Genomic DNA, 288,358 nt, shown 5'->3' on the forward strand with positions numbered 1-288,358 from the left:
AATTTGATGCAAAATGTCATCAAGAGGGACAAAGTTAAGTAAATTGTGGCACAGTCATATAACCTATAAAATCATGTTTTAGAAAAAACAGATGACACTGGGAAGTTGTCATTATTTATGGCTAAATGAAAAAAATGCAAGTTGTAAGAGATGTGTAATGTGATTATGTTTTTATTAAAACAAATCTAAAAACTTTCTTACTGTATGCTTTCTATCTCTCTAAATATTTCAGTAGTAAGACAAGGGATGTGTTCATAAAATAATCCAAAGGATAGAGCCCTTTCAAAATAAGACCAGAAAGTTGCTTTTCCAAAAAAAAATTTGTTCCATCTGATAAATACTCTCAGGAAATAGTTTTTCTATTATTCTGGCTATTTGTTTTCTACTTCTAATCTTTTCATCTCTGTGGCTCCCAGATGCTTCTGCATGACTATCTGGCCAAATTAGGAAGAGGGCTGCAAACTCTCTGACATAAGTTACTGAAGCACTCATCTCTGGCATGAACTTAGGAAACTAAAAAAAAAAACACCCTGAGGTCAGGAGACATACAAAATGAAGGAAGTGAGCAAGTTGCAAACATCTTTGGGAACAGCATTTAGGGGAAAGACATTGTTTTTTATTACTAAGATGTTAGCTGCTGCAAGCATTTTGGCAATGCTCTTTGAGAGGTTGAGGAGGTTTTACTCCTAGTTTGCTTAGAGTTTTTAAACAGGAGTTGATGTTATATTTTGTCAAATCATATTTCTGCATCTGTTGAGACAACTATATTTTAGAAAAAATCTATGAATATTGTAAAGTACGTTGATTTATTTTCAAATTATAAAGCAGCTCTGCATCCTTAGAACAAATCCCATTTGGTTATGCTATATCAACCTTTTCATTTTATTGTTGGTGTGATTTGCTAATATTTTGCCAAGAATTTTTACATCAGTGTGAAATCATGCAACTCAGATGGGACTCAAACCCAGAACTCAAACCCACGAGTTGAGTTTGGACTTGAACCCAACCTAAACCCAGACTGGGACTTGAACCCATGTCTTTGAATGTCTTTTATCTGAGCTCACACACCTGGTCTCAGGACTTAATGAAGCTCAGGCTCGTGATGTCTTGTGGCAAAAAGAATTTAACGAGAGACTAAGTGATAGGTAAGAAGTGGATTTATTTAGAGATACACATTCCATAGACAGAATGCAGCTGGTCTCAAAAGACAAGAATGGCCTTGGGAGAACCATACTCCATAGACAGTGTGTGGGCCATCTCAGAAGGCAAGAGGCCTTGAAACATGATGTGGTTAGATTTTATGGGCTGGGCAATTTCATAGGCTAATAAGTGGGAGGATTATTCTAACTATTTTGGGAAAGGAGTGGGGATTTCCAGGAATTGAGCCATCACCCAAATTGGGCCATCACCCAAATGGATTTCCAGGAATTGGGCCATCACCTACCTGGTAGGTGTGTCATTTAGAATACTATAGCATTACAGTGAGCACATAATGAGGCTCAAGGTCTACTGGAAGTTGAATCTTCCCCCATCGGGACCTAGTTGGTTCTAACCAGTTTTTGTCATGTCCTATGACTATGTCATTCTTTTAAAGATTGTGCCCTGCCCCCTTCCCTTCTGTTTAAAATGCTCATGTGGGTTATTGATGTTTTCTCGTAATATTTGCCTGGTTTTGGTATCAGAATCTTTTGAAATGGCTTGGGAAATACACCTTCCTCTTTAATTTTCTGGAAGAGATTGGGCAAAAATGGTACTATTTCCTTTTTGAACATTTGGTTGACTTTAGTAGAAAAGCCATTTAGAGAACCTTGACTACTAGGCTCAAGGGCTTGGCCTTTACTCTGAAACCTTCAGTGGTTCCCATGGTAAAAAGGATGATGTCTGAAAAGTGTGTTTTGGGAAGATGAATCTGGCAGCTGTGGGCAGGAGATATGTTGGCAGTGAAAGCCTAGAGAAAAGCAGCAGGAAAAACATTTTAATTTCCAAAATTCCTGCAGATAAAGCTTCGCTCAATTTTTCACAGGCTTGAGGGAATTCTTCACATAAAAATGAAAGTGACTCCATTTGATGAAAACTGCACATAGACTGGAAGGTGCCTTTCCTTACAGAGAGGCTCTGTGCCTGGATGCTCATTTGAATCCATGGACTATAGCCTGTCAGGCTCCTCTCTCCATGGGATTTCCCAGGCAAGAATCTTGGAGTGGGTTGCCATTTCCTTCTCCAGGGGATCTTCCTGACCCAGGGATCGAACCCACATCTCCTGCATTGCAGGTAGATTCTTTACCACTGAGCCACCTGGAAAGCCTGGAGAGGCTCTGAGGGTGGTGCAAATACTATCACTGAAAAATTACTCTTGGTGTCCAAGGTTTCTCATTCAACTAAATAGGTCCAGTCTGGCTTTACAAAATCCCCAAACCAGAGTTATATTGCAACATTTTTAAATGACTAGAGTGTTTTTTTTTTTTTAAAGTACAGTGATTATTTCAGATTTTATTTATGGTTTAAGGACTCATAAAAGAAATACACATCTTAAGGACTTGTTCATAACACAACTCTATAAATTTGCTGTAAATCTGTTGTCATTGTGAACAAGCACATTCTTCTGGGCATGCTGTTCTATGTATTTCCTTCTACACTGTTAACTAATTTTTTTAAGAACAGTATTGCAACTTGATCATTGATTGCAGCAGCCACTCTCAATGAGTTTCACTTTATTGCATCAGCTCTTGGAATAGGACAGGCCAGTGCCAACCAAGGAGCTTAGTAACTCAACCTGCAAAAATAACAAGAGGAATTTGTTTTAAGATTGAAACTATCATATGTTATAAGCTATTTTCAACTCGTGAGTGAAAAATGCTTCCTAAAATGTAAGTTTATAAGAAAATCATTCAGTATTTTCTTTTACATGGCAATTCAAACAATGCCTACGTATTAGTAAAGCAAGTACACCTTTCTGATGTAATACAATGCTTTTGGGAGGGAGACACAACTGACATCAATGGAAGATTCAGCGAATTAGGGAATGCCTTTCATTTGTCGTCATGTGAATGACTTAGCATTGTCAATATGGGTGGTGGTATTTTAAACACTGAACATCATGTATAGTGATTTTCATTGTAAACTAAAAGTCTGTGATGTCAAGCATCAATAAAATTTCCTCCTGGCAAGTGAACCTATGAAATGTACATAAGGCGATTTTTTTTTTTTTTCCTAAACAGCCCTGAAAAAAAAAAACCCTCACATTGAGATAGTACCCATTTGTTATCTCTTCTGGTCCTTAAGACAATTATGTGAAGTGACTTAGTCAAATTTTATAATTGACTCATTTAACAGGTAAAAAAAAATTGGAGGCTTGGAGATGAATGGGAATTTACTAGGATTACAAAGCAAGTGAGTGGCAAAACTAAGATCGGAACTGAAATCTCTTAACTCTGGCTCCCCACTTTTACTATTAATGGCACACTCCCTCTCTTGAGTGAAACACAGATATGGTGACAAAGCGATTCCTTGTTTGCAGAACTCAAAATACACACACCTGATACGTAACACAGGGCAAGCTAACATTATATTTCAGGTGATGAGTATTTTGTGAATCAACTCCCTAATGTTATAGCTCTGCAGATAAAAATATCTGTTAGGTTTTGTTATGAAATAAGGTATTAATTAATTACTTCTATCCATTAATACACTATTTCTTAAAAATTTATTTTTAATTGAAGGATACTTGCTTTACAATATTGTGTTGGTTTCTGCCATACATTCACATGAATCGGCCATAGGTATGCATATGCCCCTCCCTCTTGAACCTCCCTTCCACCTCCCACCTCATCCCACCCCCAGAAGACTTAATAGACATTTCACCAAAGAAGACATGCAGATGGTTAATAAACACACAAAAAGATGCTCAATGTCGCTCATTATTAGATAAATGCAAAGCAAAACTACAATGAGGTATCACCTCACACTACTGGGCATATACCCTGAGAAAGTCATAATTGGTGATATCTCAGAGTACATACAGAGAAGGCAATGGCACCCCACTCCAGTACTCTTGCCTGGAAAATCCCATGGACGGAGGAGCCTGGTAGGCTGTAGTCCATGGGGTCGCTAAGAGTCGGACACGACTAAGCAACTTCACTTTCACTTTTCCCTTTCATGCACTGGAGAAGGAAATGGCAACCCACTCCAGTATTCTTGCCTGGAGAATCCTAGGGACGGCAGAGCCTGGTGAGCTGCCGTCCATGGGGTCGCACAGAGTCGGACACGACTGAAGCGATTTAGCAGCAGCAGCAGAGTACATATGCATAGAATCTTAGGGAAAAGGAGACAATAATAGAAAATGTGCGTTTATTTAAATGTATAAACCAGAGAATCCTGCCCTGGGGTAGGGACAATTTTAGAATCCATAGATAGGCACAAGGAGATACAAGGATCCCTGAAATGAGAAGTTTTGCTTTTTTTTTTTTTCCTGGGAAGATCCTTTGGTTTTATCAGACTTAACAAGGGGTGTGATTCTTAAAAAAAAATCATACCCTAATGCAGCGGTCCCCTACCATTTTGGCACCAGGGACCAGTTTTGTGGAAGACAATGTTTTCAAGGACTGGGGGTGGGGGTGGGGGGTCCAGGATGATTCAAGCACATTACATTTATTGTGCACTTTATTTCTAAACTAATGCTGCCACTGATCTGACAGGAGGTACAGGTCTGTGTTCCAGAGATTGGAGAGGTTGGCCCTGCTCTAATGGACACAAAAACAATTCCTCCTTTTTCACACCAAGGCAGCCCCCAAAATTTCTCCATCTCCTAGCAATCAGAGAGCTTATTGTTTGTTTGCCACATTTATTTAGTACCCATTGAGCACAGTTTTGCCTTGTTACTTAGCTATAAATGAGAGGCTTCATTTCAATCATCTGTGTTTCAGAGTATCCAGATTCCTCTGTGTGTGTAGTAGTGCTTAATAAGTCACAGGGTTTGTGAGTGTTGACTTTCAACTCTCTGATAACTAAGTCAGATTTTATCATTGACTCACTTTACAGATGAAGAAATGGAGTCTTAGAGCTAGAAGAGAAGTTACCAGGATTGTGATGCAAGTAAGTGGCAAAACTAAGATTGGAACTCCAATCTCGTAACACTTTTCCAAGAATACATGAAGGCTTGTGGGACTGAGCTTTTTGTAGCCATGCTATGTAAGTTGTGTGTTGGCAAATTAATTCTAAATGCTAAAATGAAGTAACAGTTGTGATTGTCAAGTTACAGAACAACTTTTTAAATAGTCTCAGCAGTATATGGTAACCTAGATGTAATTCCCTGGGCTGGTTATGTGTTTATTTCAAAGATGGTGCTGTTGGCTTGAAGTATGTTCTGTATGAGTTTCTGGCTAGGATGGCCAGGGAGGGTCTCAAAATGTTTTTAACCCACATGACAAATTACTATGGTCCCTAGCAGAACACTCAATGATTTTGTTTATTTACTTGGCTGCGCTGGGTCTTAGTTGTGGCATGCAGAATCTAAAGTTGCAGCATGTGAACTTTTAGTCATAGCATATGGGATCTAATTCCCTGACCAGGGATCAAACCCAGGCCCCCTGCATTGAGAGTGAGGAGTCTTAGCCACTGGACCTGCAGGAAAGTCCCCACTCAATGATTTTTGCTGTTTCAAAATATTCAGTCTACCCTCAAAGATGTAAGATTTGTTATGTGAGCACAGCCTTGTGCTCCCTGAACTTAAGTTCATAAAAGGACCTCCAATTTATGTGTGGTGTAGGATATGTTGGCAAAGGTAAATGACCTCTAAAGGGTATTTCTTTGAGATTATATCTACCTGAAGGCTGGTATGCTAGTTTACAAAAACTTGCCTGCATTTGTGGGATTAAGTTTAATGAATGGTATTTGTGTTCAAAAGTGCCCCACTTCATGCTATACACCCTGGTGGGGATGAGGGTAGGGAGACAAAGATTACCAAGACTAAATTCTTACATTAGAGAAGCTTTTATTTCATTCAATCAGGAAGTTATACACATAAAAGTAGATAATCTCTACATAAGAATTGTACATGCTCTTGTGGAATTATATGTGTGTCGATAAGAGACACATGAGCCAAATTGGGGCAGCAGAGAAGGTTTCCTGGAGAAGGTGACATGTGAACTAAGTCTTAGAAGAAGAATAAGAACCAAGTGAGGAGAGGTGAAAACAGCGCGTGAAGCAGAGGGAAGAGCTTGAGCGAAGACGCAGCTTTGCATGGGAAACAGCAATTTGCGGAGCAGGGCAGGGGTCACAAACAGTTGAATGTTACTGGAGCATGAAGTTTAGCCTGGGGAATCACAGGATAGGGGAGAACTGAGTAGCAGAGGTCAGGTCATGGTGGTCTCGAGCCTGAGCTGAAGGACTCCAGCTTTCCTTCTGTTGACAGCAAGTAGTCATTTAAGATAGGGAGTGCCACAGTCATATTGGCAATTTGAAAAAGTGACTCCATGATTTAAAATGCTCCAAGCCCCTTACAGGTTGTTGCTATGATAAGTTCTATACACGGACTAGCAAATGCTCAGCTCACATCATCTAAAAGCCACCAGACCCCACCTTTTACATGGTATCATTTGTAGCATCACTTGGAGTGACTCTGCCCCTTAAGCTCCAGATAATATGGGCTTGAACTTCCATCCCACATTGTGTAGGAAGTCCATGGTTCCCGCTAAAGAGTTCTAAGGTTCCCAGGGGGCTTCTCCTCTCTAAATTCTGGCAGCTATTGAGTTCAGTTCAGTTACTGGATTGTTCTGTAGGTCCCTGTTCTGCTGTCAAGTCAACATGCATCTGAGACTGACTTTCCAAGACTTTCATCAAAAGCCACTCACACGAGGTGTGAAGCATGTGCCACACACTTTCCTGAAGGGCTGGAGAGGTTGAAGGGTTCACAGGACAGAAACTGTCAGCTGTCTCCAGTTGCCTGCTAGGTGTTCCTGGTGTCCGGCAGTGGAGGCAGTGGGGCCCCATAGGTCCGTGCACGCACCACATAGCTCTGCCTTCTTCTCCGCCTTCCTGATTCCCAGCACTTCCCCACCCGCTCCTGAGGCCTCTATTTCTAGAAGGCAGAGCAATTCATCAATCTATCACTCACTCCCCAAACCCAGCCCAGGACCTCCTTCGGCCTCTCCAAAGATGTCCCTTCTCTCGCAGCAGTATAGAAATTTCATTTCCCAAGACATTTCCAGCCCTCCTGCCAAGGCAAAGGAAACAACAGTTACTTTGGGTTTTAACTTGTCTTTTTTTTTTGCACCTTCATGTCACTGGATTTCTGAGAGAACTAGAGAGTCTATGCCAACCAGTGTGCCACTTTTGGCGAGTTGGCACGATTCCTTAGGCCCATGGAAATCTTGTCTGCCTCCTAATGGAGACAGTGCGCAGACAGCTGGGAACACAGTGCCCGCTGCAGGGGAGGGAGAATGGCATGTAGCCTCTAGCCCAGCCTCGTCCTGTCCTGAGGTGACTGGATCCTCAGATAGGAAAGGTTGGTTCTCTTTTCTGAATGAAAACAGGTACTGGTGCTGACGTCAGCCAAGAGGTTGTTTTCTGTTTCTAAGCTGCTTGTTAATATTTGGCTTCTATTCTGTGACATGCATGGGTGCCCTTCAGAGACTCACCTTACTTTAAAAACAAAAAAAAAAGTTTTCCTCTGAAAGAGGAAAGATCTTACACTATTAAAAAGTATATATATATACTTTTTCTCAGATTTGGGGGTCTTAGGGGGCTCTTGTCTTCCAAAACAGAATGTCCTTCTTCCTCTTTTTTTTAATATTAAGACTCAAACTCTTGTTGAATTTCTAGGCTTATTAGATGAGTAACTGTGACTCTGTGGGTGACTTACGTAGGACATTGTCTGAAGAATGGGTCCTCCTTGCTGGGTAAATATAGGCAGACATTTGAGACACGGGTTCAATCCCAGGGTGGGGAAGATGCCCTGGAGAAGGAAATGGCAACCCACTCCATTATTTTTGCCTGGAGAATCCCAGTCAGAAAGAAGCCTGGAGGGCTGCAGTCTGTGGGGTCGCAAAGAGTCTGATGTGACTGAGACACACACACACTTTTCCCCTATGGAGACTTGTTACCAATTGTATCAGGCAAGTATCCAACTCAATGACACTGGGATCCCTCTCAACTGACAAATATCAGGATCCTGAAATTTCTTGGGGGAAGTAGTTTTGATAATCCAATGCCTTTAGGGACCAGATGGGTAACAGGAAACATACATGGTGCTTGGATAGATGGAAAATGCTGGATCCTGTCTAAACCTATTACATTGAAAAACTGTGTGACTATAGAAAACATATCTGTACAGGAAGTTGCTCAAGAGCCAGCACAGAATTCTGTACAGAAAAGGACCCTAGCAGATAGGAGGACTCCCTTTGAATGGGTGAATCACGTGTATTTGTGCAGACTGGAATTTATGCTCCAGGCTCTTCTGTTCTTCTCGCTTGTCAGGGTGGAGAAGCACAGCATTCCCCTTAGCTTCCATGCAGCCTTGTTGAGTGTTTCCACTGATGCTGTGGTCATGCCTGTCATCCCTGCCCGCTCAGGGTGCAGCCAAGCTGATTGAGAGAGCAACCAGCGAGATTTTCCTGAATGTGGGGACCAAATATTATAACACATTCTCCCCTCCAGGGAGGCGGCTTGTGCACATACTCTGTGCCCCCACCCTGCCTTGACAGGCTGCATGTGGACTAGAGCTTTCTTCCATCCCCACCAGACTTGCCCAAGCCATGGCCATCTACCTGTCTACTGCCGTAGTCTCCTAACTTACCTCCCTGCTTCCACCCCTGCCTCCCTGCAGCCTATTCTCAACAAAGCAGCCAGCATGATCCCTTTAAAATGGGACATACCTCCACTGCCCCCAAACCCTCTCAAGTTGCCCCATCACTTGAAATCCCAAATCTCCACCACAGCCTTTGAAGTCTATATCGCTTGGTTTTTGCTGCTCCCTTCTCCCCTCCCTTTCTGTCTCGGTCACCTCTACCTACATGGCCATCTTGCTTTTTCATAGATGAAACAAGAAGGCTCCTGCCTCAGGACTTCTGCAGTGTCCTCAGTGGACTACTCCCTTGCTTCCACCAGGTTCTCTGTCTGAGTCACCTCCTTGGAGGGCTTCCTTGACTGCTGTCTCTAAAATAGCTTTTTCTTTCTTTCTCTAATCCCCTGCTCTGTTTTGTTTTTCCCTGGAGTTCTTACCACTACCTGACTTATTAATGTCTGTCCTATTCCTGGCTTCTAATTAGAATGAGCACCATGAATGATGGGGCTTTTGCTTGTTTTGTTCCCCACTGGTTCCCCAGAATCCAGAACAAAGCTTGGCACATAGGTGGCATTGAACAAATAAATGAAGTAAGGACAAATGAACTCTGTGTGTGTGTGTGTGTGTGTGTGTGTGTAGTATGTGTGTGTAGAGGTAGCTTTTGAAAAGTTTGGTTCACATACACCCTTCCTCATTTTCATTAAAAGTTCAAGAACTTGTTGTATTTCCCCAAAACTGATGATCAATTTGTTGTTGTTCAGTCACTCAGTCATGTCCAACTCTTTGCGACCCCATGAACTGCAGCATGCCAGGCTTCCCTATCCTTCAGTATCTCCTGGAGTTTGCTCAAATTCATGTCCAGTGAGTCAATGATGGTATCTAAACATCTCATCCTCTGATGCCCCCTTCTCCTTTTGCCTTCAGTCTTTCCGAGCATTAGGGTATTTTCTAGTGAGTTGGATGTTCACATTAGATGCCAAAGTATGGAAGCTTCAGCATCAGTCCTTCTAATGAAAACTCAGGGTTGATTTTCTTTAAGAATGACTGGTTTGATCTTGATGTCCAAGGAACTCTCAAGAGTCTTCTCTAGCACCACAGTTCGAAAGTATTGGTTCTTTGGTGCTCGGCCTTCTCTCTGGTCCAGCTCTCATATCCGTACATGACCACTGGAAAAATCACAGCTTTGACTAAATAGACCTTTGCTGGCCCAGTGATGGCTCTCCTTTTTAATACGCTGTCTAGCAAGTGTCTTTTAATTTTGTGGCTGCAATCTCTGATGATCAATTTAGGATATGCCAATTATAAAGTTCTAGAACCTTTCAGAAACTGTCACTGTAGGTCCCCTGAAGCCAGTGAAGGGATGTCTGTTCATATCTAATTATCTAAAATCATCTCCAGCATTTATAAGCCCTTTTTGGGAAAATCACAGGACTCGTTTGGGGTCAGGTAAAAAGACAAATTTGCTTTTGGTTTTAAAGAATTAATCTCAGCCTCACTTTCACTTGTAAATGGGTGAATTTAGGAAAACATAAATGACAATGGGTTTAAACCATAATCTGCCCTCAATCAACCAGTAGGCAAGAAATACCTCTAAATAAGAGCCTAGAGCATTAATTAAATATTCAAACCTGCAATTTAGTGTTCTTCCACATTTCTCAGATTACCGGCCCATCGCATTAATTTAGCATGATAAATCCAAAGATCAAGCTAATCTCACCTTCTGGAGTGGCACAAAGTTTAATATCTTCTTCCCCTGCTGGTTAAACAGACTTCTGTGTATAACCAGTGAACTTGAATTAGTCACTTTGGCTTTTTAATCAGCAGAAGGTCACACATATGAGGGTTTCTGCAGAGCTCATAGGTACAGCACCATTAATCTTGACTTCTTGGAATGAAAAAGATCTCCAAAGGCTAGAATTTCAAGGGGAGACCTCAGAGGGAACACTTGCATATGGGATTAGTATGAGTGCGGACCAAAATCAGATCTCCAAACAGACACAAGTGAAGAATTTTAATTTTACCTTTTAAAAAAATGAATTATGATTTTTGGGGGGAAATAAATTACAATTTTTTGGCACTGGAAAGGAAATAGCAGCTGTTATGAGTACAGCATTTTATAAACGTTGCCTCTCTGCCTTAGGAAGACTCTGTGCAAGTAGGGGTTAGGATTTTAAGAGAAGGACAAAAGTTTGAGTGGTAAGCAGCTTACCCATGACCGCAGCTAGTCTAGGGGAGTAAGAAACACCCAAATTTACATTTCTCTCACTGCAAAGCTTGTATTCACGCAACACTTCATTCATTAAGTGAATCTTAAGTTCATTAAGGACTCTCTGTTGAGCTTCTAAAGATTTTTTTTTTTGGCTGTAACTGCACAGCATACGGGGCTTCCCTGGTGGCTCAGATGGTAAAGCGTCCGCCTGCAATGCAGAAGACCTGTGTTCAATCCATGGGTCGGGAAGATACCCTGGAGAAGGAAATGGCAACCCGCTCTAGTACTCTTGCCTGGAAAATTCCATGGACAGAGAAGCATGGTAGTCTACAGTCCATGGGATCACAAACAGTCGGACACGACTGCGCAACTTCACTTCACTTATAGCATGTGGGATCTTAGTTCCCTAACCAGAGATCACCCCCCTGCATTGGAATCACAGAGTCTTAACCACTGAACCACCAGGGAAGTCCCTTAGAGACTTTTTTTTTTTTTTTAGTTTCTCTTTCCCTCAATTTCCTTATTTTTTCCTCACTACTCCCTGTGCCAGTTCCAAGGTTTAGCACCCAATATCAGTCAAACATTTAGGAGCCATTGCTTGGGAAGTTTCAGATGGATTCAGATCTCTAATGCTCACGAAAAATTTAGCCTTATCATAAATGAGTTTCAACACAGACCACTTAAGAGCTGATGAGCAGAAAGTATCAAAATGATTTTTCTTGCTTGTCAAGGCCTGTCTTGTCCTGTCACCCTGGGGCTTCCTCCCTTCAGGGCCTGTTCTCTGTCATCCAGAGGGATGAAGCTCTGGCCCAACATTTCTTGGTAATAGTGGCTTTGATTTTCATTTCTCTCATAAGAGGTGGAGAGGCGGGGTTTGAGAGGGTGAAATATTGGCTGCCTGTGGTGAGATACTAAATTGACCTCTAAGTATGGCAGAAATGGGGTGTCTCTTATTCTTTCAACTTGATGTATCCAGATCTGGTTCCCAGAAAGGGGTGACTGAGCCAGCTTCAGTTGAGGAAAGGAGAAAGATTTGGGTAAAAACTTTTGGAAAAGTTCCTAAAGAACTTCTTTTCCTAAAGAAAAGGAAAGGCTCATAACAATTTGGGCTTCCCTGGTAGCTCAGTGGGAAAGATTCCACCTGCCAATGCAGGAGACGTGGGCTCCATCCCTGATCCAGGAAGATCCCTTGGAGAAGGAAATAGCAACCCACTCCAGTATTCTTGCCTGGGAAATCCCATGGATAGAGGAGACTGGTGGGCTACAGTCCAGGGGTTCACAAAGACTTGGATATGACTTAGTGACTAAAAAACAATGACACAACAATTCTCTCAAAAATAAACTTTATTTAAGTTACATGTACAGTTTATTAATAAAAGAAATATTTATCTACAGGTCAGCAGGATGTGATGTGTTCCAACATGTGCCTCTAGAATTCTGAAGATCCTGAGCATGATAACTGGTTGTACACTCTGGACCCCTGAGGCCTTACATACTCTTAAGTCATATTTTGGTATCAAGTGACATTTTTAAAAAACAAGAGAGTTTTGTCAAAGCCAGTCATTTCATTCAAAGAGTTCTTTCCCCCTCTGTGCATGTGTGAAATGTGAGCAATGCCTAGGTCTCATGGGTAGATTCCAGAATACCTAAGACCCAGGGTTAGGTATTACATCATCAATCCATGGACTCAAGTCTCAGTTCTTTCTGTTTTCTTGGGCAGGTATCTCCTTAATGAGAACCTTAATATTTAAGATATGTTGTGTTACAGTTTGTTTTCCCAATGTCTTCATACACAGGAATGATGTTGCATGTTTATAAATTCCTTTGGGGACTCTTTTATCTTTCACCTTGTAATCCAGCAATCTACTCTACTTCCCATGGCCAAGGAAAATAATTCTGGAACTTTTAGCATCTTGTAGGCCTGGCATTGAACAAACATTTATTCTGTGCCAATCTGACATGGAGGCGCTAGCGTTATACCCTCCTCGCGCTGCCATATTGGAAGCCAGTCACTATGGGTGTCTGAGAAACTGCGGAAGCATCCAAGGACATTAGTAAAGGAAACTCAGCAAACACACAAGGTGACATTCAACTTAACCTTCACACAGCACTGCCTCCTTGTCTGAGAGAAGTGCCAGCAAGCACACAGGGTTTGGAATCACCCATTCTTTGCTGCCTCAGTTTTCATATCTACAAAATGGAGATAACCTATTCAGGTTGTTGTGAAGATCAACTTTTATGTTTTCCTGAACCTCCACAATTTAGGTCCATTGAAGCTGAGGGCCCCAAATGAGTGGTAAAGACTAACAGGTTGTATTCCTTATTCTTGGATGTAAGTTGTTATAGCAAAAGTGTAGATGTGTTTTAAGAGCTTCCCCACCATTAAAAGCAAGAATTCCAACTTCTATTGGGTTCAAAATAATAAACTGCTTCCCAAGGTAAGAATTCTAGGAAATTACTCCAGTTAGACTGCATGACACAGGCGCCTACCCACCTCAGAATCTTCTGCTTGGGCATGAGGATAGTTAAAAGGTAGCCTTCAATTTGGGTCTTCCGTTTCTGAGTGTTAACTGACGAGTCAGTTCTTCCAATGTCCTATATCTTTGCTATTTAAAGCCTGTCTTCTCATTTTTTGAGAAGGGTTATCAGATTTCCAAAGATATAAGAAACAGAAGCAAGTGTCAAAGTTGAAGTCTCCAGTTTTTTGCCTTGTGTTCATCAAGAATAGAACACCAGAGGCTTGGAAATGATACCAAGGCTTTAAAATAGCTATAAGAATGTTTTAAGAGCTGATTGAACAACTGGCACTATTTCTTGCCAAAGGCCATTTAAAAATTTGGACTCAAAACCTTGACTGAATTTCTTTACCAGAGGCCACAGATCTGTTTATCATCAGTCTCTGTAGCGGTTGGTAAAGTCTCTAGAGGGCTTCCTTTCTGTGACTTGTATGACAGGCTCATTTAACTTCAAACATCCTTCTTTAGTGTCTGCTAAGCTTCATACTTTACCTCTTAATTAATTCTCCTTTCCCACATTAAACTCTAGAGACATAGCAAACTTATGCCAATAGATTTCACATTGGAGTCTTAAAGTTCCTGTGTGGCTCCCGATGCACAAGGCTCTAGTCTCCCATGAACTATTACTTCATGCTGAATTGATTAGCCATGTAACTGTTCTAATTTCCCTAGAAATATCTAGTTACCACATTTCTTCAAGTGAGTTTGTACCTCTTAAGGTAGAGTTTCTGTCGTTGGCTACTTCTATAGAGGGCAAGGTGAAAGAATGAGATGCTATAGACTCTTTGGAGGTTGGAAATTGGGACCTAAAACCTGGAAGTCCTACCAGGTACTGGAATCCAGGAGATGATGGAGGATCTGCTTGGGTTTATTCTTAAAATCTATGGCTTTGGGCTTTATAGTGGACTAATACTGTATAATCCTTGTAATGGGGGGAAACACTGGTGTCTTTAAGCTTCCAAGGAAGGGATTCTGTTTTGCTCTAAATGAATAAACCCATCAGTGGGTTTTGTTCAAGAACAAGGTCAAAGCCCCAGTCAACCAAATGGTCTTTAGAATTTACATAGGATGAATGCTCACCTACTTATAGTACAGACTCTCCAGACACCTCATAGGAGCAGGCCACATCCTGTTTAGTGTAATGACTATTTGCAGATGAAGCAACAGGTGGCAGGCAGAGACTCCTACCTTTATAACTTTATCCTTTTCCTCTGTATGCTTGACCTCCACACCCCCCACAAAAAAGGTCCACACCAGAATTCACTCTCATCCATTTGATTGGAATCACAAGAGGGTATCTATTAAACAAGATGATAGGAGCACCTTCTTCACCTAGGATTACTGATTTCTTTGCCTAAGCCACAAGCCAAATGACAACTGTCTTATTTACATTTCATATGCAAGTGGACTGACTCATCCACTGATCCATTTAGCTATTCAAAAATATCTTCTCTCCAGCCTTTGGCTACTGCATTGATCAATCTGCAAAGATTGCTGCTCCTTCTGCAGTGGATTGTTACCTTGCTTTGGACTTGGAGCATCTTCCCAGGGTTAAAGCTTTGTTTCTTCCCTTGCTTGTTGGCTTCCTGAGGTTTAAGAGAAAGAAATGGCCCATCTGATGGAAATCTTACACAAGTTGTCTGCTACTTTTTCTTACCCAGTGTCCTTTTCTACTCTTCATATTAAACGTTTTGAAAATTGTCCATAGAAGGAATTCATTCTATGCCAGCAAGCCTGACAGATTAGATCACCTTATAGATTCTCCATGAAGTCACTTTAAAATAGTGGTTTTCAAGTATTAGTTTACATCAGAATCACCTGAAGGGCTTCTGAAAACACATATTCCTGGACCTTGCTCTCAGAGCTTCTGATTGAGCAGGTCCAGAGTAGGGTCTAAGAATGTGCGTGTTTAACAAGTCCCCAGATGATGCAGATGCTAACCTTAACCCCACTGAGAACCACTGCTTTAGACTGTTCAAGAATGGCACTACCTGTTACCTCCCTAGCTGTCTTCGGGGCCGATGGTCTAGATGTGTAAAAGAAGAAAGTCCTTACCCATGCATTGGAAGGCACTTTCCCTTGTGTGATACATAATTTTAGGACATGGAAATCTGAAACAAGTATAGAAAGGAGAATTAATAGAAATCTTTAGCATATGTTACTGGATCAGGAAACTAATTGGAGTAGGAAATTTCTTCAAAGGGTTCTAGGTACCAGCTAAACTAGCTTCTTTTACCAAACAAGAAATATCTGGGGAGACAAGTATTAAATGGTACCTCATTTTTTTAGTACTTAATTGTAAGAGAAACAAGCCATATTATAGGCTTCATTATACAACATCAAGATCTAGAGCTCATATATTTAATTAGAACACCTGATACTACTCAGGCTGTTTATAGAAGTTCATCCTAGAGGAATAGGCACAAACCATGGTTAAGCTGCTTGGTTTAATTTTTTTTTAGCACTTGGAAAAAAAAATGTACAGTAGTTTGAACACTTAGTCTTTGCAAACCTCCATTGAGGTCAAAGATTTCATTCATACATACAAAATTAGTTTACAAATTTTTTTTTTGGCAATTTCATCTTAGTAACCCGTTTTATCCTATTGCCATTGTCCCAACCATTGAAAAAGTTTACAATAATTTACATAGAAATATTTTCAAAGTGCTTAAGAATAGTGATTGTTCTCTGGGATATTTACAGATGGCCTATACAACGTATGTACAGGTGGTATACACTATAGAACAAGTTTCGTTGCTGGAATATGGCTTTCGAGGGAAAGTGCATATTTGGCCAGAGGTGGCAATACTGTCTAGAAATTCAAGGGTTACAGATACTTTTGGTAACCACATCCAAAACTGAAGGAGAATGTGGATGGGAATATTTACAAAAGTAATATAAAAATGATTAAGTATACAAGCTTGATCCACGCAAAGATATCTCGATGTTCTTCCAGATGGGAGGAAGAAACAGGCTTCAGCTGTTGGCTTGGTTACCATTCCAAAGTGAGGGGTTTCACTGGTTCAGACCTCAAAGGTCGTGACTTGTCTCAGAAGTCAGGCTAGATCATCGTCTGTGCTTACAACTGATATCTGTGGAAGAGAAAAAGCATGGAGTGAGTTTGGTGATTCCTTTGCTGGTAGCAACTTCATTTTCTAAAGCAAACCTTGTTTTTGAGTTGTTCATTCAGAGACCAAAGGTGCCCAGAAGGGAAGCCAGACCCCAAACTGTACTTAGTTGCATCACTAATGCATTTTAACTTGAATTCAACTATATTTACTGGGTAAACAGAGAAAATAGTGTGACTGATTCTGCCTATTCTCCTGAATGACCTTAGATTGTGGATAAAAATGTGAAAAGACACACATGTGGCATGAACTGACCACCACTCTTGCTTCACCAGAGCTCTGCACTTGTTTTGTTCAGACTGTTCCAAAAGTGAAGGATAAACACTCCAGGTTGGTTTCAATTGAAGATCAAGCCACTGACTCCAGTGTTGAAAGGAAAGATAGCTCTGTGAAGTGGGATAGGTGATTTTCAAGCATCTGGTCATTTTGGCTAAATGAACGTTGCTCAATACACTGACTTTAAGTCAACCACCCTATAGGCACCTGCTTTAAGTCCAAAAAGGAGATCTTTGGTTCATGCTAATATTTACATGTAGTTTCCATAACCCAAAATATCTTAACTTGTACAATGATGTTCTTAAGTTGACTTGTCATTCTGTTCAGGGCAAACAGTTGTCAAATGACTTAAATTCTAACAGGCTAGACTGTCTAATCTTCAGGGAGTAGATGAAGTACTGAGTTGACCAAAACGTTTGTTTGGGTTTTTCGATAATAGCTTATGAAAAACCCAAACAAACTTTTTGACCAACCCAATATTTGGTGACTCTATGGTTCTAATGGCTCTTTCCAGCCCAGGCAATCATAGCTTGTGTTGTGGTCTCCTTTCTAAAATGTCTGACTGCAAGTCATGTACATAAAGAAACAGAGCTGACTTACTGCTGGGTACGTGTGTCCAACAGAAGCACTGTGTCTACCAATGTCTATTGATAGGTCCTCTTCAGTGGTCTTCAAGTACACAGGATTGTCAAAGTTCATGCTTTTCATGTTCTTATGTTGCCAATTCCGCCACATCAAGTAGCCACCGACTGCTGCCATTGCTAAGAGCACTGAAAAAAAGTTAGAAGGTGCCTAAGCAAGGTCTAGTCTCAAAACATACAAAAAAGGAGGATGCTAAAGAATCCGTGATTGTTAACATTAATAAAATCTTCATGTTTTAGGAAGCTGGGATGACTAAAAGTTAGAATATAAATGGGGTGGGAGCTTAAAACAAGTTCAGACCAGAGGTTGTGTTGTTCTATAGACTCTGATGCATAGCTAGACACCTCCGTCTGGCCAGGTGTGGAGTCCTTGGCTCCTCTCCAGGCTGAGTTCAAATTTCAGAAGCTTCTGGAGAGGTCTTCAGATGGAGCTCCTGGTGAGTTCGCTAAGCTTGGAATCCCATAATTTAGGATAAAGAGACCACTGTAGCATAGTGCCTTACATTTCACATGCCCTAGAATAGTGTTAGAGGTTCTTCTCTCTGGGCTTGAAAAGGCTTAACTATTTTTAATGTACCTTCTATAACTCCTCAAGAAATCGTTTAAGAATTCATGTATCTCCTCTGTATGAAGCATTATACATATTTCAAAGGGGAACAGAAAAGTGCTCTTCACTGGAAGGGACTTATTATGAAAGGGGATAAAGCCAGACAAACAACTCTGAAGTAGAAAGCAGTGAGCACCTTGAACATAACAATTGAACATTCATGCCTGCCAGTTGCTGTGCTAAGGACACCACCGTAGAGAAGGTTATGGACTCTTAAATGAGCATGCCAGCTTGGGGAGGGAGCAAAGGTGATTCAGTGTCCGCAGTGCAGTGACAGTACAAGGAACTATGGGAAGGGCATCTCTAGATGAACTAGAAACAGCCATCCAGTACCTATGAAGTTCCTTGGATCCAGATTTGTGGGGAATGTACTTACAGAGGGGAAGGATGGCCCAGGCAGCAGAAGTCCCTTTAGGGGGAACAGTGACCTCCGATACTGCTGTGGTCACATTGATCCCTACAGAGGAATAAAGGAAATCAGTTTAGAAGGATCTGAATTCAGACTTAGAAATTCACCCACCTGGTAGAGAGCCTCATGCCCTCTTGCATCCACCATTGCTGTTCAGTATCTACTCCAACTGTATACCAAGAACAACTGGTCTAGAAGTATTTGTGAGTCTATGTTATAATAGCCATTTTACCAACAGCTCTCTCACAGATGCCTTACTAAGTCAGGTCAGGCTAAGAGCTGCAGGTTCTAAGACTTTGGAGTTTAAATACAGGTTACCAGTTAGGGGCAGAACGAGGAGTTAAAGGCTGCATTAATGATGTAAGGGACAGGTACAAAGAGTGTGGCTGTTAGTTGAGATTAACCGTTTGCGGTACTGAACCCAATACCTCCAGGAACTAGTCCACTAGTTGGAGAAATTTCTGCTGTGTTGGTATCTTTTGTCTCATTGTAATTCACAGTAGTTGCAGTACCTGAATTATAAAATCAAGAACCTGGTTAATGCCAAGGTTCCAGAGTGGCTAGCTCTTTAGTCCAGACAAGCCATGTGGTGGCTTATTTTAACACTGGGAAATTGACAAACCACTGGTGAACCGAGTTGCATGGTAGATGTGTTAAAACTAAGGGAAACCTCAGCAAAACCACAGATATACAAGTCTTTGGGCAGAACTGTAAGCACTGGGAATTTGACAGTTTGAAAAGATATACAGCCACACTTACTGACCTCTCTAAGCAAAGTCCCAGGCTCCTGGAAGTTGCAAGAAATGCTCTCAAAACCATATTACCAGGCATACTAGTCTCACTGTCAAATTGTTTTGTAATTGCTTTCTCAGTAAACTGAGCTTGTCCCTGCAGGGACGCAGTATCATGCTAATAAAAACCTCACATTATGAGATCCTTATTCACAATATGTAAGTTTTAACTTGCCACTTAGTCAAAAGCTAAGAACAGGACACCAAGATGCAAGTTTCATTCAAGTATGAGTTTAAGATAATGTCACCCACTGGGGCCAGAAGTTTTCCTGGAACCCTGGCATTCTTTAAGCCTCATTTCAGACCTCTCTCTCTGGAGAACAATGTTAAGACTTTAAGAATCTGCAAGTTGGCTGGGTCAGTGCTGTTATGGGACTAGTTGGTACAAATCGGTATAGTCACCTATAAACTCATCTTATGTGAGTTAGAAGTCAGTCCTCAAGGAGTGACATGAACTGTTGGTGTGTAATGGTAGCAGATATGTTCTCTAATTTATTCCAAGAGTGAGTTAAAACAGAATTCTTAAAATCCAGGCTAGTTTTTATAGCTAGTGTTTTATCCTGTTGCCTGTTGTAGGTCCTGCTTATGGTTGAAAAGGAAAAAGCCTTACTTTGGCACTCTCGGCCATTGTCCTCTAGATTGTATCCATTGGGACAGGAACAGGTGTATTTTGGAGAGTGGTCATTAATCTGTGGGGCTGGCAGGCAGAGGTATTCACATCCTCCATTCTCCATATCTTCTTCACACCAGTTTTTACCTATTCAGAAAGAAAAGTCTTTTCAAAATGGGTCTTCCAGTGCTTGCTATACATAAAGCTTGGTTCTAGATGCTGAAGACATGAGTCCTTGTCTCTAAGGATTGCTCTGTCATCCCCTAAAGTTAAGCCAATACTCATGAAGGATAAATAGTAGGAGTACAGGCAGCATGCTCAAAGGACACACAGAGCCAGAGAAACTTCTTGCAAGTAGGAAAAGAGTTATGCTGTACACAGATGTATGGAGGGAGGAGGTGGGGAAAGGAGGTGAGTGAGCAGACCTGGCTTCACTATCGGTCCAAAGCTTACAGCAAAGGCTCAGAGGAAGGAGAGAAGCATGCTCTTCTGGCTTTGTCTCACTCCCATGGAATGGGAGGAACCCAGCTATGCGGAGGCTTAGAGGTTTCATTTAGGCAGAACCAGTCACATATTCTGAGCAGGAGACCACATGACCAGATGTGTTTGAGCATCTATACAGTTCCATACAAGAGGTGTCATGGTGGAGAGAGAGGGAAAGGTGATGGCATAAAAGCTACTCTGGAGGCTTAGTGCAATAGTTGTAGCAAGAAGGAATGAATGCCAAGGGGGATGGAAGGGATTGATATAAAAGTCAGGAGGCTGACAGTTGGGAGGGAAGCTAAGAGCTGAAGTTCTGAAGCTCTTGGACCTGTAAGTCAGACTATACTGAGCACCAGGTCTGAAGGGTTAGAGGGAGGATCCAGTAGGGGGAAATTTCCATCGTGGGGTAAGTTGAGTTGCTAGGGAGCTGCTGATACCCAGAGGGCACTGTGTCAGGCTGCTGCCCTGAAAGTAGCCAGAGGGGCTCTGCTTCCCCACGATACCTGATGGTTGTACAAGTTCGTGATAGACAATGATGTCCTGGGCATCATTAAGGTTGTTAACTAGAGTGGCCAGCTCCGAGCCAGTGAATTTATTGGCACCATAGACTGCTTCATTTTCCCCATCTATCCAGTAGACACGATCCTAAAACAGAACCCCCAAATTAGTATGTACATGTAGGATCAACATGAGTCAGTCTCTAAGGTCATTATTATTTACTGCCAATTTAACGGATTAAATGTATTTAAGGCTAGGTTGGGACGTCAGATGTAAAACTCTAAGAGAAGCAAGTTCAGGTTCTTAAAATGCTATGAGGAATCAGCATGTCAATTGGCCCAGGTTTCAGGTGATGGCCCAGGTTTAGGTTTCTCAAGTCATGCCCCTCCATCCTTCCCTCCTTCCCCTATTCTTTCTCTCCAAGCTGCTACAGTAACTCAGAGGTATATGCTTAAATGTGAGACACACATCTTACCTCAAATATTGTGAGTGCCAGGGGATGAGCTAGGAATTCCAGAGACTTCAGGACTATCCTGCGATCTTGGCCGTTCAAATCCACGCTGGATAACATGTGTAATTTGGAATCCAGCCAATAGAGGCGGCCCTTTATAAGGTCTGGTAGGAAAAGAATGGTCAGAAGTCAGAACTGGTCTGCTTCCATTTAAAATATCTAAGGAATCCAGGACTCTGCTTTCACTGTTGCTCCTCTAACAGGGGTTCTTTACAGGGTCCCCCAAATCTTGTGAAGCAGCATGCAGAATCTGTACCCATATTCATCTGGGGGGACTCAAGGGGTACCTGAGATTGTCAAAGTAACTGACTCAAAGTGTTAGTGATATCATAGAAGTATTAAAAGAGGCCAGCATTTTGTTGTTCTCCCCTTAGGAGCCAGAAGTACCCTGAAATTCAGGAAATGTAAGGCACCAAGTCAGGAGTGTTTATGATGAGAGTTCCCCTAATACATGTCACAGATTAGCCCCAGATGGATAGAAAAGCTAGTAATTATGGAGCAAGTGATTTGTTAAGTCCACCATTCCACTTGTACTGTTTGGTTCTTCTCATCACAAATCCCCCGCTTAAGAAACAACCTTAGAGTTGTTTGCTGTAGTCCAGCATTTGCTACAGAGATTAGTAAAACTCTGCAGACAGTCGAATTGTGGTTGAGGAAGGAAGAACACACATACCCAGTGTAATTCCATTGGGCCATTGGATGTCCGCTGTCACCAGTGCCCGTCTGTCAAACCCATTCATCCCTGCTTTTTCAATTTTAGCTGGTTCACCCCAGTCTGACCAGTAAACAAAGCTGGGAAGAATTAAATTAGAAATCAGTTTCAGTGGTTTAGAAGGAATAAGGTTGTAGCTTGAGACATAAACGTTCAAAGAGTAAATGGAAAACTCTAACCACTTAAGGGTCAAAGTTATGTTCTGGGTAAACAAAAGTTAGCACTGGATCGACGAGCTCATTATTAACTATATTAAACTATGTAAGTCTGACATTAAACTTCAGCCCAAAGTCACAGGTTATATATTTCCTTTATGAAAGGCCAATGCTTTTAAGAGAGTAAAAGACAAGTATCTGGTAAGTTTTACAGACACCCAGGGCTGGGCTGTGTTCTAGTGAGGCTTCATGGGAGCCAATTGTGATTACTACAGCCTTGGTCAAATTGCTGATAGTTGCTTTCCTATATTATTTAGGGGCAATTTGGAGGAAGTCCTCAGTGAAATGTTTCTAGAGAGGTTTATTTATTTTCACTGGACTTTCAGACAACTTGCACACTTAGATGAAAGCCTAGAGATAACGTGGTTACCAAAATCCTCACAACTCATGTGACTACTTAGGTTGGATCATTCAGAGCTAACCTGATAAAAGTGTTCAGACAAAAATTAAATCACTTGCATTTAGAAATGAACCTATCTATGAAGCAGAAACAGACTCACAGACACAGAGACAGACTTATGGTTGCCAAGAGGGACGTGGGGGAGAGGAGTGGGATGGATTGGGAGTTTGGGATTAGCAGATACAAACTATTATATATAGAACGGATAAACAACAAGGTCCCACTGTATAGCACAGGGAACTATATTTAATATCTTGTGATAAACCATAAAGGAAAAGAATATGAAAAAGAATGTGTGTATATATATATGTGTGTGTGTGTGTGTGTGTATATATATTTATATATCTCCAGATATATATATATATATATTTCCAGGCAAGAATACTGGAGTGGGTTGCCATTGCTTTCTTTAGGAGATCTTCTCAACCCAGGGATTGAACCCAGGTCTCCTGCATTGCAGGTAGATTCTTTACCATCTGAGCCATGAGGGAAGCCCTACACACACACACACACAGCTGCATCACTTTGCTAAACAGCAGAAATTAACACATCGTAAATCAACTATACTTCAGTGTAAAAAATCACTTGCACAGAAGCTAGGTGCGCATAAGGGTTTAGATACAGCTTCGATGTATCTCAAATCAGAATTGTTGTTTCATTCATGTGAACCAGCAGTCATCTGCACAGGGACGGCCTGTAATATAGATGAGTCCATTTCCAGCTTGCTCAACTATGGCACCACTGACATCTTGTACTAGATAATTCTTTGTTGTGGGGAGCTGTTAAATCTTGGGATTTCAGTACTATTTTAGGCACAAGGAAAGCTCCTGACCTACACAGATAGCATCTGAAAGTCTATGTGATGAAAAACACAGAATACAAACCCAGACAACGGGTCCACAGCTATGGAGGCAGGCTCTCGCAAGTCAGAGTTAAACAGGAACTTCCTCTTGGCTCCGTCTAGGGTAGCTACTGAAATAGTCTTAGAAGCCGCATCAGTCCAGTAGATGGTCTTGTACACCCAATCAACAGCAATGGCTGCAGGATTATAGACATTGTCGATCATTTTAACATGTCTACCAACTTTGTCATCAATTGAGGCACTGAAACAGAATAGGTCACAAGAAATTTAAGAGTTTGACACCATCGGAGCCTGGAGAATGGACTTGCTGCTCACAAAATGGTCAACTACTTTGTTCAAAATGAACTCTAATAACCCCATAGTTCAACACTCAAATTATGTAACCATGCTGCTTACCAATTCCAAATTACTAACACTGTAGGTGATCTTGTTGTTGGTCTGCATTCTACTTGCAAGAACACCATACTCTTAAGTGAAGCTATTTGCTTCAGTAACCATCATCTGAGTTTCTACAGTTCCCATTAAGAAAAAGCTACCACTACCATTCTAGTTGTAGCAACTATGAACTAACTCAACTAACTGGAAAAAAAAGGGAGACCATCAGAGAAATTAAGACGTTACCTGTTATAATCTTATAATTGTAGCCATCGTTTATTTTACAGGTGATTGTTAGTTTCAAATGAGGAACAGATAGTAATTTAATAATTAAAGAATCAGTGTTTAGATTTAATGTGTATGTGTGCTAAGTTGCTCCAGTTGTGTCTGACTCTTTGTGACCCTATGGACTGTAGCCTGCCAGGTTCCTCTGTCCATGGGATTATCCAGGCAAGAATACTGGAATGGGTTGCCATGCCCTCCTCCAGGGGATCTTCCCAACTTAGGAACTGAACCCGCATCTCAAGTTTCCCGCATTGGCAGGTGGGTTCTTTACCACTAGCGCCACCTGGGAAGACCCTTAGATTTAACATTCCTGACATTCAATGCTAGACTGGAACTAGAGACGAGGGAAATTCCTCCAAACCTTCAAAAGGCCAGTGACAATGACTTAGACCAAGACTCCAAGAATGGAACTGTAAGTTACCTGAAGATGGCCTTTTGGCTTAGATCAGCCCAGAATAGTTTCTGAGCAGCAATGTCAGCATCGAGAGCCACAGTGTTTCTCAGCTGTTCAACTAGTTGGATATATTCTTTCCTCTCCAAGCCAATCTTCCTGATGTCTCGTCTATTGGTGAAGATCAGACTTGGCTCTTTGCCTGCAAGACAGGAGTCAGATTAATTTAGTTTTGCTGAAAGAAGACAAGGTCCTTCCAAGTTACTTCCTCCCAATAGAGGAGCACTTAAAAAGTGAGGGCACTGATGAACACTTCAGGAGTACTCTTCCTGAAGTCCATGCCCCTGGGCCTGCAAGCGCTTCCTACCGTTTAAGAAGGCAGTCCTTGGGTCACAGCATTCAACAAAACAGGGCAGCTGATGAATAAGTTACTTATTTGAATTGCACTCAAATTTTGAAAGCAGAGAATAAGCAGGTATTCATGATACACATGTAAAAGGAATTGACCAAGGCAGGCATCTGGGGTAATGATTTGCTATCTACCATATGCAATTGCACTGTGAATTTACTAGCATTGCTCTCAAGTACTATTTTATTTTCATATTTCATCTGGCTGTTGTAGTCACCAGCTGCACTTTTCATGAGCACTTGCTCATAAAGGTACTAGAGCAACACCAATCCAAGTCCATTTACCTACTGCCTTGCACACGCCCGTGGCAAGATCCATTTGATAACCACGACTACATTCACACTTGTAACCGCCTTTTAAGTTGATACAAATTTGACTGCAGATTCCCGGATTTTGGCATTCATCAATATCTAGGAGGGAAATTAGAATTAGTCTCGCTATTCCTAGATGACCTACAGAGATCTTCTGACCTTTCCCATCACCCCTGGGCTCAGGCTCTGTTCTTCAACTCACCTCCACAGGTTTTCCTATCTATGAGTTCAAACCCAGCTGCACAGTCACATTCATAGCCTATAACTAGGTCTTTGCAGATATGGGAGCATCCACCATTATTAACCAAGCATTCATTTACATCTGAAATAAAAAGGTAGTAGAGTTACTCAATACTCAAATTGATATTTGATCTATTAACATTTAAAATTCAGGCTATTTGTGATAACTTGTCTAGATAGTCTAGTCAAACCCATGATTTTTCAAGATCTAATAATGTGCCTTACAGATATACATCTCAGCCTGTATTGGGGGAATAGTAAACCCAATCTCTTGGCAAGTTAACAGTTGGTTAAGCAGTATTTAGTCAAGGTTCTCTATTGCTGACTGGTTATCGTTAAGGGGGTGAAACTATGAACTACTTTGTCAGCACTTTTAAGTCATAACATTTCACTTTTAAGCCCAGCAACTGAACCTAATTTATTAAAGTAGTTTACCCAGGCATTCAGTTCAGTTCAGTTGCTCAGCCGTGTCCGACTCTTTGCGACCCCATGAATTGCAGCATGCCAGGCCTCTCTGTCCATCACCAACTCCTGGAGTCTACCCAAACCCATGTTCATCGAGTCGGTGATACCCAGGCATTAGGCAGCTCCAAACTGCATTAGCTCTGTTGGGTCTACTTAACCTGCCCAACTCTGTCCTCACGCAATCCCTTCACTTACGGCATTCTTTCAAGGGCTCGTCACTCCAGTCCCTGCAGTCTTGCTCCTGGTTGCACACTTTACTGATATCAATGCATTCCCCACTTCTGCACTTGAATTTCCCGGGACCCAAGCACTGATTGACTACAAACCGAGACATGGAAGAGAGATTCCATCAGTGGGTGTGATCAGGGCAATCGCTGGACTAACAACCCACAGCCAGGGGACCCCTACCGTTCTTGCAGTTGACTTCATCAGAACCGTCCACACAATCTCGGATGCCGTTACACTGCCTGCTGCCATGGATGCAGCTGCCGTCCTCACACTCAAACTGGTCGGGCCGGCAGGTTCGGGAAGCTACAGGGGGAGAGAATGGCACAGGGTGAAGTCAGCCGAAATGTCCCTGGTGGATACCTGGGTGAGAAGTGAGCATGCCACACTGACAGGAAAGCGACTTACGACAGTTGACCTCATCGCTGCCGTCCTTGCAGTCGGGATCCCCATCGCATCGCCACTTCTTGTGGATGCACTCGCCAGAGCCGCACTGGATCTCGCTGGCTGGGCACCTGGTGTGGATCACTGGCTGGCGGCCACACTGCTCCAGAGACTCATCCGACTGGTCCGAACAGTCTGCGTCGTCATCGCACACCCAGCTGATGGGGATGCAGGAGGAGGTGCTGCATTGGAACTCGTGGGGACCGCAGGTCGGTGGGGCACAGTCCAGCTCATCGCTGCCATCACTGCAGTCATCCTGGCCATTGCACATGAAATTCCTGGAGATGCAGCGGCCACTGGAGCAGGTGAACTCATCAGAGCTACACGTTATGTTGCCTATTGAGAGAGAAGATGTCCCATTGAAAACTCATCAGGACTTGTCCTTTCAAGCCTCTTGTCCCCAAATCTAACATGCAGGTCATGGATCATGAACCCCAGCTTTCTGGGGTTTCTGCTGGGGTTTCTAACTTAAAAGCGAAAGTTGGATTATATCAATATTGCCCAGAACACCAGGAAACAGCTTTAACGTGTAAAACAGGCAAGGACATTTGAAGAGGAACAGAAATGAAGGAATGAGAAAATAGATGAAGACTATAAATTCATTTGGGATGAGAAGCATCTTAAAGGGACAGCAATTAATAACTTAAACTGTCACAAGATACCTCTTTGGGAAAGGTGGACATGAGTTCTCTTTAAATGGTTACACTGCTCATCAGGCCAGGCCACATTCTGAGCTAAGATGATCAGGCATCAGGTACACGAGCAAACATTCACTCCTAATAAGCATTTTGACACCATCACCAAAAAGAAGCCTCCATGTATTATACCACCATACACGGTTCCTTCTCTTTTGGTCTTTCCAATCAGAATCAGGAGTAACTTGTCTTAAATATTTTCAAGTTTTAGAAAGTCACTTCTGGGGCTAGAACTGCAATCTAGCAGCCAGGTGTGCTAATAATGATAAGCTAGTCAGTTCATACTTTGACTCAGATTCCTGCCAAATTAATAGAGGTCAAAATTTGGTGGTAATTGGGGTGGAGACCACGACTCTCTTGGGAAGCAAAGTCTAGATTGAAGAAGGAAACATTTGGCAGCTCCATGGCTTACCAGTACATAAAGCTCAGTTCTAGGATTCAATGCCAAAACTCATTGGACTAGGTGCAATGGTAATGACCTTGGGTTGTGACTTCTACATGCAAGACTGGTGTTTCAACCACAAGTGCCCTCAACTCATTGTACACTTACTGCATCAGGAGGCTTATGCCTGTCAAGCTCGGCAGCTGTGGTTTTAAAGGCCCTATAAAAAGGTGGATGCTTGAAAGAACATTCAACACAATGTCTGTTCAACCTAAAGATTTTCCCAGGGCCTCACCTTTAACATGGAGCATTTCATTACACGTTTTCCAAGAGCAGAAACATGAAAGGCTAGGAAACAGAGTTAGTTTTTACAGGTAGAAGCTGTGATAGGAGACAAAGGTACCACTGGTTGGCTAGTTTTCTTTGGGTATCGCCAGCAAGACATTAATTTGTCCTTCTGTGCCAGTTTAGCTTTTGGAAAGGTTAAAAGAGAATCTAGCTTGGGGGCTGAGGAATGCTTGTGTGAGACTCAAGTAATTTATGCCACTAGGCAGATCCAGTTTCGACCTGGGGATGTGTTTGCTGGCTTTAGTCTCCTCGTTTGACGGAGCCCAAGTGAGGAAGGCCCACGAGCTGCTGTCCTAACCGAGACAAGAGTTCACACAATTGCTGCTTCACTGAGCCACCTCTACATGGAAGTGCCTTGGAGGACTTACCTTCTTATTTCTATTTGCCTAGAACAACCAGCCAAGCAAGCAATGGTCAGTTACCATGCACACTTCTCTGAGTTTGAGGGCAGGTAGGAAAGACAAGGAGTCGAGCAGGTAGTGAAGTCACTAGAAAGCAAGTCAAGTCAACTGCACCTTCACGCCCACCCTTCTTGGAGCAAGAGGGTCTTTGGGTTAAGCCACTCAACACTGATCTTCTTACCACAGTTTTCTTCATCTTCTCCACTGTCACAATCATTTTCACCATCACACCGCCAGGACACTGGGATACATTGAGTGGAGCGGGCGCCACAGCTGATTTCATTTATGCGGCATGTTCTCATATCTGTTGATGACATACAGTCTCAAAAGAGCCTCCGAACTCATCAGCACAAAGCTGCTGCTCCTGTGCTGCCTGGGAGTGGTGAGATCTGTAACTCAGTGGCCGGGCACACAGCTGAAATTCGACTGACTAGCTGGAGCCTGGGCCGATCTTCCGTCGGCTCCATGGCCGGGGAGCCAGGCCAGCCTAGACTACCTGGCAGTCCCCCCGAGAGCCTTGACCGTGCTACTCCATCAAGGTTCTGTGGCGTGTGCACTCCTGGCTTTTGTTTTGTTTGGCATGGTTGGGTTCCTTGGCTGGCCTGCTCCTTGACCATTATGTATTTGCTGGGTATCAGGTGACACACCCAGATATTGGCAACTAATGCCAACTTCATTAAAAGCCAGATGGTCTAATACCTATGAAGTCTTCTTTTGCCTGAATTTCTTCACAGGCCTCCTTCAGATTGACATCTTGCGAAGTAGGGGCACCCTCTAATTCTTGACTTTACAGGGTCATCCCCCACTAAAACTTGGAGCTGGATCTTTATGGAACCCATCTTCACCTATGCTAACTCACCTCCTTTGGCCAGTGCTCTTATTGCTCACCTTACTTCTTGCCTGGAAAACTACAGTTAACACACGTCTCTTCCTTTTTGCTTAATTTTCCTTTGTAATCTTATATTCCAGACATAACCTTTGTTCATATTAGACTTCCACTTTTAGTGCTTTAACAGGCCTCTACTGCCTTAGAAGGAACATGAAAACTTTCTTCACCAGGATATGCAAATGATTCTAATTTATCTATTCCACATCATCTTCCTCTATGATCTCATAGACTTTCTCCTGAATGTCAAGCCTAAGGACACATGTGTATTTGCATACCTATGAAGTTTCTCTCATATAAGAACAAGCTGTAAGCTCCCTACTTAAATAACTTGAGGTTACATGTTTCTTAAAACCACTCATATCATCCTGTTTCTAGTCACCTTACCCCTTCAGCAGTAGATTTTTTTCTCATAACATGAGAAACTCTGCATCTAAAAGCTTATACTTGGCACACAGGGGACCCTCACATCTTGACTTAGCTTCCAGGACCAGAGTACCATCTGCTCAGAGTCATTATCATCGAACATTTGAAATCTATGCACCTAGTCAAGGAGTTCTTAAATCTTCTGGCTTCAGTCTTAAATGTTCAATAGTGAAGCTACCCAAGAGAATGTCAGTCTTGTTAAGATTAGGGAAAACATTCTTTAATGTTATTCGAGATTGACTGATAATGATCTGACTGACCTTGGAGTCAACTGGCCTAACTTTAAAGAAGGGCAAGGAAAACTAAGCAAGTTTTAGAGTATACAATACTTAGAGCTATGAGACATGAAACAGCTTGGGAAAGTTCAAGTCCAAAGCGAGTCACACTCACGGCACTGTTCTGGGCTTTCATCAGAACCATCTTCACAGTCGGGATCCCCGTCACACTGCCATCGATTAGGAACACACTGGCCATTGTTGCATACAAAGTCAGACTCGGCGCATGTCTTCTTCACTACAGAAGTGGATTTGCAGGGTTAAAGTTGAAGTCACTCACCCAAGAGCCCTACATTCCCATTAGGGGCACAACTGCATTTGAGATGCTTTACTCTAAAAATAAAGCTAAGCCAATTAGCAGTCAACTGCCAATATCCAGCAGGACCTTAGAAAAATCTTTTTTTCCCTCCTTTTCCCCTAGAGTAGGAAGGTGATCATTTGAGAGACTTGGAGGACATTGAGGTCAAGGGATCCGTTCCAATGAACTTCTTGCCCATTTTATAACGTTGAGATTGTGTAATAAGTTCATTCTTTTCATGCATTTCTTCCAAGTCATTTAAGTGCTTCATAAGTTTAACAGTCGAACATTTCATCTTACGACTGGCTCAGAGTATAACTGTTTTAGGGGCACCTTGTAACAACACATGGGTTTAGCACAGAGACAGAAGGCCAAGCTCCTGTACCGAATACTGTCAACCCTACAGGTCTATTGGGGCAGAGGAACCCAGTAGATAAGAAATAGAGGAAGCTCAGATCTGAGTGTAAGAGAAGTTGTATTTAGCAACCGAAGGGTGGGCTCACATCAACCAGCTAAAAGTCACTGAACTTAATATGGAAGCTGCCAGTCCTCATAACTGACTACCAGAGTTAAACAGCCTGAAACAAGGCATCAGTTCTGCTACTAATTCTTACTAGGGCACACTTTTCTCCTTAATTAGGGTGACTATGTAATTTGTCCAAATTGACACAGTCTTAGTAGAAAGAGGGTACTCTTATTTTTACCAGGAAGACAAGCATCATTCCAGGACTGTGCTAAGCAAAGCAGGCAGCTTGGTCATCCTACCCATGAGGAACTCCCTACCCAGGGAGTAAGAAGAGTCTTGACAAGGACCCACACAGGGCATTCCAAGAGTATCCTTCTTAGGTTATATTCTTCTTTGCCCCTGTGCCTATATGTTCTACTTGAATTTCCAGCTTAAGTCATTCTTTAACAAACATTCTGAATGGAAAATCAGCTAAAAGTCAACAATTTATTGAAAATATGAAAGAGGCCACTTCAAGTCAGGGGTTTAAGCCAGGTACAACTCTCAATTCAGAGTTCACTAAACCAGAGGGCTGCTCTGGGTTAGCCTCAGATATTGTTAATGGGGTGACTTCCTAGGTGGTACAGTGGTAAAGAATCCACCTGCCAATGCAGGAGACATAGGAAATGCAGGTTTAATCTCTGGGTCAGGAAGATCCCCCGGAGAAGCCAATGGCAACCCACTTTCTTGCCTGGAAAATCCCACAGACAGAGGAGCTTGGCAGGCTATAGTCCACAGGGTCGCAAAGAGCTGGACACAATTGAGCAATGAGCATTGTTAATGGAGAGACAGGATTATAGTCAACTTCTAGAACTCAAGATGGGATGATCAATTATGATGATCTGAAAAGGATTATTTATATCCTAAAATTGTGTAGCCAGGGAACAAGAAAGGCCATGTTACTTTTCAGATTCACACCTGCTTCTAAAATCACTGAAATGCTCAAACCCCAGTGTTCATGGTTTAAGTGATATCCAAGGCCCATCTTCTGAGCCTGTAGGAAGATGCCAGAGGGTCTCGGTTATTGTAATTCACCCTGTGATACTCTTCAGAAGTTGCAAAAGAGAGGGTAGGAAATGGTTATAAAGAGACCTCATGAATTTACAAAGTATAAGATGTTACAGGGATAGAAAAGATTGGTTGTATTACAAAGTGAACAAGAGACACACAGGGTCAGTAGATTGCTAGGGTTTCTCTCTCTCCATTCTGAACACAGACTGGGAGGGTAAAGATGGGCTATTTGAACTGGGCCTTGAGAGATGGATAGAAATTTAGATGTGTCACGGGGAAAGACAACTACTAGTTCCATCCTGAGAGTATCCGAGTTACTGATTTATCAGTTCAGCCTAACACCTGTAGAAGAATGAGTTACTGGGACTCATAGAACATGGCTTGTAGAATTCAAGTTGAAGTTGACTAAATATGCTAGTTGACATGCTTGAAAGAAAAATCCCTGCTAAAGTTGTAACCAAGTTCAACATCAAGAGGTTGGACAGGAAAAATAGGAAGTGGCTTTAGAAGTGTTAAGTAATTGTGTAGTCTTTCATGGCAGAACATCTCCAAATAAGCATTCACAGCTTCCCAAGCAAAGCTCCCACTTTCCTTCTCTACTCTCATACTTGGAAGGCAGAGACAAATTATGGCCAAGAATATATTTCCTTTCTCCCATTTTGAGTGATCTAGATTGTATGTATATCTACCTCCTTACCTCTTCCAAATCTTCCTGTGATGTAGCTAGAACTGATTGATGTGGAGACTATTTTAGGAAAAGCCAGTGATGACCCCTACAATGACTCAGGTTAGTTTCTACTGAGGTAGTCAGATGGTAAAGTAAGACTTCAAAACCTCCAAACATGGAGATAATAATTACTCTCTAAGAACAAAAAAGGGTTTTGCCAAATACATGGTTTAGAATAGAAGAATTGCTACTTACAGCAAGAGCACAATTGACAAGAGTGAGGTCCTTTAGTGAGAAAACTAGTGAAAGAATTATATTATCCAGGTAACACAGAAAGAGCATGGAGCTCAATATCTTATAGAGTAGATTAAGATCTTAGTGTTGGAATGCAAAGATGTAAACATGTCACATAGAACTATTCTTGGTCCTGAGACTGGAGATAAGCTTCTTTCCTGAGAGTGCAGAATGGACTTACTCTGCTTCCAAATGAGCTACTAATTTACATATTGGCAGGCAGGCATCCATGATACTGCTCTGAGAGCTCAAGCACAGGACAGCCTGCCAAGATGTTTATACTACAGAATTTCAGTAATGATGCATGAAGAAGTAGGCAAGGGCCTAACAAGATAGCAGTTGATGAAAACTACACTTAGCTTCTATTTTTCTTCCGTATTTTTAATTTGTATAGCAGATATCTTTACGTAATGTCTTTTAAAAGGTAAAAGACAACACTATCACCGACATTCACGAACAACCTTGTTTCAGCAGTTTAATGACATGGAACAAAGGGATCATAAAGCAAACTTAAGCTTGTATTCAAGGTCCCTAAATGCCATCATGACATGTAGTTTGCAGGTGTCCTGGCTTAACGAGAGTTCACACCAATTGCAAAAGCAGTCATTTCTCACAATAATCTTTTAATGGATGCTGATCAATGGGTATAATGACATATCCCTGTTTTCTTGGGGAAGAGAATGTCTTCCATCCTGTCTAGTGGTTTAAAATTAGCATCTCTGGAGAAAAGGAATTGTAAAAGAATCCTTATCTGATCTTTGATCTGGGCTGGCTTATGAGTTACTGGGACTCATAGAACATGGCTTGTAGAATCCAAATTGAAGTTGACTAATAGGTTAGTTGACTTACACTTAGCAACTAAATATGCTAGTTGAAGTTGACTAAATATGACAGGAATTAATTAATCTCTGAAACTGCAAGGGATTTCTTACTGTCCATGGCTTGCTTGTTGGGGGTCAAAACCATTTGAGAATTAAAAAACAGTCGTTTCTAAGCAATCTTCTGTCTCTATTCCTGGTCCTCCCCTCCCTTTCCCTAGCGTCCTACACCAAAAGTTTGCCTGATCTAAGATCAACCAGGTCCTTTCATTTGAAAGGAACTCCACTTTGTGTTCACGATTTCATACTCAGGTCAATAATCTCACACACTCAGTTGTACTCCTCCTAGACCAGAAAGTATAGAATCTTTGGACTCTGTTTCAAAGCAATTCTTAAGAGTGGATTCAGAATCTTGACACATGTGTAGAAGCGAAGATAACATTGTCCTCTTTCAGTAAAATGCACGAGTCCTAGTGAGGAGACAGGTGAGACCGTCCAGCTCTTTACTCACCGCAGTTCGTCTCGTCACTGCCGTCAGTGCAGTCCTCATCCCCATCACATTTCCACAGCAGTGTGATGCAGCGGCCGTTTGTGCACTGGAACTGGGAGGCTTCACATTTGGCTTTTCTTCCTAAAAGCAGGAGGGAACACTTAGCTAAGCCGGGACACCCAGATGGTAAGTCAGAGATGCTAGTTACCTGAAACCCATGGATAGGTGTCCTCTCAGAGGGACAGGCGCAGCCTCAGAGGCTGTGACACTGTAGGGGGTGGAGCTGCATGGGCTTTGGGGCAGTGGCTGACAGTAATGAGTTCTTAGCTGAGCACACACTATCTACATAAAGCTAGATCTCCTAGTCTCTCTTGCAGGAGGCATAGCCATGGGATGTTCTGGCTGATGGATGTAAGCAGAAATGTCATATACAATTTCTGGGAAATATCCTCAAAGGAACAGGGGATCCAGTTTCCTCAATTTTGTTCCTTTCTGGTTCCTGAAAACTAGGCATGGAGGCTGGAATAGTGATCTTGGGTCAATGAAGCCAGACCAAGATATAAGGAACGTAGACTGCCTACAAACTGCAGGTGGTGGGGCAGGGGTTCACTTGTGGACTCATTTCTCTCATTTGTTTAAGTAATTTTTTGTCACTATAATCATGCAGCCAAATCCTAATCCTTTAATGCCATTTCTTGCCCACATTCTATATTGTTACTCATCAATGATGTTTCTATTATGAGCAAAGTAAAGGAGATTTAGAAGAGGTGGCAAGGATAGAGGTGAGGTTAATACAAGGGTCCTTGTCTTAGAATTTGAGTCTAATTGGAAAAAGATGTGTTTACAAAATGACTCCAAGACAAGATAAAAAGCATGAAGAAGATATAATTAAGAGGTGAAAGGAGATTACTTTTTTAAATCTAATTTTTATATTAGAGTTGATTTACACTGTGTTTCAGGTGTACAGCAAAGTGATTCAGTTATACATATATCCATTCTTGTTCAGATTCTTTTCCCACATAAGTTATTACAGAATATTGAGTAGCGTTCCCTATGCTATACATTAGGTCTATGTTGATTATCTACTTTATAGAGAGTAGTATATACATATTAATCCCATATTCCTAATTTATCCCTCCGCCATTTCCCCTGTGGTAACCATAAGTTTGTTTTTAAAGTCTGTGAGTCAATTCTGTAAACAAGTCCATTTGTATCAGTTTTTTAGATTCCATATATAAGTGATATCATATGATATTTGTTTTGTCTGACTTACTTCACTTAGTATGATAATCTTAAGTTCTATTGGTGTTGCTGCAAATGGCATGACTTCATTTCTTTTTAATAGCTGAGTAATATTCCATTATATTGGGTTGGCCAAAAAGTTCATTTTGGTTTTTAAAATGAACTTTTTGGCCAACCCAATATACACATATCACATCTTCTTTATCCATTCCTCTGTCCATGGACATTTAGATTGCTTCCATGTCTTGGCTATTGTAAACAGCACTGCAATGAACATAGGGGTGGATGCAGTTTTTTGAATTATGATTTTCTGCATATATATGCCCAAGAGTGGGATTGCAGGATCATATGGTAGTTCTATTTTTAGTTTTTTAAGGTACCTCCATACTGTTTTCCATAGTGGCTGTACCAACTTACATTCCCACCAACAGTGTAGGAGGGTTCCCTTTTCTGCACACCTAAATAAAGGGAAGTCATTTTTATCTTAGTGATGTGAGAACAGCAAAACAGGGTGAAGCCACACACCTGGATTCTATTTCTCTGAGCCTCAGCTTTCCTGTGCTCAATGGACGAATATAAGTCACATAATGGCAAGAATGAACACTTGGAAGCAGGGCACTTAGTTCTTTGCCGGGCATGGGGCAGCTAACACTCAGGTGTTTCCTATCATTAGCAGGTGTGTCCTCCTGGAGGATGTAATTTCTTTGAGATAAAAGGCAAAGATCTGGTTGCTAAATGCTGATATACTGCAACTATTCGAGAAAACCAGTGGAGGCATACAGTTCATGTAGAATCCTTAGGGAGGCCTTCCAAGCAGAAAGCCTTGAGCCTTCCTGCACCTTTCAGCATCTGCAGCTGTGGCATGCAGGAATGAAAACGGATGCTATAGTGACAAGCACAGACTGGGACTCTTATATTATGTACACAATGCTCTAGTTGGCCTCCCTACTATCAGCTACTCCCTACTGTCTGGGAACATTCTAGGCTTTGTGGCCAGTTCCCAGGAAGATTAAAAAGTTGGTCCTAGTTTACCGTATAGGTGTGTGATTACTTAGGTACTAAATGTGCTCGTTTCAAAACTATATGTATCATTCTGCCCTCAAGAGTCTAGTTAAGCTAGGACCCAGATGCAAAGGGGTGTGACTCAGTGGCACTTCCTACCTATATTTCATTTTTCACTTTTTAAAACATTTTAATATTTTGGCCCCACCACATGGCTTGCAGGATCTTAATTTCCTGACCAAGGACTGAATCCAGACCCCAACAGTAAAAGCACTAAGTCCTAACCATTGCACCACTAGGGAATTCTGTCCAGCCCCAGTTTTTTGGGTTTTTTAAAATTTACAATCTTAACCATTTTTTATTATTTATTCCTTTGGATGTTCCCCGACCAGGAACTGAAGCCAAATGCTGAGGGGTACCTGAACCAGGGCCCACTGCCTACAGTGCTTTATTTGTACTACCTCTGAAAGTTGTGGGAGTGGTAAGAATCTACTTTGAGTACTTTATTTGAAAAGTTAAAAAAAAAAAGAAGAACAATTTATAGTCAGAGAACAGAAATATACACATATGACAGAAAAGTCAGGTTGCACTTAGAATACCTTTTCAAAAGGTTTCGTTACCAAAAGCTGTTTGGTCAAAATGAGAGGCAAAAAACATGGAAAAGATAACCATATAATCTGACTTGGACAGGACTTTAAAGTAGGCATGAGATGATGGTTGGTTTTCAACTTTGGCATTAGGTACCTGGGAGGTCTCTTTAAAAATGAGTCTTGAAGCTACAGATTTTATAGACACTCAAGCTCTGAGATTAAAGATGGGCACACAATAGTCTAAGGCTGGTGTTTAGTCCACTGTCACCTTAAGGAAGCTCTCTGAATGTAACTGTAACATACAAGTAATCAACAGTAACAAATCCTGGTCTAAAACCCCAGCAATGCTGCCTCAACAGTGGCTGTTGAGTGGATTCAGGACGGACACAGGCATTTTCTTAGTGTTTATTCCAGTATCTTTAGACAAAAAAGGAGTTTAATTTCTACCTTTTCTTATCTCAGATGTTCCCACTTCACCCAACCTTCTGCCCAATGGTCATAAAGCTATGTTTTACCATCGCACACATGGCTCTCCATCAAGAACGGTAAATAATGGGGTTGGAGTGGAGTATGCTACTAACCAGCCATCCCTGCTTGTTTAAAAGAGGAGCAGGGTTGGGGTGGGGCTGGGTAAAGCTAGCTGACTTTATAAAGGGTCCTTTCTTTAAAGAGAGGAGAAGAAAGCTGCTAAGCTCCATGGCCATGCCTCAGTTTCTTGTTTCCTAAGCACTTTGTTTTGGAAGATTGCTCCTGGGCAGACAGGGTTCCCCGTGTTAGTGTTAGTCGCTCAGTGTCTAACACTTCGTGACCCCATGGACTGTAGCCCACCAGGCGCCTCCGTCCATGGGATTTTCCAGGCAAGAATCCTGGAGTGGGTTGCCATTTCCTTCTCCAGGAGATCTTCCCAATCCAGAGATCGAACCCAGGTATCCTGCATTGCAGGCAGATTCTTTACTGTTTGAGCCACAGAGCTCCCTAGTTCTGTTTAATTCCCTGGGTTGTGCAGGGTGGGGGCAGTGTAGGGGGACAGCTCAGCCACCTGGTTGCAGCACAGTGGGTTTTCTGTCCAGGTTTCAAGAAGATTCTCCTTTTACACCTGTGGTGCCTACCTGGGAATGCTGCCGTGCAGAGCTCCAGGAGAACTGGAAGCACCAAATGAGTTAAGAAGCTTTTGGTTTGCAAAGCTTTGGGGGATTACAGGATTGTGGCCTTGTAGTCTATTTCCAGCCATGACAGTTAAGTCTCCAGTTCAGTATTATACTTTCATAAAGGGAACAGGGTGAGCTCAAAATCGTCGACACCCAAGGTCCTTTTAATGCTTAGGCTAAGCTAAAGCCAATGATGCCTCAAAAAAATAAGTTATAAGTAGAAGCGCTAGGCCTTCTTTTTTTCAGGGTCTATTTGCTCAGAAAGGTGAAAAGTCAGAGTAAATGGGATTTTTAGTGGGTTCCTCAAAGTCATGGGGTTCACAAGAATGCTTTTGCAGCACTGAGGTGGTTGAAGTCAGGGGAAAGGCTATGACAGCAGGGAACCTGGGTGTTCTGTCTCTGTTTGCAACCAGTATTTCTTTTCAACATTGAAATTTTGTGTAAGAATTTGGAAAGGGTCCTACAGCTTTAACAAATCAAACAGTCAGACTAGATCTGGGTTTCCTTTCAGCTCTAATACTTAGGATGAATACCCCTGCCTCTTTGGGCTAGGGGGTTGGAAGTCACTTGGACCTAGTCATCTACATGGCTGTTTACATTTGTAATGACTAAATGCCCAGAAACGCTGAAGATTCCCTTGCTTATTGTCACACGGTTGATACCAGACTTGACAAACGGGATCCTTGCTTATTACCTAAATAGGAAACATTGTTACCCAGATATGCTGGCATTTAACTGGCTCCAAGAAACTGAGGGGTTTTCATGCATTTAACAGGCAGCCTGCTGTTGTTGTCTAATTGTCCCTGCAAGGGTTAATATGGAAGAATAGTATGTAAGCTTTGGGAAAAAAACTGTATAGGTCTTACAGTAAATGCCAAGCCTTCCAAATGGGCCAGAGTTCTCTGTAGGGCTCTGAGTGGCACCTTTGCAGGAACAGTCCAAAAGAAATGCCCACAATAAAGAGATGTTTCTGTGTCAGGCTCAGACATGAACTTCACTCTGTAGAGAGGGGCTGTGGCTGCCGCACTGCTGGAACTAGCAAGGCCACATGTTCCCATCTCTCACAGGCCTCCCATTGCTGAGCACATGGGTGTTATCATCTCCTGGGATTTCTTCAGTCCATTTGTTTTGGCACTTCTGGGGCCACCAAGGGCATTTATTTTTAGTTGAGCTCACTTCTACCACTTGCCACTTGAACGCCAATCTTTCTATTCTTAGGCTAAAACTCGTTTTAGGACAAGTAGCTTTCCAAGTCAGCAAAGAAGTTTTCCTCCAAGGGAAGAGAGTTAATAAGAGGAACTGAGGAAGAGAGTCTGAGCTGTGTTCTGGCCTTTAAGTCAGTCTCTGAGAATCAGGAGGGGTCAACTAAAAACTGTGAAGTAATTAGGTTAATCCTTCTGATTCACTCAGTCCTACAGTTCAATTGTCAGTTCCCCTATTTACAGTGGATTGAGATGATCTTGAGAATCATGGATAAATAACTTAATTTTTTTTTTTCTTACTGTTAGCCAAACACTACTCTAAGACCTCACTCTTTTAGTTGATTTAGCTCTCCAATACTACACTGTCAAAACTACCATTCCCCTTTTACACATCAGGGAAGCTGTTTGGAAAAGGGAAGGACAGTACTTGCCAAGATCACCTTGGGCAGAACTAGAATTTGAACCTGGGTAGTCTGGCTCCAGACACCATGTGACTGAGCATGCATACCAATGAGCGCACCTGACTCGGGACCACTTCCTTCCAGAATATTCTGCTGACTTGTGATCTGGGTAGTAGCGTCAGTTTAAATTAATCCAGAATGAAGTAGTATCACTTGTCAGGCTGACCCTATCCTAACACAGCCTTATAGTCAAGACAGAGCCCTTGCTTCCTTCCCCATTTTGATTTAAAAAAGAAAAAATGCTGCCTCAGTATCTCCTGCAGATTCTTCCCTAGAAGGACCACAGTGCTTGGATTTCTGGTCTAGAATGAGCAAAGGCCCTCCTGATACATTTGGGAAGTTATTCATTTTGTGGGTGGGAAAAGTCAGTGTTTCTCAAGGTCAAGTTGGTATCAGAAGCCCGCAAAGGACTTGTTAAAACACCATGTGCCCCCACACCAGGGATTCTGGTTTAGGAGGTCTAGTGTGGGGCCTGAGTTTGCATTTCTGTTGAGTTCCCAGAGGATGTTGACTCTGCTGGTTCCTGACCACACTTTGAAACCACTGCAGGAAGCTAAGATTCTACCCACGAGCCAGTGACTGCTCATGAGCCCTTATAAACATCACTAGGTGGACATAGGTGACAACAGTCAATCTAGCAACAGACATTATGATGACATCCCTGACATAAAGCCTTTATGCTATTAGGTAAAATCTACCTAGATACCATGAAGGCACGCACAGTGAAGAGGTTCTTCTAAAAATCCGTCTTCCTTTCCCCCTGTTCCCCATCTTTGATTGACCCACTGCTTACTCTAAATCAGTAGTTCAATAAGGAGCCCAGATTCTTCTCCCCTGGCGTTTTGCCATCAAGCCCTGGGTGTGTCCAAGCTCTCACCTAATCTAAATTGGTCTCCTGTTCCTCTGCCTCCAGGCTGCCATGTTCTCTCTTCACATCAAAATGGTGAATCAGGCAGCTGAGGAAGGCCCGGAATGCCAGGGATGGGATCACTGGCAGGCTTCTCACTGGCTCTAGGATTGAGTCTGGTTCCCTACACATTTTCCCCAGCTTTTCCATCTTGCTTACCACCCCACTCAAATGTCATCCTTGAACGATATCTTCAAGACCTTTCTTGACCAACTTGGGGGTGGTTTGGCTGTTTTCTCATCATCTCCTGTGCCTGTCACATAGCTCTCTCATACTGGGATGTACTCACCTACCTGTTTCCATCTCTACAGGTGGAGATCCCTCAAGGCAGGGCCTGCAAGATGTCTTTGTATCTTGGGACCTGGTGCCTGACATCGAAAGATTCTTTAGGCACTAGTCAGTATTCCCTGATGCATCTGCTGATTTATTAGTTCACTAATGAAACTGGTCTGAACTAGTTGAGATGATCTTGAGAATCATGGATAAATAACTTAATTTTTTTAATAACTTCCATATTAACCCTAAAACTCATCAGACTTTTCCCCCCACAGCATTCTTTCCAGGTTTTCTGAGCTTGAAACCAAGTGTGAGCAGTTGTTTTACTAGCTAGAATACTCTGAAAGACTCTTAGGTTTCAAAGGCCACAGTTCCCTATGCCTACAAGAATACTTCCACCTCATCTTCACGATACTTTATCATGCAGTGTCAGCAGAATGAATGTGTCAGTGTAGGTACACCAGCCTCATTTCCACGTGAGCAGAGAAGTTCCAACACGGCATGCAGGGAAAGTTAGCAGCGGTGCACTGTTAGAAATTTCAGGGATTTTTATCTCTGACAGATTTTAGCATTCTTTGGTAATGCTGGCAGGCCTACATTGTTGTTGGGAGTCCTGTCACCTTTGCAGGATCATCTGTAGAGATGGAATGAGAGTCTAAGTTTTTGGTAGTTTCTGAGAAACTTCATAAGCTGTGACCCACGTGACGTGTGGGACCTCCAGCAGTTCTCAGCCGTTACCTGCCTCTTTTACGATTAAGTCTTAACCACTGGGTCTGCTTGTTCCCATCCAGAGCTTCTATCCAGGCTGTCTTTGGATCACAGATTTCGTGGTCTGACTTCCCCACTAGACTAACAAAAGAGGAGCCCAACTCCCTGGTCATTGTGTCCCCTATGTCTGGTGCTATATAGCATATGGTGGGCATTCAGTAAATGGAGGTCACGTGGTTTTGAGCAGATGGACAAAGAAGGCTGGCATCAATCTACCCCCTACTTAGTGAATCTACAGATCAGTTAATAACTCAGACCTTGGGAAGGTGTCCTAAGAAAACTTAAGATGAGAGGCGGTCTATAAAACAGAAACCTTATTTACTCATGGTATCTGGGGGAAGAATTATAACATGAAATATTTAATTTCCAAATGTCTATCACCAAGGTTTTTATCATCTCCCTTGCTTGGCAAATTGCAGGCCCCACCGGATGGATACCCTACCCTACTCCCTACCACAGTCACCACATCGAAATATATAAAGGCGACCAGGCAGTAACGCCAACTCAGATGACCCAAGTGGGTGGCAAAGTCAACCACTCTAGCCAGTGGTCCTGTCTTACAGTTCTGCCCCCAAAGTTATCTCTTTAAATACAGGGCCATGAATACCCTTTGCCTGCTCCACCCACCCATGTAGCATTTTTAAAGTACAAAGTGGGCAAACGCTCTCTAAGCAAAGCGTAAGCCTTTTCTAGCCACATCTTTGTATTTACTCTCACAGCATCCAGCAGGCAGTCTCTTATTAATTTAGAGTCCACAAATAGCTAACAGGCCCAAACTTTTTCAGGAAACTTCACATGAAGAGGAAAGTGTGCTAACTTTATGGTATCACCTGCTATCTCATTTAGTCCCTGCAGTGCATCTAGTCTATCTAAGCATCATGAGGTATCTAACGGTATCTAATACCATCACTGAAAGTGAAAGTGAAGTCGCTTATTCGTGTCTGACTCTTTGCGACCCCATGTCCATGGGATTCTCCAGGCAAGAATACTGGAGTGGGTTGCCATTTCCTTCTCCAGAGGATCTTCCTGACACAGGGATCGAACCCAGGTCTCTCGCACTGTAGGCAGACTCTTTACTGTCTGAGCCACCAGGGGCTCAATACCATCCTTAAGTGGTATTAATGATGTTTAGAATTTCTCCTGCAAACCAATAGAAGAACTTAGCAAAGAGATACCAATTTAGACTGAAATAATGCACAGAGTGAAACTGAGATAATTTTCAGTTACAAACCCAGATTTTCCCAGAACTAAGGCATTCTCTGCCTTTTGTTGTTTGTTTGGTGACTAAGTCATGTCTGACTCTTTGCAACCCCATAGACTGTCGCCTGCCAGGCTCCTCTGTCCATGGGATTTCCCAGACAAGAATACTGGAGTGGGTTGCTGTTTCCTTCTCCAGGGGTTCTCTGCCTTTAAGTCCCATGAAAAGCTATCAATTTTCAGATTTCCTAGCCAGACAACTCTTTAGATGGGCCACACAACTGCCCTGGACCACTTACTTCTGCTTACTTCCATCACCTCTGCCCAACATATTCTTGGACTCTTTGTCATGAAAGCAGTCTCTGTGCTGTGACATAAGCACAGACAGGAACAAACTAAGCAATTCAGAGTCTAACCACCTGGACAGCAGCTGTATTAGCCCATGCTGAGAAATGCTTCTAAGGCAGGAAGTTTGATCATAAGCTTATGGTCCTTATCATAGTCCTTTAAGGGATTTAATTTTGCACAGACTAGTATGTGAAGGTGGTTTTCCAAAGAAAGGTCAGTATCAAAATTAAATTTAATTATGACTTGAAATTGTACAGGTGACTGCCTAAATTTGATCATTATTCCCTCTACTGAGAGGGATGACTTTATTCACATTCTGTAAGCACTAGAAAATGGTCTAAATAGTTAATCTCCATTATTTCTAGGTTGTGCTCCACATCTTCTGGTGTCTAGATCAAAACCTGAAGCCATACTGCCGGAGGGCTATGTGTTCCCTTCATCTTATGGCCGTGTTCTGCTCTAAGAGTTCTTGCTCTTGATCAGTTTGACACTCCTCCTGGAACAGAAGGGGCTTGTGACTATTTTTCACCTATTCTAGAATTGTGACAAAATTACTCAAGTGAAATGGAGTTTATGGTTATCCGAATTTTAAAAAGGCAGAAGCACTTCTTTTGAGCATGTAGGTGGCTATAATTAAAATATGCAGTATGGTTATACTGATGTCCTGATATTTGGCAGCTCTACTGAACTTGGCCTTTTATATAACATGCTTTAGGAACCTAGGGACTCAAACAGTTTGAGCAGAGAATCAAAATGACTCAGGGCAGGTAGGCAGGTACATAGCTAAATGTCACATTCAGTGGGCAGTGGGGCGATCTGGGGGACAGTGCTGCTCCAGACCGCCGGTGGCTGTCACTGCCAAGGAAAGCTTGACCGGTGACACTCCTTGAAAGAGTCCCTGCTCACGTGCTTACTCCGATCTAGATGAGGACTGTGGTCATTGTCACATCTTCTCTTGGTGCTATCTGGGTAAGTCAGATTTATTTTTCCCCAGCCCTCTGTTCTCCTATCCCTTCAGGTACTGCCAATTTCACCAACCCACTCCCCACAACAGAAGTTCTGTCTACTCTTTTGTTGGTAGCTAGCCATATCTGAATAGCTCACAAAACCTTGGTTCTCCTAGGCTCTGGCCTTAATGAATATATGGTACTCCAGACCCTAATCTTGATTATCTAAGCTGGAGGAAAATGTCCTACAGCTCCCAGGGTTGGTTGGTTGGTTGGTTTTTTTCCCATATCAGGTATACTCCATTATTTAGCCTAACTTAAATTTTTTTGCCAAGGTCTTTGAGCACACCTGCCCTGTCCTAGAGTATTTTAGACCAGCATCATGAGTATGTTTGGGGCAGATTGTAGAAGACCAGGGTCAAAAAGTCAGCCCACACGCCTTGGGGCTTTGAACTTCAGACAGGAGCCAGTCTGGGTTAGTTCAGGTCAATATCTACCTCAGCCAACCCCAAATTTCCTCCAGTTCAGAAAAGATGTGTCTCCTTTCCTTTGAAGAATTTAAGTTTCGCATGGGCTTCTATTCTCCACTGTTCATGGCTTGTCACGTATTTCATATGTGACCTAGGGGAGCAAAAGGGATGCTCACCTACCTGATACAGGGTGAATATATGGCTTCAACTAACTTACTTTGACAATTTAGGTGAATTCCTAGCATTCTTTAGGATAAAGTTAAACTCCAATGATAAGTTATTATATCTTAAAAGAATATGAACAGAACACACAGCAAAAATGAATTATCTCTCCCACTTTCCTGGAGCACCATCAGTAGATTCTGGTGTATCTTAATCTTTTGGAATGATATGAAAGGTGTAATGCAAGTCATGGCACTACTCTGAGAAATCGTTTAGTAAGTTAGTATTGCTCATCCATTAATGATTAATGTTAGAGTCTGAAAACTTTCATAAGCAGAGCTTTTCCAAGCTCTGTCTGGTTACACATCAGAGGTCATCTTCACTACACATACGCCTTTTTCAAGGAGTCCAGGCAAGGGAAAGAGTTTGAGAAGGCAGTCCATTGGAGCCTGTCCACTTTTCACGTTCCCTTAAAGATAACATTTCTCAAGCTGCTAAATTACCAGTCCGTGGAGTCACGTGACCAACCTAAACGTGATCGGGCTGCCAGCCAATCGCAGAGTGCAGAAAAGCCCGTCCCAGCTTCTCACGCTCGGGACAGTCAGAACCTAAGGGCAGGGGGGCATTTGGAGACTCAACCTCTCCCCCAGCCAACCCCCGCCCCAAGTACTGCTTGAGGGGGTGCTTGACCACACACTTTAAAGTTCGCTCGCACTTTAGGAGGCTCGTGACTGCAGGCTGGCAGGCCTCCCAAGCCACCGGGCGACAGGAGCTAGGGACTCTGGAGTGGATACTAAGGGCGCGGGCCGTTTTCCGTCCCAACTGCCCAGGGCTGGCGAGCCAGCCCCTTGGTGTCAGGTCGAGATAGTTTCGGGAGCCCGCCAGGATTTTCACGGAATCCTCTCAGAAGGGCTTCCTGTCGCCTGCCTGGGAAAGTCGCGCGGCCCCAAGTGGGAGCGTGGTTGAGGACAGGGCTCCAGGCCCAGTGCGGTAGACCCTGGGGACCCGACAGCAGTGCCCCCACCCCCTGCAAACCACAGTCGTAAACCAGCTCTCCCAGCTCCCGCTCTACTCCCTCTGATCTATTGTTTAGAATGAGGACTAATTACAGTCGCCAGATTAGGACTCGATTCCTCTCGAGGAACTCTCACCGGGAACGAGGCTCAGCAAACTAACCTGATTAAGTCTCCGTTCCACTCCCCTCCCCCGTTCAGCTCTCCTGGAGACCCGAGAGGTTGACGATCGCGGCCCGGAGTGGAAAGGGGAAGAGGGGAGAAACATCTAGAGGGGAGACCTATTTCAACCCCCACTCGTCGTCTAACGCTCACTCCAGAGGCGGCCCGGTGCCCAGGGAGTCGCAGTCCGGGTGCGCAAGCTGTGCACTTCTCGCCGCTCGCCGGAGACTCTTGGCAGCAGCCCACCGAACGTACAGCCCCCTCACCGGCCGCTGGGGACTCCCGCGCGGGTCGGCACACGGCGCCCCGCGTCCCCAGAGGCGTCCTCCCTTATCCTCCGCCCACTCCCAACCTCCCTGGAAGTCGGAGGAGCGTGCCCGGGGCTGCAGCACACGTCTCGGCCCTCCCGGCCCTCTGCCTCCTTCCTAACACTCCGCCTGGCAGAGGAGATACAACCATTGTTCAATGGCTTAGAAGCCCACATCACCCATCCCCGGCCCAGCGGAGTGAAAAACGAGACAGAGCAGAGGCTTGAGCAGAAGGAGCGGAAGGGAATGAAGACTAGTTCGGGAAAGGCGTTAAGACACCCCAAACCTCACTGTCCCCCACCCCCCCAGCCCGGCACCAAAGAGCCGCGGTGCTGACAGCTCAGAGGCGCCACCACGGTAGGGAGGGAGAGAAGGCGACGAGAGCAGAGAGGCGCCTCCTAGGAGAGGGGTGGGGGGAGGTGGGCAAAAAGAGCCCCGCGCCTCGGGGCCCCCTGGCGCCCCGGCTGGGTCCCGGCAGCCCGCTGAGGGGCGCGTCCTCACTCACCGGCTCCGGTGGCGCCGCTCTCCCGGGGCGCCCAGCACAGCGCGAGCAGCAGCCAGAGCGCCCAGCGCGCGGACGTGCCCATGGTGCCCGCCTGGATGGTGCCGCCGCCGCCGCCGCCGCTCGCTCCGCACAACAAGTTACCAGCCCTTCGGAAAGGAGGAAGGAGGTGGGGGCGGGGAGGGAGGAGGGGAAAGGGGAGGAGGGGAAGGAGTTCGAAAGGGGGGGAAAGGGAGCAGGGAAGAAGAGGGCACCCCCTCCCCTACAACTTGCACGATCTCCGCCCCCCCCTCACCAGCCAACCCACCCGCCTACCCACCTCCCCGGGCTGCAGCGGCAGTGCGAGCCGAGCCCGCGGGCAGAAAATAATGCAGGCGCTGCAGAGGAGCGGAGGGAAGAGGAGGGGAGAAAGGGAGAGGGGGTGGGGAGCCGAGAGCAGAGAAGACTGAAGAGAGCGGAGCCGGCCGCGGAGAACCCACACTGGCGGCGGCTGGAGCGCGGGGTGAGGAACGAGGAGGGGGCAGGAGGGGGAGTGGTCAGCGGGGGGGGGGGAGCGGGCGCGGCGGCTTCAGCCCTCCTCCCCCTCGACGCGCTCCTCTTATAACCTCCCGGCCCGCAGGTGCCTGCGCCGGGGGGGTGTGTGAGTTTGCGTGCGGGTGTGAGCGTAAGTGGCCGTGGCCGTGGCCGCCGCCGCTGCCAGCCGGACTGCTCCCGGGGCCCGGCTGCTCCGCGCGTCCGCCGGGAGCTCACGGGGGCCCGGGGCGGCCGCTGGTTGGCTCGCGCGCCGCCCTCGCCTCCAATCCCCTGTGCCTGCCCTAATTTCCTGATCCATGGAACCTGCCGCCGCAGCAGCTGTGCGCTCCCTACAGTCGTTACTGTACCTTCCCGGCAGCCGCCAACAGTAAATGCAGCAGCAGCAGTTAGCACTGATGCAACTACTGAGGCTGTTGCCACCACCTTCCCACTAACGGGGCTTACAGCCCAGGGAGGGGGACTTGCAGCTTCCAGGGGCAACAAGCATCTTTCTATACCACCCTCTCCTGCGCCCCAAAGAGAGGCTGGTACTAGGAGGCTGGTAGGTAGCTTCTTCCTTGGGTCTCCTCTCCATTTCAAAGTGATGAAGAGGAGTGGATCTAAACGTTTGGGGTACTCTGATGTGGGGTTGGGGCTGCCTGTCTCAGTTGAACGCTGAGATGCCATTTTTGCTTGAAAAAAAATTCAATGTGTCTTTAAGTGGGAGCGTGTGTGTAAGGAGAGTGCTTGTGGTTGTGGTTTGTCCTCTGTAATAGACTGGGACTAAAATAACCCAGCCTGGGATGAGGAGGAGAGCTGCAGGCTAGTGCAGCTCTCCATTCTCTCATCAACGATTATAGTTAATTGCTAATTGCACAAATGATAGTTGGAGGGCCTGTAATTAAAAGCTTAACCTTTTCTTGTTTGGGGGAGGGGAAATGCGTAGGTTTATTCTTCTTGATATAGTTTGCAACATTCAATTACAAGGCTTACCGAAAGAAAAAAGGAAGCAAAGGCAAGACTTCTGTAAAGGATTGAATCCTGTTTTGTGTCTGGCAATACTGAGCTTGTAATTTGCTTTTTGTGTACTTTGGTTTTCTTGCTCAATTTCCCTTGCTTGTCCCTATCTAACCAGACTGGGAGGACACACAGAGCTATTTCACCTTCTTAAATAAAGGGTATATATACGTATATATGTGTGTGTGTGTGTATGTGTGTGCATACATGCATACATATATATATTAAAATTTATTTTTGGCTGTGCTGGGTCTTCTTTGCTGCACAGTGGTGTTTTCTCTAGCTGTGGTTGTGGGCTTCTCATTGCGGTACCTTCTGTTGTGGAGCACGGCTCTAGGGCACACAGGTGTCAGTAGTTGTGGCACACTGGTTTAGTTGTGTCCCCCCGCCGTCCATGTGGAATCTTCCCAGACCAGGGATTCAACTGGTGTCTCCTGCATTGGCAGGCGGATTCTTTACCTCTGGACCACCAGGGAAGCCCTGAGTTTATATATATTTTCTAAAGTTTTGATCTCCAGTGACTCAAACTCTGCCCATTTCAATAGGACTAGCTCTGACAATTCTGCTGATGATATGAGAAGTAGAGGGGTCCTGCCTAGCTGCATTCCTCTTGTCTTGGTGCTCCAGGGCATTTGTCAAGGCTAACCATCTGATGGGATGTTTATTAGAAACTTACTGTATCCAGGGGATAGGGAGGAAAATTCCATGTCAGGGTACACTTTGCTGGGACCAGAGTATACCCAGACTGTGACTGGTCAACATGAAGGGGCTTAACTCTATGTATTGGGAGAGACTCTCACTACAGTCCATTTTGAACTCTATTTTGCTCACCCTTGGTTATACATTTGATACAAACTGCAGCAGCCACACTTGTGTTGCCTGTGAAATTGACCTGAACTCTGCTTTATGCCATTAGTAGTAAAGATGCCTGCAAGGCATTAAGGGATGATGGTAAAAGAGGTGTGTGGCAATTTCCATAATCTCAGTTCTGAAAGACCATGTGATAGTGAGCTATGTCACTGACAGGAGAGAAAAGGTGGTAGAGGGGATGCGTGGAAGAAATATGAAAAGGTACAACATAAATACAGTTAGGTGGCTTTTAATATTAATACTCAGAGCTAAATATATATACTATAAGATGAACACTGATATGGTATAATGCGATTTACCTTTGGCAAACACATTGTACTTTCTATATCTCCAAAGGATAGAAACAAACTGTTCATGAACTTAGCTGCGGCTCTACGTACAATCTTGCAGCTCTCTTGTTGAATCCAAAGGAAGCATAACTTTCACTGGCTGTGTCACTTGGGCAAATCTCAGTACCTCGCTGTGCCTGCCTTCTGACCTACAAACGGAAACCAAAACCAGCTCACATAAAGTCAGAGTGCTCTGTGGCCTCAAGGGCCAGCTCTCTGCAAAGTGCTGATTATTGGAAGGATAGGTTGTAAGGAAGAGTAATTTGATGAACATAGAAAGTAACCGAATAACCAGAGATGAATTTATAATGAGTGGAGACAGGTGTAGTTGAGTTAGATAGGCTCAGGGAGGTTGATGCTGCTGGATTCAGAACCTTCCGGTAAATGCACAGGCAACCCCATTCCCACAATCCACCACATTCATTCATTTGTTGAAGCAACAAATGTTGAAGCAACACACACTGAGCATCCCTGGGTAGCAGGTTGTGCTAGGCAGTGGGTATGCAGAGATGTTTCTTGGGTGAAGCTCAGGATCTGGTGGGGAGGCAAAGAAACTGCCATGATTGTAACACCCTATGCATAGCACATGCTTAGGCTTCAAGGTGTTGTAAGGTTAAAAGGAAAGAGTAGCTAATATGACTGGTGTAGAAGGGAATCAGAAAAGGCTTTCCAGAGCACTTGTCTGTGAGCTGAAATCATATGTTTACCAAACAATTCCAGTTCTCTTTACTGCTGGTCACATGATAGGATTGCACTTTCTGGCTCCCATCGAGTTAGGTAGGGCTGAAAGACCAATTTTGGCCAGTTATTTGTGAGAAGAAGTTCTAAGGTGCCACTTCTGGCCTGGAGCATTTAATGGGACTTGGATGAGACCTTCTCTTTTGATCTGCATGCTGACTAGACGTGCTCAAGAAGTGGCTGCCCCATGAGCTTGGTCTCTGAATAACTAGATTGAGTAATTCTCTGCTGTCTGCACGTCTCTGGCCATGGTCATATAGAGTAGAGGTCAGCAAATGGCCAGTGACCTGTTTTTGGATGGCCTTTGAATAAGAATGGTTTTTACATTTTAAAAAAGAGTTATACAAAAAAATACAGAAAAAGAAAATGCAACAGAGATTGTACGTTGCTCACAAAGTGTTAAATATTTACCATCTGAGTCTTTTGAGAAAAAACTGGCTACCTCCTGACAATGAGTGAGAAGTAAACCTTTGTTGTCTTTATTTAGTGAGCTTTTCTTACCTCAGCATGACCTTTTGTTAGCTTGAGTGATACTCTGGGTGAAGGAAGACCCTGGTGCATCGAGGGAACAAAGGCAAAGAGCATCAAGTGCTGAAGGAAATTCAGGGGCTTCTGAATAGTTCCATGTTGGGGTTCTAGTCGGCTAACAGCGGGAAGTAAGGCTAAGGAAGAAAGGCAGGGACTGGATTATGAAATGTGTATGTAATGCCAACACTTTTTTTTTGCATTAAAAATATCTTTTTATTTTTAAAAATGTATTTGTTTGGGCTGTACCGGGTCTTAGTTTCAGTGTGTGGAATCTTTAGTACGTGGCATGTAGGATCTAGTTCCCTGACCAAGGATTGAACCTGATCCCTACATTGGGAGCACAGAGTCTTAACCACTGGACCACCAGAGTAGTTCCCCCAGAATCTTTTTTTTTTTTCAATTAAAGTGTAGTTGATTTTGGAGAAGGAAATGGCAGCCCAATCCAGTATTCTTGCCTAGGAAATCCCATGGACAGAGGAGTGTGATGGGCTATAGTCCATGGGGTCACAAAGAGTTGGACACAACTTAGTGACTGAGCAGACACATGTAGTTGATTTACAGTGCTGTTTTAGTTTTAGGTGTACAGCAAAGTGATTCAGTTATACATATATGTGAGAATACATGTATATTCTTTTTCAGATTCTTTTCCATTATAAGTTGTTATAAGATATTAGTTACCCTATATGCGAGACAGAATAAGAGACACAGATGCATAGAACAGTCTTATGGACTCTGAGGGAGAAGGTGAGGGTGGGACGTTCTGAGAGAATAGCATTGAAACATGTATATTATCATATGTGAAACAGAACACCACTCCAGCTTCGATGCATGAGACAAATGCTCAGGGCTGGGGCAATGGGATGACCCAGAGGGATGGGATGGGGAGGGAGGTGGGAGGGGGGTTCAGGATGGGGAACACATGTAAACCCATGGCTGATTCATGTCAATGTATGGCAAAAACCACTACAATATTGTAAAGTAATTAGCCCCCAACTAAAATAAATAAATTTATTAAAAAAGATATTAGTTAAATATAGTTCTCTGTGCTATATTGTAGTCCTTGCACATCTATTTTTTTATATAGCAGTGCATATCTATTCATTTCACACTCCTGATTTATTTATGCCCCGCCCAACCCCTTTCATACCAACATTTTTGACTTGACCCTGTAGGCCATGGTGAGGACTTGCGACGGATTTTCTTTTTTCCCCATTTAAAAAAAAATTCTTTAAGTTATACAATTTACTGTGGAGCAGTTATAAAATACAGAGAAAAACTACTTTTAAAATATACTTTCAGTACCCAGAGATACTATTAACATGTCCATTTCTTTTCTTTTAAAAACATTTTTAGTTATATCATCAGGTCACAGGATTGTATTGACATTATTATAATTGGTTCAGTTATGCCTGTTTTTACTTGCCGATTTACTTTTGCAAAACCAAAGACCAGTATTCGTGAGCCCAGTACTGCCTCCAGGAAATAGAATATTGACAGTAACAGACATCTATCCAGGCATGTCCCCATCTCATAAGCCTTCTCCCTGGAGGGAAACCACTATCGTGATAGATTGTGATGAGATTCTGGACATTCAGTGTGTTTTAGAAAGTTCAGTCTGGTGTGAAGTGGTCTGTTGAGTGACTTCTTTGGGAAGCATGGTAAAATAAGACTAGAGGAAGAACAGTTAGAGGCCCTGGTAGTAAGGGAAGACACCGAGAAAAGACAAGAAGCAGCTATTACTTGCAGTCAGAAATACTTGCATAATTCTTTCATGCGATTTTTCTCCCCAGTTCTCTGGATGTAGCTTTTAGAACAGTATTTTCCAGCCATGGTCAATCCATAAGAATCCCTGGCTGCTGCTACTGCTAAGTCGCTTCAGTCGTGTCCGACTCTGTGCCACCCCATAGACGGCAGCCCACCAAGCTCCGCCATCCCTGGGATTCTCCAGGCAAGAATACTGGAGTGGGTTGCCATTTCCTTCTCCAGTGCATGAAAGGGAAAAGTGAAAGTGAAGTCGCTCAGTCGTGTCCGACTCTCAGCGACCCCATGGACTGTAGCCTACCAGGCTCCTCCGTCCATGGGATTTTCCAGGCAAGAGTACTGGAGTGGGGTGCCATTGCCTTCTCCGAAGAATCCCTGGCAATGTGTGTTAAATGTGTAGATTCTCAGGCCCTTCTCTCAGAGACCCCGACTCCATAGATCCAGTGTGGAGCCCAAGAAGCTGTATGTGTCACCTTGCTCCAGGCGACTCTTAGGCTCAGCAATGATTAAGAAACCTCCCTAGAGAGTGTCTTCTTCCATGCAAGTCTTAACTGCCAAGTAGTTGTACCTCTCTCACACCTGTATGTATAGATTTGTCCAATTTTCCCATGGAGAGTGGGTTAGGGCCCACAGGCAATGGGAAGGTCACTGTTGGGTTTTTCTTTTACTTCAAACCCTGGAAACTAATAAATACAGAGTCATCTTCAAGCCCTCTTGCTAGACTGAAGCCCTGATTACTGTGTTTTCTACCTCATAGCCTCACCATAGGAAGTAAGAAGTGAAATGAACTGTCCCTTCTGGAGCATTCGCCATCTAAAGTATTTTGATGGTAACTTTGCAGACCTCCACCTCACCATTTTCTAATTGTGTGGAGGCCAGTGAATTAAATGGGACTTATCCCTCTCTAGGCTTCCAGGTAGGATCTGCTGGTTTTAAACCAGTGGCTTATAAATTTTAGCTTTCGTGAGAGTCACCCAGAGGACTGGTTAAAATACGAATTGCTAGGCTCCATCCCAGAATTTGTGATTCAACCTGTCTGGGGTAGAGCCAGAGCATTAGCCTTTCTAACAAGTTCCCCAGTAATATGTCACTGGTCAGAACCACTACTCTGAATCCATCAGCGTAACTGCCTTCTTCAGCTACTGTTATCAATTCAAAGGCCCCAAGGAGTCAGCCTCTAGCCTTCTGGCCACTCTGATTGGATGCTTCAGCCCTAAGCACATTACTCCAGGCAATCCAGTTATAATGAAGCTCAGGATTCTTGCTCGATTAGAGAGGCACTCTTTTTTTTTTTTTCTTTTTACCAACTTATTTTCTTAAACTTTTTCCCAGCATTGTTATTTCTGTTATTTTTAACTTTTATTTTATATAGCAATATAGTTGATTAACAATGTTGTGTTAGTTTCAGGTATATAGCAAAGTGATTCAGTTATTCATGTACATGTTTCTATTCTTTTTCAAATTCTTTTCCCATTTAGGTTACTACAGAATATTAAGCAGAGTTCCCTGTGTTGTACAGTAGGTTCTTGTTGGTTATCTATTCTAAATATAGCAATGTGTACACGTCAATCCCAAACTCCCAATCTATCCATCCCCTCAGCCTTCCCTCTAGTAACCACAGGTTCATTCTCTAAGTCTGTGAGTCTGTTTCTGTCTTATAAATAAGTTCATTTGTATCATTTTTTAAAGGTTCTTTATGTAAGTGATATCATATGATATTTGTCTTTTTCTGTCTACTTACTTCACTTAGTACAATAATCTCTAGGTCTGTCCCTGTTGCTGCAAATGGAATTATTTCATTCTTTTTAATGGCTGGGTGATATTCCATTGGATATACATGTACTAGATTTTCTTCATCCATTTATTTGTTGATGCACATTGAAGTTGCTTCCATGTCTCAGCTATTGTAAATAGTGCTGTAATGAACACTAGGGTGCATGTAATCTTTTTCAGATATATGCCCAGGAAGTAGGATTGCTGGGTCATATGGTAGCTCTGCTGCTGCTGCTAAGTCGCTTCAGTCGTGTCCGACTCTGTGCGACCCCATAGACGGCAGCCCACCAGGCTCCTCTCTCCCTGGGATTCTCCAGGCAAGAATACTGGAGTGGGTTGCCGTTTCCTTCTCATGGTAGCTCTATTGTTAGTTTTTTAAGGATCCTCTATACTGCTCCATGTTGAGTGTACCAATTTACATTCCCACCAACAGTATAAGAGGGTTCCCTTTTCTCCACGCTCTCTCCAGCACTTATTGTTTGTAGAGTTTTTGATGATGGTCATTCTGACTGGTGTGCAGAGATATTTCATTGTAGTTTTGATTTGCACTCATCTCATAATTAGCGATATCGAGAATCTTTTCATGTGCCTCTTGGCCACCTGTATGTCTTCTTTGGAGAAATGTGTTTGTAGCCCTTCTGCCCATTTTTTGATTGGGTTATTTGTTTTTTTGACACAGCCACATGAACTGTTTGTAAATTTAGGATACTAATCCCTTGTTGATTGCATCTTTGCAAATATTTTCTCCCATTCTGTGGGTTGTCTTTTCATTTTGTTTATGGTTTCCTTTGCTGTACAAAAGCTTTTGTGTGTAATTAAGTCCCATTTGTTTATTTTTGTTTCTATTTCCATTACTCTAGAGATGGCTCAAAAAAAATATTGCTATGATTTATGTCAGGGTGTCCTGCCTATGTTTTCCTCTAAGAGTTTTTATAGTATTTGACCTAACATTAATGTCTTTAACCCATTTTGAGTTTATTTTTGTGTATGGTGATGAAGAATTTTTAATCTCATTTTTTACATGTAGCTCTCTAGTTTTTCCAGCACCATTTATTGAAGAGACTGTCTTTTCTCCATTGTATAGTTTTGCCTCATTGTTGTAGATAAATCGACCATAGGCACGTGGGTTTATTTCTGGGCCTTCTATCCTATTTCACTGATCTGTATTTCTGTTTTTGTGTCAGTACCTTACTGTTTTGATAACTGTAACTTTGTAGCATAGTCTGAAGTCAGCGAACCTGATTCCTCCACCTCCATTTTTCTTTCTTAAGACTCCTTTGGATATTTGGGCTATTTTGTGTTTTTCATACAAATTTTAAGATTTTTTTTTTTTTGTTCTGGATCTGCAAAATTGCCATTGGTAATTTGATAGGGGTTGCATTTAATTGTAGATTGCCTTGGGTAGTATAGTCATTTTGACAGTATTGATTCTTTCGGTCAAGAACATGGTATATCTTTCCATCTGTTTGTGTCATCTTTGATTTCTTTCATAACCATCTTATTGTTTTCAGAGTACTGATCTTTTACTTCCTTAGGTAGGTTTATTCCTAGATATTTTATTCTTTTTGATGCAATGGTAAATGGGGTTTTTCCTTAATTTCTCTTTCTGATACCTAATTTTTAGTGTATAGAAATGCGACAAATTTCTGTGTATTAATTTTGTATTCTGCAACTTTGCCAAACTCATTGATGAGCTTCAGTAGGTTTCTAGAAGCATCTTTAAGATTTTGATGTGAAAGTTGGACCATAAAGAAGGCTGAGTGCCAAAGAATTGATGCTTTAAAATTGTGATGCTGAAGAAGACATTTGAAAGTCTCTTGGACTTCAAGGAGATCAAACGAGTCAATCCTAAAGGAAATCAACCTTGAGTACTCTTTGGAAGGATTGATGCTAAAGCTGAAGCTCCAATACTTTGGCCATCTGATGCAAACAGCTGACTCATTGGAAGAGACCTTGATGCTGGGAAAGACTGAAGGCAAAAGGAGAAGGGGGCAGTAGAGGATGAGATAGTTAGATGGCATCACTGACTCAGTGGACATGAATTTGAGCTACTCTGGGAGATAGTGAAGGCCAGGGAAGCCTGGCATGCTCAGTCCATGGCATTGCCAAAAGTTAGTCATGACTTAGCAACTAAACAACAACAGCAGCAATATATAGTATCATGTCATCTGCAAACAGTGACAGTTTTACTTCTTCTTTTCCAATTTGGATACCTTTTATTTCTTTTTCTTCTCTGATTGCTGAGGCTAAGGCTTCCAAAACTATGTTGAATAAAAGTGGCAAGAGTGGGCATCCTTGTCTTGTTCCTGATCTTAGAGGAAATGCTTTCAACTTTTCACCATTGACTATGGTGTTAGCTGTAGGTTTGTCATGTATTGTCTTTGTTAAGGTATGGTAAGGTATATGTTAAGGTATGTTTCCTCTATAGAAAGGCACTCTTTTATAAGCAATGGACATTAAGCCAGAACTTCTGTAGTGACTTCACTTCACTTCATTTCACTTCTGTAGCCATTGTGCCACTGTGAAGAAGCCAATTTGAAGAACAACTGACTTATGGAGAAGAGGAAGCTGAGAGCATCAGGGGAACAGCACCCAAACTGGATCTGGAGCCCAGGTGTGATTCTCTTGAAAGCTTTCATTCTGCAGGACTTTCACTTACCTTAGCCCATAAATTCCCTTTGTTGCCTAAGCCAATTTGGATTGAGTTTTCTGTTGTTAACAAGTAAGTAGCTGATAGAGGTGCCCTCTTGAGGGAAGTAACATGCGTCTGGTGTACATACTGGGCAAAACTCTGCCTGTGGACATATTTCCAGCGGAAATAACATGTTCACCTCTCTTGATGGGGTTTTGGGAGAGGAATGCATGTATCAGTAAGGACTAATCTTAAACAACTGCTCTCTTGGACATCCTGACCAAGTCACCTCCCACCCCACCTCAGCCTGAAATAAAGCACTCGATGTCAGCTAATTACAAATGAATCTTTATTGAGGGTTACAATCTCATAAGAACAATTTTTTTTTTTTTTTTTACATTCCAAAGTCAAAGACTTTTGCAGATAGTTTTTGAAGAATTTTAGAAAGTAAAAATGTGGCCAAATGTGGTAAAAACAGTTATGGTTTGAGAGAAACTCCAAAAATGGGTTGAGTATAATGATAGACCAGTGCTTCTCACTTGGGAACAATTTTGCCCCCAGTGAACATTTTTAAGTTGTTCTGCCTCAAGGAGAGGTACTACTGTAGTGGTTTATGGGGCTGAGCCCAGGGCTGCTGCTCACTCTACAGTGCACAGGACAGCCCCCACAACGAAGAATTACCTGGTCCAAAGTGTCAGTGGTGCCACAGTTGAGACATCCTGGGCTAAACTTAGGTACAGTCGGATGATTCTGAAATGTATGAGATTTTTTTTTTTGCCTCAAACAGGGTAGGGGAACATTATTTAGAACTTGGATGACCCATTAAAAAGATGTTCTCTCTTTGAACAACAAAAACAAAACTGGGTTTTGTCCAGTGGATAACAACAGTGAATGCAGTATCAGAGGGCACTGTGTAGATTTACAGACCTAGGAAAAAACAAACAACAGTAGATTGCATTCAAACTGAGATAGATCAATTCAGGCCATCCACATTCTGGCTGCATTGTGAACTCACAGGTACCCTTTACTTTGCAAAGTTTTTATTTTGCTTGTTTTTTCATTTCATGAATGATATGCTTGACCATTTCTTCTGTGATAATTAATTCCTGTGATCTTGGTCCCAGATTTGATTGTTTTCATTTGTCATTAGTGCAATTTATAAGAGGTTTTAGAATGTATGGTTGTAGTTTAACACTCTTACAGTTAGAGTGTTTTGGAAAACAGGGGCTATATGGTCCCTACTGTGCTAGTTAAGTAGAAATGCTTATTAGAACATAAGAATTTTAACCTGGAAGTTACAACTAATCACTCAGTGAGTTGTAAAGTATGTACTGTTTCACCATGATTAATTCCATTTTCAAAGTTTTAGGGGTTTAGTTGAAGTGGATAGTTGATATATCTAATGGTTTTTACTTGGCTATGTGTGTAGTTTAAATTTGTATTATATTGCTGCTTGCATTTCTTGAAGGACTGAGTTTCTAAATGGGTATGCAACCTGGCTCTTTGAGAAGGTTTTGTCCTAGTGTCTCTAAATCATTTTAGAAAGATGTTTGTGAGGAGTTTGAATGCTGATGACTGTATCTGGAGTATGGAGGGAATCCTTTGTTTTCAAGCCCACTTTTAGGGTTCTTTGGTGGTTTGGAGGAGGTACAAGTAATTCTGAACTCTTGAAGGATGGGGTGGCTTAAGGTGGGAGTAGATACCAGAGGGGTGGCCAAGTACAATTGAGGAAGGTATTTGTGTATCATTTGAATTTGTATCCCATAAGCAGTTAGTAAACCATTCAGGGCTTTGGATTAAGAAGTGATGGGATCAGATATTTGTCTTCAGAAATATGATTATTTGAGAAGGTGACCATGTCTGTATAGTATCTAGGGATCACCCTATGTGGTCCCTGTAAGCCTTTGTGCATTGAATGGGTGCAGGGAGGCAGTGTAGGTTAACAGTCATGAGAGAAGATGTTGGAGCCAATCTTCCTGGGTTCAAATCCTGGCTCAGGCACTTACTAGCTGTGAAATTTTGGGTAAGTCATTTAACCTCTCTCTATGCCCCAGTTTTTTTCACCTGAAAAATGGGGATAACAAGTACACTCCTTATAAGAATTCAGTGCACTCATACAAGTAAAACAGTTAGACATGTGCCCGGCATATAATAAATGCTCAGGAATTATTAGCCACTATTGTTAATAGTAATAACATTTATTGCTGTGGTTGTCATCAGTAGCTCCTGTGTAAAAGAGGGGCAAAGGGATTATAGGTGCAGGCCCGGGATTGGGACAGTGGAAGGCAATGGTTCTGGACCCTGTCCGCACACTAAAAATCCCCTGGAGAACTTTTAAGAATATCAACCCTGGAGTCCTACTCGAGATCAATTCAACAACAGTGTCTGGAAACAGGGCCTGGGTGTGAGCATTTTTAAAGCTTCCCAAGTGATTTGCATTCTAATTATAACTCACTTGGTGTCCTGCCCATGGGAGACAAAGGGAAAGCTGGATGGAGAAATTTGAATGGAATGCACCCTGAGGGAGACAGGGATGTCCTGGTGGCTGCTGGAGAGGAAACACAAGCAAATACCCTGCCAGCATTCCAGAACAGCCTCCCTCTCCTCACTCTGTGTGTCCTGCCCCTGGCCTGGCCCCCCACGTTCAGCTAGATTTGTCAGCTGTAAGAGAGCCAAGGACCATGGGAGCTCAGAAGCACTGCACAGCCAGACTGCTAGGACCCCAGCTGGCATCTACCTATCAGTGATGGATTATGGATTATCTCCAGCCTCATGCCTTTACGCATCAGCCTCCCAACAAGGACTTGCCGAGCACCTTCTGGAGCGCGGTTGCATGCCAGGTGTCTGGAGGGCAGCAACCAGATAGCAGATGTGGCTGCCATTGGGGAGTGAGTTGCTATTGTGTTGTTTGCCTTTTCTACAGGAGCCAAAATTCAGACTTGTTAAGTGGTAATTGACAGTCCTTTCTTCTAAGGAAGTTTCTCTTGGGTTTGCTGCCAATAGGAAGTGTATTATTCCTCTGAGCACTACAGCATTCATTTATCGAGTGCCCACTCAATTATGAGGCACGACAGAGTTTGCCATCTAAGAGAGGAAAGACCACTTAATGATTCCTAGAGTCAGAAGTCTGGAATAAATGAATAGACAGATCAAAGAGTTAAGGGGAATCCATTGTAATTGGACAGGCACTTTAAGCACGAGTTGGGTCTTCCACTGAAATCTTAAAGAAGCCTTTGAATAAGTTGTGTAGCAGAGAAAGTATCTTTTTGAACATTACGCTACAGTAATTTCAACTGACCATCTCATAGGATAAAATGTGAGGGTTGTGGTTGTTTTGCTAAACCATGGTGGGAATACACACAAGCTCTGGAAGAAACTGGAATTCCATTTTGAGATCTTAAGCATTATTTCCCCCACCCCAAGAGAAATGGAATTCTCTCAGTATGTTTACCACAGTCATTTCTTGGGGGCTGATTGTTTTACTGGATGGACAGTTCCTACTTGTGAGGGAAACAGAAAAGCTTTACCCTTTGGGAGAGGTTTCCTTCTAGAGTTGAAGAAAAGTTCATGGTTATTGATCCAAACTGAAGGACGAGTGATGGTTAATGACCCAAATCAGACCTTGTTCCTGGGATCTGTTTTGGGAAGAAGAAAATGGAAGGCCGCTTGGAAGCACAGATCAGCGGTCTGATGGAGATGAAGTTGGGTAGGATACCAGGATTGGATGAGGGAGCTTGGGAAATGAGACCTGGCTGAGAACTCTGTTGAATCTAATACTTGCCTTTGACCTTTTTTTTTTTCCTCTCACTTTTTGGCTACACAGATGGCATGTGGGATCTTAGTTCCCTGACCAGGGGCCAAACCCATGCCCCCTGTAGAGGAAGCACTGAGTCTTAACTGCTGGACCTCCAGGGAAGTCCCTGCCTTTCACCTTCTTAACCGTAACACCCCAATGTCACCCATATCCTTCTTTGCAATCAAAACTTACTCCTTTCCTGATATAAATAGTAAACAAAAATTACGGTTTAAACTGTTGCCATGTTTGTGAAATGAAATTGAAATATAGGAATACAGGTGTTTTAATCAGGTTCTTTTGGTGAGGTCCAGAAAGGTATCTCTTCTGTGAATAAGTGACTGAAAGGTAGGTGAATCATTGTTGAGGTTTCTCTCTTGACTTTCCTTCCCTCCTCTCTTCTGTTTGTCAGAGATTCCCACAAAGAACAAAGAGATGAGGGGAGAAAGGGCAGGCTGACTGGGCATAAAGACTATGCAACCACTCCATAGAAAATCTCAAAAGGTCCTGAAAGATCTTCTCTTCCTTTTATAGTGATTCCGTAGCACTTGCCTGGCTAGTGGGACAGTTTTCTGAACATGAGACAATAACAAAAAATGATGGTTATGTCTTACATAGTGTGAGAAGAATATCTTGAAATTGAGCACTGCTTTTCTCCTAAGAAGGTTCAAAGTACTTGACCAATACAACATCATTACTCCCTGGGAGGAGACTGTGGACAGACTTTCAGGAGAAGAATCTCTCTTCATCAGTTTGGAAGGAGATCAAGCAGAGATCAGTGTCCTGACTCAGCTTAAGCAAGTGTCCCGGAATGGTTGAGTTCTAAATCTCACACAGAGAAAGACCGGTATTAATACTAAACACGGCCAGTTGAAGTCTACCTTGTGGTGCCTTGGTGAGCTCTGTGTCTCATGCTTTAAGAAGGCACACTGTAAGTTTTTCTCATTTCTTATGCTTTTTTTGCAAGTCAGTCAGTATAGTTGCGCAGTCGTGTCTGACTCCTTGTGACTCCATGGACTGCAGCACGCCAGGCCTCCCTGTCCATCACCAACTCCCGGAATTTACTCAAACTCATGTCTTTTGAGTCAGTGATGCCATCCAACCATCTCATCTTCTGCCATCCCCTTCTCCCCCCACCTTCAATCTTTCCCAGCATCAGGGTCTTTTCCAATGAGTTAGTTCTTCGCATCAGGTGGCCAGAGTATTGGAGTTTCAGCTTCAACATCAGTCCTTCTAATGAATATTCAGAGGACTGATTTCCTTTAGGATGGACTGGTTGGATTTCCTTGCTGTCCAAGGGACTCTCAAGAGTCTTCTCCAGCACCACAGTTCAAAAGCATCAATTCTTCAGTGCTCAGCTTTCTTTATAGTCCAACTCTCACATCCATACATGACTACTGGAAAAATCATAGCTTTGACTAGACAGGCCTTTGTTCGCAAAGTTATGTCTCTGCTTTTTAATATTCTATCTAGGTTGTTCATAACTTTTCTTCCAAGGAGCAAGCATCTTTTAATTTCATGGCTGCAATCAGCATCTGCAGTGATTTTGGAGCCCAAAAAATAAGGTCTGTCACCGTTTCCATTGTTCCCCCATCTACTTGCCATGAAGTGATGGGACCAGATGCCATGATCTTAGTTTTCTGAATGCTGAGTTTTAAGCCAACTTTTTCACTCTCCTCTTTCACTTTCATCAAGAGGCCCTTTAGTTTTTCTTCGCTTTTTGTGATAAGGGTGGTGTCATCTGCATATCTGAGGTTATTGATATTTCTCCTGGCAATCTTGATTCCAGCTTGTGCTTCTTCCAGCCCAGCGTTTCTCATGATGTACTCTGCATAGAAGTTAAATAAGCAGGGTGACAATATACAGCCTTGATGTACTCCTTTCCCAATTTGGAACCTGTCTGTTGTTCCGTGTCCAGTTCTAACTGTTGCTTCCTGACCTGCATACAGGTTTCTCAAGAGGCAGGTCAGGTGGTCTGGTATTCCCATCTCTTGAAGAATTTTCCACAGTTTGTTGTGATCCACATAAAGGCTTTGGCATAGTCAGTAAATCAGAAGTAGATATTTTTCTGGAACTCTTGCTTTTTTGATGATCCATCGGATGTTGGCAATTTGACCTATGGTTCCTCTGCTATTTCTAAAACCAGCTTGAACATCTGGAAGTTCACGGTTCATGTACTGTTGAAGCCTGGCTTAGAGAATTTTGAGCATTACTTTACTAGCATGTGAGATGAGTGCAATTGTGCAGTAGTTTGAGCATTCTTTGGCATTGTCTTTCTTTGGGATTGGAATGAAAACTGACCTTTTCCAGTCCTGTGGTCACTGCTGAGTTTTCCAAATTTGCTGACATGTTAAGTGCAGCACTTTCATAGCATCATCTTTTAGGATTTGAAATAGCTCAACTGGAATTCCATCACCTCCACTAGCTTTGTTCGTAGTGATGCTTCCTACGGCCCACTTGACTTCACATTCCAGGATGTCTGGCTCTAGGTGAGTGATCACAACATCATGATTATCTGGGTCATAAAGATCTTTTTTGTATAGTTCTTGTGTGTATTCTTGCCACCTGTTCTTAATATCTTCTTCTTCTGTTAGGTCCCTACCATTTCTGTCCTTTATTGAGCCCATCTTTGCATGAAATGTTCCCTTGGTATCTCTAATTTTCTTGAAGAGGTCTCTTGTCTTTCCCATTCTATTGTTTTCCTCTATTTCTTTGTGTTGATCACTGAGGAAGGCTTTCTTATCTCTCCTTGCTATTCTTTGGAACTCCGCATTCAAAATGGTAAAGCTTTTCTTTTCTCCTTTGTCTTTAGCTTCTCTTCTTTTCACAGCTATTTGTAAGTCTTAGACAACCATTTTGCCTTTTTGCATTTCTTTTTCTTGGGAATGGTCTTGATCTCTGCCTCCTGTACAATCTCATGAATCTACATTCATAGTTCTTCAGGCACTCTGTCCATGACATCTAATCCCTTGAATCTATTTGTCACTTTCACAGTATAATTTTAAGGGATTTGATTTAGGTCATACTTGAATGATCTAGTGGTGTTCCCTACTTTCTTCAATTTAAGTTTGAATTTGGCAATAAGAAGTTCATGATCTGAGCCACAGTCAGCTCCCAGTCTTGTTTTTGCTGACTGTATAGAGCTTCTCCATCTTTGGCTGCAAAGAATACAATCAATCTTATTTTGGACATCACCATCTGGTGATGTCCACGTGTAGAATCTTCTCTTGTGTTGTTGGAAGAGGGTGTTTGCTATGACCAGTGTGTTCTCTTGGCAAAACTCTATTAGCCTTTGCCCTGCTTCATTCTGTACTCCAAGGCCAGATTTGCCTGTTACTCCAGGTATTTCTTGACTTCCTACTTTTACATTCCAGTCCCCTATAATGAAAAGGCCATCTTTTTTGGGTGTTACTTCTAGAAGATCTTGTAGGTCTTCATAGAATCATTCAACTTCAGCTTCTTCAGCATTACTGGTCAGGGCATAGACTTGGATTACTATGATATTGAATGGTTTGCCTTGGAAATGAACAGAGATCATTCTGTCGTTTTGAGATTGCATCCAAGTACTGCATTTTGGACTCTTTTGTTGACTATGATGGCTATTCCATTTCTTCTAAAGGATTCTTGCCCACAGTAGTAGATATAATGGTCATCTGAGTTAAATTCACCCATTCCAGTCCATTTTAGTTCACTGATTCCTAAAATGTCAGTGTTTATTTACTCTTGCCGTCTCCTGTTTGACCATTTCCAATTTCCTTGATTCATGGACCTAACATTCCAGGTTCCTATGCAATATTGCTCTTTACAGCATTGGACTTTACTTCCATCACCAGTCACATCCACAACCAGGTGGTGTTTTTGCTTTGGCTGCATCTCTTCATTCTTTCTGGAGTTATTTCTCCGCTGATCTCCAGAAGCATATTGGGCACCTACTGACCTGGGGAGTTCATCTTTCAGTGTCCTATTTTTTACCCTTTTATACTGTTCATGGGGTTCTCATGGCAACAATACTGAAGTGCTTTGCCATTCCCTTCTCCAGTGGACCACGTTTGATCAGAACTCTCCACCATGACCCGTCCATCTTGGGTGGCCCTACACAGCATGGCTCATAGTTTCACTGAGTTAGACAAGGCTGTGGTCCATGTGATCAGATAGGTTAGTTTTCTGTGATTGTGGTTTTCAGTCTGTCTGCCCTCTGATGGAGAAGGATAAGAGGCTTATGGAAGCTTCCTGATGGGAGAGACTGACTGTGGGGGAAACTGGGTCTTGTTCTGATGGGCGAGGCCATGCTCAGTAAATCTTTAGTCCAATTTTCTGTTGAAGGGCGGGGCTGTGTTCCCTCCCTGTTATCTACCTGGGGCCAAACTATGGTGGAGGTGATTAAGATAATGGCAACCTCCTTCAAAAGGTCCCATGCATGCACTGCTACATTCAGTGCCCCCAACCCTGCAGCTGGCCACCGCCGACCCACACCTCCACTGGAGACTCCTGGACACTCACGGGCGAGTCTGGGTCATTCTCTTGTGGGGTCACTGCTCCTTTCTCCTGGGTCTAGTGCACACAAGTTTCTGTTTGTGCCCCCCCAAAGTCTGTTTCTCCAGTCCTGTGTAAGTTCTGGTGGCTCTATGATGGGGTTAATGGCGACCTCCTCCAAGAGGGCTTATGCCATACCCAGGTCTGCTGCACCCAGAGCCCCTGCCCCCACAGCAGTCCACTGCTGACCTGTACTTTCACAGGAGACACTCAAACACAGGTCTGTCTCAGTCTTTGTGGGATCCCTCTGAGTGTCTCTGGCGGGTATGGGGTTTGATTCTAAATGCGATTTCACCTCTCCTACCATCTTGCTGGGGCTTCTCTTTTGCCCTTGGATGCGGGGTATCGCCTCAAAGTCACTCTAGCACCACGCAGCCACCACTTCAGTGCTACCATCTTGCTGGGGCTTCTCTGCCCTTGGATGTGGGGTATCTCCTCACAGCTGCTCCAGCGCTGCGTAGCCACTGCTCCAGCGCCTACTGTCTTGCTGGGGCTTTTTCCAAGGGGCCATGCTTAAATCTGGCTTCCGTCCATTTTGTGGGAGCAAGGCAAAAATAAAATGATAGAACAAAGCAAGAGACACCAAAAAGAATTTGTATTTTCATGGCAACACCCAATTGTCTCACCTCAGCAAAACCTGGAGTCTTAGAGATTCCTTGAAGAGAGAAATGGAAACATACCTCCCTCTGTTGTTCTGATTAGGATCTATGGCAAAGGGTGGTCATTAGAAATTCCATTAACTTGAAGGAAAAAAACAAACACAGTTGTTATTATTTTTCTTTCTGTCTTTACAAGGGAAATTTAATCACATCCAATAAATTTACTTATTTTTGTTTTCTTCATTCCACTTCTCAATCCCCACCCTGCCTTCTGCCTGGCTGTCTTAGGAGACTTGGGAGGTCCTGCCTATGGCAGAAAATTCACAGGATTTGAAGAGGAACGGAAAGGTGGCTTGTAGATCTAATATCATTTCCTCAAATCAAGGTCCACTTCAGGGGAAGATTCACTGGAGGAATTACTAGAAATATTGCAGCAATGATTATTTAGAAACTGAAGGTGAAAACAGGAACTGTTTATCAGTAGGTCAAATTCTCTTCCCATTTCCTTTGACTCTGATATGAATTGGCTTCAGTTTGTCTTTTTCCACTGACAGGTGTGATACCTTGTCAGATAAAGTAGCTATTACATTAGAATCTTTATTTTCTTAATCACTGAAATATCTCTGGAAGGAAATGGTGCTGGCCATTTAAATCATTCTATAAATACTTGTCCTGTGTCTAGACCTGGCAGTGTACTTAGGTTTACAATCACAGCAGCAAACTCCGTGCCTTTTTGTGTGGTTACCAAGATTTTTGGTAGGCTGTGTTTCTCTTTCCAAATACCTCCTTGTTAATTAAAAAAAAAAAAAAGAAAACAACTTCCTGGGGGTATAGTGGAAGTGTTTGATTGATTGAATTGAACTGAATAAGAGACTCTGAATGTTTGTGGCATTTATTTATACAGTTGACCCTTGAACAACTCAGGGGTTCAGGGTGCCAATGCTCCAAACCTGTGCAGTCAAAAATCTGCATGTAACTTTTGATTCCTTGAAAACTTGGCTACTAATAGCCAGCCTACTGTTGACCAGAAGACTTACTGATAAATAGTCAAGTAATACATATTTTGCATGTTAAATGTACTGTATACTGTATTCACAAAATAAAATAAATCAGGAAAAAGAAAATGTTATGAAGAAAACTGTAAGGAAGAGAAAATACATTTACAGGACTGTACTGTTTTTATCCATACTATATATTTACATTGTCTGTTTAGAAGATGCTGCTAAGTTGCGTCAGTCGTGTCCAACTCTGTGTGACCCCATAGACGGCAGCCCACCAGGCTCTGCCGTCCCTGGGATTCTCCAGGCAAGAGTACTGGAGTGGGGTGCCATTTCCTTCTCCAGTGCATGAAAGTGAAAAGTGAAAGTGAAGTCGCTCAGTCGTTTCCGACTCTTCGCGACCCCATGGACTGCAGCCTACCAGGCTCCTCCGTCCATGGGATTCTCCAGGCAAGAGTACTGGGGTGCCATTGCCTTCTCCTTTATAAGATGAGTGGTCTGTTAATAACCTATGTCAATACTGTCTTATATGATAGAAAACTCTGTAGATGTTATACGTATTACTAACACTATCGTGACCCCATGGACTGTAGAGTCCATGGAATTCTCCAGGCCAGAATACTGAAATGGGTAACCTTTCCCTTCTCCAGGGCATCTTCCCAACCCAGGGATCAAACCCAAGTCTCCTGCATTGCAGGCGGATTCTTTACCACCTGAGCCACAAGGGAAGCCCAAGAATACTGAAGTGGGTAGCTTATCCCTTCTTCAGTGGATCTTCCCGACCCAGGAATCGAACTAGGGTCTCCTGCATTGCAGGTGGATTCTTTACCAACTGAGCTATCAGGGAAACCCCTTTCATATGATAGAAAACATTGTAGGTGTTATATGTATTACTAACACTAGCATCAAAAGTAAGAAGATAATGTACAAAGAAATATATATGTATTTATAAGTGTAACAATTCATGCATAGATAATGAAGAAATGGCAATATTATTGCTCTGTGGTAGCCTAGTGTAATCAATATAATTGCTTCACAGTAGCCCAGTGTATCGGAGAAGGCAATGGCACCCCACTCCAGTACTCTTGCCTGGAAAATCCCATGGACGGAGGAGCCTGGTAGGCTACAGTCCATGAGGTTGCTAAGAGTCAGACACAACTGAGCAGCTTCACTTTCACTTTTCACTTTCATGCACTGGAGAAGGAAATGGCAACCCACTCCATTGTTCTTGCCTGGAGAATCCCAGGGACAGCGGAGCCTGGTGGGCTGCCGTCTATGGGGTCGCACAGAGTTGGACACAACTGAAGCGACTTAGCAGCAGCAGCAGCAGCAGCAGCCCAGTGTATACACTAGTGAATGAGTCATTATAAAAATTTTATGGCATACAGTATTAGTCATATTCATATTGGATATTATATTGTATTGGAAACACTGTTACATTTAAAAACAACACTTACCTGTGATGATAGGCTGATATGCAGTTTCTCCAGTTACTAGAGAGGGGCATACTGTATGGTAATGTAATTCTTTGAAAACAAAGTTATAAAACAGTAAGGAAACTAATGCATGATTAATTTTATATTAAATATCACTCACTTTTATGCCAGTATAAGGATAGACTCATATCTGTATATGTTTCATGCATTTACAACATACATTTTTCTTAAATTTTTGTGTATCTAGGCTTTGCAGTTTGCTTGCATGTTTTTCAAATTGTCAAAAGTGTCCAAAAATTTTTCTAAAATATTTATTGAAAAAACCTGTATGTAAGTAGATTTGTGCATTTCATACCAATATGTTCAAGGCTCATGTATAGTTGGACTGCCAAATTCACCTTCTCAGCTTTCTCTGTTGTACACATTACTCTTGTCGAGAAATTTCTGGTATCGTTCCTTCCAAAGGCTAACCTCCTTAATATGCACACTTGGGCTTCTTCCCCTACCTGTCCCTGTGAGATCATCACCCCCTCTTCCCCAGAACCCCCTGCTATGGTCATGTGTTTTCTCATGGCTTATTTTTGTCTTTGGTTGCTAGTGTCATGTGAGACAGAGTCTATGAAATATTAGCCATTATATACATGTTGTCATATTCAATAAGGTTGAGGATCACAAAACATTATTCTTTATTTGCTGTATAATTTTTCCCTTCTGTAGTGATTTTGACCTTCTAAGGTTCTGTCCAATCTGTTCAACCGTGTTGACATTCCTGTAATGTTTGGGATCACAGCCATGGAGCCCACACTGGGAGGCTTCCGTGCATACACACGTGAGAATGATCTGTCCCCAGCCTGTACTGATTGTACCTTCTGTAACCTACTGAAATTCCTACTGGAATTAGAACTGAGACGCCAAACGCTTGAAGCTTTCATTAAGTTCTGTCCTTTGGAGCATGGACCTCTCATAGATGTGAAGCTTTGTACCAGAATCTTTGTATAACTTGGCAGTGTAAAATCTGGGACCAGACACAAACACTTATCTTGTGCTAAAGTTGCTTCGTGGAAAGAAGTTAATAGTGGGGTTCCACTGTGTGTAATTTAACCACCGAAAGTGATCTGTGGTACTTGTTCATTGATAGAGATTATGCAGAACAAGCGCCATTCTTAAGGGATGAACCCTGATGGGTGGGCACTAGGGGTCCACAGCCCTCCCATGCATGCAGCCTGGAGGTGCTCCTGTGCAGGTAGCAAACACTGGTTTCTGGGTCCCAGGAGCCCACAGCCTTCCTCACTCACAGAACTGCATGCTGCTCACAGGTCTCCGTTAGTTCTGAGAGGTGGGCGGGGCGGGGTGGGTGCGGCGCTGTTCCACCAGCATCTCGCATGCTCTCCTGGAGTTCAGGGGTGCCCAGCAACGAGAAATACTGAGGTGCCCACGTTCAGGAAGGGAATGAAGCATAGCCTGTGTCAAAGTGACGTGGAACTTCAGAGCAGAAAGAGACCTTCCTGTCCTGCTGTGACGAGGAACACACACACAAAAGCGGCATTCTCGAAAATTCTTGTTCTTTCCCAAGCTCTGCAGGACCTTTGAGGTCAGGAATGCTGGATGTTCGATAATTCCAGTATGCAGTCTGCAGCCCCTCCATAAAATTCTAAATTGCTTGGGTATGTTCCATTAATAAGTAGCTGAGTCAGTAACAGGTGAGAGTGTGTGCATTTGCGTGTGTGTGTGTGTGTGTGTGTGTGTGTGTGTGTGTGTGTGTGTGTGTGTGTGTGTGTGTTAGAAGGATTTCTGGCCACTATTGGTTATACTGTCTGAATTGCAAGTACTAACCTCTTTGCTTATGGGGAGGAGGGGAGTGACTCTGGTTACTTTATTTAAGAAAGAATGAATATATGTTACAACCTGTTGTAAAATATATTTTATTCGGCTTGGGGCTTGTTTGACTCAGGGAAGCTTTGTGGTTGTTTCCATTTTCATTGCTTTGATGTGACCTGACCTGTGCTGGTGTTTGGATTCAAAACCTGGAGTTGGATTCTAGGCTCTGCTGCTCACGAGCTCTGTGTCCTTGAATAAACTCCTTCTGGGCCTCACTTATTCAGCTGGGGGAAGGAGACAGTTCTTGCTCTCCCTATCTCTTAGAGCATTTCATCTGGCTCCAAGGACAGAAAGTGCTTATGAAGGAGGCGAAGGGGGAAGTACTAATAAATTTGCTTAAGGACTTTTGGGATTTTCCTGGTAAGGAAGGAACCAAAATCTCAACCCTTTCTTAGTCATGTCAGGCTATAGAAACCTTTAGGGTGGGCTGAGTGATCTATAGGAGTATAAAAAGTCCTCTGTAAAAGCACTCAGGGTAGAAAGAAGTGTTGGATGTGAGCCGAGGTGCTGGATGTTGCCTTGTTCCAAAAAGCAAAGGGTTTGGCCTGGAGAAAATGGCCCAACTGGGTGAATCTAGAAAGATGGCAGTTGCAAGCCCAAGTCACATTTGGCATGTGGCACCCTTAGCCAAGATAACTCTGAGTAAGGAACCCTCCTTCTTTTTATCTGAAGGTCCATATTGCTCTGTTTGGTGGAAAAGGAGTGTTCTATAAAACTGAGTGCTATCAGTTTTCCCCTCTAATAAGAAATATCTTAAAACATTCCTTCTCTACCTTGAAATGAAAGTCATAGATGATAGAACATACACACTTATAATCTGCAAAAAAGAATCATCATAATATCCTAAGTATAATATAAAGAAAAAATGGAAACCAATTTGTAATAAAGCAGTATGGCCCAACTATACCAGAAGACACAATACAAAGTCAGATATTATATGTGTAGGATCTCTGTGAGCTCAGTGGCCACATATACCAACCGGTACAGGTACAGTGGATTAAAGGCTGCCATATTACAAGTGGCATAGCTGTCAGTGATATGATTTTCTGAAATAGTGATCCACAACTGGTGATGTCCCAAACACACCCAATAATTTTCCGTTTACTGGACATGATAGCCACATTCCTGCAGATTTCAGTATAAGTTAAAACCTTACCAAGACCTTGTGTGCTTATATATAAAACAGAATCTAAGCTCAGATAATTATAAACAAGGGAGAAAACTTTTCTGCTTGGTGGAGTATTTTTGGGTGTTTGAGTTATGTAGGTCATAGTTCTTGATGAGTAAGAGGTATTACCTGCTTTGCAGGATGTCTAGAATCCCTGGCCCTGCCCACTAAAAGCTGGTAACATACCTTCAGTCATTGTGACAACCAAAATGTGCCCTTCTAATTTTAAGATACTCTCTGGAGGTCATGCCATTCTTAATGAGAAGTACTAGGGTAGAGGTCCAGAGAAGGCAATGGCACCCCACTCCAGTACTCTTGCCTGGAAAATCCCATGGATGGAGGAGCCTGGTAGGCTACAGTCCCTGGGGTCGCTAAGAGTCGGACACGACTGAGCGACTTCGCTTTCACTTTTCCCTTTCATGCACTGGAGAAGGAAATGGCAACCCACTCCAGTATTCTTGCCTGGAGAATCCTAGGGACGGCAGAGCCTGGTGGGCTGCCGTCTATGGGGTCGCACAGAGTCGGACACGACTGAAGCGACTTAGCAGCAGCAGCAGCAGCAGGGTAGAGGTCAAGCTTACCTCCACTGCTCTAGAGACAGTTGGAAGTGACCAGGCCTTCCAGTGAAGGCATTGATAGCCAATGGAAGACTTTACTGAACTTCATGGGACCCCATGTGTATTAGCTTGAACTGCTATAACGAAATACCCCAAATTGAGTGGCCTAAACACCAGGAATTTGTTTCTCAAAGTTCTAGAAGCTGGGAAGGCCAAGATCAAGGTGTCTGCTGATTTAGTGCCTCTCTTCCTGGCTTACCTTCTCTCTGTGTCCTCACATGGCAGAGGGAGAGTTCTGGCCTCTCTTCCTCTTCTTTTTTTAAATATTTATTTATTTGGCTATGTCAGTCTTAGTTGCAGCACATAGGCTCTCTAACCTGCACACAGGCTTAGTTGCTCCATGGCTTGTGAGATCTTAGCTCCTCTACAGGGATTGAACCCACATCCCTTGCAAGGTGGGTTCTTAACTACTGGACCACCAGGAAAGTCCTCTTCCTCTTCTTACAAGGACCCTAGTGCCATCTTGGAGGCTCCACCCTCATGACCTCATTTAAACTTGATTATCTCCCAAAGATCTTACCTCCTGGGCTTCAATGTATGAATTTTGGGGTGATGCAAACAATAAGTCCATAGCAACAGGTTTCCTGCCTTTGTTTTCTAAAACAACCATCTTCTGGGGTCAAAGGAGACATTGGAGTTTTGGTTCTAGGGGCTACCTAGGAGCAAGCAGGATGAACAGACCCCTTGTTTATGAGGAAATCCCTAGGGAGTTCTTAGATCCACTGGAGTAAGCAGGTACTGGAAAGGGAATGTAGACATTCTGCTCTTCTGGACAACTGGAGTCCCAGTCAACTCATGTTTAAGAGCCTGTACTCAGGAGTTAGATCTGGGTTTTAATCCTGTTTCAGTCATATGGTAACTGTGTAACCCTGGACAAAGTACTTAGCAGCCTGAGTCTCAGCATGAAAATGGGCATAGACCTGTCTTGAAGGTTGGTGGTAAAGAGTAATGAGATCTTCTAGTAAAAAGCTTTGCAGGATTTCAGGCACATAGTTAGCATCCATTAATCTGTATTGCTGCTTATGGTCATGCAGTCATCCTTTGAGGACTTATTTTTGTGGGGAAAAGCATTCATCACAGCTGAGATTGCATAGAACAACTCTGTGACAAGGTAGAGTTCCATTTCTACAGAAAAAGTGATGGGAATCTTTCTAGAAAGTAATTTAGGGGGTAAACAAGCCAACTCTGGTTCATATTGCATGGAATGTTTTAAATATGAAAGCAAGCATCTTCCCTCTTACCCTTAATACATAAGGAAATTTCTGCTTAATGCTTCATACTCAGTCCCAAGGGACTACCCAGAACATTATGATCATTTATACAATAATCTTTATACAGTTGGAGGTCTATGCAATGGCTGCCTTGGAATTACAGGTTTGCCATCTCATGTTGACTTGTCCCTAGCTAAACAGAGTTAGAACCAATTACTACTCTGTTTGGAAAAGGCCTAGAACAGAAATTCACGGGATTCTTCCTTATCTATACTATTTCCCTTCAAAGTGAATATTAATGTGTGCTTGTGTTGATGCGAAACAAACAACCAGGTCCTCTCATGCACATACATTTCCCTGGGACAAATCACTGAGAAAAACTGTTGGGATGTATTTAATGAAAACATTTTGCTAGCTCAGAAATTCTTAAAGAGATCCAGCTTTCTTATGGAAAACAGCCCAGGATTCTTAGAGAAAACATTGAAGGTTGGAGAAATGTTCTTTTCCTTTATCAGTGTTGTTTTGCCAAAGAAGATGCTGTGACTGTCTTCTTCACTGAAGAGTGAAAGGAAGTTTTCATCGTATGCTTCCATCAGTCCGCAGACACTTTTTCAAACTTGTTTTTCTTCATAACATTAAGTCAGATCCTTTTCTTATAACTCTCTTGTTTCATAAAGACTTTAAGACAATTAAAAAATAAGAATAGGATTTCCCTGGTGGTCCAGTGGTTGAGAATCCACCTGCCAGTGGTGGAGACATGGTTTTGATCCCTGGTCCGGGAAGGATCCCACATGCAGCGGAGCAGCTGAGCCCATACACGGCAACTACTAAGCCCGTGAGCTGCAACTACCGAAGCCCATGCGCCTAGAGCCTGTGCTCTGCAACAAGAGAAGCCACCACGATGAGAAGCCCATGCCCTGCAATGACTAACAGCCTCCAATTGCTGCAACTAGAGAAAGCCCACACACAGCAACAAAGACCCAGCACGGCCAAAAATAATCTAAAAAAGATAAGAATATAAAATATAATGAGGACTGAGGACAACAACGAGAAAGAAAGCAAAGTTGAGTGTAGAACATGTGTGCCTATGGGGTGAAAATTTGGCTCTGGGCATCTCAGCAACCAGGGCAAAGAGGAAAGTTTAATTTGGTTACATGCTTTTTAAAAAATGTTTCTTAGAAGCTCAGTTATCCCTGGCACTGAGAACAGAATTAAGTGTTCTCAGAGGTACAAATAAAGAGGATATTTTCAGCTCCGGTGATCAATTTCCTCAAATGCCCCCACAGTGACTGCCACTGAATTATATAGGACTGCTTTATAGAACATCCCTCATGGCTGGCATTTTGCCACAGTATGATTCTATAAAGGAAAAGAAAGAGTCTTCAGGCAATTCTCCATTTATACTATGTATTTTCAAATGAACCTTTGCAAAATATTGAGCAGCAAAGACTTGGAGGTCATCTTGGATGAGTAACTGAAAGTCAATTCTTTGCAGATAGGAAAGTGCAGAGACACAGACTTCAAAGAGATAAGCTGGGCCAGAGATGACATTCTTTTATAAATATAAAAAGGAAACCCAAAGGTATGGGAGCCAGAAGAGAAGGCTGTCTACCTCTGCATGTTGAAGGGCAACTACATCAGAGAAGATGTAGATAAATTGGGGGAAGGAAAAAAAAATGAGTGATAATTTTATTACCTTAAGATAACTGCTATTAAGCAGTTTTGCATGTCCCCCCTCCCCAGCCACCCCATCCACCATGGTCAATGTTAACAAAATCAGAATTTGCATATAATTTTATATCATTTTTTTCATTTAAGCAGCATTAAATAAGTGACTGTATTTTATATTACTGGAGCATGTTGGGGGCTCTGATATGATTTCTACCATGGTTCCAGGCCTTCCATGAAGTGTCGTATACTCACATGCTGTGAGAAAACAACACTTTGGGAAAATTGGGAAAAGAGGCTATTTAAATGGATTGGTGATCAGTAAAGAGATCAGAGTGATACTATTTGGCAGGTTTTTCCCTCTTTTAAAGTAGCTTTCCTGGGAGTCCCATTTCTCATGGTCAAGAATTTTCCTTTTTTTTTGAAGGGGAGGCAAAAATTCATTCCTGATTACAGAGTTAGACAGCGATGTTTACATTTAAACTAGTCCCCACATACAAACACTTCCCAGTAATATACTGCTCATTTTGTTCAATTTTGTGTTTCTCCGTCCCAGAAACAAACCATTTCTGATGCCTAAAAACAACCGCAAATGCACTGGACTCATGTCTTGAATGACCTCTAGGTTCAGATATTTCTTTGTTGACCTTGTATAGATTTCTTTATCCCTTTACTGTATGGCTTTGAAACGTATCACTTTTTTTTTCTCTGCAACTCTGAATTACCTTCTGTTCCAGGAAGGGGTACATAAATGCATTTTCTTACATTGGGGTAGTTTTCTGCTAGCCAGATGCTGTGGTTGGATTTTACCTTCTCCCCGAAGCAGAGTGTGACTGTCAAGTGAGGAGGCTAAGCTTTTTTCTTCCTATCAAATGTGGCTTATAGAAATCAGACCCAGTGTAGGTAGGGTGGTTGCTTTGTTCTCTGAGAACCTTAAAAAGTCAGGGCAGGAAATCTGTCAGCGGATTGTCTCAGACAATCCCTTTTATACTAAAAGATGATTTCTTTTGAGGAAACTTAACCAAATGTGACTTGAAACTTCTAAATTCTTCCTTTCCCAATAAATGAATTTAAGTATCTGAAAAGACATAATAAAATTAGAACCTTTCAATTGATATAATTAAGCAGCAGGAGTTAATAAGAGGATGTATTTGGCCAGCAATTAGTTATGAATTCTCTGCCATTAGCAGTATTCAGTTAGTGAGAGGAAACAATCAATACATGTTTGAAATTTTTTCTTCTCTCCAACACTGAAAATTTGATAAGCTGCTAGTTTTGGATATTTAAAGTCTCATGAAAGAAAAAACTCCAGTTTTCTTTCTTAACACAAGAGGGAATGGATTTTTGTGCTTCTAGCATAGGAGGCAGACAGTCCCCAGGTGGTACGTTTACTGCTTGTATTTCTGTTTCAGAAATGCAAATGTGGTCCAGGGACTCCATCATAGAAAAGGTCCACTTCCTGACAGATTGGTTCAGAATTTAACTGCAAAGTGAATTCTGTTTTCTCCTGAGCTGCTATTCTAAACCAGAGAAACACTGCCTGGCTAGACTTGACAAGTGAATTGAAAATGTTTGATGGGAGCTTCATATCGTTACCAGGTCCCTGAAATTCTGGGAACATCGAGGGAATTTACCTGTTGACCATAATTCTCTTCTTTCCTTTGGAGCCTCAGGTTACACTGTTCCTGAGAGGACTTCTCTGGGTTCTTTGGATTCTAAGAATGTCTGTATGTTTATGGCTTCTAAAACTTCTTCAGTCTTCCTTTTGTTTGGATATCTGTAAGGACCTCAGTGGAGCTTGGCTTCCATGCCAGCTGACCCTTGCGTTCACTCAGCTTCACAGAGCCTTTCCACAGGACTCTTCCTTCTTTCCCTCTCACTCCCATCCAGCTCCCCACCTTTCCTCTCATTTCCCCTCCAGTCCTCCCCTCCCCCATCTATCCCCCAATCCTCCCTTCCTCTCTCTTAATTTTTTGTCTCCTTTTACTTTGATTCATTAAAAATATTGAAAAGCACTGAGCATAATATAGCAATTTATTTCCAACATGTAAAATTTATAATTAACATTTCAAACTCCAAATTTATTTAATAAGATAAACATTATAGGTAAAATTAAAGTCCTTTTTGATGCCTTGGTGTCATATTCTTTCTTGCCCTTCCTAGGAATAACTTCTCAAGTATGTATCTCATGAGGCCACAGGCTCATCTGATGGCCCTTCTTTGTCTGCAAGGCCATGTCAACTGGAGCTTCACAGAAGGTTATCTTGTTGCTTTGTGAGTTATTACTTTAATATGTGTAGATGAGGGCAGTGGGTAGCCCAGAAGCAAATTTAAGAAACATCCATTCTCATCCAAAAAGTATGGGAAAGCAAGCAGATTGAGAGGCCCCTGGGGATACATTCATGAGGAAGAATCACCTGTAAGAGACTTGAACAGGTGTAGCAGGTCCTTTGAAGGCATAGGAGATGCTCTTGTTGGAGTTCTGTGTGTCTCTTCTCCCATCTGTACAAGCACCTAGATCCTTGGTGACTGTCCGCCTTTTGCCTTTTCTTCCTAGAAAGCCTGACTTTGGCCTTCATCATTCCTGATCTCATTCTTCATTACTCTCTTGGCTTTTTATGGATTCTGATGTCCATGTTTCTAACACTGACTTTGTGGGCTTTTCCTCATTCCATGGTTGTGTGATGGTTTGGCCTTGATATTCTTAAATCTGTCCCCAAGCTCTGCTTAATTTAGTTGAAGAAACTTAGCAATGGGCTCTGATACAGTTCCTCATCCTAGCCCACCAGAGCATGCTAGGAGATAGGTAGTTGCTGGTAATCCACCTAAGACTTGACTTTATCCTGAGATCTCCACACCTTTCTTCCATTACTGCCAACTTTCATGTCTTTAGGGAAAGTTGGGACCCAGCAAGCAAAATACCCAAACCCAGCAGTGTCAGGGAGCCTGGAGCCTAAGCTGTCTATGCTGCTGCTGCTGCTAATTCGCTTCAGTCGTGGCTGACTCTGTGCGACCCCATAGATGGAAGCCCACCAGGCTCCTCCGTCCCTGGGATTCTCCAGGCAAGAACACTGGAGTGGGTTGCTGTTTCCTTCTCCAATGCATGAAAGTGAAAAGTGAAAGTGAAGCCGCTCAGTCATGTCCAACTCTCAGCGACCCCATGGACTGCAGCCTACCAGGCTCCACTGTCCATGGGATTTTCCAGGCAAGAGTACTGGAGTGGGGTGCCATTGCCTTCTCCGAAGCTGTCTATAGTGACTTTAATAACAGCCTTCAGCCTACCGAGACAGATCTTGGATGTTGAAACTGACTATAGTTCCAAAGTTCCCTTCTGGGTCTCCTCTTTGTGGTGTGTCTGGGAGCTGAAGCTTCTGGGATTGTTACCAGTCACGTGGAGACAGACTGACAATGCTGGGCTGGTGGGGGGTGGATCAGTTCAGTCAGTTCAGTCACTCAATCATGTCCAATTTTTTGCAACCCCATGGACTGCAGCATGCCAGGCCTCCCTGTCCATCACCAACTCCCAGAGCCTGCTCAAACTCATGTCCAATTGAGTCGCTGATGCCATCCAACCATCTCATCCTCTGTTGTCCCCTTCTCCTCCTGCCTTCAATCTTTCCCAGCTTCAGAGTCTTTTCCAATGAGTCATTTCTTCACATCAGGTGGCCAGAATATTGGAGCTTCAGTTTCAGCATCAGTCCTTCCAATGAATATTCAGGACTGATTTCCTTTAAGGTGCTTTCTCACTCACTCTGCCACCTTCATTATATGTGTACCGGTCACTTCAAAAGCTATTTTATGAGCTTGTTGTTGTGTTTCTCTCACCCTCTCTTCTTCCTCCAGCTTCTTTCCGTTAATTTTTCCCTTCTCTTTTTGCCTTGACTTATGGGTCTGCTTGGCCCATTCTCTCCTGCTGTATCCGGTTAACTTGTCCTCTTGCCTGGTGAGTTGTAGGAGCACATAAATGGGGAAATGGAAAATATTGATCAGCCCAGTATAAAGCCTGCCAAAATGTTCATCATCCTGTCTCACTTTCATCAAATACCAGGGAAATAATATGGTGTGTAATAGACTCCAACAGGCATCTGAATTCAGGTCTCATGCTGTAGTTTGTATTTACCGTGAGGAAATTTTTTTTATGTAGAGTCTATGAAAAAGATAATGGTACTCAAGACCAACTCTCTTTAATTTACATGTTCTATTTCTAGTGGTCTTTGGTCTTACAACCCCCTCGTGATTAAACTTGTGGTCCATGAGGAAGAGTGATTGATCGACTTTTTCTCTGTGCTATTGTACCATCTCTATTTAAGGTGGAGTTACAATGTTGGAAGACCCCCATAACTGTCCCTTTTTCACGCTTTTTTAAAAAAGAAATCAAATGACAGAAAACCTCAAACAACACAAAATGAAACTTTCCTTATCCTTCAGAGATTAGAATATGCTCAAGATTCAAATTACCAGCCGGACCTCTCAGTGAGCTTTTCTTCCTGCTAGCTGCAAAAATATTGGGTCCAAAAACACTGGGGCATCTGGCTGTCTGGATTCTAATGCTGCTGCTGCTGCTGCTAAGTCGCTTCAGTCGTGTCCGACTCCGTGCGACCCCATAGACGGCAGCTCACCAGACTCTGCTGTCCCTGGGATTCTCCAGGCAAGAACACTGGAGTGGGTTGCCATTTCCTTCTCCAGTGCATGAAAGGGAAAAGTGAAAGTGAATTCGCTCAGTCGTGTCCGACTCTTAGTGACCCCATGGACTGTAGCCTACCAGGCTCCTCCGTCCATGGGATTTTCCAGGCAAGAGTACTGGAGTGGGGTGCCATTGCCTTCTCTTAGCTCCAGCATTTATTTCTCTGGGAGGACCAGAGAGAGATCATCTAACCCCTTTGAACTTCAGTGTTTTTGTGTGTAAGATAGGAGTTGATGAAACAAGCCTATCTTAAGATGTTGTAATAGCAGAAGTGGGTGAAAGGTGCTTAGCAAAGAGATTGGCATTACTGTCTGCTCTCAGGTGTGACTGACTCACCTCTGCTACCTGTTCTTTACCCACCCCCCACCTCCTACAGTGAGTGGTTCAAATCTTGTTTTATCATGGGTCTGCCTGGGATTAATCTTGGATCCCCATTCTTACTGTGTCACCTGGGATAAAACCTTCCACTTTCTAAGGTTATTTCTGTATCTGAGAATCATTGATGGTGGAGACAATGAGGATGACACACTCAAGTTCAAGTTTTAATACAGTACCTGGAGCATAGTAAATGTTCACTCATTGTGATAATAACATGGTTATGACTATTCTTTCAAGGATTGCAGTCTTAGATCCCTCTGAAGTTCTAGGGTTCTGGCAGAATTGAGATAGGGGTAAAGTATTTATGAAGGTTAAAAGAATCACCAGTGATTTTTCAGAGAAGACATGCTGTCTTGATTTGTTCATTGAAATTTAAGTGAGTCTCACGTGACCTCTAAATTCCCTTTAGTTCTATTACAGTTTCTGTCTTCATTACCCCCAATCCCTAGAAGATGACAGAGAAATGTAGCTGCCTTAAGTCCCTTCATAGAAGCTGCTGTTGGGGTCTTGGGAGTGAAGGATCTGCTTGTCCTGCCAGGCACAACCAGCATTTTTCCTGAATTTCCTCACATCCTCTCTTCTTTCCATCCAAAATGTAGACAGACCCAAGGAGGGTCACCACTTGCGATGTTGTCAGCCAGCCTTGCCTTTACTATTTTGGAACTACTAGGAATTAACTCACAATGTGTGTTAAAGCAAAGATAGGACCTGGGTGGGCTCTACAGAGCAGCTCAGCACGTAGTGTACAGCAAGTGGAAAGTATCCACATCCAACCACCTATTTTATTCTATTTTTTTTCCAACCACCTATTTTATAGGTTTTCCTGAGTTCATTTATATTCAATTCCTTTGCTGGGCCTGCCTATGTTGCAGTCTACAGCCCATTTTCTTGGCCCTTAACAAATGGAGACTCTAACCACACTGGCTTTTAGTTTGTCTCCTTTTGTGCACTATTGGCTGAACCTAATCCCAATAATATTCCTCTGTGTGTCTAGAGGTAACCATCCATGTGTTCCTTCCTCTAGCAAATTCAAGCCTCACGACCTGAACAGTAGTCACATTGGACTCTCCCAAACTACTGAGAAAGAGCCCTTTTCCTTACCTGTGCCTGCTAAACAAATAGCCAGTGATCCTCATCCCTGAGTGCTAACAGCATGGCTAGATCTCTTCCTCCCTCCCCAGCCAGTGTGGCAGCAGCCATCTTTCTCTGTAGCTTAGTGACTCAGACTGGACTCTTGTCCATACCCAGCAGAGCTTGTGCACATTTTCTGAAGGTTTAAATTAGGGGCTTATGCAAGTCATTACCCTAAGTCATCAAAACAGCAATTAACTCAATAACCATGACATTAAGCCAGCTGTTTTTTTCTGGGGAATGTGAAATTGGAAACCAATGCTGCAGTATGCTTGGCTCAGCCGTGAGTTTCCATGAAGCAAAACTAAATAAAGCAAGTATAAATATTGTAAATATTTGAGTTCAGAGGGGCAGGGAACTACCTTTCTTTGGGGAGGGAAAGGATCATGGGGACAAAATGAGAAGTACAGAATAAGGAGAGAAGAAGATGGAGAGTCCAGTACTGCAGGAACAAACACCTTTATAAATGAATATCCACAGCTTTCCTGTGTTGCTTAATCTATTATGGATTATCCTGTATATTTAACATATTCAAAACCATTTCTGGTTAAATTTCTCCTAGGGGAATAACATCTTTGGCAACAATGCTTTAGAAAATTTGGGCTAATTTCATTATACCTACTGACTGTATATAGTTATATTCCTTTAAAATTATATTTTTTTAAGATTAAATTATACTTTTCATGAAATAGAGCTAATTTTATAAAGAAGCTATGAAAGTCTTCTCTAAAACGTGTTTTGAATATTTTTCTACACCTTATTTGATCTGATCGTTTAGTGATGGAAACCTAAGTTTCCCTTCAAACTAAAAGCCCTGTTCAGTTCAGTTCTGTTCAGTCGCTCAGACGTGTCCGACTCTTTGCGACTCCATGAACCGCAGCACGCCAGGCCTCCCTGTCCATCACCAACACCCGGAGTCCACCCAAACCCATGTACATTGAGTCGATGATGCCATCCAGCCATCTCATCCTCTGTCGTCCCCTTCTCCTCCTGCCCTCAATCTTTCCCAGCATCAGGGTCTTTTCCAATGAGTCAGCTCTTTGCATCAGGTGGCCAAAGTATTGGAGTTTCAGCTTCAACATCAGTCCTTCCAATGAACATCCAGGACTGATCTCCTTTAGGATGGACTGGTTGGATCTCCTTGCAGTCCAAGGGACTCTCAAGAGTCTTCTCCAACACCACAGTTCAAAAGCATCAATTCTTCGGCACTCAGCTTTCTTTATAGTCCAACTCTCACATCCATACATGACCACTGGAAAAACCATAGCCTTGACTAGACAGACCTTTGTTGGCAAAGTGATGTCTCTGCTTTTTAATATGCTATCTAGGTTGGTCTTAACTTTCCTTCCAAGGAGTAACTGTCTTTTAATTTCATGGCTGCAATCACCATCTGCAGTGATTTTGCAGCCCAGAAAAATAAAGTCAGCCACTGTTTCCACTGTTTCCCCATCTATCTGCCATGAAGTGATGGGACCAGATGCCATGATCTTAGTTTTCTGAACGTTGAGCTTTAAGCCAACTTTTTCACTCTCCTCTTTCACTTTCATCAAGAGGCTCTTTAGTTCTTCTTCACTTTCTGCCATAAGGGTGGTGCCATCTGCATATGTGAGGTTATTGATATTTCTTGATTCCGGCAATCTTGATTCCAGCTTGTGCTTCCTCCAGCCCAGTGTTTCTCATGATGTTTTCTGCATGTAAGTTAAATAAGCAGGGTGACAATATACAGCCTTGACGTACTCCTTTTCCTATTTGGAACCAGTCTGTTGTTCCATGTCCAATTCTAACTGTTGCTTGCTGACCTGCATACAGATTTCTCAAGAGGCAGGTCAGGCGGTCTGGTATGCCCATCTCTTTCAGAATTTTCCACAGTTTGTTGTGATCCACACAATCAAAGGCTTTGGCATAGTCAATAAAGCAGAAATAGATGTTTTTCTGTACTCTCTTGCTTTTTTGATGATCCAGCGGATGTTGGCAATTTGATCTCTGGTACCTCTGCCTTTTCTAAAACCAGCTTGAACATCTGGAAGTTCATGGTTCACGTATTGCTGAAGCCTGGCTTGGAGAATTTTAAGCATTATTTTACTAGCATGTGAGATGAGTGCAGTTGTGCGGTAGTTTGAGCATTCTTCGGTATTGCCTTTCTTCGGGATTGGAATGAGAACCGAAAGCCCTGTACGCAGTGAATATGGCAGTAATCAGATTTTTCGAGCCAAATGAAGGTCCCACAAACACCAAAGACTTTGGGAAAAAATGTTCTTTGGTTTTTTCTTGATTTTAAAATTAGCATGTGTATATAGATTTGAGAAAATACACAAAACTATTAAGAAATGATTATTATTGATATAATCCCATTATGAGACCATTGTTAACACTTTGGAAGTTTTTCTTTGAAAACATTTTAACAAATAAGTCAGGTAATTCAGTTGTATTCATTATTGGATACAGTTGATAATAACTAACATTGCAGTGAACCTTTTAGTATATTAATATTTGATTCTTTGCCTGTTTCTTTAGGATATATTGTTAGAAAGGAAATCAATTTGCTTAGGCATCTGACTTATTGTTAAATTGCATGTCAGACAGATGATACTAATTTTCACTCATTAGTGTTTTTATGTGTTCTGACTGTACCCTCAATGCCATTGAGTATTATTTTTAATCCAATTTTTCTCAACTCGGGCTTTTACTTTGGAATCAATGCAAGAGTTTTAAATAAGAAACAAACACAAAACAGGTTGCACCTGAGCTCTACCCTAAGCCAATGAAATCAGAATTTCTGGGGAGTTGGAGGACCAACACGAATATAAGTTTAAAAGCTCCTCAGTGCATCTAGTTGATAGAAAGGGTTCAGAACCACTTTGGTAATTGAGTAAATGAAACATACTTCAAAGCCCTCTGCTATCACAGCACATTAGGATCCAAGTGGTATATGTCTGCCTCATTAGTTTGAAAAACATACTGTGAAATTAGAGTCTGGCCAAAACATTTTACCCCAAGTGGATCTGCACATACTTGGGGGAAAAAATGAGGTCATCTCTGCACCAAAATAGTTCCCCCTGTTCCTTACCATCTTACCAATTAGTTTTTAGGAAACTTTTTCAGGGCTTTTTCTACTTTTTCCTACTTCATCTCTAAACTTTCTGTCTCTGAGGCTGCTTCAGAAGTAGTACATGTTAATTGTTTTGCCTTTCTAATCACTATTCAGTTGTTTATCAAGTATTTCATTTATTTTGACATTTTTTGCACCAGGTCCTTATCTTAGGGTAACCATCATTTCCCCATCTTATTTGTGGTTTGGTAGATAAAGATACTCGGAGATGGCAATGGCACCCCACTCCAGTACTCTTGCCTGGAAAATCCCATGGACGGAGGAGCCTGGTAGGCTGCAGTCCATGGGGTCGCTAAGAGTCAGACACGAGTGATCGACTTCACTTTCACTTTTCCCTTTCATGCACTGGAGAAGGAAATGGCAACCCACTCCATATTCTTGCCTGGAGAATCCTAGGGATGGCGGAGCCTGGTGGGCTGCCGTCTATGACATCACACAGAGTCGGACACGACTCAAGCAACTTAGCAGCAGCAGTAGCAGATAAAGATACTAAAGAAGACTATACCTGATAGAAATACTACAGAAGGCCTGTACTAAAGAAGACTGTACATAACCTGATAGAATTACTATAGAAGGCCTGTACGTAGTTTGACCTGTCAGGTTTCATGATGCTCCAGGCATGTTCTGGGCCCTTTCAGTTGTTAGTCTAGGGAAACTATTGATGCTCATCCTGTTAGAGTAAGCTGGTGTGGGAGAGTCTGCTCTTTGGTGAAATGTTTTCCCATGTGTGAGAAGTACAGAAGGGAATATTTCCTCTGCACTTCTAATGATGTTACCTGAAAATCTGATGCCAGATGATTACATTATTTCCTTAAAGGCTTTTATTTCCTCATTTCTGCCTTGCCCCTGGCCCCACAACTCGCTCTTTCTCCGGAAGAGGGAGAAGTCCCTCCCCCACATCCCAATACTTACTTTTTCATACTCTTTCACGGCCAAGAGTGACCGTAGGACATAGTTTTGTCCGATTACACGTAAACAAGATTCTGCTGGCAGCTTTGCGGGAGCGTTGCATTTTCCAAATAAAAGTGTAGTGATCCTGAAACCCCTTTCCCTTACTTCCAGCCTTGAATTCAGATATGATGCCTAGATTTTGAAGGCCATTTTGCAACCATGAAGTAAGAGACCCGAGAGAAAAACTAAGAGAATAGCCAACATGGCTCTGCTATCTTTTAGCTGGTGGACCGACACTAACCATTGCCTGAGTCCAGACTTCTGCTGAGGGTTAAACATGCTCTTAGTTGAGTCGATGTTAGATGGATTTTCTGTTCCTCTCAGCTGAGAGCTTTCCTGATTCACCCAAATGATACTTTCCTAGTATCATGTTTAGCCATTGATCGTAGCTCGTTATTTCCTATTTTTTCTGTATAAGAGCTGAATTTTAAAGTCCAACACCATTCCTAAATGGGGCAAGGCCAACCTAGCTTGTTATCTTCCTTTTATTCTCTTCTTCCTTGGGCAGTGGTCAGGTTGGGGTCAGTTCTTGGGCCAAGAACTGGGGAAAGTCACTGCTTCTTATTATCTGTCTCTGATTGTGTTTCTGCCTGCACTGGTAGGTCAATGTACTTTAGTCTAAAGCTATTTAGGCTGAATTCAAATAGAAAAAAAATGGGAAGTTATTGTCTGTACCAACTTATCCATGCTTTCGCCTTTGATTCTGGGCCTACAGACATATATTATTAATAATAGTTATTTGCTTCCTTTTTGATTTTCTTTCTTGTGGATTTCTGGGGGATTTTTTGTTTTTGTTTTTTTGCTTTTTTTACAATTCTGGTAAAGTGGGGAGGCTGTTCTCTAAGCAGCCTATTGGTACCTCTTGGTCTAAATATCATCTGTAATATTCTAATTCGACACAATTTTTCTCATCCTTAACGATGGAAACAGTTTTGGTAATGAATGTAATTTGAGGTTACATCTATTTGTTCTCTGCTGCCAAATGTTATGCCAGTGCCTTAATTGGTTTTGTTAGAGTGAGCTTGAAGCCATGGGTATATAAAGCAATTTAAATGTTTTGGCATTTTTCATCAGTCACTGAAGCATCATAAATTTTTGATTGCCTGTGTGATGAACATATTTACCAAGCACAAGTAGCTATGATTTATGTGTGTTCAGCTAGAGGATGGCAAAGAAAATGCAAATATGTTTGAGGTTAAAGAGAAATGTATCAACTGTCCAGTCATTGTTACAATAGCTAAGTGTTGACTCAAGAGGGAAAATAAAGGTAAATTTTACCTTTTCCTCTATATAATCATCACTAACATTACCTATTCAAATTTTTAGCTAAGCGACTTTTAGAATGGTTTTGCATTGTTTTCTAGCATTCACTATTTGTTTCTGTTAAATATGTAGGAATTTATGGAACTGGTCAGTATTTTGCCACTACACTTGTCATCTTCAGTCTGTGGAAGTATCATGAAAAAACATGTATCTGCAATCCTGTGCTTGAACTAAAATGCTGAAACAGTGACCTGGTTTATTTGTAACCAAGAATCAAGTTCATCTTCTTTTTCAGATGTAACATATACCAGAGCATGAAAACAGCTGTGACAAAGAGCTCTCTTTGGAGCCTAAGTCATATCACTTGCTCACTGGAGCATCCTCTTTACATAGCCTGTCACTGTGATTCTAGCTCCATCTCATTGGAACAGAGTGGATCATGGGAAGAATCAAGCCTCTGTAGGATGTTACTTCCTAGCAGAGAGCCCAGGAAAAGGGTGCCAAGGAAAACCCGGGCAGGTCCTCTGTGGATGGACACGTGACATCATCTAGTGACCTTTCCCAGGGAAGACTCTGACCAATAAGAATCTTTACTTTTTACTCATTCACTTTCAGCTTCCTTTGTGGTGCAGGCTTCACCCTGACATCTTGATTTTAAGTATATAAAAGGAGTTTCTGTGATATACTCTGTAGGTCAGGCTCATTGGTACATTCTCTGCATGTTTCAGGTGAGAGCTAGGTCAGTTTGATGTGAGACCAGGATGTGTGTGGATGAGAATATGACCCTTTCTTGACTCTTCACATCCTTCTAGAAATGTGCTGAATCCTTCTTACCACTCCAACATGGAACCAGAGAAATCGGATTTTATTCTAGGAACCAGCTGCCAAACCTCAGGCTGGATGGCGATGAGGGTGACGTGCAAAGGGGCAGTGTTCTTTTCCTGACAATGCTGAAGTCGTTCCTGACTCTGCTCCATATTCTTAGGAAGTAGACAGACAAGTGCCAGTTACCTTCCTTCTTTTCAGACAGAGGAACTGGTAAGAGAATGAAACCCCTCAGCTTCTGGGGCTCTTCTTTAGACATCACCTTGTGTTCTCATTCAGGCTCCCGACCTTTGCTCCATTCTTGGCTCATCCCCAGGGCTACTGGCCAGACGCCATCACCTGGTTGGCCTGTGAGTTGTCCCCTCTGTTTCCTCCCTCTTTCCAAGTCTCTCCTTTTTAATTATCAGCACAGACAACCCCATGTAGTAAGACTCCATACAGTCCTCACAGGCCTCAAGCAATGAGGGTAAGAACTAAAAAAAAAATCTCTGCTGTGGAAGCTAATTGTGTATTTTTAATTAATTGCTCCAATTAGTCCCACTCTTTTCAGTTATGTTAATCTATAACAATGTCAGCTGGGATGCTTCTGGAAGTGGAAATTGCTGTAATGGTCAGGTACTCGTCAATTAAAACTCTTACTATGTGCAATTAGCTTCTCTCTGCGTTTTCATGGCAACCCCGGGGAGTATGAGAGGCAGCGTGGATGCAGCTTACCACATCTAGAGCGAACGGCATCAATACATTTCCATCCTATAATTTTGATAGCTTATATATTTTATTGTAGAGAAAAGTCAGTGATCAAAGATAGCATCATTAATGATGAAATAATTATAGAAGACCTAGTCTGGTCCCTTTGTTTATTAAATTCTGTAATGCAAAACTTGACAAATAATGAAAGCAGTGGATGGTGTATGGTTAAGGGTTTGGAGGCAAATGGCTTTCAAAGATTTCAACTAAGCACTTTGAAAGCATATTTAACATGTTATTGATATGACTATTTGTGATTAGCATATGTATTTGGTCTTCACAGTCAGGCTTATTCAGGATAACAAATAAGAAAGAAGAGGATAGACTGGTTTCAATTACACACCTTGGCTTCATAGAACTTTTTTATCTCAAATATTTGGGATTTTCCTTCTGTAGCCTAAAATTTTACTGTACAATAAAGTTTGCTTTCCAATAGAGCTAAGCACAGCCTGACAGTTATTACATGGTTATTTAATAATTAGAATTCTTTCTACCACAATCTCCTTTTTAAATATATTATGAACTATGATAAACATACAGAAAAGTACACAAAACATAAAAATATATAGTTCAGTGATTAATCATGGAGTAAATATCCATGTAAGCACATCAAGGTCAAGAAGTAAAATATCGACAGCAGCCCTTAGGTCCTCCTCTTGTCTCTTCCCAATCATTCCTTTTTCCTCTCAAAAGGCACCTATACTACGAGTGTGCTCAGTCATGTCCGACTCTTTGCAACCCCATGGACTGTGGCCCTCCAGGCTCCTCTGTCCATGGGATTTTCCAGACAAGAATACTGGAGTGGGTTGCCATTTCCTTTTCCAGGGGATCTTCCTAACCCAGGGATTGAACATGTCTTCTGCATGGTGGATTCTTTACCAACTGCATCACCTGGGAAGCACCAAAAGGCACCTATCTTGAAGAAATCTCATTTGGCATTCATTTTTGTGTTTTGAGAAGATGGTTGTTGGTCTCACTGCTTCTTTAAAAGCCGTTTTCTTTGTACACTGAAAGTGGAAGCGTTAGTTGCTCAGTCCTGTCCAACTCTTTGCAACCCCAAGCACTGTAGCTGACCAGGCTCCTTTGTCCATAGAATTCTCCAGGCAAGAATATTGGAGTGGGTTGTCATGCCCTTCTCCAGGGGATATTCCTGACCCAGAGATTGAACTGGGTCTCCTGTGTGAGCCACCTACACTAACTGCATTTAAAATATCTCTTTTGTTTTTGGTTTTCAGCAGTTTTACTGTGGTTTGGCTAGTAAAGGCCTATGTGAGGACTTCTATACCCTGTTTGGAATTTGTAGGACTTCTTGAATCCACAATTTATTGTTTTTCATCATTTGGGAAAATTCTTAGCCACTGTTTCTTAAAATGTTATTTTGGACTCATTTATTGCTTTCCTTTCTCTCTAGGATTCCAGAAATATGTTAGAGCTTCTCAATATTTTCCTACCCTCTTTGAAAAATATTTTCCAACTTTTTGCCTCTTTATGCTAAGTATTTTTCTTACGTCACTAGTTTTAGTTCATTAAGTCTGATTTCAGTTGTGTATAAATTGCTCTAAACTGAGCCATTGAGGTCTTCACTTTGGCTATTGTATTTTTCATTTCTAGAATTTCTACTTAGTTGTTCTTCAGTTCAAAATGTCCTTTAAAAGTAAATTCTATTCTGTGCTGAATTCACAATCTGGCCTTTTATTTCCTTGAAAGAGTAAGTATAGTTTTGTCTTTCTACTTTCAGTATTTCATTGCTGTTCATGACTTACCAAACTTTGATGAATGTCAGAAAGATGATGTGATGTTTCCCTTGACAATGGTGTTCAGTGTGTTCCTGATGTGGTGATGACAAAAGAGCCAACTAGAATTCTCTTTGGATTGATTCATAGACTTTTTTCTTTTCATCATGAAAAAAAAAATCACAACATATACTGTAAAGTGGAGGAAAATATATGAGAACCCACAAAAATCCATCACCCAATTTCAACAGTTATCACCACTTAGCAACTATAGTTATCTTAAAATTCATGCCTGATATGTCTAATATCTGGATCTACTGTGAGTCTCTTTCCATCATCTGTTGGCTCTGTGTTTCTTGTTCTTGTTTTCTTGCTGTTATTTTATTGGGTTTCAGAAGCTGTATTGAAAAATTATGTGCAGAAATAACTTGATGTGTAAGATAAGTTCTTTCTTTGGAGAAGATTTATGTTTTCTTCTACTGCATGCCTGGCAGCTCTTAAATTTGAAATCATCTTAATCCAATTTTGGGGATGAAGATGATTCAAAGCTCAGCTGAAATAGCTGTAAGAGCCAATCTTCTGGTTTACTCTGTTAGGGTGATTTAGACTCTCTTGGGCTTCCTTGGTGGCTCAGATGGTAAAGAATCCACCTGCAATGCAGGAGACCTGGGTTCGATCCCTGGGTCAGGAAGATCCCCTGGAATAGGGAATGGCTATCCATGTCAGTATTCTTGCCTGGAGAATTCCATAGACAGAGGAGCCTGGCATACAGTCCGTGAGGTCGAAGTGTTGGACATGACTGAGCAACTAACACTTCGTTTTAGACTCTCTTACCAAGCCCAAGACTACAACATTTGTGATTTTATCTCCATGAAGCTGCAGAACAGTACTGCATAGCCCTTTGGCTGCCTCTTCCTGAGTCAGTAAATTCTGTCAGAGGAAAAATCCAAGCATTGGATCCTTACTATCTTGCTCACTATCCAGTGGTTTCAAGCAGAATATGTATATGTATTGTATGTGTATACATTAGTTATCCTCAGAAAGAAGATTGGTCCAAATCTCCTGATCTCCCATTACTAAAAGCAAAAGACTACTCTATACACATCTTAACCTTTCATCCTGTACTCTTTTATACTAATCATTTTAAAAGGGAAACTCAAATTTTAATATATGATGGTTGCTTATGGATTAATTGATTTCTGTATCTGCCATAAGAATTTGTGAATTACTATTTCTTTAAGCTGTTTGTTTATTCTCTGATTCTTTTCTCATTCTGGTTTGTGTCACAGATACACACTCTCTTACTCTTTGGCCCCTAAGTAGGTGCACCCAAAGAAGGCACTGGCAGAAAATTGGGTGGTGAGAGTAGGACAGAGAAGTCAGAGTTTTCTTACCTCTCTTTTTGCTTCCTTCAGTGTCTCTGGCAATAACTGGGTCTCCTGCATGGTTCCAGCTCTTACTGAAAGGCTCTGGCTTCTGGGCTGTGGTTAACACCTCCTCCCATTGTTGACACCTCCCCCGCCTCCCCCCTTCCCCCAACCCCAACAGTAATGGGACTTCCTACTGTTGCTGACTTGCGGGCTGCCTTACAGTTTTTTGGCTTCTCAACCCTTCTACCACTGTGTCGTCAGTGATACTGCTAAATTTACCTCTAAATTCCCACCATATAGTAATACCTGCTACTTTTAAGACCTAGTGCTGTTCCTTTATCTGTCTATAGGGTTTTGTTACAGTGTGAAATATGTAATACACAGTCCTTATCCTCAGGGAAGGAACAAGAGACAGGGAACAAACTACGTCTGTATATGAAGAAATGACAGATGACCATGGATTAAGTGCCAACCTTGATGATTTACACAAGAAGGCCAAAGCAACTCAAGGAAGAGTGAGACCCCTAGAATCTTTCATGGAGGTAAATCAGATTGTGTGGTAGAATAGGACAGAAAAATTCTCCAGGTGGGGCTGAAATAAGAAATCTCTGGGAAACAAAATTCTTGTTCAAAATCTCCATGGAAAAGTAGCATTTAAAATTATTTCCCATTCAAACTAATGACATATATGAGTAGCTTTGTGATTCTTCTTTATGCTTTGAAGAATCGTTAAACTCTGAAAAACTGATGCGATGGTGTTTTCAATCTCACTTTACACATTTGGTGTTAACTTCAAGTTCATAAACTTGAGCATCACTGAAAATTACCCTGTCATTCACTGCAAACAAGCTCTGTCATTTCAGATGCTACCAACAGACAGCTGATTGAAAACTGAGGGATGAATGATAGTCAAAGAACTTTTGAGCAAATGCTACATAGTTTTCCAGTGAATAAGGGTTCATGATGGGTGCATGATGAAATGCTCTTTCTAAACCAGAATGTCATTGTAATTTTGGGTGGGTTGAGGCATTGGAAATAAGCTGGGAGCTAGAAGGTGTAGTGTGAAACCAATTATTTGTATATGGATTGTTACTCTGGAGCTAATTTTTACTGTGTTGCCAGGCTGTGGTCAAGCCCAGTGCTGGGGGATGCACATGCCTCTTGTTTGGTTTATATGGCTTCTGTGTAGTCAGTGAAAAGAGCTTTGAATTTGGAGTCAGGCCTAAGTTGGGGACCCGTCTTTGATCCTGCTTGACTATTTGATCTTGGGGAAAGCATTTAACTTCTTGAGTTCTGCCTTCCTTATCTACAAATTATCAAGAGTAATGAAATCTCACAGGAGACTGTTGTAATAATTTAGGTGACAGTGCATAGGGAACTTACAAAGGTAGCTGTTTCTTGCACAGACGTTTAAGCTGCTCCATTGTGTCTAAGCTCCTGTGCTTGGCCAGGTTAGAAAATTTGCTGGAGGAGAGATAGTAGGCACTTAATGACACTTCCACATAGGGCCCTGAGCTTATAACACAGGCAAGGGAAAATCACATAATTTTGTTCTTGCTTTTTCATTTTTAATTTTTTAATTGCCACTCCTAAAATCCTAGCACCTGGCTTAGAGAATATTTGCATTTATTGTGCATAGTACCCACTTGACACACTTGGCTCTGTATCCAAGGTGGAAGTTGAAATAAGTCAATGTTCTTCTTTATTTACTTTATAACTAAGCTCTATTTCCTTTCCTTGCTTATATTCAGGAGTCATCATAATATATACATGGCATAAAATGTACATAAAATAACAAGTCATTACTTGCAAAGTACATTTTTTTCTTCTGCAGGGCCTTATTAGCAACTGATAATCTTACAATCTTATCTCCTAAGCAGATTCCTCATCAAGTATTCCTTGACCCCATTCTGTTAAGCATCTTCACCACTCATTATTAAATTACCTGCTAAAAAGCAGAAAAAAACAACTCAAGGGAGTCCCAACTCCTATTGCAAACTAGTAGCTTCCCCTACCCAGAACAAATGCTAAAATTGGTCAGAAATCACATTATTTACTCTCAGAATAATAGTCTGTTGTAGTTTATGCTTAGCTTGTCACCCAACCTCAGTAATAATATATTTGACATGAACTGCATACTGATTACTTTTATTATTCCAGAAGTTTCATTAGCAATAGTCCTCCCTTGCCCTCAATTCTCCCAAACTCCCGAATGTCTAAAAATACCATCTTAACTATATCCCTAAAGACAATATAAATTCTACATACACAGTTTCTATTTGCTTCTCCATCTCACTCCCACCTTTGCCAAATCTTTCATCCATTCACACCAAAAATGCTAAAAGTCAGAAAGAATATCATCATGATTTCTCAAAGAGAACAGTTGTCTCTGAACTTAGAGGGGCTTTGAGAGTCTTCTCTTAACTCGGATTTGAGACAATTAAACATTTTCCCCCCTTCCTTAAAAAAATAATAAATTATTATCGGTACAGATTTTCAATTTTATTAACCAGTTTTCAACTATTAGTAGCCTAGAAAAGAAATGTAAACACTGAACTTCTGAATGACAAATTTTTTTTTTTAATAAATTTATTTATTTTAGTTGGAGGCTAATCACTTTACAACATTGTAGTGGTCCTTGCCACACATTGACATGAATCAGCCATGGGTCCACATGTGCTCCCCATCCTGAACCCCCCTCCCACCTCCCTCACCATCCCATCCCTCTGGGTCATCCCACTGCCCCAGCCCTGAGCATTTGTCTCATGCATCGAAACTGGAATGGTGTTCTGTTTCACATATGATAATATACATGTTTCAGTGCTATTCTCTCAGAACATCCCACCCTCACCTTCTCCCTCAGAGTCCATAAGACTGTTCTATGCATCTGTGTCTCTTATTCTGTGAGTGACAAAATTTAACTTGGAATTTGAGAGTAGTTAATGAAGACAGTTGAGCAGTCAAAACAAATGAAATAGCCTCTATGGATCACATTCAAACTTTCGCTTTAAGCAAACTTTGGTCAAGTGGTCCATAGTAGATCAGAAGTGTTGTTATTGTTTCGTTGCTTTGTCATGTCTGACTCTTTTGTGATCCTATGGACTGCAGACTGCCAGGCTCCTCTCTCCATGGGATTTCCCAAGCAAGAATACTGGAGTGGGTTGCCATTGCCTTCTCCAGGCGATCTTCTCTACCCAAAGATGGAACCTGCATCTCCTGCATTGGCAGGTGGGTTCTTTACCACTGCACCACCAAGGAAGTCCAGATTGAAGTAGTGACTCAGAAGTGGAAATGCGGTTGCATTGTGTTGTAGTCAGTTTGAGCTGCCATAACAAAATACAATAGATGGGGTGACCTAAGCAAGACATTTATGCCTCTCAATTCTGGAAGCTTGGAAGAACAAGATCAAGGTGCAGTCCAATTTGGTTCCTAGTCCTCTGATTGGCTTGCAGAGAGTCAGCTTTTCAGTGGCCTTTTCTCAGAGCATGCATGTGAGGAGAGAGAGAAAGTAAAGTCTCTGGTGCGTTTTCTTATGGGGCTTCCCTGGTGGCTCAGACAGTAAAGAATCCACCTGCAATGCGGGAGACCCAGGTTTGATCCCTGGGTTGGGAGGATCCCCTGGAGAAGGAAATAGCTACCCACTCTTGTATTCTTGCCTGGAGAATTCTTGCCTGGAGAATTCCCCAGGAGCCTGGCAGGTTATAGTCCATGGGGTTGCAGAGAGTCGGACATGACTGAGCAAAGTGTTTTCTTATAAGAACACTAATCCCATTATGAAGGGCCCATCCTTATGACCTCATCTAAACCTATTATCCCTCCAAAGGCCCCATGTTCAAATGCCATCACACTGGGTGTTAGGATTTCAGCGTAACAATTTTAGGAGGACAAAATTCAGTGCATAGCTGTCTGGAAAATCAGACATACCAGCAGTAGCCAAAAGAGAAAGCAATTCTTTGATAGAGAGGGACCAAAGAAAAGCTATTGTAATATTTCATTTTTCAGAGGGACCATTTAGTTCAGGAACATGTCACTCTGTGGAGGTCAGTGGTTCCTGAGGCCTTCATGATTACTCATGTTCATAGTAATGAATCTGATTCATTAAGAAAACGATGAAATATCTTCAATGTCCTCTATTTAAGAGGGCACTGAACAGAGTATAATCTATTTTAGAGTTATTTTTTGTCAACATACTTAAAATATTGGTGTGTCTGTGGGTTGCAATTAATCCTGTGAAATATCCATTTACATGGAATGGTAGGTTTTCCAAAACCTGATAAATCTCATGCAGCAATAAACAATAAGTATTTTTTAGGGTCAATCAGTAGGATACCATTTCCAAAGAGCAATTTTCTTTTAAACTGAATTATGCAAGAGCTAACAAAATTTAGTGTTGATATTTCAGCTGTTGAAAACAATCCATCAAGTTCTTCACTACTTAGCACCAAGGTTGAAAAACTTTATCATGGTGCTTTTTTATCCAAGCATGTCTACGCATGGCAAATATCACTGCCCTTTAATTTAAAGGTGGTAATAGAGATTGGGGGTTCTATAGAAGAGAGAACTTGATGTTTGACCACAATTCTTCACCTGGGCCAAGGAACAGTGATTTTCTGACTTGTCTACCTTTGTCTTAGAGCCTTCTATCCTGTTAATAGCCATTTTCTGGACTCAATTGTGATTGCAATAGCCAAATTTCCCTTTTTACTGCCTGCCGTACTTACCAAGCAATCAGCATCCGTCTCCGCACTGAGACTTATCTTGCCAAAAGTTGAGGATACTCGAAGTCAGTTGGCTGCAGTTCCCTATATCAATCCCTGCAATAGAGGTGGCCTTGCCAATGGGACCGTAATAAATGACATCACTTGGCAAGGCTCCCCATAGTCTGGATGGTGTTTGGAAAGGTACAGTCAGCTTTTGCCTCTATAATTCCATTTTTATGTATGTTTTCATATATAAAACCCCCATTTGGCTGATATATCCCTTCTTTAGCTATATTAAAACCTTTGAGGTCTGGTCTTATCTTGCTGGCAGTAGTTCTGGGCTGTCTTGTTAAGGTGACACTGAAGACCTTGGTTTTGAGCCATTATGTCCTGATTGTAGAGTTGATGCTTGGGTGTAGTCTTACTCTTCTAGATCTGTGTTCTTGGGGAGGATGCCTCCACTGTAGCCCCCCAGATCAAAAGGTTCTGAATAACACTATATACCGGGTGCTTTATCTGCTGTCCACATCTAATCTGGAGAAAGAAATAGCAACCCACTTCAGGTTTCTTGCCTGGAAAATCCCATGGACAGAGGAGCCTGGCAGGCTACAGTCCATGGGGTCACATAGAGCGCGACATGACTGAGCCAATAAACGACAACAACAACCAGCTGCTTTATCTGCTATCCACATCTAATCTATTAGCAAAGCCTAATAGGTCCACCTAAAAATGCACCCTGATATTACTTCTCTTACTTGCACTGCTGTCAGTCTAGCCCAAGCCTTGACTCTTATTCACCTAGACACTTCCATGGTCTCCTAACCAGTCTCCCTTCTTCCAGCCTTGTATATTGGGCTTTTGTAACACAGCAGCCACAGTGGTCCCAACACAGGTAGACTCATATCACTCTTCTCCTCAAATCATCCAGCTGCTTCCTATGACAGAATACAATCCAAATGCTGATTCACTGGATACAAGGCTTTACCAGGCAACCTTCGTGACCTCATCTTCTACCATCTTGCCCTTGCTCACCCGTTTCACCTACTCTGGCCTCCAGATGCTCCCTTCAACATGTCAAGCACAGTCCTGCCTCAGGCCTTCTGTTCTTGCTGTATCCTTGGGGAGAGGGGTGGGGAGAAGCCTGTTCTTTCCCTGAGTGTGTGCGTGCCTCTGTCCCTCACTTCATTCTGAGGGCTGTGCATATGTCCTCTTTCAAATGAGAGCCCTTTACTCTATACTGTATTACTCCATGTCTCTTCTTGCCCTACTCATTTATTTGCTCTTTGATTTTTTTTCCCAAATTTGCTGGCATATTGAGTGCAGCACTTCCACAGCATCATCTTTGAGGATTTGAAATAGCTCAACTGGAATGCCATCACCTCCACTAGCTTTGTTCATAGTGATGCTTTCTAAGGCCCACTTGACTTCACACTCCAGAATGTCTGGCTCTAGGTGAGTGATCACACCATCGTGATTATCTGGGTCATGAAGATCTTTTTTGTACAGTTCTTCTGTGTATTCTTGCCACCTCTTCTTAATATCTTCTGCTTCTGTTAGGTCCGTACCATTTCTGTCCTTTATCGAGCCTGTCTTTGCATGAAATGTTCCGTTGGTATCTCTAATTTTCTTGAAGAGATCTCTAGTCTTTCCCAACCTGTTGTTTTCCTCTATTTCTTTGCATTGATTGCTGAAGAAGGCTTTCTTATTTCTCCTTGCTATTCTTTGGAACTCTCCATTCAGATGGGAATATCTTTCCTTTTCTCCTTTGCTTTTCACTTCTCTTCTCTTCCCAGCTATCTGTAAGGCCTCCTCAGGCAGCCATTTTGCTTTTTTGCATTTCTTTTCCATGGGGATTGTCTTGACCCCTGTCTCCTGTACAATGTCACGAACCTCTGTCCATCTGTTCATCAGGCACTCTGTCTATCAGATCTAGTCCCTTAAATCTATTTGTCACTTCTACTGTATACTCATATGGGATTTGATCTAGGTCATACCTGAATGGTCTAGTGGTTTTCCCTACTTTCTTCAATTTAAGTCTGAATTTGGCAATAAGCAGTTCATGATCTGAGCCACAGTCTGCTCCTGGTCTTGTTTTTGCTGACTGTATAGAGCTTCTCCATCTTTGGCTGCAAAGAATATAATATATCTGATTTCGGTGTTGACCATCTGGTGATGTCCAAGTGTAGAGACAGGACTGGAAAAGGTCAGTTTTTGTTCCAATCCCAAAGAAAGGCAATGCCAAAGAATGCTCAAATTACCGCACAATTGCATTCATCTCACATGCTAGTAAAGTAATTCTCAAAATTCTCCAAGCCAGGCTTCAGCAATACGTGAACCATGAACTTCCAGATGTTCAAGCTGGTTTTAGAAAAGGCAGAGGTACCAGAGATCAAATTGCCAATATCTGCTGGATCATCGAAAAAGCAAGAGAGTTCCAGAAAAACATCTATTTCTGCTTTATTGACTTTGCCAAAGCCTTTGACTGTATGGATCACCACAAACTCTGGAAAATTCTGAAAGAGATAGGCATACCAGACCATCTGACCTGTCTCTTGAGAAACCTGTATGCAGGTCAGGAAGCAACAGTTAGAACTGGACATGGAACAACAGACTGGTTCCAAATAGGAAAAGGAGTACGTCAGGGCTGTATATTGTCACCCTGCTTATTTAACTTCTATGCAGAGTACATCATGAGAAACGCTGGGCTGGAGGAAGCACAAGCTGGAATGAAGATTGCCAGGAGAAATATCAATAACCTCAGATATGCAGATGACACCACCCTTATGGCAGAAAGTGAAGAAGAACCAAAGAGCCTCTTGATGAAAGTGAAAGAGGAGAGTGAAAAAGTTGGCTTAAAGTTCAATGTTCAGAAAACTAAGATCATGGCATCTGGTCCCATCACTTCATGGCAGATAGATGGGGAAACAGTGGAAACAGTGTCAGACTTTATTTTTTTGGGCTCCAAAATCACTGCTGATGGTGATTGCAGCCATGAAATTAAAAGACGCTTACTCCTTGGAAGGAAGGTTATGGCCAACCTAGATAGCATATTTAAAAGCAGAGACATTACTTTGCCAACAAAAGTCCGTCTAGTCAAGGCTATGGTTTTTCCAGTGGTCATGTATGGATGTGAGAGTTGGATGGTGAAGAAAGCTGAGCGCCACAGAATTGATGCTTTTGAACTGTGGTGTTGAAGAAGACTCTTGAGAGTCCCTTGGACTGCAAGGAGATCCAACCAGTCCATCCTAAAGGAGATCAATCCTGGGTGTTCATTGGAAGGACTGATGTTGAAGCTGAAACTCCAATACTTTGGCCACCTGATGCGAAGAGCTGACTCATTGGAAAAGACCCTAATGCTGGGAAGGATTGGGGGCCGGAGGAGAAGGGGACGACAGAGGATGAGATGGTTGGATAGCATCACTGACTCGATGGACATGGGTTTGGGTAAACTCTGGCAGTTGTTGATGGGCAGAGAGGCCTGGCATGCTGCAATTCATGGGGTCACAAAGAGTCGGACACGACTGAGACTGAACTGAACTGCACTGATTTTTTTTGTCCAGTTCTCTCCTCTAAAAGATAGGCCACACTAGGGCTGGTTCACAGCTATATCCCTAGTTCCTAGAGCAGTGTCTAGCCATTAGAGTGCCTTCAGTAAATATTTGTTGGCTAATTGACAGAATGGTTCCTTATCTGATTGAATCCTCACAGTACTTCTTTTAGGGATTAGGTGCCTGTATTCTGATTTTGCAAATAAACTGGAAAGGCAGGCTTAGTAACTTGCTTAGAGAATGTAGATACTACAGAGCTGAGTTCTTTCTTTCTTTTGAACTTTTTATATTGTATTGGTGTATAGTTGATTCATAATTAATTATTAATGATTAATTAATAATAGCTGACCTATTAGGTGAACTGCAAAGGGACTCAGCCATACTTGTACATGTATCAATCACAGAGCTGAGTTTTGAGTTTTCGTCCCCATGATGTGGCATTCAATGTCAAACCCCACCTAGTGATGTCCTGGAAGTTACAGGGCAATGTCAGTGAGTGCTGGAAGGTGGCCTTTCAGGACTTGCTACTGGTGTTCAGTGACAGGATAGAATCATTAGGATATAACTGATTTTACAACTGATGATGAAATTTCTCAAGAAGCTAAATTGTGGCCCATCCATATATCTATCAGTCAGGACTCCTCATCCTCAACATAGAGGATGTGGAATTTATTTTCTGTTTTCTTGATATTCTGTTTTGCATTGACAGGTCAGAAACTTGATGACTGGTCACTGTGTTGTAGTAGTTATGATTTATTTCCTCATCCTTACCCCAACAGATAATCTCATCCTTTTCCCAATAGATAACCATAACAGGAACTAGAGTATATATAGACTTGAAGCCAGAAGACAGGAAGTTAACCAGATCAGAATCATTTGTTCAAGGATCAGAGTCAAATAACCAGCTACAGGCCCAAGATACAGAAGGTTAGAAGTGATGTTCCCAAGATTTTCAGCAGTAAGATCTACTGATTGATAGATTTCTTCCTTGTCATATGAATGTCTAGACATTGATACGTGTTAGACAAGGAGGACTCTAGAAATAACCAAGTGCCCATGGTTGCCTGTTGATGCTGCCTTTTGAGCCAGGGCAAAGGCAAGGTCAAGAGCCAGACTGACCCTGACGGGTGTGTGCCTATTGACCAAATTGCCCCAGCAATGGGAAGTCAAGTGTGCTCCATGGCTGGTTGCCGGTCAGTGAATCAGTGGGGTTCATCTCTGAATGGGCCATACGGACTGTCTCATAAGTTGATGCCATTTGGCTTTTGTCTATATGTAAATAAACCCTAAAGTCTTCTAGCCCCTGTTTTACTTTCAGTTCAGTTCAGTTCAGTCGCTCAGTCGTGTCCAACTCATTGCGACCCCATGAACGGCAGCACACCAGGCCTCCCTGTCCATCACCAACTCCCAGAGTCCACCCAAACCCATGTCCATTGAGTCAGTTATGCCATCCAACCATCTCATCCTCTGTCGTCCCCTTCTCCTCCTGCCCCCAATCTTTCCCAGCATCAGGGTCTTTTCAAATGAGTCAGCTCTTCGCATGAGGTGGCCAAAGCATTGGAGTTTCAGCTTTAGCCTCAGTCCTTCCAATGAATATTCAGGACTGATTTCCTTTAGGATGGACTGGTTGGATCTCCTTGTTTTACTTTAAACAGCTGCAAGCACAGGTCTGCTAAAACTCCAGGAAATAAATGACTCTACATAAGTATGTTTTTAAAAAAGTAAAGTACAATTGGCTCAGCATGAGTCAGCATGTGGGAATACTGTGTAGGGGGCAAATGTGACTCTGGAACTTGAAAACAGGAACCTGGAAAGAAATATTTTTTCCTACATACATCATTTTAACCATATATTTTTAGAACACCTATTATTAGCCAAGTAATGTGTTATGTGCTGTGATACACAGACACAAGGCCAGTCCTCAGGAAGGATCTAGTGACTTCACTGTGGGTCACTTCGAGACTCGTATGAAGTTCCTATTTCTGTCAGATTTCAAGAATTATTAAAGGAGACATGAAAAATTGAGATAAATGAAAAAGACATTGATTAATCTGAAAGTGATTTAATGAGCAATTAGAGGAAAGATACAGAGAACATACCTTGCAGTTCATCTCCCTTCACACTTAATGAGGGCTTGATGTAGTGAGAGAGAAGATACTAAGGTAGAATGGATGGAAAGAGCCTCTCTTCCTGACCCTAAGGCAATGAAAATGTTTACATATACATATATATAATGTATATCTTGTGTGTTTGTGTACGTGTGTACACATATATACAGGCATATCTTGCTTTATTGCACTTTGTATGTATTTTTGCAAGTTGAAGATTTCACAGCAACCCTGTGATGATTAAGTTTGTCAGCAACAGTTTTTCAACATTTGTTCACTTCATGTCTCTGTGTCACATTTTGGTAATCCTTGAAATATTTCAAACTGTTTTATTATTGTTATATTTGTTATGATCTGTGATCAGTGATCTTTCATGTTACAACTGTAATTGTTTTTGGAGTGCCATGAACCATGTTCATACAAGACAGGGAATTAAATTGATAAATGTTGTGAGTGTTCTGACTATACCACTGACCAGTGTTCCTCCATCTCTCTTCCTCTCCTTGGACATCCCTAGTCCCCGAGACTCCACAGTATTGAAACTAGGTCAATTAATAACCCTACAATGGCCTATAACTGTTCAAATATAAGGAATAGCCTCATATCTCCCACTTTAAATCAAATGCTAGAGATAATTAAACTTAGTGAGAAAAGCATGTGGAAAGCTGAGACAGGTTAGAGGCCAGACCTCTTGTGCCAAGCAGTTAGCCAAGTTGTGAATGCAGAGGAAAAGTTCTTGGGAGAAATTGAAAATGCTATTCCAGCGAAGACATAAATGCTTAAAAAGGTGAAATGGCCTTATTGCTGAAGTGGATGTAATTTCAGTGATCTGGAGAGAAGATCAAACCAGCCGCAACATTCCCTTAAGCCAGACCCTAATTTGGAGCAAGGACCCAACTCTATTCTCTGAAAGCTGAGACAGGTGAGGAAGCTGTGGAAGAAAAGTTTGAAGCTGGCAGAAGTTGGTTCATAAAGTTTAAGGAAAGGAGTCATCTCCGTAACATTAAAGTGCCAGGCAAAGCAGCAAGTACTTATGTAGAAGCTGCAGGAAGTTATCGAGAAGATCTAGCTAAGATAATTCACAAAGGTAGCTACAATAAACAACAGATTTTCTAGATGAAACAGCCTTACATTGGGAGAAGATGCCACCTAGGACTTTCAAAGCTAGAGAGGAGAGTCAATTCCTGGCTTCAAAGTTTCGAGGACAGACTGACTCTCTTGTTAGGGGCTAATGCAGCTGGTGACTTGAAGTTGAAGCCGGTGCTCATTTATCATTCAAAAAATCCTATGACCCTTAAAAATTATGCTGAATCTGCTCTCCTTTACCCTGTAAATGGAACAAGAAAGCCTGGTAGATAGCACATCTGTTTACAACATGGTTTAAACCCACTTTTGAGACCTACTACTTAGAAAAAATTATTCCTTTCAAAATATTACTGCTCGTTGACAGTGCATCTGCTCACCCAAGAGACCCAGTAGAGATATACAACGAGGTTAGTGTTGTCTTCATGCTTGCTAAGACATTCCTTCTGCAGCCCAATAAACAAGGAGTCATTTAGATTTTCAAGTCTTCTTATTTAAGAAATACAATATTTCATAAGGCTATGACTGCCATAAATAGTGATCCCTTTGGTGGATCTGGGCAAAGTCAATTGAAAATGTTCTGGAAAAGATTCACCATTCTAGATGCCATTATGAACGTTTATGATTCACGGGAAGAAGTCAAAATATCAGCATTAACAGGAGTTTGAGAGTTCATTTGAACCTTCATGGATGACTTGGAGAAGTTCTAGACTTTAATGGAGGAAGTAGCTGCAGACAGTGTGGAAACAACAAGCGAACTCAAAGTGAAGCCTGAAGATGTGGCTGAATTGCTGCTATCTCAGTAAAACTCTGGGGCGTCCCAGGTGGCACTAGCAGTAAAGAACCTGTTTGCCAATGCAGGAGATGTAAGAGATGCAGGTTTGATCCCTGGGTCTGAAAGATCCAAGGAAAGAAACAGCATCCCACTCCAGTATTCTTGCCTGGGAAATCTCATGGACAAGGGGAGCCTGGGGGCTACAGTCCGTTGGGTTGCAAAAGAGTCGGACAGGACTGAAGCAGTGCACACAAGCATAGTAAAACTTTAATGGATGAAGAGCTGCTTCTTAAGGATGAAAAAAAAAGCAGTTTTTTGAAACAGAATCTACTCCTGGTGAAGATGCTGTGAAGATGTTGTAATGATAACAAAGGATTTTAGAATAGTACATAACCTTAGTTGATAAAGCAGTGGCAAGTTTTGAGAAGACTGTCTCCAATTTTGAAAGAAGTTCTACTGTGTGTAAAATGCTATCAGTCTTCCATGCCACAGAGAAACCATTCATAAAAAGACGAGTCAATCAATGAGGCAAACTTCATTCCTGTCCTACTTTGAGAAATTGGCACAATCACAGCAACTTTTTGCAACCACTACTCTTATCAGTGAGCAACCATCGGCATGGAGGCAAGACACCCCCGCCCCCCAGCAAAAAGATTAGGGCTCCCTGAAGGCTCATATGACGGTTAGCATTTTTTAGCAATAAAGTATTTTTAAATTAAGGTATGTACTTTACATTTTTAGACATAATGCTATCATTGCACCCTGAATAGACTATAGTATAGTATCAACATAACTTTTATATGCACTGGGAAACCAAAAAGTATCATGTGACTCACTTTGTTGGGATATTCGCTTTATAGCTGTGGTCTGGAACCAAACCCACAAGATCTCTGAGCTAAGCCTGTATTTGTGTGTCCCCTCACCACCCAAATTCATATGCTGAAACCCTAACCCCTAGTGCCTCAGAATGTGACTATATTTGGAGATAGGGCCTTTAAAGTAATTAAATTAAATTTGTTCATTGGGTTGGGCTCTAAATCAGGAAGACTGGTATTCTTTTTTTTTTTTTTTTGCTTTATGAATTTATTTTTGATTTTCAGTTTGCTTCATTCAGGTTCTAAATAAGATCCATACATTGCCATTAATTGATTCATTTTTTTTTCTTTTTTTTTATAAATTTATTTATTTTAGTTGGGGGCTAATTACTTTACAATATTGTAATAGTTTTTGCAATACATTGACATGAATCAGCCATGGGTTTACATGTGTTCCCCTTCCTGGACCCCCCACCCACCTCCCTCCCCATCCCATCCCTCTGGGTCATCCCATTGCCCCGGCCCTGAGCCCTTGTCTCATGCATCGAACATGGAATGGTGTTCTGTTTCACATACGATAATGTACATGTTTCAATGCTATTCTCCCAGAACGTCCCACCCTCACCTTCTCCCTCAGAGTCCATAAGACTGTTCTATGCATCTGTGTCTCTTATTCTGTCTCGCATATAGGGTTATCGTTACCATCTTTCAAATTCCATATATATGCATTAGTATACTGTATTGTTGTTTTTCTTTCTGGCTTACTTCACTCTGTATAATGGGCTCCAGTTTCATCCATCTCAGTAGAACCGACTCAAATGTATTTTTTTCAATGGCTGAGTAATATTCCATTGTGTTTATAAGAAGAGAAGATTAGGATGCAGACAGGCAGAGAAGAAAAATCACGTGAAGACAAAGGGAGAAGACAGCCACTTCTCTTGTAAGCCTAAAAGAGAGGCCTCAGAAGAAATCAGCCCTGTCAATACCTTGATATCAGACTTAGCCTCTAAGACTGTGAGCAAATACATTTCTGTTGGTGAAGTTATCTGGTCTGCGGTCCTTTTTTATGCCAGCCCCAGCAAAATAATACAATGCACCAATTAAAAGGACTCCAGCCCTAGAGATTGTAAGAACTCAAAAACTGCATATATGTACTAGGGCTAGCTTAGAAAGACATAGTATCAGGTGCAGGATCATGCTGGGCTTCTAAGAGCATTCATGGAATGAGAAATAATCCTGGCTGGATTCTCTAGCTCTGTGGATGTGAAGTGCTTTATGTCTGTACTGGCTCATTCACTCAGTGTGTCTTTTTTAAGTTCCTGCTATGTACCAGGCATTGAACTAGGTGCAGGAAATACAAGATGGATTGGCACAAGAATCTGTCCTCAAGGAGTAGTTACAGCCAGTGCTACAGTGTGGCAAGTCTTATGATGAATATTTGAACCTGGCACCTAACCTTGCAGGGTGGTTGTTCCAGCTGTGTGTCCCCACAGTCACAGGACTACACTTAGTCTTTTCCTTACTGATTCCTCCTATTTTAAAATCCTCTTTTTTAAAAAAATTGATCTCTGATTCTCTCCTTTCTTTTTCTAAATAGGTAAGTCTTAGATATCAGCTCAGGATTTGTAGTAGTTCAGTTAGGCTCCCAGGAAGTCATTCAGAGAACACGATGCAGTAAATCAGACTTGGTGTTAACTCTGACCTGGAGTGTTATCATCTGTCTGACTCAGTTCCAGAAGAGAGAACCACCTCCAGTGACCTCCTCCCCCGTATTTCAGGCCATAAATAGGTGCTGGGGCCCTGCCAAGTTGGGTCACTGTGGCTCATGAGGGACTGTCAGTTCCTCACAAACATTACACAGCAGTGTAATGACTATGCCACACAAGGTGACTCATAAAATCTGCCCCCCTTAAAAAGAGAATATTAGAAATGTCACCTCCTGGCTATCACTATAATGCAATTATGAGCTCCAGTTCTCAGCTGACTATCTAGAAGAGTCCTCACAGGAACCAAATGAGAAATCTGGGAAACCTAACACATTGATTTGCTCAAGGCAGGTACTAGGAAGCAGTCAGGGTAGAAGTTTTACAGGCTGACTTTAATCTAGGATTGTGATAAAATATAAATGATGTTTGATATCTGACTGTATTTAGTCTGAGTTCTCCAGAGAAACAGAAATACAGAGAAAGAGAAAGAGAAGAGAAGAGCAGATAGAAGAGAGAGAAAAGAGATTGATTGACTGATTCTAAGGAACTGGCTTATATGATTATGGGGCTCACAAATCCTTGAGGCAGACCAGCAGGCTATAAACTCAGGCAGTGTTTTTATGTTACAGTCTTGAAGTAGAATTTCTCTTTTACAGGAAGCTTCAGTCTTGGCTCTTAAGGCCCTCCACTGATTAAGTGGGACCCATCCACAGGATGGACAGTAATCTGCTTATTTAAATACTGCTTATTATAAATGTTAACCACATCTACAAAATATCTTCTCAGTAACACCTAGGCCAGTGTTTGATCAAGTTGACACATAAAAGTGACTATCTTACTACTTTTAACTGATAGAAGTAATCTGAATTTTTGAACGTGTTATTGAATTAGAACCTTAAGGTAACTAGTAATTACAAAAATTTACTGAACCTCATTTGTTTCTCTTTGAATGCTTTCAGTTTTGGAGTTTTGAGCCACTATTTCACAAGGCAGGAAAGTCCGTCTTTGGATCACTCTCACTGTTGACGAGCCCTTGCTTGAATTTATTTAGTCCACATCCTGCTCCATGTAGCTGTCATGCCTTAAGTGCAGTTCTACCCTCTGAAACGACACTGAAACAAGACAAAGACCAATTCATCTTATATCATATCTGAAGTGTGCTTTATGGGATATTCATTTTGTGTGATGCTCAGCATGGGGATGGGGGTGTAGGGTAAGGTCTGTGGTCAAGTAAGTTTGGGAAACATTGCTTAAAAGCTCTTCCTTTGGAAGATTTGTCATGACTCATTTGAAAGGCTTTGAAATTCTGCAGGAAGGAAACCAGCTAAATGTAACTTAGCATTTCTCAGAAACCTGACCTTGGAAAACCCCCTTGCTTCTTTTTATACCTGGAAAAGTCCTGCAAGATTCTCTGGCATCATCAGTGCCCAGCCTTTAGTTGAGATGCTCTGTCCCCCGATTGTTCTGCACCACCATTGTGTGTCAGGGATGGGTTGTGGAACACACCACTCCAGTCCTTAGTGGCTTAATGTAATAGCCATTTATTATTTCCCACATGTTTACAGCTCACTGGGTGATTTTGCTGACCTGGGCTGCTCATAATTGATCTTAGCTGGACGTACTTACACATCTGCGCTGATGAGTAGAGGATGATGGCTGGCCTGGCCTAGCCTATCCTTGGCTGGAATGACTCAGCTTTATTCCACAGGCCCCTCCTATCCTTCCAGCAGGCTAGCCTAGGATATTTTCATTGTGGTGACAGAGCTGAAGAGAAGAAACATGCAAGCATACAGTTATCCATGCATCAGGTTGCTAAAAACACTTGTTTGCATCAAGTTTGTGAAAATTCTGTTGGTCAAGTGATATAGGCAAGCTCAAAATGGCAGTGTGTTGCAGAGTTACAGGGCAAAGGACAAGGATATGTGTGGCCATTAACTGGGGCTATTGGTTATATTCATTAATGCAGCTCTCAGATGCGAATCTGAGGAATGGTACCAAGATAGCTGAAGCAGAATTGCCAGGGTGAGCATAGTGAAATTTCACGTCTTCGATCCCTGTTTCTCAGAGATGATCAGGATGGGGCTGTTGTTGTTCAGTCACTTAGGTGTGTCTGACTCTTTGTGACCCCATGGACTGCAACATGCTAGGCTTCCCTGTCCTTCACTATCTCCCAGAGTTTGTTCAAATTCATGTTCATTAAGTCGATGATGCCATCCAACCATCTCATTCTGTCACCACCTTCTCCTCCTACCCCCAATCTTTCCCAGCATCAGGGTCTTTTCCAGTGAGTCGGCTGTCCACGTCAGGTAGCTAAAGTATTGGAGCTTCAGCTTCAGCATTATTTCTTCCAGTGAATATTCAAGGTTGAATTCCTTTAGGATTGACTGGTTTGATCTCCTTGTTGTCCAAGAGACTCAAGAGTCCTCTCCAGCACCACAGTTTGAAAACATCAGTTCTTTAGCACTCACCCTTCTTTATGGTTCAACTCTCACATCCATACCTGACTATTGGAAAAACCATAGCTTTGACTAGATGGACCTTTTTGGGAAAAGTGATATCTCTGCTTTTTAATATGCTGTCTAGATTTGTCATAGCTTTTCTTCCAAGGAGCAAGTGTCTTTTAGTTTCATGGCTGCAGTCATGGTCTGCAGTGATTTTGGAGCCCAAGAAAATAAAGTCAGTCACTGTTTCAATTGTTCCTCCATCTATTTGGCATGAAGTGATGGGACCAGATGCCATGATCTTAGTTTTTTGAATCTTGAGTTTTAAGCCACTTTTTCACTCTCCTCTTTCACCTTCATCAAGAGCCTCTTTAGTTCCTCTTTGCTTTCTGCTATTAGGGTGCTGTCATCTGCATATCTGAGGTTATTGATATTTCCCTCAGCAATCTTGATTCCAGCTTGTGGTTCATCCAGCCAGGCATTTCACATGATGTGTTATGTGAAATAATAAATTATTATAAGTTAAATAAGCAGGGTGACAATATACAGCCTTGACGTACTTCCTTCCCAATTTTGAACCAGTCTGTTGTCATGTCCCCTTCTAACTGTTGCTTCTTGATATGCATATAGGTTTCTCAGGAGGCAGGTAAGGTGATCTGATAGTCCCATCGCTTTCAGAATTTTCCACACTTTGTTGTGATCCACACAATCAAAAGGTTTAGCGTAGTCAATGAAGTAGAAGTAGATGTTTTTTTGGAGTTTCCTTGCTTTTTCTATGATCCCGCAGATGTTGGCAATTTGATCTCTGGTTCCTCTGCCTTTTCTAAATCCAACTTGTACATCTGGCAGTTCTGGGTTCACATACTGTTGAAGCCTAGCTTTTAGAATTTTGAGCATTGCCTTGCTAACATGTGAGATGAGTGCAATTGTGCAGTAGTTTGAACATTCTTTAGCTCTGCTCTTCTTTGGGATTGGGATGAAAACTGACCTTTTGCAGTCCTGTGGCCACTGCTGAGTTTTCCAAATTTGCTGGCATATTGAATGCAGCACGTTCACAGCATCATCTTTTAGGATTTGAAATAGCTCAACTGGAATTCCATCACCTCCACTAGATTTGTTCAGAGTAATGCTTCCTGAGGCCCACTTGACTTCACACTCCAGAATATCTGGCTCTTGGTGAGTGACCACACCATCGCGGTTATCTGGGTCATTAAGATCATTTTTTGTATGGTTCTTCTGTGTATTCTTGCCACCTCTTCTTAATATCTTCTGCTTCTGTTAGGTCCTTACCGTTTCTGTTCTTTATTGTGCCCATCTTTGCCTGAAGTGTTCCCTTGGTATCTCCAATTTTCTTGAAGAGATGTCCAGTCTTTCCCATTCTATTCTTTTCCTCTATTTCTTTGCATTGTTGAGTTAAAAAGGTTTTCTTATCTCTCCTTGCTATTCTTTGGAACTCTGCATTCAAGTGGGTATATCTTTCCTTTTCTCTTCTTTGTAACATTGTACCAGAGGTGGTAACCAATACCATCCCCAAGAAAAAAAAAATGCAGCAAGGCAATATGGTTGTCTGAGGAGATCTTACAAATGACTGAGAAAAGAAGAGAACCAAAAGGCAAATGAGAAAAGGATGTGGTTGAGTACCCATAGTTTTAGAAGCTCCTTAGGTAATACTGATAATGAATCAGGTTTGGAAACCCTTGGTCTAGACCCTTCTGTTTAACAATATTGATTAAGGTGTTTTAAATATAAATGCCACAAGGGGTAGAGAAAGAGATGTAAGATGGAGATGTTGTTGCTTCTCATTGAATTTCCAATCTCAGGCAAATAACATTGATGGTTTAAGTTAAATAGCAACAGGTCAGCTTTCAATCCCATTGCTGTCATGGTTGTTCCTTGGCCTCAAATCTGACCTTCTCTTGGGATCCCTGCAATTAGGTCATTTTCTCAGACGGTAACTGACACATGTCATTCTGTGTGTGCCATGCCCTCTGTCAGGAGGCAGCTGACAGAGAGAGAATCGGAGCCAAGGGTAGTGCAAATTAAGCAAGACTTAAAGTTGTTTTTTGCTGGTTTCTTTGCTGCAGAATTTCAAGGCCTTTTGTATGAGTCATAATAAATTTTCCAAAGGAAGAGTTTGTAAGCAATGTTTCTCAAACTTAATTAAAAGGGTCTGGGAATAGATGATTTCTATCCCAAAGAACAAAGATGCCAGGAGGTCAATGTTACTACTCCACTAACATTGAGTTACTATTGTAGGGAGTTGACAGTGAAAACATGTCAGTACTGAACATTATCTGTAGCCTGACTAAAAGAATATCTCCTAAATGTGTATACAACTTTTTTTCCAAAGACTTTTATATACTGTTACGGTGAGTTCGGTAGTGCTCGTTACTAGTAACATAAAATTATTTGTGTGCAAAGAAGAACTAAAGTGTCTCTTGATGAAACTGAAAGAGGAGAGTGAAAAAGTTGGCTTAAAACCCAACATTCAGAAAACTAAGATCATGGCATCCAGTCTCATCACTTCATGGCAAATAAGTGGAGAAACAATGGAAACAGTGACAGACTTTATTTTTGGAGGCTCCAAAATCACTGCAGATGGTGACTGCAGCCATGAAATTAAAAGACGCTTGCTCCTTGGAAGAAAAGTTATGACCAACCTAGACAGCATATTAAAAAGTAGAGACATTACTCTGCCAACAAGGGTCCGTCTAGTCAAAGCTATGGTTTTTCCAGTAGTTAGGTATGGATGTGAGAGTTGGACCATAAAGAAAGCTGAGTGCTGAAGAATTGATGCTTTTGAGCTGTGGTGTTGGAAAAGACTCTTGAGAGTCCCTTGGACTGCAAGGAGATTTAACCAGTCCATCCTAAAGGAAATCAGTCCTGAATATTCATTCGAAGGACTGATGCTGAAGCTGAAACTCCAATACTTTGGCTACCTGATGTGAAGAACTGACTCATTTGAAAAGACCCTGATGCTGGGAAAGATTGGGGGCAGGAGGAGAAGGGGACGACAGAGGATTAGATGGTTGGATGGCATCACCGACTCGATGGACATGAGTTTGAGCAAGCTGCAGGAGTTGGTGATGGACAGGGAAGCCTAGAGTGCTGCAGTTCATGGAATCACAAAGAGTCAGACACGACTGAGCAACTGAATTGAACTGAACTGATATATGTATTTGTACATAATCACAGTCAACAGATAGTGAGTTTTCAGCCAATTAACACTTTGTGGATATTAATGTGATATTTTTGCATTATAAAGTTAGGAACTTTGTTAGTCTGCTGGGGCCACTATAATGAAAACCACAGACCAAGTGGCTTAAACAGTGAATACTTCTTTTCTCAGAGTTCTGGAGGCTCAAAGGCCATGCTCAAGGTGCCAGGAGGATTGGTTTCTAATGAGAGCCCTTTTCTTCACTTGCAGATGGCTGCCTTCTCGTGTGTGGCCTTTTCTCTGCCACATGTAGAGAACACAAACTCTGATGACTCTTCTTATGAGGACCTCAGGACTACCAGATGAGGGCCCTACCCTATGACCTTATTTAACTTTGATTACTTCATTAAAGGCTCTGTTTCCAGATGTAGTCACACTGGAGTGTAGGAATTTGGGGCAGGAAAGGGGCGGCACAGTTCATAATAGGAACCATTGAGTTAAACTGGTGCTGACTGTAATAAAATGCCCTCATTCCTCACAGTAACTGTTTGGGATCTCCTCCCAGATAGAGTTGAGTCTCAGAAGCTTCCCTTGCTCAGTTCTCTAGAGTGATGACTCTCAAACACTTTTGGACTGTAGCCCTTCTAGGGAGCTCAGAAGATCCTTTGGCCTCTACTTCATGCATTCCACCTATATTACATAAAGCCATAGGCTCCAAAATATGTGGGTCATATGTTTACTTTAAAATCAGATGATAAGCTTATGTATAGATTTTCACATCACCATCACAACCTAGACTGTGAACTTAATCAAATAGTCTTATTATGCTTATCTTGACCACATGTGCAGTTCAGGAAAAGACAAAATTTTCTATCTCTAATGAATGTAGAAACACATATATCTTTATCAATAAAAGCATAAATGATTAATATTTGAATTTTAATGCCTTTGTGTGTCTCAGTATAGCTATTAGAATATTTTAGTCTCCTGAACTCATATGTACTTCAATGGAAGCTAAGAAAGCATATGGTAATGGTACAGTGGTTAACAGTGAGGGCTCTAAAGAAAACAAACAAACTATGGCCCATAGGCCAAATTCTGCATGATGCCTGTTATTATACATAAAGTTTTATTGGAACACAGCCATGCCCATTTGTTTACATAGTGTCCGTGGCTGCTTTGAAGCTACAGTAGCACAGATGAGAAGAGACCATATGGCCTATGAACCCTAAGATACTTACCATCTGGCCCTTTCCTGAAAAAGTTTTCGGACCTCCCCCAATCTAGAGTAGAAATCCTTGAGTTCAAATCCTGGCTCTGTGGTTTCCAGCTCTGTGATGCCATGCAATATATTTAGCCTCTTTGTGCTTTAGTTTCATATATGTAAAATGAGTACGATACTATTACCTGTCTCCAAGGGGTCTTAAGAGCAATAAATGAGATGTAAAGATTCCAGCATAGGGCCTGGACTGAAAACAGTTTCAAACAGTAGATGTTATTAACCAAACCACCCACAACAAACTAAATTTGTAATGAAGTTACTAAACTAAGAGCATTTGTAGTTAAAGAGGAAAATTAACAGTAATTAAAAACCTGACCAGCTCAAATCTACAGTGGTGTGTCTTCCTGAAATACCCTTTCTAAAGATGTACAGGGATTTTATTTCTTTGTGGAGCATCCCTGGTGGGAGTTTTTGAATATTGGCCAGGGTTGCCTGGCACAAAGCCATCTTAGCTGAATGTAGAATAAATCCATAGTGAATTCTGGCAGTATACTAAGTTTAGTTTATTAATAACACACTTAGCAACTCTTAATAATGCACTTAATAATTTACCAATAAATAGACTCTAGTCATTCATAAAAATAAAAGTTGGTGGAATTATTCTTTGCAACTGACTCACCCTAATCTGTACCCTTTCCAACAGATGGGCAGCTATCTCGTTCATAGAGTTAATGAAACCAAGTCATGGATTCAATCCCTAGTTTTATTGTCATTCTTCATTCTCTCCTGTGGTTACAGGCTGAAACTTTCATCAGGGGCAGATTGGTTCCTGGGGAAGATTGAGTAGTCATGTGTATGGCTGAGTAAGCATAAATAACTTACTCTCACTGGAAAATACATCTCAGTGATGAGCAGTAGGTCAGTAGCATCATGTTTTGTTAAAGGAAATTCATAATCCAAGATAAGGGCGGTGGAGGTTACTCTTTAGTCTACCTTGCTACCCTAGTCATACCTAGTTATGTGAGGCCATTGGCAGTTCCACAAGGGATGAGTTTTATGTTTGTATAGGTGATACACTGGGAACCCTAGTCATGAAGAATAAACTGGACATTTAATTAGGAGTAGAAAGGGTGAATAGAAAGCTTCTTGTCTAATCTGTTGGTTGTTTGGATCCTTATCACTGTCAGAAGTGTCTTCACAAAATTTTTTATACATTTCTAGTTGTATTTTATTTAGAAATATTCATTTATTAAAAAATATTCTTAACTTGCATAATCTGGTATATTCTGGAAATTTCTTCAGGAAAAAAGTCAACAAAAGGGAAATAGATTCACAAGAAAGATTTTTGCTAACCATACGTTTGTAAAGCTGTTCATCTTAAATGATTGTAGTAGACTTTAAGAAAGTTGGAAAGCTGGTAAAATAAGAATATTGGCTTCCTTAATTCACAAATGTGGTAACTGAATAATCCTTGCAAATCTAATTCCAGACACTTCTTCACTGACTGTGTTGAGAACCTTGGTGGTCACAGATAGTCAACCCAGGTTGAAACAGTCTGAATCCTTGTTTCTTCATTTTTTCCCCCTCCATTTGCATCCTTAGGCAGTTTATACCATTAACATTGCCATAACTCATCACAAAATTTTGAAATGAAATACAAATAATCATTAACCTGTGAGCATGATTGGAAAAGAGCCATCGAGAACGGTTACTCAGTGGCGTGGCATGGCAAGATTCATTCGCCACAGTAGGCTCTCGTTTTCCTTTTAAGATATCCAATAGATTAAAAATAATTCCAATGGATAACTGTTGCATAAAGACACTCCGCACTAAATGTCTAGTCTTTTCTTCCTTCTGATGCTCTGTCGGCAGCCTCTCTGGTCTGTGAGAACATTGGCAGTGTTCCTTCTCTTAGTTCATCCTCTCTTCTTTCTGTTTCTTCAAGATCTGATGCTCCCTGGATCTCTCCACCATCTCCCATCGATTTTTAACATTGCATCCCTGTCCTTGAAGACTCCTTATATCCCAGCTTAATTTTGATCAAGTGGAACTGAGCTGTCCATACCCAACTTTGTTCCTGGTTCAGAAATGATTAGATAATATATTATTGAAAAGGAAGAAGGACATAAAGGAATGTATATGTAAATTTACAGGTCTTGTTCACAGTATTTGGTTTTTAAGACAACATGAGTTTCCTGATTATAGAAGAAATACTTGTCCAGTGTAGGAAATTTGGCAGAATAACGCCAACAAAGGAAAATATAATCACCCATAACCCTACCACGCAGGAAAACCACTGTTAATACTTTGCTGTATTTCTTTCCTGTCTTCATCTATATGTTAATTATATATATCAGTTCAGTTCAGTTTAGTTGCTCAGTCGTGTCTGACTCTTTGCAACCCCATGAACCACAGCATACCAGGCCTCCCTGTCCATCACCAACTCCCAGAGTCCACCCAAACCCATGTCCATTGAGTCAGTGATGCCATCCAACCATCTCATCCTCTGTCGTCCCCTTCTCCTCCTGCCCTCAATCTTTCCCAGCATCAGGGTCTTTCCCAATGAGTCAGCTGTTTGCATCAGGTGGCCAAAGTATTGGAGTTTCAGTGTCAACATCAGTCCTTCCAATGAACACCCAGGACTGATCTCCTTTAGGATGGACTGGTTGGATCTCCTTGCAGTCCAAGAGACTCTCAAGAGTCTTCTCCAACACCACAGTTCAAAAGCATCAATTCTTCAGCACTCAGCTTTCTTCACAGTCCAACTCTCACATCCATACATGACCACCGGAAAAACCATAGCCTTGACTAGACGGACCTTTGTTGGCAAAATAATGTCTCTGCTTTTTAATATGCTATCTAGGTTGGTCATAACTTTCCTTCCAAGGAGTAAGCATCTTTTAATTTCATGATTTTCATAATTATATATATATACCTGCATCCAATTTCTCTATAAAAAGTTTCATTATAATAGCTTATATTTACACTATGTACTAGATCTATGCCAAGCATTTTTATGTACATTATTTCACTTAATCTTCATTACAACCCTATGAAGTATGACCTATTGTTTTCATGTTAAATGAGGAAATAAGGCTCAGAGAATGAAATTACTTGACCAAAGTAAGTAAGGATGAAAATGCAAGCAGGGAGGAATCCATGATATTAATGATATATTATTCTGGCCACTGTTCTACTTCATTAATATTAGATTTCATTATTTTAATTAAATTTATTAGCAATTAGAGGATTAATTTTTTAAAAGCTATGTTATCTTTGAGAAAAATAATTTAATGTGTATTAATAATGGTTCAAACACGTAAATTTAAATTTCTTAACAGTACCTTTTTTGCTTTCTATAAAATGGATCAGGGAATTATAACCCATATAAAATGCCATAGACTGAACTCCATTTTGTCATTTTCCTCATTTCTCATTCCTTCTTTAACCGTCCTAAGTGAGCTGATAAATTTTCAGGTGGAAAGAGAAGAGGAGAACTCTTCTCATTAACCCACAAGGGATTCACGTTCAGCTTCTGCCTCCACTCACTCCTTCTATTGCCCTGGATAAGTGACCATTACACACTCATGAATATCAAATCCATTGCTTTCTATCTCATTCCTGTCTCCTAATATTTCCCCAGTGGTATTGATTATGATATGACCAGAATTCAAAGTTCTCAGCCAACTTGGCAACATCTGACAAAATTATTTCCTTTATAATAGAAAGTAGATTAAAGGTATGTAAATATTTTATTGTTTGTTCTGAATGTTATATTTTATCAGTATATAATGTGTATTTCTTTCTGTTAGTGACTCATGTCTTCTAAAATAATACTCTTCTGGACTGTAATTAGAAGGTCTACCTTATGTCCATCTAAAAATATTTACGTTGGAAAATGTTACCTGAAATCATTATACACATTTATAATCTGCTTTTCTATATAAATGGTTTAGTGACTTACACATTTTAGAGGGCTGCATAATTCTTGATTCTTTAGATATATTTACATTGTTTGTGAGCATGTAAACTACATCTGTTTTATAAATGGGCTTCTGGGAACACTGCTGCAGAATTTCTTCAAACTGTTGCCATTTAATTCTTGTATTTCTTGTGAGATATCACCACTGCTACTTATTACCAAGAAAGCAGAATAAATAGGCATTCTTAAAGGATATTCTTACAGTATATGATTTGAAATGCTAAATAACAAGATTAATTCAGAATAATAAGACTTTATTATACAAAAGATATAAGGTAAGATTATTCATTTTAGCCCTTTCATTTATGGAAGAAGAAAGTATGTTTATGGCTTGCCCAAGGTCAACAGCTAAAAGTGAAGTCTCCTATCTTGGAAGAACCAAATCTTGTTACTGTTGTAAAGCAGGAAGGTATTTATTGTCTCCACTATTTCCCCAAAGGATTTTCCATCTAGAAAGACTCTGAAAAATTGAACACTTTCCTATATATATAGTCTCTGAGATGCCATTTCTCCCAACTCTCCAACTTGCGCACACAGCGGGTATGCAAGACCATCCAATGGTCAACTTTTGAATTACTTTTAGACTTACAGAAAAATTACAAGAATAGTACAGAGAATTCCTGTATGTCCCTGTCTTAGCATACCCCAATGTTAGCATCTTACATGCTGTATAATTATAATTATACAGTATAATTTGGAGAAGGCAATGGCACCTCACTCCAGTACTCTTGCCTGGAAAATCCCATGGACAGAGGAGCCTGGTAGGCTGCAGTCCATGGGGTCGCTAAGAGTTGGACACGACTGAGCGACTTCACTTTCACTTTTCCCTTTCATGCATTGGAGAAGGAAATGGCAACCCACTCCAGTATTCTTGCCTGGAAAATTCCAGGGACAGGAGAGCATGGTGGGCTGCCGTCTATGGGGTCGCACAGAGTCGGACATGACTGAAGTGACTTAGCAGCAGCAGTATCATGAACTAAAGACTGCATTAGGACTTCACATTGAAGTGTCCAACTAATGTCTTTTTGATGTTGTACTTGTTCCCAAGATCCAATTTAAGATTCCACACCTTCATTTAGTTATTTCTCTCTGGTCTCCTGTAGTCTGCAATAGTTCCTCGGTTTTTCCTTGTCTTTTATGACCTTGACATCTCCAAAGGATATTGATCGTTTTGCGGCATGACACTTGATTCAGGCCTGTCTGGAATATTCTTATGACTAGACTGAAGTCCCCATCAAGAATACCACAGAAACGGTTCCTCATCCCTCTCAGTACATCAGATTGTACCATTCATTCAATATCACAACAACTGCGATGTTGATTGATGATTGATCATTACCAATCAAGATCAAGGTGATGTTGATCTTGATAGCCTGGCCAAGAGAGTCACTACTAGACTTTTCCATTTTAAAGTTACTCTCCCAAGGCTAAGGATGGAACAGTTTGAGCAATAAATTAATGATAGCGTTAGATTGTAACCCATAATATAAATATCCGTGAGTACATAGTGATATATTAAATAAATAACTGGTAGAATAGATACATTCAAGTCTTGTTATTCACAGTAGTTATGTTCTATAACATCCCTGTGAATATTGTTCCTCCTTGGGGAAATACACGGTTAGTTTCCTGTAATTCTCTGGTCAAAACCTTTTCATCAATTGGTCAATACATAATCTGGTTTTATTTGTGTTTCTGCTTCAGTTCAGTTCAGTTGCTCAGTCATGTCCGACTCTTTGCGACCCCATGAATCGCAGCATGCCAGGCCTCCCTGTCCATCACCAACTCCCAGAGTTTACCCAAACCCATGTCCATCGAGTCAGTAATGCCATCCAACCATCTCATCTTCTGTCGTCCCCTTCTCCTCCTACCCGCAATCCTTCCCAGCATTAGGGTCTTTTCTAATGAGTCAACCCTTCGCATGAGGTGGCCAAAGTATTGGAGTTTCAGCTTCAACATCAGTCCTTCCAATGAACACCCAGGACTGATCTCCTTTAGGATGGAGTGGTTGGATCTCCTTGCAGTCCAAGGGACTCTCAAGAGTCTTCTCCAATACCACAGTTCAAAAGCGTGAATTCTTCGGCACTCAGCTTTCTTCACCATCCAACTCTCACATCCATACGTGACCACTGGAAAAACCATAGCCTTGACTAGATGGACCTTTGTTGGCAAAGTAATGTCTCTGCTTTTAAATATGCTATCTAGGTTGGTCATAACCTTCCTTCCAAGGAGTGAGCATCTTTTAATTTCATGGCTGCAATCACCATCAGCAGTGATTTTGGAGCCCAAAAAAATAAAGTCTGACACTGTTTCCACTGTTTCCCCATCTATTTCCCATGAAGTGATGGGACCAGATGCCATGATCTTAGTTTCCTGAACGCTGAGCTTTAAGCCAACTTTTTCACTCTCCTCTTTCACCTTCATCAAGAGACTCTTTAGTTCTTCTTCACTTTCTGCTATAAGGGTGGTGTCATCTGCATATCTGAGGTTATTGATATTTCTCCTGGCAATCTTCATTCCAGCTTGTGCTTCTTCCAGCCCAGCGTTTCTCATGATGTACTCTGCATATAAGTTAAATAAGCAGGGTGACAATATACAGCCTTGATGTACTCCTTTTCCTATTTGGAACCAGTCTGTTGTTCCATGTCCAGTTCTAACTGTTGCTTCCTGACCTGCATACAGGTTTCTCAAGAGGCAGGTCAGGTGGTCTGGTATGCCCATCTCTTTCAGCATTTTCCAGAGTTTGTGGTGATCCACACAGTCAAAGGCTTTGGCATAGTCAATAAAGCAGAAATGGTTGTTTTTCTGGAACTCTCTTGCTTTTTTGATGATCCATCGGATGTTGGCAATTTGATCTCTGGTTCCTCTGCCTTTTCTAAAACCAGCTTGAACATCTGGAAGTTCACGGTTCACGTATAACTGAAGCCTGGCTTGGAGAATTTTGAGCATTACTTTACTAGCGTGTGAGATGAGTGCAATTGTGTGGTAGTTTGAGCATTCTTTGGCATTGCCTTTCTTTGGGATTGGAATGAAAACTGACCTTTTTCAGTCCTGTGACCACTGCTGAGTTTTCCAAATTTGCTGGCATATCGAGTGTAGCACTTTCACAGCATCATCTTTGAAGATTTGAAATAGCTCAACTGGAATTCCATCACCTCCACTAGCTGTGTTCATAGTGATGCTTTCTAAGGCCCACTTGACTTCACATTCCAGGATGTCTGGCTCTAGGTGAGTGATCACACCATCGTGATTATCTGGGTCGTGAAGATCTTTTTTGTACAGTTCTTCTGGGTATTCTTGCCACCTCTTCTTAATATCTTCTGCTTCTGTTAGGTCCATACCATTTCTGTCTTTTATTGAGCCCATCTTTGCATGAAATGTTCTGTTGGTATCTCTAATTTTCTTGAAGAGATCTCTAGTTTTTCCCAAACTGTTGTTTTCCTCTATTTCTTTGCATTGATTGCTGAGGAAGGCTTTCTTATCTCTCCTTGCTATTCTTTGGAACTCTGCATTCAAACACCTTATTTAATGTATTTTGTTGATTCATTAACAATGAATTCATAGACAACAGCACTATGTTGTTGTTGTTCAGTTGCTAAGTCGTGTCCGACTCTTTGTGACCCCCTGGACTGCAGCACACCAGGTTTCCCTGTTCTTCACTATTTCCGGAGTTTACTCAGACTCAATGTCCATTGAGGTGGTGATGCCATCCAACCATCTCATCCTCCGTCATCCCCTTCTCTTCCTGCCCTCAGTCTTTCCCAGCACCAGGTTCTTTTCCAGTGAGTCAGCTCTTCACATCAGGTGCCCAAAGTATTGGAGCTTAAACTTGAGCTTCAGCATCAGTCCTTACAATGAATATTCAGGGTTGATCTCCTTTAGGATTAACTGGTTTGATCTCCTTATTGTCCAAGAGACTCTCAAGAGTCTTCTCCGGCGCCACAATTCGAAAGCATCAATTCTTTGGTGCTCAGCCTTCTTTATGGTCCAACTCTCCCATCTGCCATGACTACTGGAAAAACCGTAACTTTGACTATACAGACCTTTGTTGGCAAAGCGATGTCTCTGCTTTTTAATATGCTGTCTAGTTTTGTCATAGTTTTTTTTCAAGAAGCAAGCATCTTTTAATTTTGTGGCTTCAGTCACTGTTCACAGTGTTTTTGGAGCCCAAGAAAGTAAACTGTGTCACTGTTGCCACGTTTTCCCCATCTTATTGCCATGAAATGATGGGACTGGATGCCATCAACTTTGTTTTTTGAATGTTGAGTTTTAAGCCAGTTTTTTCACTCTCCTCCTTCACTCTTATCAAGAGGCTCTTTAGTTCCTCTTCACTTTCTGCCACTAAGGTGGTGTCATTTGCATATTGTATTTTCATATCTGGATAATTAGTGTTCAGCCAAGGCTGTTAATTTATATATAATTGGAGTCAAGCCAAAGAAGCTGCCACTTCAAGGAGGGAGTAGGGACACTTATGGGGCACTGCCTGTGGGAAGTCACCCCAGGTAGTGGTAAGCACTGACTTTTGGTTATCACTATACCCTATTTGGATAGACTAGAAATATCTATTTCACACTGTAGAACTGATTATGTACACAATTGTCTCCTGAACAGAGTATCTCCTGAGGACAGCAGCTGCCTCCTTCCTCTTCATGTCCCTAGTGACAGGCACAGTGACTCACACACAGTAGGTGCTCAATAAGCCTTAATTGGAAATGGGACGGCGTGGGATAGGACAGAGTGGGATCTAGGTTAAATGCTCTGGGTCTGGTGGGCAACCATGATTCGTACTTTCTGACAGACAAGTTTTTGTTCTTGCCGTATTTCCGGATGTTAATGTTTATCTCCTACCCGCGGTGAAAACAATCATGCTGTTTGTCATATTTAAAGATATATGGATGTGAAGACTTTTTTTTTTTTTTAAGTGTTTGGTGGTTCCCTTCAACAAAAATTCCCTTGAACAGTTGGTTCAAGGGAGTCTTCTTATCCCACAAACTTATTTCAGGTGTGACCTTTGTGTTTTATTCATATACTTACCTTTATCCTAATAACAGTTGTACTGTTGTCTCTAGAGGCAGAACAGAGGCAATGTTAGTTAGGAATTTTATGAAGCAGCTTATCTAAAAAATATTTTAGTGTCATAGTTTGTTTTGAACACTGGAGTGGCTTCACGTTGGACCAAATGTATTAGGGTAGCTAACGAACACAAAAAAGAGCTCCCAAATTCCAGTGACCTAATATAACACATATTTTTCTTCCCAGCAGCATGAACTGTCCAAAGCAGTGTTGCTGATTGGGCAGTTTTCCTCCAGGTAATATTTCAGGGAGCCTGGCTGCTTGTAGCTAGTAGCTTCACCTACCTCCAAGTTTTCAAAATTCTCTCCCCTCAGTCAATGAGTTTTATGGACCAAGTTGAGTAATGGTCCTACCTTCTGACCATGTTCTCTTGAATGTAAAGCAATCATATTTCTACTCTGAAATGCAAGGCATGCTGGGAAATTACCAACTTTATGTGGCCTGGAGGAAAAAAAAAGAGAAATTGTTTAGTGAACAATTAGCCAGTCCATCTCATCAACTCAGCCTGGAGTCTCTCCTCTGAATTCTCATATCATCTGTTTTCCTTATTCTTTTCAAGATTCTTTCTTCATTGTACTCATTAACTATTAATAAACCCATTAATGCCATAAAAGGTTTGTGTAACATGCCAGTTGCCGGGGGCTATAAAGGAAAATGAGAGGCAGAGCCCACTCTGGAAATCAATCTAGTTTAATCTTATTTAGTATTTGGAAGTCATGAACTACTCATATTTAATTCTGTCATATAAAGAGGAAATAATATAATGCATGGCTACCTTGTCCACAAAATACTTTAAGTACATTAAGCTACTCAGTCTCCAAATTTTGACCCAAATGTTTATTTGCTATCCACTCATTTGTTCATATTTTTTCTTTTTGTAGTTTTATTAGAAACAAGAAGAGGCCGATATCCAATACTTAAGGACAATGTAAAAGCAAAAAAACTTTAAATTCTCCCTCTAAATTTAATTATCCTTGAAAATTTGGAAATGGTTATTCAGTCTTATTAGAGAATTCGAGTTTTGAGAAGCACCAGTCTAATCTCCAATTATCTGTGGACATGGTATTTCTTTTCTGCTAGTGTGTAAGCAGTTTGAATTTAGGGACCTTGTTGAACAACACTGTTGGTAGGAATGTAGATTCATACAGTCACTATGAAAAACAGTATGAAGTTTCCTCAGAAACTAAAAATAGAACTACCGTATCACCGAGCAATTCCACTCATGGATATATATCAGAAAAAAAAAATGATAGCACTAATTCAAAAAGATACATGTACCCCAATGTTTATAGCAGCATTACTTACAATAGCCAGGATATGAAAGCAATCCATGAGTCCATCAACAGATGAATGAATAAAGAAGACGTGGTGTGTGTGTACACATAAAATGGAAACTGCCATTTGCAGCAACTTCTGGGTTTAAATTCAAAGTCAACATTATAATCATAATGTAGATTATTTCCTATGAGCCAAATAGTTATACTTGGGTCAATAGTTTAAGCACTTCTTTGTGATATAAGTGCAACTCCAGCATCTACATATCCTAGTTTCACAGTTTACTGACTACAGTTCTTCCAAGTTGTTTTCCTTATTTGTAAAACAGGCATGGTAGATGCTGCTTTCCACTCCATAGCATTAATGGAGGAATAAATGAGTCAATACATATGAAATGCCTGGTATTTTGGTAAAGCTCCATAACTCTTAGCTCTCATGACATTAAAAACAGTAGTCTCTTTTTATCAGTAGGCTTTAAATAAGTGATTTTCAGCCAGGAGTGATTTCCCCACTCGGTTCCCCAGGGGACATTTGGTAGTAGTATCTGGAGATGTTTGGGTTGTCCCCACTGGTGGAGGTGGTGGTGGAGGGGATATTACTGAGTAGAAGCCAGGGATGCTGTTCAACAGCCTACGTTGCAGAGGAAAGTCTTCTAAAACAAAGAATTATCCTGCCCCAGATGTCAGTAGTGCTGAGTTTGAGGAGCCCTGCTCTAAAGAAATATATGAGCTGTACTATCATAGATAGAGGCAGGAACTGGCCACCACACTTGCACAGTTAGGAAGGAAGCGCCCTGATCATCAGTTTACATATCTGGAAAAGAGGTTACTTGTACCCAGTTCACTTGGATTTGTGGAGATTAAATGAAGGACTGTGTTTAATACTTTAGTAAACTAATCTATAGATTAGTTCTAAATTGTTTTCCTCAACCTTTGAGAATTTTTTAAAAATTACTTCCCCACTGTGGTGCCTTTGCAGACACTTTTTTCCTTAACTGCTTTCTCCCACCATGAAATTTTAATGCTACAGGTGTGCTGTGTATCTGTTTATGTAGTTGAAGAGGGTCAGGGTTGGGAGGGCCACAAATCACTGTGATATCTAAGATGGTTTTTTTGCCACATGAGTCAATTTTCATTCTCTTGGAGTAATATCATCATTGAGAAGGCATGTTCTAAATAAAAGAGGAATGAATTCTAAAAGTAAAAAATGTTTTTTATAATGTTTTAATTACTTATTAAACTAAAAGTAGCTTAATATCACTTGTTGTCCATTTTGGATTGTACTGAGACAGCAATAGAAAACTCAAAAACAGAGGACTTTCCTGTAGTGCTTTGAAGTGGTCGCCTTCAATACAGCAGGTTCAGGTTCGATCCCTAGTTGGGGAATTAAGATCCCACATGCCTTGGGGCCACAAAAAACAAAACATAAAACAGAAACAGTATTGTAACAAATTCAATAAAGACTTTAAAAACAGTCCACATCAAAAAAAAAAATCTTTTAAAAAGTAAACTCAAAAACAACACTGAAAAGTGAAAAGTGAAAAAAGTCGCTCAGTCGTGTCCGACTCTTTGTGATCCCATGGACTATACAGTCCATGGAATTCTCCAGGCCAGAATACTTGAGTGGGCAGCCTTTCCCTTCTTCAGGGGATCTTCCCAATCCAGGGATCGAATGTAGGTCTCCCTCATTGCAGACAGATTCTTTACCAGCTGAGCCACAAGGGAAGTCCTGATAGCCTGTATAAGGCTCAAATATCTGTAGCCCTTTAAAGGATCAGCAATGCTCATGCAAATGAATGGAGGTTTAGTGAAGTCTGAAAAGGCAAAAATAAAATCTGATAGAGGATAATAATATGAGAAACTGAAGAAAAGATGAAAGCTTTCCAGAGAGGCAGCTAATTTGAATTTAAGCTTCTCATGAAAAAGAGACATAAAGGTTTGAGAGGCAATAGGAGGGAAGGGAAAATTGGGCTGGATAAGGAAGCCAAAGGGAATAATATTAACATTTCTTTTCATAGGTGAAAGTTACTACATTAACTAGGTAGCTTTTTTTCCTTTTTGTTTGAAAAAGAAAGACTGAGAACAACTCAGTCTGCAAAGAGAGAGCCATGTTACGCATGGGGAAAATTGGAAGCTCATGGCCTATAGGTTAGCTGTCTGGTCATCAGGTATTGGTCTGGAAAGAATCTTTATGTGGCCTGGACCACTTTTCTCTCTTCCCTTTGTTCCTCATTCCTATTTGGACTGCCTTCTCAGTGCTTCATCTTCTACCTTCTACTCTTCCTTTTAATTCCTACTTCCCTATGCTGACATTGTTAGGAAGGTAAGAGCCTCACTTTACAGGTAAAGCTCTTCAGGGTGTGTGGCCCCCTGAGGTCACACAGCTGGTATGATGAGACCATGGGTCTTCCAGCTCAGAATCTGATGTGTTGTCTACTCTTGTGGTCTGGGCCTGTCTAGCAACTTGACTTCCATGCTGTAGATCTTCAATTAACACTTTTTTTTTTCCCTACTGATACATACATAGATAGATACCTTTATCCCTTGAAGATAGATGAGTGTTGGTAAATAGAAATACCAAAGTTATCTGCATTAATAAATTTTTTATTTTATCCTGCTTAAGTAGCATCTGTCAACAACTGGAAATGAAACTTTAACTCTTTGTTTTTTGTCTGCAAATGTTTTGCTTTTGTCCAAGATGAGAGCTAAATGCTGATTCCACAGAATGAAATCTTGCATGTGGATTCTATATAGTACACTGAGTTTTTAGATATGTGCTATAGATTAGTGACCGTATATGGAGACCAGGGTATTCATAGGCAGTGTGGGGTGTTATACTCCCTGAAGGTGGAATTTGCTGCACTTAGTTTTGCGTCCATGAGCCTAGCCTGCCTCTGGTATGTGATCGGTGCTTAGCACATATTTATTGAAGTAAAGGAGCTATTGTTTCCCTCTTTCTCTCTACGGGGTGTCTGCCAAGTTCACAACAATTCTCCGTTCTCTGGGAACTCAGAATTGGCACTGGCTATTTCTTCCCTGAATTCTTATACCCACCCACATCCAGTCATAGTTAACTGACCATGGTTGATCACCCGACTCTATCAGGGCCAAGTTCCCCTCCTTGAAATTTGGAATCGGAACACTGAGGGGCTGAGGGTCAGTCTCTGTGGCTAAACCCAGAATATAAAAATGTAAGAACTGTAACAGAGCTGTCTTATAGATTGAATGTTGGGGAAAGCTAGACTTTCAAAGTAAGAAGCTGAAGCCGGCATATAGAGAGGAGCAGACAGAATATTGAGTAAAATTTCCAAGGGATTCCAGCCCATTCTGGAATGGGCAGTCTTGGTTGCACTTCTGCATTTGATCTGTGAGACACCCTCATGTGTTTATAAACCATTCTCTTTTGTATTTGAGTTGATTCAAGTTTGGCTTGCATGTAACTAAAAGTCTTCTACCACTATATAAAAATTCAGATTTATCATTTCAGTGAAAGAAGTTTTACTGAACAGAAAAATATTTAAGGGAGAGAGACCGAACTTAGTTTAAAAATTATAACATAAATCAAATGGGAATTACATTTATATTAAAAATAGATTTGGGGGACGTGGTAGAATAACGCTGAAGGGCTCTGTACATTGTTAGTTTTGAAGTAAGAGGAATTTTCCATTCAAGATGAAGTGAGAATGTGCAGAAAGAAAAATAATAAGTGTCTAAAGAACATAGACAATAGTCAATGATTAAGTTAAGGACCGGATAGTTAAAATGGGCTATGTGAGAAACTGATGCTTTCTGGACATCAACCCTCATATCCAACCCATCCCCATATCCTGTCGCTTTTCCCACCCAACAACCTCTTGAGTCTGTCTCCTCCATCCATCATTTCGTGTGAAGACTCCTATGGTGACCTTCTGTAAGTAGACTACTGACCAGCAGTGTTTTGCCACACTGTGACTAGAGTTATCTTCTAAAAAATGCCCAGTTGATCGTGTTACTCCTTCCACCTTAAAGTGGTTTCCTTTTGCTCTTCCCCGTAAAGCCGTGTAGGGAAGATCCCCTGGAGAAGGAAATGGCAACCCACTCTAGTATTCTTGCCTAGAAAATCTCATGGACAGAGGAGCCTGGTGGGCTACAGTTCATGGGGTTGCAAAGAGTCACACGACTAAGCACATACACACACTTAAAGCTGTGTAACATGCAGCTGCTGTGTGCCCACCTGCCTCATCTATACCCACCTGCCCCCTGTCTATGCTCCTGCCTGGACATCCTTTCAGCTCCTTGGTGTGCCAGGCTTCCTCCACCATGGGACTTGTGCACAGTTGTTCCCTTTCTTGGAACATTCTTTTCTGCCACCTTTACCCAGCTTTCCTTGGTTTCTCTGACTAGATCATTACTCCCAGTGGAGCACTGTGTATCTACTTTCTTCCTTTGTCATAGTAGTTATTTAGCTTTTTTTAAACTTTTTTTTCTTTTTATTATTTGGTCATCTCTCTATTATACTAGACTGTAAGCTTCACAAGGGCAGGACGTCTCTGCTATAGCCTATTATTTTAGTCCTAGCCATTAATATTAATATATAGGATGACCAACAGGAGATTAAGAAACATTTGTTGAAGGAATAATATGTAGAAAGGTAAAAGAAATAAAAAGCAAGCAAAAAAAAGAAAAACACCCAAAACAAAACAGCCTTCAATTTTCCAACCCTTTTTCAAAGATTCAGTTCAGCCCCTCAGTCATGCCCATCTCTTAGGGACCCTATGACCAGGTTTCCCTGTCCATCAGCAACTCCTGGAGCTTGCTCAAACTCATATCCATTGAGTCAGTGATGCCATCCAACCATTTCATCCTCTGTCATCCCTTTCTCCTCAAGCCTTCAATCTTTCCCAGCATCAGGGTCTTTACCAATGAGTCAGTTATTCGCATCAGGTGGTCAAAGTATTGGAGTTTCAGCTTCAGCATCAGTCTTTCCAATGAATATTCAGGACTGATTTCCATGAGGTTTGATTGGTTTGATCTGCTTGCAGTCCAAGGGACTCTCAAGAGTCTTCTCCAACACCATAGTTCAAAAGCATCAATTCTTCAGCACTCAGCTTCCTTTTTTTTTCAGAACAATTTTATTTTAGCTATTGTTTTCTTTTTTTTATTTTTTAAATTAGTTTACTTATCTATTTTTTAACTTTACAGTATTGTATTGGTTTTTCCATACATTGACATGAATCCACCATGGGTGTATATGTGTTCCCCTTCCAGAACCGCCCCCCCCCCTCCCCATCCCATCCTTCCAGGTAGTCCAACTCTCAAATCCATGCATGACTACTGGAAAAACCATAGCTTTGACTAGATGGACCTTTGTTGACAAAGTAATGTCTCTGCTTTTTAATATGCTGTCTAGGTTGGTCATAGCTTTTCTTCCAAGGAGCAAGCATCTTTTAATTTCATGGCTGCAGTCACCATCTACAGTGATTTTGGAGCCCAAGAAAATAAAATCTGTTACTGTTTTCATTGTTTTCCCATCTATATGCCATGAAGTGATGGGATTGGATGCCATGATCTTTGTTTTTTGAATGTTGAGTTTTAAGCCAGCTTTTTCACTCTCCTCTTTCACTTTCATCAAGAGGCTCTTTAGTTCCTCTTTGCTTCCTGCCATAAGGGTGGTGTCATCTGCATATCTGAGGTTATTGATATTTCTCCCAGCAATTTTGATTCCAGTTTGTGGTTCATCCAGTCTTGCATTTCACGTGATATACTCTGTATATAAGTTAAATAAGCAGGGTGACAACATATAACCTTGACGTATACAGCCTTTCTCAATTTGGAACTAGTCTGTTGTTCCATGTCTGGTTGTAACTGTTGCTTCTTGACCTGCATACAGATTTCTCAGAAGGCAGGAAAGGTGATCTGGTATTCCCATCTCTTTAAGAATTTTCCACAGTTTGTCATGATCCACACAGTCAAAGGCTTTAGCGTAGTCAATGAAGCAGAAGTAGATGTTTTTCTGGAATTCTCTTGCTCTTTCTATGATCCAACAAATGTTGGCAACTTGATCCCTTATTCCTCTGCCTTTTCTAAATCTAGCTTGAACAACTGGAAGTTCTTGGTTCACGTCCTGTATAAAATTCAGTTGTTTTAATTTCAAAGTTTCTCTTCAGTACTAGGCTACTCATGAACAGTATTATTAATAACACTAAAATCCTTTTTACAAGTAAGTATATAAGTTTATCAGTAGCTAAAATATAATTAATGTTTGTAGGATGCTTAGGATAGCTCACAAAGGCCTGTTGACTCTAGAAACTACTGTGTCTATAACTAGTTTAAATTTTTTAAATTATTTTTTTTGATTATACCATAAGTTTCATGTGTATGATTTTGACTTCGGTATACACTACCATGTCCTCACTGACAACAGTTTAAGTTTCATTTGTCATCATGTTATTGACCCCCTTTACCCATTTGCCCTCCCTCTAACTCTCGTCCCTGCTGGTAGCCACTACTCTGTTCTCTGTATCTATGTGTTTGTTTAGTTATTAATATTTTGAGTATCCACAAAATCACAAAGTTCTTATCTTTTTCCATCAGACTTGTTTCACTTGGCATAATACCCTCAAGTTCCATCCATGTGTTACAAATGGCAAGATTTCACCTTTTTTAATGACTAAGTTGTTTTCCATTGTGTGGAAAACACATCTTCTTTATCTTTTAATCTGTCAGTGGTCACTTAGGTTGTTTCCATGTTGTGGCTATTGTAATAACGCTGTGTGAACATAGGGGTGGATATTTTATTTTTTTGATTAGTGTTTTCACATTCTTTGGATGAATACCTGGAAGCGAAGTAGCTATATTATATGGTAGATGCCATATACCTACTTGAAACAACCCAATTACAAAATGAGCAAAGGAGCTGAATAGACATTTTTCCAAAGAAGAAATTAAGATAGCCAACAGACACATGAAAAATGTTCAACATCACTAAGTATTAGAGAGATGCAAATCAGAACCACAGTGAGATAACACTTCATGCCTGTTAGAGTGGATATTATCAAAATGTCCACAAATAACAAATGTTGGAGAGAATGCAGAGAAGGGGGAACCCTCACACACCATTGTTTGGGATGTAAATTGGTGCAGCCACTGTGGAAATTTTTTTGAGATGCCTCAAAAAATGAATAACAAAAGTAAAACAGTAGTTTCAAACCTTGAAATATACCAAGACCCTGTGGCCCTTGAGAGAGACTTAGGGATATGGAAGGAAAAAGGACTCCAATTACTAGCAACTCCCAGAACTTTGTATAAGATGTTCTGACAGGTGTGTCCTGAGGTCTGCCATTCTAATAGTGAGCATGGGACTGGGAAGATGGGAATGGAAGGGAGCCTTGGGGACCATTTAGGGGAACAAGGGCCTCACAAGCCAGCTGTTAGGACTGGCTAGCATAAGTCCCTTTTCCTTTCTTCTGTGTATGTTCCTTTTGAAAGTGTATGCATTTAAGTAGAAGATACAGCTTACTCCACTGGAAGAAGACGTTTTTGCATCTAGACTCTGGAAGTAGCTGTAGAATTTCTGCATAAACATTCCACCCTAAGAGGAAGAAGAGGAGATCCAAAGGTAGAAAGATTGGAATGAGCAGGGAAGTGAAGTCAGCTTATGGAGATGATGTTAGACACTGCTGGAGAAAAGGGTGAAAGGTACTCAGGGAATGAAAAGAGAGAAAAAAACACAGGCTGATTGACTAAGGATGAGGGACGTGAACTTTGTGCTAGTTCAATGACTAGATTTTCTGACAAATATCCCCAGAGCCCATAGCTCAGTAGAAGAGCCAGTTACTTTAGCTAAACTTGTCTAGAAAATATGTTTTATTTTAGGAAAGATAATCTGGTTGCAAAGTTAAGGAAAACCTGAAATCCTGAAGTTATCAAATTATATAAGCAATTACATGGCAGTGAGTTGTTTTCATGAAATGAGGTAGTACACGGTGCTCTGAGAAAAGCTTTTTTAATTAAAATTCCAACAAAGAGGATTGTCTAAAATTAAGTCCCAGCATACTTTCCAAGGCAGCTCAGTGGTGAAGAATCCACCTGCCAATACAGGAGATGCAGGAGACACACGTTCGATCCCTGGCTCAGGAGAAGGAGATGGCAAATCAGTCCAGTGTTCTTGCCTGGGAAATCCCATGGACAGAGGAGCCTGATGGTCTACAGTTCATGGGGTCACAGAGTCAGACATGACTTAGCAACTAAAACAGCCAAAAAAAAAAAAAACTTTCCAAAGAGTTTTACAACACCATCCATGCCGTATGAAACACAGGAATTCTGATCAGAACACATTTTTTTCAAGAATTCCTCGCCCTGTTTTCTTTCACTTGGGAGGTAGCCTCTTATTCGTGTCTGTTGGATGTAACCAGTGAACCAAACACTTGAAACCAATTTGCTAGTTTGAGAAGAGGTTATTGATTCTCACAGCATGTATATACTTGGGGAGTTTCACTGTTTAACTTTACATTTGGATGATTCTAGCCTCATGCTACTTTAAGTCAGGCAAACTGGGTAAAGAATGTAGATTCTCTTTCTTCAGTGGAGTTTTCAGGGGTGTTGAAAAATGTTTAACAGATCTGAGTACTGCCTTGAGTTTAAAATACTGTGTGTGGTTCTCAGAAAATGTCTGGTTAGGTGAGAGAGTTTTTATGTAAACATGTGCTTTTATTTTTGGGAGAGTTGGGAGGATGTTGGGAGAGAAATTGCCTGTGCGTTTTTGCCCAGTGCCAACAAGACAGTAGAAGTGATTGATAATACACCAAATTAAATAAATGTATTTCAGGATCTTGTTTAAGTGATCAGTGCTTGAGCTGTTGGCAATTTACTGCTTTCAGAATTGCAAAACCCAATCAATGTTTTATTCATATTGTATAGCATTATTGGTCATATGTATTAAATTTGGATTTTTTTTTTTTGGTCTTATGGGCATGTGAGATCTTAGTTCCCTGACTAGTGATTGATTCAAAGCTGCACCCCATGCAGAGGAAGCATGGAGTTTTAACCACTGGACCGTCAAGAAAGTCCCTTAAATTTGTATTTTTGAAGTAAAAACCTTCCTCCATTCCTGCTGGAAAGGAGGAACAGAAGGAGTATAGTATCAGCACACAAAGACTCCCTGATCTTAGGCTTGTTTTTCACTAATAAAACATTGGTTGAATATCAATAGTTAATGTTCAGCTCTGAGTGGGTGGAAAAACTCAGCGTATTTGAGGTCAACACCTCTTCTGGATGTTGTTGAGGAATAGATGTAAGGTGGTGAAGCCACAAGCTACTGAATGTTTCCCTTCAGATCCGGGAAGTGTGTGTCTTACCCTGCTGCAACCACTGCTCCCCTCCACTTTTTCCCAAGGATTTTTATTGGTCCAGAGAAGGTTCATTCTAGCAGGGAGTCTGCCATTTCGAACCATATCAAGCAGCCTTTGTAACAAGGAATGATTTATTGTTCCCAGCTGTCATTCATAAGATGACCATTATGAGCAAGTCTGCTGATAAATCCATGGCCATAAGGGAGGATTTTAATTTATGACAAGGAAAATCTCTTTCTGCTTCATGGGAAGAGGCACATCTGACCTTATCTGTGTGAGTTTATGGTGGGAGACAGGCCCTGTGGGTATTTGTTGACTTGAACTGAGGGGGTCTCTCTAATATGTAGTTAAGTTTCAGAAGTAAAACTTCCTAGGTTCTTATTTAAGGCGAGCAGTTGGTGCAGGAAAGCATCAAATTAATATTTTTTTCAGACATCTACATTTTTGACTGATTTAATTGACAAGTTGTTTCTCTTTCAGGCCCCATGATTGATACAGAGGGCTGTCATATGAACCAGAGAGGGTAAGTGAAACCAAAGAAAGGACTCTAGTGTATAGCCAAAAGCATGCCACCAGGGGTGAGAAGGAGCAGATGTCTTGACAAACGGAGCATGAGACCAGCTGTGGGTGGTCAGGTGGGACCATGAGAAATATTTAATTCTCTGTGGTGATGACCTGCACCGAAACTCACAGAGTATATTGCCCCATCTTAAGGATCTTGTGTCAGAACTTTTCAAAGACTGTATGGCAGGTGCACCAACCATGCAACTCACATAAACAAATGGTTCTATTTCAAAACTATTATACACTTTAGTGATGAGCAGTTTGGGAATCCATCTGCTGAATTTCTTGAGAAAACCTCCAGAGAGTCACAAGTAACTCTAAGATGGAAGCCACTTATAAGGTGTGAGATGCATCATTTTTAGGTATTGGGCTTCCCTTGGGATTCTGTCTGCAGCCCAGTCTAGATCAGGTCACCTGGAACTGAAATTCTTCAGAGAGACAAGAACAGGAAGGAGTTATGATTATGAAGGATGATGCAGAATGCGCTGTGCCCTTTGCTCAAGGGATGAACCAGCTTTTAAAGGGTGGTGAGGACACTGGCAGGGTGATATTTTTAACATATGAACTGACTTACCCCTCTGAACCCCTCTGGCGGCTCCTGTTGCCTTGACCTTTCCCATCAACCTCATTCAGGCATCTTTATTGTATCAGGGAAAAAAGGAGATTCACCAAAGAACTGGGGGGGAAAAAACTTTTGATTTTCAAAAGTCAAGACTCAAATGGCACTTGGCCTAGAAATTATAAGATAATTTGGACCACAGCGTCTTGCTTCAGAGAGAACATGCAGTTTTCCAGGTGTGCTGGTAGGAGGTGAGGAGAGGGCTAGATCTAGCGGAAGGGAATGAGCTCTTAGATGTTGGTGGGAGGTGAGGAGGAGGGAAGTGAGTGGGAGGGGAGATGGGAGCAGAGAAGGCTCTTAGAAGCTGCTGGCCCCTCTCTCTTCTGAGAAAGAGGCTTTGGCCCTGCTCCTCAGAGGGAAAGGTGGTAAGTACAGAAGCCCCCAATAGCTTGGGTTGTCATGACTTTCTAAGAAGACTGCAAAACCCCAGGAGTGAAATGGCTACGCAGTGTCTAACTTACGGAGAGCCTGAGACCGCCTCAAGGAGTGAAGTGTACACTGCACACGGCTGTTATATGGAGTCCTCCGTGCTCAAAAGTGCCCCCAGAGTATAACCAAGGACTCACAGCCTTCTATTGGCATCTAAACTGGGGACATTCTTGGAGGAACTGAGCCCTTACTTGTGGGATCTGACTCTACCTCCAGGAGATAATATCAGAATTGAATCCATTGTAGGACACCCAGGTGGTATCAGAGGAGTGGCTGGTGTCAGGAAAAAAAAAACCCATGTGTTTGGGGTTGAAAGTGTTGTGAATAAAAATAGTTCAGACTTTTTGACATCTTCCCTCTTTTCCAAGGCACAATTCACATTTTACCTATTCCCAGGCATCTTCCCAGACCTCTCAGTTATTATTTTATCTATCTTTGTGTTCTTATAGCACTTCACCTATTCATTACCCCTCTTTATCAAAGTCGGCCTTGTACTGTGGGTTAAGTTAGGGTCAGCTGCTGGCTATGAACCCCAGAATTGTTCTGTCTTCTGTCCTAATAGCACCTCCCATGAATTCAGCATCCTAGACTGGCAGGTGTTTTGGTGCCTGGTACATAGTAAAGCCTCAAGATGTATTTGTCAAGCTAAATTGAATCAAAGATTCTAGAACAATAATGAAACCTGAGACAGATCCTTGAAGGAAGATTTCATTGGCTGTGTCTATGATTCCCTTACTCTCTTTCTTATTTTTCCCCAACACTTGATTTCAGATTTTTTTCCCAACATACAAAACGTTTTAAAGGATCATTTGGAGTATACCCATTTAACACCACCTATTTTCTATAATATATGTTTTATTATATGTATCTATATATGTTTACGTAGCATTACTTTTTTAATCTATCCATCTAGCCATCCTTCCTTCCCTCTGTCAATCTAAATTATGTTTTCCTCACCACCTTTCACATACAACCAATGTGTGAGAGACCTTCAACTCTGGAATCAGATCTGAGATTCACTCCTGGATTTTTCCCTTACTCATTGCCTGGCCTTGTGGGTGATGCTTACCCTGCATTTTCAACCCCCCTGTGTAGTCAACAAGGGTCCACTGAAACCTATTTCACAGGTTGTGGTGAGGAGTAAATGAGATGATGTAGATAAAGGGCCAGGCGCAGAGTAAAAAAAAAAAAGAGTGTGTGTTCAGTACATAGAAGTAAGAGAAAAATTACAGTGTCAATATTTATTTCAGCCATCAGCACTGACTTGCAATGATTTGTATCTCTGTGTTCTTGCTTGTAGCCTCTGATTTGGGCCCAAAAGGAAAAGAAGTTCAGAGGAGACAGTGACTCTCAGACTCTTCCTTGTTAATGAGCAAGAGTTCCCTGGATCCAAGAGGTAAGTGAGAGGTGATCTGGGTTTTACTGTGGAAACTGCATTCTGAATTCTCTGGGCCAAAAAGGCCATGGAGTCAACTGTAGAATCACTGCTTACCTACTTTTATCCACACAAGATGGAGGATCTTCACACTCACCTAAAATTCAGTAGAACCTTTGCTAAAAATGGAGATGATTGGGAGAGAATGTCTCCCAATGGGACTCCCCTGAAGCCCTAAAAACCATTTCCTGAGCCCCTTGGTGCAGGGATTTGTGTATTTCCTGAATGTAGGCCCACACGAGTTCAGTCTTCCACTCTCAGGTGACAGGCTGTCCTCAAATCAGGGTACCAGAATTATGCCCAGATCATCTTGCTCCTAAAATGGCCCTGGAAAGCTGTAACTAAAGAGTGGAGGGCAAGATCTCCTTCCCCGTGGCCTTAGACCAGTCAGCGCTGGAGGTTGTTGCAAGATTGAAAAAAGGAAATCTCATCCTCTGTTTCCAGCGTGTGCTCCCACCATGCACATCCCCAGTCATCACAAAGCCCTTCATACCCCTTAGTTTAAACATGTTGAATATAGGCTGGTATGAATATTATGGTTCAAATGAATAGAACTGGCCTGCCCATATGAATTGGTTTTTACTGAACACTTAGAGTGGGGGCTCTTGGTTTCAAATTTGTTTTGGTGTTTGCTGAAAGAATTATCCTTGTATGAATGAGAAAGTGAAAGTGCCTAATGTCCTCTTCATAATTTCCAACCTAGATGATGTACCACATTACTCTAGAGCTCTGTTAAAAATACAAGTGCCTCCTTCCTCTCCCCCCACCCTTGGATTCCACTCCCAACCCCAAGAATCTGAGTCTCTGGTAGATCTTGGGATAGCCCACAGGAATCTACATTTTAAAAATCTCTACAAAGTATTTTACTTCATAGCAAGACCTAAGAGCTATGTCTTTACTGTAAAGCTTTTTAGTGCTGCTCAAAAAAACAGGGAGAGATGAAGTGTGTCTGCTTTTGAGATGCAAAATCTTGCCTGATATTTTCATTTTTGCTTTGTGTTCTATCAATTGATGGGCATATAATGGAAAACTAACTAAAATGAGAAAATGGGGAATACTTCCAAAGTAGATGAAGTTGGGCGTAAAATAGAATAAGGACAACCCAGGAGAGTACTTGAAGAGACTCTCTACAGGAGCAAGAGCTGGCAGAGGTTATCATGGCCAATAAGGAAAGCAGGCAGGGGATTAGTAGGCAAAGGGCATAACCTAGGACCAAAAAGTAGATAGGGAGGTGGAATTACTGTGTGTTACCCCAAGCCTCCATATGTCACATTTTAACATCCCAGGCATCTGTTGGCTGAGTTCCAGCTGGGATGGAGCTGTCATTGCTTACGCAGAGCAAATTTTGTTGTTATTCTTGGTGGCGTAACTAGACAGTACTTCCTCATTGTTTCAGTCAGCAAATAACTTAAGGACTATTTGAACACAGAATAAAATCCTAGTTGTTTTAAAACTTACTCTTGTCATATGCTGGTTAGGTCAAGAAAACAAGAACGTCAAAACCTTCAAATCAAGTGTTAGTTGCTTGGGAGAAAATTCCAGAGATAATAGTGGAATGCTTTTAAAAGAAATACTGCATTCTCAATGTTCTTGATGACAAAGATACTAATATCACGTGAAAATGGGAACAAATATGACAATTTTGAGTTGGCCTAGGAAAGTGGGAATTGAAATGTGAAAAAGTTAGAGGTATAGTTAATTGGTAGCATTTTTTTCTCTCTCTAATGCTATATAATAGTGATGCATTTTATAATCAATGGCGTCTTTTCATCAGAACTTACTTTATTCAAGTATAGTTGATTTACAATGTTATATTATTTTCTGCTGTACAGTGAAGTTATTTTGTTATACATATATATATATTCTTTTTCATATTCTTTTCATTATAGTTTATCATGTGATATTGAATATAGTTCCCTGTGCTATGCAGTAGATCCTTGTGTTTTCCCATCCTATATATAATAGTTTGCATCTGCTGATCTCAAACTCCCTATTCATCCTTTCCTTACTCACCTTTACCTTTGGCAACCACAAGTCTCTTTTCTATGTCTGTGAGTCTGTTTTATAGATAAGTTTGTGTCCTATTTTAAATTCTACATGTAAGTAATATCATATGGCATTTACCTTTCTAACTTACTTCACTTAGCGTCATAATCTAGGTCCATCCATGTTGCTGCAAATGGCATTATTTAATTATTTTTAAGGGGCTTCCCATGGGACTCAGTGGTAAAAGAATCCATCTGCCAATGCCAGGGACGCAGGAGACGTGGGTTTGATCCCTGGGTCAGGAAGATCCCCTGGAGCAGGAAATGGCAACTCACTCCAGTATTCTTGTCTGGGAAATCCCATGGACATAGGAGCCCTGGAGAGCCCCAGTCCATAGGGTCGCAAAGAGTCAGACATGACTGAGCATGCGTGTATGCATTATTTTCTATGGCTGAATAGTATTCTGTTGTATATATGTACAACATCTTCTTTATCTGTTCATCTCTTGATGCACATTTAGGTTGTTTCCAAGTCTTTGCTATTGTAAATAGTGCTGCTATGGACATAGGCATGTATGTATCTTTTTGAATTATATTAAATAGTTTTGTTTAGATATATACCCAGGAGTGGGATTTTTAGATCATCGGGCAACTCTGTTTTTAGTTTTTTGAGGAATCTCCATACTGTTCTCCATAGTCGCTGCTCCAATTTATATCCTCACCAACAGTGTAGAGGGGTTCCCTTTTCTCTATACCCTCTCCAGCATTTATTATTTATAGATTTTTTGATGATGACCATTCTGACTGGTGTGAGGTGATACCTCATTGTAGTTTTGATTTGCATTTCTCTATCAGTGATGTTGATCATCTTTTTATGTGCATGTTGGTCATCTGTATGTCTTCTTTGGAGAAATATCTACTTAGGTCTTCAGCCTATTTTTTTTTTTTTAGTGGATTGTTTCTTTGTTGTTGAGTTGTGTAAGCTATTTTTGTATTTTCAAAATTAAACCACATTGGTTGCATTATTTTCAAATATTTTCTCCCAGGCTGTAGGTTTTCTTTTCTTTTTATTTATGCTTCCCTTTGCTGTTCAAAGGCTTGTAAGTTTGATTAATACCCATTTGTTTATTTTTGCTTTTGTTTCTATTGCCTTGAGACTGACATAAAACATTGGTATGATTTTTGTCAGAATGTCTTGCCTGTATTCTCTTCTAGGAGTTTTACTGTATCGTGTCTTACATTTAAGTCTTTAAGCCATTCTGAGTTTATTTTTGTGTATGATGTCAAGATGTGTTCTAACTTCATTAATTTACATGTTGCTGTCCAACTTTCCCAACACCACTTGTTGAAGAGATTGTCTTTTTTTCATTATATATTCTTACCTCCTTTGTTAAAGATTAATTGATCATAGGTGTGTGGGTTTATTTCTGGCCTCTCTGTTCTGTTGATTCATATGTCTGTTTTTGTTCAATATCATGCTGTTTTGATTGCTGTAGCTTTGTAGTATTATCTGAAGTCTAAGAGGGTTAGGGCTCCTGTTTCTTTTTTTCCCCTCAGGAGTGGCAATGTGGGGGTCTTTTATGATTACATATACATTTTAGGATTACTTGTTGTAGTTCTGTGAAAAATGTCATGGGTAATTTGATAGGGATCACATTAAATCTGTAGACTGCCTTGGGTAGTATAGCCACTTTAACAGTGTGAAATCTTCCAATCCAAGAGCATGGGATATCTTTCCATTTCTTTGCATCATCTTCTTGTTTCTTTATTAATGTTCTATAGTTCTCAGCATATAAATTTTTCACCTCCTTTTCAGGTTTTCCTAATATTTTATTTTTTGAAATGCAATTTTAAGAGGTATTATGTTTTTCACATTCCCTTTCTGATATTTCATTGTTAGTGTAAAGAAATGCAACCAATTTCTGTGTATTAATCTTGTATCCTACTACCTTGCTGAATTCATTTATCAGTTCTAGTAGTTTTTGTGTGGAGTCTTTAGGTTTTTCTGTATATAGTACCATGTCATCTGCATATAAGGACAATTTTACCTCTTCTCTTCCAATTTGAATACTTTTTTTTTTGATTGCTATTGCTAGGACTTCCAATACCATGTTTAATAGAAATGGTGAGCATGAGTGTCCTTATCTTGTTTCAGATTTTAATGGGAAGGCTTTCAGCTTTTTACTGTTGAGTGTTATATTGGCTGTGGGTTTGTCATAAATAGCTTTTATTATGTTGAGGTATGTTCCCTCTAAACTCTCAGTGATATCTTAGATTCAGTGTAATGTGGTATTTGTGTTGGTCTTTACAAAGAAGAATATTTAAGAAAATTCTGTAAATAATATCCTGAAAAAAGCATATATAAAATTATAGAGAGAAGTCCAGGGAATCACAGACCTTGTATGTATAATTTCCTTAAAAGATGCTGTCTTTGAAAAAAGAGAGAAGAGCCACTGTATATTTAAACAATAACCATATTTTAAAAGAAAAGAAGCTGGATTTCATTAAAAAGGAATGATTCCTATTTCATTGGAATTTGTCTGGAGAACTAAGTAGGCACATGAACAGGAACTGATGGATGGACCCAGGTAGGCTTGCAAAAGGTTTTTGTAATAGGGCAGTTGTTCATTCCCTCCTCTTGGGTTCAAGTACCCCTGAGAAGCAATCATTTTCTCTATAGTTGATGCCTCACAGTAGAATCCCTCAAGACCATAATCCACAAGTCCCACACCTCTTTCATTTGCTGCCCCTTTGAATATCTCAAAGTAGCTTACATATAAACCTCACTTGGCTCTTCCTCAGGCTAAACATTTCTCTTCAAAGATACACCATAATCTCTTCTCTTGAGACCTTCCTCTCCTCCCGTTTCTCCTCTGAATCCCCTCCAATCTGTCCATATCCCTTATAACTAGGTGGGTCCCAGTTTGCCCAGGAGTCATTTTCCAGACCCATTTATCACCTGAAAACCCCTTTTCCAGACTCATTTATCACCTGCAAACCCTTTTATTCTGAAAACTGTCCTGACTAGGATATTATCATATGTGGTCAGCCTACTTACAGCTGAATGCACTACCTAAAGGGTGGGCTGAGGAGTAAAAATGAGAGCAGGGCTTTCACTGTCCTCCATCTTGGTTCTTGACACGTGCAGTCAAGTGGATGCATTAGTGACACGTGAGTCATACATTACACCGTTGCTTCCTGTGAAGCTTGTGGTTGATGGTGCCTCTCAAAGCCATGCCTTCCCTATACAGTGCTGATTCTGGTGATTCCATGGCGTTTGTTTCTACAAAATTTCATGGTGTTAGAAGTCAACCCATTGTCCAGTCTGTTGAGAACTTTGTCATCCAAAATGCTGTCTTATTCCTTCCAACATCCAGCTATCGGAAGATGTAATCTTGCTTTTCTGTTTCATTATCTAGGTTCTTGATTAAAATTATTCATAGGATAATCTTGTGGCATATCACCCCTTTCCAATTTTACCTCTGTTTGCATCCTGGGGTCATTTAACATTACAAACTCACTTAATCATAATATCATGTAGGCCATGTATTTCTTCCTTTTGAATGATAGTATTCTGGGAGAACTTAGTGAATACCTCTGAAGCTTCATGTCTTTTCCTAATCTATGCATCTAGGTCTTGGACCAGAAAAAAGGAAAGCAAAAACAGAGTTAAATCTAATGTGACTTCTTAGTGCACATCTTGTTACCCCCGTGGGGCCCTGCAAATGACTGACACATAGACTAGGTCAGTGCTCCATGAATATTTGTTGATCCAGGCACAATTTTTCATTGGGAAACAAGCAAAAGATCTTGTTCATGGCTCTTGCTGTGAAATAAAAAAAAAAAAAGCTGATTTCTTTACACCTGTCAAGGACATCTGCTTTGGGACGTCCCACACATAGCTTAGGTCCACACCAGAGTATGAATTGACTATTTGCTAATCATGTAAATATTATTGCTGAAACGAAAACATGATTGAGGCTGGAAGTGTGAACCAAATGCAGAAAGTGCCAGCTCTTTAATGTAAGCAATTAATTAAGCATCATCTTTTAAGTCTGGTGATAGGTCCCAGGGTGTTAATCAAATCAAATATCACCAGCTGCAGAGAGAACAGGTTTTCAGGAAGCATTTCCTATACCAAGGGGGAGGGGGAGGTGGCACTGAAATGTATTTCCTGAGGCTCCAATAGCTAAGGACACCTATAGAGGGATGGTTGTAAACTGCTTTGTGGGCACATCTGTAATAGATCAGATAAGCAGTATGTGCAGTCAGCTGAAATGGTGGAAACAGCCCCTGTTTGGAAGCCAGACAGGACTGGGTTCTCCTCTTGGTTCTGCTTGTGATTTTACCCTGGAAAATCACATCATCTGTCTGAACCTCAGTTTCTTCAGCTTTAAAATGGAGATGACATTACCTATCTTGTAGGGCTTTTGTACAGGTAAGAAAGATGGTAGTGCCCCGGCTGCAGAGAGGGTTCTGTATGGTGACTGCTAATGACAGAGTGTCTTCTGGTGCCCACTCTGCTGCTGAAATCTCTTGTTTAACCTTGGTCATATCCTCAGCTTTTTAGAGCTTGCACTGCTCCAGCTCTGAAGAGGTAGAAGTGTACTAGATGGTGTTCCAAGGATAAAAACCCATCATTCTGTGACAGGGATGGGAATTAGGGCAATTTTGTGATAAGCAGAGTGAGGCAAGGGGTAAATGCACTGATACATGAGAGGGTGGTCTGGTCATCAAGGGTGACATCCCACAGGGCCTTCATTTCCCCACTCTGATCACCTCCTTACCCCCAGAGCAGGCTGTAGGCCACTGGAAATGAGCTACCATCTCACCCTGGGCCCTCACCACCACACCTGCCTAGCTGTCATCACAGGCAGGGGTTCATGGTGGACCATGTTTGTACAGGACGGAGAGACGCTCAGCTCTATGACAAAGGCATCTTGAAGTGATTTTGCAAAGTGGAGACGGTCTGTCTTAAACTCTTGGGGTATTTAAAATAACATTTTTTTTCCCTTTATTGCAAGTTAGTACATGGTCACTGCTAAAAACTATGAACACACAATAGTTTAAAGCAATTACCATTAATTAACCTTCTATGTATGTTCCTTCTAGTCATTTATATACAAAGCATAAATGACCTCACGGTGTCACCCTATCTTGTAATACACTTCTCTGGGTACCTTTCCTCCTTCCTCATGACTGCTGTTTTAAGCTTTACTGATTTCTGTTAATATAATAGGCTTCCCTGGTGACTCATATGGTAAAGAATCTGCCTGTAATGTAGGAGACCCAGGTTCGATCCCTGAGTCGGGAAGTTCCCCTGGAGAAGGAAATGACTACCCACTCCAGTATTCTTGCCTGGAGAATTTCATAGACAGAGGAGCCTGGTGGGCTACAGTCCATGGGTTTGCAGAGTCAGATAAGACTAACACTTTCTTTCTTTCACTACTGATGTTTTAAGTTTTACTGATTTCTGTTAATATAGTAGTGCTTTGATTATTTAGCAGAGGTCTCCAATATGGGGTGCTTGCCTCTCAGGCACATGCAAGATAATCTATCATGAAGAAAATTTCAGAATTCCTATTTATACTTTCATCTCTCCTTTTTAAAATTGTATGTGTGTATATAATGCATAACATATATGAGTCTGGAGGAGATAATTCAGAGCTGGGATGTTGGCTCAAGGATGCCATCAGGGACTGAAGTGCTGTCCAACTTTCTACCCTTCTGTCTTCCATGCAGACCTTTGCCTTTTGGCTTGCAGCCTCACATTTGCAATGTGGCTGCTGCACATCTAACCTTTACATCCACATTCCAGGCAGGAATAATGGGAAAGAATAAGGGTAAGTGATTTTCTCCTAGTGAGGCTTTGCTGTTTATTCAGAAAGGCATGTTTTCCTTCTAACTGGTCAAATGAGTAAGTTGAGAAATTGAAAATTTGAGCTTTTCAGCCTCTTTGACAAAGGAAGTCAAAGGCATGGGAAATTGTGGATTCTGTAGGGGTATATAGTCCATAGGGTCTGCCACAGTGTGTCTCCCCAGAAACACACACACACAGACACGTAACAACTTTGCCAGATAATTCCAGGAAGTTTCTCTAAGTAGGGAGTGCGAGGGGAGCCACTCAGTGGGGCCAAACTGAAAGAGAGCAGATCCAGCACATTCTCAGCTTGGCCCAAAGCCAGGGAGCATGAGAGAAGCAATTTGTGGGGAGAAGCTAGAAGTCAAAAGATAAAGAGAAACTCTATGAGTGGGAGGGTAGAGAAAGCAGAGTGGCACTGAAAGTTATAAGCACCAGACATGGTACTAACAGTGAAAAAGACATACAGTGCTGAAGAGAGGGGGAGAGAATGATAAAGCAATAGCACAGTGGGGAAAAGAGAAACTCTTATAAGCATCTGAAGTTCAAGGGAGTATGCTGCTCTGGAGGACCAGAAGTCAGCTTCCTGTGAGGTCTGTGGGTGGGGAAGGTGGTGGTGGCAGAGGACATCATTCAGTGAAAAGTTGGACCAAATACTATGAACTGTGGAGTCACAAAGCATTCGTTAGAAATTCAGGGGGTGTTCTCCAGAAGGTCTGGTGACTTGGGGATTTGAAGTCTGATAGGGAACAGTCCCGGAGAAGGCAATGGCACCCCACTCCAGTACTCTTGCCTGGAAAAATCCCATGGACGGAGGAGCCTGGTAGGCTGCAGTCCATGGGGTTGCAAAGAGTCGGACACAACTGAGAGACTTCACTTTCACTTTTCACTTTCATGCATTGGAGAAGGAAATGGCAACCCACTCCAGTGTTCTTGTCTGAAGAATCCCAGGGACAGCAGAGCCTGGTGGGCTGCCGTCTATGGGGTCGCACAGAGTCGGACATGACTGAAGCGACTTAGCAGCAGCAGGGAACAGTCCAGCAAGATAAAAGTCAGCTTTGCAGAAGGCTGAAACATGGTGTTAAGTTAGATTTTATACATAACTTCTAGTGGAGTTTATGATGGCAACTTGCAGTCAATTCCCTACAGATTTGGAGGATCTGATCATGACGTTTGAGATTATACACGTTGCCAATAACATACACACAAGCAGCAAAATAATTAACATTGTCCCTGAAACCATCCTATAGGACCCATGACAGACTTTCCCCAGTTGTGTAAAGTATAGATCCTTTTAGTATCTTTCAGTTCAGTTCAGTTGTCCAGTCGTGTCTGACTCTTTGCGACCCCATGAACCGCAGCACACCAGGCCTCTCTGTCCATCACCAACTCCCAGAGTCCACCCAAACCTATGTCCATCGAGTCGATGATGCTATCCAGCCATCTCACCCTCTGTCGTCCCCTCCTCCTCCTGCCCTCAAGACTTCCCAGCATCAGGGTCTTTTCCAATGAGTCAGCTCTTCGCATCAGGTGGCCAAAGTATTGGAGTTTCAGCTTCAACATCAGACCTTCCAATGAACACCCCAGACTGATCTCCCTTAGGATGGACTGGTTGGATCTCCTTGCAGTTCAAGGGACTCTGAAGAGTCTTCTCCAACACCACAGTTCAAAAGCATCAATTCATCAGCGATCAGCTTTCTTTATAGTCCAACTCTCACAGCCATACATGACCACTGTAAAAACCATAGCTTTGACTCTACAGACCTTTGTTGGCAAAGTAATGTCTCTGCTTTTTAATATGCTGTCTAGGTTGGCCATAACTTTCCTTCCAAGGAGTAAGCATCTTTTAATTTCATGGCTGCAGTCACCATCTGCAGTGATTTTGGAGCCCAGAAAAATAAAAAATCAGCCACTGTTTCCCCATCTATTTTCCATGAAGTGATGGGACCAGATGCCATGATCTTAGTTTTCTGAATGTTGAGCTTTAAGCCAACTTTTTCACTCTCCTTTTTCACTTTCATCAAGAGGCTCTCTTTAGTTCTTCTTCGATTTCTGCCATAAGGGTGGTGTCATCTGCATATCTGAGGTTATTGATATTTCTCCCAGCAATCTTGATTCCAGCTTGTGCTTCCTCCAGCCCAGCGTTTCTCATGATGTACCCTGCATATAAGTTAAATAAGCAGGGTGACAATATACAGCCTTGAAGTACTCCTTTTCCTATTTGGAACCAGTGTGTTCCATGTCCAGTTCTAACTGTTGCTTCCTGACCTGCATACAGGTTTCTCAAGAGGCAGATCAGGTGGTCTGCTATGCCCATCTCTTTCAGAATTTTCCACAGTTTATTGTGATCCACACAGTCAAAGGCTATGGCATAGTCAATAAAGCAGAAATAGATGTTTTTCTGGAACTCTCTTTTGTTTTTTCGATGATCCATCGGATGTTGGCAATTTGATCTCTGGTTCCTCTGCCTTTTCTAAAACCAGCTTGAACACCTACAAGTTCATGGTTCACGTATTGCTAAAGCCTGGCTTGGAGAATTTTAAGCATTGCTTTACTAGCATGTGAGATGAGTGCAATTGTGTGGTAGTTTGAGCATTCTTTGGCATTGCCTTTCTTTGGGATTGGAATGAAAACTGACCTTTTCCAGTCCTGTGGCCACTGCTGAGTTTTCCAAATTTGCTGGCATATTGAGTGCAGCACTTTCACAGAGTCACCTTTCAGGATTTGAAGTAGCTCAGCTGGAATTCCATCACCTCCACTAGCTTTGTTTGTAGTGATGCTTTCTAAGGCCCACTTGACTTCACATTCCAGTATCTTTGGGCCTCTGTAAATTATGGAAGCAAAAGATTTTTAAGAATAACACAAATGCTGAGCGCCTTGGTGAATCAGAGAATATCATGCTGGAGAATAAGTTTCTTTTTTTTTTAAAAAAAAAGGAAACTATGTAGCTGAAAAAGAATTCATTGACTTTTCTGGGGGGGAGAAATACCTGATTTCTGAACACAGTCTATATCCTGAACAGTTTCCTAGAGATGATGTAACTGATTAATTTTTATAAAGCACTCCAAGTGTCACACAGTAAGTTTTGGTGTTTCCAAGTGCCCAAAGAGGTAATTAATTTAAATGAGCTTAAGATTTTTACCTGTATCTAACCTGGAGGCCCACCTAGGAAAACTGTAAATTTGGGATTCTGGGTAAAGAGTGGTTTTGAGGCTGAGCTCCTGGAGTCAGACAACATAGACTGGGATCCCAGCTTCATCATTTGTCAGTTGTGTGATTTGTAAGCAAGTCATTTCACGTCTTTGCCTTCATTTTCTCATCCGTAAAGTGGGGATAAGCACTTCATAGGATGGTTTAGAGGATTAAATGGGATGATCTGTATAAAGCTCACCACAGGGCATGGCACATCACAAACACTGCAGACACACATGGGTGGGTAAACAACATTTTTTTCCTAATTAGTTCCATACTTTTTAATATTTACATTAGTGCCATGAGTTCACCTAGAGATAAGAAGCCTTCTTTATTGTCAGCTTATTGTGAAAAATAGCATTAATTCCTATTAAGGTGTTCACCATCTTTTTTGCAGGCATTGAAGTTACCTAATATTTAAAAGTGATCAGACTTCTGGATTTGAATCCCCACTTAATAACTCCAAGACTTTGAAAAGTTGCTTCACCTCTTTGGGCTTCAGTGGCCTTAGTTATAAAATGGGGATTCTGTGTAGTTTAATTGAGTTAATAGATATGAAGTGCTCAAGGCTGTCATTGTCATTGACTCTGCTATTAACCAAGTATTTTCCAGAAAAGAACATGAGTTGAGAGGTGATATCCCAGAGTGGTTTTCTTCATCGTTTAAACATTTATTTGTTTATTTAGTTGGTTGTGTTGGATTTTAGGTGTGGCAGGTGGGCTGTGGAGTGTGAGGGCTTCAGTAGTTGTGACACACGGGCTTAGTTTGTCTGCAGCATGGAGGATCTTAGTTCCCAACCAGGGATTGAACCCATATCCCCTGCATTGCAAGGTGGATTCTTAACAACTGGACCATCCAGAGAAGTCCCTGGTTTTATTCATCTTATAAATAATATACTGAATTTTCAGATTCATAATATTCAAGATGAAATTTTGAAGGATGTCTTCATCAGAAATCTTTTTTTTTTTTTCATAGCCAAGCATTTAAAGGGCTTCCCTGGTGGCTCAGATGATAAAGAATCTGCCTGCAATGCAGGAGACCTGGGTTCCATCCCTGGGTTGGGAAGATCCCCCAGAGGAGGGCATGGCAACCCACTCCAGTATTCTTGCCTGGAGAATCCCCATGGACAGAAGAGCCTGGTGGGCTACAGTTCATGGGCTCACAAAGAGGTGGACATGACTGAGCAACTAAGCACATAAACATTAAAAACAAAGTGAAGGTCTACACAGACAGAGATGACAAACATAAGGCCTACGCCACCTGACACCCGGGGCTGTGGCAGACCTTACTTACCCATCATGGCACTTTTATCTACTGAGTTTATATTCACCTTTGCATTTTTTTTCAACATGATACTCTACATGACCATTGCCAATTTGATTGGTGTTATGTGAAATCCAACTTATTTTCCATCCTTTTTCTGGTACTATGTCTTCAGAAGTGTTATTTCCCTTGGAGGATAAAGAATTGATAAGTTTTTAAGCAAACCCCTTCTGCTGAAATTCTATTTGTACTCTTAAATGATGAGATAATCCTCCCTCAAACCGTTGAGTAAGCAAGGTGAGTTACATAAATGAGAGTGGACAGTCAGCTGGCAGGATCCACAATCTCTTGTTTGTGCTGCTTTGGAAGATGCTGCTAAGACAGATGACATTGATACCTGCAATTGGAAAAAAAATTTTTCTAGAGCCTGAAGAAATCATCTGGAATATGACTACTTTTTCAGTTGACTCAGTAAATAATGTTCTGGAAAGACAGCCAGGTTACACTGTCTGGTATATCACACAGCTGGGCATCATAAGAGAATGTCATTAGATGCAAATGACTCAATCTAAATATGTTTCCTACATGTTGATTAGCATGTTTGTCTGTGAGGGCTGCCATAACAAAATACCACAGACTGGGTAGCTTAGATAACAGAAATTTATTTTCTTGCAGTTCTGAAAGCTAGAAATCTGTATCAAGTTGTTGTCAGGTTTGATTTCTCCTGCGGCCTCTTGCTGTATCATCACCTGACCTTTTCCTGTGTGTGTCCTTCCTGCTTGGTGTCTCTTTCTAGTCTTATAGGATTACAAACCACATTGATGTTGGACCCCCCCACACTTATGACCTCATTTACCTTGGAGATCCAACCAGTCCATACTAAAAGAAATCAGTCTTGAATATTCATTGGAAGGATTGATGCTAAAGCTGAAACTCCAATACTTTGGCCACCTGATGCGAAGAACTGACTCACTGGAAAAGACCCTGATTCTGGGAATGATTGTAGGTGAGAGGAGAAGGGGATGACAGAGGATGAGATGGTTGGATGGCATCACCGACTCAACAGACACGAGTTTGCGCAAGCTCCGGAAGTTGGTGATGGACAGGGAAGCCTGGCATACTGCAGTCCATGGGGTTACAAAGAGTCAGACATGACTGAGCAACTGAACTGAACTGAACCTTCTTAAAGGCTACATCTCCCAATACAGTCACACTGGAGATTAGAGGCTTCAGCATATGCCTTTTGGGGACTTGATTCAGTCCATAACAATTGGTTTGTACCCATACAACTAGATTCTATAGCATCTTATGATCCCTGCATTTGTTACTTATACTTGTCATTGTGTGACTATATTTTTGCCAGAAAGGATAGTAGTGCTAGTTACGTGCTACAGAGACAAAGAAATGTGTGCTCACTTTAGAAAAATTTCTATCTGTTGCAAATCAACAAAAAAGATACATCATTGGAAAAATGGGCAAATATGTGAGAGTCAAAATTCACAGAAAGAAAAAAATACAAAAAACTAAGAATATTAAGATATGCTCAAACTCATTGTTTAGTTGCTCAGTTGTGTCTGCCTCTTTGAGACCCCACGGTTTGTAGTCTGCCAGGTTCCTCTGTCCATGGGATTGTCCTGGCAAGAATACTGGTGTGGGTTGCCATTTTCTCCTCCAGGGGATCTTTCTGACCCAGGGATTGAACCCACATCTCTTGTGTCTCCTGCATTGCAGATGGGTTCTTTACTGCTGAGCCACCAAGGAAGCCCATTCAAACTCGTTAGTTGACGGAAAAATGCAAGATAAATTGAGACATCAGTTTGCTTGTACTAGACTGGCAAATTTAGGATAATGCCAAGTGTTGGCAGGGATGTGGTACCATGGGAATCCTTACACAGTGCTAATGGGACTATCAACTGGTATAGAAATTCTGCAGAAGACTCTGATGGTGATAGCAAATTAGGTTGAGGTATACTTCTTGACCCAGCAAATCCGCTCCTGGGTATATATCAAGGACGACTTCTCACAGAGTTTATGAAGGTCCTGTATGTGTAAGGTGGCAAGGCATCTTAGCTTGTCTGGGACAGTTATAGTGTACATGTGCTGTCCCGGTGGAATTATGACTAGCACACTTTTGTTTCTCAAAAGCACTCACCCCGTGTGTAAGGATTGTCTTCACAGTGTTTTTGTGGCAGAAGGGGATTGGAGGCAGTTTTGGGGAGTAAGAGGCAGGAAGTGTTCGATTTGTGCTATTCAGCAGAGAGAAGTAACAGACTAGATATACCCAGAGTAAAATATATGAACCTTAAAAACATAGTGCTGGATGAAAAAAGAAAGAGATTGATTTTTACAGCAACAATATTTTTACACCGTTAAGATCCACATATACAAAACTGTGTTTTATAAGGACACATACTAACAAAAGGGCATGCATAAGCACATTGAAATGGTTGCCTTGGGACAGGTAAGGAATAGCAGTAGGATATAGGGAGAAAAAGAAAAAAAATATGAGCAGTCTTTTGAAGCCAAAGATAATAATGAACCTTGGAGAAGTATGATTAACTTAGCCAGAGTGTCTGAAATGGAAAAAGAAGAGTTCTAGCAAAATAGATACAATTGAATTGTTAAAAGTGTCTAAAATCATATACATTTCTTGAGAAATTGGCACTTATTTGTTTGCTTATTTATTCTCTGAAGCTCTGAAGAGCATTTAATCTGCTTATATAAGTATATCAAATAGGACCAAAAAAAACATAAAAATAATTCAATGAGGAAAGTGAAATGGCAAGTATATAGAAAAGATAAGGCAAATTCAGGTGTGGGGTTAATATCCAAAGTTCACACCTGAAGTCCTATAGATTTATTAGAGATGGGTCTCAGATTTGGTGCCACACTAAGGAGATGCCCTCACAATCCACATTATCTGTAGTAACAGCCACCACAAAACCACTCAAGTACTAAGAAGCAGCCCAACTATTTCCCATCCTGAGATTAGAGAGAAATTTCTCCCTTGGGCTCTCCTAAGAAGGGCACTGTGTAATGGAATAGCAGCCTAGAAAACGAATTTCTGTGGAAAGACTCATTCTAAAGCGTGTCAGATACCTAAATGCTAATTTACTCTAACAGAGTTTGGGCTCCTTGAATTTCTGCACAATATCTAGGTTTCAGTTCTGAAAGAGCTGAGGAATCATCCCTGCTGTTACAGGAAACCTGTGGTCCACAGACATTTGGGCTCTTCCACTGAATTATGAACCAACAGGGCCAGAAATTCCCAGTTATTATAGCAACAGCTAATGAAAGCAAAAAGTAAATGATTCTTCTTCCAGATTTCAGAGTGCTGTTGTCTTGATACCCCTGAGGAAGAGGTGGGAGATGAAGAGAGAATGTTTTCTTCTGACTTTCCCTGCGTCAACTTTAGCAGAATTAAATTTTTATTGACTAAACACCTAACATAGTAATTATTGTAGAGACTATAGAAAATAAATCCATTATGTGGAAGCAGGTGTCACCAGAAAAGTGAAAGCAGCGAAAAGCAGTGCAGAATGGGAGGGCTTAATGGCAGACATCCGCTGAAAGAGTCCAGTCTGAGAGGTAATCTCCAAATAGACCTTTGAGGGGTATGGGTGGGGCAGGAAAGGGAAAAGGGCAGTCTGGTGTTCTGATGCATTCTGAGTTTGGAGCAACTGATCAAGTTCTTTTGAGCTTGATTGAAATAACCCCTGAACACTATCCAGTTAGATTTAATTATGTATTTATCAAGTGACCTCTGGTTATTAATTCAGGTTTTAAGAGCCTGAAAAAGGGAGGTATGGAAGATTGATGCCAAAATAGCTGTAGTGATTTCCTTTCCTGTATCATGTATGTGACTTTGTGATTCATTCCATTAGTAGGTGGAGACTATTTCTCCACACCTTGAATCTAGGCTGGCTTTGTGACTTGTTTAAGGGCTTCCCTGGTGGCTCAGAGGTTAAAGCATCTGCCTGCAATGCGAGAGACCCGCTTTCCATCCCTGGGTCGGGAAGATCCCCTGGAGAAGGAAATGGCAACCCACTCCAGTATTCTTGCCTGGAGAATCCCATGGAGGGAGGAGCCTGGTAGGCTACAGTCAACGGGGTCGCAAAGAGTCGGACACGACTGAGCTACTTCACTTTCACTTTGGCCAGTAAAAAGTGGTAGAATTGATAGTGTATCAGTTTTAAGCATAGATCAAATGAATGCATGTATGCTCAGCTGTGTCCTACTCTTTGTGACCCCCATGGACTGTAGCCCACCAGGCTCTTCTGCCCATGGGATTTCCCAGGCAAGAATACTGGAATGTTGCCATTTTCCACTCCAGGGGATCTTCCTGATCCAGGGATTGAACCTGCATCTCCTGCATTGGCAGGCAAATTTACCACTGTGCCACACGGGGAAGCCTTAGAATATCTTTAATTACTCCTAAATTGATTTGGACCCACTACTATAAATTCTATAGGTTCCTTTCCTACAGCAGAGTTTCCTACTCTTGGTTTATATTGGGTTGGTGCAAAAGTAATTGCGGTTTTGCATTGTTGAGCTGTGCCGTTTGATATTGGAATACATTCTTAAATAAATGTGTTATACATTATGTTATACATCATTTTAATGTGCATTTCTCACTTTGTATTTTTGCTAATGACTTGCTGTTTATTTTATATTTATTTTAGACTATAAGAATGATGTTAGACAAAAAGCAAATTTGAGAGATTTTTTTTATTAAGGTTTTTTTTAATCTATTATTTTATTGAATGATAATTGCTTTACAGAATGTTGTTGTTTTCTGTCAAACCTCAACATGAATCAGCCATAAGTATACTTATATCCCCTCCCTTTTGAACCTCCCTCTCATCTCCTGCCCAATCCCACCCCTCTAGATTGATACAGAGTCCCTGTTGAGTTTCCTGAGCCATACAGCAAATTCACATTGGCTATATATTTTACATATGGTAATGTGAGTTTCCATGTTACTTTTTCCATACATCTCACCCTCTCCTCCCCTCTCCTCATGTCCATAAGCCTATTCTCTATGTCTGTTTCTCCACCGCTATCCTGTAAATAAGTTCTTAAGTACCATTTTTCTAGATTTCTTATATATGCATTAGAATATGATATTTATCTTGCTCTTTCTCTTTCTGACTGACTTCACTGTGTATAATAGGTTCTAGGTTCATCCACCTCATCAGAACTGACCCACATGTGTTCCTTTTTATGGCTGAGTAAAAATATTCCATTGTGCATATGTACCACAACTTCTTTATCCATTCATCTGTCGATGGACATATAGGTTGCTTCCATGTTCTAGCTATTGTAAATAGCGCTGCAATGAACAATGGGATACATGTGTCTTTTTCAATTTTGGTTTCCTGAAGGTATATGCCTAGAAGTGGGATTGCTGGGTCATGTGGTGGTTTAGGAGAAGGCAATGGCACCCCACTCCAGTACTCTTGCCTGGAAAATCCCATGGACGGAGGAGCCTGGTAGGCTGCAGTTCATGGGGTCGCTAAGAGTCGGACACGACTGAGCGACTTCACTTTCACTTTTCCCTTTCATGCACTGGAGAAGGAAATGGCAACCCACTCCAGTATTCTTGCCTGGAGAATCCCAGGGACGGCAGAGCCTGGTGGGCTGCCGTCTATGGGGTCGCACAGAGTCGCACACGACTGAAGCGATTGAGCAGCAGCAGCAGCAGCAGCAGCAGTGGTGGTTTTAGTCCTAGTTTTTTAAGGACTCTCCATACCATCTTCCATAGTGGCTGTATCAATTTACATTCCCACCAAAAGAGCGTTCCCTTTTCTCCACATCCTCTCCAGCATTTACGGTTTGTAGAATTTTTGATGATGGCCATTCTGACCAGTGTGAGGTGATATCTCATTGTAGTTTAGATTTGCATTTCTCTAATAATGAGCTATGTTGAGCATCTTCTCATATGTTTGTTAGCCATCTGTATGTCTTCTTTGGAGATATATCTGTTTAAGTCTTTTTCCCACTTTTTGATTGGGTTGCTTGTTTTTCTGGCATTGAGCTGTATGAGCTGCTTGTATATTTTGGAAATTAATCCTTTGTCAGTTGTTTCATTTGCTAGTATTTCTCCCATTCTGAGAGTTGTCTTTTCACCTTGCTTACAGTTTCCTTTGCTATGCAAAAGCTTTTAAGTTTAATCAGGTCCCATTTGTTTACTTTTGTTTTTATTTCCATTACTCTAGGAGGTGGGTCATAGAGGATCTTGCTTTGATTTGTGTCATCAAGTATTCTGCCTATGTTTTCCTCTAAGAGTTTTATAGTGTCTGGTCTTACATTTAGGTCTTTAATCCATTTTGAGTTTATCTTTGTGTGTGGTGTTAGGAAGTGTTCTAATTTCAATCTTTTACATGTAGCTCTCCAGTTTTCCCAGCACCATTTATTGAAGAGGCTGTCTTTGCCCCATTGTATATTCTTGCCTCCTTTGCCAAAAATAAGGTGCCCATAGGTGCATGGGTTTATTTCTAGGCTTTCTATATTGTTCCATTGGTCTATATTTCTGTATTTGTGCCAGTACCATACTGTCTTGATGACTGTAGCTTTGTAGTATAACCTGAAATCAGGAAGGTTGATTCTTCTAGCTCCATTCTTCTTTCTCAAGACTGCTTTGGCTATTTGGGGTCTTTGTGTTTCCATATGAGTTGTGAAATTTCTTGTTCTAGTTCTGTGAAAAATGCCAATGGTAATTTGATAGGGATCATATTGAATCTATAGATTGTGTTTGGTAGTATAGTCATTTTCACAATATTGATTCTTCCTAAGCAGGAACATGGGATATCTCTCCATCTGTTTATGTCATCTTTGATTTCTTTCATCAGTGTCTTATATTTTCTGTGTACAGTTCTTTTGTCTCCTTAGGTAAGTTTATTCCTCGTTATTTAATTCTTTTTGTTGCAGTGGTGAATGGGACTGATTCCTTAATTTTTCTTTCTGACTTTTCATTGTTAGTATATAGAAATGCAACTGATTTCTGCATATTGATTTTGTATCCTGCAACTTTTCTAAATTCACTGATTAACTCTAGTAATTTTCTGATAATAACTTAAGGGTTTTCTAAGTAGACTATCATGTCATCTGCAAACAGTGAGAGCTTTACTTCTTCTTTTCTGATATGGATTCCTTTTATTTCTTTTTCTTCTCTGATTGCTGTGGCTAGGACATCCAGCACTATGTTGAATAATAGTGGTGAGAGTGGACACTCTTGTGTTGTGCCTGATCTTAGGGGGAATGCTTTCAGTTTTTCACCATTGAGAATAATGTTTCCTGTAGGCTTATCGTATATGGCCTTTACTATGTTGATGTAGGTTCCTTCTATGCCCGTCTTTTGTAGAATTTTAATCATAAATAGGTGCTGAATTTTGTCAAAGGCTTTTTCTGCATCTATTGAGATTATCATATGGTTTTTATCTTTTAATTTGTTAATATGGTGTATCACATTGATTGATTTGCATATATTGAAGAATCCTTGCATTCCTGGAATAATCAAACTTGATCATGGTGTATGAGCTTTTTGGTGTGTTGCTAAATTCTGTTTGCTAAAATTTTGTTGAGGATTTTTGCATCTCTGTTCATCAGTGATATTGGCCTGTAGTTTTCTTTCTTTGTGTTGTCTTTGTCTGGTTTTGGTATCAGGGTGATCAGTTCAGTCACTCAGTTGTGTCTGACTCTTTTGCAACCCCATGGACTGCAGCACGCTAGGCCTCCCTATCCATCACCAGCTCCCAGAGTTTACTCAAATTCATGTCCGTTGAGTCGGTGATGCCATCCAACCGTCTCATCCTCCGTCATCCCCTTCTCCTCCTGCCCTCAATCTTTCCCAGCATCAGAGTCTTTTCCAATGAGTCAGTTCTTCGCATCAGGTGGCCAAAATATTGGAGTTTCAACTTCAACATCAGTCCTTCCAATGAACGCCCAGGACTGATCTCCTTTAGGATGGACTGGTTGGATCTCCTTGCAGTCCAAGGGACTCTCAAGAGTCTTCTCCAACACCACAGTTCAAAAGCATCAATTCTTCAGCGCTCAGCTTTCTTTATAGGCCAACTCTCACATCCATACATGACTACTGGAAAAACCATAGCCTTGACTAGAAGGACCTTTGTTGGTAAAGTAATGTCAATGCTTTTTAATATGCTGTCTAGGTTGGTCATAACTTTCCTTCCAAGGAGTAAACATCTTTCAATTTCATGGCTGTAGTCACCATCTGCAGTGATTTTGGAGCCCCCAAAATTAAAGTCAGTCACTGTTTCCACTGTTTCCCCATCTATTTGCCATAAAGTGATGGGACTGGATGCTATGATCTTAGTTTTCTGAATGTTGAGCTTTAAGCCAACTTTTTCACTCTCCTCTTTCACTTTTATCAAGAGGCTCTTTAGTTCTTCTTTGGTTTCTGCCATAAGGGTGGTGTCATCTGCATATCTGAGCTTAATGATATTTCTCCTGCCAATCATGATTCCAGCTTGTGCTTCATCCAGCCCAGCGTTTCTCATGATGTACTCTGCGTATAAGTTAAATAAGCAGGGTGACAATATACAGCCTTGACGTACTCCTTTTCCTATTGGAACCAGTCTGTTCCAGGTGATGGTGATCTTATAGAATGAGTTTGGAAGTGTTCCTTCCTCTGCAATTTTTTGAAAGAATTTTAGAAGGATAGGCATTAGCTCTTCTCTAAATGTTTGAAAGAATTCTTGTGTGAAGCCATCTGGTCCTGGGCTTTTTTTTTTTTTTTGGAGATTGTTGATCATAGCTTCAATTTCAGTGCTTATAATTGGGTTGTTCATAATTTCTATGAAACAAAACATAGATTTTTTTTTTAATTTATTTTATTTTATTTTATTTTTTTTTATTTGTTTTGCCATACATTGACGTGAATCCACCATGGGTGTACATGTTTTCCCCTTCCGGAACCCCCATACCACCTCCCTCCCCATCCCATCCCTCTGGGTCATCCTGGTGCACCAGCCCTGAGCACCCTGTATCATGCATTGAACGTAGACTGGCGATTCATTTCACATATGATAATTTACATGCTTCCGTGCCATTCTCCCGTATCATCCCACCCTTGCCCTCTCCCATAGAGTCCATAATACTGTTCTATTTATCTGTGTCTCTTTTGATGTCTTGCATACAGGGTTATCTTTACTGATTGACTAAATACCATATATGTGTGTTAGTATACTGTATTGGTGTTTTTCTTTCTGGCTTACTTCACTCTGTATAATAGGCTCCAGTTTCATCCACCTCATTAGAACTGATTCAAATGTATTCTTTTTAATGGCTGAGTAATATTCCATTGTGTTTATGCACCACAGCTTCCTTATCCATTCATCTGATGATGGACATCTAGGTTGCTTCCATGTTCTGGCTATTATAAACAGGGCTGAGTGCAGCACTTTAACTGCATCATCTTTTAGGATTTGAACTAGCTCAGCTGGAATTCTATCACCTCCACTAGATTTACTCATTGTAATGATTCCTAAGTCTCTAGACTTTGAACTCCAGGATGTCTGGCTCTAGGTGAGTGATCATATCATTGTGGTTATCTGGGTCATTAAGATCTTATTTGTATAGTTCTTCTATGTATTCTTGCTACCTCTTCTTAATATCTTCTGCTTCTGTTAGGTCCATGCCATTTCTGTCCTTTATTGTGCCTATCCTTGCATGAAATGTTCCTTTGGTATCCCTAATTTTCTTGAAGAGATCTTCCCTACTTTATTGTTTTCCTCTATTCTTTGCATTGATCACTGAGGAAGGCTTTCTTATCTCTCCTTGCGTTTCTTTGGAACTCTGCATTCAGATGGGTATATCTTCCCTTTTCTCCTTTGCCTTTAGCTTCTTTACTTTTCTCAGCTATTTGTAAGGCCTCCTCAGACACCATTTTGCCTTTTTGCATTTCTTTTTCTTGTGTCATCCTAGTTAAATATAAAAAGTGGTCTTGGAACCATGTGGTTCCATATAGGCAGTAGCCACATGCAGTTATTTAAATATATATTGTTGTTGTTCAGTTGTGTCCAACTCTTTGTGACCCCCATGGACTGCAGCATGCCATGCTTCCACATCCTTCACTATCTTCTGGAGCTTGCTTAAACTCATATCCTTTGAGTTGGTGATGCCATCCAACCATCTCATCCTCTGCCATCCTCTTCTCCTCTTGCCTTGAATCTTTCCCAGCATCAGGGTCTTTTCCAGTGAGTTGGCTCTTTGCATCAGATTAATTGAAATTAAATAATATTTAAAATTCACTCCTCAGTCACATTAGTCACAGTTTAATGTGCTGACAAGTCACATGTACCTATTAACTGTAGAACTGGACAGGGTAGATATAGCACACTTATAACATCACAGAAAATTCTATCAATAACATTGTCTTACAAGTCATTTCTAAGGATCCTCACCAGTATTAGTTACTACTTAAAAAAAAAAGGCTTATTTTCTAGCAGCTGAGGCACCAGGGCAGATGCTTTGCAATACCTCATTATCCCTGTTTGTTAGAAAGACATAGACATGTACTGCTAAGGGGACCATCTCTTGTCAGACATGGTATTTTGTGAAGGTTTATATAATGGATGTTGTGTAAGGTTATCAGATGATTGAAACTGATTTTCCAGAAGGTATAACAATGTAAAATTCAAGTAGATAACCCTTATCAGGCATTTTTTTTATCTAAGTCAAGTGTGTATTGTTAAATATTAATGCCATTAAGATATGTCAGCAGGAAGTTAAGATACGTGACCCAAATACATTTCTTTCTGGTAATTGAGTGTAATAGGGAACTAGTGTTTAGTGGATTTTAACTGGGGTTGGGGCAGGATGAAGGGAAGAAAAGAGGGTCAAAATAACCTACGGAGCTCTTGCAAAATTTACAGGGTGCCAGCACATGAGGTTCCTCAGAATGGCGGGGTGAGTGGGTAGGGAGAATCTTGCTCGTGTAACTTATTTTGAAAAAGTTCCCTGTGTAATTCCAGTCTACCTAATCCAGTGTATTGTTTAGAGGTAGGAAAAGGAAAATTAGTCTGTCTCTTCCATTTTGTGATGGAGTGGGGGAGGGTAGATTAATGTGTCTTAAAAAGGACACCTCTAGGTATGACTCCATGTACTTGGGTGGGCCTAGATACCCACTCAGTTCTCTCTCACTCTCTTCCTTTCCAAGGGCCTCTGGCCATGTCTTCCCTTCTCCCTAGGTCATTTGGAACAATCAACTGGGTTTAGAACAACTGCCTTAGGCATTTCTTTCGCTATCAGGTGTGTCTAGCAAGCTCTGCATGTGCATGCTAAGTCACTTTAGTCACATCTGAGTCTTTGTGACCCCATGAACTGTAGCCTGCTAGGCTCCTCTGTCCATGGAATTCTCCAGGCAAGAGTACTGGAGTGAGTTGCCATGCTCTCCGCCAGGGGATCTTCCCCACTCAGGGATGGAACTGGTGTCTCTTATGTCTCCTGCATTGGCAGGCAGGATCTTTACTGCTAGTGCCACCTGGGAAGCCCAGTCTGTTCTAAGGTGCATTTTCTGATCAGTGCCTGAAATGATGATATTGTGTGCTATTGATCAAAGGAGACATCTCATACACAGAGGATGCAGTGGCCAGAGACCACACTCAACTGAAGAAATTTAGGAGCCCCTTTCTACAGAAAGACGGGCCAGGAATGTGTGAGCAGGCTAAAAATATTCTTGATCAGGACCTGATCAGGTCCAAACGCTTGATCAAGCCTTTGGATAACTATTTAGGTTGAGACTTCAAAGTTCGGTCATAGAGCTTGATTTATTTATGTTAATATTTAAAAGGCTATTGCTATAGAGAAAATTTACAGTCCATCAGTTTAATAGCTAGTTCTGCTGATGGATGGAAAATGTCCTTCCATCAGATGGAAATGCGCTTCCCCCAAACCTCATTTAAACTGAAATTTTGTACCATATTTTCAAGGCATATCAGCTTTGAATAGATCTGTTTGTTTTTCAGTGATTTTTTTTTTTTTCTGTTAATGGATTTAGACTATCCCTACTCCATTCTGCATTTTCTTCATCCCTGATTTCAGATTTTCTCCTGATAGAGATCCAGTTTTCCCTGACATGTAAAATGTTGGTCACCTTGGGATTTTAAAAGCACAAGGTGGGACTCGTATCATTGGGAAATTATCCAGAACAAAATAAAGTTCTTTTGGTGGCATGTTGTACGATACCTTATATCAGCAAAAATAGCTTACCACCCCACAAAGGTCTAGCCCTAGCTTCCCATGTCTATTTAGTGCCACAGAATCTGTTGGTAGTGAAGGTGATAAAAAGGCATACAACCCTGAAGAGACTAGAGCAGATTGTTTGTCGACAGTTTAGATTCCATCTCTAAAAAATATCTGTGTTTCTCCATTGAATCTCCCTGTGCTTTGGGTATCAGAGGTGTGAAGTGCCCTGGGGTTCTAGAAGCCACTCAGGGTTTGTCTTCTCTAGATTATCTGACTAGAGGGGAGGGAGAAGCTTGAAGACATGTATGGTTTGGGGTTAAAAATTTTAGTAATCTTTCAAAAACCCAGAAGGAAAAGAGAAAGAACTTTAGACTAACACAGTGGAGACTGCATCATTCAGTAACAAATACAGAGTGTCTTTTACGTGCCAGACATGGTGATATAACATGCTGGTGTGGCATGATTAAAAAAAAATAGATTTGGCCTTTCTCCTGGTTCCTGGCATGCTAAATTCCTTGGAATTTCCACTGATAGGAGTGTCTTCTGTATTCTAATGAGGTGACTAAAGATGGGGTATTTAGACAGCTTCAGGATGGGGGCTGGTTCCCAGAGGAAAAATCTATGTGATTATAGGGATAGAACCCTTCAGTCCCACCTCTGACCTCTGGGGAGGAGAGAGGGACTGGAGACTGGGTTCAAGTACCAGTAGCCTAAAATTTAGTAAATCATGCCTATGCCATGACGCTTCCAGATTGGGAACACACTGATGTGCTGGGAGGGTGGTGCACTCGAAAAGAGCATGGAAGCCCTATGCTCTCCTTACCCTCATACCTTCCCTATGCATCTCTTCCATTTGGCTGTTCCTGAGCTGTATTCTTTACAGTAAAACTGTAATAGAAAGTAGAGAGCTTCCCTGAGATGGGAGTTACTCTGGCAAATAACTGAACCTGAGTGGTGTTGTGGGAACCTCCATATTTATAGTTGGCTAGGCAGAAGTGAAAGTTGTCTGGGGACCCCATTTGTGGCTGGTGTCTAAAATGGGACTGCGCTCTTAACTAGTGGGGTCTGTGCTAACTCTGGGTAGTTAATGTCACATTGAATATAATTATTGGACACCCGTTGGTGTCAGAGAATTGGAAAATAGGAGTTGGAATGATATGCTGTGCTGAGTCGCTTCAGTCATGTCTGACTGTTTGCAACCCCATGGACCACAGCCAGCCAAGCTCCTCTGTCCATGAGGTTTTTCATGCAGGAATACTGGAGTGATATAGCTGGGGATAAAATGGTGAACAAGAAGAGACATTTTCTGGTCTTACAAAATTTATAAGTATTTCTATGAGTGTGTTGGGTTAGGTAGCACCCTGCTGTGTATCACTCAACTGCCCCTCCAGATCTCTTCACCCTGATCATTAGAGGCTGACTCTTAATGGACCTCTTCAGTGGGCCTCCTGTTCTGTCTCTGGTTGGATTTGATCAGTGGGGACCCTGGCAGAACACTGAAAGGGGGAGGAGGAGGAGGTCAGGGTATTTATCCTCCTTACTCCTATCTTGTTGGGGACAATTTGGACAGTGTCCCTAGATGGAAAACCACTACTCACTTCATGACAATCTTCTCTACATGACTTTCTTTCTCCAAGTTCTGCCAACTGCCCTCCTCCTTGTCTCCTTTTGCCTAGAGTTGGTAACAGTGGCTCAGTCCTCAACCCCTATTATTGCCCAAAGTCCCTTGTGGTTTTACTTTACCCTGAGTACACTTTTGTAAAAGTTCCTTAGTACATAAGCCTTTGAATTATTCTGATTTGAGTATTCCATCTTATCAGGATCCCAAACAATACAAGCACTGTCCATTTAATTGTGAGATTGATGCTGGCTAAGTGTGTTGATTTTTATTTTGATATTGTTGATGCTACTATTTCATGTAATTTAGCCAGTTGCTTCTTAAGAAGGTCACCCTATGATTGCTTCTTAGCAATGATAAGGTCATCTCATAGAATAGAATGCTTATCTTCATATTTTCTTTGGCAGGAGAGTGTACATTCAGTGAGGTAAAGTGAAGGGTAACTAGGACATCAGTTCTGTTTTATAGCACTTAGAATAGCAATTTCAGTTGCCAAAATGCTCTTCTTACCAAATGTGATTCTGGCATTAAACTGTATTCTAGGCTTTGAAGGTGCGTTAATAAGCCTGGGATTTATACCAAGATGATACACACTGATGAGAGGTTGATAAATGTTGCACAAAATCATTATTCAGTTCAGTCACTCAGTCGTGTCCGACTCTTTGCGACTCCATGAACCATAGCACACCAGGCATCCCTGTCCATCACCAACTCCCTGAGTCCACCCAAACCCATGTCCATCCAGTCAGCAATGCCATCCAGCCATCTCATCCTCTGTCGTCCCCTTCTCTTCCTGCCCTCAAGACTTCCCAGCATCAGGGTCTTTTCCAATGAGTTACTTCTTCGCATCAGGTGGCCAAAGTATTTGAGTTTCAGCTTCAATATCAGTACCTCCAATGAACACCCAGGACTGATCTCCTTTAGAATGGACTGGTTGGATCTCCTTGCAGTCCAAGGGACTCTCAAGAGTCTTCTCCAACACCACAGTTCAAAAGCATCAATTCTTTGGCACTCAGCTTTCTTCACAGTCCAACTTTCACAGCCATACATGACCACCGGAAAAACCATAGGCTTGGCTAGATGGACCTTTGTTGGCAAAGTAATGTCTCTGCTTTTTAATATGCTGTCTAGGTTGGCCATAACTTTCCTTCCAAGGAGTAAGCGTCTTTTAATTTCATGGCTGCACTCACCATCTGCAGTGATTTTGGAGCCCAGAAAAACAAAGTCAGCCACTATTTCCACTGTTTCCCCATCTATCTGCCATGAAGTGATGGGACCAGATGCCGTGATCTTAGTTTTCTGAATGTTGAGCTTTAAGCCAACTTTTTCACTCTCCTCTTTCACTTTCATCAAGAGGCTCTCTTTAGTTCTTCTTCACTTTCTGCCATAAGGGTGGTGTCATCTGCATATCTGAGGTTATTGATATTTCTCCCAGCAATCTTGATTCCAACTTGTGCTTCCTCCAGCCAAGCATTTCTCATGATGTACTCTGCATACAAGTTAAATAAGCAGGGTGACAATATACAGCCTTGACGTGCTCCTTTCCCAATTTGGAACCAGTCTGTTGTTCCATGTCCAGTTCTAACTGTTGCTTCCTGACCTGCATACAGGTTTCTCAAGAGGCAGGTCAGGCGGTCTGGTATTCCCATCTCTTTCAGCATTTTCCAGAGTTTGTGGTGATCCACACAGTCAAAGGCTTTGGCATAGTCAATAAAGCAGAAATGGTTGTTTTTCTGGAACTCTCTTGCTTTTTTGATGATCCATCGGATGTTGGCAATTTGATCTCTGGTTCCTCTGCCTTTTCTAAAACCAGCTTGAACATCTGGAAGTTCACGGTTCACATATTGCTGAAGCCTGGCTTGGAGAATTTTAAACATTACTTTACTAGTGTGTGAGATGAGTGCAACTGTGCGGTAGTTTGAGCATTCTTTGGCATTGTCTTTCTTTGGGATTGGAATGAAAACTGACCTTTTCCCATCCTGTGGCCACTGCTGAGTTTTCCATATTTGATGGCATATTGAGTGCAGCACTTTCAAAGCATCATCTTTCAGGATTTGAAATAGCTCAACTGGAATTCCATCACCTCAACTAGCTTTGTTCCTGTGATGCTTCCTAAGGCCCACTTGACTTCACATTCCAGGATGTCTGGCTCTAGGTGAGTGATCACACCATTGTGATTGTCTGGGTCATGAAGAACTTTTTTGTACAATTCTTCTGTGTATTCTTGCAACCTCTTCTTAATATCTTCTGCTTCTTTTAGGTCCATACCATTTCTGTCCTTTATTGATCCCATCTTTGCATGTGCTGAGATGGAACAGGTTAGTAGCACCCAGAAGTTCAACAGTTATGCCTGAAACATCTTTTTCTCTCATAATAAACACTGGAGTGAGAGGTGGGGGAAATGAAGAAAGAACACCCAGAAATGAGATGTGAAGACAGCACAAAATGTGTGCTTTTTTGTTTACTCTACAGAGGTTCTAACATAGGGAACCATGTCATGAGATTTACATTTGTTATTGATCTTTTCATCTGAACCCACCAGAGCACCTTCTTTGAAACTGTTAGAAGCCAGTTTTTTCAAATGATGAATTTCTTTTACTAATTTATTTTTAATTGGAGGATAATTGCTTCACAATGTTCTGTTGGTTTCTTCTGATGTAAATCAGCCATTGTTGTTGTTGTTCAGTCCCTCAGTCATGTCTGACTCTTTGCAACCCCATGAACTGCAGCACACCAGGCTTCTCTGTCCTTCACCATCTCCCGGAGCTTGCTCAAACTCATATCTGTTGAGTCGATGATGCCATCCAACCACCTCATCCTCTGTCATCCCTTTCTCCTCTTGTCTTCAATCTTTCCCAACATCAGGGTCTTTTCCAGTGAGTCGGCTCTTCACATCAGGTGGCCAAAGTATTGGAGCTTTAGCTTCAGCGTCATTCTGAATATTTAGGGTTCCTGTGAATATTTAGGGTTGATATCATTTAGGATTGATTGGTTTGATCTCCTTGCAGTCTAAAGGATTCTCAAGAGTCTTCTCCAACACCATAGTTTGAAACCATCAATTCTTTAGTGCTCAGCCTTCTTTATGGTCCAGCTCTCACACCCATACATGACTACTGGAAAAACCATAGCTTTGACTCAACAGACCTTTGTTGGCAAAGTAATATCTCTGCTTTTTAATACGCTGTCTAGGTTTGTCATAGCTTTTTTAAAAGAGCAAGCATCTTTTAATTTCATGGCTGCAATCACTGTCCACAGTGATTTTCAAGCCCAAGAAAATAGAATCTTTCACTGTTTCCATTGTTTTCCCATCTCTATGCCATGAAGTGATGGGACCAGATGCCATGATCTCAGTTTTTTGAATGTTGAGTTTAAGCTAGCTTTTTCACTCTCCTCTTTCACCTTCATCAAAAGGTTCTTTAGTTCCTCTTCACTTTCTGTCATAAGGGCAGAATCAGCCATAAGTATACATAAATCCACTCTCTCTTGAACCTCCCTCCCACTCCCCATCCCATCTGTGTAGGTTATCACAGAGCAATGAGTTGAGCTCCCTTCATTATATAGCGCCTTCCCACTAATTATCTAACAAATGATGAATTTCTTGAAGAAAGATATTAGCTTATAAGTTTGTAGCCTTTCAACAGAGTAACTTTGATCCTCCTATCTTGCTTATTTTGCTTCCCAGAGTCATTACCTAAATATGAATTAGGATGACCAGACAGGATTATCAAAGATGATGTCAGCTTGTCTGTAATCCACTGATCTATAGACAAGAGGGAAAGCTTTTCTCAGAAGATGGTGCATGTTTACATCTCAGAAGAACTGATGAGAGTGTATGTCCATTCTTGAAAGTTAAAGTGTTAATTGCTCAGTAGTGTCCGACTCTTTGCGACCCCATAGACTGTAGCCTGCCAGACTGCTCTGTTCATGGGATTTCCTAGGCAAGAATATTGGAGTGGGTTGCCATTTCCTTCATCCTTGATCATTAACTATTGGAGATAAAAGCAATTTCAAAGCTCATCTACTTCCTAATGCTATAGATGAGGCAACTGAGACAGAAATATTAGAAGACTTGGCTAAGAACACAGCTGTATTCATTTGCCAGGGCTTGGTCACAGAGTACCAACAACTGCCTGGACTAAACAACAGAAATGTATTTTCTGTATTCTCCCAGTGCTGGAGGCTAGAAGTCCAAAGCCAAGGTGTTGGCAGGGGTGGTTTCTTCTGATGACTGTGAAGGAAGGACCTATTCCAGGCTTCCTCTCTCCTTGGCTTATCAGTGGCCATCTTCTCCGTATCTGTTCTCACCACATTCCCACTTATGTGTGTCTGTCCAAATTTCCTCCTCTTAGAAGTCCACCATTCATACTGGATGAAGGCCCACCTTCATGACCTCATTTTAATTTGATTATCTCTATAAAGACTCTATCTCCAAAAGAAAGTCAAATTTTAAGGTACTAGGGCTTAGGATTCCAAGGTATGAATTTGGTGGAAGGACACAGTTCAACTCATAACAATAGCTGTCTAAAGACAGACTGGAATATTGATCTTTTGATGCCTTTGTTAGGTATTTTTCACCCTTACTACACCATGTGCCATTTAACATTCTTGTTCCCATGGATGCAAAGAAAACCGTTTTATTTTTCACAGAGGTAGGGTACAGGGATGTGACTTGAACCTTGTATTTTCTCAGACATTTCAAATGACTCAATTTAGATGAAATATAAGGTCAAAGTAAATTTCAGATAGTAAGGATCCTTATTAATAAAGCCTGAAAATAGTCATCTTGGGGATAAAGATAAGTAATGAAATTTGCATTACATCACTGAAATTATTGAACCTTAGAGTGTTAGGTTCTCCCATACTTATTCTATAAATTGCAGTTTATAACATAACATTGTGTTGATAAATGCATTTGTGCAGTTATTTTCCTCTTTATTTGGATCTCTCTGTCCCTGCGAAAAGGCTTCCAGGGAAGTAAGTTTTCCTTCTAGATGTCCTATGGATAAAGCTTTGGCAGAACAATTACCAATCCTGCCATTTAATTCTCCTAAAATCATTTTGTCAGTGTAGGGATGCTGAAAGCCTACGATGGTTATAAAGCAGCCCAAGTGGCACCAGATATCTTAGCAAAATGTTTGCACAAGACAGGTTATTTTTGTTAGGTTATACCAAGTGGTCTTTTAGAAAAGGTGGATTTAAATAAGACAAATTTGTTTTAGAAGTTTTTAGTTCATATATCTCATCACCAAGGTCAATGTGGTTTGCTTATCCTTGCATTTATGAAAACTGCTTTGATTAAAGGTCGGAACAGAAAAAAAATAATGGGGTGTTGGACTCTTTGGTGACAACCACATTCTCCCTGTTCTCACATGGCCTAACATCCTCATTTTGAAGGAGGGAAACCTGATGATCCTCTGATCATAACATTAACATAATCAGCCCAAGAACAAAAGTGCACTCTCTCTCAGACTTTCCACCCAGGTTGGCCAATGTGATGTAGAACTTGGGAACAGCAGATGAGGTGGCATTTCTAATTATCTACTGATATCCAATAGGGCTACACATAAATCTGCACATGGCCTACTTCACCAACTCTTAGATTATGCCTCTTGGTATTTAAAAGAGGTAGTGAAGTGAAAGTGTTAGTTGCTTAGTTGTGTCCAACTCTTTGTGACCCCATGGACTGTAGCTCCTCTGTCCATGGAAGTCTCCAGGTAATAATACTGGAGTAGGTAGCCATTCCTTTCTCCAGAGGATCTTCCCAACCCAGGGATTGAACCCAGGTCTCCCACATTACAGGTGGCTTCTTTACCGTCTGAGCCAAAGAGGTATTCATTTCTAGGATTTGCCCTCTGTACTCCTCCCTTCTAGCAGTTTACCAAAGCATATCTATTGCATCACCAGCCTTTCAATATACACCAAGGAGGAAATTTTAGTGGTTAAAGAAATCTGGAAGATGCCACACACTGCATCCCTCTTTTAGCTATTCATCATGCATATTGCAATATTGAAGGCTTGGCAGCATCTTGCAAGAAGCAGCACTGAACTTCCTTTATTCAGGTGTTTCCAAAGTCTTCTGAGCAGGGAACCATTTGTTCATGTAAACCTGTAAGATGTAAGCAGCACATTTTGAGAAATCTTGTACAAAACTTGCTTGAGTCAAAGAAATATATACACCGGAAAAGAATTTGGTGAGACTTCCCTGGTGGTTCCGTGGTTAACACTCCATGCTTCCAATGCAGGGGACAGGAGTTCGATCCCTGTTTGGTGAACTAAGATCCCACATGCTGTCTGGTGTGGCAAAAAATAAAAGAACTTAGATCAAGTTTATAGGTAATATAGCAAGAGAGCTGCAGAGATCTCTCTCTCTGGATCCTTGAGTGACTCATAATCCTTGTAATTTCTGCGAAATATTCCTTGTGGCTGATTAGCAGAGATGGAGTACTAAAATAACCTAGCTAGGTTTTTCACTCATGAAGATCTTTCTTAACTGTGGGGGGTGGATGACTGTTTTGTGTGTGTATATATGGCTTCCCTGATAGCTCAGATAGTAAAGAATCCATCTACAATGCCAGAGACCTGGGTTTGATTCCTGGGTTGGGAAAAACCCCTGGAGAAGAAAAAGGCTACTTACTCTAGTATTCTTGCCTGAAGAATCCCATGGACAGAGGAGCCTGGCGGGCTATAGCCCATGGGGTCACAAAGAGTCGGACACAACTGAGCGACTAACACAACCACATGTGAGAGAAAGGGAGAGTGTATGTGTGTGTCCTGGATAATCAGATAGCTTAAAAAAAAAAAGTACTGGGCTCATAATCAGAAGCTCTGATACCATAGATGTGAGATGTGACATCTCCACCAGTTAGCATGGGTGTTATTGTGCAAACCCCACCCCTCTGTCATGAGGCAGGCCTTTAGTGCCCAGCAAACCTCCCTGTCTACTGGGGACCTTAGCAAATATAGTCTGAAGGTGAAGAGGAGGAAGTTGTCAGGCTGATGACATAATGTCTAAGCTTGTGGGTCACCTTGAGGGGAGCAGAGTGTTTGGTCCAAAGGGCTGCCTTTCCTGAGGGGGATAGGAGTGGAATGTCTGACACCCTGAAGCAACCATTCCGCCTGATTGGCCTTGCTGGATGCCGGTGTTTAGATGCTCCTGTAACAAAGACCCTTTGGTGTTGAATAACAGAAACAATCTTTGATCCAGCTTAAGGAAAAAAGAGAATATATTGGGTAGCTATTTGCACATATGATGGAATTTAAACACTTGGAAGAGTCAAATATTCAGAAAGTTCAGAAACATGATGGCTCAACGGGTCTTATTTCCACTCTCAGTTTCCCAGAGTCTCAGCTCTAATTTTGGGTGAAATGTCCCCTCTAAGGTCATTTAGTTATGATGTATCTGTTGGTTCAGGAGCATGTGGCAACATCTTGATCTCATAGAAAGTGGGCCCCTTCTCCAGCCCCAGGAGATATGATGTGACAGTCTAAACCAGTCACTGTGATCTCACTGCCCTGTGTCAGGAACTGGTCTGAAGATGGCCTTGAGACCCAATACTAGGGCAGGAGATGTAAATAGAAAAGGGCTGGATATGGATTCTGAGAGAGCTTTTGTTTTCCCAGTAAGAAGGAACAACAAATTCACATGGCATGGCTTTTTCTCCCTTTGTTTTTCCCCTTCTTTGGGGTTCAGACATGATGCCTAGTGGTGCCATAATATGACTGTGATGTGACAAGCACCAGATAAAAGGTGTGTACTAGAAGTAGGGGGTTTAAAGGAGAGAAAGCCAAGATGTCTATATAATAGATCTGTCACACTGACACCAGACCCAATACCTCTTGATTGGTTCTTGAGAAAATGATTCATTTGTTGACATTGCAGTGCACTATAATAGGTTGTTATTATTGTTGTTACTTGCAGCCTAAATCATTCCTAAGTGAAGAAGTTATATAGGATAAATATAGATGTTGGGAGCCAGTTCCTACAGATCAAAGAGTGATTCTCAGAGCTTTAATGGGGGAGAAGACAGAGATGGCTCAGGAAATGGGGACATATTCAGCGGTGTCTACGAAATCTCCCCTGGAGCCTTGAAATCTTACTACCGTGGCAGAGCACGGTGAGGGGAGCCCTCTTGGCACCAGGACACACCTGTCCTAGATAGAATTAACTCATTAACTCATACATTAGTTTTACTAATTTTTTATCAATCCCTTATTATCTGCTAGATATTTTTCTACATGTTGGGAATAGATTGGAGAAGACTGAGGAGATTTCAGTTCTCATTAAATTAACATTCTAAAGGGGAAATAGATAATAAACCAGAAAGATAAATGAACAGAATCATTTCCAAGTAGTTAGAAGTGCTATATGAAATATAAAACAGTGTTGTGATAGAGAGTCTGGGAGAGTGTGAGCATAGAAGACTTAAGAAAGTAACACTGGAAATAAAACTTGAATTGCATAAAGGTGCCAGCTGTATGAGACCCAGGGACCAAGCTTTTCCAAAGGGAATGGCCAGTGCAGAGGCCCTTGGCAGGGTGAGCATGGTGGGCTGGATACACGGACTGAATTATTAATGGGTGTCTAGTGCATGGTGATTCGGGAGGCCACCCATGCTTATCTCATTATAACTGTTCCCGCCACTCAGCTCACGGGCATTGTGATGGATCTCAAGGCTGCTGATGGGGTGACTGTTCCCAGCATCTGCTTCAGGCTAGGATGGGATGGCTGGGGGCAGGAAGCCTGGGTAACAGACTGTGATTGGAGTGACTGATAATGCCCTTGCCCTTGGTGAATGGACCATTGTTCTCAGTGCAGTGCATAGACTCCCTGGGGGGCTGGCTTCCCCTGGAATGGATCGGCCCTCCATTGGAAGGGCTGGCAGACAGCTGCTTTAAGACCATGCTCCAGTCACTTCCTCGAGTTACACTGGCCACATTTGATGTGTCTCTGTGGAAAGACCTGGCTCTGGCTCCCAGCTTGCTGTAGCTGGTCATACCCAACATCATTTTCAAGTGATACTTATCAGTGAAGCAGTCACATGAGATCGTAGGGCTTGAAGCACCCTCCAAGGTCATCCTATCTGGCATTTCTTGCATGTCTGGCATGACCCAGAACAAATGTGTTGGAATGCCACCACCCCTACTTCTGTGAGGTTGCCAGCTAAACCAGATATCCACCTAGTTCTGGTGTAGAATTCAACTCTCCTTAACACTTGAACAACCCACTCCAGTGTTCTTGCCTGGAGAATCCCAGGTACGGCGGAGCCTGCTGGGCTGCCATCTATGGAGTTGCACATAGTTGGACATGACTGAGGTGACTTAGCAGTAGCAGTAACACTTGAACTTGGGGGCAATTAATTATTAGAGCTGTCAGATTTTCTCATGGATCCTATATGACTGGTCAGATGTTAGGTATGTGTTCACTTTAGGAGGTAAGGCGGACTGCAAGTAGCCAAACTACCATTTAAAAGCCCTGGCTCATTATTTTCTAATAACAACGTGTGAGATAAAAAATTTTATATATATTTGTGTAGGATATGGTTAAATAAATTAAATATAAATCTATTATATTTAAATTATTAGTGACATCATTCATGATGCTCCTATTCTTATTTTTTCTGCAGTTGATAAAATATTCTCAGAGAAATGTTAGTATGTCTATGATTATATATTTTTTCTTCTCCCTTATATTTCTTCTGATTTTTGCTTTATGTATCTTTGTTTCTTTGCTGTTAAGGTGTCTAATGGTGTAAGATGTCTATATTCTTTGTGGAATTATGCCTTTTATCATTAAAAATATTCATCATTGTTTCATTTAAAATAAATTAATTTTAAAAGTAAGTAAAATCCCTGGCTGGCTTCTCCTAGATCTAGGATGAAATGGATTACGAAATATCAAAGTTGGAAGAGACTTCAGTGATCAATATCCCTCCTCTTAAGAGATGAAAAATAAAAAGGAAAAATGACTTAACCAAAGTTAACATTAATTTTACATTAGAAAGTTTTTGGGTATCCACATGGGTCTTTCACAGATGTTTACATCATTCTGTTGTTTAGCTTTGACTTATGGAACAAAGGGAAAAAAATTCCTGGGTCAACAATGTGAAAGTGTACAATCACACACAGTTCTCCTTGCCTCGGTCTGGTTCCACTCTCACTACCCTATATAGCAGGCATTCTTTTTCTCATTTCACAGAGGAGGAAAATGCACCCATTTAGTTAGTAAGTGGCAATACTGAACTCAAACTTAAGCCTTCTGACTTTTATCTAATATAATTTCCAAATCCACCATTACTTTCATTCTCTAGGGATTGAGGAACATAACAGAAATTAGCCATAACTTCGATGGGGTAGAGTACACAGGAGCCTCAAAGCCAATGCTTTAGGTTGCTACGAGCCGTAAGGAAAGGATTCTGATGTCACCTTCACTAGTGTGTAAATACTTCCCTCTTGAAAGTTCCTATATCTGAAGCAAAGGCTCCTGGCTGTAACATAACCTGGTGCTGTCATTTCAATAACCACCTTCAGAGTGGCGCATAGAAGCCTAGGCTGTTAGAACCAACTGGCTGGGTTCAAATCCCAGCCCTACCACTTCTTCTGGGTGACCTGAAGGATATTATTATATTTAACCTTCCAGTATCTCAGTTTTCTTATCTACAAAATGGGGTAGCAGTAGTGTCTTCCTGAGAAGGTGGTGATGACTAAATGAGGTCAAATATTTAGAAGAGTAAATGTTAGTTGTTGTTACATTTGCTCTCAGGACAACAGAAGGAATTCTATCACAGGTCTGAGTTTTCTCCAGCAGTATGAAAAGAGTAATCTCTCTCTCTCTTTTTAAAAAAATTTATTTAGCTATTTGAATGCTCCAAATTTTAATTGTGGCATGGGGGATCTTTAGTTGTGGTACATAGAATCTTAGTTCCCTGACCAAGGATCAAACCCAGGCCCCCTCTATTGGGAGTGTGGAATCTTAGCCACTGAACTGCCAGTGAAGTCTTGAAAAGAATACGTTCATAGCTCATGATAACGGATAGGCATTCCAGGGTGAGAAACGTCTAAAAACATATTCCCATACAGTTTAATGCTTGACTCCAGAGTAAGATGTATTCCTGGTGCTCTACTGCAAGAGTTATCTTCTTTTTGAACAGCAGAAAGCTCTGGCTTATGCACTCGAAAAGCTAAAGCTGACCCAGAAGTTATGCTTAGAGGAGAAAAAGAAGAAAGAGCCTCTTATGTAACTTGAAGAGTATAAAGGATACAATGATAAAAACCACTGCCATGAACTTTTCTCAGACATGATAAATCTCTGCATAAGACTCTCCAGCCATTGCCAAGGTATCATTTGTGTTTTTGTTTTTGTCTTAAAATAGACTAGAAAAAATGTTAGTAAACCCCCTCCCATTCGATTGTGTATTAGATTGTGAAAGGTATGAAATGCTATTATTTCAAGTTCTTTCCATCTTCTAAAATAACCCTCTCTGTGTGTTTTATGGTTCCTTAGCAGTATTCTGACTTTAATTTGATGGTGACCCCTGACTTTGTCTAGATCCTCACATGCAGCTGAGTCTTCCCTCTCCTCTTTCTGTTTTTCTTTCTCTTTTTCCTTATACTTTCTGCATGTTTAGATCATCTTTCTACCGACCTTTCAGTGGCTCAGTGTTTTGTTTCAGTGCATGAACGAAGTTGGAAAACAGAGCCAAGTGACAAGCTGTGAAGCAACAGCTCTGCCTCACAGAGCAAGTGTGCTTTGTACTATTTCTAGTCAGAGCAAATGTGGCCTTGGTGGACTGTAGGGAACAGTATCTCTCAGGTAAAAATAAGTTGCTAAGATTCACGCCAAAATGATGCAAATCCTTCATTTGCAAACAGATCCTGAATTGGGAGTCATGTGGGAAGAGGACTGAATTGGAAATCAGATTCAGGGTCCTGCCTAGCTTTTCCAGGTGATCCCACCAATCAGCCATCTGGTCTCAGGTAAGTATCTGTGACTTATAAAATATTTTTTTAATCAACAACAAAAATTAGGGAGACTACAATAACAAAACTATGTGTGCTGTCGAGTTCTAAGCAACCCCAACATTGGGATGAGTTCACTTCAGACTTAACTCTTTGTGGATTCCTCCTTTATCCCAGATTCCCTTCCTCCCACCCTGGAGATTAACACTGTCCTGAATTTGCATCTTTTGTAATTTTTCTGTATACACATGTATCTTTCAACAGTGGGTACTCTTTGTTTTGGATGTTTTAAAACTTAAAACTTGATCTACATATCATTCTGCAACTTGCTTTTTTAATGAATTTAGCATTAGCTTTCAGCAACAAATCTCTGGTCCATTCATTTTAACTAGTATATATTCTAATGATTTGTGAACAGACATCAGTCTACCTGTTTATCTATCTATCTCCATTCTCCTGTTGATGAGTAATTAGATTGTTTCTAATTTTGCACTATGGTAAGCAATGTTTTGACCAGTGTTCTTGTTCATTTTCTGTACTAACATACAAAAGCTTCTCAAAAATGTTTTGTCTATACCCATAGTAAAACATTGGAGAAGGAAATGGCAACTCACTCCATTGTTCTTGCCTGGAGAATCCCAGGGATGGCAGAGCCTGGTAGGCTGCTGTCTACGGGGTCGCACAGAGTTGGACACGACTGAAGCGACTTAGCAGCAGCAGCAACGCAGTAAAACATATACTTTATGTAGAAACCCAGAACATACAAGTGTACATTTCTGTGTATCTGTGTATACACTGTATGTGGAAAAAAAGTTCCTCAAAATAACACTCTTTTTGTCTATTCGGCTATGATCCAGTTTGATTTAGTCTATTTCACATACCAAAAAAATAGGCTGTTTGCAATTTACTAAAGTGATTCCATGACTCAGTAGTTCATCTCCATACTGTTCTGGGACACATACTTGGCCATGAAATTGCTGGGTCATAGGTTATACTCATTTTCAAATTGAGGAGTTTATGCCTTTGTGAGTTCATTTGATGCATTTAAATGAATGTTTGCATATAGCCAGCATTCTAGGGGTTTCTAAGAGGCAGCTTTTTGAGTTATTTAGTGGCTGGAAATGGAAATTTCGTTTTAGCTTTCTGGGTTTCAATTTTTTCATCTGTCACAAGAAGTCGAAATAAAACAAAATACTAGATTCTTCAGTGTTTTGCAGACTACTTTACCTTCAGTCCCAAAGTCCTGAGGAGGGCTTCAGGTTCTGTTCTATTGTGTGTAAGCTGTGGGGAGAGTGGGGTTTAGGGGAGCAAAAGGAGGAGAATGAGGAGGTGGAATCTGAGGCCTTTTACCACGGTCCCAACCCAAGGAGCCCATTTCAATATTTCCATTGTATTTCCATTGTGTGCAGCTCAAAAATACTCTGAAACTATGGGTTTAGATGTTCTCAAGTCTCTTTCCAGATCTAAACTTGAGTGAAAAGAATGTTTGCATCTCTGGACTCTTTAAAATTGCAGCCAGTATTAGAGCACATGATGACTTAGGGCATAGGGCATTGCCAAAAAGTGTTGGTTAACCCAAGTTCCTTATGGATTTCTAACACTGTGGAATCTGACTTAGAAAGGATGCTTTCAGAGTCCTGTAGGGCAATAAGTTCGAGGCACTCTTGGCTGGGACTGCCCCTGTGGGATAGCCAAGTGTACTCTGTCCTATGGGCTACATCCAGAAGAGGCTGCTTTAAAGGATTTTTTTAATTGCAGTATTGTTTATTTACAATGTTGTATTAGTTTCAGGTGTACAGCAAAGTGATTCGGTTTTATATATAAAATATATATATTGTTGTTTAGTTGCTAAGTCGTGTCCAACTCTTTGCGACTCCATGGACTGCAACTCGCCAGGGTTCCCTGTCCTTCACTATCTCCCACTGCTCAAATTCATATCCATTGAGTCAGTAATGCTATCTAACTATCTCATCCTCTGCTACCTGCTTCTCCTTTTGCCTTTAATCTTTCCCAGCATCAGGGTCTTTTCCAATGCATCGACTCTTCACATCAGGTGGCCAAAGTATTAGCATCAGTCCTTCCAATGAATATTCAGAATTGATTTCCTTTAGAATTGACTGATGTGATCTCCTTGCTGCTCAAGGGACTTGCAAGAGTCTTCTCCAGCTCCACAATTCAAAAGCATTGTATATCGTATATATTCTTTTTCAGATTCTTTTCCATTATAGGTTATCAGAAGATATCAAATATAGTTTCCTGTGCTATATAGTTCAGTTCAGTTCAGTCACTCAGTCGTGTCCGACTCTTTGCAACCCCATGAATTGCAGCACGCCAGGCCTCTCTGTCCGTCACCAACTCCCGGAGTCCACCCAAACCCATGTCCATCGAGTCAGTGATGCCATCCAACCATCTCATCCTCTGTTGTCCCCTTCTCCTCCCGCCCCCAATCCTACCCAGCATTAGGGTCTTTTCCAATCAGTCAACACTTCGCATGAGGTGCCCAAAGTATTGGAGTTTCAGCTTCAACATCAGACCTTTCAATGAACACCCAGGATTGATCTCTTTTAGGATGGATTGATTGGATCTCCTTGCAGTCCAAAGACTCTCAAGAGTCTTCTCCAACACCACAGTTCAAAAGCATCAATTCTTCAGCACTCAGCTTTCTTCACTGTCCAACTCTCACATCCATACATGACCACTGGAAAAACTATAGCCTTGACTAGACGTACTTTTGTTGGCAAAGTAATGTCTCTGCTTTTAAATATGCTACCTAGATTGGCCATAACCTTCCTTCCAAGGAGTAAGCGTCTTTTAATTTCATGGCTGCAGTCACCATCAGCAGTGATTCTGGAGCCCAAAAAAATAAAGTCTGACACTGTTTCCACTGTTTCCCCATCTATTTCCCATGAAGTGATGGGACCAGATGCCATGATCTTAGTTTTCTGAACGTTGAGCTTTAAGCCAACTTTTTCACTCTCCTCTTTCACCTTCATCAAGAGGCTCTTTAGTTCTTCACTTTCTGCCATAAGGGTGGTGTCATCTGCATATCTGAGGTTATTGATATTTCTCCCGGCAATCTTGATTCCAGCTTGTGTTTCTTCCAGCCCAGCGTTTCTCATGATGTACTCTGCATATAAGTTAAATAAGCAGGGTGACAATATACAGCCTTGATGTACTCCTTTTCCTATTTGGAACCAGTCTGTTGTTCCATGTCCATTTCTAACTTGCTTCCTGACCTGCATACAGGTTTCTCAAGAGACAGGTCAGATGGTCTGGTATTCCCATCTCTTTCAGAATTTTCCACAGTTTATTGTGATCCGCACAGTCAAAGGCTTTGGCATAGTCAATAAAGCACAAATAGATGTTTTTCTGGAACTCTCTTGCTTTTTCGATGATCCAGCAGATAATGGCAATTTGATCTCTGGTTCCTCTGCCTTTTTTAAAACCAGCTTGAACATCTGGAAGTTCACGGTTCACGTATTTGTGAAGCCTGGCTTGGAGAATTTTGAGCATTACTTTACTAGCATGTGAGATGACACATATAGTAGGACTTTGTTATTTACCTGTTTTATATATAATTGTGTGAATCTCTTATTCCCAAACTCCTATTTATCCCTCCTGCTCCTATCCCCCCCTTCCCTCTTTGGTAATCACAAATTTGTTTTCCTATGTCTCAGTCTGTTTCTGGTTTGTAAATAAGTTTATTTGTTTGATATTTTTTTAGATTCCACATATAAGTGATATCATATGATGTTTATCTTTCTCCGTAAAAAACTGCTTTGTTTTCACCGTATTTGTTTATTCTGTGAATGAAGGCCTAATATCAGTTTCTCTGAGCTCCATTTCTGCCTGCTAACTGTTCCTCTGGCTCACAGTGAAGCCCGTTTACTCAGCAGGGCGCACATACATTTAAACCATTAGATTCACAGAGATGACATTTTATTATCATTTTAATGAAAACACTCAGCTCCTCGTGGGTTTATTTTTGCCTTTCCAAATAGGGTAAGAGCATAAAGAGCTGGTGGTAAGTTGGTAGTAAAGTGACTGCAGGATGGTGTCTGTTCATTCATGGAGAATCACGGTTGCCTTTCCTAATCCCCTGGCTTTCTCTCTCACTGTCTCTGTCTCCCAGCACCTGGGTGACTGCCTCCTAGCAGATCCTAGTCCCACCCTTTAATTTGTCCCACTTGCATTTCATCTTCCTTAATCACTGTTTTCATCACATCACTCACTTGCTCAGAAACCCCCAAGGGATCTTTATTTCCCACCACATCAAATCTAAACGCAGCGGTCTGCTTTTAAGGCTTCTCCTAATCTATTCTTTCCTTGCGTCTCCAGCTTTATTTCCTTTGCCAGATGTGGTTCTGGTTCCTGTGGTTTAGAGATAATGGAATTTTTGTACACACTCACACACAAAACTGGAAATCTGTATCATTTTTCTTAAGCACAGTTCAGCCTAGTTTCCGTACACAAAGCACACATCAGCAGTGATGGCTTACCTCCCTCCCAACCCTCCTTTCCCCAGGCCATGTGAGCGAGATGGAGGGGTCCTCTGGGGGAAGTGTGTGGAGGAAAACAGTTTATACCCCACTCTCTCTCCATGCCCTGGGAGAGCCTTAGGCATTGAGAAAGACGACTGTTCACTGGAGTGGTTTGTGAAAAACGCTGCCAAGTTGACAAGACAGGCAGAATGCAAGCAGCTAAGAAGGCAATCTTGAAAGATATGTAATTTCAAATCAGAAAGAGCTGGTTCAGGAACTTGGAAAGAGGTACACGTGGATAAGGTAAAACTCAGCAGATCATGAAACCCCAAAAAAGATGGTGGTGAAGTTGGTAAAGGAGATTCAAGAGTAGGTTTACCTAATGCAGTAGGTTTATCACATCTATGAATATCATTTATTTTCTTTTAACTTTGTATTTTTTATGGGGTGTGTGTTTGTCATTTGCTTTGTTTTTCTGTAACTATTTCAGGAAGTCCTGGCTCTTCCACTTAATAGCAGTATGATTTGGGACAATTTTCTTTAGCCATAAGGTGGAGGTAATAATGCTACCTAGTACATGGGGTTGTTGTGAGGACTAAATAATATATTTAAAAAGCATAGAACATGAGGTCCAAGACCAAAATAGCAGCCACTATTCCTATCACCATTATTATTATAAGTACACATAAGCTGCTCTTCATTTGAGCAGCTGCTAAAATTCCACCTTCTCTCAAAATACCTTTAGGTCAGTTTAGCAAACATTAGCTGAACACTCAGTGTATGTCAGGCACTGATGCAACACTGATGAAACCACAGGCAAGAAACTGACCTTGTCCTTGAGTGGCTTGTCTTCCAGGAGCAAACGCAAACCCATGAACAGATTATTTCAGTTTAAGGTTTGGCTGTCTAGCACAGTCATTACTAGCCATGAGCGACTATTCAGCTCTTAAAATGTGGCTGGTCTGAAATGAGATGTTGCTACATGTAAAAAACACAGTGGAGGTTGAAGACTTGAAATGGTTAAAGAATTTGAAATAGCTAATAGATAATTTTTAGTATGTTGAAATGATAACATTCTGGATTGTGTGTGTGTTAGTTGCTCAGTCGTGTCAGACTTTGCAACCCTGTGGACTGTAACCCGACAACCTCCTCTGTCCATGGGATTTCCCAGGCAAGAATACTAGAATGTAGCCTGCCAGGCTCCTCTGTCCATGGAATTTCCCAGGCATGAATACTGGGGTGGGTTGCCATTTCCTTCTCTAGGGGAATCTTCCCAACCCCAGGGATCGAACCTGGGTCTCCTGCATTGCAGGCAGATTCTTTACCATCTAAGCCACCAGGGAAGCCCTGGATATGCTGGGCTAAATAAAATACCTAAAATTAATTTCACTTGTTTCTTTTTAATTTTTAAAAACTGTGCTATTAAATATACGTGGCCCCTGTTAGATTTCTCTTGGACAGCACTTGGTCTAGGTTGATACAGTGGAGGTTCAAACAGGATGCAGCAGGGAGGCATGCCATGGAGACTGGGATTGAAGGAAGGCTGCCTGGAGGAGCAGATGCATCCTGAGCTGAGTCAAGGATGGGCAGATGTTATCCAGGCAATAACAAATCTAAAGGGCATTCCAGATGGAAGTAACAGGAAAGTGTGGAAAGGCTTGTGTTTATGGAGTGCTGGAGGCAGTTGGTTATTCCACAGGATAAAGGATTGTGAGTTGGGAGACTGGAAGAAAAAGCTACCAGGGAAATGAAGTCTAATTTTCCCATCATTTAAGATCCAGTTGTCATGAAATGCTCTGGTTTTTGTCTTATGTTGATGTCTGATTATGTTTCCACTATTGTTAGAAGTTTTGTACTATCAGCAATGGAGAGATGGAAGGTCATGCCTCTAATAGGGCTGTCCTAGAGGACAGGACTAATAATGTGAAGGTGCTGCTTGGAAGGCAGGATGCCATTTTTCCCTCGGCAGTAGTCTGAAAGATGGGAAGGCAGCCTAAGATTGCCATCTCGAGTGTAGGACTGATGAATGAGAATCAGATAGGAGGGTCAGAGCTTTTAATTTGTTCTCATTCATTGGGTTCAAGGAGAGTATACATGGTTGCATTCACGCTCATTTACCTGTCAATGGATTTCAGAAGGATTCCTCCTCCAATAAATTCCCACCAATATGGAATATAATCATTCATCAGATTATATTAATTTACAAGCATATTATACCACTCTATCACAAATCATCCTTAGGTCTTCTGCCATTAGTAACAAATAATTAACATGGATATTCAGTAGGTCGTGGAAGAGGAGTAGCAAAAGGAGACTTTGGAAACCTAAGTGGATGGAGAAGCTGGAGAGTTAGAGAGCACCTTCCATCTTACAGTTTTCCCTTGTCCCTAGATACTATCTGGGAAATTTCTGTGCATTGATCCTTCTTCTGTTTTTGGAACCACTAGGATAATGAATCAAATCTCTTTCTCATGACAGCCACTTGGAAAATTTGAAGAGCAATTTACATCTTCCCCTTAATTCTTCTTTTCAATGGATTAAAGCTCTTCATCTCCTTTGGCTGTTAATCATAGAATCCTCTGTCTCTCCCCCAGAGAGAAAACCAGGTTCTCCCAGAAAACTGTGCACCTTAAGTGTACCTCTCCTAGCTGAACACAACGTTCCAAGCTTTGTCCAAACATCAAAATGTAAAGTGGGCTTATTACCTACCTCCACTCCTTCCAGAGAGTCCTCAGTTGTGGTTGGTTGGCAGTCACTTGAAACTTCAGATCCAGAATGAACTTGGTTGATAAGAAAAAGCCCTGTTATTCTCACAGACTCACAGACTTGGAAAACAAGCTGATGGTTGCCAGGGAAAAGGATACGAGGAAGGGATAGCTGAGGATTTGGGGATGGACATGTACATACTGCTATGTTTAAAACGGATAAGCAGCAAGGACCTACTGTACAGCACAAGGAACTCTGCTCAATGTTATGTGGCCGCCTGGATGGGAGGGGAGTTGGGGGGATAATGGACAACTTATGTATGTATGGCTGTGTCCCTTCGCTGTTCACCTGAAACTGTCACAATAGTTTGTTAATCGGCTATACCCCAATACAAAATAAAAAGTTTGAAAAAAGAAAAAGCTCTGTTTTTTCTCACTGGGTATTATTGACTTATCGAACACTTCTGGACCTGTTTTTTTTTCTTTTTTAAAGAAGATGTGATGACTTCTCTGGTTATAGAAATAAATTTTGGGAAAAGTGGAAAATGTGAACAAGCAAAATGACCATTATTAACAGGTTGATATGTATAAACCAATTGTTTTTATGCATAGGGATGCATATGTACTGTGGATGGCATTTTGCAATAGTGCTGAACTGTCCTCTGTGAACATGTTTCATAGAACATTTTTATTAATTGCATATTTAGTCATATCAAAATTTTATAGTCAACCAGTCCTCTGCTGTTGGGCATTTAGGTTGTGATTTTTTTTGTCATTATGATAATGCTTTAATAAACATCCATGAACCTAAATTTAAAAATTTATTGAATTATAGTTGATTTATAATATTGTTAGTTTAATTTGTACAGCAAAGTGATTCAGTTATATATATATGTAGATATGTATATATTCTTCTTCAGATTCTTTTCAATTATAGGTTATTATAAGATATTGAATATAGTTCCTTATGTATGTACTGTATACTCAGTCACATCAAACTCTTTGCCACCCCATGGACTCTAGCCCACCAAGGCTCCTCTGTCCGTGGGATTCTCCAGAATCCTGGAGTGGGCTGCCATTCCCTTCTCCAGGGGATCTTCCCAACCCAGGGATTGAACCCGGATCTCCTGCTTTGCAGGAGGATTCTTTACCATCTGAGGCTATACAGTAGATCCTTGTTGCTTGTCTATTTTATATAAGGTAGTGTAAATCTGTTCATCTCAAACTCCTAATCCATCCCTCTTCCGCACTCTTTCCCTTTTGGTAACCACGAGTTTGTATTCTATGTCTGTGAGTCAAGAACGTAAATATATTTACATTTTTTGTTAATTTTTCAATTTTTAGAAGTGAAATTACTGGACTAAAAGATAGAATATTTAAAGTTTAGTTTGTATAAGTCATATTGTCTTCTAGAAATACTGTACTAATATGGATGTGTTACCAGCAACAGCAAGAATACCAATTTCTCTACACATTTGCACTCATAAAAATCTTTGACAGTTTGGAGAACAAAAACAAGCAATATTTTGTTTTAATTTGCATTTTAGTAACTAGTAAGAGTGAACATTTTTTTCACTTGTTTATTGCCATCTTCTTTTGGAGAATTAACTTTTCATACCTGCTTCCATTTTTCTATTAGGGCATTTTTATTTTTTCTTAATGGCTTGATGGCTTGGAGTAGTTATTTTAGTGCAAAGAATATTTGTCTCCCCCAATTTTCTCAGTTTATTTGCTTTTTGGCTTTTTATTTCATTATAAGTAGATGCATTCTGGATTAAGTCTTCTATCAGATTATTCTTGATTTATAGAAAAATTATGTTTTTGTGTGTGTATGTGTTATTTAACTGGTGAGCTTACTAAACATTCATATTAATTTGAAATGTTTTTTAACTTATATTTGAATTTCATATCTATTTTTGTCTTATTGTGCTAGCTAGAAATTCAAGGACAATGGGAGATAATAGTGGTGATAATGGACATCTTTGTTTCTGACTTTAATAGGAATACCTTAATGTTTAATTATTAAGCATGATACTAGTTTTTTGTTTGAGACATACTTCAAAACAAATATGCATTTGCTAAGTAAATGTCAATTTATTCAGCTGCTTTTACAATTTAAAAGAATAATTCCTGAATTTTATCAAATATATTTTAGCATCTGTTTATATGAATGTGGTCTCTCTCTCATGAGCTCTCTCTCTCTCTCTAGAAAAAATTGCAAACTTAGAGAGGAGTTGTGAGTATAATACAAATAACTATTTTTCTGGAACCATTTGAGAGTTTGTGGCTGACATAATATTCACAAACTCTAAGTACATTTGTGTATATTTCCTACAAACCAGAAATATTCTCTTGCATTATCAAAATACAACCACCAAAACCAAACACTGAAACATTACTAACATCTAATATGTAGATTCCATTCAAATTCTATCATATGTCCCAACCACATCCCGATAATATCCAGTTCAGAATCACATGCTACCCATACAAAAAAGTATACACACGTTTATAGCAGCATTATTCATAACAGTCTAAAAATGGAAACAACCCCAGATGTCTATCAACTGATTAATAGATCAACGAAATGTGTTATCTTCATGTAATGGAATTTTATTCAGCCAAAAGAAAGAATAAAGTGCAATCATATGCTCTACCTCTGAGTGAAAATATTATGCTAAATGAAAGAAGCCAGTTATTATATTAATACAAAAGATCACATATTATGTGATTCCATTTATATGAAAGGCCAAGAACAGGCAAATCCATAGACTGAAAGTAGATTATTGTTTCTAGGGATTGGGGGATATTGGGAGAAGGAATAAGGGTGACGACTACTGGGTGCAAGGCTTCTTTTTTGGGGTGATAAAAATGCTTTTAAGTGGTGGTGATGGTTGCACATCTCTGTGAACATAGTAAAAAGAACATCAAAGTGTGTACTTTATAAGAGTAAAATTCATGTGTTATGAATTTTATCTTCATAGAGCTGTTATTAAAGAAAATACTTTTATTTGCACTTACTTATCATGTCCCCTTGGTCTCCTCAATATGGAACAGTGGTTCAGTCTTTTCTAGGCTTTATTGACCTTGACAGTTTTGAAAATTATGGGCCAGTTCTTTTGTGGGTTATTCTCAATTTTAGATTGTCTGATATTTCCCCATGATTACATTCAGCTTATGCATCAGAGCTGGAAATCTTACTAAAGGAATACTATGTTCTTTGCATTGTGTCTTATCAGGTGATACATGATTTTGATTTGTCCCATTACCAGTGATGTTCAATTTCATCAGTTGATTAAGGTGTTATCTGTCAGGTTTCTCTCCTATAAACTTATTATTCCTTTCCCTTCTGAATAATTTTATTTTATGGAAAGTTACTTTGGAAGGGTATAAAAATCCATTCATCATCAAAATTGTATTCATTTATTAGTATGAACCCATGTTTTAACATTTAATTTGCCATGTTATGATTTGTTACTAAAATTACCTTTTTGATGTCAGTTTACCCCAGATTTGACCCACAGATCTTCTCAAATTGGCATCTATGTCCATTTAGTATATCCCCTTCATGCTGTGATTCCAAATGATCCTCTGGTGTAAGAAAATGCTCCAGATTATTTTGTGCTCTGCTTTCTCCAGCCCTAGAATCAGCCATTTTCCCAAGAAGCTCTGGTTCCTCTTAGGAGAAAATGCTACTTAGAAACCAAGAGTTGATCTCTAAGGAATGCTCTCTGATTTGAAGGGTTTCACTTCTTCATACCCCTCTCAGTGGACTGAGCTAAAGAATATATGTAGATTCCTATATATGCACACTCTTGTATGTCTGTGTGGTTCTCTATGTTATTAATATCTGTATCTATCCATCCATCCATATATTGAAAGCTATGACTTTATAGTGATACTTTTACTTCAATGCAACTCAATAGTTTGAGTTTTCTGCCTTTCCACATTGTATATCCATCCTCTCAGAGTAAGAACTCTGACCTTTATTATCCTTAAGAGTGTTACATATGTGATAAAATTCTTGTGTAAAACCAATCTTCTGTTTAGCACCACTGCTGCCTCCCCTGTGTTTGCCCTTCTCACAGCACTCAAGATCTAATCTACACCCATTTATTCCTGGCCCTAGATGCTGGCTTTTGGGCTGAATAGGTCAGAAAGGGAAGAGGGGTAGGATGAGAAGGAGAAGAAAGTCGTTTTTCTTTTTTGGCTTATAACTTAGTGAATTATATTAATAGATTTTTACTAATATTGACTCACTCTTGCACTTTTGCAATGAGCCTTGCTTTGATTTTTTTTCCACTCTTAAGATTTCTTAATAATTTATTTTGCTGATCTGCAAAAATGCCATGGCATGCTAAAAATTTTCTTAGGCATTCCTTTAATTTTATTGTTTTTTATTTCTAGAGGGGAATACATGGCTTCCTCCTGACTTCTTTGCATTTTCCCAGTACCTTTGATTTTGGAAATAATATAAGAATGATGGCTGCATTTTTCAGTGTTGGAAATTCCTGGTATGTCTCAGAAGCAAGGAATCACAGGATATCTACTTTTCAGTGGTGAGTATGCCTCTCACAAAAGCCACACCATTATTTCTAATACCCTAATTATTTTTCATAGAAAAAGAACAGGGGTTCTCAACATTTCTTGAAATTTCAAAAACTCAGAAAAAGACTTCCAAAAAAAAGAATATCCAACTAAATATTCATTTGTTAGCCCAGCACTGGAAGGAACCAGCCAAAGAATAACTGGTGAGTAAATCAACACCAATACCACTATCATTCATCTCCTTCATATCAGCCTAACCCAAAAGAATTTCTTGGCACCCACAAGAAGGTTAATTGAAAAGATAAATCTACTTTGGGAAGCATTTGTATTTTAAGGAGAGATGGAATTGGGGAAGTGCCATGCTGACATCTATCATTCTACAAATCATAATTATTGTAGTGACCCGAAACCTGGCGCATGTTATGATGGTTAAATAATGTCCATAGTTTTGCTCTCCAGAAATGCTTTTGTCCCCGACCTGATCATTATCATGCTGCTTGGGTCTTTTAGGCCTAAAATGTGCTGCTTATATTTATCTGGGTAGTTGGTTAATTTAGGTGGCAGCCACCTTGCAGGTATGATTTTTCTTCCACTGACAGAAAACAAAGCCTGGATTCCTATATTTTTTTTTTCTCTAGAGCATAGTTTTATTTTTTAATTGGAGTATAATTGCATTATAATGTCATTTCTGCTGTACAGTGAAGTGAATCAGCTATATGTATACATGTATCACCTCCCTCTTGGACCTCCCTCCCACCCACCCCTGAATCCTACCCATCTAGTTTGTCACAGAGCATGAAGCTAAGAATCCTGTGCTTTAAAGCACGCGTATCTATTTTATACATGGTTTCATTATTTATACTTTCTTCCTCATCTCCCACTAACCCTCCCACCAGTTCTCTTTAAAGGAGATATTTATTATGTATGTAGATGCTGTTGTTTTGTCGCTAAGTCATGTTCGACTCTTTTGTGTCCTCATGTACTAAAGCTCACCAGGCTCCTCTGTCCATGGGATTCTTCAGGCAAGAATACTGCCATGGGTTGCCATTTCCTTCTCTAGGGCATCTTCCTGACACAGGGATAGAATCCCTGTCTCCTGTACTAGCAGTGGATTCATTACCACTAAGCCACCAAGGAAGCCCATTATGTATGAAGATTCCTCCAGGAAGATCTATATATGCCCATGTGTCTTTTTGCAATACATATATTCCCACAGTACGTGTGTTCAGTTCAGTTCAGTTCAGTCGCTCAGTCATGTCTGAGTCTTCACGACCCCATGGACCGCAGCACACCAGGCCTCCCTGTGCATCACCAACTCCTGGAGCCCACTCAAAACCATGTCCATCGAGTTGATACCATCCAACCATCTCATCCTCCGTCATTGCCTTCTCCTCCTGCGCTCAATCATTCCCAGCATCAGGGTCTTTTCCAATGAGTCAGCTCTTCGCATCAGGTGGCCAAAGTATTGGAGTTTCAGCTTCAACATCAGTCCTTCCTATGAACACCCAGGACTGATATCCTTTAGGATGGACTGGTTGGATCTCCTTGAAGTCCAAGGGACTCTCAAGAGTCTTCTTCAACACCACAGTTCGAAAGCATCAATTCTTCAGCACTCAGCTTTCTTTATAGTCCAACTGTCACATCCATACATGACCACTGGAAAAACCATAGGCTTGACTAGATGGACCCTTGTTGGCAAAGTGATGTCTCTGCTTTTTAATATGCTGTCTAGCTTGGTCATAACTTTCCTTCCAAGAAGTAAGCGTCTTTTAATTTCATGGCTGCAATCACCATCTGCAGTGATTTTGGAGCCCCCCAAAATACAGTCAGCCACTGTTTCCACATCTATCTGCCATGAAGTGATGGGACCGGATGCCATGATCTTAGTTTTCTGAATGTTGAGCTTTAAGCCAACTTTTTCACTCTCCTCTTTCACTTCCAACAAGAAGCTCTTTAGTTCTTCTACACTTTCTGCCGTAAGGGTGGTGTCATCTGTATATCTGAGGTTATTGATATTTCTGGCAATCTTGATTCCAGCTTGTGCTTCAACCAGCCCAGCGTTTCTTATGATGTATTTTGCATATAAGTTAAATCAACACCCTCTTGCAACAACACAAAAGAAGATTCTACACATGGACATCACCAGATGGGCAATACTGAAATCAGACTGATGATATTCTTTGCAGCCAAAGATACAGTCAGCAAAAACAAGACCAGGACCTGACTGTGGCTCAGATCATGAACTCCTGTGTGTAAAATTCAGACTTAAATTGAAGGAAGTAGGGAAAACCACTAGACCATTCAGGTATGACCTAAATCATATCCCTTTCGATTATATAGTGGAAGTGAGAAACAGATTTAAAGGGCTAGATCTGATAGACAGAGTGCCTGAGGAACTCTGGACAGAGGTTCATGACATTGTACAGGAGACAGGGATCAAGACCATCCCCAAGAACAAGAAATGCAAAAAAGCAAAATGGCTGTCCTAGGAGGCCTTACAAATAGCTGTGAAAAGAAGAGAAGTGAAAAGCAAAGGAGAAAAGGAAAGATATACCCATTTGAATGCAGAGCTCCAAAGAATAGCAAGGAGAGATAAGAAAGCCTTCCTCAGTGGTCAGTGCAAAGAAATAGAGGAAAACAATAGAATGGGAAAGACCAGAGATCTCTTCAAGAAAATTAGAGATACCAACAGAACATTTCATGCAAAGATGGGCTCGATAAAAGACAGAAATGGTATGGACCTAACAGAAGCAGAAGATATTAAGAAGAGGTGGCAAGAAGACACAGAAGAACTGTGCAAAAAAGATCTTCACGACCCAGATAATCACGATGGTGTGATCACTCACCTAGAGCCAGACATCCTGGAATGTGAAGTCAAGTGTGCCTTAGGAAGCATCACTACGAACAAAGCTAGTGGAGGTGATGGCATTCCAGTTGAGCTATTTCAAATTCTAAAAGATAATGCTGTGAAAGTGCTACACTCAATATGCCAGCAAATTTGGAAAACTCAGCAGTGGCCACAGGACTGGAAAAGATCAGTTTTCGTTCCAATCCCAAAGAAAGGCAATGCCAAAGAATGCTCAAACTACCGCACGATTGCACTCATCTCACACGCTAGTAAGGTAATGCTCAAAATTCTCCAAGCCAGGCTTCAACAGTACGTGAACTGTGAACTTCCAGATGTTCAAGCTGGTTTTAGAAAAGGCAGAGAAACCAGAGATCAAATTGCCAACAGCTGTTGGATTATCGAGAAAGCAAGAGAGTTCCACAAAAACATCTATTTCTGCTTTATTGACTATGCCAAAGCATTTGACTGTGTGTATCACCACAAACTCTGGAAAACTGTTAAAGAGATGGGAATACCAGACCACCTGATCTGCCTCTTGAGAAATCTGTATGCAGGTCAGGAAGCAACAGTTAGAACTGGACATGTAACAACAGACTTGTTCTAAATAGGAGATTATTTAACTTATATGCAGAGTACATCATGAGAAACACTGGGCTAGTTGAAGCACAAGCTGGAATCAAGGTTGCCAGGAACTTGTGGTGAAAACATTAATTAATTTGGTCATACAACAAATATTTATTGCGAGTCTTGCATGTGCTAGACACTTTCCTACGTGCTAGAGGAGAATCAATTTGCAAAGACAAACATGGCCCTTGCTAGTTTAACAACATGAATTAGTTTTCTAGAAATAAAAGCCCTGATTTTTAATATTTGCCAATTTCATTCTCTCCATGTTCTATATTACCTGGCACATAAGAACTCAAGCATGGCAACCATTATCATAATCTTTATGTCCTGATCATAATTATCATCAATATTATGTATGATAGTGCTTTAACAACATACTAAAAAGAAACCATCATCTCTGGGCGGTGGCAGGGGGATGTCTATGATTCATATTTATGAGTGAGTGTGTGTGTATGTGTAAAAGTAGAGAAAAGCAGAGAAGAGTCTGCAAGGATACACACTGGATTTGGTATGGTTACCTCAAAAAGATGTGAGATTGAGAAGTTAACAAATTGTGACTTTTTCTTTACTAAAAATCTGTACAGTTTGAATTTTGAATCATGAGTATGAATTAATTTTATAATTTTTAAATAAAATTTGCACTGTCCAAGTTGTGCACGCAGAGCTGTCTCATATGATGTCAGTTGAACAGTGACCAAACGCATAGTAGACAAACAGCAGTTACCATTAATATATGAATCATTGTAGATGGAATCATTGTTAAATAGTTATTGTTTTCTTGATGAAAGTGATTTCAACTGTTGACAGAAGATGAATAGAATCAAGACACTTGATAAGTATTCCAGTTGCTGCGAAACAAACCACTCCTGTGGCTTAATGACAGTGTTTGTTTATTTTGCTCACAGATTTGCAGTTTGGATGGTGCAGAGTCGGGGTGTGATAGGGACATTTTGTCTCTTTTCTACTGGACATCAGGTGGGGTAACTGGAAGGCTGAAGGCAGACTCATCTGAAGGGCACTCATGTGTCTGGTAGCTGATGCTGACTGTTGTCTGGGACCAACGTGGGGCTGTGGCTGGAAAACCTCCATGTGGCCCTTCCATACAGCTGCTCATCTTCCCTGCAATATGGTGGCCAGGTTCCAAAGGTGAGTGTTCCAAGAGAGAGGTGGGTGGAAGCTGTGTCAACTTTTTTAACTTAACCTCCAAAGTCACAAAGATCACTTTCTTCACATTCTGTTAGTCAAGGGAAAAAAGGAAAAATGAACTCTTGATGAGCAAGTAGCAAGTTCTACCAGAGCACATGGGACTGGAAATACTAATGTGGCCATTTTTGGAAACTACAACCTGGCCCAGTAAGTCCTCTCTTTACTGATGTGGTCTGTACTACACAGCTGCAGAGAGCAAAGATAGAAAACAGCCCGGAGCTGCTTGGCTGCCCAGCTTAATGTGAGTGTTGCAACTTCACATTTACTCTAAAAACCATATTCATGCGTTGTGAGAGCTGTGAATTCTTATGTAAGGAACCAAAAGAATTTCACTATTGTAGTATCATTCATGGAGAAGGCAATGGCACCCCACTCCAGTACTCTTGCCTGGGAAACCCCATGGACAGAGGAGCCTGGTAGGCTGCAGCCCAAGGGGTCGCGAAGAGTCGGACACGACTGAGCGACTTCACTTTCACTTTTCACTTTCATGCATTGGAGAAGGAAATAGCAACCCACTCCAGTGTTCTTGCCTGGAGAATCCCAGGGACGGCAGAGCCTGGTGGGCTGCCGTCTATGGGGTCGCATAGTGTCAGACACAACTGACGCGACTTAGCAGCAGCAGCAGCAGTATTATTCATGCTTAGTACAGCCATGGTTTTTAAATCAGCTTTCCTGAGTACTGTTAAATTTATCATAGCCTAAAAGGCAGATCGACACATTATAGGGACAGTTAAATTCTCTTTTTATTGATTGGACTCAGGAAAATGGTATATTATTTTTGCCTCTGAGCTTCCTTCTCAAATACAACAAAAGAGCACAGAAAGGAGATTCATGAAAATGTATGGTTTGCAACACAATTTCAAATATTCTTAAATGCACATTGGTGTTCTTATAACTTGCCAGCCACACTTTATTTAAGGCTATGTTAAGTTTAATATGTGAACAGTCAGATGCGTTTTTTATCGAGGTTCATTAAGGATTCACTTGTATCCCAAATGTCCTTGGTTCCCACTGTGGCAGGCGTGCAAGAAAACATATTAACAGTGGACTAATCACCAGGTATGTATAGATTACCCATAGAGTAGCACTTAGAGAATTGTCAGAAAACATCCAATTAATGGAGCCTACTAGGTTCACGTCTCCCTTTATTTTACGATATGAATTATTAGCCCCAAGTCAGCAGTAAATTAGATCTGCAGGATTGTAATTTTTAGAAACTCTATTAATTTTTATTTCTTTGAACATAACCAAGTTCTTCTCTCATGTAAGAAGATGTAGTCATCATGTAACCAGAGTCTTATAAACTAAGCTCTTTTGGTGATTGACATGTGAAAAATAAAAGAAAAACAGACTTTCACACTGCCTTTTAAAGTGTGAATAAACAGTCTTTATTCACGGTAGGATAAATCAGTCAAAGTGAATTTTAACAAGTTTTGCCCCCAAATATTTTCTTGTTTATACTGAAGACAGCCATGAAACATTTCTTTTAAGCTCAGTCAACGTTTTATTCTTTAGGAATTTGTTAGAGACTTAAAACTTTTTCCAGTCCTTTTTCTCCCGTCACTACAATGCCAAAGTAGCAAACAAAGCAGACTTGGTGCCTGTATCTCTCCCGAAACTGACATCATAAAGGAAATTCAGATATTGTGACCCCCAATGCTTATGTTCATTGATGTGTCCTTGTAAAAGACATTTACTGATAAGCCCAGCTCAGACAATTATTAAAACCATCAGTTAAGACAGTAAACCTGGTTGTTCGTCAGAGCCTTTATAAAGTACTTATTCTTGGACCCACTCCCCCAAAATGCTGACTCACAGGCCACGGATGAAGCCAAGAAATCCATACTCTTCAAAAGTTCCTCTTATAATTCTGGATGTTGGCCCAGGGTGGGAATGACTGAGTGGGAATATTTGCTAACTTTTGAAGTAACTTTTGTAAGGTAAGATGTTCTGTCTTGATAGAGTTTTTATAGCTCAAAACAAAGTGATATTATGCTTGAATTTCTATCCTTATTACATTTTACAATAGGAATCCAGGCTTACCCTAAACTTTTATATATTTATAGTAGAAGCTACAGCTTTATAAACAAAATGGGGAAAGAAATTCTAGTTCATAAATCTCATCATTATTTTCATCTTCAGCTTTGTGTTTGGGCTGAAATGTATTATATATATAAATGTTATATATAATGATTACTTTCATTATGTGGTAAACTTTTTCTTCTAGATCCTTCAGGCCCCTCTAGCTGGAACTCTTGAAATAAAGGAACAGCTATTAACAATTAATTATGGTTAGAGGATATGAATGGGGCTTGCCTCATAAAAGTGGAATTTTTTGTGTGTAGAGCCACATAGGATACAAAAATATCTACAGATGGAGGAAACAGGAGAAACAAAGGCGCAGATGCTTGAAGCTGCCTGGCACACTTCAGGATGGTGAGTAGCTCAGTGTAGCCCGGATACAAGATAAATGGGAGATATCCATGGCTTCAAATTGTCAGTCCTCAAGGGTGGGGGCAAAGAATTCTATCTTGGTTCTATTTCCCCTTGTCTGGAGTGGTGTTTTGAGGAAATACGTTAAGATGGGTTCTGAGCATGCTTCTGGCCCTGAGGTTGATTAGGGCTCAGCTATGGGCAAAAGAGGAGGCAATAGAATATCAGGATATTTTCTAGTCTTAGTCTCCACGAAGTAAAATTTTGGCATGTGTTCTTTTTTTGTTTGTTTATCCTTTTAAACAATATTTTTAATCGGAGGATAATTGCTTTACAATATCATGTTGGTTTCTGCCATATATCGGCATGACTCAGCCATAGGTGTATGTATATGTACATCCCCTCCCTCCTGAGTCTCCTTCCCACCTCCTACCCCATCCCAACCCTCTAGGTTGTCAAAAGCATCGGTTTTGAGCTCCCTGCATCATACAGCAAATTTCTACTGGCTATCTAATATTACATATGGTAATGTATATGCTTCAGTGCTACTCTTTCAATTCTTCCCACCCTCTCCTTCTCTCCCACCTCCCCGCCCCCCTGCCCCCTCCCCCAGCTGTATTGCTGTATTCTTGATCTTAGTGTTTTTCTTCCGCAGTTCAGTTCAGTTCAGTCACTCAGTCATGTCCGACTCTTTGCAACCCCTGGACTGCAGCAGACCAGGCCTCCCTGTCCATCACCAACTCCCAGAGTTTACTCAAACTCATGTCCATTGAGTCAGTGATGCCTTCCAGCCATCTCATCCTCTGTCGTCCCCTTCTCCTCCTGCCTTCAATCTTTCTCAGCATCAGGGTCTTTTCAAATGAGTCAGCTCTTCACATCAGGTGGCCAAAGTATTGGAGTTTCAGCTTCAACATCAGTCCTTCCAATGACTATTCAGGACTGATCTCCTTTAGGATGGACTGGTTGAATCTCCTTGCAGTCCAAGGGACTCTCAAGAGTCTTCTCCAATGTCACAGTTCAAAAGCATCAATTCTTCAGCACTCAACTTTCTTTACAGTCCAACTGTCACATCCATACATGACTACTGGAAAAACCATTGCCTTGCCTAGACGGACCTTTGTTGGCAAAGTAATGTCTCTGCTTTTTAATATGCTGTCTAGGTTGGTCATAACTTTTCTTCCAAGGAGCAAGTGCCTTTTAATTTCATGGCTGCAGCCACCATGTGCAGTGATTTTGGAGCCCAAGAAAATAAAGTCTGTCACTGTTTCCACTGTTTCCTCATCTATATGCCATGAAGTGATGGGACCAGATGCCATGATCTTAGTTTTCTGAATGTTGAGCTTTAAGCCAACTTTTTCACTCTCCTCTTTCACTTTCATCAAGAGGCTCTTTAGTTCTTCTTCACTTTCTGCCATAAGGGTTGTGTCATCTGCATATCTGAGGTTATTGATATTTCTCCCGGCAATCTTGATTCCAGCTTGTGCTTCATCCAGCCCAGCGTTTCTCATGATGTAATCTGCATATAAGTTAAATAAGCATGGTGACAATATACAGCCTTGATGTACTCCTTTCCCTATTTGGAACCAGTCTGTTGAACCATGTCCAGTTCTAACTGTTGCTTTCTGACCTGCATACAGATGTCTCAAGAGGCAGATCAGATGGTCTGGTATTCTAGTCTCTTGAAGAATTTTCCACAGTTTGTTGTGGTCCACACAGTCAAAGACTTTGGAATAGTCAATAAAGCAGAAGTGTATGTTTTTCTTCCACACCTTCTCTTAATTTGGTATATACATTCCATGTCTTTGTCCTGGTTTTAGTTCTGCCTGTGTATTTCAGATTATAGAGTGAGATCCTTGAGGGGTTCATGATGTGCTGATCCTTTGAGAAAGGTGTTTTCCTTTGACTGCCTGTGTAGCTCTGTTTGTGGGCACTGTGGGTGGGCTTGGCTGGAACATCATAACGAAGCGATGAGGACTAGATGACTACAACCCAGTGTTCCACTTCTGAATTTCTGAATCAGCGATCAAGTCAAAAGGTGACTAATGAACAGTTAATCTGATGTTTTGCATTTATCGATTTCCATTTAAAAGGTGATGGTGCACAGACATTTTTTTCTCCAGAAGTCAAAGAGCTAACATAGAAATTAGATCTAGTTCAGTTTTTACCAAGAAAGTTTACACTGATGGTCAAAGCACCTGTTTTGTTATACAGTTAAATATTGATTAGTCTAATAATTTTTCAATTTACCAGTTTTCAGAAACAAATCCAAATAGTTTACATGCTTCAAGGAAATTTTAAAATGCATGTTTACTTCTTCAAAACTGTAATTACTGTGAAAACTCTTTTTGTTGTTCCCACTATTTTGTAGTTATATCTAGCAGTCACATTTGGACATAATATATAGGCTCCTCATTAATACTACTTGAATATTTTATATTTAATTACATGTGTTTTCTGTTACTTCCAAGACTTTCTTGGGGCCACATTTTAGCACTCTAAAAATGAGCTGTGTATATTGTAATCTCTGGACATTTCATGGAGCACTTTCCCTCCCACCTCCCCAAACCAAATGCTGTTATTAAATTTATGCTGCTGCTTAGCCATTTTAGAATCAAGAAAGTGTGGGAAATGCCTGAATGGAGGATTCAAGACTTTGATTCTGCCAAAAGGAAAGAATGAGAACATGATAAATAAGGCAGAAGAATTGCTTTGACTGAAGATTTCAGAACTATACCTCCCTCTTCCTCTGTATTTTGAACGTGGTTCCATGTACGTCTGACAGTTAGAAGTTGGTGATGACTTTTTCTGCAGTGCCTAAAGGAGCAATAAAAGATGAATCAGGTGCCTTACTATCACTTTATTTCCAATATTTTAAAATCGGTTTAGTAAGCTAATGATGTCAATTGTTACTGATGTTAGAGGGGGCATTTTTACCTAGAGATTAACTATAAAAACTTTGGAATGGTAAAATCTTTTTAAAAAATTTTTATTTTGTATTGGAGCTATAGTTGATTAACAATGCCTTAGTTTCAGGTGTACAGTCAGTGATACGTGTATCTATTTGTTTCCAAATTCTTTTCCCATTTAGGGAATATTGAGCAGAGTTCCCTGTGCTATAGAGTAGATCCTTGTTGGTTTTCTATTTTATATATAGCAGTGTGTATATGCTCTGATACTGTCTTCTCCATGTCCACTGCCCCTGTCCAGACTTCTTGCCTCCTTCAAGTATCTCACTATCCTGCAGAGAATGTTCTGCCTCTCCTTCCTCCAATATTCTCCCTTCTGATCACCAATTTTATTAAAAAAAAGAAAAAGGTAAGATATTAAAATTTTTTTAAATTTTTATTTCAATATTGTTGATTTATAATGTTTGTTTCAGGTGTACAGAAAAGTGATTCAGTTATATATATGTATATATATTCTTTTTTAGATGTTTTTCCATTATAGGTTATTACAAGATATTGGGTATAGTTCTCTGTGTTATGCAGTTTATCTACTTTGTGCATGTTTATTTTACATATAAATGTATATATATTTTAATCCCAAACTCCCAATTTATCCCTCTGCCCTACCTTTTCTTTTTGCTAACCGTGAGTTTGTTTTCAAAGTCTGTGAGTCTGTTTCTGTTTTACAAATACATTCATTTGTATCATGTTTTTAGATTCTGTGTGTAAGCAATATCATACAATATTTGTCTCTTACTTCACTTAGTATGATAATCTGTAGGTCCATCCACGTTGCTACAAATTGCATTACTTCATTTTTTTTTTATGGCTGAGTAATAGTATGTTGTATATATGTACCACGTCTTGTCTATCCATTCTTCTGTTGATGTGCATTTAGACTGCTTCCATGTCTTGGCTGTTGTGACTAGTGCTGCAATGACCCAGAATGGCATCGCTGGGTCATATGGTAGTTCTGCTTCTAGGTTTTTTAAAAAAAACTTAAAAAAAATTTTCTGATGATGGCCATTCTGATTAGTGTGAGGTGATATCTCATTGTAGTTTTGATTTGCATTCTCTAATAGTTAGTGATGTTGAGCATCTTTTCGTGTGCCTCTTAGCCAGCTGTATGGTATCTTTGGGGAAATGTCTATTTAGATCTTCTGCTCATTTTTGTATTGGGTTTTTTGATATTGAGCTGCAAAAACTGTATATTTTGGACATTAATCCCTTGGTCGCATCATTTGCAAATATTTACTCTATTCTGTATACTGTCTTTTTTTTATGATTTCCTTTGCTGTGCAAAATCTTACAAGCTTAGTTAGGTCCTGTTTATTTTTGTTTTTATTTCCATTGCTCTAGGAGACAGATCCAAAGGGATATTACTGCAATTTATGTCGGAGTATTCTGCCTATGTTTTCCTCAAAGAAAGAGTTTCATAGTATCAGGTCTTACATTTAGGTTTTTAATCTGCTTTATTATTGTGTATGGTGTTAAAGAGTGTTCTCATTTCTGGGAATTTTAAATATTGTCCAGTCCTGTCAAATCTTCTAAGAAACCTTCTTCCAACTTTATGTCCAGAGTTTTACTTGATAATCCCTCAGCCTGATGATTATAGTAAGTTCTTAAACACTTCCTATCCCATTACTTTTGACCTCATAATAGCAACCTTTAAGCCAAGTTAAACTTTCTAATTGCCATGGACAGGTAAGTTGCTTAATGCGTGGCAAAATATAAGAGATATTTGGGGGTCAGACAGATTGCAGTTTAAGTTTCACTTCTGCCATGTCTTAGATGTGCAACTGGTCATTACTCAACATCTATAACCCGTAGTCATTTATTCAAGTCATCCAAAAAATCATTGGTGTAAATGAAGCTTGTACATACAGAATGTGCCAGCACTAGCCTGGACACTGAGTGTACATTGTGAAACACAACTGATGTATTTCCTGCTCTCCAAGAGCTTAGTTTCTGAAGATACATGAGAATGAGTTGCCAGTGACCATCCAGAGGCTAAGTTCTCTGATAGTGATAGCCCAGGCTTGGATATGGGGCACACTGTGTAGGCAAAACTTTTGGAGAAATTACATCAAGCCTCATATATGAAGAATGACTAGGGGTAGTCAGATGGTTAGGAATAATCATGAGTACCTTGACACTCCTAGGTTGTTGGGTTATAGCATGAAACAGAGACAGTGAATATAACACACCAGGAGTGCATCTGACAGGTCAGTACTGAGTGAGTCAGAAAGCATATACAGACTAGCTACCATCCTAGACAGTGGAGATGCAAAAATGAGTAGGATACTGTCTTTGTCCTCTTGGGTCTCAGTGGCCCGAGGTCCACCTCTAGCTGTGTAGGTGGCCTCTATTACTGCTCTCATCCCCATTGTATTGTGCTTGCCTGTTCCCATGTCTTGAAACCACCAATATCGCAGTCAGGAATGCTTCTCTCATAGACCCTGTGGTATCTTCAATGCTGAGCAGTGCCTGGTGGACCTTTATATTCATCTTACCCCCGTAGCAGATGGGATCAGTTCCCTGTTACATCATTTCTCCCTTACGTTTTCAGCTTACACCTGCCCAACTTTTAACTCCTCTCCCTGGCAGCTTTTATTTGCCCGAAGCTTTTCTCTGTCTGATTAGATACACTCAGTTCACATATGAGTGCAGGTGAATTTAAGCACCACCCCAGCGGCTCTCAGTGGCATGGGGTATATAGTTGTTGGTATAGAAAACCTCAGCTCCCAGCACCTGGGATGACTCTGAGGCATGTCTTCTGCACTGGCTCCATGTTCTCCCTAGAGGATTTACAGTTACCCCAGACCAATAACTCAATGGATAATTTACACCCCCTTCCTTATCTTTGGAGACAGAAATGGCAACCCACTCCAGTACTCTTGCTTGGAGAATTCCATGGACAGAGGAGCCTGGTAGGCTACATGGGGTTCCAAAGAGGCAGGCATGACTGAGCAACTGTCACTCACTCACTCCTTATCTTACTTTCTCCACCTCCTTACCAGCAATTCCAGGGACTTCCATAGCTCCCAAAGAAACTACTTATATTTCAATCCGCCCAGTCCCATCTCTTCGAGAGAGAGAAGCTGCATCTAAATTATTTCATGTGATTGATGATTGTCATTTATAACTTTATTGCTACTTCTGTCTCAGGTATTCCTTTGGAAAAGGTGTATGGATTCCTTACATATTCTAATGTATTATCTATAGATTGTAAGATTAAGTCAAGCATGTATCCGCAGATACTTTTTAAGTTGACCTGTCTTTATATTTAGAAATGTCTCTTAATAATAGACATCCCCGGTGACTCGGATGGTAAAGAATCTATCTGCAACACAGGAGACCTGTGTTCGATCCCTGGGTCGGGAAGATCCCCTGGAGAAGGGAATGGCTACCCACTCCAGTGTTCTTGCCTAGAGAATTCCATGGACAAAGGAGCCTGGCAGCAAAGGTCAGATACAACTGAGCAACTATCACTCACTCCCTCAAGATCTCTCAGGCTGCCAAGTCTCTCTCCTGTATTTAGGGAATTCTGCCTAAAAAGAGCCCATCTCACATGATAGGAATGGAAAATGTCATACTTTTGTGGCCACAGGTGGCATGTGACCTGGGCATTGACCATCAGATGTACCCATCTGCACTCTCTCTAAATTGGAAGCAAATGTCATAGAGAAGTAGGAAGGGCCCAGAGTTGATTCTGTTGAGAGATGGGAGCAGAGACAACAATTCAAATGGTACCTTCCAGCATCCAGTGTTGGTGGTGGCACATGGCATGACCTAAGACATCAAGCATGCCTGCACCCACACAATTTCACTTGAAGATTTTCGAGTATTGCTCCTTCCCTTGCAGTTTCAGAGCCTGGCTCTCCAGTCCTCCCAGAGATCCTTTGATCTCTCCGTTATCTTTCATGATAAAATTCTTTCTTGCCACATGTCAAGGTTAGTTTCTATAGCTTGTAACTAAGAATGGTGTCTGTCAGTATAGAGCCAGGAAAACAGTCTTCTGCATCTTTCAGGCTGGTGGGATTTAATATAGATAATTGGTTAAAAGGGTGATGGAAAATCTGGCAAGAAATGGAGAAACAAAGCAAGCTGCAGGTCAGTAATAGCTGGAAGCTGCTATCTCCACCAGGGTTGGAGGGGCAGGGGAGGAAGGGAACCCCTTGTCTGACAGGAGCTAGAACCACACAGGGGTACCTGGACGGGGGTCCAGGGGGAATCCAGGATCTGGAAACTCATAAGAAGGAAGGGTGAGAGGGAGAGAAAGAAAGATCTGGTCTTCTTTCTTTTTCTCTCTCTCCAACTTTATACCATACCTCCCATAAACTGTAAGTAACTACCAGAAACTAGAGGGCAAGGGAGCCTGTAGTACACAGCAGAATAGAGGAAGAGCCAGAAGTAGTTCTGAAAGCCAACAACAGGCAATTGACATGCCCGTGTCCTAGAAGCCCAAATACTTTAATTTAAAAAAAATTTTATTAAGAGTATAATTGCTTTGTCATGCTGTGTTAGTTTATGCTGTACAGAGAGGAGAATCAGCTATATGATGTATATATATATATCCCCTCCCTCTTGAATCTCCCTCCCACCCCCATCCCATCCATCTAGGTCACCATGGAGCACCAAGCTGACCTCCCTGTTCTATACAGCAGCTCCCCACTAGCTATCTATTTTGCACTTGGTAGTGTATATATGTTAATCCTAATCTCCCAATTCGTCCTCCCTCCCCTTCCCCTCACCCTTTGTCCAAATCTCCATTCTCTACATCTGCATCTCTATTCCTGCCCTGGAAATAGGTTCATCTGTACCATTTTTCTAGATTCCACATGTATGCATTAATATACAATATTTGTTTTTCTCTTTCTGACTTCCCTCACTCTATATGAGAGATTCTGGGTTCGTCCACATCTCTGCAAATGACCCACTTTCATTCCTTTTTTGGCTGAATACGTGAAGAGAACAACCAAGCAGAGGGCTGGGATCTGAATCTTGTACTTTCCTAACTCTTTAAAAAATAGGGAAATAAGAGAATTTCCCTTAAGCTGAAGCATCAGAGAGAAAGAAGGAAAATGAGGCAAGAGTAGGGCCCTGGATGTCACAGCTCTGAAGCAATCAACTCTGCCAGACTCCTGACTGGACTTCCACCAATTAGACCCGTGAATTATTCATCAAGTCTAGACAGGAGACTCAGAGTGCTTATCCAGGAGCTTTGGGTATCATAGCTTCTGAGCCAGGCTATTCCCTGGGTAACATGGGTTATTAAGTGAGGATAACAGTGCTTGCCAACTTTCACTGGGCAAGGTGAGGAGCAGCGAATAATGAGGATTTTTAAATACTTGGCAAAATAGAGAAATGAGTCGCAGCAAGAATCTTAATTGATAACTTAGAGACAAGCGCATTTGCTCTCACAGTTTGAACTGATGGTGTTGTCCTAGATGAATTCTGTGAATAAATGGAATGTAATCTCTTTGTTACTGGCAGTGCATACGAGGAAACAAAGGTCTGGGTTTGGATTTGGGAGAAGGAACAGGGGTATGTAGGCAAAGCTTCTGAGCCCATGCCAACACAAAATGAGCACATTACAAATATTTGTTCCTTTCTTCTGTCTCCCTTCTTTTTTTATCATAGCTCTAACCTAGAGGGCAAAAAAAGGGAGAAAGTGGAAATGCTTTTTTAAGAAATCATTTTATAGGAAAATGCTTAAAGGAATTAAAACCCCAAAACTCAATATTCCTGCTTATTGTTGAAAAAAAACCCAAAACTCAGTATTCCTGCTTATTGTTGAAAACACCAAAAATCCACGGGCATTGTAAATCGAAGGCCATTTACTTAGGATTTCAGATATTCTAAAAAAAAATGCACTTACTTTGCATTTACTTTGTTTCTTAAAAAAATCCTCATTTACCATGGCTGCTGTAAATGCCTATGGATTTCTATTTTGTGTGGGGTTTCATTCTCAGCTGGTGTCTGGTGTTTCTGTGACCCAAGCAAGGAGTCCCTGTGACTTTACCACACTATTTCTTCTGGACACAGATGGAAATGTGATCACTTCTAGGCCCATTGCAAAGGAGCTGGGTCTCTGCCATGGGTCAGCAGCAGTCAGGAAGGTTGCCAAGAGACGGTACAAAACATAAGACCTCTACATCTCCCTCCGGGCTTCTGGAGCAGCCTTCTCCGGCTCAGCTGCTGAAATTTCAGTTCCTTCACTGAAATCCAAACACATCTGTCCCTGAGACAGGAAAGTGCTTATTAAGTGACTTCCTCCATGCCGGCTAGCCTTGTGGTTTTATTCAGCCCTTGAAGACAGTGTGGTGCCTGAGTGAAAAGGGAGCCTTTTCAGGAATGGAGACAAACCCAGGGATGGGTCACTGGGGTAGAAGTGTGCCAGCCAGCATTGATACCTGTGGGGCAGCCGTCAAGAGTACTCACCGTTTGTCTTTGAAACATCAGCTGGAGCTCAGACAATATCAGATCTCGCTACACTTCACCCTTGCATGGGCAACCTGTACGCCTTCTCTCTCATTCTTCTGGTTGTTCATGGGCACAATCCTTTTAATCTGTTTAATATCATAGCACAACAGAAATATTTATCTCTTCATTTATATGTCAGTTAGGTGTCTTCAAATATCAATTTTGTCATGACTTTCTGTTTTAGAAAGTATGATTTCAACCCAAAATGTAATCTTTTTTTTGTTAATATATAGGAAGGGTGGTAGTGTCAAGCCAAGGTGGTGGAGGTCAGAAAGGTAAGTCTTCCCCATCAATTTTTAGAATTAGGTTGCCCTGCAGGGCCCTATTCCAGACAGGCCAAGAACCTTTCCGGGATGGGGAGTATCCATGTTCAGGGTCTCTGGGTTGGAATGCTCAGGGGGGAAGCTATTCTCTTCCTCCCATTGTTTCCAGTGGTGCCAACCCCACAATGGACCCCTAACCCTGAGGCTCCTCGTGGAAGCTGGTGCCCTGGGACCCCAGCAGCGGCTACCGCTCCCCTTGAGTCTGTCTCACCCACTCAGTCATTTACCATGGTACCTGAATGGGCATCGTTACAATGTCCTATTCTTTCAGGGCTATTTTAGACATTTTCCTCATTCCTTTTAGTATTTAATTCCTCATTCCAAATAGAATGCTACCTCTATTCACTTGTTATTGTGGTAAAGAGTTATCTCATATCCTTTATCCTTCCTCTGTCCTTCCAGTTTATTCCACTACAGTTTTCACTCTTTTGCAGTTTGACTTGGGAATAGTCACTGTTGAGCCATGAAGCCTACTATTATTGTTTCCTTTCTTATTCACTTATTATTTTTTCCCAGAGCTGATAAATTACTTATGTTTTAGAAACTGTACTTAGTTTTCTCTGTGTGTGTTTTGGTTTCCCAGCCCTCACTCCAGTACTCTTGCTTGGAAAATTCCATGGACAGAGGAGACAGGTAGGCTACAGTCCATGGGATTGCACAGAGTCAGACATGACTCCTCTTTCACTTTCAGCCCCTCTGGACATGACTGAGCGACTGAACTGAACTGAACTGATGAGCCCATAAGATTCAAGGTACTAAGTTTTTATTGGGCTGTAATTGCTTTATAATGCTGTTAGCCTATGCTGTACAATGAAGTGAATCAGCTCTACGTATAATATACCCCCTCCCTCTTAGATCTCCCTCCTACTCCCCATCACATCCATCTAGGTCACCACAGAGCACTGAGCTGAGCTCCCTGTGCTGTAGAGCAGGTTCCCATTAGCTGTCTATTTTACACATTGTAGCATATTTATGTCAGTCCCCATTTCCCAATTCATCCCAACCTCATGTCCACATGTCCGTTCTCTACATGTGCATCTGTATTCCTGCCTTAAGTGACTAAGAACACCAGGACAGTACCATTTTTCTAGATTCCACATAAATGCATTAGTATACAGTATGTTTTTCTCTTTCTGACTTACTTCACTCTGTATAACAGGCTCCAGGTCCATCCATATCTCTACAAATTACCCAATTTTGTTCCTTTTTATGGCTGAGTAATATTCCATTGTATATATGTACCACATCTTCCCCATCCACGTGTGTTGATGGATGTTTAGGTTGTTTCCATGTCTAGGCTATTGTAAATAATGCTGCAATGAACATTGGAGTGCATATGTCTTTTTTTTAATTCATTTTTTAAATTTATTTTTTTACTGAAGGATAATTGCTTTATAGAATTTTGTTGTTTTCTGTCAAACCTCAACATGAATCAGCTGTAGGTATACATATATCCCCTCCCTTTTGACCTCCTTACCATCTCCCTCCACATCCCACCCCTCTAGGTTGATAGAGAGCCCCTCTTTGAGTTTCCTGAGACATACAGCAAATTCCTGTTGGCTATCTCTTTTACATATGGTAATGCAAGTCTCCATGTTACTCTTTCCATACATCTCACCCTCTCCTCCCCTCTCCCCATGTCCATAAGTCTATTCTCTCTGTCTGTTTCTCCACTGCTGCCCTGTGAATAAATTCTTCAGAACCATTTTTCTAGATTCTGTATATGTGCATTAGAATATGATATTTATCTTTCTCTTTCTGACTCACTTCACTCTGTATAATAAGTTCTAGGTTCATCCACCTCATCAGAACTGACTCAAATGCATTCCTTTATGTGGCTGAGTAATATTCCATTCTGTACATGTACCACAACTTCTTTATCCTTTCATCTGTCGATGGACATCTAGGTTGCTATTGTTCTAGGTTCTAGGACATCTATATAGCATCTAGGACATGCTGTTGTTCTAGGACATCTAGGTTCCATGTTCTAGCTATTGTAAATAGTGCTGCAATGAACAATGGGATACATGTGTCTTTTTCAATTTTGGTTTCCTCAGGGTATATGCCTAGGAGTGGCATTGCTGGGTCATATGGTGGTTTTAGTCCTAGTGTTTTAAGGAATCTCCATACCATCTTTCATAGTGACTGTATCAATTTACACTCCCACCAACAGTGCAAGAGCATTCCCTTTTCTCCACATCCTCTCCAGCATTTGTTTGTAGACTTTTTGGTGATGGCCATTCTGACCAGTGTGAGGTGATACCTCATTGTAGTTTTGATTTGCATTTCTGAAGTGACTTAGCAGCAGCAGCAATGATAATGAGTGATGTTGAGCATCTTCTCATGTGTTTGTTAGCCATCTGTATGTCTTCTTTGGAGAAATGTCTGTTTAGGTCTTTTTCCCACTTTTTGAGTGGGTTGTTTGCTTTTCTGGTATTGAGTTGTATGAGCTGCTTGTATATTTTGGAAATTAATCCTTTGTCAATTGTTTCATTTACTATTATTTCCTCCCATTCTGAGAGTTGTCTTTTCACCTTGCTTACAGTTTCCTTTGCTGTGCAAAAGCTTTTAAGTTTAATCAGGTCCCACTTGTTTACTTTTGTTTTTATTTCCATTACTCTAGGAGGTGGGTCATAGAGGATCTTGCTTTATGTCATCAAGTATTCTGCCTATGTTTTCCTCTAAGAGTTTTATAGTTCCTGGCCTTACATTTAGGCCTTTAATCCATTTGAGTTTATCTTTGTGTATGGTGTTAGGAAGTGTTCTAATTTCAATCTTTTACATGTAGCTGTCCAGTTTTCCCAGCACCACTTATTGAAGAGGCTGTCTTTGCCGCATAGTATATTCTTGCCTCCTTTGTCAAAAGCAAGGTACCCATAGGTGCGTGGGTTTATTTCTGAGCTTTCTATCTTGTTCCATTTGTCTATATTTCTGTTTTTGTGCCAGTACCATACTGTCTTGATGACTGTAGCTTTGTAGTATAACCTGAGGTCAGGAAGGTTGATTCTTCCAGCTCCATTCTTCTTTCTCAAGACTGCTTTGGATATTCAGGGTCTTTTGTGTTTCCATATGAATTGTGAAATTTTTTGTTCTAGTTCTGTGAAAAATGCCATTGGTAATTTGATAGGGATTGCATTGAATCTGTAGATTGCATTTGGTAATATAGTCATTTTCACAATATTAATTCTTCCTATCCAGGAACATGGAATATCTCTCCATCTGTTTATGTCGTCTTTGATTTCTTTCATCAGTGTCTTATATTTTCTGCGTACAGTTCTTTTGTCTCCTTAGGTAAGTTTATTCCTCATTATTTAATTCCTTTTGTTGCAGTGGTGAATGGGATTGATTCCTTAATTTCTCTTTTTGATATTTCATTGTTAGTATATAGAAATGCAAATGATTTTTGTGTATTGATTTTGTATCCTGCAACTTTGCTAAATTCACTTATTAGCTGTAGTAATTTTCTGATACTAGCATATGTCTTTTTGAATTAGGGTTTTCTCAGGGTATGTGACCAGTAGGGTCATACGGTAGCTCCATTTTTAGTTTTTAAAGAAACCCCCCTGCTGTTCTCCATAGTGGCTGTATCAATTTACATCCCCATCAACCATGCAGAAGGGTTCCCTTTTCTCTATACCCTCTCCAGCATTTTTTGTTTGTAGATGTTTTTAATAATGGTCATTTTAACTGGGTGTGAGGGGATATGGAAAGGTTGTTCCTGAACCATGAAAGATGCCAGGATTCTTGGCCTCTGGAGGAGAAGAATTCAATCTGGGGCCAGAGATGAGGCTTGATTGCTCAGAGCTTTTGTGTAATAAAGTTTTATTAAAGTATAAAAGAGATAGAGAAAGCTTCTGACATAGTCATCAGAAGGGGACAGAAAGAGTGCCCCCCTGCTAGTCTTTAGCTGAATGTTACATAGCTACTAGCAGTCTGCTAATTAAAGAAAGGAAATGTCTCAAAACTCAGAAAATGGCACCAGGCCCCTCACCCACAACATGCATTTTGAGAATGTTGTAGCCACGTATTTCGGGAAACAAACTCACTCAGAAGGACAGTGCAGATAGTGGAGTGCAGTTTATGACACTGATGGACCCAAGGCAGAGTCTCTTCTTAGCCAAGGACCCTGACCAGTTTTTGTGAAAACCTTATATACCCTAAGTGTATGTGCTCAAACCCACCTTCCAAATTCTCTGAAACTAGTCTGAACAAAGGAAAAGAAAGATACAATCAAAGTTAACCCGTGATTCCTATGCCTTAAGCCTAGGTAGTTAACAGTGGACAATTATCAATAGGCCTGTGGTCATACCCCAATAAGCATAATAGAATTTATGAGTCTATTCGGTTACACAGATAATTAGGGTATTCTTTTAGGTGACAGAGAGTCTAGGCACAAGCCCTGGGGCTCTTCCATCTGGGGGGTCTGGTTTTCCAGTTGGTATGTCATTTTCATAAATACTGAGCATATAGCTCAAATTCCACAGTCTGGCCCAAGATGGAGTCCTGCTTTCAAAATGGAGCCTGTTCTGTCTGTTTCCTCCTTCAATAGTATCCTGACCTTGTTTTAGCAATAGCTTATCTTCTCCTTCTGAGGTCATTAAATATAATTCTATTAAAGTTTTCTTCTTTTTAGTGTGCTGTCTTTTTTGAGTTTTCTTTCTTCCTTTCTTCTATTTTGATGTCTCTGTCTTTTAACAACAGAGTCTTTCTTCAACTGTCAAGCAATCATTGGTTTTCTGTGCTTATTTTTTTTAAGGTTAGGTTAAAATAAATTCTGGACACTCCATGTGCTTAGACTTTTGTTGACTGTAAAGTGCACTGTAGAGTAACTGGGTGATGAGTTGGCTTTTTAATTGAGAGATTTCTAAATGTCAGGACCTACAGGATTTTCTCTAAGCATATAATGTATTTATTTATGTAAAATTGAAGTCTTAAGAAGACTGAGACAATTTCTATCATGGCAGCACAAACAACTAAAAATTCAGTGTGAGATATGTGGTTCCTAAAACGTCTCCTGCTATGTCTGCAGCTTCAACTCTGTCTCCCCACTATATTGCCTATCAAATTCTTCTCTTCCCACTGCTAAATTCTTACTCATCTTAAGGTAGAGCTGTTTGTTTGGTTCTTGCTGACCTATGTCCTCAGAATTCTCTTTCTACCCCTAGTCAGCTTTATAAATTATTTTCCTACAGGAAGGCAGTCTAACCAATAGAAGAATCATTCTTCAGTTTCTACCACATACCAAAACATCAATTGTCGAGGTAAAAAATCTAATAATTACATGATAGCTATTATAAACTTGACTTCTGTATTGATGCCAACTTATATATAATCCTTACTTCTGTATAACATGTAACTACTGCACGTAGATCCATTCTACTCATTAAGATAATTACATACATATTAATTACGTTTATCTTGATGTGCATTCGTCTCCTTTTTCACTGATTCTGCTGAAACCACATGTTTATTTATCCTCTTGATGACTGAGATTTTCTACATATTGGAACAGTCACACTAGGCTGTCCTGGATAGGACTTTCAACTCAATGCTCTAGACCTCTCAACAATACATTTGCCAGGAATTCCTCCCCAAGTCCTCAAGATCTAGAAACACAGTAGTGGTAGACATAGCTGGATCCTTAAGCATGATTTCCTTCATGTGGAATCAAATACTTGATTTTCTGGTGGTGTTGTAACTAGACCTCCTAGCATCATTTAATACACTGGATTGCTTTTTGCTTCTTAAAGTTTCCCCGGATACCACATTTTCCTGGTTGTGTTTCTATCTCCTATCACACTAGCCACTCTTTCCTCACCTCCTCTATTAGGTCAGCCTCCTCAAGGTCAAGAGTACTCCAGGGTCCTGTTTACTCACCCCATCTCTACTGTCTATCAGGTCTCTTTAGGTGATTCCATCTAGTTCATATTTTTACACTAATGACTCCCACACATTTATCTTCAACTCTATTGTATCTCCAGACTTCCCTGGTGGCTCAGTGGTAAAAGCATCATCCTGCCAATGCAGGAGACTTGGGTTCAATCTCTGGGTTGGGAAGATCCCCTGGAGAAGGAAATGGCAGCCCACTCCAGTATCCTTGCCTGGAAAATCCCATGGACTGAGGAGCCTATCAGGCTACAGTCCATGGGGCCACAAAAGTCACACACAACGAAACAACAACATATTGTATTTTCATGACTCCTGACTCTAGTTGCCTACTCGCACATCTTTATACAGATGTTCAATAGACATCCAGTGCTTAGCATGACCACTATCAAACTCCAGAGTCACTGCTATCTGTACACATCCTAACTAACCCTTATATATCTCTTTCTTTCTTCCCATTTTGGAAAATGGCACCAACATCCAGCCACTTGCTCAAGCTCCAAATCTGACAATTACCCTTGAAATTCTTCTTTCACTTAACCCACAAAAGCCATTTATCTATAAATACTATTGATTCTACTCCCATAAATGTTTTGAATCTGTCCAATTTTATGCATTTTCTTGACTCTTACCTTAAAGAGATCATAGTATTTCTTCTAGGCTACTGCAATAGCTTCTTACCTGGGCTATCTGCTTCCAGGCTTGTACATAGCAATCCTGGTAAACTTTCAGAAGCATAAATCAGACCATTGTGCTGCTTAAAATCCTCCAAAATTCTTTATGATTTACAGAACCATACATGTTCTCACTTGTCTACCAATCCTTCATTTGGTTCCTCACAACACAAGCTTATTCCTTCCCTAGAGTTTTTGAACCAGCTCTTCTTCTGCCTAGGAGCTTCTCTCATTCTTGCAGGGCACATTCAATAGTCTCATATAAAAAGTCGCCTCCTCAGAGAATCCTTCATAGGGGACCCACCTAGACTACTCATTCAATCACTTTCTTTACCATCAGCCTATTTTTAATTCTTTGGATAACACTTATCACTGATATTTTTCTTTCTTGTCCAGCTCCCACCTCTCCTTGAGAAAAGTGACCTCATCAATCTCATTCAACTCGTATCATTAGTACCTGGATCTACAAACAAACAAACAAAAAAAATCACTCAATGCCTATTTGTTGGATGGATGAATAGATGAATGAAAGGCATCTTAGAGGTCAGCTAGTCCAACCTCTCCACTTTTAGAGGTAAGAAACCAGAGAGAAAAACAACTTGCCAAAGGTGCTTATAGTTATCTGGCTATTTGGCTTACTTTTTAAAATTTGTTCATTGTTTTAGTGACCTCAGCCACATCCCAAAGCAACTATCTTTAATTACACTCTTGTCTCTCCCAATTTCATCTGTTTATCATCTCACCCTAGGGTCATATCTTATTAGCATTATCCCACCTGAGGGTGCTTTGGACAGGAGCCAACTATATATGTTCTATTGTCAGCTGCCATTCACACAGGTCATAATTTCCTGGGGCAGTCATAAGCTTTATTTATAAACTTGGATAACTGACTTTTTAGATGTTTTCTCCTGCTGATCCATTAAAATCCCACCTTCTTACCAAACTAAATAGTTAGTTGATAGATTTACAATTCTACCCTATACACAGAAACTATCATGTTTACAGGGTAATTATGGTTTGGTAGAAAGAGCTTTGCCTTGAGAAACCTGGATTTTCTCCATTTCTATTACTCAGAAGTTGTCTGAGTTTAAGCAAGCCCTTAACACTCTAAGCTTCAATCTCGTAGCCTGTCCAGCTTTGCTTTCATCAGAGAAACAACAAAAATGACAACAAAACCCAAACAACCAACAGCCAACTCTCTCACTTCCTCTCTCTCTTCCCTTATTTGGATAATAAATATGAACGTTCACGTTACAAGGATTAAGTGAATTCATTAATAATCCAGTTAGTTGGATTGAATCAACCCATGAACGTGAAAACATTTTGCTAAGTGTAAAATGCAATACAGCCACAAGGGATTCAGTGTAAGGGATTACTTACATTAATCAGTTTCTAATGTTTTAAAAATACAGCCCTCAGTAATTGTGATTTTGGTGAAGTCCCTGTTTGTTACATGTCAGACTTTCAAAACAGCAGTCTTCTTATCCAGTATACTTCTGAATACTTTTAATTATTCTCTTTAATATAAGTATTTATCCAGTATACTTCTGAATACTTTTAATTATTCTCTTTAATATAAGTATTATGTTCACTGTAACTAATCCAAATGGTCTAAAATGAAAATGGAAAGTGCTACTCTTTCACTTTAAGCCCCACAAGTATAAGTCCCAGACATAAGCAGTTAGCATTAGCTTATTATTTTTAGTTACTACCACTACTACTCATAATAGCTCATATATAATGTAATAGCTCACATAATTAGTAGTTTAGTATTATTATGCTAATCCAAGACTGTTATAAGCACTTTTCATAGGAGTTCATTTTGATCACAATGACTCTACTGCTTACATATTACTGTTACCCTCATTTTATATGTGAACAAACTGAGGCACAGAGTTGGGAAGCTAATTGCTCAGTGTCACACAGGCATTTGAGCTCAGGCAGACTGGCTCCAAAGTTCATGCTCCCAGTCACTATGAAGGGTATATGTCAGAAACCTTCCATTTGTGTATATAGAGGTCTGTATAATTTGAGTACTTACAGAACACTCCATTGTATGATGTAGCTTATTGACTCCCATCTTATGAGAATTTCTATTCTCTTCCAGATTTTTCATTACTAGAAATAAACTGCAAAAATTAAACCATCATGGACAACCTAGTACTTTTGTGTGAGTATGTGTCTATAGCATATGCAGCTGAAACAAAGGAGGTATACACTAACCACCACATTGCCTTGTATAATGAACACTTATTTTCACCTGGAGTCTACCAATCACCAGAATCACTGAGAGAACCAGTTATTTTTATGTGCTTATGTTTTTCCCTCTGTGTTTTACATCTGATTGCTCTGCTGTTTGACAAGGAATTTTACCACACAGTAGACATAGCATCTGGGGAAAGCTCCTGTTTCTGTGGGGTGATGTCTCTGCTTCTGGGCATAAGGTGAGGAGGCATCTGGTGACCTCCCTGCTTGTGCTGCCTGGTATCCTGAGGCTCTGGAGAAATTACTATGCGATCGTTCACCTTGGCTCAGCCTGAGAGCTACTGTGACAGATTTATTGGCCCTGAAACATTTATCCAAGCAGAACCTCTAAACCAATATACATTTTCATTCACACACACTCTAGGGAGAGGGGGAGGAGAAGTCTAAGGAGTGGAACTCTGCAGAGATGTAAGTCCACCCCTCACTTCACTCTTGCAAATTTGAGAAATGAAATGCATCATTTCTTCCAACCTCAGGTGTGTCTCTTTTTTTAACCAGTTTTTCTCACTCGGTTGGTACAGAAAAAAAGCACATTAATAAAAGGAAATTAATGAAGTCACTCAATCAACTACTATTTCATTATTTGTTTTGTAAGAGAAAATATTGAATAGTCTATGGTTCTTGCCTCTAAGAAACTTTCAATCTGCTTCAACTTTTGTAGGAATGGAGGATGGAGAAAATGGCTTAAATTTATAAACGAAGGAATTTAGGGCAATAAGGAAGAACATATAAGGAAAAATCAGTAATAATATTATTGCTATTTTCTTGATGAGAAAAATAAAAGCTTAGAGCGAATATGTGACTTAGCAGAGCTTACTCAAGAATCAATAATAAACAGTTCAAACTCTGGTTCCAGTATCAAAGGTCACGTATTCTCTACTGCACTTTCTGGTACTCTTCAGACCTAACTAATGCAGGTTTCTAGTGCCAACTAGATATCCTGTAGTATACAGAAAGATGTCTATGTTGGATAGGACCCAACAGCTAGGGGTTGTGGTTTTTAAACACACAACTAGAATAACTTTCCCATGGGCCTGTGAAAGGTGAGGAGGTGGAACTGTGAAATTCACGCATAAAGCTAGGACTGAGAAAGAATTGCTCTCACTACGTAAGGTGACTATGATGTTTCATTCACTTATGACAAAAGCAACTTGCAAAGTTCTCAATGATTAGATAGCTGGATGGGAAAAATTTCCCCATGATAAATGGCAATTTAAAGATCTAAGTTATGCACAGAGCTAGAATCCAAATTTTAGACTATTTTCATAATATAGGAACCCCAAATGGGGATATTTATGTAGATACTGGAAATATTTCATACCAGTGAAACTCCTGGAATTCTCAGAAGAATCAAATGTAAAACTTCTCTGAATAATTACTACCAAATAGTATAGTATACACAGGGATTCCACAAGGAAATACGACCTGGCTGAAAATATGCTCACAATTAAGAAGTACAATCTAACCAAGGAAGTGGTTCACCATAAGAGTCAGCAGATACATGTGGGAGGAATAAGCACCACAAGAACCTGAGAAGTAATGATCTAAAGCTGTCTATAAATTAAGTATATTTATAATCATTGAAGAGATGATAAAAGGAGAAATAAAAAAAACCCACGTGAAAAAAAACCAGGGAATTTAAAAAGAACAGGCAGGTATGAACAACCAAATAGAACAATTCAAAATGGAAAGCTATGAATAAAATATAATGGCCAGTTTAAAATCAGATTGGGACAGTTAGAGTTATAAAACCCAAAAGAGAGGCTGGGAGAAATGGATGACTAAATTTGAAGTTTCGATTTAGGACTAATGGGAATTTCAGAAGGAGAAAATAGGGAAGGGGCAATATTTTAAGTGAAAATGGCTATGAACTTTCCAGACCTAAGAACAGCCGTGAAACCTCAGACTGAAGAACCACACCGAGTCCTGCACAATATAGAAATCCACTGCTAATCCTGTGAGGAGTGGCACACTGATGAAAAGCGAACTCTAATTAAAGAGCAAGTAGGGAAAAAAGATAACATGCCAAGGAACGATTATTAGAATAATAGAGGATATCAATAAGATAGAGACTAGAAGACAATGCTCACCTATCATCAGAATCACCTGAGAAGCACATTAAGCTACAGTATTATGGTTTTACCCCAGATGCTTTGGATGGTGTTCAGGAATATGCATTTTAAATCATCTTCTCAGGTCAAGTATGTTTAAAACCCTCTTTCCTTAGCACCAAATACATAAACACATTGTACATTCTTATGCTCACACACATTGTTCTCTGGTGTATTTTAGTGAGATTTCCCCTAAAAAAAAAATGGAGAGGCTGGATCCATAACCAAGGATAATTTCTAAAGTTTTATTATTTTTTAATCTCCAGGGTATCCATGCTAAATGGTGTCAGATGATTCCCTCCCTCCAAAAAAGGCAAAATATCTCTGAACTCTGAAATCTTTTCCCATTTCTGTCTTATCCAGTAAACATATGACTAGAATCAAAGGGAACGTCAGACCTCCTCATACTTTCAGAATCCTAGGTGTGTGATGAGACTAGTGAATGTTCCAAATTTTCAGAGAGTTTGGTAAGACATGCCTTCTGTCTTTCTTAATATTTCATATTAAATACAAAAGAACAGTATACCAAAATCCCAGGATAAGAAATTTAGTCCACCTTTATGGACATCTGTTTTCAGATTAGTGGTTCTTTAACTCTTATAATGGGCTTCCCAGGTAACTCAGTGGTAAAGAATCCAGCTGCCAATGCAGGAGATGCAAGAGACATGGATTTAATCCCTGGGTTGGGAAGATACCCTGGAGAAGATAACGGCAACCCACTCCAGTATTCTTGCCTGGGAAATACCATGGACAGAGGAGCCTGGTGGGCTACAGTCCATGGGGTCACAAAGAGTCCAACATGACTTCTTGACTAAATAACAACACCATGATCAAGTGGGGTTTCTCTCCGGGATGCAAGGATTTTTCTATATCTCCAGTCAGTGTGATACACCACATCACAAATTAAAGAATAAAAATCAAATGATCATCTGAATGGATGCAGGAAAAGCTTTTGATAAAATTCAACACCTATTTATGATAAGCACTCTCCAGAAAGTGGGCATAAAGGGAAACTACCTCTCAACATAACAAGGGGCATATATGACAAACCATATTTCTCAATAGTGAAAAGCTGAAAGCATTTCCTCTAAGATTAGGAAAGAGACAAGATGACCACTCTGGCTACTTTTATTCAACATAGTTTTGGAAGTCCTAGCCACAGTCATCAGAGAAGAAAAAGGAAAGTAATCCAAATTGGAAAAGAAGCAAAACTGTCACTGTTTGCAGATGACATGATATGATACATAGAAAATCCTAAAGATGCTACTACAAAATTACAAGTCATCAATGAATTTGGTAAAGTTACAAGATACAAAATTTGCACACAGTTATCGGTTGGATTTTTATACACTAACAACCAAAGGTCAGAAAGAGAAATTAAGAAAACAATCTAGTTTACTGTGGCATTAAAAGTATAAAATACCTAGGAATAAACCTACCTAAGGAGGCAAATTCTTTATGATTATGTAGAAAATATATATAAAATACATAAAAATATAAAACATATATAAAAATCAAATCCCTTATGATTATACAGTGGGGGTGCCAAATAGATTCAAGCGACTAAATCTGGTAAAGTACCTGAAGAAATATTGATGGAGGTTTGTAACATTGTATAGGAGGTGGTGACCAAAATGATCCCCAAGAAAAGGAAATGCAAGAAGGCAAAGTGTTTGTCTGAGGAGGCCTTACAAATAGCTGAGAAAAGAGAAGTGACAGGCAAAGGAGAAAGGGAAAGATATACCTAAATGAATGCAGAGTTCCAGAGCAAGGAGAGATAAGAAAGCCTTAAGTGAACAATGCAAAGAAATAGAGGAAAATAACAGAATGGGAAAGACTGGACATCTCTTCAAGAAAATTAGAGATACCAAGGGAACATTTCAGACAAAGATGGGCACATAAAGGACAGAAATGGCAAGGACCTAAAAGAAGCAGAAGAGATTAAGAAGAGGTAGCAAGAATACACAGAAGAACTGTACAAAAAAGATCTTAATGACCCAGATAACCAAGATGGTGTGGTCACTCACTCAGAGCCAGACATCCTGAAGTGTGAAGTCAAGTGGGCCTTAGGAAGGATTGCTATGAACAAAGCTAGCGGAGGTGGTGGAATTCCAGCTGAGCTATTTCAAATCCTAAAAGATGATGCTGTGAAAGTGCTGCACTCAACATGTCAGCAAATTTGGAGAACTCAGCAGTGGCCACAGGACTGGAAAATGTCAGTTTTCATTCCAATCTCAAAGGCGATGCCAAAGAATCTTCAAATTACCACACAATTGCACTCATTTCACATGTTACCAAGATTATGCTCAAAATCCTTCAAGCTAGGCTTCAACAGTATGTGAACTGAGAACTTCCAGAGGTACAAGCTGGATTTAGAGAAGAGAGAGGAACCAGAGATCAAATTGCCAACATCCGCTGGATCATAGAAAAAGCAAGTCAATTCCAAAAACATATAGTTCTGCTTCATTGACTACACTAAAGCTTTTGACAGTGTGGATCATAACAAACTGGAAAACTCTTTTTAAAGAGATAGGAATACCAGACCACCTCACCTGTCTCCTGAGAAACCTGAATGCATGTCAAAAAGGAATAGTTAGTACCAGACATAGGACAATGGACTGGTTCAAAACTGGGAAAGTTCAGTTCAGTCTCTCAGTTGTGTCTGACTCTTTGCCACCCCATGGACTGTAGCATGCCAGGCTTCCCAGTCCATCACCAACTCCTGAAGCTGGGAAAGGAGTATGTCAAAGCTGTATACTGTCACCTTGCTTATTTAACTTATTTGCAGATTACATCATGTGAAATACTTGGTTGGATGACTCACAAGCTGGAATCAAGATTGCTGGGAGAAATATCAACAACTTCAGATATGCAGATGATACCACTTTAATGCCAGAAAATGAAGAGGAACTAAAGAGCCTGTTGGTGAAGGTGAAAGAGAAGAGTTAAAAAAGCTGGCTTAAAACTCAACATTCAAAAAACAAAGATCATGGCATCCAGTCTCATCACTTCGTGGCAAACAGATGTGGAGAAAGTGGACACAGTGAGAGATTTTATTTTCTTGGGCTCCAAAATCACTGTGAACAGTGACTGCAGCCATGAAATTAGACACTTGCTCCTTGAAAGAAAAAATATGACAAACCTAGACAGCATATTAGAAAGCAGAGATAGGGCTTTGCTGACAAAGGTCTGTCGAGTCAAAGCTATGGTTTTTCCAGTAGTCATGTACAGATATGAGAGTTGGACCATAAAGAAGGCTGGGTGCCAAAGAATTGATGCTTTTGAACTGTGGTGTTGGAGAAGACTCTTGAGAGTCCCTTGGACAGCAAGGAGATCAAACTAGTCAATCCTAAAAGAAATCAACCTTGAATATTCATTGGAAGGACTGATGCTGAAGCTGAAGCTCCAATATGTTGGCCAACTGACGTGAAGAGCCAATTCACTGGAAAAGATCCTAAGGCTGGGAACAACTGAGAACAAGAGAAGGGGAAGACAGAGGATGAGATGCTTGGAAGACATCAGTGACTCAGTGGACATGAATTTGAGCAAACTCTGGGAGATGGTGAAGGACGGGGAAGCCTGTTGTGCTGCAGTCCATGGGGTTGCAAAGATTCAGACACAACTTAGTGACTGAACAACAACAAAGAGGCCAAAGACCTGTACTCTGAAAACTATAAGACACTGATGAAAGAAATAAAAAATGACACAAACAGATGGTAAGATATACTATGCTCTTGGGTTGGAAGAATCAATATTGTCAAAATGATTATACTACCCTAGGTAATCTACAGGTTCACTGAAATCCCTATCAAATTACCAATGGCATTTTTCACAGAACTAGAACAAAAAAACTTTAAATTCATATGGAAACACAAAAGACCTCAAATTGCCAAAGCAATACTGAGAAAGAAAAATGGAACTGGAGGAATCAGACTCCTTGATATTAGACTATAATACACTATAATACAAGGCTGCAGTCATCAAAACATTATAGTACTGGCATGAAAATAGAAGTATAGATCAATGAAACAATTAGAAAGCCCAGAAACGAACCTGCTCACCTATGGTCAATTAATCTATGACAAAGAAGGCAAGACTATACAATGGAGAAAAGACAGTCTCTTTAATAAGCAGTGCTTGGAAAACTAGAAAGCTAGATGTTAAAAAAAAATGAAATTAGAATATCTCTAATACCATACACAGAAATAAATTCAAAATGAATTAAAGACCCAAAAAGGCCAGATATTATAAAACTCTTGTAGAAAAACACGCATAACACTCTGACATCAATTCTAGCAGTAACTTTTTCAAGCCAACTCCTAGAGTAATGGAAATAAAAACAAAAATAAACAAATAAGACTTAATTAAATCTAAAAACTTTTAAGCCATAAGCAAAATGAAAAGACAACCCACTGAATGGGAGAAAATATTTGCAAAGAGACTGGCAAGGGATTAAACTCCAAAATATAAAAGCAGTTTCTGGAGGTCTATATGACAAAAACAATTCAATCAAAAAAAAAAAAATAGGCATATAGTCTAAATAGACATTTATCCAAGAAAAACATACAGATGGCCAAAAAGCACAGGTAAAGGGTTCTCAACATCATTAATTATCAGAGAAATGCAAAATCAAAACTGCAGTGAGATATCACCTCACACTGGTCAGAATGGCCAACATCAAAAAAATCTACAAACAATAAATGTTGGAGAGGGTGTGGAGAAGAGGGGACCCTCCTACGTTGTTGGTGAGAATGTAAACTGGTACAACCACTATGGAGAAGAGAATGAAGGTTACTTAAAATACTAAAAATAAAACTACCATGTGATCCAGCAATCCCACTCCTGGGCATATATGTGGAGGAAACCATAACTCAAAAAGTTACGTACACCCCAGTGTTCATTGCAGCACTATATAATAGCCAAGACATGGAAGCAATCTAAATGTTCATTGACAGAGGAATATATAAAAAAGACGTGGTACATATACACAGGGAATATTAATCAGCCCATAAAAAGGAAAGAAAGAATGCCATTGCAGCAACATGTATGCACCTGGAGATTACCATACTAAGTCAGAGAAAGACAAATATCATATGATATCACTTATATCTGAAATCTAAAAAAATTGATACAAGTGACTTGTTTATAAAACAGAAACAGACTCACAGACTTCAGAAACAAACTTATTACCAAAGGGGAGACACAGGTGGGAAGGATAAATTAGCAGTTTGGGATTAACATAGACACATTGCTACATATAAAATAATCAACAAGGATATACTTTATACACAGGGAACTCTACTCGGTATTCTATAATAACCTATATTGGAAAAGAATCTTAAAAAGAATAGATATATGTATATGTGTAATTGAATCACTTTGCTCTAAACCTGAAACACAACATTGTAAATCAACTATATACCAACATAAAATAAAAATTAAATTTAAAGAGCCTATATATTCAAGGGTATTCATTCCAGCATTATATACATATATATGGAAACCTGCAAGTCTCCAGAAGGGACAGAGATCACTAAGATATTGATATGTCTTTTTCAGACACATGTAGAAATACGTTTGCTTTTTGCCTTGAAATCCTTACACATACATTTGTTTTCTCTTTTTGACAGAAAATGCTTTGATAAATAATGCTATATCCACATGATAGAACTATGCCAGTTTAAAAATTATTTTGAACAGATTGTTTACAGAAGAAATAAAAATGTACTACAAACATATAAACATTTAATTTTATTAGTATTAAAGAAATAATAAAATTTCCTTTCACTCATTTGATAAAAATTAGTTTAAAAAAATAGATTGATAATACCCAGTGTTGGTGAAGTTGTGGAGAAATGGGCATAACTTTGCTATTGGTGGTATAAGTTGGTACATGGTTTCTAGACAGAAAATTGGTAATATGTAATCAAGTCTTAAAAATTCTTTTCTTGGCTCGGCAAATCCATATAAAGAATATATTTTTAATAAAATTGAACAAGTGTAACATTGTTTATATTATGAAAAAATTGGGAACAACTTAAATATCCTCAAATAGGAACTATTTAGCCAAAGACAACTGAGCAACTGAACAACAGCAAATAAAATATGGTGCTATATAATGGAATACAGTTAGAAAAAATATTAATAATATATAAATAATAACAATGAAAAATAGGTGAAATAATATGTTTGTTAAATTATAGATCCTAACACTAAAATGTCAAGAAAGAGATGTATTAAGAATTGTTAATGATTATTTCTGGGTGGTTGGAACTTATGGATAATTTTTGTCTTTTTGCATAGTATTGCCTATAAACTTTGCAATGAAAGTTTATTTTATAATATAAATAAGAAAATTTTGTTCATGACACTTTTTAATATGAGATAATACTTATTATGGCAAAAAGATTACAACTATGTATAAATTAGAAGAATAAAGGATGTAAATAAAGGAAAAAAGGAAGAAGGGATGAAAAATCTCTCATAACAGTTTGGCCAGTGGAAAATGGGGCAAATACTTTCTACTTTTATGAATTTTTCATACTTTCTAATATATTACCAATTTTATTCTCAGAAATTTACTTTCAAATATAAAATTGAATTTAATAAAGCAGGATCTTTCCACCCTCTTTTATACATATCTCTGTCATATCAAATGTCTACATTGAGTCTTAATGCCAAGTTTCTAGGCTCCAGCCAGGCCGCTACATTAGGTCACATTTATAGACAAATACTTCTGAATTTATGATGTGAATCATGAAAAGAGGCTTGGAAACTTCTAGAATCCTTTTAGGAGTCTAGCATGGAGATGGGTGGGATTAGAACTGGCTGCTTTCCACTCAACATTCCATCTCAGTCTCTGGAGAGAATGGGGAGTGATGAGATCTTGGCACCACTGTTCCAGACCCAAGTTGTAGTGTACTGGCTTTTTGGCTGGAACTCCTCACACATATGCTTTGCCTTTCTGCCATCAAGCAGAGGGCTCCTTGCCTGCACCAGTCTGGATGTCAGCAGGAGGCCTGCTGGCCCCCAAAGCTTTCTGCATGAATTACTCTGTGATTTCTGCACATCAAAACATGGCACCCACACACATCCACCCCCTCCCCTGACATACACTCAGTATTCCATTAGAAGCTGGTTCCATTTGGCCACGATATTAAACCAACGCCAGACCTTCAAAGAATCATCTAGTTTCCGTCTGCTAAAATACCGTATTTCTTCTTCCCTTTCCAAATAAAGCATGCTCTCTGGTCCAGTTCCAGCTTCTTAGTTCTCTCTCCAGTCCTGCCTCTGCGGAGCTGCCTGAATGAACTGATCTTGTCACTCTGTGGTCCCCACAACTTCTGTGACTCCCCATCACATTCAGGATAATATACGTATTTCTTAGATGGTTAGCCGGGTCCTCCACGATATGCCCCCATCTTACCCAATCACTGTCACCGCAGACTTCCCACCCGACTCTATTGCTCTAAACACTGTCATTGGACTTGACCTGCCTTCTCACTTGCCTCTGCTTTTCCACAGGCTGTTCCCCTGCCTTCTCCACTTGGTACCCAGTCAATGCCTCATCTTTCAAGACCCAATTTGAGTGTCATCTTACTGAGAAGTCTTTCTTGCCCCTGCTTCCCTCTTCCCTCCCTTGTCTGTTCATTCAGTCCAAAGCCATATCACCCATGGCCCTTACGAACAGCTAATAGTATTTGCCAGCCCACTGCTGTCCTTCATGGGGTCTTGAGGCCTTTGCAAGCAGGGGCTGGGTTTTTCTATGACTTTATCCCAGTGCCAAGCTTACTTTCATAGTTTCTAGGCAATAGTAAGCACTCAAAAATAATATCCAGCAAAAAATTCACTCTTGGATATAATCCCAATATATGCAAGACATGTACAAGGATGTTCAAAGCAGCATTTTCTGGATTAATCCCAAACTGTAAATAACCCAAATGTCTTGTAACTATAGAATAGGTTAAGTAAATCATGGCATTTTAAATAAGTAAATCCCATACAACAGTGAGATTGAATGACTGAATACTGTGAATGAATTTCACAAAGAAGCCAGACATAAGAGAAAACAATGTATAATTTCTTTTATATGAGCTCAAAAAGCAGGTAAAAGTTATCTACGGTGCTAGAAATCATGAGAATAGTTACTCTCAAATGTACAGAGTAACGATGGAGGGGCATCTGGGGTCCCAGTAGTGTTCTATTTCTTGATCTGGATGCTGACTGTGGAATTTTCATCCAGTTGTGTATTTATGGTTTGTACATGTATCTCATATTTAATAAAAATTTTGATTTAGCAAAGTTCCCTTTGTGAAACATGTTTCTCTGTGGCATTGAGGACAGTGACAGAAATGACTGTAGGTTTGACTCAAATGAATTGCCAGCTTGATTGATGCTCTTTTCCTTACTCAGAACAGTGTTTCATGGCAGGGAGGAAACTTTTCTTGAAAAAGAGAAAAAAGAGAGAGAGAGAGAGAAAGCTCTCCCATACAGAGTTCAGCATTTGCTTTGAGAAATACTCATTGGTGTCAGCAGATGTTAATTTGGATGGTTTGACTTCTCTACTTGAATTTCTGCAAGCTCCAATAATTTTAGAATGATTCGGGGTATAATTGGAATTTCACTCTTTGCTTGCTATCTTCATCCTTCTGCTTTTAAGGTTTCTCTTACCAATAGGCACAAGCTTACTGGCCTGTGCACATCTATCAAACATCCCCTATCCTGTATCACATTTCCCGGCTGCAGTTTAAAATTGGTTTTCTTCCTCTTGATAAAAGGATTGTGCTTATTTATTGAAATTAACATATGTGAACTGATAGGGTTTTTTTTTCCCTCCCAAATTTTAAGAGCTCTAGAAATTCCAGACTCTGGGACATTTTTAAAAATTCATTTTCTTCTCTTTAAGCAGATCAGTATGGGGGAGGAGCCTGGGAACCCTGTCTCTGAAATCCTTGCAGTCATTTTGGCTACAGCCTTCTGCAGCCTCCTTGCTGGAGCCCATCCAGCCATCACTGCAGGAACTCAGCGAGTTCCTCTCTCACATTCAGTGATAGAGGCCTTTCAGTGTCTGCACAGATGGGAATTCTGCTGCCACCTTCTCTTTTCACATTTCCTGCACTTTTCTTCCGAAGCACTCCACTGCCCAAAATAGAATCACAGTTTTTGAGTCCATGTGTAGGAATTTACTGGGAGAATGGACAGGGTCTCTAGCTCCCTGTGATTATCACACCCTGAGGTAATTTTCCTACTGGCTATCAGGTAGATAAAGGACTCAGAAGGATGCTCAGTGTGTCTCTCAAAGAACAGCATGGGTTTTCTTTCAGGGGATTGGTGGGCAGGAGCCCACTGTGAGGCAGGACGTTAGTGCTGACCTGTGGACAATGAGGATACAAGGGGACAGGAGCCTATGTCAGCCCTGCTACCCATCAACCCTCTCACAGTCCTCCGTGCTCCTGAGGTCTCTTCCTGATGGGATACACCCTTCCTTTCTATGTGTGTGTATGCACGTACGCACTCAGTCATGTCAAGCTCCTTGCAGCCCCCATGGACTATAGTCTACTAGGCTCCTCTATCCATGAACTTTTTCAGGCAAGAATATGGGAGTGGGATGTCATTTCCTCCTCCAAGGGATTTTCCCAACCCAGGGATTGAACCCGTGTCTCCTGCATATACTGCACTGGCAGGTGGATTCTTTATCACTGTGCCACCTGAGAAACCCTCCTTTTTTTTTTTTTTAATCAGTTTCCATTCATTGGAAGGACTGATGCTGAAGCTGAAACTCCAATTCTTTGGCCACCTGATGTGAAGAACTGACTCATTGGAAAAGACCCTGAAGCTGGGAAAGACTGAAGGCTGGAGAAGGGGATGACAGAGGATGAGATGGTTGGATAGCATCACTGACTCAATGGACATGAGTTTGAGTAAACTCCAGGAGTTGGTGATGGACAGGGAGGCCTGGTGTGCTGCAGTCCGTGGGGTCGCAAAGAGTCAGACACTACTGAGTGACAGAACTGAACTCTCCCTGATCCTCTCTGCCTAGTTGAATTATCTCTCCATCCTTTAAAGTCTTATTCAAATCCCACCTCCTCCAGGAAGCCTTCCTGGATGACTTCAGCTAGAAGTAATTTCCCTCTGAATTTTTAGAGCCCCTGATGACTATACATTCTGGGGTACCCACATAAAAGATAATTTATAGCACTAATAAAAATTATTAATTTTAATATTACTGTTATATTTTTATTAATTTAAAATTTTTATTAAATTAATAAATATTAATTAAAGGATTAATATTTGAACTAATTATTGATTTTTAACTAAATTAACTATTAATTATAGTGCTTGGTATGAGTACCTTCATACAGGCACTATTTTTTGCACTTTACTGATATAAAGTCAGAATCCTGACAATGACTCTTTAAGTTAGGCTATATTATTATTCACAATTTATGAATCCTAGGGCCCATAATGATGTCATAACTCTCTCAGCAGATTAGAAGCTCCATTTACCATCTCTTTGACTTACTGACTTGTCTCTTTCTCAGTACAAGGCTCAGGGACTTGCAGTTGGCAACTGTTCACCTCATTTTCATCCATTTAATTCTGTTTTGCTTAAGGGACTTGAGATCAGGAAAATAGCATCTGAAAATCATTTCCATCAGTCAAGTATGCTACCTTTATACTTATGTCAACAAGGGGGATGGTGTAGTGTAGTAGGTAGGATTGATACAAAATCATAATAAAAGAAAAAAGACCTCATTTCATATGTATTGTATGCCAGGCACTGTGGTACGTGGCATATGTTCACTCTTAATCTCAGCTTTTTTCCCCAAAAGATCAGAGAGAAGTTGCAAAATGGTCAAATAAGTAGATGAAGGTGTTCTACCAAAAGGAATATGAATGTAGGAAGTCAAAGAGAATCCTGAGTTCAGTTGTTACCCAAGAATGCATGCCTTGGGGACCCTTCTTTGGTGGTAAGCCACAGATTTGGCTCTAGGCTTCCTAGTGTTTATGACAACAAAAGGACACACAGTCAATTACTCACATTGCCTCTAAGATAACAACAAACCAGCTATTCAGATGAAGCACACATAAATGTCACATCAAATAGTTTCCCGTTACAATTCTCAGGGCAAGCCAGTCTCATTTTGCTGAAGGGCGAATGTTAAAATCTATTCGAGAAGGAGATAGAACTATAGGATCTAGTTATGCAGTCCAATTTGGTTCAAGACATTCACAGACTGTACACACTTCAGGAGATTCTCAAGTGTGCTCCATACTATCTTCTCCAGATAATTACCTTTCCACCTTCAACTAAAAGCTGGATAGGAGTTTTAGTTTAACACTTATTAACATTCTAGCATAGCATAAAACTAGCATGCCCAGGAACAGCTTTTGGAAAACCCAGTCTTCCAGGTAACACGGAGCTTTAAAAATTGAGGTTTTCAGTGGGGAAAGTGAAATGCAAACTCCTTTGCATTATTTATGATGCCTTTCACAACCCAACCTCAAGCTGCTGTTCCAGACCTAATTTAATGCCACCCCACCCTGCAGCATCCTCATGTTTTGTCTGAACTAAACTACATAAAGTTTCGTGAATATTCTCCATGCTCTCACACACTGTGAGCTAACAGATGCTTCCTAAGACACCCTCTATTCTCTCCCTTCTCCCCTGACTTCTCTGCCTACTGGGTCTTGAAAAATGTTATCTTTTCTGATCCCACCTAACAATTAATCTTATCCCTTATTAGGCTCCCATAGCACTTTGTTTATATCACATTTTATTATCCCCGTTTGTTAGCTTCTTTGATTTTTCTGCCAAACTGTGAACTCCTTCAGGGTGGAATGTGTCTTATTTATCTTTTTATCCCAGCTTTGGGGACACAATCTGGCCTTGATTTATTTCACCAAATATTTATTGAGAGCTTCCTGTTCTAACAAAGCAAGCTGGGACAATTTCCATCCTGCGACGCTAAGTGAAGAAACAAGAGTTACCTCATAGTGACCCAAATATGTTTCCACTATTCTCTGAAGCCGTCCAGTATTGTATAGATGGACTTCTCAACATGGCTTGCTTTAGAAAAGGATGACCCAGTAAATAGATTGAACCACAAACTGATTCTCCTGAACTCTTTTTATCCTGACTCAGTATCGTCCAGATTTGAAAAGCTCCAAAGGAAGCTGCACTTGTACACTGCCATTTATTCCAAGTTTGTGTAACACCTGATGCCAAAGAACTTTGGAATACATTCGGCATCTGGATACATCACTTCATTTACCAATAAAACATATGCCCCTTACAAGTAGAACAGAGCAACCATCCCAGGACACCTTAATAATTTTACAACGGAGCTAAGAAGAGGGTCAGAAATTTTAAAAAGCTGTCTACTCCTCCATGATTTCCTGACAGGAATAGGAAATTTAAGAACTAAGCTACCAAATTTCATTGTCAGTGAAACAGACTACTGAATGGAGGCTGTAGTAAGTATTGTGCAAATCTGACCTTATTTCTGGACTTCCAGAGCTTTCCATCAGCTGTTCATTACAAAAAGCCATGTTGTGAATGTTCAGAGATACATAAACTCTGTGCAAACATGAGAACATTTCCATAAATGGGGCTCTGAAAATGTGTTGAGCAAGCAGTTTGGAAACATGTTAGACACAAATTAGAACCAGCATTAGAAGTTACTTTACATCAAATTGTTTACATTTATACACTAACTAGCCTAACAAAGTTTCTTTTGCTTTGTAAATACGTATGCAAAAGAGAATGACCCTAATGATATTTGTTAGAAAACTGTTAATTTACTTTATTGAGGATGTTCACATACTAGAACATAGCTCTTTCAGTAGAAGGTAGATTTAGTGGACAAAGAAAGATTAAGCCCAGGACATTATAAATTCACCATTATTTTTCTATTCTTAGATTAAAAAACTCACCAAATTTATGTTGAGATTTACTTGTGTGTCAGCCTCTGTAGTTGGTACCAGAGAAAGAAAGATGACTAAAATATTCTACCCAAGTGGAACTTATAATACAATAGAGAAGCCCAGCAAAACTATAATAAAATTTCAACATTGTATTATGTAAATTCTTAGATAGAGATACTCAAGTGCTATGGGAACTCAGAGAAAAGGCACTGAGGAGAGGTCAAAGAAAGGTTTCCTGAAGATACTGACTCTTAGAACGATGAATAAAGTCTTAAACGATGGAGAAAAAATGTCAGTGAAATAAGAGCAGAAGTAACCAATGACAAGATTTGGATACCTCACAGATTAACGGATAGATGGTGAAGAGGAGATTTTGAAGTAGATTAAGAAGTGATGAGAGAGGTGCCAATAGAATCATGAGAAAATGGTGCCAAGTGTTGTGGAAAGCAAGAAATTATAGATAGCAACTCAAGGAGAAGGTAATATTCAACAGTAAAGCACAGAGAAAAAGAGAAAAAGATACCATCACTTAGAATTATTGTTGTTGTCTAGTCACTAAGGCATATCCGACTCTTCTGTGACCAGATGAAATGTAGCCCCCCAGGCTCCTCTGTCCATGGGATTTCCCAGGCAAGAATATTGGAGTGGGTTGCCATTTCCTTCTCCAGAGGATCTTCCTGACCCAGGGACTGAACCTGCATCTCCTGCACTGGCAGGCAGATTCTTTACCACTTATCCACCAGGGAAGCCCCACTAATTATTACAGAAAAACCATAATTCAAAAAGATACACACACCCCAACGTTCACTGCAGCACTATTTACAATAGCCAAGACATGGAAGCAAGCTAAATGTCCATCAAAAGAGGAATGGATAAGGAAGATGTGGTACATATACAATGGAATATTACTCAGCCATAAAGAGAAACAACCGTACCATTTGCAGAGACGTAAATGGACCTAGAGACTGTCATACAGTGAAGCAAATCAGAAAAACAAATATAGTATATTAATACATATATGTGGAATCTAGAAAAATGGTAGAGATACCTTACTTGCAAAGCAGAAATAGAGAAACAGACATAGAGAACAAATGTGTGGATACCAAGGGGGTAATTAAATGGGATGAATCAGGAGATTGGGATGGACATATATACACTATTGATACTATGTATAAAATAGGTAACTAATGAGAATCTACTGTACAGCACAGGGAACTCTACTCAATGCTCTGTGGTGACCTAAATGGGAGGGAAATCCAAAAAATAGGGGATATATGTAAGCATATTCCTGATTCACTTTGCTGTACAGTAGAAACACAACATTGTAAAGCAACCATACTCCAATAAAAATTAATAAAAATAAACAATTGGAACCTAATTAAATTCAAAACTTTTTGCACAGCAAAGGAAACAATGAACAAAATGAAAAGACAACCTACAGGATGTTAGCAAATATTTGCAGATGATGTGACCGACAAGGGATTAAATTCCCAAATTTATGAAGAACACATGCAACTCAGTATCAAAAAACAAACAACGCCATCAAAAAATAAGCATGGAACCTAAATAGACAGATCCCCAAAGAAAACACCTAATTGCCAAGAGGCACATGAAAAGATGCTCAACATCATTATTTATTAGAGAAATGTAAAACAAAACTACCATGAAACATCACCTCAAACCAGTCAGAATGGCCATCATCAAAAAGTCAACAGCAATAAATGATGGAGAGGGTCTGGAAAAAAGGGAACCCTCTTGGTGCAGCTATTATGGAAAACAGTACGGAGGTTCCTCAGAAAACTAAAAATAGAGTTGCCATATGACCCAGCAATCTCATTCCTGGATTTTGTCTGGCATACACCCAGACAAAACTATGATTCAAAAAGATACCTGTACCCTATGTTCACGGCAGCACTGTATACAATAGCCAAGACATGGAAGCAACCTTAATGTCCACTGACAGATGAATGGATAGAGAAGATAAGAGACTGTGATGGAATATTATTCAGCCATTAAAAAGAATGAAATAATGCCATTTTCAGCAACATGGATGGACCCAGAGATTATAATACTAAGTGAAGTCAAAATGACAAATACCATATAATATCATTTATATGTGGAATCTAAAATACAACACAAATCAACATATCTACCAAACAAAAATGGACTCAGATACAGAGAAGAGACCCATAGTTGCCAAGGTGGGAGGTGGAAGAGAGAAGGATTGTGAGTTTTTGATTAGCAGATGCAAATTAGCATACATAGAATGGATAAACAACAAGGTCCTCTTATAGCACAGAGAACTATATTCAATATCCTGTGATAAATCATAATAACAAAGTATATATGTGTATAACTAAGTCACTTTGCTATACAACAGGAATTAACACAACATTATAAATCAACTACACTTCAATAAAATTTTTATTAAAGTAGAGAGAAGAAATGATGAAGCAATATCCTTGAGCTGATGGGAGGCCAAGTATATGGGTTGGAAGAGTTGGCCATAAGGAAGAGGGAGGACCTCTAACCTCCAAGACAATGGGGAAAGATCCAAGAAGTGAAGCTGTGGTGGGTAAACTTGGAGGTAGGAGCACCACAGGATTATACAGTTCAAGCCAGATGGCTTCAGTTTTGTGTTGAAGTAGGCTACAAAGTCATCTACTAATAGTGAGGACACAGAGACTAGGGAAAGGGCTGGAGGAAAAGGGTAGCTTAGGGACATCAGAGAAGTAAGTATAAAGGAGGAAATAAATCTCTGATAGCAGGGGAGAGCCTTGGGTTTGAGATGCCTCTGATTCACACGGCTGTGATTTTCTCCACCTGCAAGCAGAAGCCCAGGAAGAGAAGCGGAAAATAACAGCAAATATTTACTGAGCATTTACAATGTCCCAAAAACTGATCTTAGCATCTCTACATATTGTGGTAGGCAGAATAATGACTTCCTAATAATGTCCACATCATAAACTCTGGGAGCTGTAAATTTGCTACATTATATGGCAAAGGGAAATTAAGGTTGCAGATGGAATTAAGGATGCTGATCAGCTAATTGTAAACTAGGGAGATTATCCTAGATTATATAGGTTATGTGGGCCCAACATAATAAGGGTCCTATAAGTAGAAGAGGAAAGCACAAGAGAAGATCTGAGTAATGTGAAGTGAGGACTCAACCTGCCTTTGCTGGCTTTGTAGTAGGAGGAAGGGGACCTAAGTCAAGGAATAGGGGTGGCCTCTAGAAGCTAGAAAAGGCAAGGAAGTGCATCCTACCCTAGAGCCTCTAGAAAGGAGGGCAGTCCTGCAGACTTGATTTTAGCCCCATGAGACTCTGTCAGACTTCTGACCTACAGAAATGTAAAACAGTAAATTGCATTATTTAGTTTTTCAAATGTGTGATAACTGGTTACTGCAGAAATGTAAAAAATATATATGTATATACATATATATATATATCACTTTCTTTTAACCATCACAACATTATTTTACTAGTTGGGAAATCTGAGGAGTTGATCCTGGTTATTGACCTGGATTATCATGAAGGAAGTGGGGATAAATCCTGAGGAAATGTTTCTATAAAGCAAGGCATCTGCCTCAAGGGAAGCATTTGTAGAATTTTAAGGCAAGGAATTACTCCATTATGGACCACTTCCAAAGGCCTAGAGGGACCAAGGGATTCTGACAGCATCTAGTTCTTCCATCTAGATGTCCCCATTCTAGGTCCCAGTATCTCATTCTTTCCTTATCAAACCCTGACTTAAGCATATGACATTTTGGTGGGGCTATATAGTAGGGCTTCTCTGTAATTTGTTGTTCACATTCAGGTCCTGGGCCTGATTTTCAGCCCAGTCTGCCTTCTGCCTGTGGTGGTGGAGGATCTCTTTAAATCCTTTTGAATTGCATATTATGTCCTGAATAAGCGGTTGGTTTGGTTGAGCCAGCCAACTCCACAGCCTTTATAGTTACCATTGGGCCAGATCTCTCATGTATTTGCGAGTTTGCAAATACCAATATCCCATCCCACCTGACCTTAGGTGAGATGCTTAGTAATTGTGATGTTACATAATGTACTTTACTTAAATCCTAGGGAGTCCTTTTTTGATTGTTCAATCTAAAACCTCATCAAATCCACTGTCCCTATACAGTTTCTTTTATAATACATAACACTCTGTAATTATTTTATTTATGTATGTGTCTAAAATTTACTATTTATACATCAGATATAATGACACCTTTTAAAATGCAATGCTAATTAAAGGTTTGGCACAAAATGGACTCAATAAATATTTACAAAACAAATATCTGAATTAACTTCACTGAGCTTGAATGAATTAAGAGTGTAGTATATGTGAAAAGCATTTTAACTGTAAAGTATTTTATCTGTACCAAACACTAGGTGAAAATATTTCAAAATGTTCAAAACTGTGTCTTGGTGGATCAATTATTTGATGCTACACCAAAATTAGCAGTACTTGTATGAACTTTATGGATTTTTATTATATAACAATGTTTCAAATGCTCACATCTACAATTTTTACAGTATTTTTTTGAAATGTGTCGTTTTGTCTTTAGTAAATGAATTATATGCAAAACTCTAATTATGGAAAAATGGCACATTTGGGGGGTTCTGTATGTGTAAATGATTATATATATAGTGAGGAATTACTTTCCCCTTTCCCCACCAGCCAAATTGTTTAAATTCCTCTGAGGCTGAAGTTAAGAGAGAAAGACAATATAGTACTGAAATTAATACACCTCTGAAATGCCAGTCACAGAGGTGCCCATCAGCTTTGAGTCTGACTTAATTGAGCATTGGATATGTATGAAAATAAGTTACTTGCTGTTATCACATAGTTTGTATCTATAATCAGAAAAATATGAGTCTTAAAGTTCAGGTGCATATTGACATTCTCCAGCCTGCTGAAGGAAGAAGATTATGACCTTTCAAAGCCATGAGCAATCACTTAATGTCCATTTCTTCAGCCACCTGGAACCATCAAATCAAGAAGTATTTTTGGAAAGCTCAGATTTTGAATTGCAAAGTGATATCCAAATCATCTAGCTATTACACAGCTGGGGCAAAGGGAAATTAATCAAGCAGTGGATTTTTAAAAGAGAAATTTGGCTTGCATCTTTTATACATGAGGTGAAGGAAACATGCTGAAAACATTTTCCAGAAACAAAATCCTTTGTGACTATAATTCTTTCAACAGTTTAATGATAATGTGTCCTGGAGTCATTGTTAGAAATACATAGGATGGGCATGCTGACTTCTAAAACATGTGAAATGTCTAGAATCAATCCCAAACCCATATAATAGAGCGCTAGCTCTCACAGGCACAGGATCTGCTTCTCACACTTTAACAGATTTCCCAAACACCACCCTCATAAATTATATCCATAGAGATACAAGAAGCAAGTTCAATAATTGGCTGAGTGCCTTAAAATTTCATGCTTTCCATTTCACACGGGGTTCAGATAGGAAAGACCACTGCTGGCTATCACAATCTGGGTACCTAATAGACCAGTACCTAGTACTAGTACTCACAATCTGAGTACCTAGTACACCGGTACCACTGCCTGTATTATCTCATCTCATTCAGCCCACTCTCTAACATCCTGACATGATTTTTTTTAATGTCAGTGACAAGGAAACAGACAAATCATATACGGTCACAAACACTAAGTACCAGAGCATGGATACAAATCCATCTCTAATAGGCTCCAAGGCTCACGCTCTTTCAACTCCATTATCTGCTCTTCCCACCAGTGTTAAGGCCAATGCTTGCCACTGGCCTCCAAAGAATGCTCCCTATTTTTGAATCTTAATTCAGCTCCCTGGAGAGTTTTCTCTCAGTGGCTCACAGCAGTTCTCTGATGACAGCACCAGACAAATCAGTGATGTCTTTAGGAAAAGCCTAATCGAGGCTGTGTTCCCATCAATGGCGACTGTCAGGAACTGAAGCTGGTTCTCACTCAACAGTATACCCTGGAGCCTTCTATAGCAGGAACTCTCAGCAGCAGCAGTTGCTGTTTAGAAGTCGTGGCTCCCAACTGCAGCTCGCTTAAGCTGCCTCCTAGCCATCTCTCTTGGCAATGAGACCTCTTGGCAGTAAATAGGCAAATTATCAGCAGGGTCTACTATGGGCTTTCCAGTCTCAGGTAGCTATGGCTACCCAACAAATGATTATGGATAAAGTCACATAAGCTCTTTGAAGAAAATTATTGCAATTTCAATGCACATTTCCATTCAGTGTTATACTTTCGGTTGTCCCCCAGCCCTGTTCTCTTTTGCTGAAGGCCAAGAAGCACTCAGGCTTCTCTCTTTTTTTTTTTTATTGAAGGATAATTGCTTTACAGAATTTTGTTGTTTTCTGTCAAACCTCAACATGAATCAGCCATAGGTATACATATATCCCCTCCCTTTTGATCCTCCGTCCCATCTCCCTCCGCATCCCACCCCTCTAGGTTGATACAGAGCCCCTGTTTGAGTTTCCTGAGCCATACAGCATAACGAATGGGAATTTGCTGTATGGCTCAGCCTTCTTACTCTCCAGAGGGAACCATTCTCTCTAAGGAGAGAGGAATCAAGAACCACTTATTCTCTTCTGGAAGTACTGGATTCAGATTATATCAAGATGGAATGCTGTAAAATCCTCAGACCCTCTTTTCTTAGCGGTGCAGAAGCATCTAAACAAGTCAGAGTCCAAAAGAGTCCCAGAAATTCTTGAGAAATTCCAGGTAGTATTCAAATGCAATACTATTAGAAACCTCATCTAATGCAGGCCACATACTGAATGTTTTTCTTTCTCCTCAACTTTCTATGATAATTGATTTCTCTTAGCTTGAAAGAAAGCCTTTATTTGATTGAACTGTCTCTCTGTCTACCAATCAATTCCTCTCCTGCCTTTTAGTGTTTACATTCGGCACTAGAGATGAACCTGCTTTGATTCTGCTATTTCCTCATCTTTTGCAAATTTGAGTTCTTCCCCACAAACACTAATATTCTTGGATGCTAATGTACATAATTCCAGTGACCTCTAAGTCATCATTTTCCTTTCTCCTTCCCTAGAAACTTCCAGGAGAGAAACCAAGATCTTTGCCTCTCAGCTCCAGCTGAGCTCCTCAAAAAGCCAGCACCATCTTAACAGTCACGTGAAGGTGCCATCTTGGAAGGAAATCCTCCAGCCCTCAGCTAATCATCATTACCCACCAGCTACTCCCCAGAGAACACTGGGGCAGAGACAAGCCTTCCCCTTGAGTCTTGCCCAAGTTAAAGCTTTATGAGAAAGAGGGGGAATGCTATTATTTTAAGACACTGTTTTAACTAAATAAACTATATGACTTCAATCCTAGAGGGTCTGACCTCTGAATTCCTGAGCACCACTCATTTGTCACTGAATTCTGCTATCTTAACTTTTCTTCCCTTTGTATTTAGAAAATACATTACCAGCTCAGTAATTAGTTTCTTGGGGACAGGTATCTCATACTACATTTGTGGAGTTTTCTGTACCTTCTAGTACAGTAACTTTTGAGGCAGCGGATACTTGGTTAATTAAATCAGAGACTATGTGTTCTGTAAGATAAAATAATTTCTTACTGTGCCAGTTCTGCAAACATGAGATATGGTGTACAGCAGACATATTAAAACCCACCCAGACTCTGGGTAAATAAGCACACTGACATTTAAGACACTAAAGTATTTGCATTATAGAAAATGTGTATAATCACCAATTTTTCAAACCTCTAACATGCTTATTTAATGCTCCACTGAAATTTGATATCCAAATCTGGGAATTTATTTAAAAAGTCAAACCACATCAGTGTCTCATCACTCAATATATTTTTTTGATTAAAGAGTTACAACATAAATGAAGCAAGTTCACAGTTAATGAACTACAAATAATCTATTTGTAAATAATAATTACCCCAACAGTCAAATTAGTTATACTGTAGGTTTGTTCTAACTCTTTGTATTTATACCAATTTGTTTCCTTTACCCTAATTAGTTAAAAAATCTCATCTAAAGCTAATTGGAGAGAGATGACTTCTGGAATGACAATATGAGGAGCTCTACAAATTCACTGCCCAACAAAATAACCTAATTGGTCAAAATTATTTTAAAAAACAGTAACTATTCTAAAAAATCTCTGTAAATTACCTAAGGGAATATAGAAATTGAGGAAATATTTAAGAAAATCTGCTAAATTTGGAAAGAACAGCGAGAACCTATGTCACTTGAGTCAGGATCTATTCCCCTCTTTGCCCCTCCCCCACAGCTCAGCACAATGGACACCTCACTTCAGAGGGGGCTCCTCCAAGCTACCATTCAAGCACTAGAATATCTCTCTGGGATTGAAAGGTTGCCAACATTTCTCACCCTCTCCTAGTCAGCTACTGCAAAGGCTAACTTTTAAACAAGGGTGGTCATGAGGTTAGGGTCCCCCTTCGTCCACCCAGCTCCTTTTGTAGCCCCACTGTTTCTATCCCAGGCAAACAGGGCTGACACTACTGGGACCAATCACCCTCAACAAAGTTTGCACAGAGAGAGAATATTTCACACTGGTCCTTTCGAGTCTACTGCCTCTGCCCATTGCCCTCCTCATTAGAGCAGGAATGGTATTCTAAGAGAAGTAGGTCATTGTCCCCGCTCTCAAATCCACAGCAGTGGCTCTGATATTTGGCTTAGAGGGAGAGGCATGCCAAAAGAATATGAGATGTAAAAACTTTTCTCAAAGAAACTCAATTGATTTGGAACAAAATGTGGAGAAATTCAATCCTAAAGTCACTCTCAAGGAACAATGGAGGTTCTGGTGGTAAGCAAGTCACAGGAGAAAAAGCTGAACACTGAAGAATTGATGCTTTTGAACTGTGGTGTTGGATAAAACTCTTGAGAATTCGTTGGACTGCAAGGAGATCAAACCAGTCAATCCCAGAGGAAATCAGTCCTGAATATTCATTGGAAGGACTGATGCTGAAGCTAAAGCTCCAATACTCTGGCCACCCAATGTGAAGAACTGACTTGTTGGAAAAGACCCTCATGCTGGGAAAGGCAGAAGGCAGGAGGAGAAGGGGACAACAGAGGATGAGATGGTTGGATGGCATCACTGACTCGACAGACATAAGTTTGAGCAAGCTCCAGGAGTTGGTGATAGACAGGGAAGCCTGGCATGCTACAGTCCATGGAGTCGCAGAGTCAGACATGACTAAACAACTGAACTGAATTCATAGGAGGTTGGCAGCCCCACAAAGCAAGAAGAAAAACTATAGGTTGGCTACATTATCAGAGAAAACCAGGTAAAGAGAGAACTGCTAAGATGAGCCCTTCTGGAGTCAAAAAACACCTGAAATACTGGCCCTATTAGGAGGTCCAAATTTGATTGTATCAGACTGTGGAGCAATGTATGTACTAGGACATTACAAACAACAAAAATCAGCCAGCAATTAGTGGTACCTAACAGCTGGGGTTGGAGAAGGCAATGGCACCCCACTCCAGTACTCTTGCCTGGAAAATTCCATGGATGGAGGATTTTCCCTCCATGGGGTCGCTAAGAGTCAGACACGACTGAGCAACTTCACTTTCACTTTTCACTTTCATGCATTGGAGAAGAAAATAGTGACCCACTCCAGTGTTCTTGCCTGGAGAATCCCAGGGATGGGGACCCTGGTGGGCTGCCGTCTATGGGGTCGCGCAGAGTCGGACGTGACTGAAGCGACTTAGCAGCAGCAACAGCTGGGGTGTGGATACCAACAGAGAGAAACAGCTTAACAAAGAGATCAGAAAAACAGACTAAGAGAGTCCTATTAAAACTAGTCATCTCAGGACAACTGTGCCTATGCCTAAGACTGCATCCTCTTAATAATGACATCAAAGGCTTCACAATACATGAAAAATAGGAATTAACTAAAATACGCCAAAAATACTGCAGCCATGTTACTAAACAAATAAGCAAACCAATAACAAGAAGCCTGAGGGGAGAGAAATCAGATCCAGAGTTCCTATAATATATTATTTTCAAATGTTCAGCTTTTAGCCAAAAAAAAAAAAAGGAGAAATATAAATAAGCAAGAGAGTATGACCTGCCAATATGTGGTGGACGGGGGAGGGGAGGAGGCAGAAATCACTTCTAGATGCCCAGATGTCTGACTTAATAGATTTCACAACATCCATCATAGTATGTTCAAAGAACTAAAGGAAACCATGCATTAAAAAGTAAAGGAAGGTGTAATGATGACAATGTCTCACCAAAAAAAAAAAAGAATAACAAAGAGATAGAAACTATAAAAATGAATGAAATGGAAATTTTAGAGTTGAAAATACAATAACTGAAATGAAAAGTCCACTAAAGAGACTCAACAGTGGTTTTGAACTTGCAGAAGAATCAATGATCTTGAAGATAGGTTGATACAGGTTGCTCAATGCAAATAACAGAGAGATAAAAGAAGGATAAAAAATTAATATTACATAGTAGCGGAAAATTCTAAAAATCTGATGAAAAACAGTAATCTATACATCCAAGAAGCTCAACATATTCCAAGCAGGATACAGGCAATGAGATCCACAGCCAGGCACTTCATAATTGAAATGCTGAAAAACAGAAAGAAAATCTTGAAAGCAGTTAAGACAATGAATTCATCATGTACAAAGGAGACCCCAAAAGATTAACAGCTAACTCCTCCCTAGAAACAATGAGACTGGAAGGCAGTGGGATGACATATTCAAAGTGCTGAACTGTAACAAAAAATAGACAATTAAGACACTTATATCCAGCAAAAAAAATTTTTTAAAATAAAGGCAAAAATCAAGACATTCCCAAATAAATAAAACTGAAAGAATTTATTGCTAGCAGAAAACACTAAAGAAAGTTCTTCAAACTAAAAGGAAGTAGCTGCAAACAGTAATTTAAATCTATGTTTAAAAAAAAGAGTACAGATAGAGGTGATTCTGTAGTTACAGAAGACAGTTTTGGGGCATATTTTTCCTCCTTTCTCTTATTTAAAAAGCAATTGTGCAAAGCAATATGTATATAATTGTATTTGGGGGACTATATAATGGAAATTTAATATGGTTGATTGTAACAGCAAAAAATAGTAGTATATTGTAGTAAGGAAATAACCTCATATGCTAACTAAAACACAGGAACAAATGAAGAGAACAGGAAATCGCAAATAAGACAGTTAATACAGCAAACTCTACATGTTTGCTCTTCTTGCTTCTCTTACCTACTTAAAAGACATAAAATTATATAAAGTAATAATTACCACTATGTGTTGTTGGATTTGTGATATTATACACATACACACACAATAATAGCACAAAAGAGAAGCGATTATAAAACTTAAAGGAGCAACTTTTCTATATTTCACTGAAATAAAGTTGGCAAATCTGAAGCAGAATTTGAAAATTAAGATGTATATGGTATTCATAGAGTAATCACTATACAATTAAGAGAATAAAACAAAAATATACAGTTGACCCTTTAACAACACAGGGGTTAGGTACTCCAATCCTCTGCAGTTGAAAATCTGCATATAACTTACAGTTGTCCCTGTGTATCTGCAGTTCTGAGCCTGTACATTCATCCAACTATGGATTGTGCAGTACTGTAATATTTACTCTTAGGAAAATCTGTGTCTAAGTGGATCTGTGCAGTTCAAACTTGTGTTAAGGGTCCACTGTACAGTGAAATGTTATACTAGAAAATATTCACTAACGCAAAAGCAAGTAGTAAAAGAAGAATAGAAGAACAAAATATTGTTATGGGTTGAGTTGTGTCTTTCCAAAATTTAGATGTTGAAGTCCTAACCTCCAGAATGTGACTTTTTTTGGAGATATGGTCTTTACACAGATAATCAATTTAAAATGAGGTATTAGGGTGAGTCCTAATCTAATATGATTAGTATCCTTTTAAGAATGGGAAACTTAGACACAAACAGAGGGGCGATAACATAAATAGAGACACAGGGAGAAGGTGGCTATCTTCAAGCAAAGAAGAGGGATGAGTGAATAGTATGGGAACATATACATTACCATATGTACAATAGATAGCAAGTGAGAATTTGCTCTGTAAAACAGGGAGCTCAACACTGTGTTCTGTGACAACCTAGAGGAGTGGGATGGGGTGGGAAATGGGAAGGGGTTTCAGGAGGGATGGGACATGTGTATACCTGTGGTTGATTTGTGTTGATGTGCGTCAGAGGCCAACACAATTCTGTAGAGCAATTGTCTTCCAATAATTGCATTTTGTTCTATATTACTCAATATTGTACAGTTATAATCTTTGATAATTATTAGTTATTCAAGGACAGTTTTAAGAATATTGCTCAACTGTCATCACCAATAGAATGATACTCAGGTGTATTCTTTCTATAAAACTTCATAAGTAAAAAAAAATCTACATCCAAAAAATTTAAATCTATATCCAAAATAGATGAATAAAATCTATATCCAACTCTAAAAAAAAAAAGAAGAGAGGTCTGGAACAGATCCTTCTCTCACAGTTCTGAGAAGGAACTAACTGTGCTGACAACTTGGTCTTAGACTTCTAGCCTTCAAAACTGTGTAACAACAAATTTCTGTTGTTTAAGCACCAATTATGTTGTACTTTGTTATAGCAGCCCTAGAAAAATAATACACATATAGAAAACAAAGGAACATGGCAGATGTAAAGCTAACTGCTTCAATAATAATGTTAAGTGTGAATGGAGTAAACATTTCAATTAAAAGATAGCAATTGTCAGACAATAAAAAGACTCAACTATATATGCCTATAAGGAAACCTAGTTTAGATTAAAAAATACAATCATTTTGAGAAAAATAATAAAATAAGCCATTTCTTGCAAACAGTAAACATAAGAAAACTGGATTGACTATATTTACATCAGGCAAAATAGACTTCAGTACCAAAATGTTAATAAAGATAAAGAGAGAGATTTTCTTATGACAAAAGGATCAATCTATCAGGAGAATACAGCAATTCCACCTAAAAACAGTCTAAAATACATGAAACAAAAACTCACAAAAATAAAGCAAGAAGCAGGCAATTCAACAAGAATTGGGGGCTTTCATGCTTCAGTTTCAATAATGGATAGAGCAACAAGGCAGAAGATTAACAAATAGAAGTATTGAACAATATTATAAACCATCAGTACCGAACAGAAGCCTTTAACTACAATTGTAGAATAGGCATTCTTCACAAGTACCTGACTGGATGAGTTACAAGACAGAATTAAGGTTGCCAGGAGAAACATCAATAACCTCATATATGCATAAGATACCACTTTAATGGTAGAAAGCAAGGAGGAACTAAAGAGCCTCTTGATGAGGATGAGAGTGAAAAAGTCAGCTTAAAACTCAATAGTAAAAAAAAAAAAAAAACTAAGATCATAGCATCTGGTCCCATCACTTCACGGCAAAAAGAAGGGGAAAAGATGGAAACAGAGACAAATTCCCTCTTCTTGGGCTCTAAAAATCACTGCAGATGGTAACCGCAGCCATGAAATTAGAAAACGATTGCTTCTTGGCAGGAAGACTATGACAAACGCAGTGTGTTAAGAAGCAAAGGCATCACTTTGCTGACAAAGGTCCATATAGTCAAGGCCACGGGTCTTTCTAGTAGTCATGTATGGATTTGAGAGCTGTATCATAAAGGCAGAATGCCAAAGAATTGATGCATTCAAACTGTGGTGTTGGAGAAGATTCTTGAGAGTCTCTTGGACAGCAAGGAGATCGAACAAGTCAATCTTGAAGGAAATCAGTCCTGAATATTCATTGGAAGGATTGATGTTGAAGCTGAACCTGCAATACTTTGGCCACCTGATGGGAAGAGCTAACTCATTGGAAAAGACCCTAATGCTGGGAAAAATTGAAGGCGGGAGGAGAAGGGGACAACAGAGAATGAGATAGTTGGATGGCATCACCGACTCAATGGACATGAGTTTGAGAAAGCTCATGCCTTTTAATTTCATGGCTTTAGAGAAATGCAAATCAAAACTACATCTATTTCTGCTTTATTGACTATGCCAAAGCCTTTGACTGTGTGGATCACAATAAACTGTGGAAAATTCTTAAAGACATGGGAATACAAGACTACTTTACCTGCCTCCTGAGAAATCTGCATGCAGGTCAGAAAGCAACAATTAGAACTGGACATGGAACAACAGACTGGTTCCAAATAGGAAAAGGAGTACGTCAAGGCTGTATATTGTCACCCTGCTTATTTAACTTATATGCAGAGTACCTCATGAGAAACGCTGGGCTGGAAGAAACACAAGCTGGAATCACGATTGCCAGGAGAAATATCAATAACCTCAGATATGCAGATGACACCACCCTTATGGCAGAAAGTGAAGAACTAAAGAGCCTCTTGATGAAAGTGAAAGAGGAGAGTGAAAAAGTTGGCTTAAAGCTCAACATTCAGAATACTAAGATCTTGGCATCCAGTTCCATCACTTCATGGCAAATAGATGGGGAAACAGTGGAAACAATGGCTGACTTTATTTTTCTGGGCTCTAAAATCACTGCAGATGGTGGCTGCAGCCATGAAATTAAAAGACGCTTACTCCCTGGAAGAAAAGTTATCACCAACCTACACAGCATATTAAAAAGCAGAGACATTACTTTGCCAACAAAGGTCTGTCTACTCAAGGCTATGGTTTCTCCAGTAGTCATGTATGGATGTGAGAGTTGGACTATAAAGAAAGCTGAGTGCCGAAGAATTGATGGTTTTGAACTGTGGTGTTGGAGAAGACTCTTGAGAGTCCCTTGGACTTCAAGGAGATCCAACCAGTCCATCCTAAAGGAGATCAGTCCTGAATATTCATTGGAAGGACTGATGTTGACACTGAAACTCCAATACTTTGGCCACCTGATGCGAAGAGCTGACTCATTTGAAAAGACCCTGATGTTGGGAAAGATTGAGGGCAGGAGGAGAAGGGGATGACAGAGGATGAGATGAATGGATGGCATCACTGACTCACCGACATGAGTTTGAATAAACTCCAGGAGTTGGTGATGGACAGGGAGGCCTGGTGTGCTATGGTCCGTGGGGTCGCAAAGAGTGGGACACGACTGAGCAACTGAACTGAACTGAACTGCAACTAGAGAAAACACTTGCAATAGTGAAGACCCAGCAAAACCAAAAATAAATGAATAAATACACTTACAAAAATAAAACAAAATCAGAAACAAGACAGGGATGACTGCTCTCACCACTTCTACTCAACATTATACTGGAGGTTCCAGCTAAGGCAAATTAGACCCAAAAAAGAGAAGGGCATCAGATTGTAAAGGAAGAAGTAGAACTATCTCTGTAGATGACATGAACATGCGTATAGAAAAATCCCAAGGAATCCTTCAAAAGCTGTTGGAACTAATAAATGAATTCAGCCAGGTTGCAGACTGTAAGATCAATATATAGAATCAACTGTACGTCTACACAGAGCAATGGATAATTCAAAAAATGCAATTAAGAAAATAATTTCACTTACAATAACTTTAAAAAGCATGTAGTATTGGAAATAGGTTTCACAAAAGAACTGCAAAACTTACACTCCGAAAACTACAAAATACTGCTACATGAAATTAAAGACCTAATTAAAAGGAAAGCATCCTGTGTTCATGCACTGCAAGACTTAATACTGTTGACATGAAAAGATGCTCAACATCACTCATTATCAGAGAAATGCAAATCAAAACCACAATGAGGTACCATTTCACGCCCGTCAGAATGGCTGCTATCCAAAAGTCTACAAGAAATAAATGCTGGAAAGGGTGTGGAGAAAAGGGAACCCTCTTACACTGTTGGTGAGAATGCAAACTAGTACAGCCACTATGGAGAACACTGTGGAGATTCCTTAAAAAACTGGAAATAGAACTGCCATATGACCCAGCAATCCCACTGCTGGCATACACACGGAGGAAACCAGAATTGAAAGAGACACGTGTACCCCAATGTTCATCGCAGCACTGTTTATAATAGCCAGGACATGGAAGCAACCTAGATGTCCATCAGCAGACAAATGGATAAGGAAGCTGTGGTACATATACACAATGGAATATTACTCAGCCATTAAAAAAAATACATTTGAATCAATTCTAATAGGTGGATGAAACTGGAGCCTATTATGCAGAGTGAAGTAAGCCAGAAAGAAAAACACCAATACAGTATACTAACACATATATATGGAATCTAGAAAGATGGTGACAATAACCCTATATGTAAGACAGCAAAAGAGACACAAATGTATAGAACAGTCTTTTGGACTCTGTCGGAGAGGGCGAGGGTGGGATGATTTGGGAAAATGGCATTGAAACATGTATATTATCATATGTGAAATGGATCACGAGTCCAGGTTCAATGCACGAGACAGGGTCCTCAGGGCTGGTGCACTGGGATTACCCAGAGGGATGGGATGGGGAGGGAGGTGGGAGGGGGGTTCAGGATGGGGACACATGTACACCCATGGTGGATCCATGTCAATGTATGGCAAAACCACTACAATATTGTAAAGTAATTAGCCTCCAATTAAAATAAATAAATTTATATTTTAAAAAAAGACTTAATACTGTTGAGATGCAAACCACTTCAAATTGATCTATAGATTCAACCCAATCCCTATTAAATCTAAACTAACTTTTTTGCAGAAATTGACAAGATGACCTTAAATTTTATCTAGCAATTCAAGGGACCCAGAAGAGGCAAAACAATCTTGGGGAGAAAAAAAAACCAAAATTGGAGGATATAACACTTCCCAATTTTAAAACTTACTATAAAGTTACAACAATCAAGACTTGTGATGTTGGCCTAAATCTAGATGTACAGATCAAGTAAATAGAAGTGAGAGTCCTGATTTTATTTTCACATTTGTGATCCAATGACAAGAAACAAGAACGATAAGAAAACCCAATAAAGAAAAAAATAGTCTTTTCAACAAATGGCACTAGGGCAGCTGGATTTCCACAGGTCAAAGGATGAAGTTGGACCCCTATACCACAACACTATATATAAAGATTAACTCACACTAAATACTATATAATACTATATAAAATACTATATATATCTATATGTATATAATACTATATAAAACATAAATATTAAATCTAAGATTAGAAGATACTTTGAAAAAATCATAGGCATAAATTTTCATGTGTGTGCGTGTGTGTGTTCAGTCATGTCTGACTCTGCAACCCCCATGGACTGTAGCTTGTCAGGCTCCTCTGCCCATGGAATTTTCCGGGCAAGAATACTGGAGCAGATTGCCATTTCCTACTCCAGGGGATCTTCGCAACTCAGGGATCAAAGCTGTGTCTCTTATGCCTCCTGCATTGGCAGGAGGATTCTTTACCACTAGCATCACCTGAGAAGCCCCCAAATTTTCATGACTTTGGATTACACAATGGTTTCTTAGGTGTAATATTAAAAGCCAAGCATCAAAAGGAAAAATAGATAAATTGGACATCATCAAAATTAAAAGCTTTTGTACAACGAAGAGTACCACTAAGAAAGTCCAAACACAGTTCATAAAATAGGAGAAAACACTTTCAAATCATGTATCTGATAAAGGATAAAGAGCTCTTACAGGGCAATAATAAAAGAAAAACAACTTAATTAAAAAGTAGGCAAAGAATCTGAATAGACATTTTTCCTAAGAAGATATACAAATGACCAATAAGCACATGAAAAGATGCTTGACATCATTACTTATTAGGTAAATGGAAGTCAAAACTACAATAAGATACCACTTCACGTGCACTAAGATGGCTATAATAAAAAAGACAAATAAAAACAAACGTTGATGAAATTGGAGCCCTCATTCACTGTTCATAGGAATGTAGCATGGTGCAGTCATTTTGAAAAATAGGCAGTTTCTAAAGAGGTTAAACTTTGGGTTATCCTACTGCCCAGAAATTCACTTTCTGGGTATATATTCAAGAAGAACGAAAACAAATGTCCGCACAATAACTTGTATGTAAATATTCATAGAAACTCATTATGATTCATAATAGCCAAAAAGTGGATACAATCCAAATGCCCATCTGATATAAATAAAATGTGGTGTATTTATACAACAGAATACTATTCAACTGTAAACAAGAATGAAATAGCCTATATGATTCAACAGGGATGAACCTTGGACACATTATGCTAAGTAAAGCAAGCCAATCACCTAGTACCACATATCATATGATTCCATTTATATGAAATGTCCAGTTCAGGCAAATCTATAGAGACATAAAGTAGTTCTGTGATTGCCTAGGGCTGAGTTTTTAGGCATGGAATGAGATTGCTAATGAGTCTGGGGCTTCTTTTGGAAGTAAAAGTGCAAGTCACTGCAAGTGATGTCTCTGCAATCCCACGGACTGTAGCCCACCAGGCTCCTCTGTCCATGGGATTCTCCAGGCAACAAAACTGGAGCAGGTTGCCATTCCTTTCTCCAGGGGATTGTTCTGATCCAGAGATTGAACCTGGGTCTCCTGCATTGCAAGCAGATTCTTTACCATCTGTATCACCAGGGAAGCCCTTGGAAGTAATAATATACTAAAAATCATTTAATTTTATATTAGGTTGGCCAAGAAATTTGTTTGGGATTTTAAGTAACATCTTATGGAAAAACTTGAAGGAACATTTGGCCAACTCAATACTTTGGGTGAATCATCTGACATATGAATTATAAATCAATAAAGCTCTCTATAAAAGTAAAAGATAATTATAACATGTTTAACTTGTATAAAGTGTGTTCACTCCTGTTTTGAGGTTATAAAAATGTCCCAGAAACCAGTTTCAGTTCAATTTCCTACTGCTCTGGGCCTCTCTGGAAGAATCATTCAAGGCAGTATACAGTTAAGTAATTAGAGGAAGAACTAAAGTCAGAATGTGGTTCCCCTCTCCACTCTCTCTGTTTCTAGGGAAATGAGAACTGGCTCAGGACTTGGCTACCTCAAGTGGCCAAATAAGTGAGCACTGAATTTTATTAGAGCAAGAGGGGACTCTAGAGGTCCCCTGACACATATCACATGAGAAAGTGTTTGTCTTGGTGTGGATTCTCCCAAAGCAAATTCTGACATAAGAACTTGGGTTCAGATAGCTTATTTAGGTGGCTATCCCAGGTAAGTAAGACATGGAAGGAAGAAAAGCCAATAAAATGTATCATAAAGCATGGGTCATTCATGTCATGTGGACCATTAGCGCTCAAGGCCACTGGCCATGCTCTGGAAAGACAAAGCAGAATATGTCTCAAAATTGCCCCACAAGAATGCAGGGAGACTGAGGCCTATATCTACCAGATCACGTCTCCCCCCGGTTGGGGACTGGTCTGAAGGTTCTGCTGCTTGCTATGGAACAAGTGTCTGTTGTAAAAATAAAACATCCTTGGGGTTAGAAAAGGAGAAGCATATGCTTGAGGGGGAAGCTGTCAGCTTTCTGGGACTGGTCCTACTCCTGCAAATGAGCTTAGGTGGGTTGTGGGGCTTCAGGGTAGGAAAACAACATCAACCACAGTGTCTCCTGATGAAAGAAACATAATAGGGATGGGATCTTCACCCCTACACCCTCATATATAAGAAGGGATTTCCAGATGGCTCTTCCTGACCCACTCTTAATCTGGAGGCAAATTTCCCTTCATTATCATCATCCCTCAAAAGGGCAAAGTCCTTTATTGATCTGTGGGGCTTATGAGCATCTAGTATTTTCACTAGTGGCTTGTCTACAGGAGATGGGTGCATGTGGAACAGAGGAGGGGCCTAGGCAGAGTCTCCCGGGATAACCCTGGAATATTCAGAGATAATCATGAATATTCATTGGAAGGACTGATGCTGAAGCTGATGCCCCAATACTTTGGCCACCTGATTGGAAGAACTGACTCATCAGAAAAGACCCTGATGTTGGGAAAGATTGAAGGCAAAAGGAGAAGGAGATGACAGAGGATGAGATGGTTAGATAGGATCACTGGTTCAATGGACATTAATTTGAGCAAACTCCAACTGATAGTGGAGAACAGAAGAGCCTGGCATGCTGCAGTCCATGAGTCGCAAAGGGTTGGAACGACTTAGTGGCTGAACAACAGCAACAGGGATAACAACAAACCTCACCCCTGTGCAGATGCTCAGTTGTCCGTGGACTGGTCTTTGGTAGTTTGTGGGGAAATTGCAATGATAAAAAAGGAACATTTTGGCATGGTGCAGTTACCATCCTCAAAGTACCTCAGTGCCTCCTTACCATAGTTCTTGGCTTTTCATTTTCACCTGATTGAATCTTGTTACTGAGAGAACTCATTCTGCTAACTTGAATACAAGCCTCTCTGTATCATCAACCCACTGTTTGGTTGTAAAACATTAACCATGTATATTAGTATTTGGGTATGTAAATTCCACCTCTCAAGATTAGGAAATGTCAATTTAAAGAAAACAAAACAATATTCCTTAGCATAGGGTTTCTCAGAACCTTTCATATACCCATGAGCCCCAACTATCCTTAAGGAGAGGTTTAAGATTCACAGAATTTCCCAAACTTCTTTGCCCAGAAAAGAGTTTTTCATAGACTGTTTCATGGAACTAACGTTCTTGAGTACACACTTAGAGAAACAGTGGTGTAGCTCAGTCCATTTCTTTTACTGATAAGAAAATTGGGGCCCAGCGAGACAAAGTGACTTAAATGATGATGCAAATTATTGAGGGAGCCAGAACTTGAACCCAGATCTCCCACTTCTCAGGTGTGCTTTGCACAGTGGCAGCACAACAGTCCTCGGTTTACCTGAGATGGGCAGCCTGGAAACTGCCCTTTTCCTGTTTATTTTGTTTTGGATGCATTAGAAGAATGTCTTTCTCCTTCAGTGTCTAAACCAGAGGAATGAAACACATCATTCATGTGACTAGGAACTGACAACTAGTAGAAGAAGCAGGTAAATAAAAATAAGGAAAAGCTGAGTTAGGACCTAGACCTGCTGGTGTGACAGAGGTGGCTGTCTAGCAAACCTTCGTGCTCCCCCCCCTTCATGTAGGTATATTGATATAAAGTACACAACCAGGGACTCCCATGCAACGAGTTCTCACTACTGGGTATATAAGTGAAGTTCTACACAGCAAGGTTACTTTCTTCACTCTGTCTTGCTCCTTCTGCTAAACCAGAACGCAAAGGCCCTAGGGAATGGCCAAGCTGTAAGATAGAAAGAAGCCTGCTTCCTGAACCTGCATATGGAGGAAAGCCACCGGCCTCACCTGGGAAGATTCTTGCAGGAGCAAGAAATAAACTTTTATTGTGCTAAGCCGCTGAGAGTTCTGGGTTTCATGCTGCAGTTCACATTGCCTTAGTCATTATACTGAAGCATGAAAGAAAAAGTGGGGCCAAAGGAGAGCATAGGATGCTCTCAAAAAGCATAGGATGATAGATTCAGAAATTTCACAGAGCCATTTCATCTTAACTGAAAAGAACCTGGAACAAAAGAGATCAGCCCTTATTTTCAGGGACTGAGGTGGAAGGTGGGGGGCTGGCGCAAACACAGCACCCCTGTGCCATGCCCTACCCACCCCCAACTTCATTCAATCACTAAATCATGTCACCTCACTAAACATTCTTCATAGTATCTGCCTCTCTCCATTCCCACTGCCAGTACCCCAGGCGGAGACATCTTCATCTTCTGGTTGAATTAATTGCTCCAGGAAATAACTAGTTCTAACTTCTGTTAGCTGCCATCGTCCCCTGTGCTGTGCTTAACTGCTCAGTTGTGTCCGACTCTGTGCGACCCCATGGACTGTAGCCCACCAGGATCCTCTGTCCATGGGATTTCCCAGGCAAGAATACTGGAGTGGGTTGCCATGCCTTCCTCCAGGGGATCTTCCCAACCCAGAGATTGAAGCCAGGTCTCCCACACTGCAGGTTGATTCTTTACCATCTGAGCCACCAGGGAAGCCCAAGAATACTGGAGTGGTTAGCCTATCCCTTCTCCAGGGGATCTTCCTGACCCAGGAATTGAACCGGGGTATCCTCCATTAAAGGCGTATTCTTTACCAGCTGAGCTGCCTGGGAAACTCTATCCTCCCCTACCCTTCACAAATCTATTTGTCCATACTGGGGCCAGAATCTTCTTTCTAACACACAAATCAGATTAGACCCACCTCCCTAACACCCGGTTTGAATGCTTTTAATTAATTCTCAATGTCATTACAATAAAGTCCAATCTCTTTTGCGCGAAGTATGGCCCTGCATGATACGGCCGCCTTGGCAGCTCTCACCTCCCGTCTTTGGACTGACTCTTCTCCAGCCATTCTGAACTCCTCTGGCTCCCTGAGTGGGTCACACCTGTCTTGCCTCTTAGTCATACCACAGGACTATTCTGACTTCCTGAATCGTCCTCCCCCTTTCCTTCCTCCCTGCTATCTCCTTGTCCCTTCCCTTCTAACAGCTTGACTCCCACTCAACTTATTTGTCACCCTTCTTTTGAAGGCTTCCCTGGTGTGCACAGATTGGATTAGCTTCTCAGGTTCTGTTTGTCCTTAGTACCCTGGATATCCCCCGCTTGCACCCCAAGAACTGGCCTGCTCTACTTGTATGCCTATCACCGTCTCCACCCGAGTGATCCTTGAGGACAAAACCACCTCACTCATCACTGAATTCAAGCACTTCTTGGGAGCTTGGCACAGAGTAGGCGCTTGAAAAATAGGTCTTGAAAGAATGAATTTGGAGGTGAGGGTTGTATGGTTGGGATGCATGCCACCCTGTACCAGCCTATGGAAAAAGTCTGACATAAGGCAGTGGGCAGTGTTGCTTAACTATTAGTGAAAACACACTTTAAAAAATACATGCATTTATTTAACCCTGCACTTTAAGTATCTTTTAACATAGGACATTCCAACGTTACTGTGTTTGGCTGTTTTAAAGCATTTCACTAATTTAGCTAGATTATCAAGGTGAGTAGACAAGCCCACACATCTCACTTATTCTCTGCCAGCCAGGACCTGAATAAACCAGGCTGTCTGGTCATGAGGAAGGAAGCGAAGCATGCATTGGGTTAAGATCTTGCCTCTGGAGTCAGGGATGTCTGGGTTGAGTCCTGCCGTAAGATTTGCCAGCCATGTGACCTTGGCCAGTGAAATAATGTTTCTCTAGTCCTTAGCAGAGTGTCTGGTACATAATAAGAGCTCAACAGCTGGTAGCAATAATTAGTGTTCTATTTGCTACAAAAATTAATGTTAATTTTATCATCTCCTGTGTAATACTGTCATTAGACTGTGATGAAGACATTACTGGTTATGGCGGGGCGGGGGGTGCTGTTGTACACTGTGTGCAGGAAAAGTAACCAACAAAGATCAGCCCTATGAGGTCATCGGGGAGACCTAATTCTCCTCATTGGACAGACAAGAAAACCCACACTCAGCAGGGTGAGGAGACCTGCTCCTAGTCACGTAGCCAGCGAGGGCAGAGCTGAGACTCAGACCAGAACTTCTAATAGCCAGGCCAGTTCTCTTTCCACCACACTGCATGGCTCCTGGGCGTGAGCCCTTCCAGGTCCTAAAGTCGTCCAAGTTTCTAAGATCAAATAGGACACAGGCACGCTGGGACTGGCTGTTCCCCTGCCTTCATTCATGGGTGCTTGGGATCACAGGCCCCCGGGGCATTGTTCCCGGGCTGTGGCACACACAGATATGGCTCCTCTGCAAAGAAGACAGACTGGCTCCCATGGAGACCAAAGTGTCCTTTAGCGGAGTAGCTGCTGCATTCCCCCTCCCCAGGACTGGGCTGGGCATGCCAGCTACCCCTGGCCCCTGCATACCAGACGTCAGAAATCCCTGGGATGCGTGTACCAGGGAAACTGAATTCACTTTCCTCCAGAGTGAACATCAGGATGGGCTATGTCTCTGAAATCCAGTTCTTGCTGCAAACTGCTAAAGTAGATACAACAAGTACTCAGAAGTCACAGACTGTTCAAGTTTGATAGGACCTGAGGCCTCATCTTAGTCTGAACTATTTATTTTGTAGAGGAGAAAATCTGGGCATAGAAATGAGCAGAAACAAATATCTAGGCTGTGGTGAGGGTGAGGTTCTTTCTGGAGCATTATCACAACTGGATTCCTCTTATGGACATAAACTGCCTCTGACACAGAACACTGCTTAGGACATTTGCCATCACTGTGGGGAGACACTTTTGATACAGGTCATCTTCAGTGATCTGGAATACCTCCTCAGAATGGCATGGTTGGGCTGAAATCCCAATCTTTAGGGGCCTTCTCTTAATAGGAAGCCTAAGAGACCATATAGAAGTGCGGACAATTTTAGAACTATTTCAGGATTGGTGCTCATCACTGGTTTTTTGGTATACGAGAAAGGCACTGGAGAGGTGAGACTTTTGTTAGAATCTGTGGGTCAAACTGCAAGGCCAGACCAGGGGGATGGCGATCAGCCAGAAGCAGCTCTTGGGTGGAGCTGGAGAGTGAAGACTGCGGCAGGCACAGCTGAACCCGTAGCCTAGCCCCTCCACAGGTGGGAAGGAAAGCTTGAAGGTACCAACCTGGGTTGATCAGTTCCTGAAAGCTTTGATATCTTCAAAATTCCATAGGATGTTGATGTCTCAGAACCTCACAGGAGGTCCCTGAACCAGGATTTGTTCCAATCAGGCAGATAAACAGAAGACACATCCAGTGTCTTCCATTCTTCACGGTGTCCTAGTTTTAAATTTGGGACAGGCAACTACCCCCCAAGACAGCAGTACCATGCCAGAGAACTAAAGGGGGTCTGTCTTTAGCAGAGAACCATTCATAGACAGTGAGGAGCAGAAAATAGATACAAAGGGGAAAACTGCCTTCTCTTTTGAGCATATTTAAATTCCATTCCATTGAAGGCAGGAGATGGTACTTTTTTTTTTTCTTTTTCTTTTTTTCTTTAATTCTTAAGCCTCTACTATCCTCCTTGGGGCCCAGTGCATGGAAGAGGTGGAATAAATATCTGACAAATGACTAGGTAAATAAATGAATGAATGAAAGAATAAGTGAGTTGTTTGAGTTAACAAGTAAATGAATGAAGTATCTAGGTAGAGAATGATTGTGGAAACACAGGGGAACTGCAAAGCCTTGATAATGCATGCATAAATTTGCATAAATTCTATGCTGGAGAAAGAGGCTCATCTGTTTATATAGTTCCTATCAATAAAGCATTTCCTTTTCTGTTCTTTATTCTCCTGAACGCTGTAGAAAAAGAAACATTTAACTTTGCTCTTTTGTTCTCTAAACATTTGGGCAGGATTAAAATAACTTGTTGCTGCTATTTCTTTTATTTCGGTAACCAGTTGAACGTTTGTTCCCAATCCAGAGTCCAAATGAGCTATTTTTTCATTTAAATCCTCTGTCTTGTCTTTTGCTAACTCCTGGCCTTCTCACCACAGTATTCCTTCCCACCCTAGTGAGGAAAAGGCAAACTGGAAGCAGACAACAAAGTGGAGAATTGGAGGGTGGGATGGGGGTTCTTGAGGCAGATAGTTCTAAGTCCTGGGGTCTACCGTCTAACGGAGTAGCTCTGGGCAAGTTACCAGTCTCTGGATGACAGTGGAACTTACCCCATGAATGTGATTCTAAGTAATCATACAAGGAAAGTACTTCATACCCTGTCCATCGCAGTGAATGTTCAATAAATTTGAGTTACTCTGTTAGGTTATATTTTATTACATTACATTACATCATACTATATACATACAGTATTGTATCATATCACATTATATATAGCAGCAGTGTAGAATGTGGCCTTGTAAAACCAGTGCCAATGGGTATGTTGACCAAAGTCACATTCCCCAAAGAGATCTCTTCTAACCACCTTCCCCACTCCACTCCAGACTCAACCCACTTTGTATTTCTCTCTCACCTACATCCTAAAATCAATAACCAGTGTTGTTCAGGGAGAAAAGAAGAACTACTGGTTCTTCCTCTCAAACAACATTCAGTAATACCTGAAGCTGGGCCAGCCCACTTGGGAGAAGCCATTGCAGTTCAGGGTCCTGACAAGAGACCCCTGTATGAGGAAGGAAATTCACTTCCAATGTCTTTTGTTGACCTGACTCTCATCCTCCCCTGCAGCATTCCTAACTCTCACTCACAACAAGCTGCAATTTGTGAAGTTGGTTAGAACTGTGAAAGCTTAAGGTTATGGGAGCTCAAGATTAGGGCCACAGCTGAGATCAGACTGGGGCGGTCAGGGCCAGGGCAGGATCACTGAAAGGCCAGGTTTTCTAGTAGCCTTGGGCTTTTGGCCTTATGCTAGGAAGGCATGTGGAGCTGAACATGTCACCAATAAGAGAAGATAAGTACATGGACTGGCACGACCCTATGCTTAACCAGGTGGGAAGCACAGTTGGTTGCCTTCTCCTTCCATCTTCTTCTTTGGATTATAGGATCCCCAATTCTGCACCTGGCAGTGTGCTCAAGGGAAACAAAAACCTCCCCCTAGCCTGAGAAACTAAGGCATAATTGGCATACACCAAATGTGGCAATCCTCTTCTTCTCTCCATTATAGACTTGGGAGTGGGCATATGACCCAGTTCTGAATGTTGAGACCAAAGGGGTAATTTGTTGAAGCAATTTTCTCAGATTTTTATTGTCTGTTACAAAGAGAAATTTCCTTCCTGCCTGACTTGAATGCAATGATGTGAGAACATGGTACTTGGTGTGTCAGCAACCATTTTGTGACCATGAGGCAACAAGTCAGTGGGCACAGGATAAAACAGTGAAAAGATAGAACAAGGGTTTTGACAATATTGTTGGAAAAAAAAACCTAATCTGGAAACACTGTCTTCTAGACTTTGATAATTTGTGAGATGATTAAAATTTTCTTTTGTTTTAACCATTATTTCATTTCTTTTTCTTGTAGCCAAAGATATATTATTGATACAAACACTATCCAATTCATGTTGTAATTTATTTTATGTCTGAATTTTTTCTTATTAATTTTCATATTATTATCATTGAATATTATCCTGGCATTTAGTAATATTTAAATAAAAGCCTTTGCAAAGGTATACAAGGGATAAAAAACTCTAGTTGTTGAGGCATGAAGATTAGGATTCAATTTTAAGTTTTATAAAAGTCTTGATTTCCTCCCTGCTAGGAACTTTTTCATTTCTGTATGATCTTACCTTTTCTGGGGCCAAAGAATGATTAAGACTTTGAAAAATGATAGATATTGCAGCTATTGCTGAGAAGTATCTCCTGAGAATTCCTAGCAATTCCCATCAGCCACATTTAGACCTAACTCTCTGGTGATCAATGTTTCTAAACTTAAATTGGAGTACATAATCAACAGAATATTTAAATCAGTATTGCCCTGAAAAACCTAGGGTGTGTGTTTGATACATTTAGTAAGCATTTAACATCTCTTATCTATCAGGCACTTTGTGATGCATTGGAAATGTAGAGATGCACAACATGGCCCTTATCCTTGAAAAGCTTACAGTAACAAAACAGAATGTTACAAAATGAATAGAGGTATTGACAAGCTATTATATCTAGCCCTCTTAGCATAGTACTATCACTGAATCAATTAAGAAAACCACATTCCCAGGCACGTATCTTTGACAAATGGTGTCCCTGAAAGCTTCCCAAGCTTGGTCCTCCCCAGCAGAGTTTATTTTGGGAGGCAACTTTTCTTCGGTCATCATATCAAGCATTACCCCCTATTCTCCAAAGTCATCCCTGGCTCAGTGTGCACTCTCTATGTGGTTCACCCACAGCAGTTATTTCAAGGAGCAAACACATTTGATAACTGGGTGATGATTTGGGGTACCATGTTTAAAGGGGGGGGGGATTATGAGTAGTGCCTTGCTTCCTTTTGAATCAGCAAATTCTAAAAAAAGTAATCAGATTTTTGTCCTCTTCCTGAGCTGACTGTGACTTCTGAACAAGGCCTGAGCTCTTGACCTCAGCATCCCTGGACCAGCAGCTGCAAGGGTATCTTCAGTCCTACATGGAGTTCAGTTCAGCTCAGTCGCTCAGTCGTGTCCAACTCTTTGCAACTCCATGGACTGCAGCACACCAGGCCTCCCTGTCCATTGCCAACTCCCAGAGTTTACTCAAACTCATGCCCATTGAGTCAGTGATGCCATCCAACCATCTCATCCTCTGTTGTCCCCTTCTCCTCCTGTCCTCAATCTTTCCCAGCATCAGGGTCTTTTCAAATGAGTCAGCTCTTCACATCAGGTGGCCAAAGTATTGGAGTTTCAGCTGCAACATCAGTCCTTCCAATGAATATTCAGGACTGATCTCCTTTAGTATGGACTGGTTTGATCACCTTGCAGTCCAAGGGACTCTCAAGAGTCTTCTCCAACACCACAGTTCAAAACCATCAATTCTTCAGTGCTCAGCTTTCTTTATAGTCCAATTCTCACATTCATACATGACTACTGGAAAAACCACAGCCTTGACTAGACAGACCTTTGTTGGCAAAGTAATGTCTCTGCTTTTTAATATGCTGTGTAGGTTGGTCATAACTTTTCCTCCAAGGAGTAAACGTCTTTTAATTTCATGGCTGCAGTCACCATCTGCAGTGATTTTGGAACCCCAAAAATTAAAGTCTGCCACTGTTTCCCCATCTATTTGCCATGAAGTGATGGGACTGGATGCCAAGATCTTAGTTTTCTGAATGTTGAGCTTTAAGCCAACTTTTTCAATCTCCTCTTTCAGTTTCATCAAGAGGCTCTTTAGTTCTTCTCTTTCTGCCATAAGGGTGGTGTCATCTGCATATCTGAGGTTATTGATATTTCTCCTGGCAATCTTGATTCCAGCTTGTGCTTCATCCAGCCCAGCGTTTCTCAAGTGCACAAAGCTAACAAACCAGAAGTTACTGCTCTCGCCATTGGCCCACTTTTTGTAGAATTGCCAGGAACTGGTTTTTCTATCCCTCTTTCTAAACATAAGCCTTCCTGCCCTCTCGCATTCATCTTCTCCCCCTCCCCTGAAGGCCAGTCATCAAGCCCTGAGGGATTGCCCTGGCCTTCTGCTGGTTGCTGCAGCTGTATTTCTCCTTCTTGGAGAGGCATTGATGCCAGAGCCTGACTGCTTGGGAATGAATCTTAGCTTCCCTGTTGAGTAGCTGTGGGATTCGAGTTACTCTTACTCCCTTTGTTCTAGTTACTACATTATAAAATATTTATCACCTTTCTTTCCAGAGTTACCACTGAGTGTGTGCTGTGCTTAGTCACTTCAGTCAGGGCCGGCTCTGTGCGACCCCATGGACTGTAGCCCGCCAGGCTCCTCTGTCCATGGGATTCTCCAGGCAAGGATACTGGAGCGGGTTGCCATGCCCTTTTCCAGGGGGATCTTCCTGACCCAGGGATCAAACTCACATCTCTTATGTTTCCTGCATTGTCAGGCAGGTTCTTTACCACTAGTGCGACCTGGGAAGCCCCAGAGTTACCATTAAGGGCTTTCAATTTGCCAGTCTGGTTCACTGAGCGCCTCCTAGCTGAACCCCTACTGTTATCACTCACTGTCCAGACTCCTGGTTGTGGAACCACAAGAAGACCCATTGCTGTATTTAAGACTCATTCTGGTTCTGGGTTTTTGCCCTTAGTGAAAAATCATCCAACTGCGTACTTATTATTTGTGTCTTTTTTCTGCAAGTAGGTTATTACTTCAATAAAATATTTACTTGAAAATGTTGCATTTTTATTAAATCCAGTTGGCCAGATGGCTTACTTTCTCAGCTCTCTTTTTCTCCCACAGATTCACAAGAATTAGGCATGTATAGTCATTTTGGAAAAATAATATGAAGCACAGCAGCAAAAGAATGAAAACTGAAAACTATTTCCATTCCTAGCACCCAGGAACAACCAAGGCTGAAATTTTAGAAGTTATCATTTTCACAAAAAATGAAGTCATATGTTAATACTATTTCGTAACCTTTTAAATATAATCTGTCTACAAATTTCAGTATATTATTTTTAAAGGTTGTGTTATATTCCACTGAATGGGGATAACACAATTATTTAAGCTATCCTTTCCATTAGAGATATAGATGGTCCCAGTATCTAGCAGTGTTGCTATGAACAGCTTTGGGGCTAAATCATTTCACTGCTCTGAGGTTTCATTCAATTTGCACTTCAATCACTCATGCCCAGTTTAGGAAGTTTTTTGGTCTGTGAAGGAATTCAGAGTCACTTTATTATGCACTACGTCTTCTGAACTTTCCTTCAGAAAGACTTACATTTCACTGAAACAAATAGGCTCAACGAAGCCCTTTTTAAAGATATGATGGGAGGGGACAGAGGACTTTGGGTCACAGGTCCCTTTTGCTGGAGTGGGCAGGGACAGGGGGTCTCCCCCTCTAAGAGCCCTGCCTTGTTGGGGACTGATGCTTCTCAGAAGCCCGGTTCTGATTCACAGTGGTATTTGTTTCCTGAGTGTCATTTGCAGCGTTTCTGCAGTGCTAATGACTAGAAACTGCTAATGGCTGTGAAAAGCTAATTGTTGTGCAAGGTGCTTCTGCCCTCCCTCAGTTGCCAGGAGAGCTCACAGTCCTAGCTAAGCAGAGCTCTCATTAGCATCTCTGTGTCTGTGACACAGTCCCTAAGGGGGGAATCCTTCTCGCGGCCTGGCGAACAGCCAAATCTCCTCCGAAAACCCAGAGCCAAGAGGCTGTATGCCGGCCAGCAACAAAACACAGGGAGGCAGAGACTGAAGTAGCCCTTCCCATGAGGAATCAAAGGAAGTGAGACCATGTGGTTGTGCTTCAGTCACAGGCTCTTTGTAGGAGACTCTCTGCAAATAACAATGTGGCAGCTGGGGTGCACCGGGCATCAGGCTGGTGCCTTGTGGCTTTTTCTCCTTTAATCATCCCCCACTTTTCAGAGGACAATGAGGTTTCACTAAATCTGTTAGCAGCTTACAGATCTGGGATATAACTCTCAGCCTTTTTACTCCAGACCAGATTTTTAACCACTGCATTGTAGTACTTCGTGACAATTACTAGAGAAGCAGCTTTGAGCCCCGCTGCAACGAATTAGTATGCGTGTGTGTGCGCGCGCGCGCGCACGTGTGTGCGCCTACATTTTTTATGTGGTTGTACATTAGGAGAATTTGAGCACTGAATTTAATCCATCACATTCCATGATTACCTCCTGAAAGGTAGGCTGATTCAAAAAACAAACTAACAGCAAGCTCATTTTTGGCCAGTGAATGCTTCTTTCTGCAAGCTAAGATGCAGTCTCTCCCTCCACTTCCACTGAGGTTCTGTTTTCTAGGCTATTTTATAAAATATCTTCTGTTGATTATCTATCATTTCCCTGTCCGTTAACAATCTGTCCAACAAGGCAAACGTAGGCTCACTAATGTTTGTTAGAATTCATGGTGCTTCCAATTTTGCAGTCTCTTTCCCTGCTTCTGTATGGACGCATATGACTTATTCAGCTGAAGATCTCAGTTCAGAACTCCTCTTTTCCTGGGCGCTCAGCTTTTTAAATGTATCCTTCAATATCCACTTCTTTTCCCAGTTACTAGAGCCGTTTGCTGCCTTGTGCTGGTAATTTCACATGCAAAATTATGCTTTCGATTCTATACAACTTTTTCAAAAAGATATGAAATCAACAGAGAAGGTTCATCGGGAGTGGCCACAATGACTGAGTTCCTCCCACACACGCTTTGGGAAAACAAAAGGGAGAGGCCAGGCAGTCTGCTAACAGAGGACAGAGGGGAACAACACTGAAGAGCACTGACCTGCCACTTTCAGTCGTGGGAAAAGTTGCCTGGGCAGCCAGAGACTCAAGAGATAACAGGATGGCCTCACCTGCCATCCTCCAACCTTACTAGGGCTCATCAGCTTAAGAGAGAGAGCAGTAGCCTTCACCGGCTTGACTATTCACAGGGCAAAAACATTGGCACTGAAGTTGATATTAAACTCTCAACAACTAAATTCACTAATGAGATTTAGTGTGAGCCAAAAGATTAACAACAGAGAAGTCCATATTATTTCCAGAATCGCAGGAAGTGACATGTACGGACTACAGCTGATAAATAACCCCTAACATAATGATTCCAAGCAGATCATGTAATGCAAAAAGAGAATGTGATGCAAATACTGTGATCTGAAAGTTAAGACAGAAAGTGAGGAAGGTGACTCCCACAGCAGTAAGAAAATGTTCCTTTACAGAGTCAGTTTTCTCAGATTCTCTCAGGTCTCCGAGGATGAGTTATTTTGCTCAGGTTGAACAGAGGACAGCCCCTGTCATTCTTGCTTGTCATCATGAGCTGGAGCAAAATGAGGACAGCCTACTTCCAGAGTTGCTGAGCTGACAATTGCCACCAGCTGTCACACCTCCCCCAGCCCCAGTTGGAGGGACAGAACTAGCATGTGAAAAGGCCCCTCCCTTGATTGTATCTGGGCCTTCCTCCATCAGCTGAGCTCACAGCCAGAGTAGGAAGGACAGTTTTCAAGCAGCTCCAATAAGCTGGATATATCCTTGTGGTTTCTTTTTGCCGGAGTTTGGGACAAGGCCAAGCACATTCATGATTCCCGGAGGAATACCCCTCCCACTGTGTAACTGAGAACCCATTTGTGCTTGTGCTAAGTCGCTTCAGTCGTGTCCGACTCTTTACGACCCCATGGACTGTAGCCCGCCTGGCTCCTCTGTCCATGGGATTCTTTAGGAAAGAACACTGGATTGAGTTGCCATGCCCTTCTCCATGGGATCTTCCTGACCCAGGGACTGAACCTGCATCTCTTATGTCTCCTGCATTGGCAGGTGGGTTCGTTACCACTAACGCCAACTGGGAAGCCCGAGAACTCTTTAGGAGAGAATTAACAGTAACTTCCTCTCTGAAATCTGTTCTTCTTTTGAACATGTTCAGTGAAAGGTTCTATTCGCTATCACTTGTGTCAGTCAGAAACTCATTATATTGCTTATATGTGGAATCTAAAAAAACTTATCTACAAAAGAGAAATTATAAATGTAGAAAACAAACTTATAGCTACCAGGGGGTAACGGCAGGGAGGGATAAACTGGAAGATTGGGATTGATATATACACACAACTATATGTGAAATAGGTAACTAATAAGGACCTACTGTATAACACAGTGAACTTTACTCAATACTTTGTAATGGAAACAGAATCTAAAAAAAGAGTAGATATATGTATATGTGTGTGCTTAGTTGCTCAGTCGTGTCCAACTTCTTGTGACCCCATGGACTGTAGCCTGCCAGGCTTCTCTGTCCATGAGGATTCTCCAGGCAAAAATACTGGAGTGAGTTGCCGTGTTCTCATCCAGGGCATCTTCCCAACCTAGGGATCAAATCCAGGTCTCCCACATGCAGGCAGATTCTTTACCATCTGAGCCACCAGGGAAGCCCATGAATACTGGAGTGGGTAGCCTATCCCTTCTCCAGGGGATCTTCCTGACCCAGGAATTGAACCAGGGTCTCCTGCATTGCAGGTGGATTCTTTACCAGCTGAGCTACCAGGGAAGCCCAGATATATGTATAACTAATTCACTTTGCTGTACACCTGAAACTAACACAACACTGTATTGAGTTGGCCAAAAAATTCATTTAAGGTTCTATAAGATGGTACAGAAAAACCCAAATGAACTTTTTGGCCAACTCAATAAATCAAATATACTCCAATAAATTTTTTTTTTAAAAAGAAACTCAGCAAACATCCTCAACACCTCCCTTCCCTTCCCCAGAGCTTTCAATTTCCCAGGCCAGTGGTTCCTACCTCCTTAATATTCCTGGCATTTTCTTTTCTCCATTATCACGTGTTCTGCTCTGATTCTGGCTGTCATATTTTCTTGATGGAATTACTGATGACAACAATGACCCAAAGGCTTATCACCCTCTGTGCTACAGTATGATTTTTTTTTTGAAAATTCAAAATCTGATCATGTCATCTCACTAGTAAAAATATATATACATATTTTTTTTTTTTTATAAAAAAGAATCTCCAAAACTTTTAAGGATAAATTTCAAGAAACAAAACGTGGAGAGCAGACATCTTACCTATCTTTATTTATTTATTTTTTATTGAAGGATGATTGCTTTACAGAATTTTGTTGTTTTCTGTCAAACCTCAACATGAATCAGCCATAGGTGTACATATATCCCCTCCCTTTTGAACCTCCCTCCCATCTGCCCCTCATCCCACCCCTCTGGGTTGATACAGAGCCCCTCTTTGAGTTTCCTGAGCCATACAGCAAATTCCTGTTGGCTATCTATTTTACATATTATAATGTAAGTTTCCATGTTACTCTTTCCATACACCTCACCCTCTCCTTCCCTCTCCACATGTCCATAAGTATTCTCTATGTCTGTTTCTCCATTGCTGCCCTGTAAATAAATTCTTCAGAACCATTTTTATAGATTCTGTATATGTGCATTAGAACATGATATTTCTCTTTCTCTTTCTGACTCACTTCACTCTGTATAACGTTCTAGGTTCATCCACCTCATTAGAACTGGCTCAAATGCATTCCTTGTTATGGCTGAGTAATATTCCATTGTGTATATATACCACAACTTGTTAATCCATTTGCTGTCAATGGGCATCTAGGTTGCTTCCATGTTGTAGCTACTTAAATAGTGCTGCAATGAACAATGGGATACATGTGTCTTTTTCAACCCTGATTTCCTCAGGGTATATGCCTAGGAGTGGGATTGCTGGGTCATATGGTGGTTTTATTCCTAGATTTTAAGGAATCTCCATACCATCTTCCACAGAGGCTGTATCAATTTACATTTCCACCAACAGTACAAGAACATTCCCTTTTCTCCATACCCTCTCCAGCATTTATTGTTTGTAGACTTTTTGATGATGGCTTTTCTGACCAGTATGAGGCGATATCTCATTGTGGTTTTGATTTGCATTTCTCTAATGATGAGCGATGTTGAGCATCTTTTCATGTGTTTGTTAGCCATCTGTAGGTTTTCTTTGGAGAAATGTCTGTTTAGGTCTTTTTCCCACTTTTTGAGTGGGTTGTTTGTTTTCCTGGTATTGAGTTGTATGAGCTGCTTGTATGTTTTGGAAATTAATCCTTTGTCAATAGTTTCATTTGCTATTATTTTCTCCCATTCTGAGGGTTGTCTTTTCACCTTGCTTATAGTTTCCTTTGCTGTGCAAAAGCTTCTAAATTTAATCAGGTCTCACTTGTTTACTTTTGTTTTTATTTCCCTTACTCTAGGAGATGGGTCATAGAGGATCTTGCTTTGGTTTATGTCATTGAGTATTCTGCTTATGTTTTCCTCTAAGAGTTTTATAGTTTCTGGTTTTACGTTTAGGTCTTTAATCCATTTTGAGTTTATGGTGTTAGAGAGTGTTCTAATTTCAGTCTTTTACATGTAGCTGTCCAGTTTTCCCAGCACCATTTATTGAAGAGGCTGTCTTTGCCCCATTGTATATTCTTGCCTCCTTTGTCAAAAATAAGGTACCTATAGATACATGGGTTTATTTCTGGGCTTTCTATCTTGTTCCATTAGTCTATATTTCTGTTTTTGTGCCAGTACCATACTGTCTTGATGACTGTAGCTTTGTAGTATAACCTGAAGTCAGGAAGGTTGATCCCTCCAGCTCCATTCTTCTTTCTCAAGACTGCTTTGACTGCTTTTGTGTTTCCATATGAATTGTGAAATTTTTGTTCTAGTTCTGTGAAAAATGCCATTGGTAATTTGATAGGGATTGCATTGAATCTGTAGATTGTGTTTGGTAGTATAGTTATTTTCACAATATTGATTCTTCCTACCCAGGAACATGGAATCTCTCTCCATCTACTTATGTCATCTTTGATTTCTTTCATCAGTGTCTTATAATTTTCTGTGTACAGTTCTTTTGTCTCCTTAGGTAAATTTATTCCTACATATTTAATTATTTTTGTTTCAGTGGTGAATGGGATTGATTCCTTAATTTCTCTGATTTTTCATTGTTAGTTTATAGAAATGCAAGTGATTTCTGCGTATTGATTTTATATCCTGCAACTTTGCTAAATTCACTGATTAGCTCAAGTAATTTTCTGATACTATCTTTAGGGTTTTCTATGTACAGTATCACGTCATCTGCAAACAGTGAGAGCTTTACTTCTTCTTTTCTGATCTGGATTCCTTTTATTTCTTTTTCTTCTCTGATTGCTGTAGCTAGGACTTCCAGCAGTATGTTGAGTAATAGTGGTGAGAGTGGACACCCTTGTCTTGTTCCTGATCTTAGGGGGAATGCTTTCAGTTTCTCACTATTGAGAATAATTGTTGTAGGCTTATCATATACGACCTTTACTATGTTGAGGTAGGTTCTTTCTATGCCCATTTTTGTAGACTTATAATCATAAATGGGTGCTGAATTTTTTCAAAGGCTTTTCTGCAACTATTGAGATTATCATATGGTTTTTAACTTTCAGTTAGTTAATATGGTGTATCACATTGATTGATATGCATATATTGAAGAATCCTTGCATTCCTGGTATAAACCCAACTTGATCATGGTGTATGAGTTTTTTGATGTGTTGCTGAATTCTGTTTGCTAAAATTTTGTTGAGGATTTTTGCATCTATGTTCATCAGTGATATTGGCCTGTAGTTTTCTTTTTTTGGCTGTCTTTGTCTGGTTTTGGTATCAGGGTAATGGTGAGCTCATAGAATGAGGTGTAAGTGTTCCTTCTTCCACAGTTTTTTGAAAGAGTTTTAGACATATAGGCACTAGCTCTTCTCTAAATGTTTGATAGAATTCTCCTATGAAGCCATTTGGTCCTGGGCTTTGTTTTTTGGGAGATTTTTTTTTTTTATCACAGCTTCAATTTCAGTGCTTGTAATTGGGTTGTTCATAATTTCTATTTCTTCCTGGTTCAGTCTTGGCAGATTGAACTTTTGTAAGAATCTGTCCATTTCTTCCAGGTTATGCATTTTATTTCCGTATAGTTTTTCATAATAGTCTCTCATAATCCTTTGTATTTCTGCATTGTCTGTTGTAACCTCTCCTTTTTCATTTCTAATTTTGTTGATTTGATTCTTATCTATTTTTTTCTTGATGAGTCTGGCTAAAGGTTTGTCAATTTTGTTTACCTTCTCAAAGAACCACCTTTTACTTTCATTAATCTTCACTATTGTTTTTTTATTTCTTTTTCATTTATTTCTGCTTGGATCTTTATGGTTTTTTTCCTTCTACTAATTTTCAGGGGTTTTTGTTCTTTTTCCAGTTGTTTTAGGTGTAACGTTAGGCTGTCTATTCGATGTTTTTCTTGTTTCTTGAGGTAGGATTGTATTGCTGTAAACTTCCCTCTTAGGACTGCTTTTGCTGCATCCCATAGGTTTTGAGTTGTCATGTTTTCACTGTCATTTGTTTCTAGAAATTTTTATTTCCCTTTTAATTTCTTCAGTAACCTGTTGGCTATTTAGAAATGTTTTGTTTAATCTCCATGTGTTTGTGTTTCTTACAGTCTTTTTTGTGTAATTGATATCTAGTCTCATAGCATTGTGGTCGGAGAAGATGCATGATACGATTTCAATTTTCTTAAATTTACTGAGGTTTGATTTGTGACTCAAGATGTGGTCTATCCTGGAGAATGTTCCATGTGCACTTGAGAAGAAGGTGTATTCTTCTGCATTTGGATGGAATGTCCTGAAGATATCAATGAGATCCATCTCATCTAATGTATCATTTAAGACTTGTGTTTCCTTATTAATTTTCTGTTTTGATGATCTGTCCATTGGTGTGAGTGGGGTGTTAAAGTCTCCTACTGTTATTGTGTTACTGTCAATTTCTCCCTTTATGTGTTTTAGTGTTTGTCTTATTGCATATTGAGGTGCTCCTGTGTTGGGTGCATAGATATTTACAATTGTTATGTCTTCCTCTTTGATTGATCCCTTGATCATTATGTACTGTCCTTCCTTATCTCTTATAATCTTCTTTAAGATCTATTTTGTCTGATATGAAGATTGCTATTCCAGCTTTCTTTTGCTTCCCATTTGCATGGAATATATTTTTCCATTCTCTCATTTTCAGTCTATATGTGTCTTTAGGTCTGAAGTGGGTTCCTTGTAGACAGCATATATATGAGTCTTGTTTTTGCATCCATTCAGCCAGTCTGTGTCTTTTGGTTGGAACAGTTTGATTAGTTTTCTGTGACTGTGGTTTTCATTCTGTTCTCCTTCTGATGGATAAGCATAAGAGGCTTATGGAAGCTTTCTGATGGGAGAGACTGACTGTGGGGGAGACTGGATCTTGTTCTGATGGGCAGGGTCATGCTCAGTAAATCTTTAATGCAATTTTCTGTTGATGGGTGGGACTATGTTCCCTCCCTGATGTTTGACCTGAGACCAAACTATGGTAGAGGTAATGAAGACAATGGCAACCTTCTTCAAAAGGACTTGTGCACGCACTGTTGTATTCAGTGCCCCTGACCCTGCAGCAGGCCACTGTTGACCCACACCTCTGCCGGAGACTCCTGAACACTTACAGGCAAGTCTGGCTCAGTCTCTTGTGGGGTCACTGCTCCTTTCTCCCGGGTCCTGGTGCACACAAGGTTTTGTTTATGCCCTCCAAGAGTCTGTTTCCCCAGTCCTGTTTAAGTACTGTAATCAAATCCCACTGGCCTCCAAAGTCAAATTCCCTGGGGATTCTCAGTCCCTTTGCCAGATCCCCAGGTTGGGAAATCTGTTGTGGGTCCTAGAACTTTCTTAATAGTGTGAGAATTTATTTGGTATAACTGTTCTGCAGGTTGTGGTCATCTGCTCGGCGGCTCTGTGGTGGGGTTAAAGGTGACCTCCTCCAAGAGGACTTATGCCACACACTGTGTGACTCAGGTCTGCTGCACCCAGAGTCCCTGCTCCTGTGGCAGGCCACTGCTGATTCATGCCTCTGCAAGAGACACTCAAACACTCAAAGACAGGTCTGGCTCAGTCTCTGTGGGGTCTCTAGGTCCTGGTGCGCACAAGGTTTTTTTTGAGTGCTCTGAGCATCTCTGGTGGGTACAAGGTTTGATTCTAAATGAGATTTCACCCCTCCTACCATCTTGCTGGGGCATCTCCTTAAGAAAATTATATATTATATTATTCTGAGAGAAATAAGAGGACATTTCACATCAGTGAAACAATGGGATGCTATTTAAAAATCACTTGAAACAAGAAATAACAAATAGGGAATCAAAATATGATAACAGGAAGAAAACACCGAGTACCCCACTGTTCACAATTTACGATAGCCAAGACATGGAAGCAACCCACGAGTTCATGAACAGATGAATGGATAAAGAAAGTGATGTGTGTATATATACACACACACACAATGGAAATTACTCAACCACAAAAAAAGAATGAAATATTGCCATTTGCAGCAATGTGGATAAACCTAGAGAAGTATATTATGTTTAGTGAAATAAGTTAGACAGATAAAGACAAATACTGTATGATATCACTTAAGTGTAGAATCTAAAAAACAATGCAAATGAATGTATATATAAAACAGAAACAGACTCACAGACTTAGAAAAAAAACTAGTGGTTACCGAAGAGGGGAGGTACAAATTCAGGGCATGAGAGTAACAAACTACTGTGTATAAAATAGATATGCAACAAGGGTATATTATATAGCACAAGGAATTATAGCCATTATCTTATAATAACATAATGGAGGTATGATCGATAAAAATACTGGACCACTATGCTATACATCTGAAACTAATATATCATAAATCAACTGTACTTCATTTAAAATAAACAGACCTTACTATGACTACGAAAAATGTATTACTATGTTCAGAAAAAAAAAATCAGTAAAATAATTGGAAGATGAAGTTAAAAAAAAATCTCAGAAAGTAGAACAAATGATCAAAGAGATGGATAATGAGAGAGAGGATGTAAAAATTGAGAAGCAGTTCAGAAGATAAGAATCTACCCAATAGAAATTTCAGAAAAAGAGAAGGGAGAACATGAAGAGTAGAAAATGATTAAAGAAATAAAACAAGGTCATGAATCTCAATTTTTAAAGGGTTCATCATGCATTAAAACACTAAAAATTTTAAATTTTATTGAATTAAAGTCACAAATTAACAACAACAAAACATATCAAGATACAGTATCATTGATACTAGGAACAAAGAGAGGACCCTAAAAACTTCTGGAGGCAAGGGGAAGAAAAAAGTCACACATAAAAACATCAAGAATCAGAAATGGGATATAACTCCAGGCACACTGAAAGCTAGAAACAAGTGGAAAATACCTTCAGAATTCTGAGGGACAATTACTTCCAGCCAAGAACTCTTATCTCCTGCCAAAGTATCCATCAAATCATCTGTGACGGTAGAATAAAGATGTGTTCAAACACGCAAGGTCACAATGGGATCAGGTCAGGAATGCACAAAGCAGATAAGACAAAGTACAATAACCAGCTGGTATCTAGGGCTCCTCACTTGGATCTAAAAATTGTGGGGTATGTGGCTGCATTGGATGCCCTGAGCTCTATTCCTTTTCTCATTATGCTTCTTTCCCTAAAAGTCCCCATGCGTGCTCAGTCGCTCAGCGTGTCTGACTCTTTGTGACCCCATGGACTGCAGCCCACCAGGCTCCTCTGTCCATGGAACTTCCCAGGCAAGAATGCTAGAGTGGGTTGCCATTTCATACTAGCGTGTGAGATGAGTGCAATTGTGTGGTAGTGTGAGCATTCTTTGGCATTCCCTTTCTTTGGGATTGGAATGAAAACTGACCTTTTACAGTCCTGTGGCCACTGCTGAGTTTTCCAAATTTGCTGGCATAGTGAGTGTAGCACTTTAATAGCATCATCTTTTAGAATTTGAAATAGCTCAGCTGGAATTCCATCATCTCCACTAGCTTTGTTTGTAGTGATGCTTCCTAAGGCCCACTTGACTTCACACTCCAGGATATCTGGCTCTTGGTGAGTTTTTAGGGCATATTAATTTCAGTTTCTCTGGCACCAAGTAGAGATTCATAGTGAACTCTCAAGTAAATATTTAGTGTTCAGTTTGCACTACTCTCAGCTTTGTCCTGTTTGTTCCCCTGCTGGGAAGTGCTACTCAGTAACAAGCTGAATGCCCTTCAGGAAAAAAAATACCGTTACCCAGCTAGTAGCCACAGGAAAGGAAGGCACTTCATATTGAATTGGGTGCTCAGAAAAAAAAAAAAGACAATTTCATGCCAAATGTTGTTCGTGGAGCAAAAGGCCTATATTTTCCACTCATTCTTTCAATAAATATTTACTGATACTATGTCCGACACTTTACCACAATGTATATGGAATATTAGATAATGGATTCTGCCACTTACTGCCTTTAATTTTAGTTGAGAAAAGTCTGCTTATTAAATCAATAATAGAAGAGCTATGTAAAATAAGAGATGTCACAATGCAGGATAAAAGTAACAAAGTATCAAGATATTAAGTATCAAAGTAGAGTTCCAAACAGCAATTTCAGAATGGGGAGAGCATTGTGGGCTATGAACCTCAGAGAAGGCGCCACAGAGGAGGTATGATTTCAGCTGATCTTTGATGGATAAGAATCAGATTAGTACCAAGTAGCACTTTGCAGCCAAGGAACAAACAGGACAAAGGTCAGAGCAGTGCAAAGTGGGTGGAGCCCTCTGATGGTGTCAAGCAACATGGGTGGTGATACTGGATCAGTGGAGACACATGGCTACCGACCCAACGCTTGTGCTCGCTCAAAATTCATGTGTTGATAACTTAATGCCAAAGTAGTGGTATTAGAAGGTAGAGCATTTTAGAGGTAACTAGGTCATGAGGGTGGAGCCCTCATGAATGAACTCATGCACTTTTAAAAGAGACCACAGAGATATCCTTTGCCCTTTCTGCTGTCTGAGGAAAAAGAGAAAAGACAACAGTCTACAATCTGGGAGATCCTTGCCAAATACAAAGTCTGCTGGTGCCATGATCCTGGACTTCCCAGCCTCTAGAACTGTGACAAATAAATTCTTATGCTTTATAAGCTACCCAGTTTGTGGTATTTTGTTACACCAGCCCAAGGTGACTAAGACACATATATTGGAGACACCAAGAATGCCACACCAACAGTGCTGGGTTTTACAATGGGGAGCCATATGTGAAGCCTTCCTCAATCTTAAATTCCTCTGTATTTATAACCACACAGAATCAGCAACTCCCTCCTCAATATTCCCACAAATTCCTGCACACGTTTCTCATAGCATAACTGTCGCAGTGAATGATGATGATTTGTTGTAGCTGCCTTCCCCACAAGACTGGGAGATCTTGACAGACAAGGCTGTCATTTTTACCACTGCTTAGCACAGTGCCATGAACTTAGTGGAGGAAGTCCAGGGTACACTTACTGAAGGAAGAGAATGAGGGGAAGGTGAGGGCCAAGGTAGACTCAGGGCACGGGGATGGGATATCCATTCTGCACCATCTCTTTCTGCCACCACCTCCCACAGTCCCTGAGACCCCTCCTTATACCCTAGTGCTACGAAAACTCTAGCCCTGGAGGGAAACACCGATGCTTAGGGCTTCTAAACCATTCAACATGTCAGCTCAAAGTTAAAACCAAAAGGAACTTTAAAAGTCTCTGTGCCTTGTGCTATTCTTCATAGACGGTACTACTTCTGATAAAAATTGCTGTCTTGCCACATTCCTCAGTGAGATCAGCTTTTCAATTCCTATAAAACAGCTTAAGAAAGCAAATGTATCTCCTCTCCACCCACTTCCTGACCCAGAAGAGAGGGATTCCCTCTCTACACAAATATATATGATTTCTCAGGAGATCAGGCTTCAGATTTGTTAGTAACTCTGGCTTGGAGAATTCTACTGCTAATTTAACATTTGTCAATTTCAGATTCCCCCAAGGCGATATAGCATTAGGAGCCAAGTATCTGCCTTCTCTTTTCAAAGCAGTGTTTTCTGCCCTGTTCGAGCTCCACCTACTTCTGGGAAGTGACAGGAGCTACATAAAAATGAATGCCCTGTGGAGAGGGTTGACCAGATGAGTTCTCTGCATCTCTAATGCTTATAATTGTCACTTGGTAGATCTGATCTACATGCAGTTTCATTCCTAGAAGTTGTACGGGGAAAGTCTTTTAAAAACTCCCTTAAAGATTACTATATTACCTTGTTTTCCCTCAAGTAATAAACACACAGCTTCTAGCACTGAACAGCTTTGTGAGTTCCCTTCTGAAATGGCACCAGAGCCAAGTGTAACTAACATGGAGGCACTGCCTTTTGTTTTTCCCCTGCCTCCACCTCCAAATCACTCTTCCCTTCCTCCTCTTATGAATCAGCAAACAGTGGGCAAACCAGTTCAGCCTTTCTATTCCTTTTATCTCATACTCAAGCTATGAAGGTCTTATAATCATAATCTTTTTCTAAATAAGTATAATAGCTCTCTGGGTTCATTCTTCCAATAATTTCCTGAGCAGTCACTTTTGGTCAAAAAACAGTTTTTCTTAGGAAGACACAAGAGAAGAGGATATGGATTTTGCCCTTGAGCAGCCCACAAGGGAAGGCAGACATACACAGAGAATTAGAATTCAGTGTGCTAAGTCTGTACAGAAGTGTGTACACTGTGCTGGAGAAACCTAGTTGCCAAATACCAGCCACCTCTCGGGATGCTCTTTCCAGAGGAAATAAACCTAATGTGGGTCTTGGGGTGGAGGACTGCTGGGAAGGAATGGATCTTGCAGGCAAACAGTTCAAGCATTTGTACAAAGATATCAAAGTCCCCACTTAGGGTTATATCTGCAGAAAGTTTAATGGTGATCAGCTAATGAAAAAATGATGTTACTCACTGATACGCCCAACTAGGGATGAAATTTCCTTCTCTTAGCTTTTCTGTTGCTCAGTCACCCAGCTCCTCTCAGAACAAAGGACTTAATGCCCTGATTCTGTTATGAAATTCACAGTAATAAGTCTGTGTTTGTAAGGTGTTCATGCAGTTTTCCCAGGCAAATATCAGTGTATGCTAGATGTCCTGTTTTAATTGGTAACAATACCCTCTTTGATTCTCAAACATCTCTGTGTTTGGACAATAAATAATATGGCTACTGCCCCTATTGAGAAAAAAATCCATAAAATATTCATCTGACCAAGAGAATATGACTTTCTCTTGGAAGATCCATCTAAATTCATAGAACAAAAGTGACCTCATATCCTCTAGGAATAAAGCACTTTCTCTGAGCTAGGTTACTTGTAGGGAATGAAGTAAACTTGGTAAATGCCAAAGTCACTCCCAAGCACACAATTCTGTGACCAGAGAGTTTTCTTTCCCAATTATTTTGAACTGAAAAACAAAAAACCCTTGCTGCTTCTCCTACTGCTGCTGCTAAGTCGCTTCAGTCATGTCCGATTCTGTGCGACCCCGTAGATGGCAGCCCACCAGGCTCCCCCGTCCCTGGGATTCTCCAGGCAAGAACACTGGAGTGGGTTGCCATTTCCTTCTCCAATGCGTGAAAGTGAAGTCGCTCAGTGGTGTCAGACTCCTAGCGACCCCATGGACTGCAGCCTACCAGGCCCCTCTGTCCATGGGATTTTCCAGGCAAGAGTACTGGAGTGGGTTGTCATTGCCTTCTCCTGCTTCTTCTCCTACCTAGTACCATTTCTAACAGGCCAATAGCCTACCTAGTTATAACAGGAAATTTTTTCCTACTGGAAAAAATACTCTTTTGTATTCTTTTCCCAATGGGCTTTGTATGAAACAAAATGATTTCTAGTTGTGACTAAGTCAAATTTAATTCTCCTTGCCTCCAGCTAGGGGGAAAAAATGGATGGACTATATTAAGGATATAAGATGAAGTCTCACAAAAATCTGGAGAATGTTCATCTTTGCAGTGTTACCATAGGGGTTAGAGAGCTCTAATTTTAAAATCTAACTCAACAATTCACAAACACTTACTGTGCCAGGATATGGGAAGTTCAATGAAAAACAATCTTTCCCTTATTTTTTAATCAATCAGGAAAGACTAAGTTTTACTGCTGTAACAAACAACCTTAAAATCTCAGACAATAAAAGGTTACTTCTCACTCAGACTCTGTGTCAGTTATCAGTCAGTTAGAAAATTTACTTTGCATAAATCTCATTTTGGTACCTATGCTAAGGAAGTGACACCATCTGGGACATTGCCAGTTTCTATGGGAGAAGGAAAATAGAATTTGGTGAAGCACACATTAGTTCTTAAAGTTTACACTGGGAAGTAACACTGTCTCACATTTCATTGGCCGAACAAGTCGTATTGCTACATCTAAAATTTAAAAGGGAGGAGAATGGCAAGGCTACCATATGCTTCAGAGACAAAAGAGGTGAAATAACTGTCAACATATCCAATGACTATGACAACCAACACAGAGGTTACATTTTAAAATGGAAGTTAGTCAAAGAATTCCATCACGTTAAGTTCACTAAGAGGCTCATACAGAAATCTTCCTGAGCCCAGCATTTTATGAATACACAGTTATAAAATATAATTCTCTTTGTTGGAAACTCTTATGATAAAATGCTCTGATATTTAAGGAACTAGTGGCAGTTAAGGACTATATGAATTTCAAATGAATATACATGTATTAGATAGAGTCAATGTTAGGTTCAGTTCAGTCGCTCAGTCATGTCTGACTCTTTGCGACCCCATGGACTTCAGCATGCCAGGCCTCCTGTCCATTGCCAACTTCCAGAGTTTACTCAAACTCATGCCCACTGAGTCGGTGATGCCATCCAACCATATCATCCTCTGTCATCCCCTTCTCCGCCCACCTTCAATCTTTCCCAGCATCAGGGTCTTTTCAAATGAGTCAGCTCTTCGCATCAGGTGGCCAAAGTATTGGAGTTTCAGCTTCAACATCAGTCCTTCCAATGAGTATTCAAGGTTGATTTCCTTTAGGATGGACTGGCTAGATATCCTTGCAGTCCAAGGGACTCAAGAGTTTTCTCCAGCACCACAGTTCAAAAGCATCAATTCTGCAGTGCTCAGCTTTCTTTATAGTCCAACTCTCACATCCATACATGACTATGGAAAAACCATAGCTTTGGCTAGACAGACCTTTGTTGGCAAAGTAATGTCTCTGCTTTTTAATATGCTATCTAGGTTGGTCATAACTTTTCTTCCAAGGAGTAAGCGTCTTCTTTTAATTTCATGGCTGCAGTCACCATCTGTAGTGATTTTGAAGCCCAGAATAATAAAGTCTGCCACTGTTTCCCCATCTATTTGCCATGAAGTGATGGGACTGGATATAATATCTTAGTATCTTCTGCTTCTGTTAGGTCCATACCATTTCGCTTAGTAGAAATGGAGTAGCCATCATAGTCAGCAAAAGAGTCTGAAATGCAGTACTTGGATGCAATCTCAAAAATGACAGAATGATCTCTGTTCATTTCCAAGGCAAACCATTCAATATCATGGTAATCCAAGTCTATGTGCCAACCAGCAATACTGAAGAAACTGAAGTTGAATGGTTCTATGAAGACCTACAAGACCTTCTAAAACTAACATCCAAAAAAGATGTCCTTTTCATTGTAGGAGACTGGAATGCAAAAGTAGGAAGTCAAGAAACACCTTAAGCAACAGGCAAATTTGGCCTTGGAGTACAGAATGAAGCAGGACAAAGGCTAATAGAGTTTTTCCGGGAGAACACACTGTTCATAACAAACACCCTCTTCCAACAACACAAGAGAAGACTCTACACATGGACGTCACCAGATGGTCAACACCAAAATCAGACTGATTATATTCTTTGCAGCCAAAGATGAAGAAGCTCTATACAGTCAGCAAAAACAAAACCAGGAGCTGATTGTGGCTCAGATCATGAACTCCTGTTTGCCAAATTCAGACTTCAATTGAAGAAAGTAGGGAAAACCACTAGGCCATTCAGGTATGACCTAAATCAAATCCCTTATGATTATACAGTGGAAGTGAGAAATAGATTTAAGGATTAGATCTGATAGAGTGCCTGATGAACAATGGATGGAGGTTCATGACACTGTACAGGAGACAGGGATCAAGACCATCCCCAAGAAAAAGAAATGCAAAAAAGTAAAGTGGTTGTCTGAGGAGGCCTTACAAATAGCTGTGAAAAAAAGAGAAGTGAAAAGCAAAGGAGAAAAGGAAAGCTATACCCATTTGAGTGCCGAGTTCCAAACAATAGCAAGGAGAGATAAGAAAGCCTTCCTCAGTGATCAGTGCAAAGAAATAGAGGAAAACAATAGAATGGGAAAGACTAGAGATCTCTTCAAGAAAACTAGAGGATACCAAGGGAGCCATTTCATGCAAAGATGGGTTCAATAAAGAGTCAAAGTTAGCACTGAAAGTAAAAGAATTTCAAATAGGTAAGGGACTTCGGACACTTTCTAGACCCCTTATTTTATTGGCATGGGATCTTACAGTTACAGCATTATTGTGAACTAAATGTGGATTTCTCCATTCTCTTTCCTGACACAAATATGAACAAATACATGATGAAAAGTTTTTAATGAATGTAACTGAGCTTGATAAAAAGAATGAGAAATATTTAGATTCCAAAAAGCAGAATATATATATAACCAAAATGATGAGCATAGAAACTAATGCTGGGATATGGAAGGTAACATTAAACTTCAATATGGATCCTGTTGGAAAGAGCCCAGAGTTTTGGGTATCAATCATCCAAATCCAGATTTATATGTCAATAATTGCACTAAATATAAGTGGACAAAACATGCCAATTATAAAAGACTACAATTATCAGATTAGATTTTTAAAAATCTTTAACTTGATTATCTGCTGCACATTGAACATTAAGACAGACTTTGAAAGTAAAGGAATAGAAAAATATATACATGCAAACACCAATGAAAATAAGTTCAATGTAGCATTACTACTATCAGAAAAAAATACACCCTAAAGCAAGAAATATCATTAAAGAGAGAGACAGGTATTCTATAATTATAGAGAGGTAAATTAATCCTTTATAAAATTTAAATGTTTGTGAACTTATAAACATAACTTCAAATATATTTAAAAACAAAAAGTAACAGCATTAACCTCATAGCCTGTATTGCTACACATCAAAAAAAAAAAAAAGAAAGGAAAAGAAAATAACAAATGTTGACAATAACATGAAGAAATTAGGATACTTATGTACTGTTGGTGGGACAGTAAACAGTGCGGCTACTATGGAAAACAGTGTGTTTTCCATAACAGTGTGCTTCCTATTAAAAAATAGGAAACAAAGAAAATGATCTAGCAAATTCCACTTCTGGGTATATACTCAAAAGAACTGAAAACAGTGTCTAGAGGAGATATTTGTACACCCACATTCACTGCAGAACTATTCACGTTAGTTGAAAAAGAGAAGCAACTCAAATGTCCATCAAGAGATGAATGGATAAACAACATGTGGTATGTACATACAATGGAAAAAGACCCACGCCACAACACAGATGAAACCTGAAAACATGATGCTAAGCGGAATAAGTCAGTCACAAAAAGACAAATATTGTGTAACTTCACTTACATGAGGTGTTTAGAGCAGTCAAACCCATAGAGACAAAAAGTAAAATGATGATTGCCAGAGGATGAGGGTGGGGGAAATTGGAAATTACTGGCTAATGGGTATAAAGTTTCGGTTTTGCAAGATGAGAAGAGTTCTAGACATTCATTGCTCAAAAACGTGAATGCTTGGAGTTGTGACCCTTCAATTGCAAGATGGTGGAGTAGAAGGATGTGCGCTCACCTTCTGCTGCAAGAACACCAAAATTGCAACTAACTACTAAACAACCATCGACAGGAGAATGTTGGCACCTACTAAAAAATATACCGCACAACAAAGGGCAAAGGAGAAACCCCAACAAGATGATAAGAAGGGCACAACCGCATTTAAAATAAAACCTCACACTCACCCGAGATGCTTGGAGGGCACAAAAAAACCTTGTGCACACAGGACCGAGGGAAAGGAGCAGGGACCCCACCCGAGACTGAGCCAGGCCTGCCTTTGAGTGTTTGAGGGTCTTCAGCAGAGGCATGGGTCAGCAGTGGCCTGCCGCGGGGACAGAGGTTCTGGCAACAGCAGTCCTGGAAGGCACAGTGTGTGGCATAAGTCCTTTTGGAGAAGGTCGCCATTAGCTCCACTATAGAGCTGCCTTCCAGGTGACTTACAAACTGGAGAACAATTATACCAAAAAAGTTCTCACACTGCTGCGAAAGTTCTAGGCCCAACAGACTTCCCAACCTGGGGATCTGGCAAATGTACTGAGCATCCCCAGGGAACCTGACTTTGAAGGACTGCAGGACTTGATTAAAGAACTTCCACAGGACTGGGGAAACGGAGATTCTTGGAGGGCACAAAAAAACCTTGTGTGCACCAGAACCTAGGAGAAAGGAGCAGCGACCCTACAAGAGACTGAGCCAGACTTGCCTCTGTGTGTCTGGGAGTTTCTGGCAGAGGCGTGGGTTGACAGTGACCTGCCATGGGGTCAGGGGCACTGACTACAATAGTTCTGAGAGGCCCAGGCTAATGGCATAAGTCCTTTTGAAGGAGGTCACCATTACTGCCATTTCACCTACAATAGTTTGGCCTCAGGCCAAACTACAGAGAGGAAACAGAGCCACACCCATCAGCAGAAAATTGGATTAAAGACTGAGCAATCCAAAAAAGGGCAAGGCCAAAAAATGTTGAAACTACCACACAATTGCATTCATTTCTCATGCTAGCAAAGTAATGCTCAAAATTCTTCAAGCTAGGCTTCAACAGTACATGAACTGAGAACTTCCAGATATACAGGCTGGATTTAGAAAAGACAGGGGAACCAGAGATCAAATTGCCAACATCTGTTGGATCATAGAAGAAGCAAGAGAATTCCAGAAAAGCATCTACTTCTGCTTTATTGACTACACTAAAGCTTTTGACTGTGTGGATCACAACAAACTGTGGAAAACTCTTAAAGAGATAGAAGTACCAGACCACCTTACCTGCTTCCTGAAAAACCTGTATGCAGGTCAAGAAGCAACAGTTAGTACTGGTAATGGAACAACAGACTGGTTCAAAATTGGGAAAGGGGTATGTCAAGGCTGCATATTGTCACTCTGCTTATTTAATTTATATGCAGAGTACATCAGGTGAAATGCTTGGCTGAATGAATCACAAGCTAGAACCAAGATTGCTGGGAGAAATATCAATAACCACAGATATGCGGATGACACCATCCTTATGGCAGAAAGTGAAGAGGGATTAAAGAGCCTCTTGATGAAGGTGAAAGAGGAGAGTGAAAAAGCTGGCTTAAAACTCAAAATTAAAAAAACTAAGATCATGGCATCCATTCCATCACTTCATGGCAAATAGATGGAGAAACAAAGGAAATAGTGACAAACTTTATTTTCTTGGGTTTCAAAATCACTGCAGATGGTGACTGCAGTCATGGAATTAAAAGACCCTTCTCCTTGGAAGAAAAACTATACAAACCTAGACAGTGTATTAAAAAGCAGAGACATTACTATGCCCACAAAGTTCTGTATGCCCACAAAGCTATGGTTTTTCCAGTAGTCATGTGTGGATGTGAGAGTGGACCATAAAGAAGGCTGAACACCAAAAAATTGATGCTTTTAAACTGAAGTATTGGAGAAGACTTTTTAGAGTCTCTTGGACTTCAAGGAGATCAAACCAGTCAATCCTAAAATAAATCAATCCTGAATATTCATTAGAAGGACTGAAGCTGAAGCTCCAATACTTTGGTCACCAGATGTGAAGAGCTGACTCATTAGAAAAGACCCTGATGCTGGGAAAGATGGAAGGCAGGAGGAGAAGGGAATGACAGAGGACGAGATGGTTGGATGGCATCATAGACTCAATGGACGTGAGTTTGAGCAAGCTCTGGGAGATGGTGAAGGACAGGGAAGCCTGTCATGCTGCAGTCCATGGGGTTGCAGGGTCGGACATGACTGAGAGACTTAACAACAACAAGAATGGCCTTGCTCACCAGAGAAAGACCCAGTTTTCTCCATAGGCAGTCCCTCCCATCAAGAAGCTTGCACAAACCTCATATCCTTATCCATTAGAGGGCAGACAGAATGAAAATCACAGTCACAGAAAACTAAGCAAACTGATCACATGGACTACAACCTTGCCTACTTAATGAAACTATGAGCCATGCATGTAGAGCCACCAAAGATGGACGGATCATGGTGGAGAGTTATGACAAAACATGGTCCACTGGAGAAGGGAATGGCAAACCACTTCAGCATTCTTGTCTTGAGAACCCCATGAACAGTATGAAAAGGCAAAAAGATAAGACACTGAAAGATGAATTCCCCACACAGGTCAGTAAGTATCTAATACGCTACTGGAGAAGAGTGGAGAAATAGTTCCAGAAGGAATGAAGAGGCTAAGCCAAAGCAGAAACTATACCTGATGGATGTGTCTAGTGGTGAAAGTAAAGTCAGATGCTGTAAAGAACAATACTGTATAGGAACCTAGAATGTTAGATCCATGAATCAGGTTATATTGGAAGTGGTCAAACAGGAGATAGCAAGGCTAAACATTGACATTTTAGGAATCAGTGAACTAAAATGGATGGGAATGGGTGAATTTAATTCAGATGACCATTATATCTACTGCCGAGGGCAAGAATCCCTTACAAGAACTGGAGTAGCCCTCATAGTCAACAAGAGAGTCCAAAAGGCAGTACTTGGGTGTGATCTCAAAAATGACAGAATGATCTCAGTTTGTTTCCAAGGCAAACCATTCAATATCACAGTAATCCAAGTCTATGCTCCAACCACTAATGCTGAAGAAGCTGAAGTTGAATGGTTCTATGAAGACCTACAAGACCTTCTAGAGCTAAAACCAAAAAAAGATGTCCTTTTCATCATAGGGAACTAGAATGCCTAGGTAGGAGGTCAAGAGTCACCTGGAGTAACAGGCAAGTTTGACCTTGGAGTACAAAGTGAAGCAGGGTAAAGACTAACAGAGTTTTTCTGAGAGAATGCGCTGGTCATACCAGAGACCTTCTTCCAATAACACAAAAGAAGACTCTACACATGGACATTACCAGATAGTCAACAACAAAATCACATTGACTATGTTCCTTATAGTCAAAGATGGAGAAGCTCAATACAGTCAGCAAAAACAAGACCTGGAGCTGACTGTAGCTCAGATCATGAACTTCTTTTGCAAAATTCAGACCTAAATTGATGAAAGTAGGGAAAACCACTAGGCAACTCAGGTATGACCTAAATCAAATCCCTTATGATTATACAGTGGAAGTGAGAAATAGATTTAAGGGATTAGATCCGATAGAGTGCCTGAATAGCTATGGACAGAGGTTCATAACATTGTACAGGAGGTGGTGATCAAAACCATCCCCAAGAAAAAGAAAGGCAAAATGGTTGTTTGAGGAGGTCTTACAAATAGCTGAGAAAAGAAGAGAAGTGAAAGGCAAAGAAGAAAAGGAAAGATATACCCATCTGAATTCATAGTTCAAGAGAACAGCAAGGAGAGATAAGAAAGCCTTTTTGAGTGAATAATGCAAAGAAATAGAGGAAAATAATAGAATGGGAAAGCCTAGAGATGTCTTCACGAAAATTAGAGATACCAAGGGAACATTTCATACAAAGGTGGGCACAATAAAGGAGAGAAATGGTATGGACCTAACAGAAGCAGAAATATTAAGAAGAGGTGGCAAGAATACACAGAAGAATTATACAAAAAAGACCTTAATCACCTGGATAACCACAATGGTGTGATTACTCACCTAAAGCCAGATATCCCAGAGTGTGAAGTTATGTGGGCCTTAGGAAGCATCACTACAATCAGTGCTAGTGGAGTTGATAGAAGTCTAGCTGAGCTATTTCAAATCCTAAAAGATGATGCTGTTAAAGGGTTGCACTCAGCATGCCAGAAAATTTGGAAAACTCAGCATTAGCCACAGGACTGGAAAAGGTCAGTTTTCATTCCAACCCCAAAGCATGCCAATACCAAAATATGTTCAAATTACCACACAATTACACTCATTTCTCATGCTAGCAAAGTAATGCTCAAAATCCTTCTAGCTAGGCTTCAGCAGTATGTGAAACTAGAACTTCCAGATGTACAAGCCAGATTTCAAAAAGGCAGAGGAACCAGAGATTAAACTGCCAACATCTGCTGGATAATAGGAAAAGCAAGAGAACTCCAGAAAAACATCTACTTCTGCTCACTGACTATGCTAAAGTCTTTGTGTGGATCACATCAAACTGTGGAAAACTCTTAAAGAGATGGGAATACCAGACCACCTTACCTGCTTCCTGACAAACCTGTATGTAGGTCAAGAAGCAACAGTTAGTGCCGGACATGGAACAACAGATTGGTTCAAAATTGGGAAAGGAGTATGTCAAGGCTGTATATTGTCACCTCACTTATTTAACTTATATGCAGAGTACCTCATGTGAAATGCCTGTCTGGATGAATCACAAGCTAGAACCAAGATTGCTGGGAGAAATATCAATAATCTCAGATACGCAGAGATTATGGCAGAAAGTAAAGAGGAATTAAATAGCCTCCTGATGAAGGTGAAAGAGGAGAGTGAAAAAGCTGGCTTAAAATTCAGCATTCAAAAAACTAAGATCATGGCACCCAGTCCCATCACTTCATGGCAAATAAGATGGGGAAAGAATGGAAACAGTGACAGATTTTATTTCCTTGGGCTCCAAAATCACTGTGGATGGTGCCTGCTGCCATGAAATTAAAAGATGCTTGCTCCTTAGAGGAAAAGCAATGACAAACCCAGGCAGCGTATTGAAAAGCAGAGACATTACTTTGTCAACAAGGGTCTGTATAGTCAAAGCTATGGTTTTTCCAGTAGTCATGTATAGATGTGAGAGTTGGGCAATAAAAAAGGCTGAATGCTGAAGAACTGATGCCTTTGAACTGTGGTGCTGGAGAAGATTCTTGAGAGTTCCTTGGACAGCAAGGAAATCAAACCAGTCAATCCTAAAGGAAATCAGTCCTGAATATTCATTGGAAGGACTGATGCTGAAGCTCCAATACCCTGGCCACCTGATTCAAACACCTGACTCTTGGAAAAGATTCTGATGCTGGAAAGATTTAAGGCAGGAGGAGAAGGGGATGACAGAAGATGAGATGGTTGGATGGGATCACCAGCTTAATCGACATGAGTTTCAGCAAACTCTGGGAGTTGGTGATGGACAGGGAAGCCTGGCATGCTGCAATCCATGAGGTTGCAAAGAGTCGGACGTGACTGAGTGACTGAACAATAACAACATCTAATGAAATGTACATTTTAAATGATTAACAGAGAAGGAGAAATATCATATGACTTCCCTTATATGTGTGCAATCTAAAAAGAAATGATACAAATGTACTTACTTACAAAACCGAAAGAGACTCACAGACTTAGAAAATGAATTTATGGCTGCTGTGGTGGAAAAGACGAAATTCAGTTCCATCCACTAGAACACAGGCACAAGTTTCCCCAACCAGGAAACCTTTACAGGCACTAGTTCAACCCCATCCAAAGGGAGCAGACTCCATAATTAAGAGGAACTATGACTCTTCAGCCTGCAGAAAGAAGACCCCAAACATGGAAAACTAAGCAGAATTAAAAGGCAGAGAAATATCCAGCAGGCAAAAGAACACGATAAAAACCCACCAGACCAAACAAAAGAGGAGGAGATAGGGAGTCTACTTAAAAAAGAATTCAGAATAATGATAGGAAAGATGATCCAAAATCTTGAAAACAAATTAGAGATACAGATAAATAGACTGGAGACACAGAATGAGAAGATGCAAGAAATGTTTAAAAAAGGACCTAGAAGAAGTAAGGAATAGTCAATCAGCAATGAACAATAAAATAACTGAGATTAAAAACACTCTGGAGAGAACCAACAGTAGAGTAACTGAGGCAGAAGAATGGATAAGTGAGCTGGAAACTATAATGCTAGAAATAAATGAAGCAAAGTAGAATAAAGAAAAAAGAGTAAAAAGAAATGAGGACAGCCTCAGAGACCTCTGGGACAATTTTAAGCACTCCAACATTCAAATCATAGACGTCCCAAAAAAGAAGACAAAAGGAAAGGGCATGAGAAAATACTTCAGGAGATAATAGTTGAAAATGTCCCTAAAATGGGGAAGGAAATAGCCACCCAAGACCAAGAAGTCCAGAGAGTCCCATACAGGATAAACCCAAGGAGAAACAAATAAAACTAACAAAAATTAAACACAACGTATATTAAAAGCAGCAAGTGAAAAGCAACAAATAACTTACAAGGGTATCCCCATAAGGCTAATAACTGACTTTTCAAAAGAAACTCTGCAGGCCAGAAGGGAAAAGCAGGATATACTTAAAGTGATGATAGGGAAAAATCTACAACCAAAATTACTCTACCCAGAAAGTATCTCATTCAGATTTGAAGGAGAAATCAAAAGCTTTACAGATAAGCAAAAACTAAGAGATTTCAGCACTAAACAGCTCTTCAGCAAATGCTAAAGGACCTTCTCTAGGCAGGAAACACAGAAAAGCCGTATAAAAACAAACCCAAAACAATAAAGTAAATGGTAATGGGATCATACTTATCAATAATAAATTTAAACATAAATGGCTTAAATGCTCCAACCAAGACATAAACTGGCTCAATGGATACACAAACAAGACCCCTATATATTCTGTCTTACAAAAGACCCACCTCAAACCTAGGGACACATACAGACTGAAAGTGAGTGGGTGGAAAAAGATCTTTCATGCAAATGGAGACCAAAAGAAAGTGGGAGTAGCAATACTCATATCAGATAAAATGAACTTTAAAATAAAGACAATTATAAGAGACAAAGGACACTATGTTATGATCAAGGGATCATCCAAGAAGAAGACATAACAATTATTAATATATATGCACCTGACATAGGTGCACCTCAATACAAAGGCAAATTCCAACAACTATTAAAGGGGAAATCAACAGTAACACAATAATGGTAGGGGACTTTAATGCTCCAGTCACAGCGATGGACATCCAGAGAAAATTTAATAAGGAAACACAAGCTTTAAACAATTCACTGGACCAGCTGAACCTAATTGATATCTATAGGGCATTTCACCCCAAAACAATGGATTTCACCTTTTTCTCAAGTGCACATGGAACATTCTCCAGGACAGATTATATCCTGGGCCAATCAAGCCTTTGTAAATTTTAAAAAAACTGAAATCATTTCAAGCATCTTTTCTGATCACAATGCTGTAAGATCAGATATAAACAATAGGGAAAAAATTTAAAAAACACAAACACATGAAGGCTAAACAACACATTTCTGAATAACCAACAGATCGCTGAAAAAATCCAAACGGAAATCAAAATATACATAGAAACAAATGACAATGAAAACATGACAACCCAAAACCTGTGGGATTCAGTAAAAGCAGTGCTAAGAGAGAAGTTCATCACAATACAGGCCTACCTCAAGATACAAGAGAGACATCAAATATACAACCTAACCTTACACCTAAAGCAACTAGAAAAAGAACAAAAAAAAATGCCAAAATTAGTAGAAGGAAAGAAACTGTAAAGATCAGAGCAGAAATAAATGAAAAAGAAATGAAGGAGACTATAGCAAAGATCAATGAAACTAAAAGTTAGCTTGAGAAGATGAACAAAATAGACAAACCGTTAGCCAGACACATCAAGAAAAAAGGGAGATGATTCAATCAATAAAATTTGAAATGAAAAAGGAGAAGCTACAACAGACAATACAGAAATACAAAGGATCATAAGAGACTACTAGGAGCAACAATATACCAATAAAATGAACAACTTGGAAGAAATGAACAAAGTCTTAAAAAAGTATAACCTTCCAAAACTGAACCAGGAAGAAATAGAAAATATGAAGAAATAGAAAATATAAACAGACCAATCACTAGCACAAAAATCAAAACTGTAATAAAAAATCTTCCAGCATGGAGGAAGAAAGGGAACCCACTCCAGTATCCTTGCCTGGGAAATCCCATGGACAGAGATGCCTGGTGGGCTCCTTAGGGTTTCAAAAGAGTTGGACATGACTTAGCAACTAAACAACAACAACAGCAACATACAAAAAATAATTTCAAAAGAGAATCAATAAATTGGAGCAGCTGCTTTTTGTCTCCATATGAACATGTACACTGAAAACATTTGAGTCAATCCCTGATTTATGTTCTAAAACTAAATTTAATCAGCTTGTCAAAAAAAAAAAAAAAGATCTTCCAACAAACAAAAGCCCAGGACCAGATGGCTTCACAGGTGAACTGTACGAAAAACTTAGAGAAGAGCCAACACATATCCTGCTCAAACTCTTCTAGAAAATTGCAGAGGAAGGAAAACTCCCAAACTCATTCTATGAGGTCACTGTAACCCTGATACCAAAACCAGAAAAAGATGCCACAAAAAAAGACTACAGGTCAATACCACTGGCTAATATAAATGCAAAAATCCTCAACAAAATTCTAGGGAACAGAATCCAACAACATGTTAAAAACATCATACATCATGATCAAGTGGGCTTTATCTCAGGGATGCCAAGATTCATCAATATTTACAAATTAATCAATGTGATACATCATATTAACAAATTGAAAGATAAAAATCATATGATTATTTCAGTAGATGCAGGCAAAATTGACAAAATTCAATACCTGTTTTTGATAAAACTGCCCAGAAAGAAGGCACAGAAGGAACATACCTCAATAGAATCAAAGCCATACACAACAAACCCACAGCAAACATTATCCTCAATGGCAAAAAACTGAAAACATTTTCTCTAAAATCAGGAAAAAGACAAGGGTGCCCACTCTCACCAATACTGTTCAACATAGTTTGGGAAGTTCTAGCCACAACAATCAGAAAAGAAAAATAAATAAAAGGAATCCAGATTGGAAAAGAAGAAGTAAAACTCTCACTGTTTGCAGATGACATAATTCTCTATATAGAAAAACCTAAAGATGCCACCAGAAAAGTACTAGTGCTAATCAATGAATATAGTAAAGTCACAGAATATAAAATTAATACACAGAAATCCCTTGCATTCCTCAACACTAACTATGAAAAATCAGAAAGAGAAGATAAGGAAACAGTTCCAATCAACATTTCAACAAAAAGAATAAAATACTTAGGAATAAATTTATCTAAAGAGACAAAAAATCTGTATAGAGAAAACTATAAAACACTGATGAAAGAAATCAAAGACAACATGAACAAATGGAGAGATATACCATGTTCTTGGATTTGAAGAATCAATATAGTGAAAATGACTATACTACCCAAAGCAATCTATAGACTCAATACAATCTCTATCAAACTACCAATGATAATTTTCACAGAACTAGAACAAATAATTTCACAATTTGTACGGAAACACGAAAGAGCCCAAATAGCCAAAGCAATCTTGAGAAAGAAGAGTGGTACTGAAGGAATCAGCTTTCCTGACTTCACACTATACTACAAAGTTATAGTCATCAAGACAGTATGTGTGTGAAAGTCACTCTGTCATGTCCAACACTTTGTGACTCCATGGACTACACAGTCCATGAAATTCTCCAGGCTAGAATACTGGACTGGATAGCCTGTCTCTTCTCCAGGGGATCTTCCCAACCCAGGGATCGAATCCAGGTCTCCCACATTGCAGGCGGATTCTTTACCAGCTGAGCCACAAGGAAAGCCCAAGACAGTATGGTACTGACACAAAAACAGAAATACAGATCAATGGAACAAAACAGAAAGCCCAGAGATAAATTCACACAACTATGGACACCTTATCTTTGACAAAGGAGGTGAAAATATACAAAGGAGAAAAGACAGTCTCTTCAATGAGTGGTGCTGAGAAAACTGGTCAATTGCATGTAAAAGAATGAAATTAGAACACTTTCTAACACCATACACAAAAATAAACTCAAAAAGGATTAAAGAGCTAAATGGTAGACCAGAAACTATAAAACTCACAGAGGAAAACATAGGCAGAACACTCTCTGACATAAATCACAGCAAGATCCTCTATGATCCACTTCCCCAAGTAATGGAAATAAAAACAAAAATAAACAAATGGGACCTAATTAAACTTAAAAGCTTTTGCACAATGAAGGAAACTATAAACAAGGTGAAAAGATAGCCTTTAAAATGGGAGAAAATAATAGCAAATGAAACAACTGAAAAAGAATTAATCTCCAAAATATACAAGCAGCTCGTGTAGCTCAATACCAGAAAAAGGAATAAACCAATAAAAAAGTGGGCAGAAGACCTAAACAGATATTTCTCCAAAGAAGACATACAGATGGCTAATAAACACATGAAACATCGCTTATTATTAGAGAAATGCAAATCAAAACCACAATGAGGTATCATCTCACACCAGTTGGCATGGCCATCATCAAAAAGTCTGCAAACAATAAATGCTGGAGAGGATATGGAGAAAAGGGAACCCTCTTGCACTGTTGGTGGGAATGCAAACTAATACAATGATTATGGAGAACAGTATGGAATGCCCTTAAAAAAACAGGAATAAAACTACCATATGACCCAGCAGTCCCACTACTGTGTATATACCCTGAGGAAATCAGAATTGAAAAAGTTATATGTACCTTTATACTACGTTAGTGCTGTTCATTACTGCACTATTCATAATAGCACAGACATGGAAGCAACCTAGATGTCCATTGGCAGATGAATGGGTAAGGAAGTTGTGGTACATATACACAATGGAATATTACTCAGCTATAAGAAGGAATGCATTTGAGTCAGTTCTAATGAGGTGGATGAACCTAGACCCTATTACATAGAGTGAAGTCAGAAAGAGAAAGAAAAATATCACATATTTACGCATATATATGGAATCTAGAAAGATGGTACTGATGATCCTATACCCAGGACAGCCAAGAAGACACAGACACAAAAAACAGACATTTGGACTCAGTGGAAGAAGAAGAGGGTGGGATGATTTGAGAGAATAGCATTGAAACATATACATTACCGTATGTAAAATAGATAACCAGTGCAAGTTTGACCTACGATGCAGGGCACCCAAACCTGGTGCTCTGGGACAACCTAGAGGGATGGGGTGGGGAGGGAGGTGGGAGTGGAAGTTCAGATGGGGGGGACACATGGATATCTATGACTGATTCATATTGATGTACAGCAAAAACCATCACAATATTGTACAGTAATTATGCTCCAAGTAAAATAAATAAATAAATTTAAAAAAAAGAAAAATAAAAAACTACTTTCAAGGATTAACATTAAATTACCATTCAAAAGTAAAGTGGACTTCTCTTAGGTACACATTTAGCTTAGTATTTGGACTAACCCTTCTAATGTTGAGAACTGAAATAAATGATAAAACAGAAAAAACACCTAGGGAAAAAGAGGGGTAAAAGATAAAGAGATTTTATCAGTGCAAAATCCAAGTGAACGTAGAAACCCATAGATGCAAGAGGAACACAGAAGGTGCTTCTGCCTTGAAGGCATTTATCAAACCTGATAAACTTGAGTCTAAGTATTCATGGGATCATATGCATAAGGGATAGAAGAGAAGGCCCAGACCTCCTCAAAGGAGGGAATCCAATACATAATCTCTCATAAGACTGGAATACCCCCAGATGGCTGTACTTTTAATATAAGAGCAGGCAAAAAAAACAACCAGATATGGATTTGCAGCCCAAATTCAAATCACCCAAGTAGTTAAAAAACAAACACAAATGATTAACCTTTTTTAAAAACGTATTATTAAAGGAACTCAGACTGTAGTACTCATGGGTTCATGGCAGAGAAACAGCAAATTCTGTCCAGGGGAATGAACCTTTATCACAATCCTCAATTTTTCCAAGGAAAGTACACAAAAAACACAAATGTTTCAAGAACACGAAGTAGTGCTTCACAAACACAAAGAACAGCGACAAAAGACAGCAAAAGACTCAAATATTTCAAATGCTGGCATTATCAGACGTAGAAGTTACATAACTACAGGTACTATGTTTACATTATAAAAGACAAAGTTAAAATAGTCTATAGGGAACAGGACTATAACCAAGCAGATTTTTTTTTAAACCAAGAAACAAAACCAAAAAATAACACTTTTAATTTTAAAATTCAAGTTTAACAGAAAATTAATTTAGCTGAGGAGTTAATGATTTGAAGTCTCAAAAATTACCCACAATCCATAAAAGACTATAAAATGGAAAATAAAAGTGAGCTTAAAAGACTTGAAGAAAAAAAATAAGGTCTAAAATTTATAGCTCTAATTGGATTTCATGGAGGAAAGGAAAAAGAGAACCTGGTAGTGGCAATATTTTAAAGTATAATAACAAGATACTTGTGACAACAGATGCAGTGCCTGACCCATAAATTTTTTTCCCTAAGAATTCCAATGAACCTCAAGCAGGATACATTGAAATAAATCTACACAATGACATGGCATAGAAAAACTGTAAGACACTACAGACAAAGTCTGAAAACAGAGAAAAAGTGATATCTTGTCCAAATAACGGATTGAAAGCTAATATCTCAGTGGTAAAAATGAAAGCTAGAATATACTGGAATGGTATCTTTAAGGTGCTGAGAAATAATAATGTCCAACCCAGAAAGCGAAAATGTTAGTCACTGTCACGTCTGACTCTTTGCGACCCCATGGACTGTAACCCTTCAGGGTCCTCTGTCCATGGAATTCTCCAGGCAAGAATAATGGAGGTGCCATTCCCTTCTCCAGAGGATCTCCCTGGCCCAGGAATTTGATCTAGGTCTCCTGCATTGTAGGCAGATTCTTTACCATCTGAGCCACCAGGGAAGCCCTGTCCAACCCAGAACTTCCATCCAGTCTGAAATAATTTTCAATAGTGACATGAAATACAGTATTTTCAAGAAATAAGATCTGAGAAAGTGTACCATTACCAGAGCTTCACTAAAGGACATTTTAAAGAATGTTCTTTGGGTTGAAAAGAAGTAATAAAGTGATTTTTAATGGAAGGTTTGAGGTGTAAGAAGGGAAGAAGAGAAAAGAAAGCACTAATATGTGGGAAATATAAATAGATATTGACTATAAATGATATTTAAGTTACAGGATGGTGGCAGTTAATAGAGTTAATAAGGTCTAAAAACTTGTAAGGCAGATGGTGAATGTATTAAGTATAGATGTGATAAATGTGTTTTTTAATTTGTAGGTTAACCATTGAGTGTGTGCTAAGTCACTTCAGTCATGTCTGACTCTTTGCGACCCCATGGACTATAGCCCACCAGGCTCCTCTGTACATGGGATTGTCTGGGAAAAACTGCTGGAGTGGACTGCCATGCTCTCCTCCAGGGGAGGTGACCATTTGTGAATTTAAACAGAATATATAACTTTCAAACACATACAGGGAAAAAAGGAAATTAGAAAAAAATGCTTAATCAATGCAAAAGAAAACAGGCATGGGGTCAAAAAAGAAACAAAACCAAA

The 288,358-nt window shown here is 40.6% G+C and overlaps 1 protein-coding gene and 3 long non-coding RNA genes across 10 annotated transcripts in view; 2 read left to right on the forward strand and 2 right to left on the reverse strand.

Moving 5' to 3' along the window:
* LOC145510692 (uncharacterized) overlaps positions 1-12,547 on the forward strand; it is a 19,536-nt gene extending 6,989 nt beyond the window's left edge. The window contains exons 2-3 of the long non-coding RNA XR_014057218.1: positions 5,038-5,091; positions 12,384-12,547. This is a non-coding gene — a long non-coding RNA (uncharacterized LOC145510692). The remainder of the gene's footprint in view (positions 1-5,037; positions 5,092-12,383) is intronic.
* Positions 12,548-15,932: 3,385 nt separating this feature from the next.
* Positions 15,933-47,123, reverse strand: VLDLR (very low density lipoprotein receptor). Of its 5 annotated transcripts, XM_081502655.1 has the most exons (19): positions 46,997-47,123; positions 34,310-34,429; positions 30,321-30,443; positions 28,800-28,922; positions 26,757-27,128; positions 26,532-26,654; positions 26,319-26,441; positions 25,621-25,740; positions 25,392-25,517; positions 24,729-24,900; positions 23,670-23,888; positions 22,132-22,250; positions 21,423-21,562; positions 20,953-21,094; positions 19,967-20,113; positions 18,994-19,077; positions 18,533-18,613; positions 17,509-17,678; positions 15,933-16,596 (listed from the first exon to the last, which is right to left on the reverse strand). In XM_081502655.1, exons 1-19 carry the CDS (start codon positions 47,076-47,078, stop codon positions 16,561-16,563), a joined length of 2,622 nt encoding a protein of 873 aa, XP_081358781.1. In that variant the 5' UTR covers positions 47,079-47,123; the 3' UTR covers positions 15,933-16,560. The 5 variants fall into 5 exon arrangements, with proteins under 5 accessions (XP_081358781.1, XP_081358801.1, XP_081358790.1 ...); XM_081502675.1 differs by lacking the exon at positions 28,800-28,922; XM_081502664.1 differs by lacking the exon at positions 18,994-19,077.
* LOC145510685 (uncharacterized) lies at positions 39,763-210,908 on the forward strand. Of its 3 annotated transcripts, XR_014057215.1 has the most exons (19): positions 39,763-47,162; positions 91,644-91,788; positions 132,940-132,982; positions 135,372-135,467; positions 172,779-172,965; positions 173,500-173,604; positions 185,180-185,331; positions 189,701-189,941; positions 190,037-190,242; positions 192,347-192,437; positions 192,886-194,469; positions 195,035-195,275; positions 195,642-195,749; positions 202,099-202,140; positions 202,880-202,940; positions 205,387-205,479; positions 207,381-207,449; positions 209,145-209,322; positions 210,856-210,908. It is a non-coding gene; the product is annotated as an uncharacterized LOC145510685 (long non-coding RNA). The 3 variants fall into 3 exon arrangements; XR_014057212.1 differs by lacking the exons at positions 205,387-205,479; positions 207,381-207,449 and having other exon boundaries at positions 172,782-172,965; positions 192,229-195,275; XR_014057216.1 differs by lacking the exons at positions 39,763-47,162; positions 192,886-194,469; positions 195,035-195,275; ... (5 more) ...; positions 209,145-209,322; positions 210,856-210,908 and adding an exon at positions 84,795-84,936 and having other exon boundaries at positions 192,229-192,708.
* LOC145510691 (uncharacterized) lies at positions 77,072-91,337 on the reverse strand. Its single transcript, XR_014057217.1, has 3 exons — positions 91,271-91,337; positions 89,907-90,034; positions 77,072-78,995 (listed from the first exon to the last, which is right to left on the reverse strand). It is a non-coding gene; the product is annotated as an uncharacterized LOC145510691 (long non-coding RNA).
* Positions 210,909-288,358: the final 77,450 nt, after the last annotated feature.

The sequence above is a fragment of the Giraffa tippelskirchi genome, chromosome 1 (assembly GCF_054371585.1).
Source record: "Giraffa tippelskirchi isolate mGirTip1 chromosome 1, T2T-mGirTip1v1.2.pri, whole genome shotgun sequence".
In the NCBI taxonomy this organism is placed as follows: Eukaryota; Metazoa; Chordata; class Mammalia; order Artiodactyla; family Giraffidae; genus Giraffa; species Giraffa tippelskirchi.

Excerpts from the sequence above, each read along its gene's own strand:
- VLDLR (XM_081502655.1), bottom strand. The coding sequence starts at position 47,078 with ATGGGCACGTCCGCGCGCTGGGCGCTCTGGCTGCTGCTCGCGCTGTGC. Across the intron at positions 25,741-26,318 it reads CGAGCCCTTGAAAGAATGCC|ATGTAAATGAATGCTTGGTT; the intron begins GTAAGTGAAGGG and ends TTTTTATTTCAG. Across the intron at positions 21,563-22,131 it reads GCCCAATGGAATTACACTGG|ACCTTATAAAGGGCCGCCTC; the intron begins GTATGTGTGTTC and ends TTTTCCTACCAG.